Source organism: Sturnira hondurensis, unplaced genomic scaffold (assembly GCF_014824575.4).
Source record: "Sturnira hondurensis isolate 20B ecotype Veracruz unplaced genomic scaffold, ASM1482457v3 Scaffold0008196, whole genome shotgun sequence".
In the NCBI taxonomy this organism is placed as follows: Eukaryota; Metazoa; Chordata; class Mammalia; order Chiroptera; family Phyllostomidae; genus Sturnira; species Sturnira hondurensis.
In genome coordinates, this window is record NW_028080827.1 from 12,747,917 (window position 1) to 13,005,185 (window position 257,269).

At 44.2% G+C, this 257,269-nt stretch overlaps 1 protein-coding gene, 1 non-coding gene and 1 pseudogene across 2 annotated transcripts; 2 read left to right on the plus strand and 1 right to left on the minus strand.

Moving 5' to 3' along the window:
- Window positions 1–6,026: 6,026 nt before the first annotated feature.
- On the minus strand, window positions 6,027–209,178 carry MYO1E (myosin IE). The gene is made up of 28 exons (XM_037054008.1): window positions 208,785–209,178; window positions 128,067–128,210; window positions 120,086–120,175; window positions 117,191–117,285; window positions 99,476–99,563; window positions 95,849–95,938; window positions 82,510–82,641; window positions 79,621–79,755; window positions 78,050–78,182; window positions 72,627–72,823; window positions 69,447–69,527; window positions 69,051–69,137; window positions 66,477–66,563; window positions 65,303–65,470; window positions 64,257–64,342; window positions 62,182–62,263; window positions 56,871–56,977; window positions 52,170–52,268; window positions 45,378–45,522; window positions 40,618–40,732; window positions 40,247–40,416; window positions 38,162–38,307; window positions 29,742–29,888; window positions 28,132–28,289; window positions 26,141–26,233; window positions 23,481–23,682; window positions 11,431–11,600; window positions 6,027–7,114 (listed from the first exon to the last, which is right to left on the minus strand). Exons 1-28 carry the CDS (start codon window positions 208,785–208,787, stop codon window positions 7,038–7,040), a joined length of 3,327 nt encoding a protein of 1,108 aa, XP_036909903.1. The 5' UTR covers window positions 208,788–209,178; the 3' UTR covers window positions 6,027–7,037.
- LOC118992687 (uncharacterized) lies at window positions 103,366–103,481 on the plus strand (annotated as a pseudogene).
- A 9,241-nt stretch (window positions 209,179–218,419) lies between the features above and the next one.
- On the plus strand, window positions 218,420–218,522 carry LOC118992704 (U6 spliceosomal RNA). The gene has a single exon (XR_005067704.1). It is a non-coding gene; the product is annotated as a U6 spliceosomal RNA (small nuclear RNA).
- Window positions 218,523–257,269: the final 38,747 nt, after the last annotated feature.

Here is a 257,269-nt window from a genome sequence, read left to right on the forward strand (position 1 = left end):
TACCCCAAAAACACTTTACAGCTTCTTTATGACAGACTTTGCTTAGTTAAATATTAAATACTCTGACTCAGGAAACTCCTACCTTGAGGACGCCATAAAAAGACCTTTTAGATACTTCCTTATGTGCCACAGCAGGCACCCAAAGCTAAGGTGTTACAAATGGGAAATGAGCTATAAAAGTAGAAGCCATAACATACTAAAAACACAAATTAGAAAATGAGATAATGGAACGACAGGATCTGAGAAGCACAGGCCCCGAGGCTGGGTCATTGGGTTTGAGTCTCTGAAGCTGCGTGACCTGTGTCTGTAAGACGGGGATGGGGATAAGCGTGTCTGCCTGAGTGTTACACCAAAGTGTGTCGAGCCTTTAGCACAGTTTCTGGAAGTGCTTGAATGTGAGTGACAAAGATGGACCCCGGGTGTTCAAAGGTATGCCAAGGACAGCTCTCGTCCATCAAACAGGTTACAGATTTACATCTGTTGAGTCCTATTTGTGGATTTTTCTTTTCTTTTTAGGTTTTTTTTTTTATAAGATTTTATTTTTAGAGTGGGGAGTCAGAGGAAAGAAGCATCAATTGGTTGCCTCTTGCACATGCCCAGAACAGGGACTGAACTTGCAACCCAGGCACGTGCCCTGACCAGAAGTCAAATCAACAACCTTTTGCTTTGTGGAATGACACCCAACCAACTGAGCCACACTGGTCAGAGCTGGGTTTTTGATTTTTGGAAGAAAGATATTAGACGCTTAAAGGTTGACAATTTGGCTATCCAACTCCTTGATATGTGTTGAAGACAAAGATAAAAAAAACATGGGCCTTGGGGTTAAATCAGGGTTCAAATGATGGTTCCTTTACTTAAGAGCTATGTGACCTTGAGCAAAGTAGGAACCATACTGAACCTTCTCATTTGCAAAGTGGAGATTTTAGAATAGGGTGTGCTGGTCAGAAGTGGAAGGTATGTTACAGTAGGAGGCATTAAGACTAGTTGGTAGGAGTAAAAGTGAGTTCCTGAATTCCGGAGGAACTGTGAAGACTAGGCTAGGTCTTGGGAGAGACGCAAAACAAGGAGGGACGGGCAGCATCGCAGGATGGCTCCCGCTCTTGACCACAAAAGTGCGGCGTGCCAGGAATGCTGTTCTTTACCACGGATGCACTGTGCACACCAGTCCTGAAACCAGACTCCACTCCCACACACCGGTGAAACCACCCAGAAAACCATCTGTAAAATCTGCCCAGGGGGAGGTCCCGGGAGGAGTGTAGAGGGATTCTGGATTATGTACACACTCTGCTGTGTGGCACAGCCATAAGGAAGATGGAGCCCTCTCTCTCCCTGGCATCCAGGACAAGCTGCTTTTTATGCAGAGATGAAACATCCCCAGCAAGAGACTCCCAGCCCCCTTGTATTTGAGGCCACATGACTAACTTCTGGCCAGTCAGGTATGAGTGGACATGGTGTGTGAACTCTGCAGGGAACATCCTTTGAAAAGGACATGGCTCCTCATTCCCTTTCAGCCTACATGGGGTCGGACTTGATAACGGTGGTGAATCACCATCAGCTAGAAAGGGTTGGCACATGGGTGGTTTGCACCCTGTTGGTGGGGTAGCAAGCTCATAAAAGGGCTTCACCCTTTGCCCTCCCCATGGGTACCAGTCTTGCTTCTCTAAGAGCTGTGGAAGCCATGGGCCTTTTGCATGGTTTCAGTAAGCCAGTTGCTCTCCCTGCTGCCCCCCACCCCCACCCCCGTTCACTAGCACTTACCACTCTGGCGCTCTTAAAATGGGCCAGGGGACCCCTGAGGGTTCCCTGAGACCCTTGCAAGAAGTCCATGAGGTCAAAACTATATTCATGATAATACTGGGATTGTATTTGCATAGTTATCCTGTGAATAGTGTCTGGTGGGGTCTTCCAGAGGCCATGTGACACGTGATGATGTCATCACTCTGGCAGTGAGTGGCATGTATTTGTTGGTGTGGTAAAATTTTTTGGGTTTGAATTTCCAGTATTGGAAATACTGGCAGCTGTCTGTAGCCGACAAAACAGAACTGTGAGGCCCTCAGAAACAGAGGCGTGTGGAGGGGCTCTGAGGCTGAAGGGCTTGAGATGCTGCTCATCAGTTGGGAACAATTCTGCCCTAGTGGCCACCTTCAAGCTGGCTCACTGGTGCTTGGTTACCTTAAACCTTCGGTTGGAAGCCTCCGTTGCACCTTTACACTGCATTTCTACTGCTCAACGTGTGTGGTGTGTGCACACATGCACACCCCACACAGAGAATGGCCTGTCCTAGAAGGCAGGGAAGGCCCCTTGATCCTCTTTAACTCCTAGTTTAAGTGACTCTCAAACTAATCACAGGTCTGTTCAACTGAACAGGGAACAAAATGGCAGGCCTGGTTACATCCAGGGACTAGAGCAAAGCTAAGGTAATGACTTTTACATTTTCTTCATCTGTAATCATAAACTCACCTACCCATTTAAATACACCGAGCCCCCTCGGAGCCTGGCACTGGGCAAGGGATGTGAGCAGGGATGGGGGCTTGCTCTGTGACCCCCAGGGTGGGGTTCTCCCTGCTGTTCTCGGGGAGGTCTAACCCAGTTCCTGTTTGGTTACTGAGAGCCTGAGGGGCCCCAGTTACACACAAGTTTAAAATACCAAGCATGAATTAAAAACAGCCAGTACTGATTATTTTCCCCCAAGTGGGAATTACTACCCCCCCTCCTTCCCATCTTTCTTTCAATGTTTCACCTTAGGGAAAATTGTTTAAAGCCAATACATTTTTTAAACATGAGCTTATTTTTTTTGTTTTTAAAATTTCATTTATTATTTCTAGAGAGGAAGGGAGAAAAACATCAATGTGTGATTACCTCTCAAGCACCCTCCCATTGGGGGCCTGGCCTGCAACCCAGGCATGGGCCCTGACTGGGAACTGAACTGGCAACCCTTTGGTTTGCAGGCCGGCACTCAATCCACTGAGCCACACCAGCCACAGCAAAGCCAATACATTTTTATTTAAGATAGTTTACTTGTTGTGACTCCTTCCATTGTCCATCATAGTCACCTTAGTTTCTCCAAAACTTGAATTAGGACATCCTTCAAGATAGCCCTTTTTACAAGAATCTATGCTTCATCCAGACTTGTGCTGTCAGCCCCACTTTAAGAAGTTGGGTTTCTTTTACCCAAAATGATTTCGGTGCTCCTGTCTACGAGAAAGCAGCCTGGGCACCAAGGCTGTGGGGGTCCCTGATGCTCCGTGGTGGGAACCGTCTTCCCCCTCCTACTTTCAGCGAGTCCAGGAATGTGAGTCCTTTATCTAGTACAAGGAGACAATAGTGTCAATGGGATTCCCTTTCCTCATGTCATCACATGATGGCTTTATTTCTGTTATGTGGTCACACACACACACACACACACACACAAACAGGACTGAAATCTACTGTAAAGTTTGCTCGCTATTTTTTAAATAGAGATTTTAATTTATTTATTTTGAGAGAGAGTAAAGGAAGGAGAAAGAAAAGGAAAGAAATATTGATGTGAGAAACATTGATTGGCTGCTGTGTGCCCTGACCAGGGACTGGCCTGCAACCCAGGCATGTGCCCTGACTGGGAATCGAACCAGTGACCTGTCTCCTCATGAAGTGACACCAGCAGAGCCACACTGGTCAAAGCCGTTTTTAAAAAATATATTTTATAGATTATGCCATTACAGTTGTTCTAATTCCCCGCCTTCATTCCCCTCCACCCTGCACACCCCCTCCCCAACCATTCCCCCCCCTTTAGTTTATGTCAACGTGTCTCAAGTTCTTTAGATTTTATATTTCCCCTACTATTCTTGACCTTCCCCCTCTCTATTTTCTACCTACCATCTATGCTACTTATTCTCTGTACCTTCTCCCCACTTCTCCTCTTCCCACTTCCCTGTTGCTAACCCTCTATGTGATCTTCATTTCTATGGTTCCATGCCTGATCTAGCTGTCCTCTTGGTTTGCTTTTTTAGGTGTGGTTGTTAATAACTGAGTTTGCTGTCCTTTCACTGTTCATATTTTTATCTTCTTTTTCTTAGATAAGTCCCTTTAACATTTCATATAATAAGGGCTTGGTGATGATGAACTCCTGAATCTGATCTTGTCTGAGAAGCACTTTATCTGTCCTTCCATTCTAAATGAAAACTTTGCTGGATAGAGCAATCTTGGATGTAGGTCTTTGGATTTCATGACTTGGAATACTTCTTTCCAGCCCCTTCTTGCCTGTAAGGTCTCTTTTGAGAAATCTGCTGACAGTCTGATGGGAACTCCTTTGTAGGTAACTGTCCCCTTATCTCCTGCTGCTTCTAGGATTCTCTCCTTCATTTTAATCTTGGCTAATGTAATTATGATGTGCCTTGGTGTATTCCTTCTTGGGTCCAACTTCTTTGGGAGACTCTGAGCTTCCTGGACATCTATTGCTTTTGCCAGACTGGGGAAGTTCTCCTTTATTATTTGTTCAAATAAGTTTTCCACTTGTGGCTGTTCCTCTTCCCCTTCTGGTACCCCTATAATGCGGATGTTGGAGCATTTAAAGATGTCCTGGAGGTTCCTAAGCCTCTCATCATTTTTTTGAATTCTTGTTTCTTCCTTTTTTTGTTTGGTCATTTTTCCCTTCCTTCTGGTCCACTCCCTTGATTTGAGTCCCAGTTTCCTTTCCATCACTATTGGTTTCCTGTGCATTTCCCTTCAATTAGTTTAGCCTTCATTTGTTCCTTTAATTTGTGACTAAAATCAACCAGTTCTATGAGCACCCTGATCACCAGTATTTTGAACTGTGCATCTGATAAGTTGGCTATTTCTTGGTTGCTTAGAGTTATCGGCTCTGGGGCTTTGAGTTCTTCTTGAGCCATGTTTTGGTCTGCTTGCACCTATTACATATGAGGAGCGGAGCCCTAGGTTTTCACCAGGGCGGGGCAACTCAGTGGCTGGGTTGTGACGCTGTAAGTGGGGGCGGGGTCTGAGAGGGGCAATGTTGGTTTCCTCTGCTGCTTCTTGTCGCTGGGGTCTGCGTGGTCTGTCTCACTGCTCGCTCCTTCGCTGGTTTATCTGCGTGTGAATGTGTGACCGGGGTCAGCCTGCTGCCTTGTGCCCTCACTGGGTCTGCCCGTTGCTACCTCATGCCTGGGATCCACCAATGGCTGCCTGTGTGTCTGGTTTCGGAGATCTTTCCTGCTACTGGCTCCCCCCCTCTTACCGGTCTGGCTGAACGGTTTGTTCTTGTCCGACTTCCGTATAGTTCAATTTTCTGTTTTGGCTGCATTTTTGTTACTGAAACGTTGTTGACTTTAAACTTGGTTGTGCGAGGAGGCACAGTGTTTCCACCTATGCCTCCATCTTGTCGGAAGTCTCAAGGCCCTGTTCTTGATAAAACATGTTAACTGGTTGACTTTGTTCCAAAACCCAATACCGTTTTTTCGCATGCAACCCCTTACAGTTGTTTCCCCACAGATTTGGGGATCCTGAGACAACAAACTGGTGTGTGTTGCTCAAACCCTGCCTTCCCAACAGCTTCCGAGGGACTGGTGGCTCCTTGGAGGAGAGGAGAGGGGAGTCTCCCCTATGAGTCTTTCCTGTTGCTGCTCGTTACATTTCCCCAGCATTACACTATCGCTGCAGGCACGATGAACGGGTTGGCTAGGGCTGCCTTAACACCACGCCACAGACTCGGTGGCTGAGCAACAGAAGTTCATGGTCTTTCAGTTGTGCAGGGTAGAAGTCTGAGGTCCAGGTATCGGCAAGGTTGGTTCATTCCGAGGGGAGGATCTGCTCCAGGCTCCCCCCCTTGACTTGTAGCCAGCTGACTCTACATCGTCTCCCTCTCTGTGCCCACCAGTTACACTGGATTAGGGCGCATCCCAATGACTTCATTTTAACCTGTTTACCTCTGTCAAGAACCTATTTCCAAATAAGGTCACATACTGAGATACTGGGGGTTAGGACATCAAAGTATCCTTTTGGGGGGGATGTGGACACAGTTTAACCCATAATGAATGTCAAGAAAGAGCAAGGTAGTTCATTGATTCCTTTATTTATTAGAAGGCAACAGGGAGCGAGGAGGGCAGAGGAAAATTAATCAGTAGGGAAAGGGCTGGGAGGGGTTTGCGGGCACTGAGCTAGAAAGCAGTAACACTGATTCTATAGTTGAAAATGAGTAGTGCACATGTGTAAGTACCTGGTGTGAGTTTTGTAATAAAACCTACCTTTATGAATAAGTACAGTGGAATACTACTTAGTACATTCATACATGTTTCTACCATCTCGAGATTTTTTAATATATACAGTATATGATCTGTTTTTATAAATGTACAGCTTGAGGAAAAAAAAAAGAGACCCTTCTAGTAATAGGTACAGCATTAAACAGAGAACCAACATGGGCCCAGCCACATTCCCACTGAAGACCCAGAGAAAGCGAGGCTGACAGCCCAGCCCAGTAGCCCGATGGTCCCACAAAGTGTAAACCAGTGCCCCTCTGCGCCTGTGGGCTCAGCAGGCCGAGCTGGCCCTGGGCACTTGCACAGGAAGCGCCCACTCAGGCAAAGCCCAGCCTGCGGACAGCGGATGCTCCCTGAGGGCAGGTGGCAGAGAGGAATGCTGTGTGTCAGGTAAGGAAAAGAGGGATGAAAGAAATGTGCTCTTCGACTAGAGGCACTTGTCAGTGGCCACCTACAGCCACCCCCTGGGCCTGGTGATTGAGCGGGGTGCTGTTTTGATAGAGCCAGCAAGGTCTGAGTGGACCTCGCCTGTCCTCTCACCAGGTTTAAATAGAATAAATAAATCTTCGTGGGTGGCCATTTTGCCCTCCCGGGTTCCTACGAATAGGCTATCTTTTAGGATCATTTATGGAGGGATGCTCCCTTTCCCCAACCCAGTTTTTCAATGTCCTGGGGAAGATGCCAGAGTAAAGTCCAGGCCTTGGAGAAGCAATTGCTCGCGACAGATCAGAAGGAGAGCCCCAAATGTCCCTGCCCCTGTCTGTGCCTGGGGCTCCTTCGCCCCGAGTGCCAGAGTCTCTGCGCAAGTCAGATCTTCGTCACGTAGTTGTTGGGGAACAAGCCCTGCTTGCCCCGTAGCCGGCCTGTCCACCAGCCAGAAGGGTCTGCAGGGAGACAGAGAGGGAAAAGTGAAGGGGAGCCAGGCTGTTCTCTCTGGGCCAAACGCCCTGCTCCCATGCCGCATCCCATGGGCTAGGGTGATTGGGCTCTAGCCACATTCTTTTTCCTTCTTTACTTTCTCTTATTTTAAATAAAAAGTTTGAGGCAAAAAGTAACCCCTCCCATACAGCAGACACACAGATGGGGCATGCAGGCCCTCTTCAGGGAAGGACCTGCTCTGGTTCAGGGCAGCCTGGGGCCCGTGAGGAGCCAGGACCAGGGTACTTCCATCTCTGCAGCCAGAAGTCTTACCTCTGGAGCAGCTGCTGGCTGGCAGGGTCTGTCTGGTTGTGTCCTGGTCTGATGCTGCCCAGTGCTGCTTCCTCCACACCCCTAACTCCATTTCATACTCTGCTTCCGGAAGGACCCAGTCTGCAACACCTCTAATCCTTACTTTCCACCTTAACCTCTGACCCTTCGCTGGTAATAACTATTTAGTATATATTCCTCCTGAACTTTTTCTATGATTATAAATACATATTCATTTTAAACAGAAATGGACCATTCTATGTCTTACAATTGTGCATCTTGCTTTTTAATACTTCATAGATATAAGTTTTCCGTGTCTGTATCTCATTTTTTAAAATGCTGCACTGTATCCTAAAATGTACGCAGTCACTTCCTGATTGATGGGCACGTAGCCTCAATTTTTCACGGTTAACGCAGTAAATGTCCACGTGCATGTCTTTGTGCCTGTGTGCAGGCAATTCTATAGGAGAGACTCCTGAGTCAAGGGATATGGACCTCCTATTACCCTTGTAAGAAAAATGTTTTTATCATAGATAATGCCTTCCTGCATACTTCCAGAAGTTCAAAAGAATGAACAGTGGAAATGGCCACCAGATCCCTTCTTTGAGGGTAAGCAGGGTTGCCTACGTTTTGTACTTTCTTCAGATATTCCATGTACACGAATGCAAGTCTTTATAAAAACGACCCCTAGCTACGCAATTGATAGCGTTCTGTGCATAATACACGTTCTGCACTTTTCAAAACCTCAATCATGCATTCCAGTGATGATTTCATGTCGGTACATAAAAGCCTCTGCATTCTCTCCTGCAGCCGCACGCACACCACTGTTCCTGTCATTTGCCTATTTTCCCATTGGTGTTGCTCTTCACCTTGTTGATTAGGAGTTCCTGATATATTTGTGAATATGTCGCACGAGTTGCAAATATCCTCCTCCCATTTTATTATGTTTTACCATATTAGTGTTTTAAAATATTTTAGTATGTAAGTAGTTGAACCAAATGATGTTATTTTATGGCTTCTTGGTTTTCTATCATGTTTAGAAATCCCTTCCCACATCGCTGTTATTAAAGAAAACTCTCCTGTACTTACAGAGAGGACTTTTATTGTACATACTTTTTTTTTTAAGAATATGATTTTTTAAAATATTTTATTTATTTATCTTTAGAGGGGAAGGGAAGGAGAGAGGAAGAGAAACATCAATGTATGGTTGCTTCTCGTGCATCCCCTGCTGGGAACTGGCCCCTGCCAGGAACTGGCCTGCAACCCAGGCATGTGCCCTGACTGGGAATCGAACCTCGATCCTCTGGTTCGCAGGCCCGTGCTCAATCCACTGAGCTACACCAGCCAGGGCCGTATATACTTAAATATATATATTAATTACGATTTATCTTGGTGGAAGGGGCTAAATATAAATTCATGACATGGGGTTTTTTAAATGGTGATAAATATTGTTAAATTTCCTTCCCAAAAGTCTGTTTCAGAAGAAACAATGACAGAAGGTTACCTATTTCCCTCACTAACCACAGACATGATAATCCGCACTGCATTTGCAACAGCAAAATCCAGAGTGTTCTGAAAACTGAAAGTTTTCTGAGACTCATTTGATGGCAAAACTTGACCTGAACTGACATGGGTTTAAGAATTCTCTTCCCAAGTGTGACTGCTCACGTTTCCTAGCAGAACCACTGACTTTGATCCAGGGCGTTGCCCCAGGCCCCTGAAGGGGTGTTACGTACGTACACACATCCGTTACTAACTTCCTAGAGCTCCCATGTCTAGTTTCTGGAATGCATCCAGCTTTAAGGGTTGGGATAAGGGCACGTGGACCGTGTCCGATGTGAGTCTTTGCTGGTGTCACAGGTGAAATGCTTCGCGTCACGTCTCACTGATGACTTGGGAGGCCCTGCCCCTCATTGCCTCGCCAGCCTTCTGCACTTGGGGACGGGCCTATCTGTCCTACTCACGTGGAGGAGTGTCTGTACTTCAACGTGGCTCCCAGTGCTCGTCCATGCAGAAGGTTTTAATTCCGCCTTTTTACGAGGTTGATCCTGTGTGGTTTGGGGACTTGGTGTCTTCCATAGGAAGGCTCTTCCCATCGGAGGAATAATATAATATTCTAGGTTTCCTTCCGACAGTTTTATAATTCAGTCGAGTATTTTTAGATATTGAATCCACCTGATTTTTTCATGTATGAGGTAGATAGCTGATTGCATTTTCTTTTCCAAATAGAAAGGAACTGCCTGTCCTTCCCCCCAATTCCAAAGCCGTATCTATCACATAGTAAACACGCATGTATCATACAGCATCTGCACAGGGGTCCGTTTGGGGCCCTCATCCACCCCGTTTACCCGCATGTCTATTCCTGCACTCACCCCGCACTGGGTAAATCACCGTGAAACAGGTTTTGATGAGTTCAGGACTCTACACTTATGTAAATATGCAACTGGTTTAAATATATCGAATACATGTTATTGCTAGAAGCATTTGAAAGTGTTGAGAAATGAAAAGTGATACTCATTTAAAATTCAATACTTAAGGAGACTAATTCAACATTTTCTGTAATACATATATGATATATAGACATTACATATAGCTGTATGCATTTTATATTTTTACAAAAAGGAGACTAGAGTCCATAGTAAATTAACTATGGACTATATTTAATTTTTTCCCATGAACATTTTCCTATTTCAATACCGTACTTTCATGTCATTGTCTTTAATTAAAAAATTTGCATCAAAGTTCACTGACTGGATAGCAAAGCTCTTTTTCACCCATTTCTTTATTGGATATTAGGTTATTTCCAATATTTTTGCTGAACAAACTGGTAATAGAGATCCTGTTTGTGTTTCCTGGAGTTTATTTCAACACTTATTTTTACTCTTATTTTTGACAAAGGATACTAAATGGCTTACACTGTTAAATCTTGTGGAGAACTAGGTGGTTAAAAAAGATTTTAAAACCCCACCACCTCCCAGAGACCGGTGGGAAGGAGGTTGGCGCAGGCACCGGACCTCTCCGCCGGGTGAGCCCGTACAAGGAAGGAACCTGCTGGACAATTCCTGGAACTGTCCTCGGCCACCTCTTCCTGACTGCCACACTCACCAAGGGCTGCTGTTCACTGAGGCCGTCCTTGCTGTGCTCCTAAACCCTGAAGGCTCTCCAGCGCCTTCGCCCGTCTGCTAGATAGAGCCTGACATCCGGGGCCTTCTACAACCAGGCCATGCCCACTGTCGGTCATCTCCTGGGGGAGGTTCTGCACGTGGTGGAGCATTGGTTCTTTCTCCTAAAACGACCTGCTTTTCCTAGCCTCCGTGACTTTTCTGTCTGTCTGTCTCTCCACCTCTCATCACAAATGTCCTTTCCTTCATGGTGTTTTTTCTAACACCCCAAGCCAGGCATTACCTTTGTGTTTTTTATGCTTCCATAGGTGCTAAAGTGTAAGTGTATATTATATTCTAACTTCTCTACCAAATTAGTAGAACATTCAGCCACTTTTATAATGAAGGTCACAGGCTGCCTCCCTGGCTTCCATTCCACCAGCTTCATTAGCAGGAGGCCTTGGAGCCTGGGTGGGAGAAACCCGACTCCCGTTTGCCAGTCCCTGCCCTGTTGCAAGCCACTCTGCTTCGGACGCTGGTTCAGGGGTGAGCACACGACCAATGCGGTCCAGTCCCAGGGAAAGTGAGAGCTTTGCCCAGAGGCTAAGGGAAGAAGTCTCAGAGACAAAGCAGCTCTCAGATATCGTTTGACCTGTTGGCCTGGTACTGATGCAGCCATTTTGCTACCAGGAGGAAAACCAGCCCGAGGAGGGAAGAGATACAAAGAGGGCAGAGCTGAAAGAAGCATTAAAAAAATGAAGCTGGAGTCTCAATCAAACTGAGCCTGAAATTTAGCCTCTACAAGTTTCAGTTAGAGGGGCCCATAAATTCCCTTCATGTTTAAACTAGTTATTATAGCAATGTAGTGTGCTCTTTGGGAGTCTATCCCAACCAGCCAGCTATATACTTACCTTCTTTGATAATATCAATAATGTCATTGGCATTGAAGCTGAGTTCGTCTGTGTCCTGAGCATCATAGGCGTAGAGAGCCTTGCACTGTGGCACCTGAGGCTTAGGCTTGGGCTGGGGCTTGGGCCTGCCTCCTGCTGGGGTAGGCCTGCTGGTCGTCTGTCTCCGGACCCTGTGGAGAGAGTGGAGGCAGATGGGAGAGGCACCCAACAGCAGGCAACAGCACCGTGTACTGGTTTGGACCATGGGGCTGGCTCTGCCCTGTTCAAGTTCAAATCTAGCTCCATGCTTAGAAGGATATGTCGCTCTCTAAACTTTCTGAGAATAAAACAGCCTCCCTGACAAGGTCACTGCAGCCCCAGCATATGTGGAAAAGACAGTTATACAAAAGTTTATAAGGCATATATGTATGTATATATACATCTACATGGTAATAAAACAGTCAGGAATCTACCCTCCTCCCCCAACTTCGGAAACAGAACTTTTGCCGGTGCTATAGAAGTCTCCCCTCAGCCACAGTCCCCTCCAGAACCAGCCATCTGTACGTCGTACTAATAATTCCGCCTTCGTAGTTTCACCGCACACCTCCCTAAATCACCCACACAGTGTGCCTGGTGGAATCGCACGGGAGGAATCCTATTCTACTACCATTTGCTCCATTTTTGAGATGTATCTTGTGGATGTGTGTGGTTTCAGTTCATTCATTCTCATTGCTTCATGCTATTCTACTGCATGAACGTGTCACAATTTACTTCTCCACTGCTGAGGGTCACTTGGGATGGTTCCAACTTCCATGATAAAAATGCAACTGTAAATTTCCTTGTGTTAGAGTTTATCCAGAGCTGCACCTCCGCATCAGCACTACTGACTTGGGTCACTGAATTCTCTGCTGTGGGCTGCCCTGGGCACTGCAGGCTGTTTAGCAACATCCCTGGCCTCTACCCACTCGGTGCCAGGAGCACCTCCTCCCCTCGGTCACGATGATCAGAAATATCTCCTGGACTAGGACCCTAATCCAGCTGTAAACGTGCTCTTTCAACCTACTCCAGAGACTCCTGACACCATTCATACATTGTCTCAAGGGAATAACCATAGCTTACTTCTACTCAGTGAGATCTTTAAACTTATACCCAAAATGATTATTTATTAAACATGTTCATAAAAACATTTAAAACCAAAGGAAACAGAAGTATAGAAAACATTCCCCACAACCCGCACTTTGCTTAAGGACAAACCAAAGGAAAAGCCTACATACATTCATTTGCTTACAAAAACCAAGCTTCAGATTTCTCCTGAGAAAGGCTGGCCCGAACTTGACACAGCTGGGCTGGCTGTTAGGTCTGGCGGAGTCAGCTCACACCCGCTCACACCATGGGAGTAAGGAGGAAAAGGGAGGCCTGCTGGGCTTCGAGCTCTGCTCTCAGGAGGCCAGAGCCCCGCTGTCCTTGCCGAGGCCCTGTGATACCAGGTGCTAACTGGTGCCAATGAGTGAGTCGGATTGTGAAAGGGTGGCTTGTGGGGAGGGGTCCTGCATGTCAGCCGGGAGGTAGGGCTGTTCCCAGCAGGGGTAGGGTTCCTTGGGTGCTGCCTGGCACTCTCTTCCTTTGTGGGTAGGAGCTCAACCCAAGGTGACACAAGCTTCAGTCTTCTTAGGTCGACCACGTCCCCCCGCCCACCACCACCATGCACTTTAATCACAGAGAAAAGGCGTCCGATAGGCCCTTAGCATGACATCATTTCCTCCCTGGACTACTGGAAATCCCCACCCCCTGCTTGAGAGGTGCTGGCTCCTCTGAAAGCTGGCCAGCACACAGGCATTTAATTAAGCAACCTATATATTAGGCATGTCAGCATTTGGTTAATGAGAGCCATTAGCCTGGATTCCGGCAGTCAGGTGATTTCCCAGCAGCAGGAAAAGGGTGGAGGGGTGGGGTGTGTGTTAGAAAAACCTGGGAGGGAGGAGAGCCTCCAGCCTGCTAGTTCCAGGGAGCAGGGTTAGGAGGAAACGTTCACACATGTGCACACACACACTCCTCTAAAAGAGCCACAGATGGAGATTCGGCCTCTCTTATATCTGGGAGTGGGCGGGGGAGACCTAAAATCAGTGCAGGCTGGTGAGGCATCTGGAGCCAAAAGTATTGGGACTTCGGTGTGGTCCCCGAACAGGGGAGCCTCTTAGCAGAGAGATAAAGCTGGGTGATCCCTGAAAGGTAGGACACTCCTCTCTGCAGCCACCCCTCCCTGGGCCCTCGGCCCAGCCGCCTCCAGCTTTGACTAAGCCCTCAGTTCCTCCTCCTCCTTTTCTTCCCTGCCAGCTGCTTCCTTTCTGAGCTCCCTGAACATCACCCCATTGCAGCGTTTATTAGTTCCCCTCATCCCATGCCACCCTCTGCCCCCACTAAAAAGCCTTCTCTTTGCTCTTGCCAACAAAGTCCCTACCAGGTGTGGCCCCTGCTGGCCCCCAGTCTCCCGTCCCACCACAGGCCACTCTGGCATTCCCTGCCTTTTTTCATGGAAGCCCTGAGCCCTGGTTGGAGTTAGGACCCCCTGGCTTACATCACTTTGCTGGTGAATGACAGTGCTCTCCCCTCAGGTTGGGAACAAAACAGGGTGTCGGCCCTCACCGTGTTTGCTCAGGGCTGCCCCAGAAGCTCCAGCAATTAGGGCAATTAGTCAGAAAGGATGAAAGGCACACAGATTGGAAGAGATGTGAAAATACCTTATTTGCACACAAGGTGATTAGCACGTACAATAGCCTAAGGAATACACTAAATGAACTATTAAAACTAATAAACAAGTTCAGCAAGATTACAGAATAATAATCTGTATTATTAATCCAGAATAATAATCTGGATCAGGATGTAAAAATCAGCTCTATCTCTGGGCATTAGCAATGAACAATCCAAAAATGAAACTGAGAAAACAATTCCATTTACGAGACATAAAAAAGGACATAGTCCTTAGGAGTAAATTTAACACAAGAAAGATGATTCTGCTTATATGTAATGTCCGGAAAAGGCTCTTTATATTGACAGAGGACAGAATAGTGTGGCTGCCTAGGGCTGGGCTGGGGGTAGAGGAATGACTCCTTATGGGAAGAAGCTTTCTCTTTGGGGTGATGAAAATGCTCTAAAAGTAGACGCTGATAATGGTTGCACAACTGTGTGACTGTACCAAAAACAGGTGAACTGTATTTTAAAACAGTTGATTTTTTTCTCAAGAGTAAACTGCACGAGCCCCTCCGGGCTCTGCAGGGCACTCCGGATGCCCAGAGTGACCTTGGCCAGCCTGCCCGCTGCAGCCGCTGGTGTCCCAGGCAGAGGGGAGGCAGGCAGGGGGGTCTTCAATCCCAAGGCACCCGAGGCTACCGTGTCAAGAAAGTCAGAGTAAAACCAATCAAAGTAAAACCTCGGGGATTACTGGGGAATGTGGGTTCCTGGGTAGACCCTAGGCAACTTGGTTTGGTTGTCCCAGGCCCTGGACAATTGCTACCATCCTGGAGACGTAAAGCCCCCGGCCCCTTATCGGTAGGCTGCATGGCTTTTACAGAACTCCACCGCTGGGAGCGGGGAGAGTCCCGGCAGCTGTGAGAGGGTGCTGCTGGGGAAGGGAGAGTGTTTGGTGGGGAATGCGCGTGGGGGTGGAGAACAGCTCTGACTTTGTATGGGGAAAGGGCAGCCCCGAGGTCACGGCGGTCTGGCTTTCCTGTCTGAGTGTGCTCTGTGCCGGGAAGGGGTGCCGCTGCTCCAGGATGGTGGCGTCTTCCCAAAGAGAGCCAGTTAGGCACAGCCGTCCTTCTCACCAGTCACTCCTGCCTCGCCGTCTCCTCGGGGCATGTGTCCACTCTTCTCACAAGTGCCAGCAGATGGGATGTCATCTGGGCACTCCTGCCTGTAGCTGTGTGAGACGCAGCCACACCTGCCCGGGCTCTGCCTGTCCCAGGCCAGGCTCTGTGCTAGGCATTTTCACAGATGTTGCTTCATTTCACCTCGCAACACCCTGTGCAAGGCCCAGTGAGGCGAGACGGGATTTCCTGCGGGTTCCTCACTGGATGACACGATGGCATCTGCACGAGGCCCCCAGACCACTGGCCACGCCCCTGGACGGTCTCCACCCTCCAGCTGGGGCTGCCACATCCTGCTCAGCCTTCAGATCTCACGTCAACCAGCCCGCCACACCCTCTCCTAGCCCACCCTTCTCGGAGTGGGGTCCAGTGCAGTGGTGCAGCGACTCATACCACTCACTGCTGGGGCAGGGCCTGCCCCTCCGCTCACCAGGAACACCTCTACGCAGCCGCAAACCGCATGTTCTGCTGGAGTGACAGCGCGGCAGAAGGGACCCCGGGTCCCGAGTCAGTGCGGCAGGTGTGAGGCCCGGCTCTGCTACTGGCGGCACATAACAGGGGCCATGGCTTCGCCTCTTCAGGTGTCTTCATCGTTAGAAAAGGGAGACTTGGGCAATGCCCGGGTACTTTTTCTAATTGGAAGGGAGATTTACACAGAGCTCCCGACAAATTTCTACTGTCAGACATACAAGGAGCACAGGAAGTCTGTGCCCAGGAGGCGGTTACTGTGTCTGCGTTTCACCACACAGTGGACCTGCAGAGCACCGTAGGAAACGGTCAGTGAGAAGGCCATCTTCCAGGCTCAATCCACACCAGACAGGCTCGGCCCCAAACCCAGACTACCTCCTCTGCATCACTAGGTGGCGATCCTGTGTAATCAATAACGAGGACAGACGACGACTTTTCGGAGACCTGCCAGAAACTGATTAATGAGCTCTTTTGGGTGCCTGGCGCTCTGCACGGGCGGCCAAGAGCCGCCTGGTCAACGCAGTGGAGAAGGGGCCGGGACTCCTTCACAGAGCAAACCAGGCACTGGTGCCCAGGGAGCTGGAGAGGGCTCAGCCCCGCCCTCGAGAGCAGGCTGTCACGCGCTCAGGGTTTTCTCGGGTCAGCTGTTAAACAGTCATTATTAAAGATTAAATCAAACACACTTAAGACTGAATAAACTATATTAAAGCACAGGCAATAAATTCTCATGACAACCCTTCCTAATTATTTTACTACATTTCACTTCCATCTGTGCTCCTGATGCTGTCATCTGTGGCTCACGTGTGGTGACAGCCCTGCCGAATGACAGTGTGGCGGACGGGCTTCTCTGCCTGGCTCTGCGACCGGGGAAGTCACAATGGTGTTTTGACAGTGGCCACACTGAGAGCAGAAATGGGCCAATTTGCAGCTCCAGACAGTCAGCCGCTTGCCAGCACACCTCTGTCCCCACCATCCCTCCTGAAAACTCACATCCACTTACTTATCTAAAAGTGACAAAGAGTAACAAAGACTAGCTTGGTCTGGGGATGGATATGCATGATTTAGGTCATTTTGTTACTTCTGGGATTTTATGATATTTACGTTCCTAATAAACCTGATAGGACTGAAAGTGATGTTTTAAAAACAATTATTTCATTGCACTGGCTGGTGTGGCTCAGTGGATGGGGCGCGGCCTGGGAATTAAAAGGCTGCCGGCTGATTCCCAGTCAGGGCACGTGCCTGGGGTGTGGGCCTGGTCCCTGGTTGGGGGCGTGCAAGAGGCACCCGAGTGATGTTTCCTCTTCCACAACGATGTTTCTCTCCCCCTTTCTTTTTCCCTTCCCCTCTCTCACCAAACAAACAAATAAACAAACAAAATAACCAATCATTTCATTGAGATCATGAGGGNCATTGCACTGGCTGGTGTGGCTCAGTGGATGGGGCGCGGCCTGGGAATTAAAAGGCTGCCGGCTGATTCCCAGTCAGGGCACATGCCTGGGGTGTGGGCCTGGTCCCTGGTTGGGGGCGTGCGAGAGGCACCCGAGTGATGTTTCCTCTTCCACAACGATGTTTCTCTCCCCCTTTCTTTTTCCCTTCCCCTCTCTCACCAAACAAACAAATAAACAAACAAAATAACCAATCATTTCATTGAGATCATGAGGGTTGGAGCAAGAATTGAAGACTCACAATAATAAAATTATTTTTCTCATTTCGACAACAAAGTTTCACTTTATATATGTGTATATACATATGTGTGTATATATATATACACATATATATAAATATATATAGGTTCATAGTTAGAAAACTCCACGTCACTAAGCAAATCCATGTTCCACTGTATGTAACTGCGGCACAATGTAATGTAGTTTCCCTGTTGCCACCTGACCCATACTTCAGGCTAATTTGTACACACTCGTCACTTTATTGTGTCTATTCCCATGAAGAAAGCACAGGAGGGAGCCGAGCTACAGCAGCTCACTTTTACAACAGCCTTTTCCCGAGTGGGGCATTAGACCTCTAATGGGACCGCACTGTAACCCGCACAGCAGTTCCCCAGAATCGAGCAGGTGACGTCGGTTTGACGTCGGTTTGCGTGCAAAGGTCTGCACTGCTGGAGAAGCCCTGTGTCGGCGACAGGGGAAGCCCAAGGGGTGCCTTTGCCCTGAGACACGGAGACGTTGACTGACAGCTGAACCCTCGTGGATGGCTGCCCAGTCTCACAAGATGCCAAAAGCCCACAAGGAAAAAAAAAACCCAAATGACATCAGTGACAACAAAGCTCTCTGAAGTGGGGGTTTGTTCATTCTCTCTCCTGGGAAAGGCATCACTTTCCAGGGGGTGTGAGCTGTTACGGTGATTGGAGCAGAGGAGCGGGAGGAGTTTGGGGCTTTATTTACATTGTCCAAACTCGGCCAGTGCCTGTCGCACTGTTACCTCACAGCTCGGTCCCGCTCATGCTCTAAGCCCACACAGCAGTGCGGCTATTGCAGGGGTGTGTGTGTGTGTGTGTGTGTGTGTGTGTGTGTGTGTGTGTACTCGGGGAAGGTGTCTCTCTGACTGGTCCCTTTGTCTTGGCTTCTGCAGGCTGCCCATTCCTCCTTAAAGCTAACAATACCTCAGGCGTAGACCCTCAAGGAGTCCAGAGCTCTGCAGTTCTTGCAAGAAAAGCCACTGGACCCTGGCTGTTGTGGCTCAACCTAGCCTGCAAACCAAAGGGTCACCTGTTCCATTCCCAGTCAGGGCACATGCCTGGGTTGCAGGCCAGGAGGGGCTGCAACAAGAGACAACCACACGTCAATGTTTCTCTCCTTCTTTCTCATTCCCTTCCCTGCGGTAAGGAAAGGTAAAGGGAAGGTAAAGGTGAGGTAAGGTAAGGGAAGGTAAGGGAAGGGAAGCCACTGGGCCAGGGGACATGGACTTTTCAACCCAGTAGAATCTTCCTATTTCCCCGTGAGACCAAAGCACATGAATAAGAGTTGTAAAACAAATACAAATACATGTTCAAACTGCATAGTTGCTTTATCATTTATAAAACCCTTATTTTACCTCCAAGAAACCCTACGAGTGGGCTTTAAAATTACATTATTATTATTATTACTACTATTCCTATGTTATATGTGCAGACACCAAGCTGTAGGAAGACTGACAAATGTGAGGCAGCACAGGGGTAATGAGTGAAATGATCCATGTGCCCAGTGAGTGGCACAGAGAAGGCACAGGAAATATCCAATGGATGACTCAACGAAGAAACAAACACAGGAACCAGGACTCACAGCCAGTGCCTGCAGCAGGCCACCTTCTACGGCCTCCTCTGCAGCTGCCACGCCCTGGGGATGGGGGTGCACCTAGTTTCTTCCAGGGTCAGCTGGGACTGCGCTTCCAGATATCACTTCTCTGTTCCGCAGATGTGAAATTTATGCCTTGAAATTCCAAGAAGGAAAATAACGGCATTTCATTTCTCTGGCTCTTTAAAATACGGTCCGTTCCAAAAGGTTGAATCTATAAACATCACTGGAAACGTGGGAGCGGACGCCAGGAATTCCTGAGCTTTGCGTCTGCTTGGGCCAGGAGACGGCTGCTGCTCCTGTAGCTCATGGGTCGAGAAATATTGCTATTGGACACTTGGAAGTTTTAAACCCCTCGAAAATATGGCTCCATTAGGAGATTCTTGTCAAGAGACACCCAGGCAGCATTTCAGCTCCTCTATCGATCCTGCCTTTGTGGCGCAGCCAGGAGCCCTACCACTGAGCACTCCCAACACTTTCCTGTTTGTCCAACCGCAAGCTGCATTGACCTCTGGAGTCTCCTGACATTTTTTCTGAAGTTGTCCTCGCAGGAAATGGACCACAGGATTCGAAAGGCCAACAGAAAGGCATCTCCGGTGTGGGCTTTGACACACCCGGTAATGAAGTGCAGGTGGATTACATGCACCTCAGTTACTGGAGGGAAAATACAGAGCACGCCTGACAGGCACGCCCAGTGCTCCTACCAAGCAGAGCAAAGGCTGATGGATGAACTGCTTACATCGTTCTTGCTTAACCTGCCCTCTTTCCCTGGGAATCGGCAAAGACCTCTCCCTGCATCAGGCTTCTCAAAAGGGACGCTCAAGGACCACAAAGTAGCGATCCCTCTACATCTCTCTGAGTTTTCTTGGATGGTGATGACAATGACAATGAGAAGAAGAGTGACCATGACACACATGTGACAAGACAAGGGTAAAGGATGCAGATGGGACAGTAATTAATGCAGTGAAGACTTCATGTTCTCACCAAAAAAACCTTGACTGAACCTAAAATACACTGACGAAGACTTTCCTGAATTAACTTGAGGTGCTAATTACACCACTTGATTTCATCACATTACATGATCCAAAAGAAATGATGGCTTATGCCCAATATGTCTGTAAAGAAACGTACACTGGGGATGGAGCGGGGGAAAGAAAGATAAACCCGAGGGTGTGAAAGCCTGAGGAAAGAAAGACTGGCAATTGCGTTTTTCTAGATTGGCAAATTCAAGGTCACTTTTTGGAACCATGATATATATACACAAACTTGTGTTTCTGGAAAGGCACAAGCTTGGGATCCCAAAGCTCCCTGCTGGCTGCAGCAACCTCCTGTGGAACAAAGCCATCCATGTGTTCTTGGCAAAGAGGAGCTACTGAGTGCAGGGTACCACGGGGCTCCTGAAATGCACGTCTAAGGTCTCTGGCCACATTAGAAATTAGTTTCATTTTTGCTTTTATGTGTTTTCAGAAATTAATACTAAGAGAAAGCTTAGGCCTTGGACCAGAGTAAAATTCCTTTTTTTAAAAAGATTTTTATTTATTTATTTTTAGAGAGAGAGAAAGGGAGGGAGAAAGAGAGAGAGAAACATTGATGTGCGAGAGAAAACACTGATCTGCCGCCTCTTGCACATCCCCAACCGGGAACCCAGCCCACAACCCAGGTATGTACCCTGACCAGAACCGAACCCACGACCTTTCTGTTTGTGGGATGATGCACAACCTACAGAGCCGCAACCAGCCAGGAGACTGGCTCAGCTGCTTGCTGCTACCACTCAGTGTGCCTAATACGATCATGAGTTTTACACAACCATCAGGAAAATGTACTGCCTGGAGGACAGCTGTGAATATGCCCTGCCCTCTCCTTCCAGCCTCACAGCCATCGCCACAACAACATCACGTGTGCCTGGTCCTTAGTCTGAAGGGGGCGAAGGGAGTGATAGGCTTAAACAGGGAACTACAGAGCTGAGGGCTGGAAGGGAGCAGCCTCGGTTAAGACACAGTGTTCCTAAATTGCCTGCTTTTGGCTGACAGATGCTCCCAGCTGGCTGGTGTGCAAGTCTGCAAGTTGCAAAAGCAGGCTGGAAAGACGGTTTTGCTTGCCAAGCCAAAGCAAGGAGGAAGCTAGCAGACAGAGCTAAGAGATTTGGTGCGTTTTATTCATTGATTTTAATCCCCTGCCTTCCCTGGGACATGCAACTGGGCCTGGGAAGGGTTGTTCGATGATTCTAGTGATGTCCATTCATCTGAATAGTGTGTGTCTGGATTATGGAGTGATCCAGTTGCCTCAACACCACTCTTTCGATTCACTTTTACACAGAACCCTCCCTGGCTTTAGCAATCAGACTTTAGACCAGTGGTTTTCAAAATACGGTCCCAGGTTCAGCAGCATCTTCCACCGCAGACCTACTGAACCCAAAACTGTGGAAGCGGGCAGTACGCTCCCCAGGGACGCTGGTGCTCACTGCAGGTCGAGCACTACTGCTGTGGACCAGGCAGCTCAGGTAGACCGTGCCCATTGGCACTGATGGAACACGGCCAGTCATACAAGAGCAGGGGTGGGGCCTGGACAGAGAGCTCTAATAAAGGGTGGAGTCCACTCCACCGATGGCCATCTGTATGAAACTAAGGTGCTTTCATATCTGTAGCTCAAATGAGGTAAGACTTGCCAGGGAAACATGAGCACCAGAAGAGACTACAAAAGTTCCCCCCGGGCTGGTGTGTCTCAGTGGATTCAGTGCTGACCTGAGAACAAAAAGGTGGTAGTTTGATTCCCAGTCACGGCACGTGCGTGGGTTGTGGGCCAGGTTCCCAGTTTGGGGCGTGCGAGAGGTAACATACTGATGTATCTCCCACACATCGATGTTTCTCTACTTCTCTTTCTCCCTCCCCCCTCTACAATGTAAATAAATAAAATCTTTTAAAAAGAAAAAGAAAGTAAGTTCCTAAGGGCTTTGTAGTCTTTGGAAGGAAGCTGACAAGGTGGGGCATGAAGGTGAGTGGTGATGGCCAGGAGGAGCAGTCGTTTCTCTCCCAGCACGGCTCTGTTTTGTACACAGGTCTCCTGACCCTAATAGAAGCATCCTCATCATTCTAGAGACACAGACAGAATGGAAATGGAGGAGGGCATGAGAGAGGGGGAGAGTGGGTTCAGCAGAAAGCACTAATCCACCACTGAGAATCATGCAGAGTTGGAAGGTGGTTAGTCACATCATGATGGTTGTAGCCTCATCACTATCATCACCACCACTGTAATCGAACTGCAGTTGACTGAGTGGCCTACTACATGCCCAGGGCCACACTGGGTATTTATGCATAATCTCTAGTCCTCCCACCAACTGTGTAAGCTAGGTGGCATCACATCAGGGTACAGATGAGGAAAATGAAGCCTGGAGTGGGGAAGCAGCAGGCTCAACACTAGATAAGTAATAAAGGCTGAAATGGGGTTCTCATCTTTCTCTGCCATTTGATGACATCGCTCTACAACATCTCTGTCTGGTGACTTCCATCTCCCCTGTGCCTGAACAGTTCTAGGGACAAGGCTCTCCTTACATCCTACGGCTACCAGAATGTTTTCTTTTTAAATTTACAGATTTTATTTATTTTTCAGAGAGGAGAAGGGAGGGAGAAAGAGAGGGAGAGAAACATCAGTTGATTGCCTCTCGTACATATCCCGACTGGGGACCGAACCTGCAACCCAGGGGTACGCCCTGCCTGGCGACCTTACACTTAGGATGATGCTCCACTAACTGAGACACACCTGTCAGGAGGTACCAGAATGATTTTCTAAAACTGCTTCCAACGCCTACCTCCTGGCACAGTTCACTCATTGTCTCGCAGCCGGTCAGCCCCAGTTACAAGCCTGGTCACAGCAAAGGATGCACCTGACCCCCTCTGCAGTGATAACTTTTTGAATATCTACACAGAGTTTCAGGAACCTCCACTTCCTCTACTGAAAAAGCCTAGGTTTCTTTTAACTACTCTTCCCACCTCTGTTCTAGAAAACCAGAAAAGCGCTCATTTTAAAGCCTTAAAGATCTATATTCATAAACAAATGTCTACATCTCAGAAAGTTCAGGGATGTCACTCTCCGTGTGCCTAGTGACTCTCTGAGCTAGTGTATTTACACAACTGCAGACACAGCCAGAAAACATAAAACCTCATTATTCCTCAGCCACGCCTGAGAGCGAAAAAGGTCACCGTGCAGTTCAACCTCAGGGCTGCAGGGGACCCATCTTTTGGTGTTTCTAAGAGGAGCCCTCTCTGGAGAACCAGTTGTGTGCTATCACGCTGGCTGTACTTTGAGAAATGCCAAGCAAGGCTCACGGCACTGGGTCTTGGGTTACAATACGTGGGTGGAAAGCTGAACTTTGGTGTCATGCAGAGCCAGCCCAAGGAGGTCTGTGAACCCTGGTGTGACTGACTGAGATGGAGGTCACGAAAGGGGGGAATCTTACCCCGCAGCACCCTGGTCTGGGACCTTGAGGAAATCCAAGCTCTCCGGAGTCTGTGACATGCGGTCCGAGCCTGTGGACTGTTGTCGTGGCAACGGGGGGCGGGCCATGGAGGTGTACAGGCTTTTCTGATTTGACCTCACATTTCCAGGAGCGTGGGGATGTGGCACAAACTGGTTTTTGATGACGCCATTTTGATGGTACCCTAGGAGGACAAGAGGACAGAACAAAGCTCCGATTTTATGATCCTTTACCAAAAGGCTCTTTAAGTTTCTTGCATTTATTAACCAAGAGCAACTATTTTAACTTCTCCAGGCCTCAGTTTCCCCATGTGAAAAGATGGAGGGTGTAATGGCTAACACAATGAATGTGAGAAATCGCTAATCCATCGTACACTGCCCAGCAAGCTCCTGGCACACACTCGCACGTGCTGGCTGAATCTGACAGTAGAATCACCAGATGTTCAGGCGTTTGAAGCCCGGTCAAGAAAAGGTAAGCTTGAAACCACCTCTCAAGGGAGGCAGGCACCTTCTTGGGTCTAAGAAAAATTACAAGGCTGTGACTCAAGATGGCTGGCAGGCAGCCGTTTAAACAGCTGGACATCCATTTCCAAAGGACCAGTCTTGGGCGTCCTCTGCGGGAGCCCGTTCTGAGCGGTGGAGGGAGCACCCACTCAGGCAGGGGACACGGGGCTGCAGCTTGGATCGGTCCCGACAGAGCAAGCTCTCTTAGCCAACAACTGTTCCAGTCGGGATCACATTATCTGGTAAGGGACGGTGGTGGCGGGCTCCAAACCGTGGGCCTTGGCCGAAAGGCCATTCCGAGCTGGGTAAGAAGAAGCCTGTATCTCCTCTCCCACTGACAGATCAGTAACAGTGAAGAACAAGACTCCTCAGGGCACACTTCGGTGAAACCCCTGCAGTCTCCTCCAACTGAATTAAGGGAGAAACTGTTTGGTACCAGTGGGATGATCTGTTTATAAGAGGGACTAGGGGTTCAGTTTTGGCTCTGCCTCTGATTGCTGTGTTGACCTTGAACTAGATACATAAACTTTCAGAGTGTCAATTTCTTCATTAAAGAAACAGAGAGCTTGGTGAGACCCCCAACTGCTGCCAAGGCTGCCAAGGAGACAGGCAATGAGCTCTCGGGATGTGCTGCCCACAGGGTGGGGTGGTCCAGGGCTAGGCTTCCCTGTGCTGCTTGCCACCCATTCGCCTGCCATTTATTCAGAAACTAAGAACAAGCATTTAGAAATGTGCAAAGCAGTTTCATAGATATATTTAATATTTGTTAAACGTAATAAGAAATGTTGGCTTGTTTTGCATGCATTTAAAATTCCATTCTTCTCTTACTTTTTATTTCACCTTCAAGAAGTACGGCGTGTGGTGGATTGAAGATTAAGACAAAAGAGGAGCAACAGCGCAGGTCATTCCCCACGGATGGTGTAAGAAGTGCTGAGCTGAGAGGTTTGGGCCCAACTGCCTCGTTCTAGTGATGAAGAAACTGTCATGTAGAGTGGATGGGTGCCATGTTCAAGGTCAGATATTTGGTCTGAGGTGAGGCAAAGGAGCTTTCCAGGTGGTCTGGCCAGGATTTTGCACAAGGGCTGGCACATTTATTAACGCAGTACCACACTGGCTCTCTCAGGTTACTTTGTGCTTGCATTTTCTTCAAGCATAAAGGCAGGGGGGAGGAGGGACAGCTGGCCAGGCAGGGGAAACTTCAAGAGATGAGATTTGCTTTCTCACTGCTAGGCACAGCATCCATATTTTAGCATAGGGAACAAAAGAAATGCTTTTTACTGCTTATCTCCAACACTGCTACAAATAAGAGTCTCTTGTCTAAGACAATCTCAGTGTAGTGTGGCCCTAAGATGTTCCTCACAGACCTAGAATCCCAAACTTATTAACATCAAGCATTGTAGGGGCAGACGTTTATTAACCGAACTTGGTGAGTGATGGAGAAATCAATACGTCTGTGGATTTTGAGAGCGCCCTTCAAACGCTAAACATATTACTAAGGGCAGAAAGTCTTATATTTATTTGGGTTTGTATGTTTTTGATCTGCATATTATATTTTCATCATAAAAATGATAAACATGAAACATAAGATCAAAACAGTTTTGTATCAAAAAATAAAATAAAATTTTAATCAAGTTTGTATCTCATATTACTTTAGTTGGAGCAGTTCTCCTAGAGCTTATTTGACTATGAACAAATATTTTCAACTTATTTTATTAAGCTACAAACCAGCTGCAAAACACTATCATGGTATTTGGCTGGAACTTGGAAATGGTGGTGAGGTCATACCTGGTAAATCCCCATTTCTACAAAGGCAGCACCCTACAACCTAACTCCGACGCCCTCCCGGTCGTCCAGGACGAGGAAGCCCTGTCTCTCACCGACCGGAGGGAGCCTTTCTGAAGGGAGGAGTCATGCTAGGCAACGAAATCCAGGTCACTGACTCAGACACAGTTGAGTCTCACTAGCTCGTACTGTCCCTGGGTTTCAGGGTCACGAGCTTCGACATTGTGTTGGGACACATGAAATGGCTCATGGCCGGCTAACACGTGTGCACTGACTTGCCAATGGGTTTCTTCCCAAATATATTTACAAGTGATGGGTTCAGGTTAACGGCCCCAGTCCGGAGCGTGCTTGGCTTACCTGGTGGGGGAGGGGCGGCTCTCACTGGGTAGTTGGGATTGTGAGTGCTGCTGGAATAACCTCTGTGTTGAACGGTGTTCCTTCTGGTAGGACCTGAGATAAACAAGCAAGACAAAGTTACAATCAGTGCTACCAGTTGGTTTTATGGCTTCTGATGGTATTTTGCGTATGCAAAACTTGTGAGACATTTCAAACCCAGATCTGCAGGAGGCTGGTTGCACAGAAGAGACATGTGAAGGCAATTCTGTTCCAGTTGCCTGACAGGAGGAGGTTGGAGGTTATGTGGATGGAGGCACAGTTTTGAAATGTCACAGATAATAACTGTACAAAGAGGTATTAAAAATTCTTACATAGATGTTTCTTAAAAGTTTGTGCAGACTTTCAAGAGAGAGATGGGACATTTTAATATTTGCCCCCACGTTCTGAACACACCACAGGAACTGAACATACAAGCGCCGCAGGCCAAGGTCACTGGCACGAAGCACATTTCAGTGCTGACTGGACATCTGCTTATGTCAAGAGCCTTTCATGCGAGAGTTTGTGTTCTACAGTCTTCTGATTAAATGCAGCGGCCATGAAGGATAGGGGCGGACATGGGCCCTGGAGAGAGACCTAAAGAATTGGAAAACGAACTAGTGCTGCATGGAACAGTACCACGGGCCAGAAGTAGGGCTGGGCCGGCAGGGCCACATGAAGCTGGATGAGGCCTGTGTATGGGAGAGCAAAGCAGCGAAGAAGGACTCAAGCGGGATGTAAAGGGAGGTGGGGTCACACCAGCTGGAAGACGGGGGGGGGGGGGATTCCTCATAACAAGAAGAAGAGCAGGAAGTAAGGAGGCTGAATAGCACAAAGCAAAGGAACTGGGTCTCAGTGTCTTACCATATGAGACACTGAGACAGTGTTCTGCTCGAGGGGCCCACTGAACACTGCTCACTCACCCCCTGCTAATTGTCTGCAGCCCCTCTCCCCATGCTCTGTAACCTGGCAGGAGACTGGAGGCCAGAGGAGGGAGAAGTTAGGGTATCTACCCCGCTGCTTCCTTCAACCCAACTCTTTCTTCCTTCTGTCCCTTCAGGCTCAGGGGTAACGACAGTGTCCTGCTGTTCTTTGTCCCTGGTGTCCACTCTGTTCCCTCAACTCTGTCTACCTCTCTGTAAAGAATTCTTTTGTTGAAAAGCATCTTCACAAATCCCCCCTAAATATGCTGTCTGTTCCTACAAGTACTGAGTACTGCACAGACATACACCAGCATTTTCTGATTGGCTGTTTATCTGTACTCTGTTAGTACGCCAAGGCGCACGCCACTGCACATCTCTGCAGACTTCACAAAGGCCCGTTTTATACCAGCATCCTCGTCACCGACCGTGCCCATGCACCGGTTTTACACAGACATCTACACATGTAGCATATATGATTACTCTGTTGTCTGTTGTAAATACCACTTTATAAATATCACTTAAAAATAAAAAAGGACTTGAAGGCCAGCAAAGGAGGCAGACTGGGGTATGTTGGTGACGCGTCTAACGACACGCTGTAAAGGAAGGGGAAGGTGCTGGATGTGGTGCACAGCCACCTGGTGAATCCACCAGAGGGTTGGTAAACAGAGCCAATTTCTTTAAAACTGACGGGAAGGATAAGTTTTGCATGGTTGACAAGATCTGACTGGAAAAGGCTGGGAAATTGAAAGCTAACGAACTGATTTGTTTTGAACCCACTTAACACTGTGGCATCAGGAATACCAGACCTACTACGAGATTATTCAGAAAGGCTTAATGTGCATTTGCCTCAAGGCTGGTTTAGTTGGAAACGTTTGAATCTGAAGGAAATGCAGCCAAAGGAGGCAGACAGGTCCTGGTGCTGTGCCCTGCAGATCTGTGCAGTGTCAAGAGCAGGCAATGAGAAGGATGGTGCGCAGCAGGGTGAGGGGAGGCCAGGCCGGAACAGCCCGGGAGCCCAGCCCTGGTTCCGCACAGGGGCTGCCAGACACTTACGGGAGTTCTTGGGCAGCCCAGGTCCGATGCTGACCTGCAGCACTTTGTTACTGGGCTTGAGGATGGCCAGGTCACCGAAGCCTTGGTGGAACTGCACCTGCCGTGAGCCCCCGGCACTCCAGGGACCCCAGTTCTCTTTTTTCAACTTGACTTCAAGCCTGCAACAAATATGTTTCTTGGAGTTAACAAGTCAGAACGGAGTTCTACCGGTAGCCAAGCCCTCTGTAGAAAGGAGATAAGACCAGGCAATCTACCGCAGCCCAGGGCCCTGAGGAGTGTGAAGCCACAGGTGTGGCACACCAGTAAGGGGAGCCCTGTGACCAAAGGCAGAAGCATTTGGGGCCCAGCACCAATGAGACACCAGGTGGTGAGGGAGGTACCCCATGACAGGTGCCAATGTCACTCTGCAGGTGGACTCAGGTGGGACTCCCTGGGGGACAGCAGGAAGGGGACCACACCTGGCCACACCTGCTCTAGTGTGTCCCCATGCCTCTCCCTCATTTCCCTGGGTCTGTGTGCGGAGGGCTGAGAGATGTCAGACGCATGTTAACTTGTGTCTCCTCAGCAGAATGTGGTCATTATTTAACTAAGCTTTATTCCGTCACCATCCCGCCACCCGGGGAAGGGAAAAAGACAACAGGTAGCAACCAAAGTCCAACCAATAGGGGGGTTTACTTACAATTCCAAATCTCCCCAGCCAGATTTTATTCTTTATACTTCCTATATGCCTAATTCAATTTCATATTCTGCTTTTTTAACTTATATTTCTTCATGTTGTCAGAATGGAAAAGCATATTTTAAGTAGCTACTTATTACTCTATTGAGTGGCTTGGCTCTTGGTAGTCTTCTTTTTATATTATTATTATTCCCTTATTACAAATCTCCAGACAAAACTACTGCTCCTGGTACTAACAGCTGAGCTGTTCCTTGAAGAGCGGCGATGGGTCCGCACAGCGCCCCCTGTATCCAAGTCAATGCAACGCAGCAGCATTCCTCGGGGCGAGTTTCCCTCGTGGAGGGAACATGGCTCTCCTGTGGCCTCACTCTTGTAGGTAGGAGGAGATGGAAACTATCTCCACATTATAGATGAAAATTTAAGGAGAAAAAAAGCAACTCAGAAGCTTGACAGTGCACTGGTGTCTGGTCCACGAGACCATGCTGTTAAAGCAGAACAAGGAGAGCCGAGACCCAGGGCACTGGCCACCTGTGCCCCGCACGTCCCCACGCACAGGTTTTTATTCGGTGTGACTTTGGGAACTGAAGCCCCCACTCCATTCACTTTCTTCTCCTCCCAGTCTCACTCTCCTTCTGGCTACTCTCTTACTGGTAATGAAGAAAATTCTGCCTCCCCTGCCTCACTTTGGTGACCTTTGTCCAAATGATAAAATACACCATTTGATGAAGTCATTGTTTCACAGAAATGCCAAAGTGACCTTTTAAAAGTGTGTGACAACCACCCGGACCGGATTCTGCAGCCCAGAGATTCCATGGGAAGAAGCTAAGGCAGCCAGGCCCCACCCCACAGGCTTCTCCTCCTCTCAGCCTGGACCCCAGCACGGAGGTGCAAGGTCACCCTAGTTTTGAAGTGCGGGCCCCAGATCCCAACTTACGTATTGCTAAATTTCAGAGGTAGTTGCTTCTGGGTTTTCTCCTCGTAACGCTTTGCTAAGAGGCTTAAGAATTCAGTTTTGAAGATGGATTCAAGCAAACTGTCATACTCTTGCTCATGAAGAACAAAAATGTCATCTTGCATAGTACTGCAAAGAAATTAGAAAGATAACAAAAGTTGTACTTTCATTTATTCCATCGCTTTTTCACTCATTTTTAAAAATTCTGTAAGACAGCATTAGGTTTCTATAGTGTTTCTGCAATAATCTTTATGACAAAACACAGCAACGAATCACACAATAAAGTCACTGAAACCTGCTTGTGAAGAAAGTTCATAGCTCACCAAAGGCATACACAATAACACTTCTCCCATGTGACTTTTAAAATCAGGAATTTCAGGATGAGTTAGTCTGTATTTTTTTAAAAATCCATTTTCAAGTCCAACTTCTATGTTAAGATCATAGAAATCTGGCATGCTATGAGTAGAACGTGGCTGAAAATGAACAATTCCATGTAAGTTCCAGGTTAAACAGATGACATGGCTCCAGCCACTGTAATAAATCCCACTTCGCAGAAGTGTAAACTGGGTCCTCAAACGGGAAGCCGACATCCTGGGCTTCACACGTGCTCATTATGAGGAACCTCTGAGTATCCGGTGCTCAGCTTCCGTGTGCCCAAGGCTGCTGAGTGGGCACGCCAAACAGGTGCACGAACGACGAGCAAGCACGGTCACCACGTTTGAGCTCAAAAATTTCGTGGGATGTGGGGAGAACACATCCTTGGGGCAACTGCATGTCTGGACAGGGGATGGCTGGGGGCAAACTCATGCCTGTGGGGGAGGATGGAAAGAAGAGGCGAAGGCAGCGCCAATCCTGGGGAAAATGCCCAAAGGCAGCGGGGAACTGATTGCACACAGCTCCATCTCCTGGCCCAGCTAGACTTTGTGGAAATCTATAACTGAAATCTACAACACACACTGAGAATCTTTATTCCCTAGCTGGGTAGATAGCCTAGTTGAAGGAGGCTACCACCCCAAATGTTTCATCATGCATAGGTTTGCAATTACATCCAAGCACCACTGTCAAATATCTAAGACAACTCTCTAAGCCACATTTCAGTAGACCTGGTTAAGTGTTTTTTCAGGTATGAAAAGCATATTAAGTGAACTCTCTTTGACGAATTGACCTCGGTAGATTGTAACCCCTCCACATGCAGGCAACGCCAACAACACATCTTTTTAGTAACCAGAGCCGAGCCGAACCACACAGGAGCTGTGCCCTGCTCTCGCAGCCCCTGGTCCCACTGCACCAGTAGTACCACTGTGCTGTGACAAAGCCAGACGGTGAGGTCAGTAGGAAGGAATTGGGTGTGGAGAGTCTTTGAGATGAGGGATTCTTCTCCCACGTAATATCTGATGCATTTAAACTGCAACTCCTGCAATCTCTCTGTTCAGTTCCATGAATACATACAAGGTTGGGGTGGGCAGTCCATGGCACCAGAGGTCTTCCTTGGGCAGAGAAAGCCTTGTTGAATGATCCTAGGCTTCTTAGGAACCTTCTCCCTCTGCACTGAGCCAGGGAGCTAAGGACTTGAACCTGATCAAGCCAGTAGTGGTAGCCATAGTTTCCCTGAAACCGCATCCCCCCCCCCCCCCCCCCCCCCCCCCCCCCCCCCGCGCCGNCCCCCCCCCCCGCCGTCTTCCTACAGGAGGGGTTTGGTCATCCACAGGAGAAAAAAGGACTATGGTAGGACCACACACAGTTGGAATTCAAAGGCTCATAATGGCAGTGTAAACAAACCTCAGGGAAGACTGGGGTAAACTAGCAACAAGATAGCCCCACCAGGGGAAAAGGAGCTGGCCCCTCACAGCCACGAAGCCAGAACACTCTGCAAGTATTTTTGGACTTATAATGGCCCTTTGGTGGAGCACCTGGTCATCATTATTACCTTAAGAGTTTGTTTTCAGACATCCCTCCATTGCAACTAGGCTTCCTGCATACTCTTGTGGTAGTTAGGATACAGGTTTTTCTGTTGTGGTGAAGACCCTGATGATCAGTGGTTTAAACAACGTAACTTTTTTTATCTGTCACTCAATAACATGTGCAAAAAAACAACAACATTCAGGGCCAATGTGACAGTTCTACAGTGCCAGGGAGCCAGTTATCCACTCCTTCCCTTTACAGACAAAGCCAGGAAGTGGTACAATCCCGTCTCCTCACACCCCAGTGGCCAGTATTGTGTCACATGGTTACATTTAACTGCAAGGAAGCTTGGGAAATGTAGTCTTTGGGTAGCCTGCTAGCCATTAATAGGTAGAGGAGAGAATAGATGGGTATTGTAGGACAGTTCACAATCTCCTCTATATGTCTTTGTTCACAAACGCTTCCAAATTAGGAATTAAAATTTTTTTCTTTAAGTTTGGGGACAATATACTTCAAAGAGTTGAGGCATCAAATGTACTATCATCTTGCTATTCCTAGGAAAATTCTGAAATTGTCTCAATCATGTCAATTACAGCAATTTAAAACTCCAAATGGCACTTATGTAAAAGCTGCTCAAAACAGCTCTTCCAAGTCATGTGGAATTCATGAAGTGAAGGGCAAGCCCCCTAGCACAGGAGTAAGGAGACTCGCTTTGGGAAGGGAGTGTGCACAATGGGAAAGAGTGAAAACAGGAAGCACCACACTTCCTGGCCGGCGGGGAGAGGTCTGGCGCTCCAGTGCAGGTGGCTTTGATTCAGAGCATTCTTCAACATGTCTGAGCCTGTCTTTGTAAGGTAATACTTTAGGTGGGGCTGATTATTCAGCAGGGCTAAATGAGCCCAACACAAGTAACCTGAAGTAGTTTAATGTGCTTACATTTGTTATGTGTTCATTACCATAATGAAAAAAAAAACCAAAAAACACCAAGCAGGCCAAAACTTCAAAGTCAATAATCAGCACGAGTCTGGAAATGAGAAAAGATTGTTTGGACACTTTGACGTCAATCATCAAATTCAAAAACCCCGCCCTTCCGTGACCCAGGCATGTTCTTCCAGGTGGGAGTTGCAGCCCATTCCTTTCTCCCCGGCCCATGCTCCCAGATCTGGAAACAAAGCTTTTACATTTATTTGTTCTACAAAAGAAATCAGACTTATCTTTGGACCTCACCCCGTCTTATTCATATGCTCAAGCTGCAATTCCTTACAGATGTTTTTGCCTCGTGGTGAAAGATCCCGGACCGTTCTAGTCCCAGTCTTGGCTTTTTGCTCGTTTTTTATCCCCTCATCTTTGTGGCTTATTGTGGTATTGCTGACAACACTAGAAAATCTTGTTTTATTCCCTTAACCAGTACCTTCTTCAAAAAATGTTAGTTACAAAACACGGAGTAAAGTCTTAAAGGAGATTTTTTTTCCTTTAAAGCCAAAAAGGCAATTTGCTAGGACAACCCTGCCTTTATGTAAGCCTTTAGAAAAATTTTTCCTGATTATGAAATATATGCTCCTTTTAGCAAACTGGAAAGTACACAGGTAAATTAAGAAGAAATGAACCTTCTCCAGAATTCTACCGCACAGAGAAACCAACTGGCACCGGTTTGGGATCCCAACTAACTTCTCTGCGAAAGTGCAGATGAAAGCTGTGCCGGGCCTCCTCCCCGAGCCTCCCAGGAAACGCTCCCCAACCACAGGTGCAAAGGCTCCCTCCCACCTTTGCACACCAGGAGTGGCTTGTGCATTGCTCTCTGAACACTTGTAACCTGTGAGGCACAGGTTTACTCAGGTGTCTGCTCCCCCTTCCAGAATGGGAGGGAGCTCCTTCAGGCAGTGACTAAATCTCATTTACCTTTGAACCCCAGGGCTGAGCACAAAGTGGGTGGTCAGGACAAAAAATGCTGCACCTCCCAGGTTCCCAAAGCTCAAAGGCTACAACAAGCCATAATAAGCCAAGATTGCAGTAACGCTCCTGGTCAGCTGAACAGGTGGTGAAGCTGATTGTTCCAACCACCAGAAGCTTAGGGCAACAGGCAATGAAACAGTCTAGGCAAGAAGGGTGTGCCCAAGGAAGCTGGGTCTTCTGTCCAAAGGCCACTATTACAGGTTGATTTTCCCATTACATATGAAGACGGGAAAATCTGACCCATACAGGCAGCCACGTAGGCTTTGGTCTCAAGACCCTGGTGGTCAGCTTTTGAAACGAGAAATATCAGAAGCTTCATCAGGGAGAGCCCTCAAATATATGATTTGATGGTACCAATTTTACCATCTGAAAACCAAAAAGCAAAAAGCATAGGCTATGGCGCCTTGTGGCTACCACCCTTCCAGCAAACTGAGTTTGTCAAATGAGAGGGTGGCAAGGTCAGTACTTGGACAAGAAGCAGCTCTTGAGGGATCCTTCGAACACTGGTGCTTGGCCTTCTGCCAGCAGACTCTACACCTTGGAAGCCTGATGTCTTGACTATATGTTGGCGTGCCACCTCCTGCGGGTGTCACCAAGTCTCCGGGAAGGCAGAGATCGGACACAACTGTTCCAGTCTAACTCCTACTTAGATACGATTCTTCCTGTTCCAATTCCCCCACCGTCCCCTTCAACAACTGCAGTCTGCCTGTCTCTCTGAGCTACCGGGCCTATCCTATTTTTTTTCTTGTAAGTTAAATATTTTTAAAATTTTTCAATTACAATTTAACTACCTAAATTCAGTATATTTATAAAAGGTAAATAGTTCTAAAGTATAATGTCTACTGGACAACTAGAAAAAACTTTTTATTATGGAAAATTGCAAATATAGAGAGTAGCAGAATGAACTTCTACATGTTGTGTTTAAACAATCACCAATCCACAATCATGTCCATCTATACGTGTACTCCCCCACCCCACACACAAACCAGGTTATTTTGGAGCAAAGTATAACTGTTATATTACTTTATCCTTAAATATTTCAGTGTGTATCTCTGAAAGGTAAAGCTTCTTTAAATAATAGTAACTATAACACTATCACTACACCTAAAGAAATGAACAATAAATCATTCATTGCAAATATTTAGTCATGTTCACTTTCCCCAAACTGTCTCATAATTGTTTTTTTTAAGATTTCATTTATTTATTTTTACACAGGGGAAGAGAGGGAGAAAGAGAGGGAGAAAAACATTAATGAGAGGTTGCCTCTCACGTGGCCCTCACCAGGGACCTGGCCTGCAACCAGGCACATGAGCTCACTGAAAATCGAACTGGCAACCCTTTGCTTCACAGGTTTGCTCAATCCAATAAGCCACCCCAGCCAGGGCTCATAGTTGTTTTTAAATAGTTGGTTTGTTTGATCAGGGAGCTGTGAGCCCATTTTTGCTTTGACAGTGGTTATGTCCGAAGAGACAGAAATGGGCTGAAAGATCAAGTTTGGGGACAGTTTGATAGTCTTCATTAGAAGAAGCCATTAGGTGGTCATTTCAGCCAATACTCAAGTAGTAAGCCTCATATAGTCTTCAAAACACATAAAAATAGGAGTTCCAGCCAAGATGGAAGTGTAGGTAGAAACCCTTTGCTCCCTCGCACAACCAAAAGGAGGATAACAATCAATCTAAAAACAATAAACAGCCAGAAGTGCCAGAAATCAAACTGCATGGAACTCCGACAACCAAGGAATTAAAGAAACATTCAAACAGACTGACAGCACTACAATGCAGCAAAGAGGGCTGCCCCGCCCCCATGAATACCTAAGGCCCCGCCCCCTACAACTTAACTGGTATGCCAAGACAAAGAAATTGGCACAAATGAAATAACAGATCAAAACTCCAGAAAAAGAGCTAAGCAACAAGGAGAGCTAATCCATCTGAGGCAGAGTTTAAAATATTGGTAATCAAGATGCCCACAGAACTGATTGAGCTTGGTCACAAAATGAAGGAACAAATGAAGGCTACCCAAAGGGGAATAAAGCAGAGTATTCAGGGAACCAACAGTGACAGGAAGGAAACTGGGACTCAAATCAATGATTTGGAACAAAAGGAGAAATAAACACCCAATCAGAATAGAGTACAGAAACAAGAATTCAAAAAAGATAAGGAGAGGCTTAGGAACCTCTGGGACAACTTTAAACCTTCCAACATCTGAATCATAGGAGTGCCAAAGGAGAGGGGAAGAGGAAGAAATTGAAAACTTATTTGAAAAAATAATGAAGAAAAACTTCCTCAATCTGGGGAAGGAATTAGACATGCAAGTCCAGAAAACTCAGAGTCCCAAAGAAGTTGGACCCAAGGATGCACACACCAAGGCACATTACAATTAAATTACTCAAGATTAAAGATAAGGAGAGAGTCTTAAAAGCAGCAAGAGAAAAGGAGACAGTTACCTACAAAGGAGTGCCCATCAGACTGTCAGCTGATTTCTCAAAAGAAACCTTATAGGCAAGAAGGGACTAAAAAGAAGTATTTCAAGTCATGAAGGGCAAGGACCTACATCCAGGATTACTCTATCCAGCAAAACTATCATTTAGAATGGAAGGGCAGATAAAGTGCTTCCCAGATAAGGTCAAGTTCAAGGAGTTCATCATCACCAAGCCCTTATTATATGAAATGTTAAAGGGACTTATCTAAGAAATTGAAGATCAAAAACAATGAACAGTGAAATGACAACAAACTCACAACTATCAATAACTGAACAAAAAAAGAAAAAAACAACAAAAACAAAAGCTAAGCAAACAACTAGAACAGGAATAGAACCAGAAAAATGGACACCACATGGGGGGTTTCAATGGGGGAGGGGAGGGGAAGATGTAGGGGAAGGTACAGAGTAGAAGCATAATTGGTAGGCATTAAAGAGAGTGGGAGGTTAAGAATGATATAGGGAACAATTCAAAGAACTTACATGTACCCATGGACAACCCATGGACACGAACTAAGGAGGGGGGAATGCTGGAGGGTTGGGGTGCTGGGTGGAGGGGAGATCAAGGGGGAAAAATTGGGAAAAAACTGTAATACCATAATCAATAAAATATACTTAACACACACACACATACACTTAGAACTTTTTTTCTGAAATGCAAGACAACTGTTAAAATCTTTCTCTATACCTGGATTGAAATATGCTGAACATACAAGTTTGGTGGTCTGGTACCAGTATCAATTGATACTCTGGGTTTGATTCTATACACCATCACTCATCAGGCTGTATTCCTAACTGTTACACTACTGGGCAACCCACTGAGTGAAGGAAATGAGGGAACAGCATTAATCTTGGGAAGTGCGAGGTTCAGTCACTACGACCTGCAGAGAGGAAGGCCTTCTGAGAACCAGGCAGCTGTGGAGACTTTTTTTTTAAATTCATGGCACTGAGACCTGAGGGGACTACCAAAAGGCTGGTGAGGGGCTCACATCCTGAGTTGAAATGTTTAAAACACTCACCTTCACTGTACCACCTGGTCCTTTATCAGGAAAACTGAGAGCAGACAGAATCAGAAACCAGTGACACAGGCAAGAATGGACACCACTTGAAATCTGCTTTGGATTATTTCACTGGAGCCAGGATCCAGCCTGGAAGGCCAGATGCCTCAGCATACAAAAAAGCCCAGCTTTTTCTGAATGCAGTGGTTTTGTCTTCTGTATGGTTTAACAGTTTAGAGATGTCCCGATTCTGGGAGGACATGTTCAAAAGCAACTGGAACATCACTGCTTTTGGTGAAATGGCAGCCAACAGGTTGCCCGGCAGCGGCAGCGGTGTCCTGGGGAGGGCCCGGGGTGCAGCTCAAGGGAGGGAGCCACTCAGCTCGAAGGGCTCTTCTTCCTCTTCGCAGAGGAACTTAGCCTGAGGGCTCTTAGCCTGGGAGGACTTAGGGAAGTCTCAGAAGCATGGAGCCCTTCTGCTAAAATAAAGCCAGAGTGCTGGCAGGAAAAGCAAAGGCCCCTCCCTGCCTGTGAACTTGGAGTTGAAGGGAGCACTTGGCAATGACTCCAGGGCTACAGATTATAGAGACCTATTTGTATTCCCTCCCTTATATGAGCAGACAGAGAGGACCTTAAGGAGTCCAAAGAAACTTCCCCGCCTGGGCAGTGAGAGGTCACAGCAAACTGAAAAACAACACTCATGCCGTAAAGGCCACCTCTGCTTGGGCCTTTGCGGGTGAAACGGGCTAGATCTTCCACACGGGTGAGGTGGGCTTGGGGGCGGGGCTCTGGCCCTGTGGCCCCACTTCAGTCACAGCAATTACACTGTTTGTTTCACGTGCTAGGATTATTTCCCAAATTTGACAGGAACAAAGGATCTGGGTATCTCATTCCTGTCAAATCAGAACCCCCGAGACCAATGAACTAGGGCAGACGAGGAAATTCAGGTCTCTTCATCATGACTGTAACAGCTGGGGAGCCTGACCAGGCCTTTCATCAGGCTGCATTTGGGACAGCAGGTGACGATGCTGAGGAGACGCGGGGCACCCCCACCTCCAGGCCCTCGCCACTCACCTGAGGGACACGGACAAGATCCTCTCCACCTCGATTCTCCGCTTCAGCACTTCTTTCACAAGGCCTTTGTCTGGGCCCTGCTTGACCTTTTCTCGGCCAATTAAGTACAGGCACTTTGGCGTCAGAAGCAAGTCTCGCTTCACACCCTGTAAGGAGAGGTGCTTTCAGAAGGCAAAAAGACACATCCAAGTGACATCTGTCCACAACATGCGCATCTGTGTTACTAGATGAAGGGAAGTGGCCTCGGGTAGCACATGGGGACATGGTTAATAGTAATTAGGCTGATAAATATGAAATTAATGACATTTGACTCTCTCTGATTAACAAAAATGGCGAACTCACATGGATCCTCCTGAGGTATTGGGACAACAGGTGTGAAGGGACAGTCCTGGGCAAGCCCACGCATTTGGTGACCCTACCAATTATCTGCTACAAAACCTTTGTATTTTTTGAGCCCTGACATTTTGACTTTTGAAAATCAATCAGTATTCATTTTAATGATAAATCTTAAAAACCGAGTACCAAGGGACTTTGGAACACGTGGGTTCCCAGACCCACCAAGGCCAGGCACACTCATCTCAGCACGCAGACTGGCTGCCGGAACAGCTGGCACCACACTCCAGTTGTAATAAATGACCTGGCTTTAGCAAAACAACATAATCCGTCTTGTTAAGTTAACACATATTTAATTTTTTTTTCCTGATCAAAACATGAATAGACAAACCAAAAAAGTTCTTAATGGATCTATGAGATACAGTGTCTTCGGATTTCACTTTTACGGCCAAGATTTTATCAGGTAACAGAAAGGTGTCTGAGGGAATGGGCAAAGCATCAGTGGCCCTCCAGTGGCCACGTGCAGGTAGTGCTACTCATTCCTCAGGGAAGGTGGGTATTGCTTGATATTCTGAATCCTTTGACCTGATGATTCCATTCCTATCAATTTATTCTAAAAGCATCAACAAACACACACACACAAAGATATGTATGAAAGGATGCTTGCTCACTTCATAGTTTTAAAAACATCCTCACCTGAGGATATGCTTATTGATTTTATAGAGAGAAAGATAGACAAAAACATCAATCGGTTGCTTCCTGTTGGTGCCCAGACTGGAGATCAAACCTGCAACCTTTCCGTGTATGGGACAATGCTCCAACCGAGACACCTGACCAGAGAAACAGATGCTATATTTTTAACAATTACTCATTAATCCATTCTCAGCAGGCTTTTTCTTCTTCTTTTTTTACTATCATAAAAAAAAGTAGCCTTGACTGGGTTGTTCAGTTGGATGGAGCATCATCCCATCCACTAAAAAGTCTTCAGTTCAATTCCCAGTCAGGTCATACACATAGCTTGTGGGTTTGATCCTTGGTAAGAGTGCATACTGGAGGCACTCAGTCAGTGTTTCTCTCTCACACTGATGTTTCTCTCTCTCTCTAGAAGCAATAAAAACATATCCTTGGATGAGAATAAAAAAATATGTAGTATCTGTTGAATGGAACTGTACTGTGCAGCTAAACAAAATAATTTATATGACAAATCTATTACTATAAGTTCTCCCTGGTATGTTAGAACAAAACAAAACAAAACAAAACAAAACAAAACAAAACAAAAAACCCTGAGCCCTGGCTGGTGTGGCTCAATGGATTGAGTGCCAGCCTGCAAACCAAAGGGTCACTGGTTCGATTCCCAGTCAGGGCACATGCCTGGGTTGCCTGCCAGGTCCCCTGTAGGGGGCATCATAGAGGCAACCACACATTGATACTTCTCTCCCTCTCATTCTCTCTCCAAAAGTAAATAAATAAAACCTTTAAAAAAGCCCCCCAAATAAAATAGCATATAATGTAGATCTCATTTTTATAAAACTTAATAAATATAAGTATGTGTGTATAAAAACATTCTAAAGGATACACACAAAATGTTAACAGGTATAAGTAGCTATTTTTCCTTTGGCTTCTCTGTATTTTCTAAATTGTTTTTACCATGAACATGTTCTGTTTGTGGAATACGAAAAGCAAAACTGCGAGTTATTTCTACAACTAAGGAATCTGTCTGGTGACTCTCAGAGGCAGGCCGCCAGCATGTACCTTGAACCTCCTGTCATACTTGGTCACGGTGTCTGCAAAATCGATCTTCTCCCGCTTCCCCACAAACTGCTGGAGTTCCGGGTGCTCCTCCATCCCGATGTAATCCCCGATGAAGTTCCTGTTAATGCTGTTTCTCCTCCTCTCCTTCCGGTTCAACAGGAGGTCTGAGGCTGCAATTCCCCCAAAGGCAGAGAAGGGAGAAGGATCAGTCCCCCGCCAAAAGGAAGAAAATCCACAGAAAACCTCTAAAGGAATGCAAGGTTGTTCACATGTGATGTTATGTGCAAAGTAAAATAAACTTGTAACTTTCATCTAAGCTCAAAATTATTATTAAGATTTATTAAATGCATATAACAAAATGACTGAGATACCTTCTTCCCTCATTTGGACGTATTTCTTCCGTGCCACAAATTTCCTCCACGTTTTCTGTATAACTCGAGCATACCCATCATACTTTCTCTCTCTCATTTCCTCCAGAAGAAATAGCTGTGAACGTAAAGAAGACAAATGTGAGCCAATTTGTAAGCCCCAAGGGTCAGTCACTTCCTGGAGGCTTGCTTACTCCAGGGTTATTTTGTTTTAGTCCAGGCCACACATAAAAAGAAGCTTCTCAGACTCAGGACCAAATTGGAGAAAATGATGAATGGGGGATATTGTTTATGATCACTTAATTTTCATATCTTTACATTTTTTATTTATTTATAATTTTTTATTGTTTTTCAATTAGTGGTCCCCATTCCCCTCCCTTGCCCTACCCACCCCCTGCCTCCCACTTCAATCCTTCCCCCTTATCTCTCTCTTTTTTTCTATTAACAAAAAAAACAAAGGGAAATACCTGGATCCGACTGTATTCAATTGGACCTTAATAATGTATCTGTCATCCTGCCTTATTCATAATCTCTGTGACAGCTGGATGATTTAGAATTCACCTACTTATTCCCCCCTTGACCCAAAGAGGGTATTAGATGGCTAGATGAAATGGGTTGGCGGAGGCTGTTGTCTAGTGCTGCATGTATTCTCTTTGGAGAATGTTCCAGCTTTTTCAGGAGCAGAGTTTGTGCTACTGTGGAAAGAGGGCGGTCCTACTTTCAGTTCCGCGAAAGCATCAGCTCCCTGTCTGATGGAATTCTCCAAGGAGAACTGGCCCAGAAGATAATAACCAGGGATTCGAGCGGGACTGCAGACGTGCAGGCTGGGACCTGGATTCACCAAGAGCAACTGAGGCTATTTTGCTGAAGGGCCCATATTAGACCTGGCAGGTTTGGAGGTTTAGGCCATTTTAACAATTACTACTGACTGTTGCATCCCACTCAGTGAAACTCTGGAATCATGAAGATGATAGCAGTGAGCTGCTTTATACGGGTTTTTTTAAATCCAACCCCTCAACAACTACATGAACCACATATTTCTATCATTTCCGCTTTACAAATGAGAAAATGGGAACCAAGACTGGGTGGAGCTGGAAAGTGAACCAAAGTCCCCCCGGCTCTGCCAGGCTCTCTCCACTCTGACATAGAAGTCGTTCTCTGCACACCTTCACTGAACAACTTGTAGATCGGTGGGAAACTTTTGCATTCACCTAGGAAGTGGCTTATATGACTCTCTAGAAAAAAGAATGAAATGCACCAATAAAAACCCCAAAGTAAAGACGATCAACAATCATTGCAAAAATGTTCCAGAAGTAAACAAACAAAATTGGTTTGACGGCAGCTGGGCTGTTGATCTGTTGCCTGTTTATCTGGGTCTGTACTCAGGAGCCACATCTACCCCTGCCTGCCCAACACCCCCCTGCCCCCTAGCCTCCACTTCCCACAGCCCCAGCTGTGCAGAGACAAGGGAGGGGCCACTTCATTCCGTGGCTTGCAGTGCCATATACACCAGTCATGAGAAACAGATTTCAAACACAAAAGGGAATAATACAAGGTTTAAAAACGGGACAGAATGTTTACAATGTTGGCCTCGCGGTTGCCTGTTGTAAGACCATGCATTAGTGCTTCTTATCTTGTGTGTTGGGTTTTTGTGTACATCTTGGTTTCTACTTCTTTCCCAGAACTATTTTGGGAGTGCCACAGAAAACACACTTGTGACTCAGAAAGGATGAAGAGGCAACCAATTTCCAACTCCCTGTGGACTACATCAAATATTAGCTGGATTGTAGGTTCTTTTCAAAGGCCATGTGGGTTCGAAGTCAGGGAGGTTGAAGAAATAGAGAGAGAAAAAGCAAAAAACAGAAACCCCAAATCACAGACACATGTAACAAATAAGCAAAACCAAACCCTTTGGTGCCTGATGTCTAATGTGGGTTCTTAAAACAAATGAGTTATTTTATATATTCAGCACATTTACTATAAAAGTCTAAAATCACAAAGTGGAATTTTGAAAACCAATTTTTGTAAGAGTATTTGCCATGTCAGGGCTAAATGTGGATGAGTAAGTGAGGGGGGAGGAGAGAGTAAGGGGATGGCATGCATATAAACACAGGGGAACAGACAGTCAAGTGACGATAACAAAGCAATTGGGAGGAAGACAAGGAAAAGGAAAACCAAAAATAATCTTGATTTTGGAACTAAAACCCCAAAGCTCCACTGAATCAGAAAAGAAAAGTATGCAAAATATGGAAGCTGTTTTAATTATACGTGAAAATTTAACAAGTTGAAAAAGTACAAGCGGGCATGCAACAGCAGAGTTCTGCACTGTGCCGATAAATCACCCCATCCCGTTTTAGAAAGAACAGGAACTGTTCTGTGGGTTGCTTAATGGTGCACGACACAACATTTTCATTTTATATTTGGAAATGCAGCACTGTGAAGCTACAAATAACTCCAAGTAGGAAATGCTACCACAAACCTTTCATAAATGAGCTCTACTGATGCGTGTCGTTTGTTTATTTGATAGCCTTTCTGGTTCATAAAGCCGTTCACTAACAGCTTTATCATCTGTGGGTCTCAGGCTAACACCCCATGGGGCAGGCAGAACAGCAGCCCCTTCTAAAGAAGAAACCTCACCGTGAGACCAGGATGTGACTAAAGTCAAGTGTTTCTGTATTACCAACACTGCAAGTTCTCATGTTCTTTCCCCTTGATTGAATGACTACTTTTACCAAGTTCACCATAGGCTCCTAAAATGGAGTCCTGTGATTGTTTATAGGAACCTCAAGAAATGGTGATGCAGAACCTGGTCAGTTCCAGCAGTCTCTCCAACTTAAAAAGTAATGCCTTTACCCTGGAGCTGCAGAGCTCACTGGGCAGAATGGAGAGGCTGTGCTGGATTCCTGCTCAGCCTAGAACTTCTTGCGGTACTCACGGCTCACAGTGACCACAGCCCCATCAGAAAAGAAAAAGAAGCTACTCCAATTTAATCTCTGGAGGTCTAATAAGACTCATAGATGGAGAACAGATGACAGCTAGTAGGGATGGAGGGTAGGGGGTAGAAGGAAGAAGCAAAAAGGAGAAAGGACTCATGGACATGGACAACAGGGTGCTGATTGCTCGGGGGAGAGGGGTATAAGGGGGATAAATAGTAATGGAAAAAATAAAATAAAAACGTAATGATAGGGCTTGTGCATTGTACTATTGTCTGCATTCCTTACCAGCATATAGCTATTTTCTACAAACCCTGAGATTTCTCCTCCTATGTATTCATCTCCTCAATGTCCTTTCCTGGCTCCCTTCTGGTCTTCGAGATACAGCCCTGGGATTTCGCATCCGCAGGCACTGCTACACCCCCTTCAAGAAAGAAGCCTGGACCTTGGTCAACCCAGGTGAGGAGGTAGGGTTACCTGTTGGGAACTGCCCTGCCTGGTTTCAGAAGCTGTAAACCTCCATGGCTAAGGCTGAGTAAAGGACCTTGGGGACCATTAGCCACCAAGGAGACAAAGCTTATCTTTCTCGTAGGGGCACCACCTCTGTCCCCTTTCTCTTCACCCTGCTCGGCCCCGGGTGGATGACTGGATAGCCAATGACCAGTAAGAGTCCTCAAAAGAGGGACCACCTAAGATAGGCATGGTCATGAAGGAGCCCTCAGGGAAGGATTTGGGGTGGGGCTACAGAAAATGGGGGTGATGGACCCTTGCCCCTCAGCTTGACATAGCCTGAAACAAAGCTGGAGGTGGGTATGGCCCGGGGCTGGGAAGGGCAGGTTCCCTAGGGCGATCAGGCCTAAGAAAGAATGCATAAAATCCTATGAAACCTACTTTGTTAATACCCTCAATTTAAATGATAAGAGTCCAAGCAGAAAGTGAGTTTGGTGGCCCTTTAACTATCTGACCTGGACTCAGAATAAGCCCTCAGAGTTCTTTGAATGTTATCTATTGTTTAATCATTTCTGCCCGACAATGATGGATGAGCTTTACCTATACACTCTGTATTCCCGTGCAAACTGAACCCACTAATAGCCTGTCAAGGCAAGGGTCGAGGTGCTCTCCTCTTGAGAGGGGGGCCAAGGCACTCCGAGGCCTTTTCTCCCTTTGAGAGAGAAGCTGCGCCGTCCCTTTTCCTCCACAGGACTCGATAGTCTGTGAATTTGTCCCGTTTCATCCATAACGCTGTGGACCCCAGGAGCCGAGATCCAAGACAGTTATCCAAGCTTCCTTTGTGGGACACAGAAGTCCCTCTTAGCTCAGACACAATTGGATACTATAAATAACTATTGGGCACCTCCCATTAGCTGCTTTCTTTTATTTTTTAATTGATTTTTGAGAGAGAGAGAAACATCTATTTGTTGTTCTATGTATTTATGCACTCATTGGTTGATTCCTGTATGTGCCCTGGCTGGGGATCAAACCCACAACCTTGGTGTATCAGGATGATGTTCAAACCAACTGAGCTACCTGGCCAAGGCCATGAGCTGTTTCTTATACGAGGCTCTGAGTACACCACGGCATACAAAACAGACAAGAGTCCCTGACCTCAAGGAGACGACCATCTAGAATGGGAAAGACACCAGGGAAAGAAACCGTTAGATGATGCTGCGTGCTCTGAAGGCTGTGAAGCAGGAGGGGTAGGGAGTATGACCTATACTTTGGTTGGGAGAGGAGGAAAGCCTTCTTTGAGAAGACAGCACTAAGGCATGAACCAAAGAATGAAGCAAAGAAGCCAGTCATGCTGTGGGGAGGCGCCAGGTGCACACTCACAGACTCGGGGGCTTTGATGAACACTTTGCTCCTCCCGAGCTGGAACTGATCACTGTCCATGTTGACGGATTGCAGCAAGTGGAGGACACCTTGTTTCTCATCTCCTCTCCATGCAGGCCACGTTTCTTTGGTCAGGATGGCATACCTGTGAGGACAGTCGGAGAGAGAAGGATCAGATTCTGACAGGACCGCCACCCAAAGGCACCTGGTGTTGCTGGGTCCTGGCAATCCATTTACCTGGGTTCAAAGGCTTAGGGATTGGTCTCGACAACTGCGATGTCCACTGGGTCTCGGACGCACTCTACTCCCTCCCTGTCTGACCATTTATTTTCCTGTTAGCGCTCTGGGGAAAACCTACTTTTCCTTTGTATCACTGTCTAAAGATAAGATTGCTGAAGGTCACCCATGATTCTCCTCCAGCAAAATCAAATGGTCTTCTCCCAAAACCGATTTCGCCTGATTTCCTCAGAGCACTTAACAGTTACTGCAGCATTTTAAAAAACTCCCCCTAAGTAGCTGATGTTACGAGGTATCAACTTTCACCTGTGGAATTCTGTGCGTCCTGAGTCGGTCACCGGCCATCTCCTCCCACCTCCTCTCTGCTCTCCCTTTGCCTGCGCTGCTCCCTCTACCAGGTGGGCTATTCTCCAAACTGCTCAAGCAGTGGCCCTTCCAGACACTTCCAGAGAGGCCTTTTTGGATCACCCAGCAAAAGCGCCCCCGTGCTGTTTTCTCCCCTACAAAACCTTTTCTTTCAGATCATGTATCATCAGTTGTAATTCTATTCACATTTGTGCTCATTTGTTTTTTTTATTTTTTTAAATATACTTTATTGATTTTACCATTACAGTTGTTCTATTCTCCCCCTTCATTCCCCTCCACCCGCACACTCCCTCCCCCACCACTCTCCCCCTCCTTGTGCTCATTTGTTTAATGTGTGTCTCCTCCATGAGGACCAGCCCTCCACGAGTGGGTGCCACATCTGTGTGGTTCACAGTGCACACCAGCACCCCCAGCATGGCTGGCATGCAGTGCTGATAGCAATGTTAATAGCCAGCATTCATGGGCACCCTCTCTGCATCGAGGGCTGGTCTTGGTGCTTAAAGGTACACCCTGATGTTATTCTTGAAGCAACTGGATCAGATGGTCCTTTCCGTTTTGCAGAGACTCACCCAAGGCTACTAGTATCAGTGCTGGGATTTGAACCCCAATCTGTTTCTTTAACCATGGAACTATACATAAGCCACACAATTGATTGATGGGTGTGTGAGTATTTCTTTGAAAGGGCCAAACACTTCTGCATGCATCTGAGTTATAACCATTAGGCTGACATACCCGAGAGGCTGACATAACGGGAGAGAGAAGCACATTCTGAGAAATTACCAAAGACTTGAGGTGGAAGGAAGGAGAGACGGATGGAAGGAGAAATCAGAGAATGTGCACACAGGTGAGAACTGGGGTGTGAGGTCTGTATACAGGCATCTCTACAATACAGCCAATGGATGAGCTCCAGGCCTCTAGAAAAGTCAGTCCCTCCTTTATTCCCAGAAGCTACTACAGGGTCATACTGGTTTGCGGTCTGCGTCGTCCAAGGGAAGGGAATCTGGACAAGAGTGGCCTGCCTTCAGGATCCAGGGCTCCTGGGAGAACAGGACCAGGTGTTATCATAACCTTAGAGCCAGCTGACTGGGACTAAGGTGATCCCAGGGACCCTGTCCGCGCCTCCCAAATACCCACATCTTTTCTGATGTCATAAATTTCTTGGAGAAACAAATCCTCTTATTCCATAATTAAAGACAAAAAGCTTAAAAATGAAAACACCTCATTAAAGTCACACATGAGCACAAATGCATCTCATATGTGGAGTAATAGTCTATTAAACAAATGAAACCGCATATAAATGACTGATAACAGAATCTTTCGAGATGCCATTGGAGGACCTGGTAAAAATCGGCAACGCAGCAATCTAAATGGATCAGGTAGAAAGTTTATGCAGAGTATGGGTAAGAAAGACAAAAATTAGACCTCCAAGTTGACAAGTTTCTGAGAGCGCCATTATGCTTGGCTCGGCCTGATCAAAATCATAAAGTATCCTGCTCGTGCAACTGCAACACACATTTTCCCCCTACTAAAACAATGCAGTATTGCTCATTTGGTTTTTCTATGTTATGAAACTTGTTTTGCCAGGATAGTCTCTCCTTTTTCCACATAAGGCCTCCTAACAGTTTGGGTCTGGGTAAGACATGACTGTAGCCTGCCATTTCCAGGGCCCTCTGACCATGGATCACTGGTGGTGGTCCCCTTTGCTCTCACGAAGCCCGATGCATCCTCCTCATTTCCTTTCCTTTCCATTGGAGAGACTCGCACATATAATTCTGGCCCAGTGCTCTCCTGTCAAGTAAGCATACCCAGTTCACTTGTTTATGCTAGGACATACCAGTGGGCACAGGTTGCACACAACAATGGTGCACTGCCTAACAGGTGCCTGTGATAATTGTGGAGAGGTGAGGATAATCACTTATCCTCCTTTCCTCAGGCGTTTTCAGTTTAAGACTCAAATATGCCAGTATTTTTCTTTCTTTTTTTTAAACATTTTTTCAAGTTGTATTTACTTTTAGAGGGGAAGGGAAAGAGAAAGAGAGGGAGAGAAACATCAATGTGTGGTTGCCTCCCATGTGGCCCTCACCAGGGACCTGGCCTGCAACCCAGGCATGTGTCCTGACTGGGAATCCAACCTGTGACCTTTTGGTTCACAGTCCACGCTCAATCCACTGAGCCACACCAGCCAGGGTAAATATGCCAGTATTTCATTTCAAGGCCTTTGCACCAAATGTTCTCTCTGCTCAGATTTCTCTTCCCTGCCCTTAGAAACAGGTAGGCTCCTTTGTTATCTCTCGGATGACCAATCCAATGTTTCCTCTTCAGTGAAAATGCAGCTCAGACCCCAGTGACCTCCAGCTGCTGGCAGTTCGAGTTAAGAAAGTTTCTGACTCCCAAGGACATAAGAATCCTGGCATCCACTTGGAGAATCTCTATATTGCATGCTTTCCTGAGTTTCCTATTCTTTCTTCTCTCTTGCCTACAACATGGAATGCCTTTGGGCTTAAGCATTTTTTTCTAGCCCCAAATTCTGAGGGGCTGGGTCAAGGTCAAGGGAAGTATGTTTGTGAGGAAGTAGAAATGGTGCTGTAAGATACTTTGCAAACCTTTTACGTTTCTATCACATTTTTCTTACTAACAATCAGAATCCACATTTAGGCTTATTTCTCCCAACCACAGTAAGGAGCACCCCTTGCTCAGCTCAAAAGGTGTTTTCTAATTTACAGGTAATTTCCCAAACTGAGACTCCAAATGGCTGCCATTTCTCACAGATTTTTGAAACTGTCTAAAGGCAAGAGAGTTGTATTGAACAAGTGGTAAGTAAGGGATCTTCCCTCTATGGCTTAAAGCAGAGAAGGATTTATTTCAAGAGCACATGTCCCATGGTGGGAAAATTAAGGCATCTTTTATTAGTTCCAATTCTCAGTCAAGAGGAATGGTTTGGGTAAATATGAAGGATTTTTAGCAAGATAAAGGACACATACAAAAAGCCCTTATTTCCTATTTTTTAAGATCTAGGTACTGTCTGAACCACTCGCTGGTCTGTCTAGAACTGCATGCATGCACGTGTGGATAGTTGTGCTGGGTATTAGTACATCCTTTCCCTTCAGGCTGTTACTTTCCCTTTCTCACTTGGCAGCCTTTCTGTGAACATCTAGAAAACAACCCTATAAACAAAGCCTTTTCTCTCAGCCATGGAGAGAGGGAAGGTGTGAGAGGGGTCATAGAGGACCACATGTTGAGACCATCAGTGGCAGACACACATCTTATGGAAACTCGCATTGTCTCTGGAGAAACAGTTCCTGCCCATTGACATCTACAGCTTTCAAACTATTTTCAAGTGGAAGACTAAAAATGTACTTTTTATTGAAAAATAAATTTCCTTCCAAATGCTATTATCCTCCCACTCTTCTCAAATCACAAGCAGTAAAAGCCTGCTATTCAGAAGACAGGGCTGTCTATTTGTCTTCTGAATGGAAAAGCCCACAGCAGGAGGGCTAAGAAGGAAAGCATCTAAGGAGAGAATCATTTCAACGACAGTCCTCAACATAAAGGGCATCACAGGCATTCACTACATGTTTACTCTGTCTAAGGTACAGAAGAAAGTGTCATGTGTGGGGTCATGAAGAGTGTAACAGCCCCTGAGAGAGGTGGGACTATTATAACCAACGAGGTCATTTCACAGGTCATTTAAGGAGCTGGTGCAAACAGGTAACATAACCTGTTCAGGGCACCTCAGACCTTCCTGTGAGGACAGTGTGGATTTCCTGCTGTTCTCAGTGCTGTGAGCTCACGGCATTGCTGCTGAGAATCAGGTTTGTTGGTTTTGTGGAAGGAAGAAGGTCTTCAGAATTGATTTCTCAAAAAAGGTCAAAATTAGATTTTTAAAAATATCTGATCAGTTGTCAATAGTAATGCCAATCAAAGAAAATTTGTAGAGATCAACTAAAGAGTTTTAAGTAAAGAAAAAATAATGGAGAATAAAATTTTAAATATCTTGGTATTATCAAGGCAGGCTTTTCGAAGTTAAGGAAAGATGAAGGAAACACTTTTCATACACTGTTTTCTGCACTTAATTTTTTTCTCTTAATTGAAAAGGGGTATTTTAAAAATGTAGTTTGGCAAAATTTAAATCACTGTATAAACTATAGTTCTCAATGGCTTTGTTCCACCGCCCCTTGCCGCCCACCCCCCAACGCCGGAACATTAGGAAATTGGATATATTTTTGGTTGTCACAACTTGGGGCAGGAGCTGCGGGGGGAACAGTACACTACTGTCATCTAGTGAGTGGAGGCCAAGGAGGTTGCCAAATAGCCTACGGTGCACAGGATGGCCCTCACCGTGGAGACTCATTCAGCCCAAAATGCCACTGTCTGAGGTCTAGAAACCCTGTGCTAAGCTAGTGTTACAAATCTGTTTTAAAAGCCTTTCATAATTAACACCTCAATTGTTTGGGCATAGGAATGCTGCTGGGCCAATGCAAGAGCTCTCCGCATTTATTTCCTCAGCTTCCTACATACAGCTCTGCTTCCGCTATAGGGGTAGTGGCTCCTTTATTTTAGAAAGCCATGAAGGTGAGTTTATTCCTAGTCTATTCCACCTCCTAAATGACTGGTAATCTCAAATGTGAGAAGGCAGAGTCAACAAAGCTTTACTGTATGAAATGATCTGCCATTTTGTTAAGCCTCTCTTGACCTTCCACATAAATACCCTGCCCAGGTGACTGGTGGGTCAGCCCTCCTATCTCATGGCACCAAGAAACAACACTCCAAAGGACAACTAAGCTCCCCATTCAGCCTGCTACCTCTCTGTTACACACAATTTGAATTTAAGAAAGTCTCACATCCTGCTCTTGTATCATAAGGAAAACATAATTATTTTCTGATTAAAATGTTAAATATGGCTTCCTTCTTTCTTAAAGGAAGTTAAATAGATGTAGGAAATACAGTGAAACTCCTCTAACTTAGAATCATCAAAGAAGTTAGAATCATTTACTATTTTAAGAACACTACATTTTATCCTTTTCAAAAACAAGTGTCACAAAATAAGAACAGTATAAGTATAGGTGTGCCAAATATACTTTAATGGAAATATAAAAATGAATTTAAATTTATACATGGACTACACAAAGAATTTTGAGGTTAAATACTTTAAGCTGCTTTTCTTAAGTAGTTTAAATGTTTTCCTGAATTGCCTTCATACTATTCATCTGCACAATCAAGTTATACCACAGCCCTGCCCATGTCAAAATTTTCATGAATTCCTTCACTTATTTTACCCTAAATAGGCCAATTACTTGTGGCTACTAATTTATTCTACAATAAGTGATGACTAAAAGAATTCTTAAGTTACCACTTAATAATAAAAACAAAAAAATTCAATTAAAAAATGGGCAAAGGACCTAAAGAGACATTTCCCTAATGGCCAACGACACAGGAGAAGATGCTCAACATCATTCCCCCTGAGGGAAATGCAAATCAAAACCATTAGGATGGTTAGAATAAAAAAAGCCAGATCATGACAAAAGTAGTGGAAGAGGCAGATAAATTTGAACCATCAAACACTGCTGGTGGGTATGTAAACTGGTATAGCCACTTTGGGGATAAAAGTCTAGCAGTTTATCAAAAAGGTAAACATAGAGTCACCATATGACCCAGCCATTCTACTTGGAAGCATGAAAGAAAAATGAAAGCACATGCCCACAGAAATGTGTGTGAATGTCGACAACAGCATTGTTCGTTATTCTCAACAGTGGCAACAACTGAGGTGTTTCCACCGATGAATGAACCTGTGATGTGGTGTACGGGTTCACCACTGGAATGTTACTCAGCAATGAGAAGAAACGAAGTGCAGACAGACGCCACGACGTGGGTGGCCCTTAAAAACACCATGCTAAGTGAGAGACACCAGGCACACAGGACACATATTGGGTGAGTCTGTTCACATGCAGCGTCCAGAATAGGCGAATCTACAGAGACAGAAAGCAGGGTCTGCCTAACTGTGGGTTAACAACTAAGGAACTGGGATCTCTATTTGGGGTGATGAAAATCTTGTCAAGTTGACCGTGATGATGGAGGCACAACTTTATATATTAAAAGCCAATAAATTGTATACTTTAAATGGGTGAGTTATACCATATGCGTTATTACATTTCAATAAACTCGTTTAAAATGAAGTCACCAGTTCATTACCTTTGTAGGAATTTTTGGAAGACACGCCGATAGGCATAACCAGCTCTCCTCACGCGAATGTTTTCTTTCAGACCCAGGTATTCTACTTGGTGCTTTACTCTGCAAGGGAGACAACGAGCCCAGACATCACAGGGCGACTCTTTCACTCTGCTCTCCTACCCACCGCCCCCACAACCTCCCAAATCTAAGATGAAGAAAACATACGAAAAACATTATAACTTATTGTGTTCAAGTCTGAGATGACCCCCAGGCTATATAATATTAATTCAAAAATATTTTATAATGAAATACAGCAATTACGGATGAGAATTTACATACCTACTTTAAAAGACAGTAAAACAAAAAGTCATATACCTATCACCAAGATTCTGAACAAAAATATGTTTTTCAAAAGACTGATGAAACATGTCACTTTTGAATCAAACCACACTGGGACTGCTTTTGCTATCAACCTTACATTTAATAGTGATCCTAGAGGTAATGAATCTAAAGCCTTTTAGGTTTTCAAAATATAAGGTGAGAATGGGCATATAAAACTATTAATTTCACTTGACTAAGTTAACAATGTTCTAAAAATACATAAATTAGTTTCAGTTCGGTTTTATGATACTGAGACAATGGCAGTGTATTTCGGAAAGTGGACGCAGGGCAGTACTGGGCTGATGCCCTCACCCAGGGACCTTCACGCCAGAGACCCGCCCCACGCCTGCGCCTTCCACGCTGGTTTAGTAGCCCTGGTGCATGGAGTGTCTGGGTCATTCACACGCTTGGTGGACGAACACGTGAATTGTGGCCCCCCAGCCCCCACCACTGAGAAGCAAAGTATCTTGGAAGCCAAGTGACACAGACCCAGCTTCTGATTGTTCCCTCTGGGGAGGTAAATAAGACTGGTTTAATACGGATGCTTGGAAACATTAAAATGTGAAATAACAAGTAAATTTCATCTTTTTTGAGACAGACGTCCGAGTGTGCTGTGGCACGAGGGCAGCTCCCCATCCCCCCTCTCGGTGCAGTTGGGGTCGTCTGCCCGGTTGATGGAGGGCACAGGCCCCTGGTGAGTCTGCTGTGCAGAAAGGGCAGTTAGCAGCATCCCCCTCACCGCTTCACACAGGCTCCCCACAGCTGGCTCCCCAGAGAGGTTCTCGAGAAACCCACCACTTCCAAGGAAGCCTCGCACTTGCTACCCCCACTGTGTGCCTCTCTGTACAACACTGTGCTAGGTTCCCAGGGATGGTTCCTGCTAAAGACCTCACAGATGAAACAGTGAGTGGTCAAGGGCCAGGCACAGCCCCGGCTCTGCAACTATGCAATGCCTCTGTGCCTCAGTTTCCACTCCTGTAAGCTGGGGATGGTGACGTTGGTTCTTTCTTCCTACTGGGTACATTTCATGCAAGGCACTTAGCCAGCGCCTGACATGAGTCATAAAAAGCTGTTGTTATTCTAATAGAGTCAGAGCTACCACAAGTAAACCAGGACAAAAGAACTGAAATAGTGAGGGGATTCTCAGAAGCAGTGACAGGTGCCTGGGCCTGGAAGGCTGAGTTGAATTTGCCAGGTGCAGAGGAGGGAAAGGCAGGGGGCACAGTAAAAGCAAAGGCACAAAGATGGGAAAGGCCTGTGGCCCGGGGGCGGTGGGAGAGGAGGTGGTGGGAAAGTTAGGCTAGCAGAGTGGGTGGAGCCTTGATGGTCACACAGTAAGAGATGTGTGAAATATCCCAAGTCTGATTACTCTTACCTGAGCCAGCATCCAGACATGTCAGCCCATTCGAGATAATTAACTTTAAAAACTTCACATAAAGAATTAATATTCAACATCCACATTTGATTGTTTAACTAAAGAGGAAGGAATCTAATGTAGGAAAGAAATTTTCCTTTTTCCAACCTTCCAAATCTGAAACTCACCATGGGCCTTTTCTGTACTAAGTAAAAGACACATGAGTTTGCCAGTTAGAGATATTTGCTCATTTTAAGTACTTTTCATAAATACTGGCTTTACCCCAAGCTTCTGAGGCAGGGAACACATTGCCCACTGATTCAAGTAAAAACGTTCCTTGCCCATGAATCACCTATGAAAGACTGTGCCTCATGTTCAAACACTTTTTCCTTCATTTTAACTTCCAACATCAGGAAGTTTCTCATAGGAATTGTCTTTCACAGGACAACCAGATTAGGAAATTTTGTAAATGTTTAATTGCATGTAATCAAAGCATCCAAGTAGATTTTTTGCATATTCTTGGAGATTGTCACCTCCACAGTAAACATCAGCCAGGCTGACAATGCCCACATGTCCCTTCATTGTTCTATCTCCTCCCCTCAGGGGGAGGTAGGGAAGTCCTCTTCTGGAAGCATCTTTGGTCATGAACACAATTAGGTCAAGGTCTGAGAACCATGCTAGGGCAGCAATTCAGAATCCAGGGGAGGCAACTTTGCCAGGGCCAAACAAAAATAAATTTTCCGTAGGAGAAGAAAAATAAACCACACCCCATAAACTTGTGGATTGTGGAACCCTGTCGACGAAGAGCTTCAGTCGACTGTGTCATTCTTGCCAGGGAAGCCCAGCCCCTCCACGGACCCCAGCGTTCCACACTCACAGGCGAGGTGAGACTGTCTGCCACATAACAACCCTGAACGGGGGTGGGGGCGCCCCGGAAGCAATCCTAGTGAAAACGGAAATCAACACTTGACCAACAAGTGTGAGAATACCTTAGAATTCTTAAAACCAGTTCACACGAATGCACATCGTGAAGTTCTTTGCTGTAAGTCAAATAAGGGGTGTGATTTAAAAAATTCAGCATAATGGGGAAGTTCTAGAAATGTACCACTGTCTTAACTTCTCCACTGTCTGATATTCCGATGAATCAGACTGGATTTTATGAGAAGGTAGCATCATGTTGGGGAACTTCCAACCAGCAGCTATTGCAAAACCTCTATACTAGAGGGACTTTCAGCAAAGAATCTATATGGGGTAGGCGATGGTGTGCTGGGGAGGTATTGCATTTGCAAAGTGAGCAAGATTATGGTTCTGTTTAAGACTAAGTTTGTTGGAAAAGGTTGGGGAAGGGAAGCTGGATGAAATCTAAAGTGGGGGGAGAGTGGGCTAGAGCACCCATCAGTAAGCTTTGTTTCTCAGATTCACACCATTTGTTTGTGAGGTTGCCTATGACACTGCCCTTCTGCTGTGTGTGTACATGAATGAATGTGGTGTGTATGCGGCTGAACATGATGGGGGGTGTAGGAATGAGACAGAGACAGGCAGAGGCAGGTTGACAGACACAGGGAATAGACCTGGGAGAGTTCATTCTGTCAGACTGAAGGAGATGCCATTTGGCACTGACCCTTTCAGGTGAAAGAGGAAGCAACTGAGATTAAGTGTCTCACTTAGGTGACAGCCGGGCGCCAGGACACGGTTCTTCAAACTCACAGCCCAGTCCTTTGCTCTAGATGAGCTGCCCTCCAAGTACAATGCCTGGACCCTCATCACCAGCATCACCAGGGGCTTCTCAGAAATGCACATTCTAGGACTCCGTAACAGAAACCACTGATGCGAGTCTACGGGAGCTTAGCAGGGCCGTTGAGGACAGGACATTGTGGACGTCACTCACTCACAGGGTGGCCAGGAGTCGGAGCCGACTCAGTGGCACATGACAAAGGATTGAGTAGCATCTGCCCGCATCTTGCTGGTAGGCTGGGAAAGGGACCTGGGTGAGTCTCTCAGAGGAGGTAATTAGCAGTCAGGAATTCTAATCCTGGTCTTCCTGTTCAAGTTTAACTTTCATGTCACTCGATACCTAAGTCTACCTACTTTTTTCCAAAACAGTAAAAATAAAAAGCAATTCTGGTGTGTTCCAGTCTAGGGACTTTATTATCTGAGGACAACGGCTGGTTCCTCTCTGGAGTCCAAGCTGCCCACGAGGTCTGGCCTCAGTTCTGTTTCCCAGGTTCCCATGGGCAGGAGGACCAGACCTCTTCGGAAAGTGTGTCTGGGTCTCCCAGCTGGATGCAAAGACTATACTCTCTAGTTGTCATCTTAACACTGTCCTACTCAATGCCTGGATTCTGTCTGGCACGGGCCACGCCCCTCCATGCCAGGTGTGGGAGAACCGGCGAAGTAGCTTCCTCAGAAATCAGGTGGGAGGGCTCACTACAGGCCTGTGCTCCCCACGTCTCCTTCCGGCCAGTTCCCTCATGGAGAGTCGCTCTGCTCCTTCACCCAGGGGACTTACAGACGCTGAAGTATGTCCCCAGTATCCTCACGAGCAACAGTAAATAAGAGATTCCTTTTTGACCAGCCATTTGGACCTTCCCTTTCAACCCAAAGCTAAGCATTCTAAGCCACATCCTGTGGGTGCCAACAAGGAGCCGAGCATACTAAGAATGTCAACAGAGCCTCAAACTAATTTTAAAACCATCCTGACTGCTGTATAAAGGGTTTTTTTTTCCATCTGCCCCCAGACTAGCCAAGATAAACATTATAAATTGCTAATTCTGAACCAAATGGCATTGCTAACATTTTAGGAAAAGGCAACAAGGGGAGAAATATATATAGTTCTTGCCCTGAAAAAGTGAAAGACGAAGGACATGAAACACATCCAAAGGTAGTTTAAACTGCTTCTGCCTTTGGCAAAGGGCAGCCCGTCGTGAGGAGGGGGCAAGCGGTGCCGGCCCGAGCGCTGCCCCCTCCTCTCGCTGCCTTTACCGTACCTGCTCTCCTCCCAGTCTCTGGGCTTCTTGGTTTCGTTTGGTTTTATGCAGCGAATGTAGTGAGGTGTGCATTTCATGAGGGTGCTCACAAGGTCATTGGCTTGTTTCTAGAAAGGAAGAGTAACATCAGTTAGAAACACGGAACTTTCTCTGAAGCAGACCAGTTTTCAGGGAGACCGGTGGAACTTAGTGTGGAAATATATAGCTAGGAATTAATCTTCACGACAATCTGTTCATTAGGCTTGACTCAGGTCTACCACACTTGCTTAAAGCTCTACTGACTTTTTACGATGACTTTAACTCTCAAATGGGTTTGAAATTAGATTTTTGAAAGCAACTAGGACTTTTCAGCACAGTTAATAAAACAAAAATACTGAAACTCAGTACATCTTCACATATAATTTTTAAAATGAGAAACAAAGGAGCAGGCAGTTGTTAACAAACAAAGAAAATTTTACAACTACTCATACATTGTTTTCAGTTTTTTGTTTGGAGGGCTAGAGAAACAAATTGTTTGCAGGGATAAATGAACTCTCTTTTCTGGCAACACAAACCAATGAAGCATCTCGTATTAAAATGCTGGAAATTCGTAGTTAAAGGTGTGAGACCCACAAAACCTCCCCATTTGGAAACCTTTAACGTGCCACTTCGTTCACCTTCTTCCTCGGCACGTCCTTTTACAAACCAGCAGCCTCTGAGCCTTTCAGCCGGCTTACACCTTCACAAAGCTCACATGTGGGGTCACCTTGCACTACCTGTGTCTGGGGTACCCAGCATGGCACTGCCTTTAATCGGAAAAAGCCACAGAAAGCTGAACTTGCAGATAAAGTATTTCACGTCATAAGTACTATAAGTGTAGTCTGGAGCCGAGAGCGGAGCCCAGAGAAGCACCCGCACCTGAGCACACCCTGTGGGCCACGGTGGGGCGCACATGCAGACTCCCCCCTCCCAGGCAAATCAGCGTGAAGAGAGTAAACCTCTGAAGAAAAACACATAGAAAGGGATCTCCAAAGCCAGGAAACCATTACAAAGTCAGCAGAAGGGATTTGCCTACAACCCTTTCTCAATGAGGGCTTTTCTGTGTTCATGGGTTTAGGAAATCTGAAACCCTTGAGAAAAACTTGGGCGTATTCGAAGCTAGATAAATCAAGTTCCTTGTTTAGATGTGAGAATACAGTGTTCTCTGCAATCCTGGGAGTCAAGGGCAAAGCTTCAGAGATTACATGATCAAAGCAAAGCCCTGTGAGGAAGAAGTAAACTGACTCTTAATTGTCTTTGTTGATGTAGATTGTACTTGAGAACAAATCTGATAATTTTTGCAATTCATAAGGTGAAGAAGTTGGAGAGGGACTGCTTACAACAAAGCTTTTTGTTTAGCCCCCAAACTCTTAATTTTTATTAAAAAAATTTTTTTATTGCCCTGGCTGGCATGGCTCAGTAATTTGGAGTGTGGTCCCACAAACCAAAAAGGTCATGGGTTTGCTTCCCAGTCAGGACACATGCCTACGTTTCAGGTTTGGTGCCCCGTTGGGGCTGTATGAGAGGCAACTGATCGATGTTTCTCTCCCTCCCTTCCCTTCTCTCTAAAATCAATAAGCATGTCCTTGGGTGAGGAGAAAAAAATTTTTTATTTAATTAAAACTTTTTGATTCCCAGTAATAGTTTGGCAGACCCTTTAGTCAGTCCTAAGCATTTAACAGCATTATTTTCTTTTCGCCTCAACATAAGACACAGGGGCTAGGCAAGTGTGAGTTCAGTTTGTGTGCCACTGACACGGTCCTTTCTAGCTCCAAACAGCAATGGGTGGCATCCCTGAATAGGCACTACAGGCTGTACACACAGATTTTCTCACTGACGCCTCCCAATTCTAAGGGCAGCTACTCATCATTACTCCTAGTTTTTAGATGAGAAAATAGGGCCTTCAAGAAGTAAAGTATTGCTCAGATGACAGTTAGTGAGCAGCAGAACCGAGGCTTGCACCCAAGTCTGTAAGCTATCAAGTCTGATTCTCTTGCTTTTTAAAATACGTATGTTTATTTTCCTGTTCATTTAACTGTTTTGAATTAGGTGTTCCTTTTTTTAAAAGATTTTATTTATTTATTTTAGAGAGATGGGGACGGGAGGGAGAAAGAGAGGGAGTGAAACATCCATGTGTGGTTGCCTCTAGCACACCCCATACTGGGGACCTGGCCTGCAACCAGGCATGCCCTGACTGGGAGTCAAACCGCCGATGCTTTGGTTCACAGGCCTGCGCTCAGTCCACTGAGCTACACCAGCCGGGGCCTCAAGTCTGACTCTTAACCACAATGCTATTCTGCCTTCTTAAGGAAGGTATGGGATAATTTAGTGTGATGTGAAAGGAATTGAGCCAGGATTAGACAGAGCCCTTTGGTTTTAGTGAACAGGAACACATCTTATCTTAACCACTAAAATTATCCTGAATTTAACTATGAGTCAACTTTAGATGCCCCCACCCCCCACCCGAAGTGGTTAGGAAACAGTAACTAGATTCACGCTGACTCCAGGCAAGAAGAGTGAACTCCCTGAATCTGTGAACTACCAAAGACACGTGCCCAACAGAGGCTCAAGTCCAATCTGCAGACAGGACAGCGAGAAAGGGCTTAAGGAAAAAGCTCCTTCTTCTACCCTCAACACACTATTAGCAAGCCTGACTTGGGGGCCTGGCTTGGCTATTTGTAAGTTACACGACAGATCACTCAATTTCTCTGGGGTTCCATTTCCCCACCTGTAAACTAAGTAGGCTGAACTAGAAGACCTCTAACACCTTAATCTAAAGGCTGGATAGGCGGTAAAAGTTAACCAGGGCAATCACCGCATGGTATGTCAGGCGCGCTCCTTTAGAGGCTGAGTCCAGCCCACTTTGCCAGCTCAGAGCTCGATTTCACTGCCCTAGCACAACAGTCTTCGGCTCTAAGTTCAAAACTGGTCACGTCCAGTCATGGTGTAGAATTTAGTGACGCCTCAACATCAAGTGTTATTAAAACTTATAAGACTCTTATTTACAAACAAGAAAACGGGAGTTCTCACCAAATGCATATTCTATTAATTAAATCCCATAGATTAACTTTAAATTTTAAAGAACTAGGATATAATAAAATACTCTAAAACTATCTTAAATTTAATTTTTCTTCCAAAAAACTCAGGATTCCTTTAAGTGCTTACACCCCAGAGATATCATTAAGATGGTACTTAACATCTGCAAATGACTGGGGATATGAAAGGTATAAGAGATGGAGCCATGGCTAGGCATCTGAAAGGTGTCTCGAGGGGACAGATACAACAGGGAGACTGTCACTCCTACGTGGAGGCAGGGCATCAGACAGGTCACACAGTCCACCAAGGAGGGCACCCCTGCGGGAAGGAGATGCACCATGAGCTCTCCCCCCTGATAAGCTGGCTGACTTCAGGTGGACTGCCCCAGATGACAGCAATCCTTGCAGGCCTTGAAATTCTGCACATTTTGAGTTTATCCAGAAGGTGGCAATTTTGAGCATCCAACTAGACAAGAAAATGAAGGCAAGAAAGGAGTCAAGTCTTCCAAGAAGATAAAAAGGCCAGTAACCCCACCCTCCTTTTTATACCAAATAAGCTCCACTGAGAATCCAGACCACTTGAAAGTGAGTCACCGCAACCTTCATGATCTGGGCCCCTTGGATCTGAATGTGACAGTCTTGTGACTAGATTTTCCAGCCCAGAGCTAATCCTTACCCTTGAAGTGAAGGCATGAGTCAGAAGCTTAAAACAGACATTAATGTCTGGGGCCTCAAGAGAATTACATCTGCTCTCTGCCCTTAACGCTCTGCTCCAAGGAACTCAATCCAGAGATTTACATTTCTCTAGTTCTTTGAACATGACTGTCCCTAATCCCAGAGGATTCTGCCCTTCAGCATAGAACCCAGCTTGACTTCCTCCACAAGATCCGAAGGCTCCTCTTGACTGGCTGGCATCTCCTCATTGCTATCAGGTTTCAGTGATGGCTGCCTTTATTCCAGCCAGTGTTCTGGTCCTCCAGAGTAGGAGGCAGGCTTCCCTACATGCAACACTCAGAGAAGAAAGTGCGAACAAACAGAACAAGACAATGACCATGGTGTCCACGCGGCCGGGGTTAATGCAGGAGGACACTGTGAGAAGGACATGTAGGATGTGGACACATAAAAACAACAAGGAGCAGAGCCAGTCTAGGCAGAGACCCAGAATATACATGTAAGTGCCCACAGAATGAAGCAGAGACAAATAAGCATGGCCTATGGGGAGGGGGACTGACAGAGCAGAACGTAATGGGAGATAACATACATTGTGTGTACTGTTTCAGGCAGTGTGCTGAATGCCCTACATGGATTATTGTATTTAATCAACTCAGTACCCACCTTGAGACTGGTAGTAAGGTCTCCACCCTCAAGATAAAGCAAAAGAGAGTAAAAGACAGAAAACTGTACTTGAACAAGAGTTACAATAAAAAAAAAGATAAAGCAAAAGAAGCATTGAGAGGTTGGGCAACTTGTTGGCAATCACACAGCTAGGAAACACCAACGCTGGGAAGTGAACAGGGGTGAAGGGGCTCCAGAGCCCTACTGTTAATCACTGGGCGATCCTGTCAGTTATGAAACTGGGGTGGCCTTTAACTGGTATGATCTTCAAAAAATAGTTCAGTGACTACTTCTGGGAGAATCACATGATTAAGTGTGTCTGACATAACCTCTAAATTTGTAACATGTTGGCTCAGATGACAGAGAGTACTCTCCATGGGGGACCCCAAGGAGCATTATGAGAACTCCTTCTGACTTGGAGACACCTCAGGGCCAGATGTGCCTGTAACTCCCAGAAAGCAGGGGCTTTCTAGATCCAGGGAGGTGGGAGGGCACACAAATTGCCCCGGTAACACCCAGAACTCCAAGTACGTCAAGTTCCGTAACTGGCAAGTTTGAAGGTCTGGTTTAGAAAGTGATCATCAAAACCCAAAATGTGGCTCTGAATCATCTAAGTTCTCTGACAGTTTAATGTGAATTCTTCCAGGTTCAGTTTGAAGCCATTTCCTCTTAGAAAGTAGCTGCTTGTCATCTGCTGATGGTTAAGCTCTGAGGTACTTAATATCCATTTGGGGTTCCAGTGCAGCCGAGTCAAGTTCAGCTTGCATCCTGTAACCTTTCGTCAAGCAGCCACATTACTTCCGGGCATCTGTGACGAACCTGTCAATCGCACTGACGTCATCCTGGCTCGGGGGTGCGGTTCCCGACTCCTAGAAAACCCTGCCTCTTATAGGAGTCGGTAAGCTTCCCCAAATAGCACAAACCTTAATTTTGCTTCCGGCAGTAGTTGGGCGCCCTTTCTTGTCAGCTTGTAAATTTTCCGGAAATAAAGACTTTATAAAAGGTCTGGAAAAGGAGAAAGAAAACAGATTAGCAATCAGAGGGGGCTGAAAGCCAGCTTCCGCAGAGAATGGAAAGGAACATGTGACCTTGGGGACAGAAAGGCCATCCGATGCAAAGCATAAGCCATCAAGATGTGACCTGGGGAAATAAGCAACCACAGACAAAAACAAAACGTGTCACCTGTCCCCCAAACACAGAGGACGAATTCTCAGATATAAGTATTTTGGATTGAAACCTGAAACATAAATTTGAAAACTTTGCCTTTTGAATCTGCTCTCCTCCACGGGAATGGAGGGAACACAGCACAGCACGGGTTTGCCGAGTTAGACAAGACAGACCAGAGCCCAGGGACTTGAACTCCTTGTCTGGATCCGATGCAGATTCTACTTTGTTCTAAAGCAGGGTTTCCCAACCTTGGCGCTACTGATATTTGGGATTTAGGGCTGGATAATTCTTTGTCGGAGGCACAGGGGAGGGTGCCGTCCAATACATCAGAGGGTATTTCACGGTGATAATGGACTTTGCCCACTAGATGCCAGTAGCACAGTGCAGGGCAGAGGCAACGTCCCAGACACCTGAGTGTCCTTCCGTCTGGCAGACAGACTGGGACACAGCAGGTGCTCAGTAAATATTTGCTGACTCACTGAATAAAGGGATTTCGGTCAATGAGCAATCTGAAACTCAAATTCAATTCCTCCTAAATGGCTCTTAGGGCACCTTGAATTTTTCTAGAAATTCTCCCCAGCAGTCTACTTTTAACTTGACCAGACATAATTATAGATTTTGCAGCACATTTGTTTCATAAACAGTAGACCATGTCTATAGGATAGGAGTTTATGTGAAAGCATCAATAGCTCTCAAACTTGGCAGTAATTTTAATAATTAAAAAAATCTCTAAAATCATGTCTGCATCTGACTGTCATAAAACCCACAAGCCATGGTTTGTGGCTTATCCAACCTGTTAAGAGAGAAACGAAAAGATTTTACATATTTTCAAATGAAAAGAAATTCAGAATCTCCAAAGTTGGGAGGTGTGAGTGCAAGGAAGTGCAGGCATGTAGAGATGAGGGCAGGGAGAGTGGGAGGTTGGGCGGAGGGGTAGAGAGTTAAATGGAGAGGAACACCTCCAACCAGGGCCTGAAAAAGATACTTGGTTTTGCTTCGGTTGCAGTTAGGCCTTTCTTAGAAAATTGTCAGACTTGCTGCTGCCGACTAAGGAAGTTAACCTTGGTAATTTGACAGTTCAAGTGAGAGAGACTAAAAGGGCAGCTATTACTTGCAGAAAGCTCTAAAACTAAGTCTGGAACACTGTGCAATCTGGTACTCGCCTGGCACATACAGCTCTGATCATGTACATTATGCGCCATGCCTGTTTCCCGGGATCTTGGGAAACTTTGCAGGGAAGAGGGGAGGAGGGGACATAGCAGGGCCAGCCCTGAGAGCTCCAGCCGTTTGCAGGGGGAGCCTCTGTTGCTCCTACCGCTATAGCCTTGACAGGGTCTTGGGAGTGAAATGGGTCTGAGGCAACCCGTCTCGACTCCCCCCTCCCAGAGGCCCAGAGCCACTTCGCAGTTGCTTCAGGGACTCAGTCAACTTGGATATTTTAAAGCCATTGCCATCTAAGAAAATTGAGTGACCACAAAAAATTCTTGGGATGATATTCCTAGGGCAAAGTATCATAGAACCGGACCCTATCACTCTTAGACAGTCAGATATGGCCATCCCCGTCCCTGATAATAGTGTTGAGAACAATGAAGCTGGTGGCTCTGAATCGTGTGTAGACTGCACTTGGAATTTCAGGGCGGGAAGTGTTAGGGATACAAGGGCAAGGTTGGGGTTGGAAAAAGAAAGGCTGTGTTGAGAAACCAAGTTGTCCAATGATAACCCAGACCCAACACCTCAAAGAAGCAAAATGCTGACCAACCCACAGGTTTGTTTGGATACTGAATCTTGATCAAACCTCTATCCCATGTCAGATAAGGCGAAACACACTTACAGCTCACTGCTCTGCATGAGCTCTATCAGGTCCATGAAAAGCACATCACGGTTCCTTTCACAAAAGCCATCCATGTCATAGGACACCTGGCCAAGAATGGAAAAAAAAATCCAATTTTATCCTTTAAGTATTTTATTGAAGAAAAAAATCCCAAGCAGACATGGCTATTCTTACCAAAATGTATATATTTCCAGATTTCATCATGAATTGCCACATTAAAGCTGTGCACTATTTACTTAACTTGTTAGCCAGCTCAGTGGGTGATGGTCCGTGGGCTCCGATGGATGGTGTTTGGCTGCCCACATGGCCCAGAGGGTCTGTGTCTCACATACCCCTTCTTCCATGGACTCACGGGCATGTCTAAGTAACAAACTTAATTCTTTCCCTACATTTCATCTAAGATAGAATAAAATTTTAAAGACCCTCCTTATATTCATTAATCCATTGCAATGGGCCATGTCATCGGAGGCTTTGCAATTTCTGACAAATGGTGCCAGAGTTGGATGAACTCGGCTTAAAACTCATGCTCAGGGACTCAGGTTAACAAGGTCGAAAGGCGAGACCACTGGATTTCCACAGGACTGGGAAGTCCCTAAACATCATGACCTAGAGTTACTTTGTATCACCAGCACCCACACAAAGCCGTTACCCAATAGGCACCCAATAATCGTGAACAAACACCATAGAACAAACACCAAATGTGAACCTTGGTCCCTATTTATATTCCAGGTGGCCACAGGCAGGTAAGGTTTGAAGGCTTGTGAGTGCAGCAAGAGGCAAAACAAAAAGCCACTCTTTCAGCAGTTAACATACGTGCCAGGGCGATTCGTGATTAAAAGTACACAGCAGTGTGTACCGCCTTTGGTACTGCCTCCCTAAATACTTCACAGGCCCCGTGTTGTTGAATGAAGTCAATGTTGAGTGAATGAAACACAGTGAGGCAGATGAAACTATACGGACATTGTTTTAGACCCAAAGGCTTAAAACAGGTCGACCATGAAAAAGATAACGTTCCCTTTCCTGTTGACCCGGCTCCCTGGCCATACCTTCCCAGCATAATGGTGAATAATGAAGCCTTGGTTCCAGCTGTTGAAGTGCTCATGGTTCCCGATCTGCATCTGGAGCTTCTGCAGCAGCGTCTGGTCCGCCCCCTCACCCACTGCATGCATCGTGGCGCACACGTCATCCAGGATGCTCATGATCCCAGGAGGGTTCTGATGGGACCAAGAAGGCAAAGCCCCAAGTCAGCGACTGTTCTCAAACACATACAATGCTTATCGGGTCTTTTCTTAAGCAAGGAAACAGCTCCCTAGATTCAAGACACTATCTTGAAAGTCACTCTTTCTTTCCCTTTAAGCCAGAATGACATTAAATATCCCAAATGGGAGTCACCACTTACATCTAATGATGGAGATAAAGTCCATCGTCCAAAAAATGGTTTAACTCCTGGAAGTTCTATTCAAAGTCAGACACGAATCATTATCTGCTCAATCTTATTTGTACTAAGTTAAGTTTAAAAACCCCAAATAAAAACTAAACCATTTCCTTGGACTCTAATCCATTCCTGAATGTTTGCTTTCAGCCTATCAGACACGACGTAGGCATGGTTTCCAGTTCCACGCGCACACATTCCATCACACATTACTCTTCCCCACACAGCACGATTTTACGAACAATCCTCGTGTTTTATATAGGCTTCACACTTACTCTTTTAATGGCTATATTCCTCTGCTCTGATACCCTAGTTTACTTAACTGAATTAATTGTCTAGAGAGGTTTTCACTGTTTCCAGTTTTGAGTGTTATTTAAAGGAAGAAGAAAAATCCAAAATGTTACTATAGGCATCTCTGTCTATATCCTTTACGTTTTCCTTTGAATAATTTCTAGGGCTCAAAGTCCTAGAAGTGGTATGAACGGTCTAGAAGGCAGGATCAATTTTATGTCTCTTTATACGCCAAGCCATCCTCACAAATGATAGTTGTCTTCTCTTAGAATTCAGTAACAACTTCTTTTTGTAAACTGGCTTTTACTCATATATGCATTTTCATATTTATGAAAATAAAACCTACTGCTCTCATACACATATACATAAAATTAATGGGATTGCTGAAATTCTGTGCAAAGTTATCACTTTGTCCATTCTAAAATAATGACGCAGAGATGAAAAACTCACTTAACGCGAACCTGTGAGCAGCGAAGAGACACCAGACCGATACTCACAACTTTGTTCTCTATGAGGTCGCACACGATTTTGTTGTTGAAGTAGTCAATGGGCGTCCACCTTATTCCCTCCTGAACATACTCTTCCTGCAGGACAGACAGCGGGAGCTCCCGTTACCACCCAGTGAGGACGAGCGGAACCCCGCGTGTGTGGGTATCAAAGGCACATAGACCACCAAGAAAGGAAAGCTTGAATGCCCTTGGACAAAGACATGGAACTTTAATTTTTTTGTTTGTTTTCTAAGAGGGATAGAAAAGGAACATTTTGTTGTTTGGTAATGTGATTTTTATTCAGTTCAAACCATATGAAATTGGTACCACACCATCATTTCTCACATTCAAAAATGGTAATTTAATATGGTTTAACCAATAGGTCTGTTTCACAATAATCTCCAGATTTAACATAGGACAGAAGCACAGATTAGCATCTGGGAACTTAAGGGAAGGCTCCTCGCTCAGGTCACGTACTCATCTAACCTGACGAACAGCACCACACTCTCCTGCTTTTCCTCCCTCCTCCCCAGGCACGCTGTTAGCCTCTGTCCAGGTGTTTATAGGGTGCAGAATCCCAGGCCCAATCTCCCAGCCTTCTCCTTTTCTCAACCGTTCTTCTCTAGGTGAGTTCAATCAATGCCACTAGCACCTTTAAACTAATGACCCTGAATTAACTTCTCTAGTCTAGACCTCCCCACTGAGTTCCAGGCTCATATATATCTGACTTTGGAATCTGCACTTGGATGTACAACAAGCGTCTCAAACACAACTTGTTCAGCGGAGTTCTAAATCTACATTCCCCACCATCTCCAACCAACTGCTTTCTCTCTCTCTCTTTAAAGATTTTATTTATTTATTTTTAGACAGAGGGGAAGGGAAGGAGAAAGAGAGGGAGAGAAACACTGATGTGAGGTTGTTTCTCATGTGCCTTCTATTGGGGACCTGGCCCACAACCCAGGCATGTGTCCTGACTGGGAATCGAACCAGCGACCCTTTGGTTCACAGGCTGGTGCCCAATCCAACGAGCCACACGAGCCAGGGCCCAACTGTTCTCTTAACTGTACCTTCAGTAAATAGTCCCAGCATTGGCTCTGTTATCAAGCTACAAGGTAGAAATCATGCTTGATTCCTCTTTCGCTCTCGGCCGACTGCTAATTACCCTGAGCAATCAGGCTGGCTCAGTCTCTAAGACACAAACTGAATCTGACCATCTCTCATGCTGTCACCACCCCCACCGATGCATCATGGGCTACGCTCCACCTGTTCTTGCCCAGCCTTCTGCGGTGGTCTTCCAACTGGTTTAAAACTTCCATTCCTATTTGCCTTCCAGGTCTCACCCCACTCTGTAAGTCCATAGAGCCAGAGTGGTGACCTTTTCAAAAACACAGAACACAAATCAGACGGTGTCACTCTCTGCTCAGCATGCCGCAATGGTTTCCTATCCTAGTTGCTATAAAATCTGAAGTTTCTGCCACGCCCCACAAAGTTCCTATATGATGTAGCCTCCCCCTGCGTATTTCTGTCTCAGTCCATCCCACGCTTTCCGTTGGCTGTTTGGCTCTAGCTACTTACAAGGTGGTGGGAGGGCTAGACTTTCTGGGCAGAGGCTTATGTGAAAGCCACTGATCCCTGGGGTTTCTATGCAGAGGGACAAACACCTCCCTGACACAATGTTCCTGACACAGCCTTTCATATGTGGAGTGGACTGAATGTGTCCCCCAAGATTTCATGTCCATATAAAATCTCAAAATGTGAGGTTTGGAAACAGAATCTTTATATAATAGATACAGTTAGCTACGGATCTCACAAGTGAAATTGTCTTGGATGTAGGGTCATCCTATAATCCAACCATTTGGACACACACTGAAAAAGGCCATGTGAAGACAGGCAGAGGCCGAAGTTACGTTGCCACAAAACAAGGAAGGTCAGGAGCCAGGGCAACCTGGGTCAACCAAGGAAGAGCTCTCCCCTCAGAACCTCCAAAAGGAGTGTGGCTCTGGTGACACTCCGACTCTGGACTCTGAGAGAATTTTCCAGAGTTTTAAGCCACCCAGTTTGTGGGACTTTGTTACAGCAGCCCTGAAATCGAAAAACAATGCTGTATCCAGAATAAAAGGGAACCTGCACTGGACTTGCAGAGGAAACTATAAGCAAGACATGTCACCTCAAGTCAGAATTAAAATATCAGCTTTGATAAAGACTGCTATTTGTGGGAAGAACTGAGAGTAAAGCAAATCTGAGAAAACCATGTTTTTCCGTTGAAATACAATATATGCCATAGACACTTGGGCTTGGAACTAGGTTTCCGTTTTCTACTCGGCCAGTGAGTCAGAGAGCAATAAAGGCAGCCAGTCCTAAGTCCAACTTAATAGCATCCTTCTCTTAAAGCAGAAAGAAAATGTAGCAGATGGTGTTTATATTTCACTAACTAAAATGTCAGCGTGGTTTTTCTGCCTGACTCTATTAAGTACATTTCCTAAGACAAGACTCGAATCAGAATGTTACTGAAAGAGAACTCTGTACCCTCTAAAGTAAAATAAGATAGAACTAGAACAGAAAGAAGGAAGGGGAAATCCTTACCTGTTCTGCCTTTAGGGTCAGTTCGATAAAAATCTGCTGTAATTTTTCATTAACAAAGTTGATACAAAACTGTTCAAAGCCATTTTTCTGAGGAAAAAAAGAAAAAGTTACTTCCACGAATTGTTTCTGAAAAATTATTTTCAAGTCATTTCTTGAGTGATTTAGTGAGATGTTTCCATGTGAAAAGCCTTAACAGAAATGTTGGAGGCATCGGGAGAAAGCGCATAGTTTATATTTAGGAGAAACTAATTTGGTGAAGGTACACAAAGAACACACAAAGGCAAAAATTGGACCATACTGAGGAGTTTTTTTTCATTGCCTAAAACTAATTTATTTCCTCAAGCCAGAGGAAATGGATGGCCAGCCCCAGTCCCCAATTATCTGAACTGGTCCTACCTGGAATATTTCAAAGCCATAGATATCCAGAACACCAATGTTGTATTCTTCATGGTCCTTCTCCATCGCTTTATTGATGGACTAGGAGAAAGCAAACGGCATGGCAATTAACTCCTTTTCTTTCATGTGAAAAACAGACATGTATGGGGGAATGGAAAGCAATTCTGTGCACAGCTAATACTAGTGGCTGCTGGAAACAGAACAGTAAGGACATAGGTGACCTACAGCCTAAAGTCTCAGAGCAAAGCCAAGTACTTGGGGAAACCACCAGGACTGCAAAAAACCATTATGGCAGGATAAAACAAGGTTTGCTTAATGACGAAAACCATTAAATTCGGCAGAATTCGTTTTCTTCAGGAAGTCTTGAGAATGGAAAGAAACTGTCACTTTGGATCATCAAAGTAAAACCTATTTTACATCAAGAACCCCATTCAACAGTTATTTCATGATCACCTAACACAGTATGCCAGGAATATCAAGAAGACAATCTGTTCCACGGAGCTTACAGAAAGGGCGAGCCAAGTATGACTAATAATACCAGTAAATCACCGTTAAAGCGACGATAAAAAAAAATTTTACACGTATTTAACGTTCACCTGTCCCAGGCTTTGCTAAGAGCTTTCCACATGCAGTTTCACTTACTTCTCACTGCAATTCTAACGGCAGTGATTACACTGCCCTCCCCGAAATCACATTGGGAACGTCTGGGATTAAACTGGTGATGTGATGCCTAACTCTGTGTCCCTGATCTCTGTGAGGAGATGTGCAAGTCCATGGGATACGCTTAGTGACAGGGGGGTTAGAGGGGTTTGTGAGGATTGCATGGGAGAAAGGAATATTGAGAGAAACATTCCCAGAGGTGGAGAACACCTGGATGAATCTTGAGGTACCAGACTTGCTTTGTAGACACACACACACAGCAATAATAAATAGCATTGAACCCAGTCCCTGGTACACAGTCAGTCCTCAGTGAATGCCTGCTTTAATCAGTATCTCTTACATGGGGCATCCATCCCCTTTTCCCACACAAAAAGCTGAGGAAACGTGGAGAGGAAATCAGGTGAGAAGCCCAGCAGCTGGAGGTTACCCTGAACAAAGAACCAGACGTGGTTTCTGGCCCCAAGTCTGCGTGACCTTCTTGCTGAACGGCCTTGGGCAAATCCGCCAACAATGGGGTCTAAGGTTACCATGTCAGTAACATGAGGGCTCTGCACAAGTTAAAAATGTGGCTAATGTTTGGCAGGACCTTGACCTTCCCAAGCAATCTTACCCTTAAAATAGCCACGAGGAGTACACAGAATAACTAGCGTATGCTGCTCTGCCCTAACGTACCCTAACCACACCGTGTCGTACATTAACCCGTGTAGACGTTGTGGCCTAGGTGCACACAGACTTTGGGATCCAATGGCCCACGACTGCGGTCTCCGCAGGGTTCCTTCCACCTTGGTTACACAGAAGGCAGAAGCAGAGCAGCTGGAGCACTGTGCGTTATCTGCGCCTGACTCCCAGGTCTGTTACTTAACAGTGTTGTGACCTTAGGGAAGTTCCCTAAACTCCTCTGGGCCTCAGCTTATCTGTAAAACAGAGATAATCATACCTCAGTCACAGGCTTGCTGTAGGAATTAAATGAGGTCTTTTTCCCCCTAAAGTACTTAGAGCAGAATCTGGCACATAGTAAGTGCTATATAAGTGTTTGCTATTATTGTCCTCCCATTCAGAGGCTGCGGTGATTTACACAGACCATCACTGGCAGTGTAGCACTGCTGAGAGGCCAATTTCAGGATCGCTATGTGGTATATATAGATAAATATGTATATACATGCAAATGTGCATATATGACTATCCCATCACTAAAGAGTATCTGTGGTAGTTTCACAATACAGAAGCTGCAATGGGTTTAAAATACAGACATCCAGGACCTCCATGGATACCACAATCCATGGATGCCAAGGTCCCTTACGTAACAGGGCATGGTATATTCCTACAACTAGCCGCATCCTCTCATATCTTAAAATCATCTCTGTATTACTTAAAATGTCCAATACAATGTAAATGTTATATAAACAGTTATTACACTGTATTGTTTAGGGAATGATAACAAGAAAAAAGCCTGTACCTGTTTAGGTACAGACACAACCATAGTAGGCCTAACCACACAGTCAGCAGCAACATAACATTTATTAACTTTTTGAGTATGTTTGATCCGGGGTCGGCCGAGTCCATGGATGTGGAATCCACAGCTATGGAGGGCCGGCTGTGCACAAAGTCTGACACTGCTCCCTCGGACGGTGGGGCCTGATTTCTCTCCGCTCATGTGTGGGCCGCACTGAGTGACTTGCTTCCAACGAGCAGAATATTGCAGAGGGGCAATCCCTGAGTCCAGGATGAGGACATGACGAGTCAATGCCTTGTGATTTCTGCCTTGCTCTCTCCTAGACCACTCACTCGGGGGGAGCCAACTGCCATGTTGCGAGCACATTCAAGCAGCTCAAAAGAAAGGAGCGTGCAACAGGGCCCTGAGGTGTCCTGCTAACAGCCTTGGGAGAGTGTCATCTTGGAACCAGGTCCTCAACTCTGACCAAGTCTCGGGACGACTGTAGCTCCCGTCAGCATCTTGACTACAGTCTCACCCCTGAATCAGAACCACCCAGCCAAGTCACTTCCCAAATGAGAGAATATGTGTCTACTGTGTAAGCCACTAGGTTTTGAACTAATTCACGACACAGTGAGGGATGGCATATACAACATCCCTACAAATTCAGGCTCAAAACCCAGACAGCCGCGCGACCACGGGTCCTCTGCTTCCCTGGTCCTCAGTCCTGCCTCCACAGGTACAGGGTTGGGCGAAAGTGGGTTCACAGCTGGGAGTACATGAACCACAGAGTTCATTCTTGTATTACTATTGATTGACTGTTGTATTGTTTTCCACACAAACAACTATAAAGCTACCCTGCCCTACCCTGTATACTGTCCACAAGAGGCTGTTGCCGTATTAGTGTCTTGGGGTAATTCTAGAAGTAGACCCAGGATTCAAGGATCCCAGGATCACATGGTAAACATGGGAGTAGTAAGGTAATGGCTAAAAGGAATGAACCAAAACACGAACACAAACCTTTAGTAGTTTTAACTCTTTCTGGCTACAATATGGAGCATCACCAGTGTCACCCTGTATTTACTTACATCTACCAAGAAATCAAAGACCCGGGCGTGCAGGGCCTTGGCGAGCGCGTCCCTGGTGTAACAGGCCTGCTCCACGTTGAGGGTCACATGGATGGACTCTGACTTGCCTCCCCACTTGCTGTCCATCTGCCGACTCGTTAGCTTTTCCTTCAACCGGTCCTGGTTTATCCCCAGGAGATATGCAGGGAATGCCAAAACTATAGAAAACAAAATAAACCAAGAATGTCATGCAGAATTTTAACAATGCATATTGCAAACACGTGGGCTGTGCGCACGTGCACACACACACACACACAAGATGCCGTCTTTCGTCCCCAAGAACTTTCTGTCCAGTGAAGACACTTATCAGCAATCCCACACACATCCATCCACTGTTTTCCCCAATTGTTCCATTTCATGAGTCAATTCCTCTGATGACCAAGACTTCCAATAACACAAACCAGTGAACCAAGAAGAAGGGTGGCAAACCTATCCCCCTGCTGAGATCACAGCTGAATGCCGAAAATGGACATCTCTCCGAGCTTGCATCAAGACAGCCGGAAGGAACTACATCAAGAAACATTTCTTTGGCTCTAAGTCTTGTTTTCTTCCTTCCTGACCCAGAGTTTCATGGCATCATTCCCGAAGAGCTTGAAGCACCTGACATTCTCAAACGAATGCAGTCATCACAACCAGTCCCGTATTTTTTGAGTAGTCACCTTGTATAGGGTTATTAGAGAGACAGGACAGGTCACAAAATATTGAAGACATCCTGAAGACAGTCCAGGGGAGACAAAAGCAGTCTGCCAAATAAAGGAGCCTTCGAAAAGTTAAATTTGTGACACAGACGAAGTCCGGGAGGAATTTTAAACAGAAAGATGTTACTCGCTGGGGGCATCCAGGAAGATGTGGGGTTGGGCGAGGTCCCAAAGCACGGACAGGATCTGTATAGATGCAGGAAGAGGGAAAGGACAATGGAATGTGTAGAGGTGAGGAGGCAGGAATGTAAGAAACGTGGTCGAGGTACAGCGATCAGACCGTGGCTATAGTGGGAAGTTAAGGTAGATGATTGAAAGCTTAGGACAAATTCCAATACTGGAAGTCATAGAATGGTCTGAGACATTCGGGCCGCAGTGAGAGGGGCCTGGAGGGCTTCAAGAGAGGGGTGTCACAAGCAGATTTCCCTGCGCGTGACGTATGGGATGAAATGGAGGGTGTCAGCGTTGCTCATGCCACAACCTACCGGCCCCATCCTGAGGCCATGTAGTCATGTAGTTTGTGGCTTTCGGGTAGCAAAGCTGAGGCTCCCATGGCCCAGCGACTTGTTGAGGCTGAGAAACTCTCCCAGAGGAGGGTTAGTGATACAAATGGGACTTTGCCCCTCTGGCTGAAACACACTAATGCAAGTGACACCATCCTTGGGAATGAAAGGATGCTCAGACTTTTTCCAATATTAATGAAAGATTTTTATGGGCACAAATCAAAATCCTAAACTGGAATATGAATCTTCTTTTCTACATAAAGCTCTACCAAAATTCTTTGATAAATGCATTTGGTTAAAAACCTTATTATGATAATGCTCAAAACTCACAAGCCTCCCACTAAAGGATGATCTGTTTGAATTTCACAGATGGTGTTAGAACGAACAGGCTGACATTTCTTAGTATATACCTTCCAGTGAGATGAAGTCAGTGATTGCATTTTGAAGAACTGTGATGCCAGAACTAGGTACTTGTTATCCATGTGAGCGTCTCACAGAAAGGCTCTGACTAGCAGAGGGCTTCCCTTTTCACAAGGGGCATGTGAACAAAATCAAGTGCACTCATTTGCCAATGCCATTTCCATGAATTTTTAAAATTAAATTTGGGGGAGTGACATTGGTTAAGAGCATCATTGAAGTTTCAAGTGTCCAAGTCTACAATACATCATTTGCATAATTCACTGTGTGCTCACCACCCAAAGTCTAGTCTCTTTCTGTCACCATATGTTTGCCCCCCTTTACCTTCTTTATCCTCTTCCTACCCAGCTTTACTTTAGTTTGAATGTTAACAGGTATGTTCAGGAACCTGGATGTGTCTTCCAATGAACAGCAACTTCCCTTTGCACACGGCAAAGACATAAGATTGGACACATGTAGGGTTGTTTGGTAAGAGCCACTCACCGAAGTGTCTGACATGTAAGAGGTTCACTAAGGGAAGCTACAATGTTGATTCCCACCATCACCACCAGGCAGACAGTCAGGTGCGCGCGTATCTCACTGGACACAGTGGTCTTCCCTGGTCTACAGTACACTCACCAGGACCCCTCCCTCTTCATGGTAACTACACAGTGAATGGTTCCATACAACAAATAATTTGCCCCACTTTGTCTGTTTTGTAAATGTGAGCTTCTACCAAACCCATAAGCATGCCAACGTGGGCACGAGGTTCAAATATTCAGTGAAAAAGTTTATGCCATTATCTTTATGATCATAGCTAAAGAAATACAACAATACGAGCTAAGTCTCTGGGTCCTTGAGACAAGACAGACAGGCGAGATGGAAAAAGAAACATGTGGTACACACTTCCATGGCTCACACCTCTTCTGTAGAAGAGGGCACCAGTGAAGGCCGACAGGCACTCGGAAAACAAGGCATGGAGTTCGGCCAAGAATCAGAACCACAGCTTAGGGAAACAGCAAAGAAATCTAGAGAGGAAATCCAGTACTTGCTTTGAAAAAAAACCTATGCCATGTGTTTGAAGAATAACCTTTTATGACCTCATATTTTCTTCAGTGGCTGCCGGGGTGTTGAAATTACAGGGCTGCTCCTATGGACTTCCCAGGCTGTGAATTTCCATGAGGGTATACGCGACTGGGGCTGGGTAAGAGCAGCGTGGACGCTTGGAGGCCTTGGGGAGGCAGAGGAAGGAGCAGGCCATGATTCAATGAAACATGCTGATGAAGTCTAGTTATAGGTCAAGTCTGGTATAGTTAATCAGACTTAGGAGGAATATAAAAGAACCTGCTGGAAAGCAGTGCAATGTTTCAGCAGATTTGGGTAATGCAGGTAGAGTTCTATTAGTGCCTTAAAGAGTAAAGCAAAGTCAGATTTATTATTTCCACTTACAAGAAATGGCAAAACAAAAAACTTTTTTAAAAAATAAAAATTCACAGGGCAAACAAGGGCATTGTTGCTTGTGCTCCCATTAATATTTATGTTGTATTATTTTCCTCCAATGAAATTCTTAGGTTAATTTGGATTTAATATCTTTTGGGCAAGACTTGTTTTCAAAATATCATCTCAGTGTTTAGGCAATGACGGGGCACAAGTGCCCAAGTGGAGGAGTGTTTGACCTCTCACTGATGTAAAGGTTTGACTCAGGAAATTCTACAGGTCCAGTAGTCGAAGGTCAGGTAACAGCAAAATCCGTCATTATTAATGACTATTCTGCTTCAGCTGTGATGGGAATCCCGTCACCCACACCCTACAATAGCTAGAGAAAGTTTGCTTTCTTCCATTATGAAAACATGGGCCAGCACTGCCCTCTACAAATTTATTCCACCGAAATACTCAAATATCAGAAACACAGCACAAACCAGGGTCTTCGTTTTAGTAGTATTCATCCAGTGTTGTAACAGCAGAAGACCTACACCATCTTCATGTCCACCCACAGATGATGAGTTCAATAAATTAAAAAACAGCCAAACAATGGAATGCCATGCAGCTACAGAAAAGATGGAGCTCCTCAGTGATTAATATAAAATAATCTTCAGGATAGAATGTAGATTATGTTGTATGTGCCCATTAATGCACAAGAGTGGGAAAAACAAGTGAGTATGTGTAGGTGCCCTGGAACACATATCCCATGAAAGGAAAGGAAGAGAGAGGAAACCCTGGTTCCCTGCCGGGAAGGGAACAAGCTGACTAGCAAAGTGGGAGCGTGGAGAGCTCGGACAGGGCGCCCATCTGGAGCACATCAAGGTGTTACCGAGGGAACAGGAAACAAAGTACTGGTGAGGGGGCACTTTTCTTTGTTACACCTCTTTGGTTTCAAGCACACCTTTTCCTCATCACCATCACTCCACCACCTCCAATCGGGCACTTGCCAATCCTGGGCCTGGACTCAGCAGGTGGGGGAGGCTACTTCTTGGCTCAAGTACATGGGGAAATGCTAGCTGTGTCAGAGCTGTGCCTCTCTTCTCCAGCATAAAGGGGCAGTAAAGGCTGGCACAATCCACCAAGGCCAGAGCAATCCAGCCCCTTCCACAGAAACCACCAAGACACCCACAATGACCAACTTGAAAGGCCGAGCGTGTTAAGGGCTCTCCCGCACACACACACACACATTTGTTAAATGGAAGGGCAATGTCCACAAAGTCTGGAAACAGAGTTTTACTGTTATTATTGTTAGCCCGTGTTTCTAGACTCTGGATACCCTGTAAATTTATTGTTTTCCATCCCATTCCTTTCCCTTGTAAACATAATTCATCTTGCTCTTTATCAGATGGACATCGGAAGTTAGCAGAACTTCCCTTTTTATCACAAAAGAAAACAAAAATATAAAAAAGAACCTTATTTGGAATGGAAATAGCCTCACTGCGCTGTCAGCAATGAGTGGGATACTATTTATTACTAAGCCTCTAAATTTATCATCCTTGAAGAATGCTGAGAAAGGAAGAAATGTCTTCCTGGGTGCTTGAAGGATGGGTGGGTGGCTTCTGAAAGCAGCCTGGGAAGCTGTCTGATGCCAAAGAGGCTGTAGTCACCCACCACGGTGCGTGCGTGTGGTAGATTGCGCCATGCACATCGACAGCTTCTCTGCAGGGAAAACTTGATTTATTCTTAAAGAGTAAAAATGATCATTCAGGTCTTCAGGCTCTAACTGCTACAGAGGTGACCATGAAAGGTGATCATTAGCAATATCAACACAATAGTCAACGTCCTTTTTCCCCCCATGTTCAGAAATCCAATCTCATCCAACCCATGGGACAAACTGAATCTGTGAGCTCTCCATATTCACATGTAGCCCACCCCTTGCTCTTCATGATCTTTAGGCAAATGTAGACTTTAATGATCAGTCACAGAAAAGATATTATTAGGAGACAAGTCCTTCGAGTTATTCAGCTATTACCCTAATCTTCATTAAAGTATCACTTTACTTTTAAGCCTAGATGTGAAATTCTGCTTCCCCAATGTTAATGATAAATTGAAACACATTAATTGACAGTCCGGGTGTAGCTCTGGCTTAGTTAATGTGGGATATGGTAGGAGAGGGGCAGGTGCGCTGGAGAGGCCTGGACCCTCCCGGGCCCTTTTGTTCTGCCACAGCAGCACCCATACAACTTCTCACCTCTCCCCAAAATACCCGGGTCGAGATCTAAGCAAAGGAAAGCAGTGGGTTACTTCTGATAAAGCCAAACAATGGTTTCCCCTTGTCCAACAACCGTGAGCCAAAGCTACTCACACTCTTCACTCTCCACTGCAGCATAATTGCCAACTTCTTTAAAGCTGATGTTTCCCAGGTGGAGAACGCCTGCTACTATCTGCAGCACCAGCGTCTGCTCCTCTGCAAAGATCCCGATCACATCCATTGCGTGCTGGAGGGAAAAACAAAAATTACCCACACGAGCTGGTCACCAGCTTAATGAATACACGATGAAGGAGGCCAGGGTTAGGTTGGGTGGGGCAGTGGTATGCGACTCCACGAGCGATGACAGCTGGAAGTCCACATAAGACATTATCCCTGACCAACACACTCACACATCCTTCTCAAGTCTCAAAATAGTGCTGGGAAGGCGGTTCAGTCCCTAGAGAGCACGCAATCCTCCAGGAATAAAGGCACAGAGAGCTGCAGGAGGGAAGGTGCTCAGCTGCAGCAGCAGCTGCACACGAAGTCAACAGGTCTGTCCTCATCCCTTGCTGCGATTCGGGGCCACCCCTCTTCCTCTAGGGACACTGGCATTGTGTCCAGCCGCTCCACATAGACTCAGAGGTCTTCCCTTTCACTGGGAGGACTAAGAATTGCTCGGACTTTCAAAAAAGATCTTGATTATAAGTCCCCAAGAGATCATATACAAACATCACCAGAAAGTCTTATTTCTGAGGTCCACAAAATTCAATAAAAGCAGCTGAAAGGCTTGAGTCTTCAATATCCATCTCCTAAAGGAACTATACCCTTAGAACAATGCAGGCCCCTTACCTACATTGCTTTACCCAGCTCCTTTGGGGCCACATGGCCTTTTTAATGTCCTCTCTTTTCCTGTCACCCAGGAATAACACCCTGACCCTTTCAAGAACAACTATCAGCTTCCTTCCAACTGTCCCTCCAAATGCCCATTCAGGGTCTCCCAGCTGGTTCTGGATCTGGGCTGACGATGAGCCTGGCTGGTAGTTGACTCAAAGGGCACTGGTGGTGCACTCCTTTTGGCTAAATGGGTGACCAACCCTCCTCCACAAAGTTCTACATTGACTTATTAACTTGTTTCCTGGACGATGTGACCCCTCGGTAATCTGCCTGGGTTCACCCTAGGTACCATAACGTACACAACCACATGAAGAGCATGGAGAGAGATCACACTCTGACCTGTACAGTGCAGAGGTGAAGAGAGCATTGGTGGAGAAAAGCCTGAAGGCGTTTCAAAATTTTTAAACCTCATTAAGATCCCAAGAGCGCTCTGCTTTGCCTCTCTAAGGAAACAGCTTGACAATTTTGCAAGTCACCAGCAAACAGGAATGGTAACTATATTACCCACAATAGATTTTATCTTTTCATCAGAGCTCCTGCAAGGGGGTAGTGATGCATGCGCTGTCATTTTTTCTTTTATCCATCTGAAGATTGTTAAGTGGTCCTTTGGCAACTGGGCAGGTGACTATTGAAGGGTGCCAAAACACGTGTTTTATGAAATGGATCACGTAGAGCAGAAGGAGGTGGAAATCTCACACTGTTCTTGGCTTGGCTAAGCTTCACTGCCCTTTCTACCGCAGCAACATCCCGTCTGCAGAGCAGATCCTATCTGGCACCATGCCGGCACTTACCAGAGTTTCCTGAAACTCCCGCCTGTCATCGATGTCATCTACCTTGTAGGACCCAGAGAGGCTCAGGTAGTAATAATAGTCCATGCTGGTGATGCCGAGGCTGTGCTTCTGTTCCGCAGAGGCGCCCTCGATGAGCTGCAGCAGGAGAAAGTGAGATGTGTGTGAGATGTGACCCTCCAAGTACTCAAAGGCACCTCATGGCTCTTGCTGCCTCTACCCCAAGCACAAGCAATGGGACTTTCTGGTCTTCTCTCCAAAATGCTCCGTGATCCTCATCTCCAGAATATGATGGGGTTTCAGGATTTCTGCTCTACTTGTGACAGCCCAAAGTCATGTCTGCAAGTTCTGGTTCTTAACTCTGATCAGACCTGCAAGACCGGAGAAGTTTCCTTTGTCCAGTAAGCGAAAGGCCTGCAGTGCTTCGACGGTGAGATCCCTCAAGAGAGTGGAAACCTGGCCAGATTATAATTACTTCATCCCTGCTCCACTGGCTTATGAGTGTTTAAAGTGGAGACAGCCCCTCCATGCTTCTCACTGCAGGGTGCATATTAGAAAACCACTCAGGTCCCGCACTCCCAAACCAAATGTCTGTCCCCGGCTTTTTGCTCGTCTGGTATCTATCTGCACCTTAGGTCTGAGCAAGACACTCATAAATTGTTCCCATCAGGGATGTGTTGGATATGTTTAACTATCAACTCTCGTGGGGAAGATGGGTTTGTAGTGTTTGCCAGTTTTCATGTATAACTACTCCTACCCTGACTGATTTCAAACTATTAAGAAAGCATCACTGAATTAAGAGATGGAAACAGATTTGCACAGCCCATGCAAGCCAGTTCCAGCACCCTGCTGTCTCCAACTCAACAGGATTTAGGAAAATAGAAACAGTTCCTATCCATACTTCTCCATTTTGGTCAAATTCCTCATGTCAACTCGGCATCAACCCCCCACCCCAAAATGGGGAACCTCATTTCCATTGCCAAGAAGTTCTAGGCCATCCCATGACATGGGGTTCCCTTAGTTTTCTCCCTAGTCTCTTTGAAATCTTTTTGTGCCACCCTCTTCCTAGCTTTCTCTTCTATGTTGTTTGTTATCTGAGAAAAACTTGTCCTCGTTCTCAGTCTCCTCCCCATCTACAGTGCACAGGCCCCCTCAGCTGTGTCTTCAATATCCTGCTCTAACTCTCTTCTACTTACAAACACATGGTGCGCTCTGCCTTCTGTAGAAGCTTTTCCTTGGCTCAGTGAACTTCTTCAAGCTGCAGAACCTACTTTCTCATCACGACTTCACCACCTGCACCCTGGCTCCTCCCCTCACCATTCTGATGAAATGGCTTCCGTGACTACTTTCCAGTGGCTACATTCATTCAACAGCCCCTTCCTGGTCCCCAGACCTCTGCCCCATGCCTCACACGCAGGAGCTCTGAGCACTGAACCTGCTGCACAGCCCCCAGGCCTTCCCCTGCCTTTCCTCCCCTAACTCCCTGGTTCCTCAGTCTGCAGACAGTCCCGTATACACATGGTTTTCTCTCCACGCTCACTCCCACAGCAGTCTCATCAATTTCACAGCTTCAGCTTTATTGTCAGAATCTTTAACTCCATCTTCTTCAAAGCTCATCACTCCCACAGCCCCTAGTCTGGCGGTTTCCAACCTCCGTTCTGGGTAGAGGACTTCTGAGGCAGGGTACGGCGGGTAATGGGCTGGCGTTTATTGAAAAGGGTCCTAGAAACAACTATAAACTTTGCTCTAGTGCTTAGTAAATAATATACTATATGTGTGATAGACAAAATTATTTTTCAATCATCTGTATGTGCTGCTTTGATAAATACAACTAAAAGTACGTATTACTGAATTCACAAAAGCTTTTGGTCATTTAGGTATTCTTTCAACAAACAGATACCAACTAAGAAGAATTGTTTGTCATCATCTAAGATATCTATGCAACTGATAAGACTAAACGTGAGCTACCAACACAGTTTAACCTCTTTCCAATCCAGTGATCTTCAAGCTGGAACAAAACAAAAATAAAACAAAAAATAGTCGCAGGGTATTCTTCCATGAAAATCTAATGTGGATACCCAATACATGAAATGCTAATATATAAACTTGTACATGAATTGTCTACGGATTTCTGCTCTACTTGGGGTAGCCTACTTGTGATATACAATATCATATTTAAAATAACTCTTAAAAACATTTTAAAAACCAGTTGAGTCAGATGATCACTGGAGACGGACAAAATTTAAAAGCATCTTCCACATTCTTCTAGCCCAGAAGTCTCCATGGCTTCTACGTATCTAAGTTAACATTTTCTGACCTAGCATTAAAGATCCATAGCCAATGGGGGAAGTAAGAGAGGGTAAAGAGGGGATAACTGGTGAAAAGAAAAGAAAAGAAAGGAAAGAAAAACAAAAAGATCCGTAGCCTATTTCAAGTCTTTCATCCCACACTGGTGAGGCCTGGCTCACACGTCCCCTGCTCTTTCCCGGCTACCTGACCTGCCCGAGGCGTCTCCCCTTGCACATTACCCAGAACTTCCTGAGTGACACCTTTCTCCTGAGCATTCTAGTCAAATCTCCCCACATGAGTCTTTATTTGGCAAAGAATCAAAATTTTGTTTTGAGGTCGTATCGACATTTCGTTGATTATTGAACTTTTTAGGAATTTTCATCTTCTCACCCCGACCAGAACTTACTCTCCTTTATGGTCTGGGCCATTCATTCCCAAAGTTCATTTGCACAGTGACTTACACGTACCACTGTGATAGACACTCCTTGGCTTGCCAGACTAAATTGTCTAAACCTGAGAGCTGACAGGGAAAAACAAACAGACAAACATACAAATGTGGAAAAGGAACAAGGAAGTAGGAAAGAAAAAAATATGAAGGAAAACCTGGTAAAATATGTGAAAACTCCGCTCTCCAGGGTTCCTCATCACCACCCTAGATTTTTCCAGAAGGAAGTTGGAGATCTTTCCGCCATCTGGTTCCCCACCTGGACTGAACTGGATTTCAAAGTATTTTCCCTGCAAGAAAGGTAAGGATTTCCTTTAGTGGTAAATAAACAAAAACACGTTCTAAATAGGCTTTAGATACAGTATATAACTCAGGAAAAGTCATTAATGATGCATTCTGAATTATTCCCAGTTCTGGTTTAGATTTTCTCATGCTTTCCTATCAGACAATGGCCCTACTCCCGTCCAATCACACAACTCTGTATCGAGAGAACCTATTATTCTAGCCTGACTAAATAAGGATTTGTTCTATGCCTTGCCCATTGTCCCCAGGCAGGGGGCTGCTTGCTAAGCCGGAAGCTGTAAAGAATGGGACAATCACACGGTCACTCTGATCTAACAAGAGTGAACTCTCCATCAGCCTCTCTCAGAAGAAGCAAACTTTCCCTCTGACAGACTGATTTTATTGGCTTTGAGCGAAAGCGATCTCTTTTACCTCTGGAGGATCTTATATAAATTTCTTATATAAAATAAAAACACCTGATTGTAAATAAAGTTCATTCCAGCTAGTGTGGGTGTGGGGATTTTTGTTACTGTTGTGGTTATTTCCTTTTACATGAATCCTAATAGGGAACAAAGGAGAACAGAGCCTTGGAATTTAGCTGGAAAAGGTGCCCAGATCAAGTAAATGACATTTCCCCCTTCTCATTAGAATCTAGCTTCCCTCCACTCTTCAGAAAGGTCTACATGGGTAAACGTAAATGAAGGAAAAGACGAGAGCGTGGGCGTGAAGGAGGGGTGTGGCCAAGGGTCAAACTGGAAAGCATGCCCAGACTAACTGTATTCACTTGTAGCATTTTAAAAATAGGTATGCAGATGAATTCCACCCATCTCAGAGCTGAATCCTGCCAGGCCGCAAGTCAGACTGGAACCATAAACTCAATACGGACAAGAGCACACTGCATACTTTCCCCACTGCCATAGCACCCAGAACCTGCTGAGCTCTGGTTAAATTACTTGCCGATTCCCTGTAACAGAAGGGCTACAAAAGCTTCCCTCTAATGGTCTATTTGTCTAAATCTGATAACTCCTCCCCATCCCCTTCCCTAAACAAACCCTAAAACAAGCACCCAGAAGTACCAAACATAGGGTGGAAGCACCAACTACTATCCTGATTTACAGTGGGCCCTGAGTAAAACTTGCTGAGCAAGATCCCCTGTGCTTCCCTTTGTTGCCTTTCTTCACCATCTTGTTTTTTTAGCATGTTTTTCTGGAGGGAATAATTCAGCGTCTGTCCATGTAACCCCCACTCCCCACCATTCTCCATCAAGAGGCAGTGAAATGAAACCCAACAGGAAATCACATCTGGGAAGGGCAGATGTTGTAAGTGGCGAACTCTCAAGTCCTTCTAGCAGTGGTCTGAAACCTTGGTCTCCTGTTAGAAAGACCTGGGGAGCCTTTAAGAAATGCTGATGTCCAGTGTCATGTAGGACAAGCAAATCAGAGTTTCCAGGAAATGGCACCCAGATCTAAGCAGTTTTAAGCAGTCTGGGAGATTTTTATATATGGTCAGGGTTGAGAAGCACGACTCTAATGTAACACACTTATACACAACACAAAATTGTTCTATAAAAGATAAAGCTTCTAAGAAGACATCAAAATGTTCAGTTTTCTTGTAGAGCAACCTGGGACAAAGGGGAAATTGTATAAAGACAAGATGTTACATTTTTAAAAATTAAACGAAAGCAAAGAATGACTCTTGTAATGCTTTCCTTTTTAAGCTAGGTGCTGGGTACACTGGTGCTCACTGTATTATTTTTAAAGTAGTGTCTGAAATATTTCATAATATATTTGAAAAATGATAAAATTTATAAGTGGAAATATATAAATTTTTATGATTTATACTTTGTGTCTATTTTTTAAAATGAAATTACCCACAATCCCATCTGATGTCACACTTCAGCCTCTTCCTTCAATCACTCTAATGATATATTCGAACTCTGACTTATAGGTAATTAATTATGTTTTTAAATTAAAATTTTAAATTACACTTTACATTCAATATTACTTTGTATTAGTGTCAGGTGTAGAGCATAGTGGTTGTCAGACAATCATATATTTTACAGAATGATCTCCAGATATTTCAAGTACCCACTTGGCACCATACAGTTATTACAATGTTACTGACTATGTTCTTCCCTCTGCTGTGCTATACGTCTCTCTATTCTCCAACGAGCAATGTGTAATTGTTACTCCCTTCACCTTTTTCACCCAGACCACAAACACCCATCCACTCTGATAATCAATCGGCTCTCTGCATCTATGAGTCTGCTTCTATTTTGTTTATTCTTTTACTTTTGTTCTTTAGAGTCCAAATATAGTGAAATCGTGTGGTGTTGGTCCTTCTCTATTTGATTATTCCATTTAGTATAACATACTGTAGGTTCATCCTTGCTGTCACACACGGTAAGACTTCACTGTTTTTTTATGACCAAGTAATATTCTAGTATATACATGTAACACCACTTTTAAAAAATATATTTTATTGATTATGCTATTACAACTGTCCCATTCCCTCCAATCCCTGCACACCCCCTTCAACCTGCATCAACCCCCCCCCCCGCCCCGCGCACTTAGTTCATGTTCATGGGTTGTACATACAAGATCTTGGCTTCTCCATTTCCTATACTACTCTTACCCTCCCCCTGTCTATTTTGTATCTACCATTTATGCTCCTTATTTCCTGTATTCTTTCCCTCACTTCCCCCTCCCCCTCCCCACTGATAACCCTCCTTGTGATCTCCATTTCTGTGATTCTATTCCTGTTCTAATTGTTTGCTTAGTTTGTTTTTGTTTCTGGTTTGTTTTTGTTGTTGTTGTTGTGGGGTTTTTTTTAGGTTCAGTTGTTGATAGTTGTGAGTTTGATGTCAATATTTTTTATCTTCTTTTTCTTAGATAAGTCCCTTTAACCTTTCATATAATAAGGGCTTGGTAATGACGAACTCCTTTACCTTGACCTTATCTGGGAAGCACTTTATCTGCCCTTCCATCCTAAATGATGGTTTTGTTGGATAAAGCAATCTTGGATGTAGGTCCATGCCTTTCATGACTTCAAATACTTCTTTCCAGCCCCCTCTTGCCTGTAAAGTTTCTTTGGAGAAATCAGCTGATAGTTTTATGGGAATTCCTTTGTAGGTAACTGTCTCCTTTCCTCTTGCTACTTTGAAGATTCTCTCCTTATATTTAATATTGAGTAATGTAATTGTGATGTGCCTTGGTATGTGGTTCCTTCTTGGGTCCAACTTCTTTGGGACTCTCTGAGCTTCCTGGACTTCCTGGAAGTCTATTTCCTTTTCCAGATTAGGTTTCTCCTTCATTATTTTTTCAAATAAGTTTTCAATTTCTTGCTCTTCTTTTCCCTCTGGTACCCCTATGATTCAGATGTTGGAACGTTTAAGATTGTCCTGGAGGTTCGTAAGCCTCTCCCCATTTTTTTTGAATTCTTGTTTGTTCCTTTTTCCTCGTTGAATGCTTATTTCTTCCTTCTGCACCAAACTGTTGATTTGAGTCCTGGTTTCCTTCCCATCACTGTTGGTTCCGTATACAGTTTCCTTTATTTCATTTTGCATAGCCTTCACTTCTTCCTCCATTTTCCAACCATACTCAACCATTTGTGTGAGCATCCTGATGACCAGTTTTGAAAACTGCATCTGATATGTTGGCTCTTTGTCAATTTGTTGTATTTTTTTCTGGAGCTTTGATCTGTTTTTACATTGGGGCCTTTTTTGGTGGGGGAGTCTCAGCAGCCTGTTCCGTTGTAAGGGGCAGAGCTGTAGGCATTTGACAGGGCAGGGCAACCCAGGTCACTGCATTGTCCTGCTGTATGTGGGGGTGGGGTCCAAAAGGGAACAGTGCTCCTTGCTTGGCTCTCTGCGGGGTTTCGGTCACTTCTTCCTCTACCCAAGCAAATTGGACCCTTCTGGTGCTAATTTCCAGATTGGTGGTTTTGTGTATGTTCTAAGAACCTGTGGGTCTTTCCAACAGACTCTCCTGTGAGGCTGGGAGTTTTGCCCGTCACTGCACTCCCCACAGGTGTTTTCACTCAGAGGCTTTGAGGCTTTATTTTCAGGAGCTGGAGCCCTGGGTTCCAAGGTCTGGCTTGCTCCCAAGTTGTTCCCTGCAGTCGAATGTGGGACCGTCCACTCTGTCAGCCGCCACCTGGTTGCACATCCTCTCTGCCCCACCTGTCCATCTCCACCTCTCCTACAGGTCTGGATGAATGTTTCTTTAACTCCTTGCTTGTTGGACTTCCATACAGTTCGATTTTCTGGCAGTTCTAGTTGTTTTTTGTTTTTAAATTTGTTGTTGTTCTTCTTTTGGTTGTGCGAGATGACACAGTGTATCTACCTATGCCTCCATCTTGGCTGGATGTCCACGGAATTCCTACCACTACCTTTTTATCCACTCATATATTGATGGGCACTTGGGTTGGCTCCATATATTGGGTATTGTAAGTAATGCTACAATGAATATAGGGGTGCATATATTTTTTCAAATTACCATTTTGTTTTTGTTTGGATATATGCAGAAATGGAATCTGGGTCGTAAGGCAGTTCTATTTTAATTTTTTTGAAGAATCTCTATACTGTTTACCATTGTGGCTGCACCAGTCTGCATTCCCACCAACACTACACAAGGCTTCTCATTTTTCCACATTCCCATCAACACTTATTGTTTATTGATTGATTGATTTTTTAAAAAGATTTTATTTATTTATCTTAAGAAGGGAAGGAAAGGAGAAAGGGAGAGAAATACCAATGTATGGTTGCCACACATGTGTCCCCTGCTGGGAACTGGCCTGCAACCCAGGAATGTGCCCTGAATGGGAATCGAATTGCAGTCCTCTGGTTCGCAGGCCTGTATTCAATCCACTGAGCTACACCAGCAAGACTGTATATTGATTTATTGATGGCAGCCATGCTGACAGGTGTGAGGAGATAATTCATTGTGGTTTTAATTTGTATTTCTCTGATCATCACTGATGTTGAGCATATTTTCATTCATATATATATGAGTAATTACCCATCTGTATGTCTGCTTTGGAAGAGAGTCTAATCAGGTCCTCTGCTCTTTTTTGTTTTTAATTGGATTTTTTTTGGGGGGGGGGTGTTGAGTTGTTTTGAGTTCTTTGCAACCTTTGTATCCTCATAGGATGTATCATTGGCAATTATCTCTGACATTCAGTAGGTTGTGTTTTTTCATTAATGGTTTCCTTTGCTGTGCAAAAACTTTTCAGTTTGATGTAGTCCCATTTGTTTATTTTTTCTATTGTTTCCCTTGTCTGAGAAAATATGTCAGAAAAATATTGCTAACAGAAATATGGAAAGCAGTATGAAGGCTTAAAAGTATTCAAAAATTTTTTAAATGTTTAAATAAAAGATTTACTGCTTATAGTTTTACTGTCTTTATTCGTACACTTACACATTTAATCCATTTTGAGTTTATTGTTGCATATGGCGTAAGAAGGTGATCTAGTTTCATTTTTTTCTGCAGGTAACTGTCCAATTTTCCCAACACCATTTACTGAGTAGACTCTTTAACCCACTGTATGTTCTTGCATCTTTGTCATATATTAATTGACCATATAGGTGTGAGTCTATTTCTGCATTCTGTTCCATTGATCTATGTGTCTTTTTTTATCCCACTATCATGCTGTTTTAATTACTATAGCTTTGTAGTATAGTTTGATACCAGTACCATGATATGTCTGACTTTCTTCCTCTTTCTCAAGATACTTGTAGCTATTCATGTTTTTTTGTGATTCGACATATATTTTTGGATCACTTTTTTCTAGTTCTGAAAAAAACTCTATTGCTATTTTGATAGGAATTGCATTGAATCTAGAGATTGCTTTGGGTAGTATGAACATTTTAATGATGTCAATTCTTATCCCTGAGCACAGTATATGCTTTCATTTAATTGTACCTTCTTTCATTTCTTCTTCAATGTCCTGTAATTTTCCCAATACAGCTCTTTTACTTCCTCATTAAATTTATTCCAAGATATTTTATTTTCTTTTTTGAGGCAACTTTAAATGGGATTGTTTTCTTAGTTTCCCTTTCTAAGAGTTCATTATTGATGTACAAAATTGCAAAAAAAAATTCTAAATATTTATTTTATATCCTGCTACTTTACTGAGTTCTTTTATCAATTCTAATAGATTTTTTGGTGGACTCCAGGATTCTCTTTATACAGTATTATGTCTTCTGCAAATAATGAGTTTTACTTCTTTCTTTCCAATTTGGATACCTTTTATTTCTTCTTGTTTGATTGCTGTGGCTAGGACTCCCAGTGCTATGTGGAACAAGAGTGGTGAAACTGGACATTCCTGTCTTGCTGCTGAACTAAGGGAAATGGTTTTAGTTTTCCCCTGTTAACTGCGAATTTTCCATATATGGCCTTTATTATACTGTGGTATGTTCTCTCTATTCCCACTTTGCTGAGAGAGTTTATCATAAATGGTGCTGGATTTTTGTCAAATGTTTTTCTACATCTATTGATATGATCAGATATTTTTTATCCTTTATTTTGTTTATCTGGTCTAACACACTAATTGATATGTGGATACTGAACCATCCTTCTATCCTAGGAATAAATCCCATTTGACCATACTGTATGATACATTTAATGTATTACTGAATACAATTTGCCGATATTTTGTTGAACATTTTTGCATCTATGTTCATCAGGGATATAGGGAAATAATCTTTCTTTGCTGTGCCTTTGTTAGGCTTTGGAATCAGGATAATACCAGCCTTGTAAAGTGAGTTTGGGAGCCTTACCTCCTCTTGAATGTTTTGGAATAGTTTGGGGAGGATAGGAGTTAGTTCTTCTTTGCAGGTTGCTATAATCTGCTTGTGAATCCATCTGATCCAGCACTTGTTTGTTGGGAAGTTTTTGAATTAGTGATTCGATTTCTACTATAATTGCTCTGTTCTGATATTTCTGTTTCTTCCTGTTTCAGTCTTCATGAGCTTCTAGGATTTATCCCTTCATTTCAGATTATCCAATTTGGTGACAGAATTGTTCATAGTATTTTCTTAGAGTCTTTTGTGTTTCTGTGGCATTAGTTGTCACTTCTTTTTCATTTCTGATTTTATTTATCTTGATCTTCTATTTTTCTTTACAAATCTAGTTAAAGATTTATCAATGTTGTTTATCTTTTCAAAATTTGAAAATCTGAAACCATTCTTACTTTCATTGATCTTTTGTATTGTTTTTTAGACTCTATTTGATTTGTTTCAACTGTGATTTTTATTACTTCCTTCTTCTATTCAAACTTTGTTGTTCTTTTTCTAGGTTCTTTAGGTAAGGTTAGATTGTTTATTTGAGATTAAAAAAAAGACTGTTCATGTTTCTTGGGGTACGTTTGTATTGCTATGAATTTCCCTCTTAGGACTGCTTCTGCTATAACCCACAGATTTTTGGGTTTTCAATTTCATTTGTCTCAAGATATCTTTTTTTTAAAGATTTTATTTTTATTTATTTATTTATTTATATTTAGAGGGGAAGGAGAAAGGGAGAGAAACATCAATGTATGGTTGCCTTTTGTGCATCCCCTGCTGGTAGTTGGCCTGCAAGGAACCGGCCTGCAACCCAGGCATGTACCCTGACTGGGAATCGAACCACGATCCTCTGGTTCGCAGGCCTGCACTCAATCCACTGAGCTACACCAGCCAGGGCCTCAAGATATCTTTTTTTATAAAGATTTTATTTATTTTACTTTAGAGAGGTAGGGAAGGAGAGAGGGAGAGAAATATCAATGTATGGTTGCCTCTTGTGTGTCCCCTGCTGGGAACTGGCCTGCAACCCAGGCATGTGCCCTGACTGGGAATTGAACCATGATACTCTGGTTCACAGGCCTGTGCTCAATCCACTGAGCTATACCAGCCAAGGCCCTCAAGGTATCTTTTAATTTCTTCCTTGATTTATTTATTAACTCATTTATTGTTTATTAACATGTTATTTAGCATCCATGTATTTTTCAATTTTGGTGGGGTTTTTTTTTGCTTATAATTGATTTCTAGTTTCATAGCATTGTGGTTGGAGAAAACATGTGATCAGATTTTAATCTTCTTAAATTGAGATTGTTTTGTGGCTTAACATGTGGTCTATACTGGAAAATGTTCCATATGTACTTGAAAAGAATGTATATTCTGCTGTTTTGGGATGAAATGCTCTGAAAATATAAATTAATGCATTTTGTTTTTGTGTCATTTAAGATGGCCATTTTCTTGCTTTTCTGTTTGGAAGATCTACCCAGTAATATCAGAGGTGTGTTAAAGTCCCCTACCATGACTATATTACTGTCAATCTTTCCTTTTATATACAACAAAATAAGCTTTAAGTATTTAGGTACTCGTATGTGAAGTGTATAAATTTTTACTAGGGTTATATCCTCTTGTTGGATTGACTGCTTCTTCATTATGTAATTAAAGTTCTTCTTTTTCTTTTATTATTGCCTTTGTTTTAAACTCTATTTTGTCTGAAGTAAGTACTGTTATTCCAGTATCTTTTTGGCATCTATTTGCATGAAATATCATTTTCCAAACCCACACTTTCAGTCTGTTTGTGTCTTTCAATCTGAAGTGGGTCCCTTGTAGACAGTATACATATGGGTATTATTTTTCTTATCCATTTGGCTACCCTATGTCTTTTGTTTAGAACATTTAATCCATTGCATTTGAAGTGATTATTGTTAGGTGTGTATTTATTGCTATTTTATTATACACATTTATGTCCTTCCCCTCCTTTTTTCTTTCTTCTTCTTAAATTAGTCCCTTTAACATTTCTTGTAATACTGGTTTGGTAGGGACAAATGCCTTTAGCTCTCTCATCAGGGAAGCTGTTTATTTCTCCTTCAATTAAATGATGGCCTTGCTGGGTAGAGTAGTTTTCACTGTAGGTCTTTGACTTTCACATCTCTGAATATTTTATGCCATGTGTTCTAATCTGAAAATTATCTATTGAGAAATAATGACAGTCTTATGAGAGTTCCCTTGTACATAACTGTCTTTCTCTTGATGCTTGTAAGTTTCTCTTTGTTTTTAACCTTTGGCTTTTTAATTATAATTTTCTTGGTGTGCAAGTCCTTGGGTACATTTTGTTTGGGGTTTTCTGTGCTTCTTGGACTTGTGTGTCTTTTTCCTTCAACAGGTTAGGTAAGTTTTCAGTCTTTATTTTTCAAAAAAAGTTCACAATCCCTTGCTTTCTTTATTATCCTTCAGGTACTCTTATTATGTGGATATTATGATGCTTCACGTTGTTCCTGAGGTCCCTTAAACTATCCTCATTTTTTAAATTATGTTTCGTTTTTGCTGCTCTGAGTGTTTTCTGCTTTGTCTTCCAAATCTGATTCAGTCCTCTGCTTTGTCTAATCTACTGTTGACTCCTTCTAGGTATTCCTCATTTCAGTTATTGTGTTCATCATTTCTGACTTGTTCTTTTTTAATGATTCCTATGTCTTTTTTTTAATGCTTACTATTCTGTGTTGACATTTTTACTGAGTTCATCCATTCTTCCCCTAAGCTCTTTTAGCATTCTTATAATCATAGTTTTGAACTCAGTATCTGAGAGATTGCTTGCCTCCATTTTATTTCTTTTTTTTTCCTGGGGATTTCTGCTGTTCTTTCACATAGGGCATGTTCCTTTGTCCCTTCCCATTTTGGCTTCCTCTTTGTATTTGTGCCTGTGTATTAGGTAGGTCTGCTATGTCTCCCAGCCTTTGTAGGTGGCCTTATGTAGTAGGTTTGCTGTGGGGCTCAGTGGAAGAGTCTGTGTGATCACCTGAGCTGGGTACTCCAGGAATGTCCCTGTGTGGGCTACGTGACCCGTCCTGTTGTAGTTGAGTGTTGATTGCTCTTGGTCCTCAGGTTGGCTGACTATGAGGATGAATCCTGACCACAGCGTATGGGGGCACTGTGTGGGAGGTGACCCAAAGAAGCAGAATTTACCTCAGCAGGGTTTGGTGCCTGCCAAGTCCCCCTCTTTGGGTGTGATATCTGTAAAGCTAATTGGATTGTGTCTGATGTGGTCCGAAGCCAGCCTCCAGGTGTGTTGGTTCTGGAGCCTCCTGAAAAGGACTCTAGTGCAGTTCAATGTAATACACTGTCTGTGACCAGCCCTGGGTCATCTCTTAGGACCTATAACACAATCCGTGGTTGGTGACTGCCTGTGCCAGGCCTGTGTGCATGTGGGAGGGGCCAAGCCACATACTGAGGCCAAAGGTCTTTAGTACCAGGCTAAGGGCAGATCAGCAAAAGGCCCAAGGCACTCCAGGGTCTGTGACTGCCTGCTGGCTGCCCGTCATTTAGGCTCAGCCTTTGAAAGAGCCTCAGGAAGTACAGGAGTTGTGTGAGGCACAGTCTCCGTGAGTCAGAACATAAAGGCAAGTGGTAGTTACTAGGTTAATACAGATTCAGCACTGGAACTACTGTTGGGTTTGAGGCCACTCATCAAAAGTGTTAGGGTACACCAAGGCCAGCTGCCCCGCACCTGGAGCCTTTGGTGCTGTGTGGTGGATGAGGGTCTCAGGGATTTGTTAGGGTGGGGCCAATAGAGTTCATCAGGCTAAAAAAGATTAAGATTTGGTCAAATGGAGGGAGGGCTTTGCATAGGAACAGTGGCATCTGTCAGGTACACATGAAAAAATGGCCCTTGCCCCAAAGCCACACAGTTCAGCCTTTCCCTGTATGTCTCTGGCATTCCCTGAGCTTGCTCAGAATTTCTTGAGAGTTTTTCATGAAAGACTCCAATAAGGGCCCAGACTGGCCGCTGTCAGCAGATCCCTTCACCAGGTGCAAGCTGGCAGGGCAGGGACTCAGGGAGTCAGCAGGGTGGGGCCAGGTGCTCCCCCAGGCTAATACCCAATGAGGAGGAGTGCTCAACCCAAGAAAGATGGTGTTTGTGTGCAGCATGGGCAAGGGACTCAACACAGAGACATTGGTGACCGGCCCACCAGTCCTGTCCTCAAAGCCACACAACCCAGCTGCTCCCTCTATGACTCTGGTTCCAACTGAGCTACAGCCCTCGAACAAATGAGATTTTCTGAGCTGGCCCTTTAAAAGGGCACCTGGGTATACAGCAGTCTCCCATATCGCTCGGGCAGATGGAATCCCTGCTGATATTCACAGCTAAATGTTATGTGGGCTCCTCTTCCTGGTGCTGGTGCTCCAGGCTGGCGGGCCCAGCATGTGATTGACACTCCTCATTCCTTAGGAGAAACCTTTGCAGCTGAGATAGCTCTCTGTATTCCTTACTGCTTCACGTGGTTGCAGGGGCAGCCCTTTCCACATCTCTGCCCTTCCTACCAGTCTCAACGTAGTTTTTCTGTATATCCTTAGTCATAAGACTGTGTTCAACTAGTCTTCAGATGGTTATCCAGATTGATTGTTCTATGATTTAGTTGCAATCTTGATAGAGAGGACATGAATGTAACTTCCATATACTCTACCACCATCTTGGGTCCCCTATCCTTGACTATTTTATGTAATGTGCATTTTAAAAGAAAAATTGGACCACATTGCAAATGTTGTTCCTTAGCCTATTTTTAAAAATTTAAGAACATATCAAGCTGATGAATAACTTTTTAAATACTTCATTATTACTGGGAACTTAGATATTATGCCCTAAAAGTACTGCTGGGTCAAAGACAATGAGCACTTTCAAAGTCTGATAAAGATGGCCAAATTGCTCTCCTGGGGAAATGTGTCCATTTTCAACCAACAGTGTCTTTCCACTGGTATTATCCATCTCCTTAATGTTTGCCCACCTGAGAGACAGAAAATGATATACAGTCTTAATTTACGTTTTTCTCATTATCTGTGGCAACAATTTTGATGCCCATTAGATGCTACTATGTGTGTGAATTACCCATCCATACTCTTTCCCAGCTTTTCATCAGAATTACATAACATTATTTTGTAATCAGAAAAATAATAATTGCTGGGTATTTTTGTTATGTTTTACAAAAATTGACTGATGTATCACCCTTGTCCAAGGATGAAGAATACTTTGTATTTGGAAAAAGTCAACAGAAATATTGATTTAATTATTTTCTGGTATCCAAGGAAGGTGAATGAAAGGAGATGGGTAGCAAGAGAGTTGAATTTGGTCAAGTCCATTTTTAGGCTGATGGAGTTGAAAGGACAAAGAAGGTCAAGTGGAAAATCCATTTACATCTTATTTCCTACTACATTACCTAGAAACTTCTTCCAGATAGCATACAGGCGTTGAGCAAAGAAATAAGAGGTCAACAAATGAATAAACAGTTTGAATAACACTAAACAGCAAGGAAAATGAGGGCAATGATGACAGATCTGAATCACCAGGGAACTTAAAAATTACTGCATGAGAACTTAGGAAGAATTCTCTTGGAAAACAGAAGCTTCCTTACAAAATAGAAGGGTGACAAAGAAATCATTTTTCTCCAAAATTCCCATTTATTTATTTTAAAATGCTCCCAAATCAGCCTCACAGATGGCCCCTCGAATGCTTTACTGCCAGACATAATCTATGAGATAAGATGCAAAACCCACATAAATCAAAGCTACTGAGAAATTACTCATTTTCATCCTTGCCAGCCTTCCAATTCTCAGGAGAAACTAAGACAGAAACACGTTTTCATAGGAATTCATGATAATGCATTTCACTGATGTTTTCATTATCTTGGGTAAGTGGGCCAGTCAGGAGGCACCTGTCAGGTTAAGTGCACTCATTTTGGGGTGTTATTATGTCACATGAATATACATAAAATAACACACCCAGCTATGAGGGGTGGGGGAGTCAGTCAGCTCACTTTGCCTGACAGAGAGGAGGAAGTTTCTCTCAAGGTGCCTGATCAAAGTATCTATTCCCTTCATTTCCCACAGACTGAGTCTGTGAAGCAAAAGCAAAGTGGGAAGAAGACTGCAATTTAGTCAACTCATTTCTTTGTCTAGGAAAGATGTCTTTTCTCCAGGACATAAAGTAAACTCTTTAGCACCATAGCTGATACTTTTATCAATTGTTACTTTCCTCAATAAGGCAACTCAGGTTAACTGTTTTAAAAAATTATCTGATTTATAAACTGAAGCCTGACAGCACTACTCGAGAAAATGAAGAAAAGATTGAAGAGGTAGCACCCGGATGATACGTGATAAGTCCTTAAGGACACTGGACTTAAATCAGGAATAGCCACATGATCCACCAGGTGACATTTTGCGAAAGAGCAAAGACTTACAAATCGGCTGGAGTTGTTGTTCCGGACAGTCTTGGCATTCCCGAAGGCCTCCAGCAGCGGGTTGGACTGCAGGATAATGTCCTTGACGTGCTATCACCACAAAAAAAACAGGGGTTAGGACAGTGCAAACACCCGCCACACCCTGCAAAGCTCAATGTTCCCTGAGGACCAAGTTTTTGAATGTGGGCAAGGTGAGAGGCCTCAAAACCCCATGTCCCTGTGGTTTCTGGAGGATTGATGGTACTCCAAACTTTTGACAGACTTTAACCTGTTTGTGTCCTCCAACTTGAGGAAGCCAGGGTGCCACCAGTACATCAGGACGTACAAACACCCCTGGACTGGGCTTCCACATCAGATGTGCTTTACCCTGCACCCCCGGTGTGCAGCACTCACAGCAGGAAGGACAGCGAAGCCTGAAGGGGCGTCTCCTGTTCTGATCAGAATCTTCACTGTCACTATCCCTTCTATACCCAACTGCTCTACCTGCCTGTTGCATCCCCACCTCCATCCTCTTCACTGTAAGTGACAGGTGCCTTAAGGGAAATTAAACAGTTTCTCCTTCTCAAACAAGGTTTTACACAGTTTTGTGCTTCCTAAACTTTAATATGTAGGAATCACCTTGGGATCCTGTAAAAATGCAGATGGGGTTTCAGAAGGCCTGAGGCAGGATCTGAGAGCCTGCCTTTCTAAGCAGCTCCCTGGTGCAGCTGGCCCTGCCAGCATGGAGCCACGTTTGAGCAGCAAGGGCCAATGCTGGCTTGTACGGAACAATTCCTGGCCTATAGGAGGACAAGAATTTGGGTTTCAAATACCTTAGTTCTAAGGCAGAGTGAAAAGTATGCCAAACATCCCATGGGCAAGATAGCCCAACAGAGAGGAGCTGATGTTGGAGAGGTCTTTCAACAAGTGAATCATTCCTGTACTTTCAATTATGCACATGCCATGATTAAACATACTCCAGAAATAACAAGTCTTTGGTTTGTGCTCTGTAGCTACTGACTAATTTCAAGCCAAGGGCTCTGCATCATTGTCCTTATAGGAGAATAGGAAAAGACAACATTAGATGTTTGCAGTCTGGCCACTAAGTCATGGTCTAGAGAAAACAGGGCTAGATTAAGGCACTAATTACTAATAGACTTTGTAAGAGCCCAAGTGTTCCCTTGGGCACCCTCCTCGGCAGTGAGGAGGGGACAAACTGGGATTCCACGGACCAGGAACACGTCACCAGCAAACTCTGGGCAGCCCCTCTATGGGGTTAGTTTCAAAGGTTAGAAACATTACTTCCAAGCCACCTAGTCTCCTTTAATAACTCATGGATTTGTATAAACGTTGCTTTTCTTTGTAAAACTGATTCTGGTATGTGGATGTTCTCTAATTCTTTCTATCTGTTTTTGCTGATCAGACATGCCTATACCACTAATCAGCACTTAGCTTCTTGTAGGAATAGAACAAAAGGCTTTTCCTTCTCTCTTGCCTTCTTTAATTACTGACTTGTTAACTGAGAATCTTTTTGTACGTATCCATCCATTGGTCCATTCGTCCATCTATCCATCCATCCACCCACCCGTCCACTGTCAATATGTCTAATAAGATGTTGTGGTTAGTGTACTGGAGAAAAGAAAGAGAGCAAATTACAGTAAAGAAACAGCCCACCAACAAAATAGCATCCTGGATTACTGTCTCCATATCAATCTTCTAGGGAGAGGGTGTGATTAGATGAATGGAAAAAAGCAAGTGGACTGTACCACACCAGTCTAGGTTCTTGACCTACACTCCCTGCCCAGTGTGGAAGCATGAGCCACATGTGGCTTTGGTGGACACATGGCCATCCCCACTGAGATGTGCCGTAAGAGTAGAATTCACACTGGATTTCAAAGATTTAGCACCAAAAAAGTATGTAAAATATCTCACTAGTTTTTGAATTTTGATTGTATGCTTAAATGATAATGTTTTAGATACGCTGAGTTAAATAAAATGGATTTTTAAAATTAATTTCATAGGTCAGTTTTTATATAAAAAAAGATTTTATTTGTTTTTAGACAGTGGGGAAGGGAGGGAGAGAAACATCATTGTGTGGTTGCCTCTCACGTTACCCCTCATGGGGACCTGGCCCAGAACCCACATGCACCCTAGACTTGGAATTGAACAGGCAACTCTGCTTCGCAGGTCAGTGCTCAATCCACTGAACCACACCAGCCAGGACTGTTTTACTCTTTCTTTTTAATGTGGCTACTTGAAAAGTTTAAATTTTGTATATGACACACACCACACAGTGCTGTTCTAGGTCTTCCTTTGGTTCAGCACATACCATTATGTGCAGTACCTAATATTTGATAATGATAATAAAGGGCTATGTTGATGGTTTATGTATTTGCTATACTATACTTCCTGTTATGTTAGAGTGTACTCTTTCTCCTTTAAAAAAAGTCTGCTGAAAAGTGTTAACTGGCAGCAGCCTCATGCCTCTCGTGTTTATCACATCTCTTGAGTGCATCATTTTCTGTTTTGCTTGATTTAATCTCACATTGTTTTGTTCAGGGACATTAACAGCAGGGACCTATATAACCTAGATTGCTCTATCCAGCAAAGCTATCGCTTAGAATGGAGGGGCAGATAAAGTGCTTCCCAGATAAGGTAAAGCTAAAGGAGTTTGTTACTATGCCACTATTATATGAAATGTTAAAAAGGACTAACTTTAGAAAAAGAAGATAGAAATTATGAACATTAAAATGGCAATGACTTCACAGCTATCAACAATTGAATCTAAATAACAGACTAAGCAAACAAGCAGAACAGAAACAGAATCATAGATATGGAGGACATTTAGATGGTTATCTGTTGGGAGGGGGAAGGGGAAGAATGGGGAAAAGATGCAGGGATTAAGAAGTACAAATTGGTAGGTACAGAAGAGACAGAGGATGTTAAGAACAGTATAGAAAATGGAGAAGCCAAAGACCTTGATGGATGACCCATGGACATGAACTAAGCGGGGTACTGCTGGAGGGAATGGAAGGTACCGGATGGAGGGGGACAAAGGGGGGAAAATTAGAACAACTGTAATAGCATGATCAATAAAATATATTTTAAAACATTAAAAATATATATATTTTCTTAAGCAGAATTAACAAGTCAAAGGTACATGCATGTACATTTGATAGAGTTTGCTGAAAGGCCCTTCAGAAAAATACACTAGTTCATGTTCCCACCAGGAATGTATGAGACAGACTACATCTCTCTTTTTACCCACAGAATGTTTAAAACCCTACAAAATTTTTGCCATTGTGACACTTAAGAAAGAGTGTTTTGGTATAGTTTTCATCTGTACTTCTCTAATTATCATGAAGGTGAGCTCATTTTCATTTTATACTTCCTTTTCTGAGGTTGTCTTTCATGCTCTTTGTGTTTATTTTTCTTTTGGATGATTTATTTTTGTACTGATTAGTAGGAGTTCATTCTGTATTGGCATCTCCATCTCTTAAACATGCTATTTCTTTGCAGATTTCAAGTTTCTTGCTTACAGAACCAGTATCTCTTGTGTGGAAGAAAAATTCTTTTTCAAACAGCAAATGCAGCCTCTTACATTTCCCACAGGACAGGGTCCCAAATGGGCCCCTATCACAAACTCACCTGGACTTTGGGGCCCCCGCCAGACACCCTGGAGACGTAACTCATGATGTACTTGGCCGCCACTGTCTTTCCGGCACCACTTTCACCACTGAGGAAAGAAAGACAAAATACCCGGCCATGAAGTGGATTGCAACAAGCTCCCTCCCCTCGGACCTCCCGCACCCAGAGGAAAAAGAGGCAGAAAGAAATTCGGTACAAAATACACAAGACTGACTGAGAAAGGCAAATCAGGGCAGGATCAGGTCACACCCATGACCTGTTTGAGTAATATCGACATGGTGTGTGGCCCAGGGTCTTGGTAATCATCGTCGTGTACATGATGGACAAGTAAGCATTCTAAATGCCCCATAATAGGGGACAAACCACTGTCCCCTCTAATGTCCCCAGGGACATTATGAATTATCAGAAGGATGGAATGTTGTACAAAAATTACAACTGAAATGAAGAGTATAAACACAGGAAGAAAGCATACGAAGTAACGCTAAGTGAAATAAACCTGATTCAAATTATATATAAAGCAGGTTACAAAAATGTAAAGAAAAAGAGTACATAAAAAAAAAGACTAGATCTAACACAAAATATTAGCAGAGGTTTGGAGCAGGGAAAGATACTATGGGAGACTTCTCTCAGTTCATTGTTTATCAAATATGTAGTGATGCATAAATGACTTCTATAATTTAAAAAAAAAAGTGTTCTTGGGTTTCAACCCCTGTGCCTTGAAGTGATGCAAGCAACTTTAAAACTGAACTTCTAAAATTAAATGATGAAGCAATATTAATCATATCCTGAGTAACAAAGACCACCTTCCGTTTTGTGGCCTTACTGCATGGGGAAGCCCTTCTGTTAGTACAGTTGGCTTGTCAACAGACCCATTCTTCCTTTGAAATTCCCTTGAATTAACAATGACCCCAATTCAAAATACTCAATGCAAAACATGTGTAAGTCAGTCAGGTATCTCATTTCTCTATCGGCAGCCTTTGTGTTACCATGATAGAATTAAAGGAATCTGTATCATGTAAAGTGGTAAAATTCAGAATGAAAAATTCAGACAATATTTTTGTTTGCAATTGGTGATCAGGAATTTTGGGGTGTAGAGCAGTTTATTTTTTAATGAACACCAAACCTAATGAATTATTATCAATTACTCAGTAATTGAAGAGAAAATATTTGCTTAGGGTACAATCCAACCAGGTGACCATTACCCTCAAAAGGACACTGAAAAGTATTTTGGAAAAATTTAAGGTTTCAAAACAAAACAAATAATTAAAGTAGCCATGATAGCAAAACTCAGAACTCTGTTCAACTTTATTAAACTAATCAGAAAGACTATGGGGCAGAATGGGGAAACCACACTCTTTGAGGACCGCCGAGGTCTGAGTCCATTTAAGCAGCTCATTGACCACCCTAGTACTCAGCGCCTGGCTCTGTCTGAGTCACGTGAAGTTTCATAAGGACGATATGGTGACAAGTAGAAAACCAAACTGCAATTTTAGAAGGCGGATATGGGGCAGTAGAAAACCAGTGTGTTTGGGACGATGTGTCATACAATTTACAAAGAACATACTCACAGGCACAAATATAGTATGTAAATATTTCAGCTCCATGAGAAAATTATATTTATTTCCTTAAAGTACTTTTTATTGATTATGCTATTACAGTTCTCCCAATTTACCCCCTTTATCCCCCCTCTACCCTGCCCTCCCAAACCCTCCAGCATTCCCTCCCTTAGTTCACGTCCATGGGTTGTACATAGAAGTTCTTCGAGTCCTCTGTTTCCTGTACTATTTTTATCTTTCCCTGCCTATTTTATGGCTACTGATTATGCTTCTTCTTCCCTGTAGAAGCATAATTAGTCACCTATTTCCTCTTATTTTTCCCTTCCCTCTCCCCACTGAACTCCCTCTGTGTGATGTCCACTTCTCTGATTCTGTTCTTGTTCTGACTGTTGCTTAGTTTTTTTTCCTTTTAGGTTCATTTGTTAATAGCTGTGAGTTTGTTGTCATTTTACTGTTCATATTTTTTTATCTTCTTTTTCTTAAATAAGTCTCTTTTACGTTTCATATACTAAGGGCCTGGTGATGATGAACTCCTTTAACTTGACCTTATCTGGGAAGCACTTTATCTGCCCTTCCATTCTAATAGAGTAATCTTGGATGTAGGTCCTTGCCTTTCATGACTTCAAATACTTCTTTCCAGCCCCATCTTTCCTGCAAGGTTTCTTTTGAGAAATCAGCTGATAGCCTTATGGAAACTCCTTTGTAGGTAACTGTCTCCTTTCCTCTTGCTGCTTTTAGGACCTTCTCTTTGTCTTTAATCTTGGGTGACTTAATGATGATGTGCCTTGGTGTGTTCCTCTTTGGATCCAACTTCTTTAGGATTCTCTGGGCTTCCTGGACTTCCTGGAAGTCTATTTCCTTTGACAGATTAGGGAAGTTTTCCTTCATTATTTGTTCAAGTACGTTTTCAATTTTTTGCTGCTGTTCTTCTCCTTCTGGCACCCCTATAATTCAGATATTGGAACATTTCAGGTTGTCCCAGAGAATCCTCAGCCTCTTTTCACTTTTTTGGATTCCTGTTTCTTTGTTTTGATCCAGTTGGATGTTTATTTCTTCCTTTTGTTCCAAATCGTTGCTTTGAATCCTGGTTTTCTTCTTGTCACTGTTGGTTCCCTGAATATTTTGCTTTATTTCATGTTGGGTATCTTTCATTTTTTGACCAAGCTCAATCAGTTCTGTGAGCATTTTGATGACCAGGCCTTTAAATTTTCCATCAGATAGGTTGGCAATGTCCTCATCACTTACTTCTGAGGTTTTGCTCTGTTCTTTCATTTGGGCCATATTTCTTTGTCTTGGTGCACCTGATAAGTAGTAAGGGGGCAGGGCCTTAGGTACTCACGGGGGCAGGGCAACCCTCTTTGCTGCACTGCCTGTGGGGGAGAGGCCCAAGACGGAGCAATGCCGTCCCCCTGCTGTCTCTAGCGTGCTTTCCAACAGACTCTGGAGTCAGGATGTAAGTATCTCCCACTGGGGCAACCCCAGCCATAGTCCACAGTCATCTCTGAGTCTCAGTTTCCCCCTTAAGTCAGTCCCTCCCTCGGCCGCCACATTTTTTCTGAGTTGGCCTGCTTGGTCCGCCTTATGGGTCTGGTTGTTCTCGTTGATTTTTTTCCTTGATTCCTTGGTTGTCGGAGTTCCATGCAGTTTGATTTTCTGGCATTTTGGTGGTTTACTGATTTCAGATGGGTTGTTATCCTCCTTTGGTTGTGCGAGGAAGTGAAGGGTTTCTACCTATGCCTCCATCTTGGCTGGAACTTCAGAAAATTATGCTTAAATGGTCCATATAATCACATGATTTATATGCTAGACCCAGGGTCAAAACATACACTTTTGTTCATTTTTAGCACTGGTTTTGTCAACAGTGAAATTTCAGTTTTTAATTTTGTAAATAATATGAACATCCATGAATGCTAGAAAGTCCCAGAATACAACTACCCAATATAATATTACAAAGACAATGAAACAATTAGAAAACAACATGACAAGATAAAGACAATGCAACTAAAGCAGCAACATAAGCAGAATAATTATATCCACAGTGTAATAAATCAATGCGTGGACAAGAATGGAAATGGAACAAAGAAAAAATATTTGACTTGTTGGTGGGTTGGTATTTAAATGACTCTTTGTTTCTTTTGATGTGATTTCTCTGAATGCTTTCATTTCTGAGGTGGACAATTACCCATTCATGGTACTTCAGATTTTTAAAAACATTTTCAGAAAGAGTGGGATCACATACCACAATGATAATCAATAAGGATCAATTTCTTTAGTTACTCAACTTCCTATCCCATGATGAGTAAACATATTTTCATTTTAGAAATCCTTATAGCAAGCTTTGCGCAGTGGCAGTATCATCGCCAATGAGGTTTATCCAAGGCGCGATTATTGCTAATAGGAACCCTTACAGCACACTGTGTGCACGCGTGTGTGTGCACATGGCAAGTAAAAGGGAGAGGGGAAAATAGCAAATTCAATAGAGAAATACAAAATAGAACTATAGTGAGTCTCCCACTGTGTCTTTGGCAAATGGTGTGATCCGATATAAAACATCTTGTCTCTTTTTTTTGGAAAAAAAGAAGAAGAAGAAGAAGAATGGAAAGTAACTCATTCCATATATTAAAGTAAGTGCGCCAGAGCCAATTAATGGGACATCTATGTTCTCAGAAACTGTGATATTTTCCAGAAGATTTAAAATAATTAGTTCTGGATGAACATTGATCAGAATTTTCATTTCTTGGTTTCAATTTACAGACACTTAAAAAGAAGTTTTATTGATCAGAAGCCGGTAATTTGCTCAGAATATGGGACAATAATGGAAAGTTGGATAATTACTCGAAGCTTACAGTATATGCAAACATGATTATACTGGCCTTTTGGTACGGGAAAATACCATGTCTGCCCCTGCACTAAAACCCCAGTTAAAAGAATATGAAGGTATCATACAAATTCCATAGCACACCCAAATCTTCTGTTCAACTGTGTACTTGTGAAATAAATATATGTATTTATATACATGTATATGTGTATGTAAAATTTCTTTTAAGCTGTCTCGATCAGTGGCCAATGGAGATGGTCAGCAGACAGTTGAAAATGTGAGCCTGAAGCACAGGAAAAGGTTCAGGACAAAGACAGAGTCATGTCAGTGATTGGCTTGTAAAACAGAGTTCAAATGGTGACAGTGAGTGAGATTACCAAGGAAAAGTATGACTAAGAACAGGCTGACGTGGGACCTTGGGGACTGTAGTGGCCAGTGTTTGTTCCCACTCGCACACATTCCCCACTTCCTCTTTCCTGACAATATCTGGATTTGGTTCTGGCGTCTGTCCTCACGCACGAGGCATAGGGAAGCCGGTCCCATTCTCAGCAAAGACTGCATCTGCTCCCCCCAGCAATTGTCCAGAGGTCATATTAACAGGGTCACCCAATTAGAAGGGAAGGACTAATGGGAGAGGTTTCTCTCCTCTGGGAAGTAAGGAAGACATTCCTTTTTGATTGCCACGGGCAGCCACCGGGAACCTGTCTTAGGGCGTGTGGACTGCGAGGCAGGGAAATGAATAAGAACCTTGGTCTTTGATGGTATCAGTGGACTCGTGAGTCAACCAGCCGCGGGGTCTGTACAATCTCTGCAGGTTTTCTTATGTGAGACATGTTTCCTTAACGTCTAACCCAGCTCAAAGCAAGTTTAATGAAATGGGGGCCACCGACATTTCAGGATCCTGCTGAAGACGCAGCTCCTTGAGGAGAACGTGATGGAAAGGTGAGGGAGGCACAGGGAGCAGCATGAGGACAAAGGCGGTATCACGAAGCTCAGGGACTTGGGGGTCAACTCTGTCTGTGCGGCAGCGGGAGATCAGGGAGACAACGAAGGTCTGCAAAGTCCCACTGGGACTTCTTCTCTCCGACCTCATGGTTCTGGTGTACGGACACTCTCGGGTTCACTTGACTCTTACTTCAAAAGGTTTAACTCAAGGATAAAAAAAATACAAGAATAGTTTTAATAAAATGACCTCTTCTAATACTAGACTTATGAAAGGTGACCATATTAGTGACTGAAAAGTAGTCCAGAGAAGCGATATCAATTCCAAAGGAGCCTGGTGTCACAAATCGTGGTTGCCACAGCAAGGGGCTGGCAGTGGGTGGTATGGGTAAAGGAGGTCAAAAAGTACAAATTTCCAGTTATAAAATTAAAAAGTCACAGAGATATATCATATGGCAATGTAACTACAGTTAATAATGCTGTATTGCATATTAGGAAGCTGCTAAGACAATAGATCTTAAAAGGTCTCATCACAAGAAACAAATTTTGTAACTAGGTATGGTCATGAGTGTTAACTAGACTGTGGTGATCATTTCACAATACATACATTTATCAAATCATCTCGTACACCTGAAACTTAAGTAACATGTCAATTACACCTTGATTAAAAGAGCAAACTAAAATATCCCGCGTCCATCGAGCGTTCATACACATCAGGGTCCGATGCGGGGGCCTTACATACACCATCATTTAATGCGGTGATAGCCCTGGGGGCAGGTGCTATCTTATCCCACTCCTTGATGGCAAATGCTAACCAACTCGCCCAGGGACACACAGCTGGTGAGGGGCATTGCTAGGAAAAGACTTAGGTAGTCTGACTCAGGCCATACACCACTTCAGACCAGGGTATGTATTTAAAATTCTCACGCGAGTTAGACAGGTAATTAAATCTGCAATATTTCCCAAAGTAACTCCATGAATGGCACAGTCTATTGTATAACCAAACTTAACACCGCTCCACCTCCCTTTAAGTGAGGCTTCTGCCCAAAACAGTTATTATCTCTCACACACAGTTCACACTAACAAATAATAGGCTGCCCGCACCGCTGTGATCACAGGACAAGATGTGATTGGGAATGAGCATCATCACGTCAAAGAATGTTATGGACGGGCTTCTCCAAAGACTCAGTTCCCACACTCCCTTCCTGACAGCCCTCCTGGGTCTGGGAAAGAACGAAGACCGAGGTGAAGCATCTCTGTTGCCTGAAGAGAAAGGGGTGATCTGTCCAAATCCTGCAAAAACACTGAAAAATAAATCCTCAAGAACATGCAGTGGCTGAATGTCTAAAATGCAAAATGAAAGAGCCATGCCTCAGCGACTGGGCAAATGGCAAAGATTCGGTCTTGAACATGACGAGGAAAGTGTGAACAAGACCAAGAGCTGTCACTTCTTCCCAATCAATGAGTATTGTCAAGCAGACGAAGTCTTATCTACACACAATGGCAGCACGGCAATGCTCATCTAGGCCGGGCGGGAGCAATCGGGGGAACTCGCTGTGGGATATGGAGGCCAAGTTTGAACCCCAGCCCAGCTACTCAGGAGCTCTGAGATTCCAGCAGGTATTTTTTTAAAAATATTTTATTTATTTATCTTTAGAGGGGAAGGGAAGGAGAGAGGAAGAGAAACATCAATGTATGGTTGCTTCTCGTGCACCCTCTGCTGGGAACTGGCCCCTGCCGGGAACTGGCCTGCAACCCAGGCATGTGCCCTGACTGGGAATTGAACCGCGATCGTGTGGTTCGCAGGCCCGCGCTCAATCCGCTGAGCTACACCAGCCAGGGCTTCCAGCAGGTATTTTTACGTCACTCCTGAACAGTTTTTAAGAAATATTTACTATGTGTATTTCCTTACTCAGCTTTCCTTATATTCCTCTAAGGTACTAATCACCATTGGCAGAGGAAGTGGCTGAGGCTTAGAGGCCACACACATTAGACAGAACAGAATAAAGAATCCACCCTGTGACTCAGCCCCAGAGATCTTTCCACTACACAACGTGACTGTGGGTGGTAACGGATTAACAACCAGATAACATGACACCCGCTGACTCAAAGCAGCAGAAAATGGAAAGAGTGTAAGAGTGGACCAGGCAGCCCCAGCTCGGAGCACGGCTCTGACGCACTGCAAACGCGAGATGTTTAACATGTTTCATATCTCTCTGAGACTCGGTTTCTTGGTCTGCAAAAAGGAGGGTAGTAACACCTAGTTTGTCAAGTTGTAAATGACATACCAGTCCATAAAAGATGCCAAGACAAAGCAACCACCCAAAAAAGGTAAATTATTAAGATTATGGATAACATATTAACTAGCAAATGAGTCAGCCCTCTTGAGTAACATTGACTGATGATGAAGGAATTTCAGCCAACACACAGGTTACAAGGCAATATTTGCAGTGAGCTTGGGAGGAAAGGTAGATGGAGGCCCTGCTCTCAAAACCCCCGGCCTGAGGGCAGACTCCACAGTCAGGGTGTGAGCCAACAGGCCCTCCCAGAGCAAGGCCAGATGGACAGGGAGCCTCCAGGGCCAGTCAAGGCTCCTGGGATAACAAGAAATTGGGTGGACCAACAGAAACAGAAAGGAGTTCCAATACTACTAAAAAAAGGTTCCGAAATACAACAAAGACGGGAAGACAACTTGACAGTCTATGAGGCACCTGTTGGTGCCTAGGTAGAGACAAGACACAAGCCAAATATTAGAGTTGCTCTGATTTTTAAAACCTTCTAAAATTTATTTTATTTTATTTTACTTATTTATTTTTAGATAGAGGAGAAGGGAAGGAGAAAGAGTGGGAGAGAAACATCAGTGTGTGGTTGCCTCTCATGTGTCTCCTACTGAGGACCTGGCCTGCAACCCAGGATGTGCCCTGAATGGGAATCGAACTGGTGACCCTTTGCTTCACAGGCCCGTGCTCAATCCACTGAGCTACACCAGCCAGGGCTAAAAACCTTCTAATTTTTAATCTTTACAACCATCGATATTAAGGATTTCAAATCAGAAGTGTCTTTTGAAGCAGACAGGTCAGAAATCTTAGATTTAATAGTGATAACTATCTCCTTTTCCACTACCAAAATTCTTATATTCTATGAGTCACCGGATCCTTTTGATGTACATTCAAAATAATTTTTCATGTCTTTATTTATTCAGAATACAATCTACAAGACTTTGCAAACTGGTGTCAGACACATTAAAGACAGAATGCCCTCCTCTGCAGAAAAACCTGCTGAAGAGTATTTCAAGCAAAAAAAAATTAAAAACTGCACTAAATGCAATGCTTTCATATTGACATTACATTTTTTGAAACAGGGAAGGACAGCAGGAGCTGATGCAGGCAAAAAGTGATAGAAATTCATTTTGGGTGGAGCAATAAAACGATCACAAAAATTTTCTCCAAGGCCTCGTAAGTGTCCATAGAGGTCAGTTAACTAAGGATTCAGAAATGCCTCTGGCCACAGCGCTGAGATATTGTCTGGTGATAAGAGATGGTAGAAAATGGAGGAAAATTTGCTGTTTCTCCTTCCCCTTTACCACATCAGATTATTTTATTAAACAAATTTGCATAGATGTCTCTGATAGAGCCAGCAGTATAAGATACACTACCCTAAAACAAAAATCCAAATTCTTGATTTGGGAGCAAAAAAAAAAAAGTGATGAGCTAAGCAGATATTGGTTGCTCATTTACTGAGCTCGCACATGTGTCTACCTGTGTCTTCCGGTGTTCATCGTTGTCGGTGACATTAATGCAGCTACAGCTGTGGCATTTTTCTATCGCCAGCTACTGCCTGGAGTCCACATTCACCTCTGCTCATTTATCCCTTCATAAGATTATTGAGTGTCAGATATCAGTTTCCTCTTCGCCTTTCCAAATCAGGCCATGCCCTCCAGAACCTCACTGGACATCTGTATTCTCTCAAGATCCCATCTGTTTTCTCCCAATAGTGTTATCTTTGTGAATGAACTTTTTTGTGGTGTCATGTCCCGGCTCATAGATCTGCAAGGCCTGCAGATTTATCTGCAGATCACTCGGCCTATCATTCCATGAGGTACCTGTCACCTGAACAATCTTTCCTCCCCAAATCAACCTCTGCTGAAGTACTGCACAAAGCCTATATGGCTATTATTTAGAAACAGAGGAGGAAACCCAGTGTGGACCTGAGTAACTGAGAAAGACCATTTGTCAGTGGAAATCTTTTTTGACAGCTACACTGACATCCTCCTCTTCCTGCTCCACCACACAGTGTGGGTTCCAGAGGCTAGCAAGTCATTCATGCATTCTCCTTCCCACACATTTTAAAAGGGAAGACCCAAATCAAGTCCAAATTCCTCCGTGATGCCTTTTCTGGCTATTTCACTCTAAACCAATCTCCCCTTTTCATAAATGCAGTAGCACGTACAGGGTACTTCAAGTACTGCAGCTTCAGAATTATCATCAAACCTTAATTATGTGTTCCCTAGAAACCAAAAAGCGTACAGCAGTTTCCAAACATCAGGCGCCTGGATTGAAAAACTACTTAAAATGCTCACATGCAAATTAAAAAAAATCATATGAAGAAGGTGCCGACAATGAGGAATATGTGAGGTACTACTGAAATTCAGAGGCTGGCGATCACTGGGTTGAGGTAGGTAAGAAAGGCTTAGGTGGGAGAGAGAACTCCAGACAGGGCGACCTACCTGGGCAAGAACATGACTCATTTAAGGGAAAAGAGGAGGGCAATTTGGTCAGAGTAGAAAAAAGTAAGTTGGGTGTGTCCCAAGCTAGGGACTTCGGACTCTGCTGGGCACTGCAGAGCCACTGAGGTATTTCAGCAGAAATGGGACATAGACTAAACGATACAATAGTTAAGGAGCATTCATCTGGCAACTGAGCTGGGAAGAGAGAGTTGGTAGAAGAATAAAATTTGGGGTAACATAGAAAGAACCATTATGAACTCGTTAAATCTGGGGTGTTGGCTGTCACATAAATGTGGTTGTCACGGGAGTAGCTGGTGCTCAAGGCAGCAGTTGGCACACTTCCCGTAAAAATGACTAGACATGGTCTGTCATTACAACTCAGTTGGGCAGTTGTCAGATTACATGGAAACAGATGGCTGTAGCTTTGCTCCAATAAAACTTTACTGAGAAAAACAGGCAATGGGCCATAGTCTAGGAACCCCCAGGTTAGGCAAAAGACTTTGCTGGAGATACAGGCTCTCTAAATTCTCACAGCTGGAGTTTTCTGATGTTTTTATGGTATAAGACAGTGTAATGCCCCTGGCTGGTGTAGCTCAGTGGATTGAGAGCAAGCCTATGAATCAAAGGATCAAGGTTCAATTCCCAGTCAGGGCACATGCCTGGATGGCAGGCCAGTTCCCAACAGGGGACGCAAGAGAGGCAACCACACATTGATATTTCTTTCCCTCTCTCCTTCCCCTCCCCTCTAAAGATAAATAAATTCTTTTTAGAAAAAGACAGTGTAATGCCTATTCATAGTATTTATAAATAATGATTTCACGTTTTAGTTAGAAGAACTCAAATAATTTAAATGTTTTCTTTAAATTGATAAAAAGAATATATCTATTTAAACTTCAGCTTCTTAAGCAAATATTAACCATTTACACCATCAAGAGATTTTCTAAATTCTGAAAAGATAAAAGTCACATTTACTGAAAACTTATTTAATGTTTATTAGAATTGTATTATTTCATACCCACACTACAATCTCCTTGATAAACGCACACAGTTGTAACTACATGGCTGGTAAGGAACAAACCATGGGATGAGGAGCAGATATGTCTATAAACCAACTGGCTTTCTAGGCTCATAAGGGCTTCACAGAGCTGGTACCCACGCTGGGATGGAAGGAGAGAAGCTAAGTGGGAAGCACCCAGCAGAGGGAAGGCCTGCAGGAAGTGTGACTTCCCTGGACTAGCTAATGATGCTAAAGCCAAGAGGTGACTGGGGTATCAGGATTTCAGGAGCCTCCTTCTTCATTCTCAACTAGCATAAATTAGGCAGATTGAAAAAGGATATCAATGCTCTGGGTGCACCATAAATCACCTGAAAAAGAATCTCTAGATGTGTAGCCCAGATACCTGTAGAGCCACTGAGCTAATAAGGCAATACAGGAATTGGGCGCATTTATCATTGCTAAATTGCTTAGTGAACACCGGGCGTGGTGGATGCAATTAGCATCTACTGCAGCCACTCCCCTGACCTGCCTGCCAGTGGACTGTCAGGGAGAAACTTGGGAAACACCTAAAGCAAACCCTGGGTTTTTATTCCTGACTAGTCTCCAACCTAACAGATAGCTGAGGTGGGCAGGAGAAGGCGTAGGTTAATAAAAGGGGCTGACCTACATGGAGTCAGAATGATAGGGAACTCAAGAGTTAGAAAATTAAAGTAATAGCTAAGAAGCTTAGTAATCAATACATATAAAAGCTATTGTTCCCTGACTCCAGGAGACCATAAGCAGTTCCACCTTTGTGCCTCAGGAGGGCTGCAAGCAATCCAGATGGTATCTGAGCCATTGTACTCAGCGGCAAGATGACCCTCGCCCAGGACACAGCCTAAGACCTCTGCCTGGGACAGAGCTAAGGACCACTGCCCAGGGCGAGAACGCTGCAGTTTTTTTAATCCAGTTAACTTTTCCCTGAATTGTAACCAACCCCCTTGCCTACACTTTGTTTGTCTTATAAAAGCAGCCATTTGGGAAAGGAATTTAAGATGGTCTGTTAGAGTATGAACCTGCCATCTTCTCAGATCACCAGCCATCTGAATAAGTGTCCATAAAGATTTAATCCGTCTCTGCTTATTGGGTTCAGTATGTGACCGGCAGCACGAACACAAGTCTTTTCTGGTTTCAAGAACAGGAAAATAATCACCAGAAATTTTTCCCTAAGTGAATAGACCACATGGAGGAATAGAGCAATGCCCCGATAGGGATGGGGGCCACGATCTGTTGACAGGACCCAGTCCGGTCATCCCTCGGTTCTGAATTCAACTCTCTAATGGTAATCTGGCTCCCCTGGGCTGTGTTCTGGAAGACAATAGGCTGAACCACCCACAGGCAGAATTCTCCTTACAAACCCCTGAGCTGGGATCTAATCCACACTCCTTGGTGAGCTGTAGGCCAGTCTGTCTACTTGAAGCTGCTCAACTCTAGCTACTTTGACAGAGCAAATCTATAGACACGTGAAACTCAAGCCTGAGCCTTTGGTGGAGACTCACACTTGAGAACACAGCCCGTCTCCTTCCTTGATTTCTTCCTTTTTAAATTCAGTTTGTTACACTGCTTTCCAGTCCAGCAGTAGCCAGCTGCCAGTCCATCCTGTCGGCATATCCACCTCTTTAGAAAATCTGAGTAAGATTGGGAGGAAACTGAAAATCCTGCCTCTCTCTGCCCATTTAGAGTGTGCGTTTCATCCTGTACACAAGGTCGCATGAGGGAAATTGGGAAGTGAAGGTCTAAAAAGAGCACTCAAGAGATTGCGTCATTCATTTTTCATTTTCTAACTAAACAATACAAAAAATTCTTAGTCTTTCCAGCTATGGCAAAAGCCTGTAGCAAAGGAGCACATCTCTCTTCCAGCCTCAGGAGAATGGTTTGTGTTGCTGTTCACAAATGCATGCAGGCAGCCGCACTGGACTCAGGCCCTAGCTGAACAAACACCCGGCTCCCAGTGTCACTGGCTGCAAACTTGTGCCTCTCTACCCAAAACAGCATTTCCCTACCTTCCCTTCCCTCTGACATTGTTTGGAAGAAAAGAGCTCCAAATCCAGGAAAGAACCTCAGAGGTCATCTGGTCAATCAGTTAACTGGCCAGTGAAGAAATCAAGGCTCAGCCCTGGCTGGTGTAGCTCAGTGGATTGAGCGCAGGCCTGCGAACCACACAATCGCGGTTCAATTCCCAGTCAGGGCACATGCCTGAGTTGCAGGCCAGTTCCCAGCAGGGGACTCACGAGAGGCAACCGTACATTGATATTTCTCTCCTTCTCTCCTTCCCTTCCCCTCTAAAGATAAATAAATAAAATCTTTAAAAAAAAAAAGAAATCAAGGCTCAGACAAATGTTGTTTGCCACCCAGGGTCACAGAGTTGTTAGAATGAACCAAGGCTTGCTAGAGGTAGCAAATCTACTTTCTCAAAGCAGACAGCCACAGATTTTAGGTAATAAAGAATTAACAGAAAGAGAGATCTGGCTTTTGCAGTGGGCTACTAAAGCGGTAATCTCTAGAGCTCTAGAATGTCCTGCCTGATAGGAATCTCTCTATTTGCTGGGGGCTTTGAGGTAGTCTAACAATATGAATTATGATAGAGGCCTTAGAAAGCACCATATAATTTCTGACCCCCTGGAGGAACTGGAGACTAAAGGTCAGCCATGCAGTGACTGAGCCCAAATTAAAACTGTAGGCACCAAAGACTCGAGTGAACTCCCCTGGTTGGCAATACTATTGCCATAACTGGAAGGAATTAATACCTTGCATGATTTCAGGGGGAGAGGACAATCAGAAGCTTCACATTTGGACCCCTCCCAGACCTTGCACCATACGTCTCCACATTTTTTTGTTTCTGATTGGTATTCCTCGGTTATGATAAAATGCTAGTCAAGAGTACAGTGCTTTCATGAATTCTGTGAGTGATTCTAGCAAATTATCAAAACTGAGAGGGTGGTGGGAACCCCTGAATTTGTAGGTAGCATCAGAACTGAGGGTGGTCTGGGGACGCCCACCCCCAGTGTCTGAAGTGAGGACAGTCTTGTGAAGGACTGTGCTCTTAACTTGTGACGTGTGGCCTGACTCCAGGTAGTCAGTGAAGGATCCCACACATGGGCACAGGTCCTGCTTCACTGCACAGGTATCTTGCAGGGCCACATTCGGGGGCCCCGAGAGTGGCAGAGATGTGGGCTGGGCAGGACAGAGGCAGCTTCCAGACTGTGAAGCTCATGCAGCAAGACCATTCTTTCCCTTCTTTCTCATCTCACTCGATGTTCCGAGGAAGAAGAAGGCCAGGGACTGAAACAGAGAACTCATCCTGTACTCTCGCTGATTCCAGTTAAGAAAATGTTGCCCCCTCCCATCCCTTTATTGGCCAGGGACCTCACTTGGGGGTCAAACAGAAGCATTTCCTGTTAAGCAACCCGACTCATCATTCCCCAAGTACTTCTTTCCAAAGGAGCTTCACTTGCATGTATATAGTATTTGGATCTAACTTCTAATTTACAGAAAACCCCGTTGAGGGAATTTGTGTAATGAGATCCCGAGGAAGCAGTGAGCTAAATTTAAAGGGTGTCCATAGGAAAACTGGGTTGGTGTCTTTACCATGTCAGTGTCATTGTAAAACATAAAAACGCCACGGCGGTACCAGGGCAACCGTGGGAGGAAACCCGATTCACATAAGCCAGCAGGAAAGGACGTGTTTGCAACAATTAGAGACATTTGAACACAGATTGCTATGTTTAGATGGTATCAAATTTTTATTAAGTACTTAGTTGTGGTATGGGTCCTGGGGCTAAGGGAAAAAGGGTTATTTTGCAGAGATGTGTACGGAAATATTTAGTCTAGGTAAAATATCATGGAGTCTCTATTCACCTTGAAATATGTCAGCATTCTTTGCTTTATGGTTTTGAATTTGGAACCATGTAGATATTTCATACAATTATAAAACAAAATTCAATTTAAAAATGTTAAACCCCTAAAATCTAAAATGAAATAAATAAACCTAACTGTAGGTCAAGCTGGAATGTTAATGCCACAGAAAACCCAATATTTTGATTGTACATCTTACAGAACAAAAAAGGAAATTTCAGAATTAATTCAGTATTGCTACTAATAACACTGGTACTGTTATTTTAAATCATTACCAAAATTACAGATTTGCTTTATCCCATTATATATATTTATGTGTTTACTTAAGGTATACAGATACATATTTACTTCTATTTTTATATTTATATTTACAAGTATACACACACAGTATAAAGCAAGTAACTGTGATATTGTCTTCAGGAACCAAAACTTTCAGCACTAAGAGAAATAAGATACAAATATAAAAATAAATAAAGTAAAAATCCTATAATCTTAAAATTAACTGAAAATTATCAGTATAAACTTGTGTTCCACTTTTTTCTTTTTTATAAATATTTTTTATTTATTTTTAGGGAAGGGAGGGAGAAAGAGATGGGGAGAAACATCATGTGTGGTTGCCTCTAGCACACCCTCTACTGGGGACCTGGCCTGCAACCCAGGCATGTGCCCTGACTGGGAATGGATCCAGCGACCTTTTGGTTTGCAGGCCTGCACTCAGTCCACTGAACTACACCAGCCAGGGCCATTTTTTCCTTTAAAAATTCATATTCCTTTGTTTTATGAAAAGAACTAATATCACTGACTAGGTTGGTGGTTTTTCAGTATCATTTCCCATCCAAACGAACTGGAGCTTTTTGGTGAAATGGCTGATTCCAGGGCTTGGTAGAAAATAGACAAGATGAGTCAGGAACATCTCAAACAACAAAACGACCAAAGATTACCAGGGTCCTATCAAAGGGACAGAGGAGCCAATACAAAGAGCTCTCACTGGTCACAGTTAGGACTTTTTGAGCCCAAAAGAAAATTGCAATATAGTTAAACAGATAACATACTTAAAATCCACTATTTTGGTATGATACTGAAAATGAAAACATTACCTTGGGAGGTTGCTAGTATCAACTCATTGCTTTGAAAACTGGTCAAAACAACAAATCAAACATTTTATGTAGTTCTTTCATACAGATAGTATTTTAAGCTAACCTAATAAAAGAATTCCATCTAATAAACATAGAAGAAAAATAGAATTAGAAAATAGTTACTTTTCAACCATTAGTTAAAGAATGACTGTGAAATGAGAGTTTATAATTGCCAATGGACAGACCCACTGGCAATCTGGACATGACACAAAAACAGACCAGCAGGCGTTATTTACCAGTAAAAGCCTCAAGTTCACAGCATCACTGAAGAAGCATTTTTGCCAAAGGACTGAATCTGTACCTTTTAAATCAAGCTTTTAAATATAAAGATTGATTTACAGTATAATGCCATGGTATGCAATCAGCTCATCCCAGGCTGCAGAAAATTCTGCAGGACAAAAGACCTTATTGTTTAACAAATAAATGCCACGAAAACAAAAAAAGGAGACTCAGGAGACACGGCAACCCAGGGCAACGTATAAGCCTGGTTTGGAATCCAAATAAAAACAAACCAACTATAAAAAATTACTAGATGATATATGATAGAACTGTACACCTAAAACCTATATAATTTTATTAACCAAAGTCATGTCAATAAAGTCAATTTAAAAAAAGAAAAATCACACACACATTTTACAAAATTGTCATGGAATAGACCGATAATATAGATGATGTTTAAAAAGTACTCATTTTCTAGACGTGATATCAATGCTCTTTTAGCGGTCCATAATAAACTGTTGGCCAATGAAATGACTTGCTACGTAGGATCTGCTTTAAATGACCAAGCGGAAGCAGGGAGGAAGAATTAGGTAAAACAGGATGGGCCACATATTAATGAACGTATAAGATGGATGATAGGCATACAGGGGCGTATCATAACACTCCTTTTGATTTTGTATATGTCTATAAATATCCCTAATAAAACATTTTTCAAAAGTGCTTCAGATAAAAATTTAAAGAACTAAAAAAGATGAATGCAAATATGACCACACGTTAACAACTGTGAGGTTCTAAGAGAAGGGAATATGGATGCTTACGTTTTCTTCATTTGACATGTTCACAATAGTAAACCAAACTGTAAAAGCACTTAAACCCAGCGAAGACGCCGAGCTGGGTCTGGTTAAAAGGATTTTGAAATGTCGCTACAGACATCGAATGCTGGCATTTACCACTGAGGCCCACAGAAAATTAAAAGCAAATGACAAAGGACACCAGAAAGTTCAAACCTGAATTAAATGATCAGGGAAAGAACAAAGGGGACCTGGACAAAAGGACTCTAGCTGACAGAATAGTGAACCTTCCACATAAAGGGCCTTCACATTAGAATAAAGCCACAGTAAGTTCACATGGGAGGGGCGGTGTTTTATCATTTGTAGTTTGGGGGCCCGAGGGTGATCAGTAAAAGACCTGGCCAGCACAACGTGCTCTAAGCCTTAACACCTCAGGCAACAGGGTACAAACAGCAACCCTGTGGAAGCTCGAAAGATTTTATGATTTGGAATTCTAACAGAAACCAGACAAAGCAGACAGCATGACTGTGACTCAGATGGGTCAGCAGCGATTGCAAAAGGCCCGCTTCTCGATAGAATCTCGAGCTGCAGCATGAGCTCACATCCTCTGTACACAATTAAGGCTCTTTCCCATACCTGATGATGACACACTGGTTCTCCCTGTCAATGATCATGTTTCTGTACATGTTATCTGCGAGAGCATAGATGTGCGGGGGGTTTTCATACTGTGCCTAGAAAAGCAGGACAAAACACAAAACCATGGTCAGGTAGGGCAACACATTAAATTTCTTTTCTTGGCCTTGGCCTATACCGCTGTATAGTCCCAATGTCTATAATTATATCTTGTGGGTTACATAACACGAGAATTCATAAACGTATCGAGGTCATGAGCAGTTACACCTAACAAAACACAGATGGAATCTGGAAGGACTCTTCTGTAGGTGTTCGTGTGATTCAGCCTTCAGGCATGACCCAGGCCTTCCGATATGCCCACACACGCTGGTCCACCCCAGCACACCTGTGCAGGCGGCACTCCACCGCCAAACGTTTCTAAGGATGCTCGGGCAACAGGCCCACTAAGGATCCGGGTCTGACTTGGTTGGAATCCCAAATTCCTACGCAATTTTGTTATAAGAGATAAGTTGGACATAACAATGAATGAGGAGAAAAACTAAAAATGTCCCATAAGAAGAGGGCAAGAGGCGTGGTTCTTGCAAGTGATAAACTGGTTTGCTCAGTTTGTTTCCTCTCAGCAGGAAAAAAAAAAAACTCCTGCCACATTGAGATATTCTCCTGCATTTTAGTTTCATGGGTTGTCTCAGCTATCAATAAATGTTAATTCGCTGTGTTGGAACAACTTCAGACCCGATTTCCCCAATTTCTTGGTAGCTACCTCCACCACTCACCTCAAAAGAAAAATGCTAAAGAGAAAAATACTTCGTGTGGTGTAAAGCTGGAGAAAGAACATTCCTTATATCTAAGGCTACCTAACATAAAAAGAAAGTGAAAACAAAGCCAGATCCAGAGTGAGAAGATAATAAAGCCCAGGCTACAAACATCACAGAGGAACTGGGATGATGGACGGGGAAGCAATTTGAAAAGGTAGAGTATTATGCAAAGGTACAGCATCATTTACTAATCCAACCTTGGGCCTTACTTTACTACGATGTACCTGTATTGTAGAAAAAGGGGACTGGCCCAGAATTGGCATTGGTTGTAGTCTCTGACAGATCAGGACTGGGCGACAAGAGTGGGTGAAAGAGGTTGTCTGGATGCCTGCACACGTGTTAAGAATTGGTGTATCCAGTGTTCACACTGCCCCTCAGGTTGTGAGCAGGAGGCTCACAAGGGGAACTGCCCAGTGAAGGCTGGAGGCTATTCCAGGGACATGGAGACAAAATAACTCCAATCGGAAACAAGAATACACCCCCGCCTTCACCTTACAGTCAGAGGGGATACATGGATGGGCCTCAGCATGTAGTTTTAAAATGACCTTCAAGCCTACATTGCTTGTGTAGGATTATTTTTAACATCTCCTTGCAGACAGGGAAATAGACTACAAAAAAGAAAAGAGGATAGAAAACAGAAGGAAATGAAATAGAGAGAAAGCTGTGGATATAGAGGAAAAGGTGTGGGCAAGTCACTACCCAATAAGGCTTTAAAGCTGATTAATTAGTTATACTTGACCTTTGATTATCTTTTAAGTTGACTTCCAATCTATGGTCTCACAGAACCTCTCAGCTACATGAGAATTACAGAATAGGTATTTCCTTTACCTGATTCTCCTCTTCCCTGAAGCCCCTGAAATTCACAGGTACCCGAGTTCAGCTCCATCACTTAGTAGATTTGAGTACTTTACCTCTCTAAGCCTCAGTTTCCTCATCTGTGAAATGGGGGTGGAGAATAATACACAACCAGCACCCAGAGCTGTTTTATTATTGTCACAAGTGTAACATAGCACCTGGCACTGTTACCATGAGGAGTTAAAAATAAATACATATTTTAAAAATTCTAGGGCATTTCTTTAAAGAAAACTCTTCAAAATATAAATGGACTGAAAGGGATTCATGTAGCAATGCTTTTCATAGAACTGGAAAGATACCCCACGAACACACAGCACTGCATCCACCCTGCCTGGGCCGTCATTGAGAATGCCAAGCCAGCCCCATGCCTGCTGCCCGGGGGCCCACCGCTCGGGGCCAGGGCAGGGCCCAGGCTCTGCTGACAGTGTTCCCCTTGTGCTGGGCTCCCATAAAGGCAGCATTATCAAAGGTCTTTCGCGTGGCAGCCTCCTTCGGCCCTAGCGACCAGCACCATTCATGTGGCAACAATGGGGTGGGCTCTTGCTCTGCGTAAATTGCCTTTCCACTTCAACTGATGAATTTGTGTGGGCTCTCTTTTGTTTGTTTTCCAGGGGTCAGGATTAATCAACGCTCTTGTGCTTCTGCTGCAAAGAAAAGAGCGAAGGGAAAAAGATGCAGAGATGGAGAGGCCTGGGGAAGTGATGAACTACGTAATGAAGCATTAATTAGGATTAGTCTCTGTTTTTACCACACAACTGAAATGGCTATGGAGCTGGGTCTGCACTAGGGACCAGGGTCACATTAATAAATGAAATAATAAAAGACTTCTTTTTCATGTTCCAGGCATAGCCACAGCTTAAGTAAGGTTCTGATTCAGACAGAGTGATTTCCATCGCCTGGTGTATTTTTTACCCATTACTGATGTTTCAGTCCGTAGAATTTTTTTGGCATGTGTGGATAGGGGAAGATCCCCCAAGCTGTGGGACTTATATCCTTTTTAACTAATTTTGTATATAATGGTCCAATGTTAAATAGTCCTATGCTTTTCTGAGCTGCACTTGAAAGGGCACCACATCATTAAAAATCAACACTGACACCTACTTAAGCTTCCCTAGTAATAATTCATAGTAAGGAAATGCAAGTGTATTGCCAATATCAAGAAATACTACCCATGCACCAAAGAAGCTTTTCAAAAACACTACAGTAATTTGTGTGGCACATAACTTACCGCTCCTTGGTACATTTCAATTTCCTTATCTCCAAAATATGGCATCTGCTTAAAAGGGTTGACGGAGATTAATACAGATCCGATATATGTCTGAATTTATATGCAGTTAAGGTCCATTGTTAACCTTCATAGCTACACATTTTTTAAAATTAAGTAACCAGATGTTATCAAAAATTCATAATGATTGTCCGGCGAAAATCTCACGTACTTGTTTCTAAAAGATTGCAAATAAAGACAAAGACAACTACCCACTAGCTCAGATTTCATTCCCCTCCAGGAAGAGTAATGGACTTCATTACCAAGGTGCTACAAAAAGAAATCACTGTTTTAAAGGAATTGAAGCTTATTCTTTAAGGCTGGTGACATGTACAGCTGGGGCGGGGAGTGGTGGGGAACAAACCAGAGATGACCAGGGAGTGAAGAGCAGTTATTATTCTTCTCAAATGATATTATTTATGCCTTGGAGCTTTCTTATCTCAGGTATACTAACTGCATTCATTTACTCATTCAACAAATAGCGAGATACAAGATGAATTTAACAGCCCTGCTCTTCTGAAGCTTAGGGAACTGAGTTGTGCCTATATTATTCAGAGCAGAAAATGACAAACCCATACAGGTCAGGCGTAGGGGAAGGTGTCTTTTCGCATGAGGAGCCCAGGAAGGCCTCTCAGAAGAGAACATGTTTATACTAGGTCTTCACTGTTTTACACGGCACTTAAACATGCCCCAATAAATCAAGTATCATTACACCATAAAGTATTTCCACGTATTCATTCAACAATCAACTAGTTTGAACTGGGCGTCTATAACATGCCAAGGACTGGTCTAGGTGCTGGGGATGCAGCAGTGAACAAAATAGACACAATGGAAAAAACTCCGTCTTCATGGAGGAAAAATCACAAAAACCAAAGAAAATGATAAAAAAATATAAACAACACACATATTCAGAATTGTTTTCTTCTACTTGATAATAAATACCAAAATGTTTAGAAAATTTGCAACTGAAGATGTAGTGCTATGGGATTTCCTCCCCCAAGGACACATTCACACGTCAGGACCACGTGTCAAACAGAGCAGTGCACTGAATCGGGCCGGACTGCCACACTCCCCAAGTTCAGGTCTCTCTGACCTTGGGTAAGTCGTATCTGAGAGCTGTGGTTGATGGGCGATGGCATGAAATAGGGCCTACTTGACAGGGTTTTATAAGAATTCAATGAAATAAACAGTATAAGACACTCAGCACAGTGTCTGGCGTGTAACAGACGATATTTCCTTCATTCACATCCTTTAAGATGCACATTTTGTCCCATGTCAGCATCCCTGAGATGCAGCTTTGGTGCTATCACTAAACACAAATGAGTCAAGTGCTGGATAAATCACATAGTATTTAAAAATTAATGTTTGTTCACAAAGGCGAGAATGTGGAATGATTCGGTTGGTGTTGCTGCCTTTTCCACTGACCAGAAGGACCTCAGACTTGAAAGGGTTGAGGCTACAATGACGGTAGAGAAGACGGGCTTGTTCCCAGACCCTATCTGATGCACCGGGGGTTGGTACGGGGGCAGTCCACGGCACTACGGGCACATGTGAGTGAGACAGTGAATTGTGACTGAAAGTCACCAGTCACAGAAGAGGGAACGAGAGCAAATACATTCCAAGTGGCAAAGTTAGATGAGGCCACCAATAGATTAACGGCCTACTTTTGGGGGGAGGCGAAAGTTAGCACAGCCAAATTTATTATGAAATGTCTATAATGCTGTAGACTGCGTGTTGACAATAACCCTGATCAAACACATACTGTCTACGTAGCACCAATCCAAGCTCCTCACCACAATCCTGTTGCTGTTTTAACCCTGTTTCACTGGGAAGAAACTGAGGCACAGACAGACTTTAAAACTTGCTAAAGGGGCAGAGCCACGATTCAAACCCAAGCAGCTGGTTCGAGAGTCCACACTCTTTACATTTAAACGGCAGCTGAGGGTATGTTTATTGACTCGAGAGAGAGGAAGAGACATCGATGGGACATTGATCGGTTGCCTCTAGTACGCGTTCCAACCAGGGATTGAGCCCACAACCTAGGTATGTGCCCTGACCAGGACTCGAACTCGCAATTTTTGGTTTAAGGACGACGCTCCAACCAACTAAGCAACCCGGCCAGGGTAAGAGTCCATACTCTTAGTCAACAAGCTATATTGTTTTTTCTGAGATTAGCAGGTTACATTGCTATTATTGTTATTGGTACAGCTACCAGATTTAGCAAATAAAATTAAAAATGCCCAGTCCCGGCTGGTGTCACTCAGAAGACTGAGCCCCAACCTGAGAACCAAAGAGTTGCCAGTTGGATTCCAGTCAGGGAACATGCCTGGGTTGTGGGCCAGGTCCCCAGTAGGGGCAATCAAGGTGATCGGCAACCACACACGGACATTTCTTTCCCTTCCTTTCTCCTCCCCTTCCTCTCCCTCTAAAAATGAATGAATGAAATATTTTTTAAAAAAGGCCCAGTCAAATTTGAAGTTCAGATAAACAATAAATAATTTATGCATGTATATCCCATGTAAGTATGCCCCCCCAAATATCTAGGACACACTTGTACTAAAAAATTACTTGTTATCTATCTGAAATTAAAACTTAGCCAGGAGTCCTGTGTTTTACTGCCAATCCTAAACTGGCAGCACAAGGATGCCATGCAGGACTGAGGGGTGTTTGATTAGAGAGCTCCATGGTCCTTTGTAAATTAGATTCTGTGATTCTTTGAGTATTCAAACCTCTGTCTCCCTTGGTTGATTTTTTCTCCCAGTATCCTGACCACACTATAGGGACCAAATCAAAACTGAATAAGTAAATAAAGTTTGGCCCTCACTCTGGTTCTCATGCCAAACAAATACAGTAATTTTCATGGTAAACCAAATTTTCAAGAAATAGTGCCCTGCTATGACTACCCCCATTTCAGAACAAGAGGATGTCTGCCTGCACTTATCTCGAGGTAAAAACAAATGTGGGTGGTATGTTTCCATGGAGGAGGGAGCCGTTCCCTTAGCTGGAAAGGTGGTGCTGTGACCGCCACCTGTCCTGGACAAACCACCGCCGCTGCACACAAAGAAAGAGCTGCCTGCAGACAAACACCCAAGGAACCACCTCCTCAGCAACCCCTTCCTATCCGCCAGGCCCTTGGTTACCAAGTGAATACGGATCCGATCGCCTAAGAGCTCTTACGGGAGGCAGCTTTTTTTTTTTCACTATTAATAATTTGCTACGTGAAAGTTTGTGAAGTCCTGACTTTCAATCACTAGTCTGCATACATTCTGGTGAGGGCCCGGGAAGGGGACAGTCCGAGAAAACCTTCTTGCAGACAACCCAAGCCAGTCCTGAACCAAGGACTGTGGGTAAAGGAGGGGAAACTGCAGCTGTTCCCTGAATCTCCCCATTGGGCTCTCAAGGGCCATGTTATTTGGGAGGATTCCTGGAAGAAAAAGTTTGCTTTGAAACGGAAGAACTGAGACAAGAGAGTTTAATTTAGATTTAAAGGAAACAAACATATATTTAGTTAGTGAGAGACTGTTCCTCTCACTGCCCGCCTTTTTTTCCACAGGGCTGGGTCTGCAGAGCAGACAGCTACTTTCCTGAGAGCAAAGGCCTCCCACTGGGCCGGGTCACAGCTCCAGAGCTCAAAGACCTCACTCCTACTCCTGCTACATAATTCAGGTGTGTCCCTGGAAAAAGCTCTTCCCAGCATTGTCTCTTCCCACATAATCTTTGGCTATGAAGGTGTGGCCCAAGGTTAATTTTGAAAATGGATGGAGCTACAAGGCTATGATACAAAACAAAACAGAAAAGCCCAGAAAAAAAAAAAGATAAATGCCATCTTATTTAACAGAATTTGCAAGACAGAAAGGGACCCAACACATCTCGGTTCCCAAATGCTTGCTGTGACTCTTTGAGTTACCACTGACTGCAGCAAGAATGACAAAAAGAGAAACAATGCCCCATGGCACTTTTCATAAACCTTATTCTGGGCAATGAAAAAGGCTGTCCTTTAGTCTTAAATGATTTCCTACCTATTTGGGGGGTGTTAAAATATTCTTTCTTTTAGGAAATGTGTGGCAGTACAGCTTCTTTATATAAAAAAATTTTATTGCTTTGTGAGAGAGAAACATCAATTTGTTGTTCCACTTACTTATGCATTCACTGGTTGATTCCTGTATGTGCCCTGACCAGGAATTGAACCCCAGCCGTGGTGTATCATATTGATGCTCTAACCGGCTGAGCTAACTGGCCAGGGTTGGCAAGTTTGTTTTGAACGGTCTTAATAGACAAAGATAAAAATTTAACTTAAAGAAAATTTTCAATTAACTAATGAGTCCCCCCCAAACCACCCACACTGACCTAATCAGCTTCCCTGTTTTTATCACGGAGGTGGGGCAGGGAGCCAACGGGACTCGCCTGAAGACCTGTGGAGAACGGTCAAGCTGGAACTTGAGCCCGTGGCTCCAGCCACCAGACCAGCCTTCACTTCGCCACAGCCCCTCAGCAAACTGACTGCCAAGGGACAAACCTCACAGGGAACAACTGCACTGCCTTCAGCTCCAGTTGGTCTGGCACGAAAGTCTCAACCCCTCATCCAAGGGCTGAAGTTGCCAAATGCTCTTCAGTGTGGTCTTTGAGTGAAAACAAGTTTGGAGAGGGCTGGACCAAATGGGCACAGCGTGCTTTCACACAAGAACTACTTCGTCAGCCAAGTGGCTCGAAAGATGTCTCGCCAGGCAGAAGAGCAAACAGTGCAATGTTTTCCTCATATATTTTCCAGTACCATGCATTATAAGGAGTGTGGCAACATTCAGGAAAAATGGATGGCAAATTAAACCTTGTCTTAGGATAAATAGCTGAAAAACTATGCATTTTTATTGGTAAACGACATTAGCTTTTTCTAAGTAGATGTTCTTCTAATGTAGGGCAGAGGAATGTGCATCAGCTTGAATGCATTAACAATTGATCCAAAGGCTGACCTTCAGTACAAGACAATGTGCTGGTATTAGATGTAGAAGAGGTGAAATGAGCAATTTTATAAATTAATGTGAAGTCAAATCTCTCCCTGCCTTACTTACTAGGCTTAGGATTGATAGGGGAGGAAAACCCCTTCTTATGTGAAATAACGCATTAAACTGATTTTTTTTAAAGGGCTTTTATCACTTATCAGAGGAGAAGATTTGCAGCTCCACCCTTGGTATTATTCCATAAACATCCAACAGACCCATCAGGCTTCCTTAGAGCTGAAAGCTGCTGTGTGCTATTGACGGATAGCGCATTGATGCTGAGTTTCTCCTTTACTGAGTGGGCAGGGATTTCTGAAACACGAAGTCATTAGTGGTCAACTAACTCATTTCCTTGGTAGAGCACACGATTAGTCAGTCATTGATTCAAAGGCATTAATTCAGAGGCTCATAATCAGCCCCCTCTTTGTGAGTCATTTAAAAATTCTACCATCTGAATATAAAAAGCAAGTTTCAATAGTCAACAAATTTCAATGAATGCGTAATACAACGCACTGTGCCAAGAATTATGCAGGAAACTAAAATGCATGATGCAAGAGAATGCCATTTTTGTTAAAATTAACAAGAAAGCACACATATATGCATGTCTATATGTGGATAAATTGAAAAATATACAGCAAGAGCGTATATGGGAACTAATCCTACTCATATATGGTGGGATTTTAGGGGATTTTAGTGTTCCACTTGGTGCTTGACTGATTTTACAAATCATGTTAAATAAAAATATATTGCTTTAAAGGGTTTTTTACATTTTGGTTTTTAAAAGAAGACATACCAGACACAGTCCTTATCCTCAAGGAATCTCCCGTGTTTTGGGGGTTAATGATCTTTGTGGGAAGAAATGAGTATGTCTAGGTTGGCTGCTGATACCCGCTGACGTCACTTTTCTTTTCTTACCCAGCTTATCAAAACCCATGTTTCTATGTAAATAATGTAATAAGCTGAGCCTGCATTCTATGAACATTCCAATAAATAATTTGTTCAACTACATGCAGGGGAATAGCCTTTTATGGTATTGTCAATAAACCAATCCTCTATTTAAAAGTTTCCAGGATAAAATGCTTTTGAATTTCCAATAAGCATCTTTACAATTGAATCTTTGAAATGTAATTCAGAAATACAGAAATAGGGGAGGGACTTGCACACCTGCCTAATGTATCATAATAATAAATAACTAAGGCTGATTGTGTACTTACTGCGCTCACTTTTTCACTTACCCTACATCAGCCTCAGGCGGGAGATTGCACTGACACATTTTGCAAGTGAGGAAATCAAGGCACACGCACACAGATCACAGAACTTTCGAAGGTCACAGCCCATGCAGAATGAGGTTTGAAATCAGGAGGCTCAGGCCCACTTCCTGCGCCCAACTTTTCCTTCTATCACCTGCAAGTTTCTATATAGCATGGGTTAAACATTTTCATGGTGATAAGCCCAGATAAGGGGAGTGTATTTCCATTTTTTCACCAAGTAAAATTTAATCTTACAGCTGAATACAACTGCTTTCACAATTAAGTTAAAGAAAGTTCTGCCCAGGTATCTAGAAATTAAACAAAGATTTTTTTCTGTCAAGGGCCAGAAAAGTAATTATTTCAGGCCTTGAAGGTCATCTGGTCTATCGCAACCACCCAGCTCTGCCGTTGCAGCTGGAGAGCAGCCACAGACAAGAACAAAACAACTGAGCACGGCTGTGCGCCAATAAAACTTTTGGTATAAAGTGGGCAGTGAGCAGGGTTTTGTCTGCAGGCAGTAGGCTGACACCCCTGATCAATATGGCAAATAAATACAAATATAGCTGTTAACATTTGAAAGCAGGGGTTTAGGGGGTTCACTCCCCAGGTATTTGGTAAAAACCTCCTTGGAAAACAGGAAACACCACAGTATCAGAACTGTCGAAGTGCCTTGGAACTGTGTATTGTTCCGTAAACACCTGGTGGACTGAAAGCCCCTAATGACGAGATAGGCAGTCCCTGAAAAAGCACTGTGACTGAGGTACGGGTGTGCTTAACTAGAAGTCAAAGGACCAGCGCAGATAAGAAACAGAAGCTACTGACGTGAAAACTGTTCTCCCCATGCTTGGGGGTTAAAATCTGAAACGCACATTACAAGGGTTGCAGATCTCCATGTGTGATGGTCCTCCACAATACCATACCTTCAGAAGTCACCAAGAGCACCAAAGTTAAACTGGCCGATACCACTCTACAGGTTTCACACAAATCTTCATGTCTGTAACCAACTCTGTAATAATTCCACTAAAAAATCTTTACCTAGTTGCACCAGACAACTAATTCCTGAATCCTTAACTATCACAGTTCTCTTTTTATAATGACGTCAACATGCATTTGCATCAAATTTCCATTCTGAATGTTAAAGAAGTCCTATAAATTATAATGGCATCTGGAAAGCTAAAACTGAAATACAAAGGACAACTCAAGAACATCAGGCATTTTCATTAGGTGATCAATGTTTCCTTTAGTAAACATAAGAATGCAGAAAAACTGACAAAACTGCACAGACTTTGCCTAAGGCAATCTTTTTTAAACCTTTTAAATCTGATGTTAATTGCTTTGCAATTAGGCAAAGCCATCGACAGAACTCTGCAGATCAGGACTTTCTTTCTAGGACGGGCAGAGCTTGTGGGCGCCACGTGCGTGGCTAGAGGACGTCAAAGGGGCCGTGCCGTGGATTACAACAGATGGACACTGGCTGCATCTCGATAACGGGGAGCGCCAGGGAAATGACTTAGTACCATCTTTGCCCTTCCCACAGCCTGGACCGAGGGACAGACAAGTACACAACCACATTCTGAAAGGGCGAAAGTGACCCGAGCGAAAGCGTTCAGACGGAACTTCTTACACTGGGAGCAAAGCCCCGTTTTACCGTGGACACTGCCATCTCGTTCAGCAACGTCCAAAGGAACCAACAAAGGATACGAAAATGTAGTCATCCATGTATCTCTTCTTCAGATTCTCCACGATGGCGTTCTCGGTGATCTTGGAGAGGAGGACCATGTCGTCCACGCCGCTGTGCTTGACATTGTGGCTCTGCCAGTGGTACCGGTAGGCACCTTTGCTCCCCTGCAAATGGAGAACGCACAATTATTAGCATAGCTTACTTTCTCCTAGAGTTAAAAAGAATGCCACTCATTTCCCAAATAGTCCTCCTATCAAATGCAGCAGAGCAGAGTGAATCGAGGTTTTGCTATCTGCAGACCCAGCCTCAAGTTTCGGCTCGAATTCAAGTTCACAGATGAGTGAAGTGGGGAAAAGCTATCTCAGCTCACCATGCCGCTTCAGCTTCTTTCCCCACTGGAAAAATGGGAGACATAAGCCCCAATTTGTAAGCTGCTGGAGAGATTAAATAACATGACATGTAAAGCACTGAGCAGGGTCTGGAGTACAGCACAATAAATGATCAACGGTCTCCAATCATTCCTTAAACTTTATTATTTTATAGTATTTATCGATGAAGATGAGCGGTAAAATAGAAACTTTCTAGATTTGCCTTGCAAATTATATGGCAGAACTCAGAAGTGGAAAAAATATGCATCACACAATGACTAGGTCACACCACCGTCATTTTTCCTTTGTTAAACTTCCCACTTGCCAATGCAACATTGTCCTGCTGCATTTAAACAACAGGCTGCACTTTGATGACAGACCACTGGTATATTAATGAGGAAAAGGACAGGAGCCTGAACAAGATCACAGAACACGCTACGCACAGGAGAACATCATCTGGCCCCATGACCTCCTGGGACAGATGAAGTTACAACTTAACACCAGGAGTGGCTTCTGACCACCCTGTGGTCTGCATTGTCTTTAACTGGGCATTTCTGCAGTGGAACCCCCTGCAGGTCCAGCTGTCTGCTGAGCCCTAGGATCGGGGGAGGATGGGAACACCATGGTGGCTGCACCTGGAGAGCTCACCATCCATGGAAGGACACCCAGCTATCGACAGGTGTGATTCACGTGTCAGCAAAGATCAAATATAAACAAGTATAAAATGGGGGTTCTGGCAGCAGGGGAGACTCCCTTATCCTGGGAGAGACAGAAAAACTTCCTGCAGACAGGGCCACTGATGTGGATCTAAAACACTTCCACTTTTCCAGAGGAGTAGAGGAAAAAAGAGTATTCTTTCTAATGTACCCTCACTGGGGCAAAAAAAAAAAGCTGACACACATGAAATAATGACAACACATGACTAGATACTGGAGGACTCTCCCTCCCCTTCAAACCCTTCACGAACCCTACTGGACAGGACGCACAGCCAAGACTCAGCTTCAGCCCCCACCTCGGGAGTTCACTTTTTGCGCAAGTTTGGACAAAGGAGAGAAAAATTCTGAATNGAGGAGTAGAGGAAAAAAGAGTATTCTTTCTAATGTACCCTCACTGGGGCAAAAAAAAAAAAAAGCTGACACACATGAAATAATGACAACACATGACTAGATACTGGAGGACTCTCCCTCCCCTTCAAACCCTTCACGAGCCCTACTGGACAGGACGCACAGCCAAGACTCAGCTTCAGCCCCCACCTCGGGAGTTCACTTTTTGCGCAAGTTTGGACAAAGGAGAGAAAAATTCTGAATAGGGGTATTTAGAGAGGCTGCCTGATCGGTGTCAAAAGTAGAATGACAAAAGGTAACAGGAGGCTCTTCGAGAGAAGGGGGAGGCGGAAGAAGGCAAGACAGACGCCATTTTAAATTTCGCTTTTTAAAATTGTTTTCTTTTCTGGAGGCATGGGTCCTTTGATAAAAGCATGTTCTAAGAGGCTCTGGGAAAAGCAATTAAGAAAAAAACAGCTTGGAAGGGGCCTCCCCAGGAAAAGCATACCGGAGCCATGGCTCAGGCTCCGGGAGGGGGTTCTGGAAGGCTCGCCACCCATGCTGCCTCACAAAGGGAAACTGTTCATGTGATATATTTGGTTTTCTCAGAACAACATGTAGCATCAGTTCTACAAAATTACCTCAGACCTCACCACTCCTTCTTCCTCTTGTGGCAAAGCAGAAAGAGAAAAAGCACTGGCCACAGCATGACTCACTGGATCTCCACGGTTTCCCTCCAACCAGATACAGATTCCTGGCGAAGCCTCCCTCCTTGCCTCCTTGTTTATTCTTTCTGGGCCCCCAGAAAATAAACCAAGGTCCCTGAGTAACTAACCAGGAGGTGTGTTTGTATATTTGCTTTTAACCCCAATAAATATCCACCTACTTAGAAGAGGTAAAAAATGTTACGTTTTCTTTGGGTGATGTGAGCACAGTTGATCAAAGCAGGACTATTACTAGGCTGTTGTTTAACTTCTGCAAAGGGTGAGCCATTGAGGGGCTCTGTGTCCCAGTGCATGTGGTTGTGCTGACCCATAAAACCATCTTTCTCAAGGTGACCTGGGCTTTCCTCCATGTCACTGGAGAGGGACACATTCTGTCCTACTTCAGAGGCAGTGCCCTCCTCCTTCTAGTGGCAGTTGTCCTGGTGGAGTGTATGAGCCCCATGGCCCCAAATGTCCCTTGACATTGCAGAGTCCCACCCCTGGGTCTCCGGACCTCCCTGTACAAGACAGTAAGGAACCAACAGTGGGACTCAACAGTCGCTTCGAGCCAGGCAACGAGCCATTTGATATGTGCTGGTTGCCCTCCTTACTATTCCAAACCGCCACCGGAGGAGACGGGTTAACATTCCCACGCTACAGCAGAAGGAAGCAGACTTCCCGACTAGTCAAGCAGCAAAGGCAAGAACCGAAGTCTCTAGGACTGTGAACTCATGCAGACAGCATGGTTTCTCCCTGCTTTCTCCCTCATGACTTATTGAATGTCTCCACCTGTTAAGTATACTAAGATGGCAACAGAACGATAGACTTGTTCCAAAATATCATTAAAAATTCATATATTCTTTGTTAACAACCCACCTTCTCCTAGCATCAAAGATGACAACACTGAAGTTGTTTTTTATTTGACGCATTTCCTATGTCCCATTGGTCGTGAATCTCAATCTCTCTCTGCCCCCTACTCCCTCCCATCAACCCTCTCTCCCTCCTTCTCCCAGGCAACTAGGGAACTCATTCGACCTTCATAACCACTCCCCATACTATGTATTATTGTCTCTATTTTGCTGATGAAAAAAAACTGTCCAAGGTTTTCCAACTGCAACCCCTATGTCTTTATTAACGGCCTCTTTCTACGCCTTTCTCCTCCCTCCACCCCCACCCCCAAAAACCCCACAGTTCAGATGATGTAAAGGGAGGGAGGGTGGGAGCACAAAGAGCTTTTGGGGGACAGATGACCTGCTCAGATTGTCAAGGACAAAGCCAGANTTCCTATGTCCCATTGGTCATGAATCTCAATCTCTCTCTCCCTCCTTCTCCCAGGTAACTAGGGAACTCATTCGACCTTCATAACCACTCCCCATACTATGTATTATTGTCTCTATTTTGCTGATGAAAAAAAACTGTCCAAGGTTTTCCAACTGCAACCCCTATGTCTTTATTAACGGCCTCTTTCTACGCCTTTCTCCTCCCTCCACCCCCACCCCCAAAAACCCCACAGTTCAGATGATGTAAAGGGAGGGAGGGTGGGAGCACAAAGAGCTTTTGGGGGACAGATGACCTGCTCAGATTGTCAAGGACAAAGCCAGAACCCACCCAGAGGTAAATGAATGCTGGGATAGGAAGTCCTACTACAGGGCGGCAACTTTAGGAGGGAAACTATAAGCCAAACATGGAAACGTAGGTTCTCATCCCAGCCCAGGGAAACTTGAAAGTTCTCCAGAGGGCAACAGAAAAGCTCTGTTTTGCTATCAGGGACAACAAAATTTGATCACGGCACGACTTTTCCAGGGGCCTTCCTCGGAAGGCAGCCGAGTCTGGGAGCCCGTGGAGGGCAGGGTGGGAAACAGTTCTCTCTGCCCAGCCCTAGCCTGTGTGTCGGAAGCAGAAGGCTAGGCTGAAAGTTGCCTTCGGGCCACAAACCACTGTCCTAGAAGTGTGAGAACATGAACTGTGTTTCTGGAGCAAATAACCTCGACCCCCTCCCCTCCTCCTCACACGCCCGATGGAGGGGAGAGCAGAAGTGGCTGCCGCGCCAGCTGGGAGGAGGAAGGGCAGTGACAGGGACTTCCCCGACCGTGAGGAATGTCACCCTTCTCAGACGGCAGAGACCGGTTTACCAGCCTGTCCTCTCAGCAAGTGCCAGCTCCCTTCCCTTCTGTGGGCTTCCATTTGGCTGGGAAATGCCTTTTTGCTTCCCCCACTAAAAATGGTAACTTTTTAAACAAGGTATTTCATTTCACAACAGCCGTGGAGGAGTGAGGCATCGCTGCACACAGGAAGGAGTGTAGCTGACATGCCAGCTGAGAAATGATAATGCAAGTAATAAATGATAATAATTATAATGATGACGAAAACTTACGTGACCCTCTAACAATTACGACAAATTACAAGGGAGATATTTCCCATTAGATAAGGCTTGAGTGCTGCGTATCTCGGGTACGCCTTTAGTCTTTTATTAAAAAGCAACGGATTCACACACATGTTCTAGAAAGGGGGGTACACCCATATCCACATTAACAGCCTGGTTTGTTCCTCCCATTTCGGAGTGGCCCCAAGGCACAGGAGTCCCTCACAGGGAGGAAGAACCCAGGTCACCGATTCTCGGACTGATTTGAGAGGCAGAGTGTCACTCACTGGTGTTTGTTTACAAGGGTGGGGGACTAGGAAGAGTGAAGGTGAGTCAGCACAGAGGCGAGGACTGTTCCCTCCTGAAAGCCGACCTTCACTGGAGAAAGCCCCAGTGTCCTGCAGACACACTCTCTAGTGTCTCAGTGAGCACTTTCCTTCTCTGGCTCGTCCAGGAGAGAAGAGGTGACCACATACTGGGTAACTATAGTCTTCAAACGCCCAGAACAGGGAGCCATCGACGTGCTGGGTGAACACAGTGGGCCCAGTGTTGGGCGGGCCTGGGCAGGGCGATCGCCCACATTCTCACCTTCTTCCAGGGGGAGTAGACTGCACAGTAATTGTAGACAGCAGTGTGGGAATAGGCACCGAAACTGCAGTCCCACAGAGCAGTAGTTACACAGTTAATGGAATAAAAGTGAATTCACACCCTCTTTGATCCAGCGAGCGCATTTTTAGAACCGGCCTCTCGACACACACACAAGGTCGTTCACCGTGGCGGAGTGGGTAATGGGAAAAGCAGGCACGGGGCGTGGACTGACCAGAATATGGCCCACGCTCCCCAGGAAGGAGCCCGCTGGTGCTAACATGGAAAATCTTCAAGACACACAGTTTCCTTAAGATAGCGATCGACATGTGGATTAAGTGAAGAACGATGGCATTTGTCTGCACTGTTTAGAAGACGTGTTAGGACGGTTTTCCTGAAAGACACACAAGGTTCCGTTGGGGAGAAGGGGGGCTTTTACTTCCCATTTTAAACTTGTCTGCCCATTTTACATTTTTAAAAAACCCATATGCCCGTCTTAGTAAAATTTAAAAATAAATGGAAGCATTGAAAACAATGCCAGTGCTATCCAGCATTTTCGGGTGGGGGTGGGCAGTGCTGGGTGGTGACCGAGGGACCCCTAAGCTGGACCGTCACTATAAACCCGGCTTCCGTGCAGGCTGCTCAGGGTCTGGAAGGTGGGTCGGGAGCTGTCGTCTGGAGGAGCAGATGCCAGGTCTGGGAAGATCGGCTGGTCCTCGAGCACAACAGGACAGCAGACCCGATCTCCAGAAACCCTGGGGCTAGAATGCGCCTGTGTTATAAGCGAATCACCCTGAGAAGCAGATAAACCATACTCCTACCGTGAAAAGTGGACCATGGGTAACCCTCTGGCCTGCCATCAGACTGAGCTTGTGTCTTTTGTCCCAGTGAGTCATAACAGGAAAGGCACAGAACTATCTCTTAGACTTTAATGTTTTTAATTGACGGTCTGGGGAATTCTGCCTTTGCAGGTCTGCTACTTGACTGGAATGAAACACCTACTTTCACTGCAAATGGTGGGGGCAGGTCAACTATAAATGTTTATTTGTCTCCTATGTGCCAAGCACAGCAAACCAGCATTGGGCTTGCTGTGTATTTCAATGCTGTGGAATTTAGATCCCCTCGTTATGGTGTTGTGAAGATGTGTGTTTGAAGCAAGCGTGTGTGTCTGTGTGTGCATGCTGAAGTACAGCGAACAGAGTGCGAAGAAGGAGTGTTTCTGAAGAACAGGGGGCAGTTAGTAGCCAACCAGCATCCTCACTCCCCTCAACCCTTGGGGTAATTGGAACTGACATGTACTAAACCCATAAATATGTGCCAATGCCTTGCATGATCTCATTTAATTCACACGCCATCTGCAAGACATGAATATTACAATCCCTCGGGATAAAGTTAAGGTCTGGGATTATAATGTACCTAGTTGCCTCTGCTTGGAGGGGCTGGCGATACAGGAAAGTACTTTGTAAGATTGGCAAAGTGGCGGTGAGGTAGGGGTGGGGAGGAGGAGGCTCAATGAATACAGAAGATGTGCTCATATGTGACTCCCCCGAAAGCTCAATAATTGTGTGATATTTCCACATACATGTCTCAGTTAACCCCTGGAACAAAGGGCCAGAACTGAGACTTGCCACTAGAACTTCTGACTTCCTTTTCTTTGCTCTTTCCACTATACCCCCGACTCACATCCAATGTCATTGACAAGGCCAGGTATAGACACTGACTAAAGGACCACACGGTCCAGAGGTCAGTCTCTTAGATGCAGTCGGGCAGATTTCAACCTTCCTGGAAGTGACTAAAGCAAAAATAATGTATTGTCCCAACTGGGACACGTTGTGTGCAGAAAACAGTGTTGTTCATAAAGCTGGAACAAGAGGCATAAACCAGGAGTGCCTCAGGTACATGGTTGTACCTGTGGCCAACTTGATCTCAGGAAAGCCATGGTAAACTCTTTGAGACCAACCCTCCTAGCGGAGACCCCAGGCTTCTTAGCCATAGCAGTTCCCACAAATCTCTCTGCTTGTCTGGGCCTCTCAGCCCCCTGTTCAGGGAGAGTTTTCTAACACGGCACTGCACCCACAAGCCCCTGCCAAGATCAAATAGGACTGACACGTCAGCCCCCCAATCCCTCCAGGGCACAGTTGGTTTTATGTGATGACATGACTGGACGCCAGAGTGTGGATGGTACATACTAGACTGGCAATACTGGTTTGACTAACTGAGTGGGTAAGAGAATAAAGGTCCATAAATAAATAAATAAACTTTAAAAAGATACAAGATACAAGAAACACTGTACATAGGACAATGACACCTCAGTCCCCTTCAAAGTAGGCCCCACAGGACCTCACACACTTCACCCAATCGCCATCAGCTGAACTGTCTGTCGTATTTTCCTGAATTTTATTGATGGTCTGAAATCTCTTCCCTTTCGAAGGTGATTTTAGTTTTGGGAAAATCCAGAAGTCACTGGGCACCAAATCTGGGCTGTAGAGGGGCTGAGTCACCTCGGTGATTCGAGGTTTCACAAAAAAACTCTGCATGAGACGTGATGCATAAGTGTGAGCATTTTCATGATAAAGCTGCCAATCACCAGTGGTCCCTTGCTCCAGCCATTTTCATCATATTGCATCTCTCCACCGATGAAAAACAATGAGGTAGTACTCCTCACTGATTGTTTGACCCAGAAGGGCATACTCATAACGGACAACACCTTCCCAATCAAAAAATACATTTTAACATGGTCTTGATCTCGCTACGACTTTGCTGTGCCTTCTTTGGGCGTGGAGAACCAGGTGACTTCCATTGGGACGACTGGGCCTTTGTTTCCAGATCATAGCCATACACTCACCATTCATCTTGGGTTGTGACTTTCTTGAAGAAGCTGCTTCATTGGTAACGGTCTGACTCAAGTCATTAGCACCTGCAGCGCAAATCCTGCCACTACACATTTCAGGCCAAGATCCTGCATCCAAATCTCGGAGACGGTAGTTTTCGGAATCCCCAGATCAGCTTCTAGTTCTCGCACTGTCAGCTGCCGATCTTTGTTCACTGCAACCCGTACACATTCCACAATCTCAGGTGGTCTGCCTGTTGCAGGCCTTCCAGAACGCAGATCGCTTTCAACAGATTCTCAACCAGCTTTGAAGCCTCTGTACCACACTTTTCTTTGTGCTGCACTCATTGCATCGTCCCCGAAAGCCTTCTGAGTCATCTGAATAGTTTCTGTGGAGGAATATCCAGGCTAAACGCAAAATTTGATGGAGCTTTGATGCTCTATTCGCTCAGTTATTTTGAATGCAACGGCCACACAGTACACATGGCATCATGACATCAATGGCATCTACTGCCCCCACTGACTAGTACAGGGAAGTTGTCATTGTTCTCGTATGCACATTCCAGTCCACTCTCCTTGTCTGCCAGGTTACATTGATGTCACTTTGATGTACAATGTTATACTAACAATGGCTGGACTTCATCTGGGCAGACCTTCGCATATAATGCCATTTCTACAAAAAGATATCTCTATGGAAATAATTTATTTTTCTCTAAGTGGACTTCCTACATGGCCTTATTTTTCTACTGAGCACATATTTATAAAATGTGCACATATATATCGATGGCTGTTTTCATGGGAAAATTATATAAAATAAGATAAGGGTTATGAAAGTACTCAGTAAAATGAAATTTTTGCCCTATTATTTGTTATTCCATGTCAGCTCAGGCCTGCAACCCTTGCTGCTGACCCCAGCCTGCAGCTTTAGTAAACTTTTTTCTTTTTAAATATTTTATTTATTTATTTTTAGAGAGAGAGGAAGGGAAGGAGAAAGAGTGGGAGAGAAACATCAATGTGCAGTTGCCTCTCATGTGTCTGCATGTGTCTGCCTCTCATGTGTCTGCATGAATGTTTGCAGGACCTGGCCTGCAACCCAAGCATGTGCCCTGACTGGTAATCGAACCAGCAACCCTTTGCCTCACAGGCCCGTGCTCAATCCACCGAGCTACACCAGCCAGGGCTAGTAAACTCTTTACAGAACAATGGGGCTCAAGCAGGAAAACAGATTTTCTTTCCCTTTCTCTGCCCAAAATGTTGCTCCCCAAAGGAACATTTTCTATGTCAATAAAAAGATCAAATTCAAGATGCTGTGAATGAACAGTTAGCACATTCCATCAATACCAAGATGCATTTTTTTCTTATTCTAACATTCTGAAATTAGAAAGTGCCTTATAATCAATGCTGGGTCACAGCTTAACTGGCAGTGCTTTTTTTGGTTTTGTTTTTTAGACAGAAAAATAAGAGAATGATGTGTCTCTTACAACCAGAAGCATCTTAGGCCTGTAACACTAAAGAAGGGGACAGGCACTGTTCTACCCAGTTTGCAAATATTAGGTCAATATTTACTATCATCAAAGGTATAAAGTAGTATCAAGATTTTGATTGTTCTGGAAACATCCTACCATGTATTAATTAGTGTCACTTCAGGAACTATGCAGTGGTTTCTGCCAGTGGGGTCAATGACCACCGCCACCCTCCCCCCACCAGTCCTAGAAGCTTTGCTGTGAAAATTTTTGTAGCTGCCCAGCCCCCTCCCCCGTCCCAAACAGAATGAAGGTGAGAATTTTGGCTGACAAGCTGTCCATCTCCGGACCACAAGTTTACAGAGCAAGGTAATTTCCTCTGCCTAAGGCACATTCAGACACGTATGTCTTTCAGCCTGAAAGTCCCTTCAGGGTTAAGACCAGCTGAAGCAGGAAGCTGGGCCTCCCCTCACCCCTGATGTGATACAAGAGCTATACTCCGGTGCTTCCTCAGCCCTTTTCAACTACCTTTATAACTTTTACAACGTATCTAGGAACGGAACCGGCAACACTTGGGTTTGCAGGGCGGCATTCAGTCCACTGAGCCACATCGGCCAGTACAACGTATGTATATGGACTACTTTTATAACTTTTCTATCTACAGGACAAATTCTACCAGTCCTATGCTTCAAAGTTTTCTGTATAAACTATCCTTCTAAATTTGGCTAAATCCTAAAATAACCATCTCCTAAAAGCACTCATTTGACATTCATTTTATTTCTTTGAGATGTGTTAAAATAATAATGAAAACATATCATTTAAAATACACAACATAGCCCTGGCTGGTGTAGCTCAGTGGATTGAGCTCAGGCCTGCGAACCAGAGGATTGTGGTTCGGTTCCCAGTCAGGGCACATGCCTGGGTTGCAGGCCGGTTCCCTGCAGGCCAACTCCCAGCAGGGGACACACCAAAGGCAACCATACATTGATGTTTCTCTCCCTCTCTCCTTTCCCCTCTAAAGATAAGTAAATAAATAAAATCTAAAAAAATAAAAAATAAAAAAATAAAAAAAAACAATCCTATAAAAAAATAAAAATAAAATAAAATAAAATACACAACATGAGGTTATACACCCTGATCCCACCTTGGTGCCCCGTCCAGCATCCAACCACACCTGGGGATCCACTGCCATTTTCTCTGGGGCCTGGTCCCACCGATTTCAAGTCATGCCACATGGAACTGAAATGACCTCTACTGCATTTCCTGAACATCCTTTTCTCCCCTGTGGGAAACCTCACACGGCAAGACCAGGTTCCCCATGACATAGTTAGTGGGTGCGAGCCTAGGCCTTGTTTTCACAAGTAGCAATTGCCCCGCATTTGTGTTCCGAGTTACCAGTGTTCTCCATCAGGGGTCCCGAGGCCCCCCCTGTAGTCCTCTCCCCTAAGCAAACCCTCCCAGCCTCATGTGGGACAGTCAGTGGCCCCTGGGGTGAGGGCTTGTCTCCAGGCACAGGAGGAAATTCTCTCTTGGGCCCCTGTAATCTCCCTTTTCTCTCTAGGGAAGCACTTCCTCAAGTACCATTATCAGCACATTGGATCTTTGTCTCTCGATCTCTAGGAAACCGAGCACGGTGACTATGGTCCCCTTGGGAGAATATTCTTCTTCTCACACAACAGCTAATCTGTGTCACATATCAGCAGTGTTCTAACATTTTGTACGTGATAATTTATTTAATTCTCACAGCGTTACCAGGCAGGAAACTGAAGCTCGGAGAAGTGAAGTAACTCGTCCAGCTCCAACAGCTGGGCTTTAAGCCCAAGGTGCCTGGCTCTCTAATCCTTAGGCTCAACCTTTATGCATAATTGCCTCCTGTAAAAAGGTGAGTGGCCACTGAACACAGCAGCGATTCTAAAGTTAGCAGCAGCTGCTATATTACGGACTCAGTGTGTGCCATGTATCAACTTCCTTTATCTACACCACACCACGAAGCAGGCACTCGTGTCACTGGTACGTAGGATACCTGGTGCAAAGCCTGGCAGCTACATGGCACTGCGCAGACAGAGAAAACTCTGTGCCATGGCATCGGCTGTGGGAGCACGTCTGTCCCCTGCTGGGTCCCCAGCACGCAGGCCAGTGCCTGGCACATGGTCATGTTCAATCACCAGTCCGGTGAATAAACTCCAGGTCGCTTGGACTCATCTCATCTCAGTGCGGCAGCTACAGGGCAGGAAATGGGGGCCCTGGGCCCAGGGTCTGCCCAAAGGAAGAAAGAAGTTCCAAGAGCTTTCTTACTGCCCCAGCTCAGAAGATCAAAGGGGAAAAATGTTGGTCTTAAAGACCGCTCTTCTCTTATTGTCTACTATGGTCTCTTACTGTCTATCCAGGTTGGGATAACAAGCTCACCTAGATCACAGGGGGAGGACATTTCAAGCTATAGAAAAAAATGAGACAAATGGCTGAAATCCCTTTACATGAAAAATGTTCATTTTGCATCTGTCTCTATTTATAGCGCAATCAAATGATGAAGAGTCACACTGGTGTCAGTCTGTCTTCGGCCCCGGCTCTGCTGAGCAGCATCCCGGAGCACTTATCAGTCCCTCAGGGACTCCCCTGTCATCACTCTGTTTCCAAGTACAAAAGTTGGGGCATGCAATTGTTTGCAAACCCAGCAGTTGCTCAGAATCAACAGACTTGGATTCAAGCACAAACCCTACCTCTGTGACCTTGGGCAAGGCCAGGGTCATGGAATTTTATTCTTTACAATTAAGGCAATCTATTAAACAGGCACCTAAATGCGGTTCAGAGTTTTGCACCTCCAACAACAAGATTTTCATTAATAAATAGCTTCATAAACCAAGAAAACAAAACCCTCTCAGATGATGTGTCCTAATTTTTGTTTTCAAAATTACAGTCCCCGAAGCAAAGATGGCTGTTCGGTACATTTCTTTAACTGAGTTAAGAAGTCAGAGTAATGAGGCAGGCAGACTGTTTACAGAAACACCACAACCAATGGCTCTTTTTCATATTATTGATTAAAATGGGAATAAAAGAGAGGCAACTGAACAATTTGTTACATAAAATGAACTATTGTTCTGTACCATGGAAAAAAGAAATCCTAATTTAAATGCTGTTCTGAGAAAAAAGAAAAATATGCAAGGACTAGTTAGCAGAGCGCAGCAGATCTGGTGTCGACCCCATTAAAACTGGTCTCCCAGGGCCCGTGAGCATTCACAGCATCTCTCTGTATTGACTGTAAAATATGCATTATTTAGGGCATGCAAAATAATAAAGGTATGCCAATACAAAACAATCAACTCATTTTACAGCTTTAAATATATTACTTAATTTTTCTGAAAAAAAATGAACAGCCTCACACGTATCTGAATGAGAAAACTAAATTAAAAACAAAAGCTTTGTAAGGTTGATGGAATTCTTTTCTTACCTATGTTTTTAAAGCCAGTGTGGAAACACTGAAAGAGCACAGAGGAGGATTTCAGGTGCAGTGTGACAGGTAAGGGGCTGACCTGTCGTCTCCCACTTGAGGGGCCGTTCAGGATGTGCTCAGCGGGGAGAAGGGCCCGGAATGTGATCAGGGCTGGCTCAGGAGCACGGGCGGCTCATGTACAGGTTAGCCATGAGGATACTTAGGCCAGGATAGAAGCCGAGCTCTGGGGTGAGGGGTGTCCCCTGGGCAGTCACTGGCCAATGCTGAACCAAGTACAGAAGTGAGAAATGCCTTCCACACCTCTTCTTGTGCTTGGCACAGGCGTATGCGGACCCTCTGCTTGCCTGACCTGTGGCACCAGATGCCACGTTCCTGTAGGGGGGCAAAATATAGCTTAGGGCATGGGTCTGGGAGATGTTTAGGGTATAAAGGAGACCAAATCAGGTCCAGAGAGGTCTTGACGTTGACATTGGGGAAAGGTCTGTGAGTGTGTCTCAGGGGGAGAAGCTGTAAGGTCTCTAACCAGCACTGCAGATCAGCATCACCAAGGGTCCCGAAGGCTCGGGACAGCATCGTGGGTGAAGATAAACACCTGGTCCATCCTCTCACTCCCTGTCATCACCTGGCCATTTCTCCTCACAACCCACACCTTGCACTTCATGAACAGAACAAACACAGGTCTGAACTGAAGGAATTTAGGAGGGGGAAGAATCGTGTCTGCACTTGATAATTCAATTAAAAGCAGGCCTTTGCCTCCTGATGCCCCTGTTATTAGCTAATCTATCAGAAGCCACACCTGGGCTGCAGCAGCCAGTCCCGGAGCCCAGGTGGCACAGGCCCAGGCGTCACCGGCATGGCCGCCTGTGCAGCAGGGAGAAGCAAGGACATCAGTATCCTACCTTGTTTTTGTGTCCTTCCCTACAGAAAATTTGAGGGGTTCTTACTACCTACTTGCTGTGACCCCTACCTCCAAGTTTAGAAAGTAAGTTGTGGGGATGAATTTGCAATAAAACAAATTCGGGAGATTAGCAGAGCTTCTCTGTGAGCTTATGCAGGACTCTAGTTATTCAGTTCTTTCGGGTTTGGAGACGCCACTCTGGCCAGCTGAAATCCTTACTAAAGCTTCGATTGCAAGCAAACACGGATGTTTAAAAATACAAAAATTAGGGAGGTAAAGAGAAGTTACGGAAGGGGAGAAAGAAGATTCCAGCTCTCTGGGGGGAAGGGATTCTTACTGAATAGAGGCCTTAGATCTCCTACAACTAAAGAGTCTTTTAAGGAAGTGAAATATTTCAAGGACATTCAGCAAAAGTGGCATTCCAAGGATTCTAATCTCTAAGCCTCAGTTTCTTTTTCTTCAAAATGGGGATAATAACAGTATCGACCATCAGTAAATGATGCATGGAGGGGCCACATGACACTGCCTGGCCCACTGTGAGTCCCAAGTAGAGTTGTCAATCATCGTAAATGAACTGGGAACACTGGGAGCTGGGAACAGTGCCCTGACTGGACACCTGATGTTTCAAGAAAGAATCAGAGAACCATCCTCTCATCTGACCAATAAGACAACAACAGCAGAGACAGGACTCAATAAGGAAACACGCAACTCCTAAAGTTTCATGACGCTCAAGTGGTGCACGCTCGCACGAGACATTTCAGCCCAGGATTCCCCGAGACAGGGGTCCACTACAGGGCAGTAGAAGAAAGACGGGTGCTGCAGAGGGGACACAGAGAGAGTTTAAGAGGCTGACTGAAAAGGGAGCCAGCAATGAAGAAATGCAGTGAGGACCACCTCGGGTAACAGACTAAGGCCTTCGAGGCCCCCCAGCAAAAGGTGAAGGTGTTTAAACAAACTACAAAGGAGGCAGGGTAAGGACGGGGCAAGGATAGTTCTCTAGTTACATTCTGGATCCTAAAATTTCACAGCTGGAAGGGGCCTTGCCTTATTGACCGATCAGGCCAAAGCTCTTACTTTGCGAGTGTGGAATCTGGGGCCCAGAGAGCTGATACGTGTCCAAGATTGCCAGCTGCTTAACAGAAGAACCAGGACTACAGCCTGGTCCCCAGCTCCGGGTCCAGCGCTGTGTGGCTCTCTTCCGCAGTCCCTTCTGAGCAAACCTACAGCAGAGGTTTTAATCACCCACAAAACTTCTGGAAAGAACGATCAAATGAGTCTAGTCGTTCAAATATTTTAATTTTTCAAATAATAAGCGTTATTATTTGCGAATCTTGACCCTTTGGCAATCAGATTGCAGAAGGGAACTGGTGTTCATCCAAATATCGGGGGGGGTGGGGTACGAGACTAGGCATTGGCTTAAAAATCAGAAACAAATAAATAAAGGAGAAAAGCACTCTCCAGAAGATGTGGGGAGATGCCAGCAGAAATTAGAAAACTGTAGTCTAACCCAAGATCTCTAGCTGGAGAGTTCCGTGGTGCTCCTTCCAACAGTAACTTTTCTGGCCCGGAGTCACTGAACTTGAAAACAAAACACGAGCTAACCATGTCTGATGTGATTATTGGGCATGGGCGAGTCACACCAGCCTACAAACTCATGACTCCAAGGAAAATCTAAGAAATTTTGGGTGATCGCTGCCCATTGCTTAGTGTATTTTGTAATACAATACAGCATCACAAAGGCAACTCACACCATCATGAAGTGTGCTCCACGGTGTTGAGGGAACAGGGCAAGGACACTGCTTTTCTTAAGCACNCAGCAGAAATTAGAAAACTGTAGTCTAACCCAAGATCTCTAGCTGGAGAATTCCGTGGTGCTCCTTCCAACAGTAACTTTTCTGGCCGGGAGTCACTGAACTTGAAAACAAAACACGAGCTAACCATGTCTGATGTGATTATTGGGCATGGGCGAGTCACACCAGCCTACAACTCATGACTCCAAGGAAAATCTAAGAAATTTTGGGTGATCGCTGCCCATTGCTTAGTGTATTTTGTAATACAATACAGCATCACAAAGGCAACTCACACCGTCGTGAAGTGTGCTCCACGGTGTTAAGGGAACAGGGCAAGGACACTGCTTTTCTTAAGCACCTACTAGTGCCAAACACTGTGTTTGCTGCTTTGTTTCATTTGGTCTCAAAAAACTTGTAGAACCAGGGAGGCTCGATGATTCCCAAGTATCTGATGAAAAAAATGGCCAGAAAGTCTCGGAGTCCAGACCTGTACTTGGATTTGGAGGGTTTAGAAATCCGCAGCAGCTTTCACTGAGGCTATGGTGAAAGACAGAGGAAATGGATTCCCCACTCCATGAAAATATCTCCAGGGAGACGTTTTCTGAGAGTGAGAACTCAAATAGAGGACCTGAAGCTGCCTGTAGGTCCCACGGGGCAAGTTGGATGGACTGCGCTGGCTATGGAACAGACAGGCCGTGGTAAACAGAGGGGCATTGGGTGCATGATACACTACTCCTCAGAGCCACTTCCCAAGACAGGGCCCCACCCCAGGTATTCAGTAAGTGCACGCTTCTCCTTCAAATTTTTTTTGAATGGATGATGATTTCCCTGTGTAGCAAAAATGCCTCTTAGCACAATAAGGACATTCAAACATACAAAAAAATGTCTTGAACAAAAAAATATTGGACTTCTGGCCAAGATGGAGGCATAGGTAGATACACTTTGCCTCCTCGCACAACTGAAAGGACAACAACAAATTTAAAAACAAAAAATAACCAGAACTGCCAAAATATAAAACAATATAGAAGTTCGACAATCCAGGAATTAAAGAAGAAACATTCATCCACAATGGTAGGAGAGACAGAGAGGACATGGGGTAAGGCAGCAGCTGGAGGACCAGACTGGGCAATACCCCATTTGCATGCAGATAAACTGGGATGAACAACTGGAAAGCAACACAGACCATCAACCAAAGGTTTCATTGGGGAAATAAAGCCTCAAAACCTCTGGCTATAAAAATCTGTGGGGGTTGTGGCAGTGGGCAAAACTCCCAGCCTCACAAGAGAGTTTGTTGGAGAGACCCACAAGGTCCTAGAGTGCACACAAAACCACCCACATGGGAACCAGCACCAGAAGGGCTCAATTTGCTTGTGGGTAGTGGAAGTAACTTGCCAGTTACTGAAAGTGGGGTGAGAGCCAAGCAACTGGCATTGTTACCTCTCGGACCCCTCCCCCACTTACACAGCCACAACACAGTGACATGATTGCCTCACCCTGGCAAATACCTAAGGCCCCGCCCCTTACAATGTAACAGGTGTGCCAAAACAACAACAACAAAAATGTGGCCCAAATGAAAGAACAGATCAAAGCTCCAAAAATAGAACTAAGTGATGAAGAGTGAGCCAGCCTAGCAGATACAGAGTTCAAAACACTGGTAATCAGGATGCTCACAGATATGGTTGAGTATGGTCTCGAAATAGAGGAAGACATGAAAGCTATTCAAAGTAAAATAAGGAAAAATATCCAGGGAACCAACAATGAAGGGAAAGAAACTAAGACTCAAGTCAATAATTTGGAGTGGAAGAAAGAAATAAACATTCAACCAGAACAGAATGAAGAAACAAGAATTCAAAAAAAAATTAGGACAGGCTTAGGAACCTCTGGCACAACTTTAAATGTTCCAACATCAGAGTCATAGGGGTGCTGGAAGGGGAAGAGGGAGAGCAAGAAATTGAGAACTTATTTGAAAAAATAATAAAGGAGCACTTCCCCAATCTGGCAAAGGAAATAGACTTCCAGGAAGTCCAGGAAGCTCAGAGAGTCCCAAAGAAGTTGGACCCAAGAAGGAACACACCAAGGCGCATCATAATTACATTAGCCAAGATTAAAGAGTTAAGATAAAGAGAGAATCCTAAAAGCAGCAAGAGAAAAGGAGACAATTACCTACCTACAAAGGAGTTGCCATAAAGACCACCAGCTGATTCCTCAAAAGACACCTTGCAGGCTAGGAAGGATCTGGAAACAAGTATTTCAAGTCATGAAAGGCAAGGACCTACATCCAAGATTGCTCTATCCAGCAAAGCTTTCATTTAGAATGGAAGGGCAGATAAAGTGCTTCCCAGATAAGGTCAAGTTAAAGGAGTTCATCATCACCAAGCCCTTATTATATGAAATGTTAAAGTGATTTATCTAAGAAAAGAAGATAAAAAATATGAACAGTAAAATGACAACAAACTCATAACTATCAACAACAGAACCTAAAAAATACAAAAACAAAAACAAACTAAGCAAACAACTAGGACAGGAATAGAATCACAGAAATGGAGATCACATGGAGAGTTATCAGCAGGAGGGTGTTGGGGGAAGAATGGGGAAGAAGGTACAGGGAATAAGAAGCATAAATGGTAGGTGGAAAATAGACAGGGGGAGGTTAAGAATAGTATGGGAAATGGAGAAGCCAAAGAACTTAAATGTACGATTCATGGACATGAACTATGGGTAGGGGAGAATGCTGGTGGGGGTGGGGGTACAGGGTAGAGGGACAGAAAAGGGAGGAAAAAGTGGGAAAATTGTAATAGCATAATCAGTAATATATATATATAAAATCTTCACAGAAATTATTACTTAGATGACATAGGCAAAATAGACATCAATTGCCAAATAGTCCCAAGTAGGGAACCACTGAAGGAACCTAATACGTAGCTTTCAAAGTCAAACCACACAGCACTCTCAGCCCTGTAAAGTCAAGAGCGGGTAGTAAATTGTGGTCTTCCTTGTAATAAGTACAGGAATGAGAGTCAAGGGGGCTAGAACTGACACGCAAATAATCCCAGTGCAGTAATCACAGAAACCCCTTTCTGTGAGGAAGTGAGACAAACTGGGACCTGCTCTGTGTTAGGCAGAAAAGAGCGCGGTGCCTACCCAGTCACGGAGAAAACCGTGCGCTCTGTTTTGGCCGGGACAGTGAACAGAATATAGATGTCAATATCACCACCTCCCCAAAAGGGCTGTGCTCAAAACCTGCCAGCAAGGCCACAAGTGGATTTGCAAAAACATTTGCATGGTTTCTGGTTGCAAAAATGCTGAAAGGGTTTGCACTACTCTCTGCTCCCAAGTGCACAAAAGTCTCTTTCTGACCAAGCCCCAGGACTCAAAATATAAGGAAAAGTAGCGCCAGCAGTCTAATATCCTTTCTGGCCATGACTCCTTCTCCTCCAGGGAGTTGGGCCAAAAGCACAGCACAGCTTACTGATCAAATAACCAACACCCAAGATCCCTGGGAGTGACCACACACTCCCTGAAATCAAAAGCAAAGGGTTTCTCCATATGTTTGACAGCATTTGTACGGGGTTAAAGTACAGACATAGTTGCTAGCTTTGCACTTAGGAGAAAACCTCACTTCAATTTATTATTTTTTTTTAACTCAGCAGAGTAAGAGGAGAACAAAGGTTAAAAAAGAGAGAAATCGCTTGAGCTCCCGAGAAAGATAAAAGGCAAATGATTTAAACATTCGGGAAACATTAAAGAGGGAGAGGAAATAAAACAACTCTAGATCTAAATATACAACAAAAAGTTGTTTGATCATAGGGCAAACCATGTGAATAAAATGCCATCAATGCTTTAAAGGGAAAAAACATTTAAAGAAAAAGTTTCCTTTCAACTTCCATTGTAATGAAACCATCTTTTTTTGGTGGAACTCCAGTTCACATGCTAAATGGCTACCAAATTCAACTCTGAAAAGCCTATATCACATCCTCTAGTTTAAAAAATATAAGTGGACCAATCCTTTCCAATTAGTGGGCAAATTTTGTTTGCTGGGTGGGTTTGTTTTGAGCAGCTATGAATAAAGGCAAGGGTGACTTGATTTGATTTTTGTCATTTAAAATGTTCTCTATTAAAAAAAAAAATCCGTGGTTGTTTTCCAAGGCTTCAAAGCCAGTTTACCAGTTTTGAAAAGTGGTTTGAATATTTTAAAACATACCTAATTGGTGTTTCCCTTGTCTGCAAATCAAAAATTGCACCACCTTTCCTTAAAGGTGTTTCTATACAGTGCCTTAGATCACTATTTAAACTTCCACGACCGCACTATGACTGGCAGGCACTTGAGTGGCGAAAGTGAAAGCCTACCACAGCAGAGACAAAACGAGAGCTGGGCACAAGGACGGGCCACAATGTGCAATGCCACAGATGGCAATGGGAGGCCCCACGACAATGCACAGTTCCTTTCTATTCTGTTTTGCCCCATTGTGTTTCAAATAGACTGAATCACTGCCCAGCTTCGGGGGCCAGCCTCTGAAAGGGCCCATTGTAAGGGATATGCTTTCCAGAGCTGAGTTAAGGTTGCTGTAGTAACCTTCACTATGAATTTCCTGACCAGAGTGATGAAAATCTCAACTGGATTGTGACATTACTATAGTTACACACAAGACTGCAAAATGAGCACGGGCCTGCCCATTTAGGGGGTCTTTTTCTTATTGGAACGTACCCCACTATCTGTTGCCTAAATCATTCACACAGCCAAAGAAGGGGCTGAATTTCTAAGAGCCAGAGCCTGAGAAGTGAACCTGCACTGGGTGTGTGTTGGGGTGGGGTGGCGGCAGAGTATCTCTACTACAGCTTGCGGACGGTGGGCACACGGGAGTCTGCAGGGCTGGGAAAGGCCTCAGAGCTCACGAGCTGTTTCAACCATCGTGTCTGCAGGGCTGGGAGAGCCACTTTCTTGTTGCTGAGCAGGGACGTGGATACCCCTGGTCCAAATGCCACAGGCAAAGAGTAAGTCTGCACTTCACTGGGAGAAAATAGTTCAGGATTCAGCAGAGTGATGCTTTATTCCGCCATGGAAAAAAAAAGTCAGAAGGCAATCACCCTGATTTACCAGATGGAACGCTCTGCTAGAATGAAATCCCTGTCCACTGAACTCTGCTGAGGGCTCACTGTGTATCAAGCTGCTTCCATGTATTAATTCATTTAATTGTCCGAGCAAACCCACATGGCTGGTATTATTCTTAATCCCCACTTTGAGGGTGAGGAAACCACAGCACATTTGCTATGTGAAATTACATCATTTGCCCCTATCAACAGCTAAGACGCAAATATTCTGGTTCCAGAATCTTTCCTGAGCTCTATCCTTCTCGAGTAGGTGCTGTGTGTTTGGATCTAGCACTCTGGAGCTTAGGAGCCAGAAACTGGTCAGGAACATCAACTTGGGATCCTCCACTGGCTACTAAGAAGTTGTTTCCATAGGCATGAGTGAGATTGTGCAGAACAGAGAGCAAATAAATGGGAGAGAAGAAAACTGAAGACAGAAAGTATTTCATCCCTTCGTTCGTTCATTCATTCCAATAGCCATGTCCCGACTAGGAGCCAAGCACTGTTCTAGGCACTGGGGTAACACTTGCAGACCACATAGACAAGGCTCCTACTTTCATCAAGCTCACTTTCTCTTTGGTGAGGCAGAAAACAAACAGACTAGATAAGGAGGAAAAGTAGAGGTGGCTGTGAGCAGGCCAGAAGGGCAAGGCTGAGTACTTGGCAATGGAGACAGGAAATAGGCAGCCAAAATGGAATCCCCATCAGAGTGCAGCCCAGGTCACACAGAAAGACTGTCTTCCTTCCAAAGGGAAAGGGCCCAACTACTTACTCAGATCCCCATCCAGTAAGAGAAGTAACACCCTCTTATTTGTACATCGCTTCCAGTGTTTCACTACTGAGCTATTTATCATCCCGTGTGAGTCCTCAAGAAACTCGACAAGGCAGGCAGGGAGCAGGTATAATTATCTCTATTTTGTAGCTTGGACAGACTGGCAAAATTTCCCCGATACTTTAGGGGACCCCAGAGGAGTCGTAGAGATGGGAGAGGACTGAAGAGTAAATTTCCTGTTGGGCTCATCAGCTTTGGAAAATGTCCCTCAGTTTAACTGCCTATCATCATAATGGCTATGTCACTTATTCGGGGTTATTATTAAGCTGGGGTGCAAGTCTCTCTGTGTTGGATCTGCCTACTTAGGAATAAAGAGGGGGCAGGAGGAGGGAACCGGAACCAGAGACAGAGCTACACTGCTTTTAACCTAGAGACAGGGCAAAAACAAACAGCTTTTTAAAAACACAATTTCTAAGCATACTTAAAGGTAGCAATTGCAGCCTAAAAGCCTCTCAGCTTGGTAATGCACCACCCTAAAGTAAAGAAAGGGCAAAATTATCAAGGCAGAGAAAAGCAGAGACGTCAGGCGGTGGATGAAGGCCCTCCGCCATGCCAACTTCTAAGTAAGATGAGGAATTACAGTAATTCAGCCCACAGCGATTTCCCATTTTAACTGATGTTTCCTGTTTTCTACACTGGGCATCGTAAGGATTTTCAGAACCAGACCCGGAGTTCACAGGCCGTATTTTCACTGGGGTACATTCTTTTCGGTCCACTCATCGAATTATGTGCAACATTACAACCCAAAACAGATCTGTTTTCCTACTGACCTCAATTTGTGGCCACCATTACTGTTACTGAGAGAATTCTTGGCTCTGTGGGGCAGAGACAGAGAGAGCAGCTGAGCAGTTCCCAGCCGACTGCCCTTGAAATAGAGTGGGGACCCGCTGGTGGGTGTCTCAGCAGGAACCGTCCACAACTGCCCAGGGTTGATTCGATTCAGGAGGGAGGGTGAGGGGCAGAGAGGGGATGGTCTCCCTTTCCGGGCCTTTCATCCAGCTGACTGCTGACCCTCTCTGGGGTAGGCAGACAACTGCGGGTTTTGTTCATTTTGGTTCTGATTGTAGGATAACCTTTCAACCCTTTCATCTTGAAATAACTTCCACGTCTCAGAAAAGTTACAAAAAAATTCACGTACACAAAGAATTCTTATATTTGTTACCAATGTGTAACATTGTCTTTTTACTACTTACTACTTTAATGTGTTTTTCCTAAGAAGGGACTTCCCTTACATAACCAGAGTAAACAACTTCAGAAAATGTAACTCTGATACTTTATATCCAAGTCAACATTTCAATTTCATTAATTACCCCAACAATGTCCTTTGATTGCTTTTTCCTAGTGCAGGATCACGTACTGCACTTAAGTTTTCATATTTCTTTAGTCTCTTTTCATTTCTAACAACTCTTTAGCTTTTATGATGTTGACATTTAAAAAAATTTGGGCTAGTTTTTTATAGAATTTCCCTCGGTTTGGGTTTGTCTGATGTTTCCTCATAATTAGATTCAGCTTTTGCATTTCTTGGCTAGAACTTTAGTCAAGTAATTTTGTGTTCTTCTCAAGGTATCTATCATGCTTGGAGGTACGCGATGTTCATGGGTGATATTCATCTTTATCACTTGGTTTAGTACTGTCCCACTTCTCCACTGAGTCATTTCTGGGGTTTTTTCCTGTTGTAAGTGCTAAGCAATTCGTGGGGGAATACTTTGAAACTAGGTAAATACCTCGTTCCTCATCAAACTCTGACAGTCAACTCTGATAGAATGAAAATCTGAAGCCCAGTTACTGGGCGTTCAGGGGGAATGCATTACTTACTCTCAGAAGCCGAGTGTTTGAGACTCAGGCTGTGTCTATGTGGGCCTCTCAGAGACATGGTACCTGCTTTCATCACACCTGCTGGTTCCGGAGAGTCTGAGGTTGCTGGGTGGCTGTGCCACTCACATGACACCTAGTTTCACCTCCACAAGGCATGAAATAATGCATTCCTAGAAGCTGAACTCAAAACCAGAAGTATGAGTCAAGGCGATTCTTAATGGCCCGGACAGCACCATGCGAAGAGGCAGACCAGGAGATCAGGTCTGTCCCTATGCAAAGCTACCGTGCGTGGGATGTTTATCTCGGGGTGCCTAGGAGCCTCACCGCCAGGTCCGAATCCCATTCCTTATCCCTTCTTCAGCTACTTTAATGAGTGTCTACTTACAAGGTGGATATGGTGGAAGGGTTTTGGGGCCAGAGAGCTGAAGCCAAATTTGGGGCTAAGTGGGTTGGGGGTTAAGAACAATGTAAGTGTGAAAGGGATGAAGTTCAACCAGTCAGTACAAAGACTTTGCCAACACCTGATCCTGAGCCACAGAGAGGGAAGACCTCAAGGTCCGACCTTAGAGCCTAGCCACGCTTGTTCCCACTCGGGAGAGGCATCACACATTTTCTTTCTGCTAAGTTATCGTGTGGAAATGTTCCCTCAGAGGACTTTATTATACAAGAATCGGCAGCACGTGGCCACTGCCACAACCAGAGAGGCTGGGACAAAGCTGTGGAAAGAAGCCCCAACCGCTTCTACGGCCAAGTGTGCCAGGCACGGAGGCCAGTGAGCCCATCCGGAGACCAGCAATGCCCCTGGCCCTGTCGGCATTACAGCCACATGTGTGACCAGCCTGGAGCCCGCTCTGGAAAGGTCCGTGTGGCTCAGTCATTTCAATAGCTACTGCTGAAACAACGCTGTAAAAGTCAAAGTTTTACACTTTTTAGGTAAAAAAGCTGCCATTTAACATTGACTTTCCCCCTTCTAGCTCGAGTAATGAGGCAGAAAGTATGGGCAGTGTACTCCAAAATTCCCAGTGATCCATAAACACACATAGGAACTGGCACCAGTAATAGCAATTTCAGGGGTGGCATTCTTTTAACAACTGCGCTCTTGTGGTCCTTTCCCTGAGCCACAGCCCGTGACCCCAACACATCCACTCGCTCACTGATCCAGGCCTTTACCCAGTCAACAAAACCTGCGTGGGGTGCTGTGCCAGGCCCCGGGGATACATGATTTTTTTTTTTTAAAGATACGAAGGTTTACAAATTTAATCACTTAAGTCTACAGTTGCAGTTCCAGCGTGAAGAATGAATTCTGATGACATAAGTCTCCACTCTTTCATTTATAAAAATGCTGAATGGGCTGGTGACTGCCAGGACAAAGAACGCGCTGCTGTTCACACTGAGTTGTGAAATGTTACGCCTGGCGGCCAGGTAAGCCGAGAAGATGAGTTCCCACAAATCATTGATCTTCATGGACCACTGAATTCTAACCTGAGTGACCTCATTTGAAAACTCTGCCATTAATTTCATTTTAGAAACGCCAGCCCACGCTCTGGCAGACAATGATCAGCTCTAATCATCATTCATTCCCTTTAAATTAAGTTGATCAGGTTTTTTTCCTAAAAAAAAAAAAAAAAAAAAAATTTTCCCCACCTCAAATATTGCTTTTTAAAAAATCTCCATGCCCAGCTGTGAGACTCGGAAATTTGGTGTGAGGAATGTAACACCATCTCCCACCTGGCAAGAGGTTTTAAATGTCCTGACTGGAATCCCTAAATCTTTAATGTAATGTAAGATCTTGATCAGACTTTATTGCCACTGGGAAANTCCCTTTAAATTAAGTTGATCAGGTTTTTTTTCCTAAAAAAAAAATAAAAAAAAATTTCCCCACCTCAAATATTGCTTTTTAAAAAATCTCCATGCCCAGCTGTGAGACTCGGAAATTTGGTGTGAGGAATGTAACACCATCTCCCACCTGGCAAGAGGTTTTAAATGTCCTGACTGGAATCCCTAAATCTTTAATGTAATGTAAGATCTTGATCAGACTTTATTGCCACTGGGAAACCGAAAGGGCATTTGAGCAACTGTTTGCAGACCAGTGAGCTGCTCTATAATTCATCACCAGGTAAAGTGTTAAGTGTTAAATGCCCGGGTTTGGGGTCCTCGTGAATCTCTTCTAGATGAAAATCTAGGGCAGCCATTCCCAACTGGTAGGTCTGACACAACCAGTCCTTGGACAAAGGAGGAGGGTGGACTGGGTCTTCCTGTCCCCAAAGCTCTGCCCACTCGGTCCACGTGGAAGGCCATCCCACATCCCATGTCTTGTTGGCAACAGGCACCAAGCATGTAGAACCACCGACCTGTCTCCACTGACTCCCGCGCACTCGGACCGCATCATGGGAGGGAGTGAATCTACCTGTGGTGCTGCCACCGTTTGTGAAGCCTGGAAGTGGGTCACATGGTGCAAAGGACCACTGGTTGAAGACAGTCAGCTGGTGAGGGGTCAAGAAACCTGTCACGGCCTTCTAGGTAGAACTCTTTCAGGGTTCGAATTTAGAGAGACATTCCAAAAATGACCCTCTTCGGTTGGAGGTATGGTTATGAACAATTTTGGTAGGCTTTCTTGAAGGGATTGTAGCCTAGTTGTAAGAGACCATCCGAGTGATAAAATTATAGTTATAACAAGAGGAACAGAAATAACAAACTCTTTGATCAGGCTTATTTTATACTTTAAAAAAATGTTTTAGCCTCTAAATCCTCAGGATTTGTTTAAAATGTCTTCTTCGTTAATGACCTACATTAGTTAATATACCCACAATCCACAAAGCACCCTCTCTGGAGGAAAATAGGGACTCCAAGTTAGAATGTGCATTTACATCTAAGCACTTAATAATAGATAAAATTTCCCACTTACATTACAGAAACTAGTAGTCACCAGAGTCCCCTTCTTTCCTCAGAAATGTCCTCACTCCTTGGCAATCTTACCCCAGTGGGCTGCGCTCCTGAAAGCTAGCCTCCTCCTGTGCCACACTCACCCCCTCACAGACCTGTCAGCAGGAGCCCACGTCCAGGGAAAGCACTTTGGATCCTCAGCAGGGCCTCAGGGTCGAAGGCCTGAGGCTGTAGTTTATAATTGAGAAGATCTTCTTGGACGCTGGGAGTAACGACCACTCTCAGCACTGGAGCCTAGTTTAACATCGCGAAGACCAGGTTGCACCGTGACCTGGCAGAGAGCAGAGGCCCAGGACTGGAACCTGAAGTGCAGACTCAAATTTCTTCTGCCAGTTCTGGCTGGGTGGCCTGGAGGATTTACTCATATGCCCTGTTTCCAACCTCTCAAGGTTGTTAGTGGGGGACCAGTGAGATAAAGAACGGGAAAGTCCTTTGTAAACCTTATGGTGCCCTATAGATGAGCTGATAATGTCGAGAGAGAATCAGGGATGCTATTTATAAACTTACGCCCTCACGTTGGTTGTGATAGAAGTTACCTACCCCACCCTCAAATCTGTTGCCCCAAAATGCCAAGAAGAACACCTAAATAAAGGTGAACTTGTTCACCACTTGGCAGAAGTAAGCCCTCTCTTTTGGAGGTGACGAGAGAGGATGGGATCTGCTAAACCCCAGTCAAGTCCCAGGCAGGATGAGCGTCTGACATGGGGAAAGGCGAAGAAGCAAGAAACGGTTAGAAACTGTACGCCTTGATGCTAACAGAACCCAGGAGCAGCAACGAGGAGATCGCTTAGCTACTAACGTAAGATTCGGGAACATGTCCAAATAAATAACTAAGGCACTTTCCTAAATGTCTAGAGAGACAAGCAACCCAAAACATAATTTCCTTATAATCAACTGAAGGCCACTTGGTCTCACTTCCCTCATCTATGAACAGTGTCAGCACCAAACTCACAGCAACATGAAGAAAAACATGCAGTACATCCTAGGGCCCATCTCAATCATTGGGTTTGACGTGCTGCCCTGACCTTAGTTAGACATAACTGCAACCAATTCTTGGACTTGACCCTGAGGGTCACGTGGACAAGGAAATCTGTCTTTTACTCTGAATTCTCAGTGTCCAGTTTGTGCTTGGCCCAAAGTTGGTGCTCAAAAGAGTATACTGAACAAGCCATGTGGGACCCCCTCCGAGTAAAATAATACTAAGAATATAATGGTTCCTTTCCTGACTATATGGCATTTTACAATGAAGAGTTTTCACATACACCCTGGCTGGTGTGGCTCAGTGGATTGAGCCCGGCCTGTGACCTGCAAGGTCACAGGTTCGATTCCCAGTGAGAGCACATGCCTGGGTTGTGTGTCCAGTCCACACCTGGAGGTGTAAGAGAGGCAACCGATCAATGTTTCTCCCACACAGTCTCTCCCTCTCTTCCTCCCCTCTTTCCCCTCTCTCTTAAAATAAATAAATTAAACCTTTTTTTAGAAAAAGAGTTTTCGTATGCACTATCCTGTTGTAGTGATGACTGAAGTAGTTATTACAAGACAAGCATCCCTGGTTCCATTTTCCAAATGAGAAAGTGATGGTCAGGTACTTGGCCAAGGTCACATACAAAGCAAAAGGCAGAGTGGGATTCTCACTCCACTCACTCCTCTGCAGGTATAGTCCCTTTTTATCTCTTCACAGACCTGAGCGATACTGACACTGAGAAGTAACTGGAGCTGAACTATGTCTTGGCTGTGGAGTTTTTCTTTACACTTCTAGGTTCGCTGCAAGTTTTACAGAGGCTGTGAGGACAAAAGGCTGTCTTCAGGCTAGGTAGGACACAAAATAACTCACAACATGACTTTTGCCTTTTTTTTCTCCATTCAAATGAGGTTGTATCTTCTTTCCCGAATAACTTTCTTTCCAAGAGGGCTCTAATGAAACCACCCCAGTCTAGGGAGAAACACTCAAAGGATCGGGATTCTTGGTTCCCAGTTCCTCTCGAAGCACCGGTAAGGGGGAACTATAAATGACAAGTTACTTGCTGATGGAGATGAAGCTATAATGAGCTATTCATCGATCTGAGTTCAAACCTTAGAAAAACAGAATGTCATTCATTTTGCTGTCACAGTCTAAATCAAATGCCTTCGATTCGTACCGTGCTTTGCGGTTTTAAAAAGCACCCTCACAGGTATTCTTTCATTTAATCTCCACAATGCTCTGAAGTTGGTCTTAACCATCCTTAGTTTATAGATCAGGAAACCAACCCTTTTGGAGCACAGGTGGCAAACACAAGGCCCGTGAGCCGAATCTGGCCCCCACCTTGTTTGTACCTGGCGGCAGTGACGAGCTCCTTGGCCCTAGTTAAGTAGTTACATTGACACAGTCCTAAAGTTACATTCGGCCCTTTGAAGGCAACCACCAGGCTGATGTGGCCCACGGTGAAAATGAGTTTGACACCCCTGGTTTAGAGGTTAAGGAACTGGCCCAAGGCTGCAGTGGGGTCTCTTATAAATAAACCCAGCTTTTCTGAATGTGTAGGACCCCTTGGATACATGACACACACAACATGTACATGTCTTCCAGCCGAAGACCACAGGAACACACCTGCAGTTGCACAAGTTGGGTTCCTGGGGAACTCTGTGTCCTCCACGGTAAGAGGGCATCAGACCTATCAGGATTTGGGCTTTGGCTGGGTGGACTTGGGGGAGGCCTAAGAAAACAGGTTTGCTTGAGGATGAGTGGATATCTGCGAGTGGGAGGTTCTGTGATAGGCTGTTTCAGTAACTGTGTCTGCAGGGAGAGCTGACCACACAGAGAGAGCCATAAGATGGTAAAGAGGCAGCAGTCACCCCTATTAGCTGGGTGAGAGGATGTCTGGTGGGCCTTTCTGTAGCTTGTACAAGAACCTTGTTTTTGTCTGCTTAGACAAAACTATGCAGTGGCCTTGCACGGTCTCCCTAGACCACAGTTTCAGAGGGACCTGGTCTGAAGCTGGTGTCGGGCAAGTGTGCTCATGTCTAACAGGAGGACAACATGGCCCCGCTGTGAGCACCAGGCCAGCTTCCAACAACGCTGAGGCCCAGCTTTGTCAGACCAGAGGACATCAGGGCTTGCTTGCCTTTTTCTTTCTCCAACGACTGCCTCTGAGCAGCTCTCATATCTGACAGAAAGGTCAGGAGGATCATTCCATATAACTTAATTTCAATGAAACCTTTACTTGGTGAAATCCCATACACAGTCAGGTAAACAATCCCGAGAACGCCCCAACAGATGTGATAAGCTCTGAGTCAGTTTTCTTGCATGAACTTGTCCCTTCCTCCATTCTGATTTCCTCCCGTCTGAACAATCGGCTGGCTGGCTCCTGGCCGGCAGTAGGCTGAACGGTGACAGGGCCTGGGAGCTGTGCCCCAGTGTCTGTACTTCCTCTCCCTCAGTGATACAACCCCGGCTTGTCCTGGGGCACAGGGCTACTCAGAATAAAGAATCCATTACTGAATTCTTGAGCAGCTAGGTGTGGCCAGGTGACGTAAGGGGTGTGTGCCTGTTCTTGGACTGTCATAAAGAGAGAGAGAGGCGTGGTCCCACTTACCCCTCCCTTGCTCAAAATTGGCAGGTGGTAGCCAGAGTGCTGCTGGGCCCAGAAGGGCCAGGCCACACCCTGGGGATGGCAGAGCAGAAAATGGGAAGCAGCCTGCAACCCAGGCAACTACAGCACTCCGCCAGCCTTGTACTGCCTACAGCCAGAATGCCAAGTGGGAGAGAAGTAAACACACCACGTGGAAATTTTTCCATTTAAATGGGATAAAATTAAATGTACTTCCTGGAGTTGTTTTATGGCACCAAGCTTACACAAATCTATCCCTACCTGAATCCCTTTGCTTTGCATTTGAGTCCTCCCCTCTTCTCAGCAATGTACAACACAGGGAGAAATCTGTTTATAACACTGTTGTATTTTGCTATACACACTACTTAGTTTATGAGTGTATGTAGTGTTTATCTAATTATATAGTACACCTTCAATTTTTACCGTTTTTGTCTCACTCTTTCTCCATTAGCCACAGCCCCATAATAGGGGCATAAAAAATACCGAGCAAATGTCTGTTTTAATGAGTCTTCAAAGACTCTATAATGTAATCTCATTTTAACCCCTACCGATTCTTGTATCCACTTCTCATGCTATGTGAGATATTCATGTTCACGGATGGACAAAAATATATACCTCAGCCAAACTGCAAGTTGCTAAGGTATCGCTCCACAGGTTGGCAAAAACTCAAATGGTAAATTTGTGAGTGCCAAGAGTTTAAATATATAAAATGCCTTTATTTGTGAAAGGTCTCAAAGGATTTTTTTTCCCTGTTGATTCTTCATACCCCTTGTATTTGTAAAACCATTTGCAATTTACCAAAGTGCTTTCATATAATGACCGTCACCCCACAGTCTTTGCAGTCAGGCTGCACACGAGTCGTTTCCAGGTCACAGACAGGAGCTAGGAGTTCTGAGATGGTGAGTCACTCACTCCTACCACAGTTTATCCAACAACCCCTGGAATGGCCCTTTGGGCTGTTTTCCTGGTTTCTGCCCTCTGACAAACACTGTAGTAAGCCTTCCCGTGCCTGTTCTCTTTGCACCCGGGGCTCACATTTCTGCAGCGAAGGAGTCCGAAGTGAAACTTCTGGTCAGGGATTTGAGGACAGGATGTGGGTAGGTAGAGGGGGCACCGGGAAGGCATTCCTGGCCGGGAAACAAAAGCGAGCACAGGGATGGAAGGTCGAGGAGGCGGGCCTGACAGGATCGTTGCCCCAGTTTTATTTAGCTGGAAATGTAGGCCACTGCTCTCTAACTTCAGAGTGAAACCAAGTCCAAGTGGACAGCACCCAGGGGAACTGCTAGGAAGACCTGGGCAGTGGCCCCTCTCCAGCGTCTCGGGTGGCACTTGAGACGCTGGGTAAGCCAACCAGGTCTGCCAGAGGCTGCAGGAGCACCATGGGTCCTGGGAGGATGGGCGTCAGCAGGGTTGTGCTTTATCGGAAGGACAGCAACAGGAGTTGGGACCAGCCAGAGTGGGCAAGGGAGAGAGCAAGAGCAGATTCCGTCTCTCAAGCTGACCTACAGTAATCCAAATCATAATTCTGACATTTCCTCCCCTCCCCTCAGGGTTTCCTCCAAGTATACTTGAAGACTTCTAATCTAGCCCTTTGGGTGAGTAGGCAATTTATGATAGGGTGTTTAAGACAAACCCTCTACAGCAAGTTATATTTTTATATTAAAATATATATTCAATATATGTTTGTATATACATTTATTTTTATTTATGTTTTATTTCCAGAGAGAGAGAATGGCAGAAAGAGTCCAAAGAGTCAGAAAACCTGGAATAAGGAAGAGAAAGATCAAAGAAGCAGAGGGAGGCAGGCTGGAGGGGTAAAAATATAGGGTGGGGCAAAAGCAGACTTACAGTTGGGAGTACTCAAAACAGATTATTCTTGTATTATTATTTATGAATCACTGCATTATTTGTCCCTACAAACAACTGCAAACCTACTTTTCCTCGCCCTGTGTGAATTATGCACCAACTCTGAGCCAGGCACTCTCCCCACAATGACTGGTATTCATCCTCACAATAATCCTACAAGAACGGTGTTACCGGCCCCGTACTAATTTGAAAATGAAGCTTTGAGAAGTTAAGATCCTGCTCTCTGAAAAACAACAACAACAAGCCAAAAAAAAAAAAACCCAAAAAACAAAAAACCAGACCTGAATTCTCATCTTCCAACCTGTCAGGAGACTTCCCATTGTCCCAGGGTTGTGAAAAGGAGCTAATGACAGCAGCTAATAACGCTGCTGCAGTGTGGAGAACAGTGTGGTGCTAATGCCGGGACCTGGTCAGTTAGGTTCACTGAGGATGTTTGAGTCTCCCTGGAAGTCAGCTGGAGCCCAGCTCTAGCTCAGATGACAGCTGGAAGGGACGTGCACACGGGGCACGTAGGGTTGCGTCAGCAATTCACGGAGCAGGTTATTGGTGTCCGTTCCCTTACACCAGGGGTGTCAAACTCATTTTCACCGGGGGCCACACCAGCCTCGAGGTAAGGTGCCGGCCAGATAAAACAAGGTAGAGGGCCAGACTTGGCCCCCAGGCCTTGTGTTTGCCACCTGTGCCTTAGACCAAGACACTCATTTAGAGGAACCTTCTCAGAAAGCTGTGGCCCAAAAATTGTAGTTTTTTTCCATTTTTCCTTCAAAAATATCTTTATTGTCAAGGTTGCTCCTCACTTTCTTTCCATCTAATTTCCACTTTATTACTCCCCTTTCCAACACAATAAAGCATAATTCAAGTTACGTAATTGGGGAGAGATAAAGAGAAGGCTATCTGAAAGCCATGTTTATCTTCATTAAATATATAATACATACAAGGATATTATATACTTACACATACACACTCACATTTTTCAATAGGGTAAGAATTACCCTCGACTCCTTCCTCCCCCTACATCCAATCCTATTGGCTCCACCTGAGACCTGTTTCTCAACTCCATCCCCTCCTCTCTCATCTCAAGGCCACTGACTTGCTTAAGGGCTCATTACTTCTCCCCTGCACTAGCACCCTAACAGGTCTTTTTGGTCAGCTCCCCACCTCCTGTTGCTTTGGTCCTGGGCACCCTCCCTTCCTAATTACATAAGTGAGCTGCTAGTATTACAGGTAGTGAAGGCTTCCTGACCCTCCCCAAGAGCGCATCACACAGGTGAGTTGGCCGGCTGGGGTATCACAACAAGCTCACTGCTTGCCACCTTGTAAGTGAGGTATGTCAAGTTCCCTCATCAACTTACTCAGTCTGGTTGGGGAAAGGACTAACATGCCATGTGCACATGATACAATGCAGCAGATTCAATTCTAGGGCTTAATTTAAAAATTCAAGGAGTTCAGGAAGCAACCTGAACGGAAGCAGAAAGGGTCAGTGGAGGAATGGGAACTTAGGCTGGGCCTGGAGATGCCAAATACTTAGTTGACCAACAGGAAGAGGAGGCCTTTCCGGGGGCAATGCACATGCCAAGTCTCAGCTCTGCCCCAAACCTGCTGAAGGAGATGCTATGGGTGTTGGGCACAGGGTGCAGCGACCTGTTTCACAAATTCCCCAGGTAATTCTGATGCAGGTTTCTGGAAAACCACAGCTCTAGGGAGAAGACATGCTTTAAACAAACTTCTATGGGTAATACCTATTCCTATAAAAGAAACTTTTCAATTTCCTCTCATTAGAATTCATTTCATTTAGTTCTAGATACAGCTTCACTGGTGGTCCAGTGACGTGTGCCAGCACCAAGGCGCACATGTGAGAGGTGTGTGTGTGCACAGGGACCAAATCAGCCACCTGACTGCCAGGAAGGAACTGTTAACACACATCTGAGAAAAAGCTAGAAAAATTAATTATTTAAGGCAGCAACACGGGACTAATATCAGAGTCCTATGGGACAAGAAATTCTATATACTGAAGATAAAGAAAGTGATTGAACTGTGGTTACTTAGGGCCCAGAAATAATAATAGGAGTGTAGATCCAACTACTTTTTCTGTCACCCAATCACTTTTTTTCTGATCATTTGGTGGCCAGTTCTCCTATTTCCATACACCAGAGATAAGATCAGCACACTCTTTGTATTTTAAGTTTCTGTTTTTGAGGACCTTCGACTTCGCCTACTTTCACCACTTCTGTGCCAAATGAAGGTCAGGTTTCCTCTGAATTGTGTTGGGTCTGCAGCTCCTCGTTGAGGAAACTAGGACTCCACGTCTGGCCAATGTATTCAAGAGAAAAGTAGAAGGAATCACAGTGAATTGTAGGGAGAGAAGCAGGGGGAAGTTCCCTGAAAGTCTAAAAGTAGGAACCAAGGGTGGTATTTTTGGCTTGGGACTTTCTGTGCCACATGAAATTATGAGAATGACTTAATTGTTCCTGTGCATTCGAAACCCAAAAGAGACCATAATGGCTGGGCTACACCCAGACCGACGGGCACGGGAGTTAGACAGGGTGGCCTTGAGCCAACTAAACCTGCTCGGCAAACATGAATGACTGCATCGCTCCTGTTTTCGGGGCCGGCGAGTCTGATGACGGCTGTCGTGGCTTTTTTCTCAGTCTCCCCAGAGTGCGTGGGGTGGTGTGTTACAGAGGGCTCCCGTGGCAGCAGCAAGCAGAGGGGCAGGAAAGGCTCCAGAAAGCCTGGGTTCTAGTCCTTTCACTAGTTGCTATGTACACACAGGCAGCAATTTCAACTTTTCTCTGTACTCCAGCTACCTCACCTACTGAGCGACAAAGGCAACTATGTAACTATGTGCCTTACCGATCTCACAGAATGGTGGGGAGAACAAAATGAGGAAATAGATACCAAGAACCTTGTTTGGAAAGTTAAGATTATTATACTACTGAGACCCATTCTTGTCTCTGTCTATGGTGGTCACATTCTATCTTTTGCATCCCTCCTTCTGATATCTTATGGTGGATACCTATTGGGTTTCCCGTCCCGCTTCCATTTCTACAGTAGGTGGCAGTCATGAGGGTCAATGCCGCCTGGCCACAGGAGAAGACCCCAAGTCAGACCAATGAGATTCTTCTCATTCCTGGAAATGTACAGCAGAGGCATAGAGACTGAGTTGGTGGTAGTTTAGGCTCACTGCTCTATCCCTGTGGTTCCCGTGGGGGTTGGGTGGGGCGTCTGGCAAATCCAGATTCCTTTCTGCTTGTCACACTGAGGAGAGGGTACTACCAGCATCCACGGGGACCTGCATTGCTGCTAAACATGTTCCAACACACAGGGCAACCCCTGACATCAAAGAATTACCTGGCCCAAAATGTCCTGTCAAGAATGAGGATTCCTGCACTAGCAAAGAGGTTACAAGGCAAGTGCCCGCAGGGTCAGGCAGATAATCAAGGACCGACTCGGGCACCGGGGAAGCTGGGCTGCCAGGAGCAGGAGCGGGAGCACGAAGCAAGGGGCAGCCACTGTGCAGCTCCAGCCAATCGTTATCATAGGAAGTAAAGACTCAGTGCGGCCAGGTCTGATTTTTCTAGAGGGGTGAAAATCCGGATTTTCCTGTGAAATCTTCTGATCTTTAAATGCTGGCTCAAGTTTTTTTAAGTGTGTGGACCAAATAAATACATCTCCAGACCTCTTGGAGCCTGGGGTCACTAGTTTGTAGCCTGTGACCTGGAGAGAAGATCCAACGTCTCCTAGACTTGAACTTCCAGAAGCTACTAGCTCCTCCCCACTTTGCCTTGAGTGCTGTGAGGTATCCCAGGGTGTTACATGCACCCCTAAGATCTTTTTTTAAGTTGGATTGGGTTTTACTTTAGTTTTTTAAATTTTTATTGAATCTACTGGGGTGACATTAGTAAATAAAATCATATAGGTTTCAAGTATACAATTCTCCAAAAGGTCTTAACTACTCCCCACCCTCACCCCACCCCACCCCCTCCCTCCCTCTCTACATCTTTGGTCCCATGTGAGTGCTACCTCCATCCACATAAGAACTTGAATCTCTAGGCTTGGAAGGGACCTTAGACTAAGGGACCTTGGTCCTGACCTCCCCCGCTCAAAATATATGACAAGTTAAATATTAATCTCTCTGTGCCTTAGCTTCCTGGTTTGTAAAAGGTGGATAATAATTAATGCTTCCCTGGGCTGTTGGGAAGATTGAATGAGTTCACACATCACCTCAACCCCCTTGAATCCTCTGTCTTTGGAAATAACACTCCAGTGCTACTGCTGCTGCTGATAAACATAACAAAACCAGCACATCGAGATCGAGAGTAATGTTAATATTAGTTTGGGGCTTGGCGTAAAAACTCACACAGCGTGAAACTTGAACATTAAATCAGTCTTTCCTAGGACAAATAAGCCATGTCTCATCCGTTACTTAGACACATTTTTGGAACACTTTGCAGACGCCAAAGAATATTTTGTGTGTTGATGCACAGTGGGCCAGCCAGCACTAGGGTGATTTGGCTCACGATGATTCTGAGAAGGGGAGAAAACGGCAGGGCGGTGAGTGAGGAGAGGGCAGCTGTCAAACTACCAAACCCACACACACACACACACACACAAGTATACAGTACAAGAAATTCTTGGGCCAGAGTGTAACAATCTCTCACCATCTGAAGAATTCAGTGAATTCAGGTTTATGGGAAATCTAACCTGTCACAAGGGCTGTGGCATTCTTTCCGGCAGCCAAGTCATTCCGGCTGTAGTTCTTGCCAAAGCTACTTGACCCTCATAAAAATCCTTGACAGCAAAGTGGGTGCCATTTTTTTCCTCTGCTTTGAAAAGCGTCCTTGATGGCACCCATTACAAAGAGACCAGGGTCTGCTCTCCAGACTGGGGGCCAAAATGCTAATGAACTTACACCCAAGTCTGCCAAAGAAATTGGTGGGCAGCACTCTCTTTCCAAGAGTATTATAGAGAGAAGAGAAAAAAAATAAAAGGAAATAGAAATGAATAAAATCCAGAAAAAATTCTGATCTTAAGACCAAATGATCACATCTGCTTTTCCACATTTGTCCTCCCTACTCTACTTCTGCCAATATAAACTGGTCTGTCAATAACGACATCCATTTCATCATGTATGAATTCGATACTGGCTTCCTTGCTTTCTGCAGCAGACTTCACAGGGATTTATGTGAGTTCGTCTGAGTTCACCAGCAACTTTTTTCCTATTTCTAGGAAAGCACTGTGCCATATAAGGAAGATACACAAAGCAAAAAATGCATACTAAAAATCAAAACTATACTGGGGAAGTAAAATCTGAATTCAGTCCAATGACCTGTAAAAGTTGATATTACTAGATATCACTGATATCTAGTGCTAATAACCAACTTCCCACAGCCTTATCAGCAGCAGAGACCCCCAAAAGACAACAATTCAGTACCCCAAGAGTATTCTGAGGCATTGAATTAGTTGTGTTCTTGCTGCCAGTGCTTTCCTCCCTAGGCAGAGAAGAAAGTACACCTGGTGTCTTGAGATGTGGAGATGCCAATATAGTCATTATGCTTTCCCACATTGCTCCATCCATCCATCCACCCACCCACCCAATATATATCTACAGAGTGCCTAGTATGTGCCAGACACTTTGCTATGAGTTGGGAGACAGCGACGAACAAGACAGGTGTTATACTTTGCCTGCCCTCACAGAGCTTACTGTCCAATGAGGCAATGAGACAGGTCAACAAGCAACTCTAAGAGTATAAGAGTCATGGAAGGTAAGACATGCCCCTCTCTCCTCCCCAAAGAAAGCTGAAACAAGGGGTTGAGAGACTTGAAACATGAAACAAGACTCTTAGGGGCAAACTCTAAACTCACAATCCCCAAGGTAAACTAGCAGAGGAAATAATTTGGGGAGAGAAAAGCAACAGAGACCTCCATAAAGATGGCTAGTGACACACACAAGAGGACCACTTACGGATTTCATATCCCTAAATGCAGCATGCCCACCTCAGAATGACTACACAGGCTGCTGTCAGCGGGGCGGTGCTGGGTTTTGGTACCTGTCCCACGCTGGTTGGGAAGCCTGGGTACCGGTGGAGAGTTCCTACTCACCAAAGCAGCAAACCCTGTATACGAAGGGGAGGCAGAAACAAGGAACAGATTTGGCAGAAGAGACTCTCGCACTCTTTGGGAGCCTAGGAGTTCTAAAGAACAATAACGACAGAAGTGTCAGGAAAAAGAAGTTGGTGTGACGTTGGGGAGGGCACGGGATAATTAGAACACTCTGAGGTAGGTACTATTATCATCATCACTACCATTCTGCAAATGAGGAAACTGAGGAAGGGAGGCTATAAAGCTTGTCCATGGTTATCTGTAAGGCACGGAGCCAGTATGGAGCCACATCTAGCCTGGCTCTAGAATACTTTGTCCCTTGCCAGGACATACATGCCGGAAAACAAGAGACACACCTTAGTAGGAAATGGGAAGTCCCAGGGCACTTTAAAGCAAGGTACCATGCAATTAGAACAGTGATTTCAGGAATTCATAGTCACCAAACAGAATGAACAGGACGGGAAGGGGGACAGTAACTGGCACTTAATGAGTGCCTCAGGAGCGCCTGGATCTCTACAGGTATTATCTCAAAATCCTACTTCATTAGCCAACAATCACTTTGAGAAAGATAGATCCCCATTTACCAATATTGGAACTAAGTCTAAAATGGTTCAATAACTTGCCACTTACTCCTGTACATGGTGGAATCAGAATTTGAACCCAAATGAGGCTACTACTTTTAAAGAGACTGCTTTTCTGTCCTGGCTGGTGTGGCTCAGAGGATTGAGTGCCAGTCTCCGGCCTGTGAACCAAAAGGTTGCTGGTTCGACTCCCAGTCAGGGCACATGCCTGGGTTGTGGCCCTGGCCCCCAGCTGTGGACCTGTGAGAGACAACCAATCGATGTTTCTCTCCCTCTCTTTCTTCCTCCCTTCCCCTCTCTAAAAATGAATAAATATATCTTTAAAAAGTGACTATTTTACCCACCATTTTGTCCTAGAAATGCTGAGGCAAGAAAACCAGGTATAGATTTTTATAATTGTCAAAACGAGTGGCCATGAGAACTAGAGGAAGGGGCAGGTGGAAAATTTGATAACTGACTGGACATTGAAATCAGGGGAAAGGTTGGAGGAAAAAAGAAAGAATATCAAGATTTTAAAATTATGAGCCTGGAACAGTTATGGGGCCATTCATAGACATTAGGAAGTTAAAGAGGATTGAGACATTTTTATTTTACTTGAGTTTGGGAGGTAAAGAGTACTAAAAGAAGCCTACCTAAACAGTGACTAGGAATACTAACATTTATTAAGCACTTATTAGTTGCCTGACATTGTACTAAGGGCATCACATGCACCAACTAATTTAATTCTAACAAAACTCTATGAGATCAACTAATTCAGTTTTCACGCAAGTCTTTATTTTCCCTCTTTTAAAGATGAAGACAATGAGTATGTTACCCAAGATCACGCCGTGAGTAAACTGCAGGTCTGTTTAGCTTCATGTCCCTATAGAAACTGGACATTGCCTGTGTCTCAGACGAGACAGGAAACAGTGGTTGACAAAGACAGGCCCACGTGGCTAGGTGATTCTAGAGAAGCACAACCAACATGAACCAATAAATGTCATCAAAAATAAATTTTAGCTCAAACTGGAGGTTTCTGTGGTCACCTGTGTTTATTCTAATTTCAAAAGAAAATAAATGGATTATATAAATTTAAGAAAAAAAAACCTAAAAGCAACCTAATCTCCCTGACATTTCTAATATGTTTATCTGTTCAAAAATAAACAAGCCCCCTTCTGAGGCAATGAGTCCTTACTCACTGGAAATACTCAAGAATACCATCAGAAACTGGCGGAGAGCTTTCTGGACAAGGACAAGCTGCAAGATAGGAACACTGAGATAGTTATCTTTGTCTCGAGGATCCTTCCTAACTCTCCTTTCACTGGTCACCTCTCCGCGTTACTCTTCTGACTGAATGATGTTTCCAACTCCATAAAGTGTCCTTTGTGTTACCTTTGTAACTTAAGATAATCGTCAAAACGAAGCTGTATCTATACCTACAAACTGCTCTGATAATTTCAACCTTAAAAGCTATTTCTTAGTTTTGAAAAGTAAAAGAAGAAAGAAACCCACGGATTTCTAAATACAAAAGCCCAAACCTTTCATGGTTAAACAAATTTAGCATTTAAGAGTGTAGTCAAGTGTTTATCAAGTTCAAAATGCTTACCTAGCAGGGATAAGGAGGAAGCTGAGAGCCAGGGAAGGGCTGAAAGGAAACTGTGCTGCTTACCTGGCTATTTTAAAAATGTAAGTAGCTCTGTAGAAGGGAAGTGAAATCTAATCAAGCCCTGACCCAGACTGTATCGATTCTAGGAAGCACCTTGGGGGAAAAGAAAGCATATTGTTTTGTTTTTACATTTTAACATATCTGAAATCAAAACATACCTCACAATTGATGTCTTAATTTAGTTACAGCATGTTTCTGTCTTAAAGGTACATAAAAATGGTGATTCTTAAAAATCAATGGCAATAAGGTTGATGAAAAATAAACATCAGTGTCTTAAGAAAATAAACCAATGGAGTCTTAGTTTTGACGAAATACAGTAATTTCTGAACATGATACAAAACAACACGATCTCAGACTTCAGAATCAAGGACGGTATGGAGAACGACTGTGTGTGCTTGTGGGTGAGAACTCGCATCAATGTTGGTGTGGGCTGCAGGGCCCCACCATACTCGAGGGAGGGGGACCTCCAGGGGAAGGGACAGCAGCGGGCCTGGGATCTGGCCGACCCAGGAGAGCACCTCGGGGCTGTGACCTTCTCCTATCACTCCAGCTTTCCAGGCTCTGGTGTCCCGAGTTTGGAGCAACAAAGACCCTTCCGTGTGCCCCCTGTGACTGCTCCAGCCCCACAACTGAGTGAGTTAGATCTTCGTGATGATTAGTGGCATTGTGCATTTTTTCATGTCTTTTGGCCATCTGTATGCCCTTTTTGGAGAATTACCTACCTATTCAGGTCCTTTGTCCATTTTTTAATTGGATTGTTTGTCTTCCTGGTATTGAGTTGCCTAAGTCCTTTACATATTTGGGAGATTAACCACTTATCAGATGTATCACTGGCTAATATTCTCCTATACAGTGAGTTCCTTTTTAATTTTGTTGAAGGTTTCTTTAGTTGTGCGTCCCATTTATTTACTTGTTTTTCCATTGCCCTTGGAGACATATCAGCAAAAATACTGCTGACAGATGTCTCAGATTTTACCGCCTGTATTTTCTTATAGAATTTGTATGGTTTCACAATTCACATTTAAGTCGTTTATCCATTTTGAGGTTTTTTTTGTATATGGTGTAATTTGGTGGCTACTTTCATTTATTTTTTGCATGCATCTAATTTTCTCAACACCATTTATTGAAGAGACAGTGCTTACTCCATTGTATGTTCTTGCCTCCCTTGTCAAATATTAACTGGCCATATAGGTGTGGGTTTATTTCTGGGCTCTCTGTTCTGTCTGAACTATCTATATCCAGAACCAGGCTGTTTTGATTCAATGGCCTTGTAATACAGTTTGGTATCGGGTGTTGTGACACTTCCAACTCTGTTTTTCTCTCTCAAGATTGCTGAGACTATTTGGGGTCTTTTTTGGTCCCATATAAATTTTTGGAATATTTGTCCCACACTTGTGAAAAATGTCTTTGGTATTTTAATAAGAATTCCATTGAATCTATATATTGCTTTGGGTAGCATAGACATTTTAATGATGTTAACTCTTCCAATCCATAAACACGGTACGTGCTTCCACTTATTTGTACCTCTCTGTTTCCTTCTTCAATGCCCTATAGTTTTCCAAATACAGGTCTTTTACCTCCTTGGTTAAATTTATTCCTAGGTACCTTATTTTGTTGTTGTTGCAATAGTTAATAGGATTGTTTTCTTGGTTTCTCTTTCTAATATTCCATTTTGGTGTATAGACATATCACTGATTTCTGGGTATTAATGTTGTATACTACTACTTTGCCAAATTCATTTGTTACTTCTAGTAGCTTTTTGGTAGAATCTGTAGGATGTTCTATGTACAAAATCAAGTCATCTGCAAATAATGACAGTTTTACTTCCTCCTTTCCAATTTGGATGCCCTTTATTTCTTCTTCTTGTCTGATTGCTATGGTTAGGACTTCCAGTACTACGCTGATTAACAGTGGTGAAAGCGAACGCATGATGTTCACCGTGGGCATGTCATATGTGGCCTTTATTGCATTAAGGTATGTTCCCTCTATTCCCACTTTGCTGAGTTTTTATCATAAATGGGTGTTGGATTTTATCAAATGCTTTTTCCGCATCTATTGCTACGATCATGTGGTTGTATCTTTCATTTTATTTATGTGATGTATCATGTTTACATCAGATATTATACCAACATTGAACCCCCAAAATAAATCCCTCGTGATTATGGTATATTATCTTTTTAATGTATTGCTGGATCTGGTTTGCTAATATTTTGTTGAGAATTTTAGCATCTGTGTTCATCAGGGATATAGGCCTATAACATTTTTTCTTTGCAGTGTCTTTATCTGGTTTTGGAATTCAGATAATGCTGACCTTGTAAAACGAGCTTGGGAGTCTTCCCTCTTTTTAAATTTTTTAAAATCGTTTGAGAAGCATGGGTGTTAATTCTTCTTTGAATGTTTGGTATATTCACCTGTGAAGCTATCTGGTCCAGGACTTTTATTTGGGGGGAGTTTTTTAAATTACTGCTTCAATTTCACCAGTTGTAATCTAGAATTCATATTCTCTCATTCTTCCTGATTCAGTTATGGAAGATTGTATTTTTCTAGGAATTTATCTATTTCTTCCAAATTGTCCAATTTGTCAGCATATAGTTGTTCATACTATTTTCTTACTGTCCTTTGTATTTCTTTGTTATCAGTTGTTAATTCTCCCTTTTCAGTTCTAATTTTATTTATTTGGGTCTTCTCTCTCATTTTTCTTGATAAGTCTGGTTAAAAGTTTGTAAATCTTGTTTATATTTTCAAAGATACAGATCTTGGTTTCATTAATCTTTTGTATTGTTTTTTATACTCTATTACGTTTATTTCTACTCTAATATTTATTATTTCCTTCCTTCTACTGACTTGGGCCTTTGCTTTTGTTTTTCATTTCTTTTAAGTATAAAATTAGTATGTTTGAGTTTTTTCTTATTTACTGAGGTAGGCCTGTAATACTATGAATTTCCCTCTTCATCCTTATTTTTAAAAAGTTGATTAAATGAGTTAAAATTAAACCAGTATTTCGTTAACCTAACCTAGATTGAGCAAAAGCTGCTGAGGGCAGAAGCAAGTGTCTATTTTCACATCTGTAGTGACCCTACGGCAGCTCAGGCAAGACTTAAGACTCTCAGTACCTGGTCTTGATTTTTCTCACCTGACAAATGGGAGACACAGATTGGTCCCCCAACCCCTTCCAGCTCTGACCTCCATGACCTACGACCAGGGCTGTCCAGTGAATCAGAAAGTGAGGGCATCAAAAATCTTCTCACAGCACAAAAGTAATAAGAAAAGGAAAAGCGTCACACACTCTTCATGGTTTTTAATTCTTTAAGACCAAACTCTAATCAAACTTAAAGGTCTGCTTCCTCTTCCATGAGGTTCATTTTTTATTACCAGGTGCTTACATGGGGGGAAACCCAGATGGCTATATATTTCTTAATACACAAATAATTTTCACTTCCTCTGGAAAAATGCACAGTAGATTAGTTGAGTGGTCAGCCTGAACCCATCCATCTTCCAACTTAAAGTCACATGTTTTTCAATGGCACATCAACAAATGGTATCTGTAGTTTTTAAAAATATTCCTTTGTGTCTAAATCACTCCAACACAGTGGATTTATGACTTTATTATTTCATCATTCTGATTTTGCTTATTGACCTTTCTTTTTCTTTTGTAGGAAACTATATATGGCTACTTGTATATTTCATATCTAAGCTTTAATTAAAGATGATGTAATCAATATATGAATTCCTCCCTTCCAAAATATAGAAGAATGGACACTGGAAAATGACTCAAAAGCATTCAGTTCAGAATCCACTTATTGGCTGAGTGACCGAGATCCCACCCATGTATGTAAGAAGGTTTTGTGAAACTTCAAGTCAGGGAACCCTTTACAGGACAGTATGAAGGTCCTAGGCCATCAAAGTCAAGGCAATCAGCTACATGCACCTCTAGGAACTGGAACCTGGGTGGGGCCTCAGTAAAAGAAGGAACATGCCAATGATACCATCGCCCTTTTATTGGGAAGGTATTTCCTTACTGGCCTGTTTGACTGAGCACACAACTCCATGTAGGAGTCTCCAATCTGGTCCCCACTTGGTGGGGAATGCTGCCCGGCTCCAGCAGCTTACCTTACGAATACCTACACCATTCTGTATTTTCAGACAATCTAGTCCTCAATACTACTTTATATGCTGGTGCATAGTAAGCATTATATAAACATTTGTACTTACTTACTTTAAAAACAGCACCAATGTGGGGAGAATACAGAAGGGCAAATGCAGAGGCAGAGAGACCAAACAGGAATACCATTCGAGGGGAGAAACGGTGGTCATTGGCTTAAGGTAGCCACTACGGAGTGCTGTCAAGCCATCAGATTCTATGTATCCTCACGGGTAGAAATGCAAGACATGCTCATGGCCAGAATGTGGTGGGTGAGGGAAAGAGTGAAGTCAAGGAAAGGCCAGGTTGGGTTGCAATTTCCAGACACATCCTGGGCAGCCTCGTTAGTGGGCTACATGGACACTCTGTTCCCCCTTCCCAGCACTGCAGGAGCTGTCCTGGGGAGAAGACGCGGGGCAGGAGTGTGGAGGCTCACCCCTTGCTGAAGGGAGACAGAGAAGGCAACACCTCACAGAAGTTCCTACTTCTGAAGGAGATGGAGCCAGGTGGTGGGACTGAGATGATGGTGGGGCTGGTACCAGCAGGAGTCTATGGTGGTGACAGTTCCTGATTCTTGTGCTGTGCCCAGCAGTCTCGGGGCCAGGTGACAGATGTATCCACAGAGAGAATGAGAGAAAGTTTATCCCTGGGCATTAACTGGACAGCAAAAAACCTTGTGCAATTTGGCCTTTACTCAAGGACAGGAGCGGGGGCAGACCAGTGTATTTTCTTGCACGGGGCAAGTGGCTTCTCCGTGAACCTACGCCACCTCCCAGAGAGCGTGGACTGGAAGAAACTCTCCAGGAGGAGAGAGAGAGAACTCACTCTGTTTCCAAACTCAAACCGGCAAGGCTTTGTAAGCTCTGAAAAGGAACTGGCCTGAAGTGGGCTGATGACTGACCAGACAAGGAACCAAAGGGATATTAGGGACAAAACGGGGGTGGGAGTTGGAGAGTTAATTTTACAACCTCTCTGAACCCCCAGACGTGCCGTTGTTGTTTTTGGTCTCTCTCCAATTCCTCTGACATGAAGGAGCAGTGTCAATAGTATTTTATAAAGACAAATCATGAAAGCCTAAAGGACATGCACTATTCCAGCTGTTCAGAGATAAGCCCTATCAAAGCACAGCTGTTTGATCAACGTGGAGAGGAAACCTGGACCCTTGCAACAAACCTTCTCAACTCGCTGTTCCCCAGGGAGAGGGCCGCTCTAGGCCTGCGCATCCTGGGCAGCTGGCCGGGGGGCTCCAGGACAAGTGAGGATCCAAGCGGGAGAAAGGGAGTCGCTACAGAGTCGATTACCTCTACGTATCCTCTGGGAGACTACGACCTAGTACCCACTTCAGCTATGTGACAAAGCACCATTCCCCCGGTGTGCCGATGGTGAACCAGCTCCGAGAGAGCAGGCAGCGTTTGCACACGGGCTACTCAGGGCAGATCGGGATTGAAGCCCCACATTCTGGTGACACCATGGCTGCTTCACACAGATCACTGTCCATAGCAGAAGGTGAGGACAGGGACCGAAACTGGAACTGGAGCTAAGGGTAACATAAGTAATAATAAGTGTGAGAATATTATCACTAGTGACAGTAACAACTAACATTTACAGGGTTTTGGTAGGCATTTCTTTGACAAATACTGATTGAGCTCCTTCTGTGTGCCAGGCACTGCTAGTGGCCTTGGGCATACAGCTTCCCCACGGAGCTGACATTCTCACAGAGGAAACCCCATGCCAGGTCCCATGAGTTATTCTTTTTAATCCTCAAGCAACATTATGATGTGTACCCTGTTATAATCTTCACTCAGTGAGGGAATGGGGGAATCAGGGAGGTTAAGTGATTTACCTAACGTGTCACAGCTAGAAAGTGGTGTGGGGCCGGGGCCAGAGTTCTCTAGAATCTTATGAGCAGTCTGGTGCACTGGGCACTTCAGCAGTGATCCTAAAAGTGCATTATTAGAAGAAAATGGACCAAAGACTCAGAATATAAACATTTGGGGTAGCTCCAAACCAAAAGAGATTTTGACATCTGTTCCAAAGAACTGCAGGAACGCTTTAAAGGACATTCTACAACCTCTGCAAATCAGCGCGGGGAGAAGCCCACCCAAACTTTCCCACAGTTTAGTGTTCCTTCCAAGTTCATGGCATCATATGACTGCGTGTGGAAACTGCCAGCTGTCAAACAGTGGGCAGGCCTACTTCCTGTGTAACTACAGCTTTTTGATTCTCTCTTAAGGTCTTTAAAAGAGCAAACCACAGCCATCCCCACTTCCCAGAACCCTCTGCTGAGCACAGCATGGATGGTATTTCAAACATGAAACACTGGAACACAGATTAATAATTTACCAATGACTCTAAACAAATATTCTTGGGGCGGGGGGGGACTCTTCTAAACGGGAAGTCAGATTACCTCAGTACTTGAAAAAGCAAACTGCGAAATCACCTTAGAATTCAATATTTGTTAAGGCTGATGGTTCGTTTTTTAAGAATTAATCATTCCCAGCTTCAATATTCAGCTTCAGCATAAAGTTCACTTTACTCTGCATGTGGACTCCTACTCTCTCTGCCCAGATAAATTAATACATATTCCAGAGTCTGGGGCCGCGATCAATGAAAAACCACAGTAAATTCCTAAGCAGTAATAGATATTCCACATGGCTTGAAATGGTTGAAGGAGAATTTTTTTAAGGTTAAGAATCAAAGCACTGAAATTGAAGAACTTACAAATCCAGTGGCAATGGCTTCTCATGGCATCTGATGTTGACTTCGAGGACCATTTAAGGTAAACTCGCCTCTCCCAGTCCCTCCCTGCTCTCCCTCTTAGGGAGTTCCCGGCTCTAAGAGTGGTACATTTCATTTCATTTCGTTTTGTTTTATTTTATTTTACTGTCATCATTTTTTTATCCTCACTCAGGGACGTGCTGACTGATTGTAGAGAAAGCAGAAGGGAGGGAGAGAGAAACCTCGATGTCAGACAGAAACACCAATCATTGGTCGGTTGCCTCTTGTACATGCCCCAGCCGGGACCCAACCTGCCACCTAGGTAGGTGCCCTGACAGGGACTCAAACCTGAGACCTTCAGGTTTACGGGACAACGCTGGCATTTTAAATTAGGTCAGTGGCATTCATTTAAAACGACAGTGCAATGTGGAAAAACTGCAGACTGAGCGTATAGAAAAGTAAATACTTGAGTGTTTTTAGAAAGAGTAAATACCTGAGAAATACTTGAGAAGTAAACATTCCCAAAGTCTGTTGCCAGGCTTTATAATTCAGTCTATTGGTATAGCATGTAAAGGACTGATAACACAGTCTTTTGTAGGTATACTTCTAAGCAAACTTTTACAAATCTATTTTGGATTCAACTTTTGGGAATTTACAAAGTAATATTCTAAACTAATTAAATGCATTCTATTTAACAGAAATGTATCTGTCCTATGTTCATGGGAATGATGTAAAACAGGGGTCATCAACCTACCGCCTAAAGGTCAAGCCAGGCCCACTGTTTGTTTTTGTAAATAAAGTTTTATTAAACTACCATGCTCATTCTTTACATACTATGGCTGATTTCACACTACAATGGCAGACTTGAGGAGTTTTACCAAGACCACGTGGTCCACTAAAATATTTACCAGATGGGCCTTTACAGAAGCTGGTTGACCTGATATAGGCAAACAAATTGAGGAAAATCCCCAGAGCTGTGGCAGCAGCCTTGCCCTGTCCACGGCTGTGCTCACTATGCTGTGGGGAGATCGAAATGGCGGCAGACATGGCAAGCCTTTTAAAGCACAAGTACCTTTCTTTTCAAACTCTAGCCTACAATTAAAACACGCATATCCTTGAACTAAAAGAAGAACACTATGTGGAATCAGAGGTCAGCTCCATGTCACAAAAGGGATGTTTTAGCCCCATGTTTTAGGATAAGATGGAGGAGGCGAAACAATATATACAAATGGCAAGAAAAGATAAGACAGACTTCCTCTGCTAGGAATTGCAATCACCTGGTTGTCCACACCACCCCCATATTGTTTCTCAACGGGAAATTATGTATACATATCACTCCTCTACCCCAAAAAGCAATGAGCTAAAAGGAATTTGAGCCCCAGATTATCAAACCTCATTTTCTTACACAATTTGAAATTTACGTATTTTAAGTCAGTAGCACACCTCTAAAAAAACGTAAACAATCCTGTCGGAGCTATACCTGTGGGACACTTTCAACCTGATGAATTATTTTAATCAGACTGCTTTTCTCTTTACCTGTAGCTACTTCTGGCTTCGCACTCTGGAGTTTCACAGTTTGATTTCACTACTTACTTACAGCTGTCTTATTACTGGGGGGTAGGGGCCATCTTCAAAGAGAAAAAAGGAAAAAGAAAGACTAATTTTAAAGTAGGGATAAAGTAGGGCTAATTCAAGTACAGTGAACCCCAAGAGCTCTTGTTCTTAGCATAAAACCTAGGCCCTAGATAAAAATTAACATATGGGCACGAATTAATTTGAAAGCAAAAAGTACCCTACAATTTTGCAGCACTTTACCTCTTGTCCCACTCTGAGCCCTCAGACAACCCTGTGACTTGAAGTAAACAACATTATTTCCATCTTGCAGATTAGGATCTGTGTTTTCAGAGAGGTTAAATCCACTGCTGGAAGTCACAGGTCAAGAATTCAAAGTCTTCTGATTGCCACCACTTCTCTCGTGACACCGAGTGCAGGCACGACAGGATTACAATGTCCAAGGACGCAACCGATTTAATGGAAACGAATTCTTGGCCTGTGTACAGACAGCTCTTATACTTTTACCCTCTCAAAATTCGACATAAAGCTATTATTTCCAGTCACAACTCACAGTTAGACTGGAATTACTGAACAGTGATCCAGGATGCGCCATTATTTGGTGGTCTCTGGGGAGGTGCAATTCATCTTCATTAGAATATAAATTAACCCCAGCAACAACAGCAGCCCAGACATAGGTATTTCTAGTTAACATTCCCAGCACTGTCACTGGCCTGTCTAATGCGAAAGCCATATAAATTAAATGTCCCCAACACTTAGGTCCTATCTTTATGTTACTACTGAACAGACAAGATTTAAGAAATTGACTTTGTTGGCTTTTACTGGATGCAGCCAATTAGATCAGCAAGACTGGCTCCCATTGTTTTCTAGTCAAAGGTTTCCTATTATGTACACAGACCTACCAGTATTCCCTCCCCCCACCCGCCCCTGAGTGTACCCCCTATAAAAGAAGCTGAGCTAGGCAGAGACATGAGTCCCAAATTTTTTCCTTTCCAAAAAGCCTTAGTGATCTCACCTGGATTGGCTATACATAGTAATCTCAGGAAGTGGTTGTTGCTTACCTAAGTACAATCTACTAAGAAATGTCACATTTCTTTTAAATTCTGAAATCATACATTCCAGTTCCACATCTTGCTTTTCAAGGTTCTGCTTTAATTACCCAGCTTTGTCGCTATCTACTTTCGAAGACAGTCCATCCACTTACTGACCTTCTCACACACTGGAGACTTGCCGCTGCCACCCACCCCCACCCACCACAGTCATTAGATCAATTTCCCAATGGGGGTGTTTCCTTCTTCCTCTGAACAAACTGATTCCTCACTTCCCTCCAGATCTACCCTCTCTTCCTGTCTACTTTTCAGCCTCTAGTTTTTCTTCCTTTCCCCCCTTTATTCATATAATGTTCATAATTGAAAGCTGAACCACTAAAGTGAGTTCAATAAATATGTTTTGCATGTCCACCATGTGTCCCAACATATCCCCAGAGGAAAGAGCTACTTTTTCATCCTCTGAAACCCCCTGGAAATGTGCCCTGGGAATGGGGAAGAGTAGAAAAGGTAGAGACTTCCTGACTGGAGAGGTCAACCATAGATATTCATTAGTAAACTGTGTGGTGGTGGATACAAATGAAATACAAAGAATCTCTCATCCTCAAAATTTGGGGGAACTTATAGGCAGTTAGCTTTCAGTTACTTGGAATTATCCCCTTATTTTCATGACTCCACTCCTTCATGCCTTTGGTGAACACGTAAATAAGCAAAACTTTTCTGGAAGCCAATTACGGGGTTCCTCTAAAAGTGTCTAAGCACATACCATACGAATCAGCAATCCTGCTTCATCGGGAACACCAGCAGGAATGTTTAGCAGAGAATGGAAAGACTCTAAATGCCCACCAGTATTGAGTACCTCTGAGTAGCAGAGGGCGGCAGCTGCGGCGGATGACGATGACGCCCCCGCAGGCGCGCTGCAGTGCTGGAACGGGAAAAGGAGACCTCCGCTCCATTCATCACATCATGAACAGACAACAACCTCACGAAGACAGGAGTCTGGTGGGACTTCACCTAAACTCCCGGCCTTCCAAAACCCACCAGCCAACCAAACCACCTATGCACGATGCAACCGACTACAGGAATTGTTTATTTTTGCAGCTGTTCCCAGGATCTCCTTTTCTACTGGATTTTTCATTCAGTTAATTAATGAATTACTTCAACAAACTGAGCTCCTACTCCATGCCATGGACAGCTCTAAGTCCTGGAGAAAAAGTCGTGGAGGAGACAGACACTCTGCCTCCCACGGGCCCCGTGGCCTTGTGGGGCTGTGAGACCAAACGGAAGTTGATGCCGTGGGGACTTCCACACACCCCCACTGCTGGCTTCTTTCTATCTGTTCATCCTGATCATTCTTATGACAGATACCATAACTTAAAATGAGAGGAAGTAGTCAAGGTCTCAAAGCTCATCGACATTAACAAAATGCTTTGCTCTTCAAAATATGGCCATTTTAGACAATTTCTCAGATGAGTATGAGAAAATACTACCACATGCCATCTCTTTCCAGTACGGTAGTAGCATTTTCCCCCACTGGCGACGAAGTGGCAGAAGCTGCTACAGGCCCCAAAGCAGAGTCAGACGGCAGCAATAAAACCGCCACCAACTTCACCCAAGTATTTTTCAAAGCCTGTTAGGTCTCCACACGATGCCGATACAGAAATCGGCTGGGTGCAGCAGCCCTCCTTGTCACACCGCCAGGTCTTTTGGTTCAGGCTGGAGGGTCGGAAACAGTAGGGAGTCCTAGAGAAACTCACCAACTCTTTAATATTGACTATTAGAATGATAGATTGATTGATTAAAATCTAGAACAGTTTATTACTAATATTACTAATGCAAGAATATAAAGACGTGAAAAAACTGGTTCCCAAATAGCCTCTAATATCAGTACAAATGTAATGATTCATAAAGGTAGAATTATATTATATTAGAAAAAGAAGCCCTGGCTGGCGTAGCTCAGTGGATTGAGCGCGGGCCTGTGAACCAGACGATCGCGGTTCGATTCCCAGTCAGGGCACATGCCTGGGTTGCAGGCTGGTTCCTTGCAGGCTAACTACCAGCATGGGACGCACGAAAGGCAACCATACATTGATGTTTCTCTCCCTTTCTCCTTCCCCTCTAAAGATATATAAATAAATAAAATCTTTAAAAAAAAAAAGAAAAAGAAAAGACTGGCCAATAAATAGTAGTAGGACAATCGGTTAGTTGTTTACCCAATTTTACAGTCAGTTATCTCCAGTCACCAAAACATTTAGAGTTAAATGTTCAGTAAGTAACTCAATCTTGTTTTTACGTTTGAAAACTTTCTCAATTACAGTTCCCATTGAATATTATTTTAGTATTATTTTCTAATCAGGCTGGCACAAATGCTGCCATCGTTTTGCCCGATCCACCCACAGGTGTCGTCTGAGGGCGACAAGTTCAGAAACCTGAAAGGAAATTGTTCAGCAGACAAAAGCTTCTTTGCAAAAACCACATCCACGACCCCTCCTCGCTGTGCCTACTGCTGAGGAAGTTGCAGCAAATGTAGTCGTCTAAAGAGTTAACTGTTCACTATCTTTTGTAAGGGGCATGGAGCATGGATGTAGCACAAAGGATACCCATGCCACAGTGGGCGCAACTCTGACAGAGAAGAGAGGGGGGGCCTTCATGTGGGGCACGAGCCTACTCGGGATGATCTTTATTTCTTCCTTGCATTGCTCATGGTCTTCTGCTGTTATTGTTAAGCAAAGTTGAAACTGAATGTTAAAATAAAAACAAAACAAGATTTGGCCCAACTTGGTGGGTATATGTACTAGTCTTGGTATGTATTGAAAGGTGGACTATCATCAAAGAGTTTGTTAAAATTACTTGAAACCACATTCAGACACTTCACTGGCAAGCCCAGGCTTCGGTAGCATGAAATGTGATCCACCAAATACCATCAGAATACAAGATTTGAGGGATTTTTGAAAGGAGCGAGTGATGATTCGTTCAGTGGCCACATCAGGACAGCATGTTTTTTGCATCGACAGATCTGTGCACGATATGAATAGCAGAAAAGGCCACTTGGTTCTGCGTCAAGGGCTGCTTTCCAGTTGTCCCGTGCACATGCCCCACGACGCTCAGGGCTGGAAACGGGAGGGAGCTGGCCCGCTCACTCCCAGATCTCTCTGAAGCCCAGCACCTGTTGCTCCCAGCTACTTGGAGGCTAGGAAGGACTTACACTTAAAACATATAGACACTTCTTGCCCCAGGGAATAGCCACTGTTAAGCAGCCTGCGTATTTATTGATAAACTTTGGCAGACACAATGGGAAAAAGAAATTAATTCAAAAGACTCCCCTTGAGGATAGTGGGAAAGAAACTGTATCATTTGAAACTGTGCACTGCTTAACTTATGTGAGGAATGCCAGAACACAGGCAGCACTGTTCACACACATGCCCCGGCGCCTTCGTAGGAGATAACGTCCCGGGTGCGTGGTGTGGCCATCTCTCCGGTCACTCAGACGGACTTGTCCTGCACTGACTTCTACTTCCTTCCTCTCTACCACTACACTCGGTAAATACCAAAAGCAAAAGAAAACCTTGATGTTTTTTCCTGGGTTAAAAAAAAAGGTTCAATGTTTATATTCTTTCAAATCTAGATCTCAGAATGTAATGACAAATGTCTTTTATTTTTAAAATACGCGTTTTTAATGGGACCTGAATTTTGGACACCCATTGGACCATCTGGAAAATGGTACTTCCCGTAATCCACACAGCCCAACCCTAAGCATCCCCTAGTTTTAAGGCAAACCTATGCTTACATAATACTTCCTGACAGTTATTAAATTACTTACAGTTTACAGTACACTTCCAGGAACTTCATTTGATTTGATCCTTTCACAACTCCAGGAGGTGATTTATGATTAGGAATATTGTGAACATTCCCATTGCAGATGTGAAAACTGAGGGAACTGCTCTCAAATCACAAGAGCCAGGGCTCAGACCAGGCTCCATACTACAAACGTTCACTAAACCCCTTTCAAGTACAACCAAACTGCATTTACTACAGATAGGAAAACGAAGCCCGTAAAGGCAGGCAATTACGATGAAACCGACTCCGGCAAAGAGGTCGTGTGACCCACAGCTGCCAATGGGGAGCTGGATTATCATTTTTCTAAACATGAACATCCATCAGATATAATTTTTATAATGTAAAGCACATGCTTTAATTCTGCTCTATTTCATATTTGGCAGAAAACAGAGCTTCAGTCTGCAGTATCGGATTTAAAGGAACACTGAAACTACCATAGACTAAAATATCTTGCTCAGAACACTCCTATAGGACAAGGTGAACCCTAAGGTTGGAAACATCTTCACATAAGTAATAAGAGAAATAAATCACTTACACACTGCCTATGTTCCCCCATCCATGATGTGGTTACTGTGGTTAAATTAAGCTAGTATTTTCCTCCTACTCAGCTGGGAAATGTCACCCAAGAGTGTCAATTAATCAAACGAGATCCTTCTGAAGGAAGAAAGCTTTGTGGTACTGCAGATTCAGCTACTAGGTGTAACAACAAAAGTGGCCCTATAGCAACAATCCCATTGTAAAGCAAAGCAAATGGAGTTATGTTTGGGGGAAAAAATGTAATAATAGATGGCTTCCGAGTTTGGTAGCCTCTTCTATTTACATCTAAATTTCTATTTTCATTAAGAGGAACTTTTTATATAATAGCCACGTAGGCTAGGTCAGTGTTAAAACTTTCCTTTTGCTTCGTGGAGGAGCTGAAATACTTTACTTAGTACACAGCACATTCCTGGTTCCCAGATCTGTGCCAGGCAAATGTTCTTTTTCAACCTGTTGGTTAGGGAGAGAACTGTATCATTAATCCACGAAGGCAAACTGTCTGCTGAGTTATGAAGTGGGAAACAGAAAACGGTTTCCTCTGTGGTTTCAGAACAGCTCCCCCTGAGCTGGGCCCATACAACACACTGAGCCAACTCCGCTCCCTGCGTGGACTCGGTGGCCACCCAGCACCACATCTATAGGAGGATCTCAGGGGTGTTGGAGCCGGTGCCTGCCGACCAAGGAAAAACAACAGGGGAGCTGCAGCCCTCTGCAACCTGTAACCACTTCCCACGGACAGCAGGAGCAGGTTCCCACAAAAAACTGCTGTGGCTAAAAATTTAGGATGCTACCAGATAAACTGGGCAAGAGGACTGAGTGAGTCAGGAGTGAAACTGAATCGGCCTTTTTAAATACACACTTAAATAATAAGGACAACACCCTATAAAGACATCAATGCTGTGTTATCCATCTTGAATTAGCAATGATAGGTAGTAAGCTCTCAATGATCATTTTGCCACCTCTTGCTAGACCGAAATTCGGGGTTTCCTCTGCAGTGGGTCCAATGAATGGTTTTGAATTACCATAATGTGCTTTGATGTAGATTATAATGTGTAATAAGACACATCTGTTTCCCTATATTAGGAAGTCTCTAATTGTTATTTCGCCTCCCCTTACTCCTCCCAGTAATGGCAAACAGATTTTATTGTAACACATACATTGTTTTCCTAATGAATTCCTAACCTTTTCTTTTTTTCTCTCTTTTTTTTTTACAGATTTTACTTCTTTATTCTTAGAGAGAGGGGAAGGGAGGGAGAAAGAGAGGAAGAGAGACATCAATCTGTTGTCTCTGGCTCGGCCCAACCCCGAAACACAGGCCTGTGCCCTGACCTGGAGTTGAAAAGGTAACTTTCACCTTGTGAGAAGACACACAACCAACTGAGCTACACTGGTCAGGGCCTAACCTTTTCTTTAAAAAGAAAACCAACACTCAAAAAAAATAATCTCACGCCCTGGCCGGTGTAGCTCAGTGGATTGAGCGTGGGCCTGTGAACCAGAGGATCGCGGTTCAATTCCCAGTCAGGGCACATGCCTGGGTTGTAGTCCAGTTCCCTGCAGGCCAACTCCCAGCAGGGGACACACAAAAGGCAACCATACATTGATGTTTCTCTCCCTCTCTCCTTCACCTCTAAAGATAAATAAATAAATAAAATCTAAAAAAAAAAGAATTTATTTTAAAAAAATTAAAATCTCATATCTACTTCTTTTGTAGCAGTAGAACATAATGTGAAAATATGAAGATAAAAAATAATTTAATTTCCTGGGTATACAGAATACTTAATCCTTGTACATGAAACTCTTGACTCATTACTTGTTAAAACTGGATTGACTAAGCATTCATCTTTAACTTTGGCTTTTATCTTAAAATAGGATTGATGAACTACTTTTTATATTCCCAGTGACACAAAGCGATTGAGGAAAGACAAGGAAATGCAAAGAGAGAGGTACCAGGAATGGGACATTATCAATTAGTTATTAATAATGGGGCATTATTCTCCCATGTCATCACCTGGAAATGGAGGGGTGTTTAGCCTGTGGATGTAAGAACATGCACCAATCACCAGAATCCCCAAGGCTTTCTATGTGTTATTCGTGGTTTAGACATGCATCTGGATGAAAAAGTAATCTTACTATTTCTTTTGCCTTCACATAAAACTTCCTTTAAAGCCATGACAAGAATCTTGGGGTATCCAGCAATGATATTTTTAATTGTCTGCAAATCTCTCAACTGTAGCTAAAACGCATGGAGTTAGTTCTTCCTAATACATTTGAATATCACTTTGTAGTTTGAAAAACACTTTTCTGTAAGTAGTTCTTATTTCATTCATGGGATCATTCCTTTTTCTAGAGATTCTAAGCAAAAGCCTGGCTCCCACTTCTGAATCTTCCATTCTACAAAACGAACATAGTAAAACACTTCTCTCCTCTTTAAGCTTTTCACTGTGCTTTCCTGGCCTTTAGGAAGAGAAGAAACATCACTGAACATCTGGCCACAATTCAGAAGCACGGGATGTGTGTGTCCTGCTACCAATACATTCAGTCCAAGTTCTGCCCCTTCTACACCCCATGGGCCATACAGCCACCATGCGTCCTCAGAATGATGGCCCAATGGTCCAAGCCACTCTATTCATCAAGAAACAATCTGGGGTGAACCAGGCCCTGGCCAGGTAGCTCAGATGGTTAGAACATCATCCTAACCAACTGAGAGCAAACCTGCTAAGGCCGCAGTGCAGGTTTGATCCCCTATCAGGGCACATACAGGAATCAACCAATGAGTGCATCAGTAAGTGGGACAACAAATCCAGGTTCCTCTCTCTCTCTTCCTTCCTCTCTCTACAAAAACTATCAATAAAATGAACACAAAAAGGCTAGCTCTTCTAAAAATATAAAAATAAAAATGGAGTGAACCAGAATGCTACAATCCCTTCATAGTCAGATAAATGAGATTGTTACTTAAATTCTATGGGTTGCAACATGATATCTATTAAATTAAGCTATAAGGGAAAAGGTATAAAAATATTTTCCAAAAAATGTTATAAGAAAAGATCCCATTCGGACCAGGAATTGAAGTTATAAAATGCCAGTAATAAATTTAATTTAAAATGTAAAAGAACTGAGTAAGGAATAGCATAAGTCATTATCTTGAAGCTCCTAAAAGGAAGAGCTGATGGAAATGGTGGATAAAAAGAATCAGCTATAAAAATGTTTGCCTTCTCAAATGGCTCTGTAGAGTCTATCCAACTGCAATCTAGATTCTAAAGAAATTCTGTTCTGGAACTTTGACATTCACCCTAAATTTTATCTGAAAGAGTAAAGGACTATGAATTACTCATTTCAAAAGGAATATAACTAGGGAAGTCTTGCCCAAACAAATACAAAAACATTCCAAAACTAGAGTAATCATTCTAAAATCATCAATGGAATCGGAAAGGGCCAGAAACATACTAGAGATGTAAACTTAGTGTAGGAATAAGGCAGCACTTTAAAGCAGAGGATGAAGAAGGCATTATTTAATAAACTATCTTAGGACCATTTGGAAAAAGTTTTGTGGTATGATCCCTCACACCAGAAAAATAAATTTCAGATGATAAAAGAAGCCAAATTTCAAAAATTAATAAAAGTTGTAGAGAAAATAAGTATATGATTACAGTCACATACGCCTTAACAGAGGCGTATGTTCTGAGAAATACGGGTTAAATGAGTTCATTGGTGTGCAAGCATCCCAGTGTGCACTTACACAAAGGTAGACGGCACGGCCTAGTACACCTGGCCGCACACCTAGGCTATCTAGTCTGGCCTACATTCCCGGGCTACCAGCCTGCGCAGAATGTATACTGCACCAAAACCTGAGATTAAATCAAGCACGAAACAAATGATGCAATCAAGAAAGGCAGCAAATGTGAGAGGCATGAGGCTGCTGCCGGCATAACACAGCAAACTGTTCTACAGCAAACTTATTTTTTTAAGGAGAAAGATTATATTCTAAAATAACAATTACAAGTATAGTACAGCCCTGGCTGGTGTGGCTCAGTGGATTGAGTGCCAGCCTGTGAACCAAAAGGTCACGGGTTAAATCCCCAGTTTGGGGTGTGCAAGAGGCAGCTAGTTGATGTATCTCTCGTGCATGCATTGATGTTTCTCTCCTCTTTCTTCCTCCTTTCTCCTCTCTCTAAAAAGAATTAAAATGTTTTAACATAGTACAATAAATAAGTAAACCAGTAATAATTATTTATTACTGGCATTATGAACTGTACAGAATTGTAAGCGCTATACATACTTTATATGGCTGGCAAAACTGTACGTTTGTTCACACCAACATCTCCACAAGCATGTGAATAATACGGGGGGCTAGGACAGCCAGGATGGCTACGTCACTTGGCAGCAGGAACTTTGCAGCCCCATTATAACCTGATGGGAGCACCATCGTGTATTTGGTCCATTGCTGATGGAAATGTTATGTGGCTCATGATTGCACATGATTTGGGGTCAGAAAGGCCATCTAGGAGAGACACAACAGAACCACTGCACACGACACAAGACCCACGTCACTTTCGGTTTCATAGCTCTAGGCAGCAGTGGCTCTCAGCCATCCCACAGTCCCCCAGGAATCACCTGGATGGAACCGTTGCGAAAAAGAGACCCCTGGGCCTCATTCCAAACCTGCTGAATCACCTGCCCAGGTGGAGGAGGACCGGGCCATGCTGTGGAGGCCTCTTGTCCAGGGTACAACACTGAGTGAAGTGGGGGAAGGGGGATTCAGGTCGTAAGGCGTTCACCAGCCTGCTGAAGCCCTGTCACGACTGAAGGCCCCCAGGTGCTGTTCACACAAATGTTCCTCTTTTGTCGAGTCCCCTGGGAACCAGCCTCCTTTTTACAGAAGTCAGTGGAAATAAATACCCTCTGCTATCGCTTCCGCCACCCCTGCCAAAACGCGTCCCCCCCCCCCCCCCCGCCCCCAACTTCGTAAGTTCAGCGGTTCGCTGCAGCATGGCAAGAGACATCCCGATCGGAGCGCATGTGGCGATACACCACATTCCGGCGGAGGCAGCCATTCTCGGGTATCTCGGAGCAGTGGCTCACAGCCGCGGCTGCTTTTAGGAACCACCCAGGAAGCTTTCACGGTTATTCAGGTGCATCTGAGTCCCACCCGCAGGAACTCTGATTTCAGCTGGTCTAGGATGGAGGCCGGGGACTGACATTATTTTAAAGCTCCACGGATGCTCCTAAATTAGATTGAGACCACTGGCTAATGTCCAGAGAAAACCCCTTCTCTCCAGAGTTGCGTATCTTAATGAGACAGAGAACCCCGCTGGTTCTAACACAAGGTAGACCCATGATGTGCGAGGAAAGAGCATTTCAAAGGAGGTGCCATGCACAGACAGAGGACGAAGGCTTGTTTGAGGGGATGGGGTTTGGTTGAACCCAGATCTAAAATGTTACCTAAGACCTGGCCATAGAAGGAAGGCACCCAGGCAGAGGAGAGGGAAAATGGGATCATTTTCCTCCCATAATTTGTCATATGAGTGTGTGTGTGTGTGTGTGTATGGGGGCAAAAAATGGAATTTTTTATTATAAACTGTGTGCTTATTTTTACACGTTTAAACTTCAGTCACCTTCAGCGTACTCTCCACTTGATTCAATACAACAACTAGGGAGACTTTTTCCACTGCTCAAAACAGTGACCTCTTTGATTTTGCGGCTGCTGTTTTTTGTTTCACCTCCTCCAGAGACAAAAACATTTCCCTTTGAGGATGTTTTTCATCTGGGGAAACAAAAAGAAGTTGCTTGGGGCGAGATTTGGTGAATAGGGAGGGTGGGGCACGAGGATCATGCTGAACACCCCACACTGTGTGAGCAGGTGTGCTCATGAGTCACCCACCATGAAATGGGCAAATGCCTTGACAAGAGTCTTCAAAAAACAATTTCACTGAAAACGAATGCAGCCTCTCATGACAATGCCAGCTGGTACACTGGTACAGATGGCCCCTGTATGGATCCTAGAACACTCACTTACTGGGGGACGGCTGTACAAGAGGCCCAGCCCACCAGAAGATAATTCCGGGATTCTTTTGCTTCCCCCATACACACACACACACACACCTGTATATATGTGTGCATGTGTGTACATACATGTACATATATACACACGTGTGCGTGCATGCATGTATGTGTATATGTACATGCACTCACATTATTAAATATACATGGTTCCTTTTTATTTCTTTTTTAAAAAATCCTCGCCAAAAAATACATTCATTGATTTTAGGGAGAAAAAAAGAGAGCGAGACATTGATGTGAGAGAGAAACATCTATCAGTTGCTTCTCTACACACCCCACCCCGACTGGGGACCTAACCCACAATGCAGGTACGTGCCCTGGCTGGGAATCAAACCTGCAACCTTACAGTGCATGGGACAGCACTCCAATGAACCAAGCTACACTGGCTAGGGCTACTTCCTTTTTAATTCTACTTGCAATTATAACTCACTAAGTAACAGAAGATTGTGTCACACTACAGATGAAATGGACATAATCATATGGTTATTCTGCTTCTAGACAAGGCTGTGCTTCCACCAGCCTAGGTTAAGGCAGAAATGGTCATCTTGCCCCCACCCCCAGAATGCTCTTCAAACAACCCACCATATACGAAAGGGTAAACTGAGCAATTCAGAAAGTTCAAATGCAATAAACCTACTTTAAATTACCCAGCCAATTAGGAGGAGGAAGATGAGAAGCTTTGCCAAGAATTTTTCAAATAAGCAGATTACGCTGCCCAGACTCAATGAATACATTACGAATTTATTTCACTTTGGTGTTTCTGTCATTTGTTCCACCCCAAACCAGCAGATATGAAAATTTGAAGCTGGGCAGGTCAAGAGGAGATGTGTCTGTTTTCTTGAAACATCTCTAACCTTCCTCAATGGATTCTAATTTTCCTGTTGTTTCTTTAACAGGTAATGTGTAACTCAAAGACAAACCTCTTAAAGGACTGAAGATAAATAGTACGGTTTCCCTAAAGTCTAGAGAGCCAGGCCTGAATAAGTGTGTTAGAGAATGCCAATGTAGTATCTGTATCGGGGATAGAGGCCTCCAACTTTGGGGTGAAGCAGGAGGGGCAAGAGAGGCATCTAGTACAGAATTTCAGCAGTGATAGGGTTGCGGTACTTTACCTGTCTCAATGATTGGATTCAAAGCATTCTGTAATGTTCTTATTAATACTGAAGGCAGCACCTTAGAATGCAAAATGTGAACTAGTCTTGCTTCCTTTTTTTTAAAGAATGAAATTGAAGTACAGAGAATTAAGTCATTGGTTCTACTCAGTTCCTGGAAAACATGAGAGGGGAAAGAAACCTGTCCCAATCACCAGGCAGGCTCCTGCCTCCCCCCCCCCCCCCCCGGGATGGGACACATCACCTGAGCTGCCTGAGGTGGCTCCTGACTCACCTTCACACCCTCTGGGAGCACACCCTGAGTCACAGGGACATTAACTCCTATTCACCAGGATAGCACCTGGAGAAATCGACCATGGGGAGTTCCGAGAACTGAGCAGAAGAAAAAGAGACAAAACTCAAAAGGACAAAGTTTGTAGCATCCATCATTCAACAAACCACAGATGACCAGAGGACCCAGTACCTGCCCTCAAGGACCACAGGCATTCCTAGGGGGAGGAGGTACCTGTTCCGCAGTGGAATGACAGGAATGGGGAGGGAATCCAGGAATGTGGAAAGGCTAAAGAAAAGGATGACAAATTCTGCAGAGTATAAAGGAATGTAAACCGTTTGACCTCAAGGGGCTTACATTCTATCCGGGCAGTGTGACTTACACACAGACAGCAATGCAAGATCACATACAGTTAAATACCAAATACATAACTCCAGAACAAGGGCTACGGATTTAAAGAAGGAATGACTTCAGTGAGCTAAAGCAAAAGTTCCTAGGAAATGAGCCTTTATTGGGACCTTGAAAGTTCTGATAAATGTCAAAAAAGGGAAGGGAAGTCCAGACATGGAAAATGGGCTGCCCAAGGCATGTATCCCTGCCAGACTACAAAACATCAACATGAGAATCAACTCATTCATTCATTCAATCAATATCTATTGAGAACCTATTGTGTGCGGGCACTATGCCAGGAGCTAGTAGTGAGAACAAGGCGTCCAGATTGAGGCTGCCCTTGGGAAGTCCCCACATTCCAGAAGGGCTACTGAAAAACAACAGTCAGGCAGAGGCAGCCTGGATTAGGTTTGAGACAGTACCGCATTTTGGGTTTTAGTCTGTCCTCAGTAAAAGCGGAGTTTCTGAGTAAGAGTGACAAGTCCAAAGGTATGTATTAGCAGGAAGGTGATTCAGGCAATGCTGTTTGTAGGGGAGGAGAGTGAAGATCACTTAAGAAACTCTTGTGATGGTCCCAGTGGAAAACAATGCAGAGTCAGACTAGGGCGACAGCCATGGAAAGGAAGGGAGCACGCTGTAAGGACAAGTTCATGGGGCTTGGGAGCCAACAGAAGTCAAAGTCTGGATGGAAGAGAACGACAGACAAGGACCGGGATGTCTCCAGCCTAGGTGTCTGGGGGAACTCTAAAAAGAAAACCCGTTAGGGTAACTGCCCTTTCTCCAGCCCCAGGACTGGAATGGTCTGGAGGGTGGTCTCTTTTCAATGCCCTTCTCTGTTTTCATGCTACTGATACTCCCATCTGGACCTCTTTCTTCCTTCTCCACCCCGACAAAATCTGCTCTTGGCAACTAGTTCACAGTCAGGTGTTACTGACAAACAAGCAGCATTTTTTCAAGAACAACGCAGTAGTTCAAAGGGATTGGTAATGATAGAAAGTTTGGCATCAACACCAGCCCTGGAAAAGACATTCTGGGCCGAGAAATTTCCAAGCATGCGTAGGACTGTGCCTCTATTTTAGGACCGCTGACTCCGGAATTGCCTGGGAGGAAACTTTCCCTCAATACCACTCCTGAGCTTTGCCCTGTCAGTTTTGTTTGGGCAGCATAATTAGAGGTGATTGATTAGTAGCTGCATCCCTGAAAGTTCAGGATGCTTAGGTGCATCCCTGTCCTTGAAAGATGACATCTGGGAAGACAACCATCGACTTCCTCTGGAGACATGTTAGAGTCACGTCACCTTGCTTGGACCACAGTGTCCCTGTGCACTAGTGCCTTGCAATCAGTCACCTGGGGATCTTGTTAAAAGGAAGACTCAGAAGCAGTAGGTCTTGGGTGGAGCCTGAGGTTCTTCTGCAGCTTCAGTAATATCCCAGGTGATGCCTGTGCTTCTAGCCCATGCACCCACAACTTGAATATGCAGGTTCCTAGGAACAGACAGCTCCTCTCCAAAGCAGACTTTAGATCTTGGGGATGCTGAACTTAAATCCCTCCTCCGCCACTTGTCAGATGGGAGACTTTGAGTAGGTCACCTAACTCGTATGTATTTTCCTTGACTGAAAACCAAGAAAAATTACACCTACCACTAAGGAGGTACAAATGCTGGATGATGCAGAGTGGGGCCTCAGGAACTGGTTAACTCCAACAGCAGACTCTGTTCTCTTCAACGGGGGGAAACATACATGCACAGAAGCACACCAGGACCCCCAACGCCCCGCACCGCACCGCAGGCTAAAGTCTGGACAGGCTAAGGTCTCCGGAGGGAATTAGTGAGAATGCGAAGCACAGAACACCCTCAGAAAGTGGAGAAGCCACTGAAACCTCTTTACCATCATGTGACCCTGCTTAATGACAAACATAACCAAAAGCAGCATCATTCTGCATTTGTCTGAGTGATCTGTAACATTAAGATCTACTTCATGACTTCTCAGCTCTGAAATTCCCAAAGTCCAATTGACAAGAAAAGGAGGGCAGTACATGTAGATTTAATTAAAACGGGTGCATTCAAACCTCTGCAACCCTCACATTTCCCCTTCCCAAAAGTCAGATTCTCCCTTCACTAAGAATGACTGCCCTAGTGCATTCTAAAGCTATTCGATCCAAAACGTATCATTTACACTGAACTTGTAAAAATGCATTTTCTACATGAACCAGAACAGTCTTATCCTTGGAATTCTTAGTCCGAGGTGAAGAAACAAACCTTGTCCACATTTCTGCATTTTGAAAAGCAAACCGCAGCTCTGTAAATGCATAATTTTTGTGAGGCTAACGATCAACATTCCCGTGCATGGATTAACCTTTTAACCCTAAACACTGAAGGATGCGGGCCAAGTAAACCTAACTTCAGAAACACCAGCTCTAAAATAACGAACAGTTGGTTGTATAGATAGAGTGTATATAATCTTTTTCAATCCTCTCCCTTTCTCTCCCTTTCTCCACCCCACACCCAGAAAAACGCCTGTTTAGAGCAAGCCACACCTAGCACTGAGGGCTAACCACTCTTTCGAAAAAAACATTAAGAGCACACTTTAAGAGCTATTCAAAACCAAAAAGAAATGCCCAGACAGTGGGAAGAAGTTTTACTCTCAATGCAAATGAAGCTATTGGAATTTGTAAGGGGCAGAATCAACGAAACAATTAAGCTATCAGCACGTCTCCCTGGAGGTCATCCGGCCTTCAGAGGAGAGCAAAACCAGGTCTCACTCGGGCAGGTGAGTGGTTAGAGGCTGCTTATCGTAAAACACCGGCCATCCGGGAATTTTACATTCTGAAGTTCCACATAGCTGAGCAAGGAAAACCTTCTTATCGATCCTTCCATCTTCTTATCTTCTCATCTAAGGGGAGGCCACAGTGGAAAAAAGCCCTAAAGCGGGGTCACAGGTCACAACTGATACGGAAGTGTTCCCTGTGGTGTTGCAAACTTTTCACTGGAAAGGGTCCTGGGGAATTTTGTTTTCATTGCGCCTGGAGAGCTGCACCCCCCTTCAGGGAATAAACTGGGATTCATCGGGTGGCTTCAGCAGTCACTTGGCCTCGCCAGGTCTCAGTGGCAGGAGGGTTGGAAGAGAAGGGAGTGAGTTGAAGCCACCGCGCCCCCAGCCTCCCTCTGCAGTGTCTGCCTTCTACAGGAGCTGAACTGAACTTGCTATTATCCTGTTCTATTAAAAGAAAACTCAAAAGGAAGCCCTCCTGGTTTTATCTGAGGGGCTATTTTTATCTTTGAAAACCATTTTCAGTTTACAATTAGTTAACTGCCTACTTCAGTCCACCCGCTCTCATCAATCACTCATTCACTAGAGGCTGCGATGCGACAACCCAGTTGCAAGGAAGGTTTTCTGGCTTCCCTGGAGGAGTCTGGTTCAATTCGGCAAAGTCCCACGTGACAGACACTGCACTAAGTGATGGAAACACTCAAAAAACGAGCGTAACCAAGTGTCCCCTTTAGGAGTTTACAGCCTACTAACACCAAATAATAAACAAATGTGTAATGAATTCATATCACTCAAAAGCCTCCCGTTGGCAGAAGGACCCAACTTACCTTGCCTGTCCCAACTCCTCCCTTCCTGGTCTGCAAGTCACTCAAAATCCCTCACGGAAAATGTTCTAACGGAAGGTCATACACACCTTTCTGACCGGCCCCCACCCCACCCCACGTTCCCTGGCCTTTCCCCTCCGCTCGTGCCTCCCCTTGGAGGCCATTCCTTTCACACTTGGGAGAGCTGAGACCACTGTCACCCACCCACCCGGAGCTGAGCTTGGAAAACTTTCTCCAGAAAGCTTTGTTAGTTGATGAGTTCCAGTACAAATGTTTCCCAAAGAAAGTTTGAATTTAACAGTATTTAGGTTTCCTGTGAATTTTAAACCTGTCCTCCAAAACCATACACAATAAAAAAAAGCAGATCAAAAACTTCATTTCAATTCTCTCAACTCCTTTTCCATCTATTATCTCTGCCTATTTCTTAAACTTCCAATACCTGTGAAAATCACTGGCAACATGGACAGTAGATTCCGTGTTTTCTGGGAGACCTGTCTTCACGGATTCTGAAAGGGCTGTGGGGGGGCCCGGGGGGCTGGGGTCAATAGCACAGCCCCTTGATGAGCAAAGAAAGGCATGACGACGGGCAGGCCGATTCACCTGCCTTCGTGACAGAGCGGCTTGGCTTTCAGCTGCCCTTTTAAGCATCTTTGTCCTTCTCTCTGTCCTCACCACTCCATCTCTCCGCAGGGCAGGCTGAACGCAGTGAGGAGTGATACCCGCATCAGATGACCTCATTCCCACTAAAATCAAAGGCTCCGGTGACATTTGAATCACAGTGCACTTTAACTGATCAACTAACTCCTCACCAGTTTCTTTCCATTAGTGGAGCAATCAAGAAGAGCAGGTTACTGGAGTGGGTTTTCAGAGTTTTCCTCTTGGTCGGAGGGTCTGTACTCTACTGTGTCCCTCAAGGCAGAGAGACCTGGGGACAGTGTTAAAGGAGGGATACTCACACACAGCAAAAGGAACTGCAAGCACTGTTTCCTCCAGGACGCTTGAACTAGTTCTGAATACCTGGTATGGCAAGTCATAATAACGGGGCAGAGGGGGGGAGGTAAAATGAGCAGGAAAGGACTCTACCTGAAAAGCAGCCGACCAGAAGGGAAGACGAAATGGGTATAAAGAATCATTAAAATTTTCACACATAAAGAGCCATGGTATGTAGGACAACTTCCAACTATGAGACTCAAGAAAGTGCAGTTGGGTCTGGTCCATAAGAAGAATTAAACCATGGGAAAGGAGGGGTGCGGGGAGAATTGATGGTGCCCAGACGTCAGCCAAAGGTGAGAACACCCAGGCCTGTAAGGGGCACAGCAAGTAGCTGAACTTGGCCAGATGATCTAGGTGAGAGAAAAAGCAAAAATGAGTGTTTAAGAGCTAAATCCAAAGGACTCAGTGGGTGGTAGAATCTTGCAATTCACTACATCTCACATCTACAATCTATAAAATACACCTTTACCAACTGATGCTAAATACAAGTGCTGAAAAAAAAATGAAGACTTTGATTCACAGCCCCAAAGAGGACTGCATCTTATAGTCTCTGCAGAGCAGACAGCACCTGACACACTGGCACGCCAGATTCGCTGGAGAGGTGTTAAGCAGGGGTCCATGGAGGAGAAGAGGGCTCGCCTTCTTTTGGCAGCCTTAAAATATGTCCTTGCTCCTGAACAGGTGCAAACTATGTCCTGCCTTCTCTGACCCTCCTAGTCATCCCTCCAGCTTCTAGAAGGACAAAAGCCTTGTGGGAAGGAAACAGAATGCTAGGTGGACAGACGGCAGCTCGCAGCAGGGAAGACAAAGAGCTGAACGCAAGAGACTACCCCAGCTCCGATTTTCCCTGCACCCCAAGCCCTAGTCCATAGCCTGGCAATTTCCTTCTATTACGTGTACTCAGTAAGTAAATACTAATTTTATAACTAATAACAAGGAATCCTTACCAGGGAAATGAGATTTTAATTATTTACAAAGTCAAAACCTTATGCCCTTGATTTATATTGGAAGTCTGTATTAAATGTATTCCTCCCTGCGATTACAGGAGAATATAAAAAACATAAATATAAGACGAATGCTGTGACTCTATTTTTAAGCTCTATTATTGTTCTGAAAAATCAAGTTAGTTGTCAACAAATAATACCTACCATCACCTCACTGTAACATATTGGTTGACTGTCCCTGGGAATCTTACAAAAAATTATTTTAACTTACTACTTTCAACCTCCCTTCTAATGCTTTATTATGTTTGATTTTCAAACACTGACCATAAAAGCAGGTTGGGACTTCTGGCCGAGACAGAGGAGTGGGTAGATACACTGTGCCTCCTTGCACAATCAAAAGAAGGACAACAACAAATGTAAAAACAAAAACAACCAGAACTGACAGAAAATCAAACTGTATGGAAGTCTGACAACCAAGAAATTAAAGAAGAAACATTCATCCAGACCGGTTGGAGGAGCAGAGATGGGCAGCCAGTGGAGAGGACTCATGGCCAGGTGTCGGCTGGCGGATTGGGTGGTCCCACATTTGCTGCAGTTAAACCAGAAGAACAACAGGGAAGCAAGACAGACCACACAACCCAGGGTTCCAGTGCAGGGAAATAAAGCCTCAAAACCTCTGGCTAAAAAACCTGCAGAGGTTGTCGTGAGGGGAGAAACTCCCAAACTCACAGAACAGTTCATTGGAGACACCTGCCAGGTCCTAGACCATACACAAACCCACCTACCCGAGAATCAGCACCGGAAGGGCCCAACTTGCTTATGGGTAGCAGGGGAAGTGCCTAACGGCAAGGCAAAAACTGATCAAGTGGCATGCTCCCTCTTGGACCCCCACCCCCACATAGAGCACCACAGCATGGTGACAGGGGTTGCCCCACAATGGTGGATACCTGAGGCTCCACCCCAACAATGTAACAGGTGCACCAAGACAAAAAATATATATATGGCCCAAATGAAAGAATAGATCAAAGCTCCAAAAACAGAACTAAGCAATGAAGAGATAGCCAATCTATTAGATGCAGAGTTCAAAACACTGGTAATCAGGATACTCATAGAAATGGTTGAGTATGGCCACAAAATAGAGGAAAAAGTGAAAGCTAGGCAAACTGAAATAAAGAAAAATACACAGGGAACCAACTGTGAAGGGAAGGAAACCAGGACTCAAGTCAAAAAACTGGAATAAAAGGATTCAGAAATAAACATTCAACCAGAACAATATGAAGAAACAAGAATTCAAAAAAATGATGAGAGGCTTAGGAACCTCCAGGATATCTTTAAACGTTCCAACATCCGAATTATAGGGGTACCAGAAGGGGAAGAGGAACAGCAAGAAGTGGAAAACTTATTAGAAAAAATAATGGAGACCTTTCCCAATCTGGCAAAGGAAATAGACTTCCAGGAAGTCCACGAACCTCAGAATCCTAAAGAAGTTGGACCCAAGGAGGAACCACCAAGGCACATCATAATTACATTACCCAAGATGAAAGATAAGGAATGTATCTTAAAAGCAGCAAGAGAAAAGAAGACAGTTACCTACAAAGGAGTTTCCATCAGATAGGGCAGATAAAGTGCTTCCCAGATAAGGTCAAGTTAAAGGAGTCCATCATCACCAAGCCCTTACTATATGAAATGTTAAAGGGACTTATCTAACAAAAAGAAGGTGATCAAAACTATGAACAGTAAAATGACTACAAATTCACAACTATCAACAACCGAACCCAAAAAAACAAAAATGAACTAAGCCAAAAACTAGAACAGAACAGATTCACAAAACTGAAGATCACACGGAGGGTTATCAGTGGGGTGGGGGAGGGGGGAGAATAGGGGGAAAAGGTATAGAGAATAAGAAGCATAAACGTTAGGTATAAAACAGACAGGGAAGGTTGAGAATAGTATGGGAAATGAAGAGGCCAAATATCCTGCATGTACAACCCATGGACATGAACTAAGGGGGAGGGATGCTAGAGAGAGGGATGGTGCAGGGCAGAGGGAGAGAAAGGGGAGAAAAATGGGACAACTGTAATAGCATAATCAATAAAAGGTATTTTAAAAAATAAAAGCAGGTTGAAGAGCAAGATCCCTGGACTGTGTGTCAAGGGACTTGTATTCTATCGCCAACTCTTCTACGAACTTTCCAGGTGAGCTTAGTTAGGCTACTTATATTCTTGGGACCCTTGAGAGTCACAGGAAGGCCGTGGACCACAGCAGGGTTTCTCAATCTTCTTCCCAGGAAAATATGCACATGTGAACGCACATGAAAACTTCAGCTTAAAATTTCATAGAAACCCTAAAGAAGTCTCCAGAGTATTTCTCATTGTGGCATTCTATGTTCAAGGTATCTGACCACTGAAAGAAACAAGTATTATGTGCATAGACATTACTATGATACAGGTAGGTAGAAGAAGGAATGAAGAGATTAACAACCACAAACTGGTTCTACCAATCATCCCTAAAGACAGTGTCTGAGCAGAGCTGGGACTGTAGTGTGGGGACAGCCACCGCTGTCCTGCATCACCACCAGAAACTCCTGTGAATGAGACTGGACCAAGCTTTAAGACATCCACCTTATTAAGAAGTCTACATTATTTTGCCGTGGCTGGTGTAGCTTAGTGGATTGAGCGCGGGCCTGTGAACCAGAGGATCAAGGTTCCATTCCCAGTCAGGGCACATGCCTGGGTTGCAGGCCAGGTCCCAGCAGGCGACGCATGAGAGGCAATCACACATTGATTATTTCTCTCCCTCTCTCCTTCCCTTCCTCTCTAAAGATAAATAAATAAAATCTGGGGGAAAAAAAGAAGTCTACATTATTCTGTGAAACAAAGCCTTTACTGTTAAAAGTCAAAGGGAAGTTACTTGCTTTGATTCTCTGAGACACACCCCTTTTTCCTGCCCAAAGAATAGTTAGTGCCAAGAGCTGAGTTTTGCTTTATTTCAAAGCCAATGTAATATATACGTAGGATAAGATGATATGATATCTAGGATTTGCTTCAAAATAAATCAAGGGAAGTCAAGAAGAGAGGAAAACAAAACTGGACAAATTAGACAACCTAGAAGAAAAGGATAATTTCTGCAAATATACAACCTGCCAAGGCTGAATCATGAAGAAACAGAAAATCTGAACAGACCAAATACTAGTAAGGAGATTGAATCACTAATCAAAAACCTCCCAATAAAGAAAGGCCAGGACCAGATGGCTCCATTGGTAAATTCTACCAAATATTTAAAGAAGAATTTACATCAATCCTTCTCAAACTGTTCCAAAAATAGAAGAGGAGGAAACACTTCCAAACTCATTTTACAAGGCCAGCATTACCCCAATGCCAAAACCAGACAAGGACACTACAAGAAAGTCACAGGTCAAAATCCCTGATGAACATATATACAAAAATCCTCAACAAAACATTAGCAAACCAAATGCAATAATACATTGAAAGGATCAAGTGGGACTTATTCCAGGGATGCAAGGTTGGTTCAACACTCTCAAATCAATCAATGTGATATGCCACATAACGAAATGGGGGAAACAAGACTGGCCAAGAGTTTTCATTTGTCAAAGTTGGGGAATGAGTTTTCAACCCATTTGTCTAGTTTTCAAATTTTTTTAAATGAAAAAAGTGAGAAGGAGTTGCTCTAACTAGTGTGACTCTGTGGGTTGGGCATCTCTCGCTGGCTCGATTTCCAATCAGGGCACATGCCTGGGTTGTGGGCCAGGTTCGGGTTGGGGGCTCTCAGGAGAGAAAACCAATAAATGTTTTCTCTGCCTCCCTTCCCCCCCCTCTAAAACTGAATAAATAAAATCTTTTTAAAGAAATTATTTTCTAAAAAAGAAGTGAGAAGTAGAAAGTCAAAGATCCATAGGCTAATGAAGCTTTCGAGACCTAAGCACAAAGCTAAATTAATCCAACTCAATTTACATCTTGTTGAGGAGCCCACAGAGAGCACAGTGTGTGGTTCCCAAAATATGGAATTGACACAGTGTTATTTTGGGAAGCATCTTACAGTCCAAAAGGCATGACTTTCAACTGAGACAAAAAAAGTGTTTTTGTGTGTGAGAGAAATGTCTTCCTCCACATGCACAGCTCTGTGCTGGCTGAAAAGGCGGAGTCAGGCAATAGGCAGTGCTGTCCCCACCTGTTCCAACAGTATTATTCCACCCTGATGTCCAACAGGCCATCTAGCCCAGTCTTGTTTGGCCGTGATTCACGCTCTCTCGGTCTGGACTTAATTGTAAAATGCTTGTTATTTTCACAAAACTTCCATTAACAGATAGGAGTGATTTTTCTTCTGCTTGTTAGCTTCTTCTTTCACTTTTTTCCCCAACAAAAACAGCAATTTAAAAATCATACAGAGTCTCCCTTCTGGGGAAAAAAACCACACAGTTCCAATTCCTCATGCTTTGGGAAAATAGCGGTGGACGTATCAGGAGCCATGGAGGCCTCGGTCACCCACGGGTTCAGAGGGTCAGCCAGGGAAAACAGGTGCTGCCACTCCATCTAGTCCCACTTCAATGTACGCACCCGACTGAGGCAAACTGCAGGAGAAGGTTAGGGGTGGAGAAGCGTATCTGAGCCCCCTGGCAGTTCACTCCCATGTGATCTGCTTTGGCCAATAGGACAGCAGCAAGCACAACGCCAGCAGAGGTTTAAAACATGCTTATTCACTGGGACTTGCTTTCTTTTTTGCTGTGCTTGGGAACCCTGTAACCACTACTATGTAAACAAGCCAGGACTAGCCTGTTGTGAAAAGAGATACATGGCCAAGTCACCACTAGTGCCCCAGATGAAATTGTGCCAACTATCAGACATGTGAGTGAGGTCATCTTCCATCCCGGCCAAGCTACCAGCTGACCTCAGGGATCTGGTGAGCCAGTCCAGCCCAGAACTGTCCAGCCAATGCACAGACTCACAAGAAATAATAGGTGTTATTTAAGCACCAAGTTTGGATGCTTTGTTACACCAAAAGTTAACAGACACAAAAGGGTAAGACGAGGTGACTAAGAGACAGGAAGATGCACTGAACCTCCTGGGGCCCAACCACTAATGACACTTCACATAACACTCAATGGCACTCAACTATCGGGTCCATTGTTTTCATCTCCCAATAAAACAACACAACGTAGACCCAAAACTGAGCACACTCCCTAACATCCATCTCAAGATGATACTGGCTACAACTTCTGGAAGAATACTGCATGGGCTTGGGCAGTTTATAAACTACCTAAAATTATATTAAGAATTGTATGTTTATGTGTTTTTTTCTTAATTAGAAAAAGATATTAAAACTATGAATAACATAAATGTTTATGTTTATCAGCCCAGAATTAATTCTATTATTTTAGCATATGTGCTTTGGCAAATAAAACAGGACAAAGTCAGTCCACACCAACTGGTCCTGTTCCTTTCTGCCTTCCCCCTTCAGCAGCTTGAACTGGGTACCCTTCCAGTCCAGTGACTTATATTTTGAAAAGAACATACACATAAATATATACATATAGGACTACATATTCCCAAACAATATATACAGTCTTGTTATATGTTTTTAAATTTTGTTTTTTATAGTTTTTTTACTTAAAATTTTTCAATTACAGTTTACATTCAATATGATTTTGAATTAGTTTCAGGGGTACAGCATAGTGGTTAGACAGTCCTATACTTTACAAAGTGTTCCCCCGGATATTTCCAATACTCACCTGGCACCACACTCAGTTATTACACTATTGTAGACTGTATTCCCCATGACTATTTTGTAACTGCCAATCTGTACTTCTTAACCCATTCATCGTTTTGACCCAGTCTCCCAACCCCCTACCCTAAATTCTTTCTTAAATGGTTTTATATTATATGTATCTTTCTACAACTTGCTTCTCCATACGCCCTTTGTAACATCTACTCATACTGGTATTCTAGTATCATTGTCATGCCTTTATGCGTTTTTTTTTACTAGTGGATCTTTACATTGTTCCTTTTCATTTGTTTTTGCTATTACAAACACTGCTAAGGAACAGGTCAATAGCTTCCATCATGTTTTCAGAGGACCCCACGACACCCACAAATATGAGGATTCTCTGACAATCTGATGGAGAAAGACCCATTGCCATCACTTTGCACCCGTATTTCTACATGAGCACATTTACCAGTCTTAGAGGAAGCTGCCTTTACACCCTGAAACAGCTTAACAGATACTACTACCCTCAGATCCAAAATCTCCGACCACAAAAGTCTGCCTCTAATTGAGAACACACAAAAAACAACTTTATATTTTTGTTGTTGAAAATTATCTTTAGAGACACACAGTGACACCGTCCAAAACGTGGTGATCCATGGTAAGGCTTGGTTCTATGCTCTCCTGTTACCCGGTGATATTATGCAAAATTGCCTTCAACATCAAATGCCAGTCATGCCAATTAAACTACTAAGAGACAAAATTTTTTTTTTAAGAAAAGTAAATGACTAAGAGACTAATGATATATTACCTAGTTTTTTCCTTTGTTTTCTGTCATGTATACATGGACTAAAGGGCCGAATTTCTTCTGGTTATTTCATTTCCCTTGTTTTCTTTCTTTTAAACCTAGCTGGACTCAGGGAGCTTTGTCGTATGACTTTTACTCATGCTTCCTCCCAGTGTGGTATCATCTGGTCCCCAAACTGGGATCGGCAAAGCCCCAGAACAAAGAAATTACAACCCGGACCACTACTTTCATAATAGACAATGTTCTTAGGTCTAAATTATCCCGCCCTGGTATTATGGAGTAAAATTAGCTAAAATAAATTATGTTTTTTAAATTGACTTTGCCTGCCCTCAGGAGTACGTGAAATGATGAAGTGTTAATACAGATATTTGGGCTCAGGAATTTCAAGTTTAGAAACAATCAAGTGCTTTCAAACAAGCATAAAGTTAGCAGACATGGTTCATGAGATACAAATGGCCCTCAGCAACTCTTCCTCGCCACACTTTTTTAAACCTGTATGAATGGCAACAAAAGCCATCATTGGTGCAAGAATGAAATGAAATCACTTGTGTGAAAGCCTCCTGTTACCATTTCCCCACTAGACTGTAAGCTCGTCATAAGCAGAGGCAGTACTAAGCTCACCTTGGATTTCCCGGCGGCTGCCACCACGTTTGGCAAGAATGCCTACATGTTTGATATGACCTTCTTGGCAACTTCTACACCTTCTCCACTTCAGGGATCAATGCTCTCCATCTCCAATTATTCGCACTCTCTGTCAAGATCAAGCTGGAGCCAGAGGCATGAGCACTCACAGGTGTCACACAGCCACATGCCAACACCATACTCCAGGGGCAACACCACCAGTTCCCACCTTTGGGTCAGTACCTGGGAGTGTGTAGCGCACTCCACACCTGCCTGTCCTGCTCCAGACTCTGTACCAAAGACGGAAGACTCTGTGTCTCAGGATGCTGAGCAGCACAGCACCGACCACAGCCGCTCTGGCAGGTGCCTGAGGAGCTCTCCCCAATACACGGCATCAGACTCAGATCAGGCAATCAGGAGACATGGGATTATTACACTGCCACCAAAATATGATGAGTATGCTTACCAACGAAAAGGATTTGTAAAGTAAGTGGGAAACTACAGGGCACAAATCATGTATTTGCCCCACAATCACAATACATAAAATGATGTGTGTTTTGGATAGACTAGAAGAAAACCCAAAGACGTGGAAATAATACCATTAGGGTAGTACTGTTATGGTGAATAATTCTAAATTTACATCTTTAATCTAGAGAGTTAAGATAATAATGAATCAAAAATAAGTACCAAGCTTCTCTCTCCACACAGGCTTTTTTGGATGGTTCTATAAAGAAAATTACCTGGTCATGTCCAAACTCTAAGGTAATAGACTCTAATCCACCATCGAGGTTTGGTGGGAAAGCCTGATTAGATTGTGACCAGAAAATCTGGATTCCGGCACCAGCTCAGCAAAACCTAGCGCTGAGACTTTGGAAGTCACCTAACCCCTCCAGATCTCTGCGACTCAAGCGAAAGGATTTAGGACAGAATTCTTAAGCTCTCTTCTGGGCTTCCTACGATGTAGCACAGGATTAGGAAGTCCTGTGAATGGATTTTTAACAAACACATGGGAACTCAGAACCTGTAAGAGAGTGTGGCCCCCTGCAGAGTAGTTCTACTGACTCCTGGAAGGAGCCCCCTCCTCTTTGGCCTCCACCGCCTGTTCTACTCGATACTGCACATCTTTTGTAGGGCCCATTTTTTCCTCCATTGTGGCAGAACGTAAGTTCTAGAACAGCTCAGAGGAACTGGGTGCTTATTCTGATGAGTAAGATGGGCGATCAGGCTGAACACAAACATTTTAGGTCATAAAGGAAGTTGAAAAAAAAGATTTAAAAAATGATCATTCTAAAGCTCTTCGAACAATGTTAATGACGTTGTTCCCACAGTGGCAGCTCGGAAGGCAGGGCTGACAGATGTACCGTGTAAGTTCCAAACTGGCCACGGCCAATGTCACTAGTTTAGGGAAGACTCTCAGAGTTCCATTTCTCTCCAGTGTGGCTGTCATAAAGATATGTAAAAAAACAAAATACTTTGCTGGGATGCCCCAAAACCTTTCATCTCTGCCAAAATAAATTCTGAGGTTGAAATCCAAAACATAATTTGTTTACCATTATTACAGAATGTGCTTATAAGGCTGAGATTTTTTTGAGATGTTTATTTTTAATACCTTTGGCATTTAACCTTTAACCCCTTATTTGCTGTGTAAATATTTAGTCTCAGCAAGGTATAAAAAAAAGATAAAAACTCACCAAGGAGAAACTCATTTTAATCACATATTAATAAGAATGTAAGTTGCCGCATCTTTGTCAAAACAAAATAGTAGATGACTCAGACTTGGAAATCCATGACAGTACATACTTTCCATATATCCCAATACGAAGCCTGTAACGCCTCATACTTGTACAGAGGTTTCAAAACGTTTCTACTTTTTGAAGCTAATGAAAAAAAGCCTTCGTAAGTTCCTACTAAGTAATAAGACTCAATCCTCTCCTCATCAGGAAATGCAAAGTACTACAGGTTCTCTTTCATTTAATCTCACATGTGTTCATGACATTAACATTAAATACAGGAGCAAAAAGTTACATTACAAGTCATATTTACCAAACTGTTCATTATCTAGCCCCAAGAACAACCCCTGAAAATAGACCTTGAATTCATGAGATTCAGCAAGAAAAGGGGTGCCTTATACACTACTGGTGGGCAGGGTATATTTTCACTGGAGGAGGGAGTTGATGGGTTAAGAAGGAGAAGTTCGATTTATAGCCACCCCTCACAAAACTATCTCACTGGTGTTTAGACAGCTCCAAAGAGTAGCAGCTGGATACTAATTTCCCGTTTAATAGCTCAGAGATTCCATGGGCCTTGGCACTAATTGGCTCTCTTAAGGGAAACCCAGTGGGAAGGTGTTGATTTATCAATAAAAACCTAACAGCGTTGCTGGCCATGGGGCTAAAATGTAGACACTCCTCCTGATTAGAGAAAGGCAGGAAGCGCAGTGGTTTGCAGGCCACCACTCAGCTCTGCTCTGGACTGGCTGCAGCGCTGACCTGTGGGGGTGTGTTTGGCCTCTCCATGATGATGAGGACACTTTTAAAAACTGGCTGGTCTGGTATAAAAATCTGGATTTTCAGCTTCTCTTTTAAAAAAGACATCTTGGTAACACAGCCAATGTAACCATGGCTGAGGGTCAAGTACTGGGAGCCTCTTTAGATGGGGTGTACATTCCATATTTACGCCCCAGAGGCCAACCTCACTCCATCAAAACCTATCCTGACCTCCCTAGACGTTTGAGTTTGCAACCACCGATAGAGCTGAAATCCCAGGCAAAACAATGGAGGGGATGGTTGTCAGCTTCTGCAAATGTCTGCTTGCTCCACTTTTCCATCCTTCTCCATTCACTGCCCCGCTGGGCTTCCATCCCTGTCCTGGGCTGGCCAAACAGTTCCCACTGGGCTGGCCTACCCACAATGCCCCTAGAAAATGTCCCGCATTCCAGATCTTTCCCTCACCCCTCTGCCTCCATCAGGACTTTTCTGTACTTTATCCTGTTCCTTTCTGGGTTTGTTTTGTCTTATTGTGTTGTTTTGGCCAGGAAACTACTTAGCAGTCTGATAAACTAATCAGTGGGAGTGGACTAGGTTACCTTCCCAGAAAACATATTTGAAATGGATTCCAGACTTTCTAAATACGTGTCACGCCTTCAAGACCCAGAGAAATTTATCTACCTTATAGTCGGCCATCCATCAGATTTCTAAGTCTGTAAGTCTATTATCTCCAACTTACCCACAAGAAACATGTAAGTAAGGACAAGGGAACATATCTTGAATATACTGTAAGGTGATGGCCAATTCACATTTACTTAAATATTTCAGTCTATCTAAGTCACAGAAGACCTATGAATCATAATTTCTGAGTCCAAAGTACACAGCAGAGTTATAACTTGGGTTCCAGTCCATCAGCAGTACAAACTGATCATAGCCACAAAAGGAGAGCGTCCTTCATGGACAATGAGAAAGCCAGAGTCTATGAAGGAAATCTTAAAAATTTAAACCTTGACTTTAATTGAAGTCAAAACAGATGGTCATACCCTAACATACACAAAATTATAAAGACATCAGAGATTTTTTTTTCAGTTTTTCAAGTCTCCGAAAAATTTCTATTGCCTGCTAGTGTTCTTCGTTCTCCAAAGATGGACAAAGTGTCCCAAAGTGAGTTTTCAGAAGGAAGATATCAGGTAAATATAAACTGTACGTTGTATTCCTAAGTCAGAAAACAGAAATCTTCCTTGTGAGTCACAACTGAATGGGTCTTGGCTGGGCCTTGGGCACCTGTGGAGAGCCTTCCTAATGGAGCGCTGCCAGGCTTCCTAAAAGACCATGAACAGAGAGCGAGAGCAAGAGAGAGACGTCCACAGCACAGGTGCTCTTCCCGCAGTCCAGCCAAGGGTCTGATGAATTCTATTCTCCAGGCTAGCCCTCAGCCACACCCACGGAAAGCAATGCCCCTTCTCTTCCGCTTCTGAGCAGCTAAGGGATGCAGCTGGGCAGACCCAGAAAGATGTGAGGCCTCATTTGGCTTAAAGGGGTCTTATATAAACAGAACAACATAACTGAGGTTTCTGCCTATTTAAGAGGCTAATGCTCACCCTGACCAGTGTGGCTCACTTGGATGGGGCATCATCCTGCAAAGCAAAAGGTCATGGGTTCGATGCCCCATCAGGGCACATGCCTGGGTTGTGGGTTCAGACCCCATGGCGGCGTCTTGTAAGAGAGACAACCAATTGATATTTCTCACCCTCTCTTTCTCCCTCCCTTCCCCTTTCTCTAAAACTAAATAAATATTTTTAATAAAGAGACTAATGCTCTGTTGTGAGGCAACTTCACCTATCCAATACACATATTTAATTTTTCAAGCCAGTGAAGAAATTATTTGTTAATTTTTGCCAAAATACTCCAGGTCCAGTAGATCAAGCAATGGCACATCTCCTATTTCAAGACAGCCAGCTGTTTCAACTTTTGTCAGGGAATCCTGGCCTCAGCAGCCCTGTCTGATGCCCCAATAGTGTCCAGGCAGCCCACAGCAGCCATCTGCGCAGACAGGGAAGCCATCAGTAGGCAAGCAGCACTCAGTCCTCCCACACATATTCTACAGAACTCTGGAGACCACTGCCTTCCTTCAGGGTCTCCTCCACATCCATTCGACCAATCATCTACTTTCACAGCAATGGGGCCGGTGGAGCACCAACTTCCCTGAGTCAGGAAAGAAAGTACCCTAGACTAGCTTTTAGTCTGCCCAGCATGAAAAAATAAGTTAACTGGGGGAAAGTTAATTTTCTCAAGGTACCCCTTGCTCAAGTATTTAAATGCAGAAAGATTCTTTAAGCCCTTGACAAAAACGCATTGATTTAGAAATATTGAACCATGGAAAATAATTATAGCAATCCTAAAGTACCAGGACTATCACATTGCTTAAGTTTAAGTGGCCAATTAGGCAGTCGCCCCATTAGGTAGCTCCACCCAGACAACACACTCAGTGTAAGTAAATGGTTCTTTATAGGGGTTCCAAAAATAATTTAGGACAGACTGATTCTTAAACCCTAAAACTGAAAGAGGAAATTTATTTAGAGATCAAGTGTCCTCTTAGGTAGGGGCAAAGGTGATGTAATTCCTTTGAACAAACTCAGCACTAGGTCAAGTGCTGCTTTTGAGTTTTGTATGTAGGTTCCGATGGGCCTTAGTTACACGCCCCTCAGGCTGGTCACGCGGGATCGATTTTCGCAGTCGTGTCGTTCTGGTTATCATTTCTACTTATCTCCACTTTCATAGTCATTAAAAAACCGAACCAACCAGAAGAGGACCAGTTAGTTCATCCACCTAAGCAGGACTGTTTGAAAAGAACCGAGCGTGGAAACGATGAAGCTTCGCAGTAGAACTTTATCTTTTTTCTTTTGATGGACTGCCAGTCGCTTCTAAATAGAGTCCTTGCTTTTGTGCTTGGGAAAGTAAAGTACGCCAAAGCCCAAGGGACGCGGTAAGGTTGCTGGGGGCCGGGTGGGGGTGGGGGTAGTTGGGGCAAAGGAGGAAAAGTCAAAAAACGCGTCCGAGAAAAAGCCAGCCACTTCCAGGTATTCCCAAAGTGCCAACGGAAAAGGAACAAAAACCTCGACTTCCTCCCGTGCGAACCGTTCACCGTACACCCGAAAAGGGCCAGTTACCTCGCACTGGGGAAGGGGTGGAAGTCGGGGTGGGGGGTGTTTACTTCGCCTCCAGGGCGCAAAGACCCTCCAGGCCCGCTCCGCTCCTGGTCCAGGCCAGCGACGCTCCGGGCTGCCCTCGGTCACTTTCACTCTCGGGCGCCTGCCCTCCGCCAGGTGGTCGCCCTACCTGGCGCGCCCGCCGGCCTTTGTGCAGCCTGCGCGGTCCCAGCCAGCGTGCCGGGAACCACGAGACAGTTGCGGGCGCGAGCCGGGCGGCGGCCGCGCAGAGTGGGAGAGGCAGGCAGTCCGCTCCGGTGCCCGCGGGCGGGAGGGGCGTGCGGGGACGGAGGGGGCGCTGCCGGCCGGCTCCTGCGCCAACGTGCGGGCGATACGCGCCCCGGCCGGTGGGACCAGAGGGGGACAGGCGGCTGCCCGGTCTCGCCAGCAGAAAGAAAGGGACTCGCTCCGGGACTCGCTCCGAGGGCCGTGCCCCTGCACACACGTCTCCCCACACTCCGGCTTCCGACAGCTGGCAGCCATCGCAACCCGGCCACAAAAAGTTTCGCGACGCCGAAAGCGACTTGAAGAAAGTTTTCCTTGGCCCCTCACTCCCTCTCCCCCAGTCCCTACTGAAGGAAAGCAGCAGGAAATAAGAGATCGCGACGTGCCCACTCCAGCGTCCACCTTCTCCACCCCTGGCCTGGGCAGCACGCCCAAGGTGGGTGCCCAGCGCCGAGGCTTCCTGCCCCAGCCCAAGGGTCAGGCATCCCGGGACGCTGCGCGGCCAACTCACCATGGTGACTCGCGGCGCGGTCGCGCCTCTGCCGGGTCCGGCTGCCGGGGAGCTGGGGCTGCTGGAACGAAGTCGCCTGGGCGAACTTCAAAAGTTGGTTCCCTTCGCCAGAAACAGGCTCTCGACACCCAAGCACTCACAGGAGCCAATGGGAACCCTGGGGGTACTCCATCCAGGCGGGATCGGCGGCGCTAGGTGAGGGCGACGCGGAGGCTCCGTAGCAGCGGGAGCGCGCGCTGCCGGCGCCGGGGTCCACTCGGACCGCGAGCTCCCCGCCCGCCTAGGTGAGTCCGCCGCTCTCTGCGCGTCTGCCCAGCTGCCCTCCCTCGCTCCTCTTTCTTCGGCCACTGACTCCGTACTCTTCTGGCTGAGCCTCGGCTCGGGCTGGGCAGTCTGTCCATAAATGGAGAATTCAGTTCAGGCCTGACCAATCAGGGGTTGTTTTCAGAGCGTCACTCCTTAGGGAAACCGCAGCAGCCAACAAGCTTGCAGCTGCTGGAGTTTCCAGAGACCTCTGGATCCTGTAGTCCGCCACGCCGGGCTCCGAGCGGCGCGGCTGACCCCGGCTCGCTCCCGCGTGCCAGACCTGAGCTGTCAGGAAGAAAACTGGGAGGGAGAGAGAGGTGAACCTCTTACTTTTTTTTTCTTTTTAACTCGAAAGTTAGAGTAGGTGTAGCTTCCAAGCTGAAGTGGTATGATTTTCCCATAACTTTTTTTTAGAAGGAAATATTTTATCTTCATAAAAGATCAGAGTCGTGGCAGCAGCCCAAAGGAAATCCTTTTTCTTTCCGACGTCTGGATTGTGAGGAAAGTCAAAAATACCATTTCCCCCACGCCTCCTTTTACCTGAATTTCCTTGGAAAACAAAGGAAGGTTTTGGCAGGGGCTGGGGGGACGTAGGTGCACGTGCAGTGAGCAGAGGGACAGTGTAGACAGCGATACGGAGAATGCCCCGTTGGACCTCAGTCAACCCGCATCTGCCGAGAGCAATTAGCAGGAGGATCAGAACCGTAAAGGTACCTTATTCCAGAGAGAGGAGTTTCAAGAAATCAGATGGCCACTGGGGAGAAGATTGGGTTGTGGGGGGGAGCAGAATCCTGAAATAAAGGTAAAAAGCCTGATTTTACCTTTAAAAAGGTAAAAGCGTTCCGGAAGTAATCTTGGAGAGTCACAAGATTGTGCTCCTGGGGTCTGTGATAAGCTTTAAAAACTCCAGGGCACGGAAACACTACGAAGCATGATGATTTACCGATTTACTTTAAGAAATGTGGTGGTAGCAATTCACTTGAATAAAGGACCCTAAAGTTGGAATGGATGTTTAAAATCATCTTGTTGCCCTGACCGGTGTGGCTCAGTTGGTTGGAGCATCATCTGGTAGATGCTGGAAATTCGGTCTCCCGTTGGATTCTGGTCAGGGCACATACCCAGGCTGCAGATTTGGTACCAGGTAAGGCTCCTACAGGAAGGCAACCGACTGATGTTTCTCTCTCCCCACCCCCCTTTCTCTCTAAAAGCAATGGGGAAAAAAGCGTCTAGAATGGGTAAACAAAAAGTATATTAGATCCATACACTGGAATATTATTCAGCCATTAAAAAAGAAGGAACTACTGACATGTGCTACAATGTGGACAAACCTCGAAAACATTAAGCTAGTCACAAAGACTACATAGTCTATGATTCCACTTACATGAAAGGAGAGAGTGGAGAAGATCTATAGAGACAAAGTGAATTAGCGATTGCCAGGGGTTGGGAGGTGGGGAGGAGGGGAATAACTAACTGCCACTGGGTATGCGTTTTCATATCGGGGCAGTGAAAGAGGCAATGGTGGTGCTTGCATGACTTTGTAAATATAAAGGGCGAGTCTTGCGGTATGTGAATTATGTCTGTCTTTTAAAAATTGAAAGAAAATCATGTTGACTACATTCCTATAGTAATCGTCCACACACTTAGGCAATAGGTAGAATTAAATGCTTACTATATAGGTCAGCAAGGCAACTGTGAGCACATCGGCCTCTGCCTCCGTGGAGCTTGATTTTAGAATGAGAGAGAGAGAAGATAAATTTTAAGACAATAAATAATTATTGAAAAATACAAAAATAATGAGAAGCAATGGTAGTTGTGTGTGAACAACTGCCATACTTGGAGCTATACTTCAGGTTACAAAGCTCATCCAGTCGTGGTCTGCAGTACAGTCTATAAGGAAAACAGCGAGACATCCTGTCAAGCACTCACTGTGTACTAGGCATTGCTGGGTACCTGCCGATGTGATCTATCAAATTCACAGGCAAATCTGACTCCATGTCTCAGGGGGCACACTGGCTTCAGAATATGATCAGGCATTTTAGGAAGTGATGATCAGAGGTTGCTGAGAGGGGAATTTGCATTTACCAGCACAAGAAACTCTACATAGCTAGAAAATAACACATCGCCCAAACCGCCATCCAGCACAGGGTCACCCTGGTCAGTACTTGGGCTGGCATGGACTTTGAGTAACACAGGTCAAGACATAGGTGTTTTCCTTCAAGTTAACCCAGGGATACAATGAGACACCAAAAGTCACCTGGTAATTCACCAGCAACCTATTAACTTGGATTTCTCTAAAACTACCTGGACACCATTTATCAGTTGAGATTTTTAAAAAAAAAAGCTTACTGTTATTTGCCCTAGTGATCTCTTTGCAGTTTCAAGAAGTGTTACCAACTCTAGCAAGTAGGACTTTGACAAAGATTTATGCTTGTATTTGTTTTTCATGATTTCATAATAAAATTCCTTTCCAGATAGACATATAAATATATATTAATTCTTGTGTCTAAGGAGTACTTAGATTATGGGATTTATTGATACGTAATCCTGAATTTGAAGTTTTCCTTTTCCACTTAACTAGCTGTGAGATCTTAGTTCCTGAACTTCAGTTCCCTATCTGTAGAGTAGGTGGCTGTGACTACGCAAGAAGCATGTGTAAGAATGAGCGACAAGTGTTGGTTCCTTTCCCCTTCTCCTGTGCTATTATTTGTTTCTAGGCTGGAGATTCCGACCTGAGTCCCAGGGGGAGATCCGACACACTGTGGCCCCTGGATTGCATGCCACGTGGTGGGGGCTGCTTGTGTGTGCCCTTTTCTTTGAGGAGAGTTAAGAGCTTTCATTACATTCTCAAAGATGCCATAAATACCCAAACACTGGGAGCCACAGCTCTGAATCATATTCACTTTGCCTCTCTGGGTCTTTGTGTCCATCATGGTGTTTTTCTTCTAATAGGGGTTAGAACTCAGTCTGATGGTATAAGGGCAGAGGTTCAGCTTAGGTTCTCCAAGCACCACTCACTAATTCAGTCTGAACATAGAATAAAATGTGAGATCATTTGGGAGAGGCAATTATCCAGGGAGGACCCTTTTAAGTCCAACTTGTTCCATTTCCACCTTAGGGAGGTAATGGTCAGTTCTGGCGAAGGTGATGAGAAGTTCTGGTTTTCCTGGGAGAGTCCTGGGTTATGCCATTATCCCAGTGAAATGACTAACTGCACCCCTCCTGCATTCCCCAAAAGGCCTAGTTTGAGTGGCAAATTGTGGTTAGCCTAGATTTTTTACCAAATTCACCCCCACCAACATTTTTTTAAATGAAAGTTTTTCAAATTTTCTTGGTTTACATCTAGTTTTCAAAGCACTCAAAAATATATCACCAGCTAGTTATTCTTATTCTAGGTCATAGTGGCAATAAAGTGAAGTCAACTTTTGAAATTGTAAAACTCATTCTAGACACATGATGGAGCTAGTCAGATGAGCCTTTGTACATCTGTTGGCATGATTAACTGCATTTAGCTGGGGCTGATTGAAGAGGAAAAATATTTTTTAAAAAAAGCAAGATGGATACAAAGCACAATATCCCATAGGAATCCAACAGTGGAAAAAAACCACTGTTTATACACTTTGGAGAACAATCAGTAAGATGATAAAGCAATGACTAGTTTCCCTGTCAGAACCATAAAAGAACATTTAAATGCATTTACAATAATACAATTAAATAAAAGTTTTTTATTGGGAAAGTGAGACCAGAAATTTTTGACAAGACACTGAGAAAAGAGAAACCTGTATTACATCAAAGTGAAATGTCTTAGGTAATCAATTTCTACTGTACCAGGCATCATTTATCAGGTTCAGTGGGTGTCAGCTACTTAGCTTACTGTGTAATATCTTCTTTAATCTTCCACACAACCCCATTAACTTTATTTGTAGTTAATAAATTCAGTAGAGAGTTTCAAGTAATTTGCCTCAGCTATCACTCAGCTTCCACGCATCAAATCTATATACTATGTTGCCTGACTCTGAAGCTCAAACTCTTACCCTCTAAGCAGTAACTTCGTAGTTGGAAAGTGCATCAGAAGTTTTCCATACTGCAGGGCCAGTATGAATAGAGACACATGCGCTGAAACCCTGGAAGCCTCACCAAACCAGGGCTCCTAGAAAAGTTCTTGCTGTTTTATAGGATGTAAGAATTACATTTGTGTAGGGAATTTAACTCAACTTTAAACATCTCTGTTCTTCACCTAATACATTAATATTGAATTGTAAAAAGGATATTGCAGAGAATTTTCAATGACTCTGTAATATCATATAATGCTCATTAATATAAAAAAATTTGTGATAATGTAACAACTATTTTACTGAAATAAGGGAATCATTTTTACCAAAATAAAGGGACAGAAATATTCAGATTATTAAATGCATGTTTATGTACATTTATTATATTTCCTCTGATTTAAGCCAGTATTTTTTCTTCCAGTTTCAATTTGATTTTTTACATCCAAAAGATGATGTAAAGAGCTTTGAGCTTTTGAGCTTTGACCTTTCTCCGGTTTTAAGAGTGATTAAATAATGAGTGACACTAGTCAGCGTTCCGTGACCCACCCGGGAGCGAAGTGTCCCACAGAAGTGGGCTTCACAGAGGTCGGAGTCTCCGGATCATTTCTGTGCCCACGCCCTGCTCTTCTTTCTCCTTCCTATCAGTTTGTGCCACCTGATTGGACTTGGTGTATTCTTGTAAGTCATCCCTAATCTTCGCTGGAACAAGGCAAGGCATGCATAAATAAACACATGCATTAAAAAACCTTAAACATAGCAAATAACTGTATGAAACTTACCTTATTCAAGCACCAAAAGTTTTTTAACTGGAAGGAAAATTTTTCTGAAGTAAACAATAGGTTTCGCCACCTTTAGAAAATATGCTGAACATCAAGCAAGCCTGGGCCTGAAGATCAGGGTCATCCAGGTAAAGGCCGAGGACCTCACAGGGTTGTCCTGAGTGGCAGCCTGGGGACTTCTGGGTGGAACGTCTGTTGGCCAGTGTACTCCCTGGACCCCTGTATGTGTAGAGTCCTCCTGTCTTTTTGTTTGTTTGTTTGTTTGGGGTAGTTTTGTCTTTTTTTTTTTTAAGTTTATATCCATGGTCAGAGACCGTTTATCCTGCTATCTGCTGTTCCTATGTAGTCTCTTTTAGGAACAAGAAGCAAAAAAAAAAAAAAAAAATGAGGTATGGGGTGGGGAGAAGGGCCACCTGGGTTGCTTCATGAGAAAAGATTTTAAAGGAATATATGCCCAGGAGCCCAGGGCAAGCAGAACACAAAAGAAGGCAGGGCTGTGCAAGCTCTTTGTCCTCTTCTGGCTTTGTGGCTTCTCTGCATAGATGGATGTTCTCTGTCCCTCCCGGCTTCCCCCACCTACTCCTAGGGTCCCCTCCTTAAACGACTTCAGCTTGCAGAGGGTCTTTAGTTTGTCATCATCTTGACTCAGGCCCCCAAACTACCTTTCAGCAATGCTGCCTGTAGCTGCCTGGAAAGTTGCCTCCTAGTTTCTTGAGTCAAGGTCCAGAGAGAGAAGAGGAGGGAGAGAGAGAAAGAGAGAATCTGACTCACCCAGTTCAACCTTGCACACCACCAAACCACACCACCCAGGTCACAGGTCACTAGCAAGCCATGGAAGGATCTGATTGAACCAGGTGTGTGTACAGTCGCTTTCCAGGCAAAGGTCACAGGGCTGGTGTCCTAAAGCTACTGCCCCATTAAAAAGAGATGCTGAATAAGAACAGAACCTCTGAGGAGGAGACAGTGCAGGCACTCTAGATTTGGGTCATTTGGCAGTTTGCCAGCTGCATCTGTCTAAGGCCCTAATTTACTCATTGTCTTGGCGAGACTGTGAGGGCAGTTCCATTCGCCTCTTCAACAGAAAACAAATGCATGCGTTTTGAAACAACCATTGTCATTTCAACTTCATCATCATGCACCTATAAATGTATTTGTATATGTAAGGTATGGCATATGTTCTGCCTTTATCACCATGCACTTATAAATGTGTTTACATATGCTTCTAAATATTTGTGTCTACACATACCTGTGTGTTTAAGATGACATTTTTCCAGATTCTATTACAAACCCTTGGGGAGCTTTACTTTTTTTAAATAGACTTTACTTTTTAGAGCAGTTTTAGATGCTCGGCAACACTGGGGGAAAGCACAAAGATTTCCCACATACTCCCTGCGCTGACGCAGGCACAGCCTCCCCCGTGATCAACGGAGGGATTTGTTGGAGTGGCCTGTTTCCTGGTGCATGTGGGCAGCAGGGGTTCTGCACCACGGCTGGTTCACTCTCCACCACAGCAAACATTTCCTGGGCGCGGGCGCAGGCCCTGGCAGCTTCCCGCCACCTCTGAAACACACACAGCACGAGGGCTTCCTGCCGTCCTGCACAGCGTGCTCCTGAAAACACACACTAGTGTGAGGCGTATTCAATTCAACAGCAGATGAGTGGTTCTTAAGGAGAGGTTTTTATTTTCAGAGAGCTAAAACAAAGTATAAAGTTCCTGATGGTGCCTTGTCTCTTAGATCTAGTCTTAAGCTAGAATGCCAGCATTTAGTAGATGTTCTTTCCATTTGGGCTTCCCCGTGCTAGCTGAGCAGCTGGCCATCCAAAGTCCGAAAGGCAGCTTTCTGATGTGGATGCATCTGTGTGTGCCTCTCCGTGATTCACGAATCGTTTTTCTGGATCTGTAAGAGCAGGTAACGATAGTACCTCCATAGTGCATATCTCCCGTAGTGCTGTGAGGATTTGGTAAACGAAGTCCTATAAAGCGGTCAGAAGAGTGACTGATGCAGTTCTCAGTATGCATTGTCATTATCGAGGCTGAAGATTCACCACCCTCTGCCCACCATCTGATGACCTTCTCTGTCTCTGTCGTTCTAAGTGTATGAGAACTACACTTCTCTTCACTGGCGTTTGCATTTATATTTTTCCCGCATTTCACTAATTTTCATGAAGCAACAAGGCTAAATGCAACTTAGTTGGAGCAGAGCTGTTCAATGCCGCTTGGTTGACAGAGATGGAAGTGAGCTGAGAGCTGAGCAGGCAGGAAGCGTGCCCATGAGATCAATACAATGTTCCTTTGTTACCTGGCTTTTTGCCTGATGCTGTATCAGAAAGATGGCTCAGGTGCATTAATGTGTAGTGTCCTTATCTGTGCAGAAGTGAATGCACACGGGTCAAGGGCACCGGGAGGATGCTTGGATAAAGGTGTTGGTAACAAAGGAATTCCATATTGGACTAAAAATGTGATTCTAAAAGCAGCTCCTCTGACTTAAATACAATTTTGCTCCAAATGGCATAAAATGGATATAAATGTGCACTTATTTAAAGGACTTGAGTGGATTGAAAAGTGCGCTCTAGCACATAAAAATATACCCAGCTATCACAAATCTTATCCATATAAATTTGCCCTAAAATAGTATCTCAACTCCAGTAACTTTTTTCAATAACTATTACTTAAATATTTCATTAAGAGTTTTTTCCCTTAATTTCTATTAAGTTTAAAAATTTGGAGTGGGCGTGAGAGTGGTGGCTGGGGTAGGACGATGTTTAGGAATAATTTATAAAGAAATAGAAGTAACGTTTTTTCCTTGATAAATTTCCCTGTAGCGTTGTTATTTGAAACCATTCTCCTAGGCACCTGGCAGGAAAACAAAACAAAACAAAACAAAACAAAACAAAACATTAGAATAAAAAGTGACTGTGTTACCAGAAAGGGCCTGGCCCTGAGTAGGCGTGCCGGGGGGCCAGCTGTAGCGTGTGTGTTCTTGACTTCGTGTAGGAAAGATTTCACAACACCAGCCCAGGTGACTAGGAAGGTATGTTTATAAAGCTGGGGGCAGTGAAACAAGGACAGGCCTGGCAGAGAAGCAGCAGGAAAGCCCAGGCTGGGCCGCCTTAGCTCTCTAGGAAGTCAGAGAAGAGGGGAATTCAAGACCCGCTCAGGGGGTTAGCCTGGGACAGGCTGCGGCTGCCCATTGCCTTAGAGTTTAGGAGACATGTGCCTGTGAAGACAAAAATGGGAGAAGAGGAGAGAGGGAATGGTATGGGCTGCTCCCCGGAGGGAGGGAGGGAGAGTGCATGCTGGGTCCTTTGTCTTGAGGCTCTTTTCTCTTTCTCCCCGGAGGGAAGCTTAGGGAAGTTCTCAGGGCAGGGTTGCAGTGGAATATCCAGCAGTTCTCCAGGTGTGCCCTTTTAGGGCCTGGTCTCCAACCGATTGGTCAGTGACAGAGCAGGGGTTCTTAGTCATTGCGGTTGGTTCTGGTGTCCACCTGGTTTTGCTGCTTTTCTGGGCCTGGAGCTGAAATACAGCTGAAACCTAGGTGTTATCTCCAGGGAGGTGACCTGTATCTGGCTGTAAATTGCTCAGCCTTTGTGTTCAGCTATCTGTCTCAGTTTCCCTATTCCACGCGCCCAGGAATTTTCCTAGCTTCTACTATCCTGTCTCCGTTGAATGGATAAATAAAGAAAAGGAGAAGAAAAGTCTAGTCACCAAAAGTAAAGGGACTAGACTTACATTTTTTTTGAAGTCCACTATCATCGGTTTAAAATCACAAAAGAAATATGCACTCCTTATTATAAAATAAAGCATACAAATTTAGAGTTTGTAAAATAAAAAGTGAAAGTCTACCTGCATACACTCTCTCCCTCAATATTTTAAATGCGAGAATCCAAGAGGAAGTTCCCAGTTTAGTGAGTTCCGAGTGAGGCGTGTTAGACACATTCAGATGGACCTGACAGAGGTTCCCTGGCGTCTCCGGGACAGACCGGTTGAACCTCTGGGGAGATGTCAGGTCTGATACTGTCTGTGCCTTTGGCAGTTTTCACATTGTCCTCTTGTTGCTTTTGATGCCAAATGACTCCTTCCTAAATTTCTCTCCCTCCTTATCTCTCTGTTGGCAAGGCTGGAAGGAAACAGGTTTCTTCTGTATCTTTGGTGGGAGTATAAATAGGTGAAAGCTCTCTGGAAAGCAATTTGACACCTTCTAGCAACATTACAGCATTGTGCAGTCTCTTTTCCAACCATTCTGGCTTTGGGAATTTATCCAAGGATGTACGCACAAAATGCAAATTAACATATGTTTACAAAGCATCATTGGCTAGCAAAAGATTAGAAACAACCCAAATGTTTATCATGAGTGGAACTGGTTAAATATATTAGGAGACAGCATTAAAATTTTTTTTAATTTGAAGAGGTTTTAAAAGAGAATGAGGAATTACTCTCTGAACAGCTATGGAAAGATTTTTGTGATGATTGATAAGTTAAAATTGAAAGAGCAAAGTACAGATGTTCCGGCAGCACAAATACTGAAAACGGAACGATACAGAGAAGATTAGCATGGCCTCTGAGCAAGGGTGACACGCACACTGGCGAGGCATGCCATATTTAAAAAAAAACACAAACAGACCTACAGAATAGTATGTCTATCCAACTGTAGCATGTATGTGACGTAATAGTACGTATATCAAGAACAGTATGCAGATCAAGCTATCTTTTATGTAAGAAAATAAGGATGGAGACATAATAGATTAGTATTTATGTTTACATGAAAACATCTTGGAAAAGACACAGAAACTCAAAGACAAGCAGTATTTGTTAGACATAGGAGCAAGGGCAGGAGCAGGAATGTGTGCTTGGATGTGCTTTAGATAGATGCTGGATTTTTGAACCATTGTAAACATGGGTTACAGAAACACTTAAAATATTGTTATCAAGCAGAATATATTGTTGCAGATGGCAGAACAATACAGAGGACTTATAGGGGTCTCATAAACAAAGATTTTGGAACCATAAGGAGGGCTTCGCAGAGTTGCCTGGCCTAAACGATCAAGTTAGAAAGGTGCGGAGTTCACCTAAGATCTTCTAGCTGTTAGGATCTGCATAAGCAAAAGCCCAGGGATTTGAGTGCTTATTGAGTTGACTGGCAATGCGTCTCCCTGGGATACTTTCTCAAACTCATTGAGAAAATAATGAGCTGAGATTCCACTGTGGTGTCTTTGGGACTGTAGCAAAATGAATTTGGTTTCTCAGTCTTCACGCGCCGTAAAATGTAATTTACCGTGCATTGAATACACTACTGATTCCATCCTTAGGCATGTTAGATTTCAGCCTTTGTTCCTCTTTGAGAAGAGTCACTGTGTAAACGTGAAGTTACCTGTGCTGGGAAAATTGAATCCTAATCCATTTTAGGACTGGGTTTATCAGAAAATTCAAATGATTAGCACGGGCTGGTGTGGCTCACAAGCTCTGACTTGTGAACCAAAAGGTCACTGGTTTGATTCCCAGACAGGGCACATGCCTGGGTTGTAGGCCAGGTCCACAGTTATGGGTGTGGGAGAGGCAGCTGAGTGATGTTTCTCTCCTTCTCCTTTTCTTTCTCTTCTCCTCTCTCTAAAAAAATAAATGGAATCTTTTTTTAAAAGAAAATTCAAGTGATTAAACCTGATTTTTCACCTCTTTAAACTTAGTCATAAATAGGCCTATTGCACCTGAAGACTCAGGTTTACGACATAATTTATTTAAGTATTGAAGTTATCATAGTGTGTGCCTTAGTTAGGTTTCTTATCTTTACATCTCATTATCCTTTCCCTTGAACAACAGGAGAGCAGCTGAATGTTAAATGATTTCTGTTGACAGGATAAAGAAAAGTCAACTTGTTTTTTGCTCAATAATTCTAAAATGAGTCATTTTAGAACCTTAAAAAATCGCATTAATCCTGTTGCTTTGAAAAGAGTGCTCTTTAGGGAAGTGGATCCAATTATGTTAAAATCAATCTTTCTTTCTGTCACACACACACATGCATGCACGCGCACACACACACACACACACACTCCATCTATGCAAAGAATAAAAAGCCTTGAAGGAAATATTAAAAATGTTTACATTGATGGCATTCAGATGGTGGGGCAACGGGTGACTTTTCTTTTCCTTTAACTTTGTCTGTATTCCCCAAGTTCTATCTCATGAGACGAACTACTTTTATAATAAAAACAGAAGAGTGAAACGACCAAAGCACATGTTTAAAGGCAGAGTTGGGTGAGCCACGCCCCAGCATGCAACTCACCTCTCTTCGCTTATCTCCCAGGAAGCCCTGAGCCGGCCTGCGGCCCCCCTGCCTTGTCTCAGTCTCAGACACGTGGTCACCTGTTCTGAAGCCCTCACACCGTTGGACCTGGAAAGAGAAACGGGTCCCGATATTCCTTCCAGTTAGTTAACCCCGAAGCACCCGGGGCCCTTGCTAGCTCCTGCTGATACTCCAAGGTCACCTTCAGGTCAGACCCAGCACTGGGCCCTCTCCCTCAGTCACCCGCCTCCCCAAACAAAGAAACAGGTCCAAATCTACCTGCAATCTCGAACACTGGAGAGTTCACTGACTTTTCTTTGGGGAGGTCAGGCAAATTCCTCATAAGACATAGTAAAATTTCTCCCCAAATACTTGTACATGCTTTTTTCACAGTCCCTCCCCCAACAGCTGCTTCATCCCCTTTTTGTCCAGTTGCCTCCTGGGAAACCCTTGTGCTGGACATTGTTCCTTTCTTCCCTAGTTGGCACGTGCCACCCAGAAAAAAGAAAGTCAGTTGTCAGCCAGATGTGAACCATCTCACCTTCTTCAGGCATGTCTCCAAGGCCCATAGTTCAACTGAATGAAGTTTAATGGTTCCTGGAAGCTAGAAAAAACTTACGTTCTGTTTTATACCCTAGGCAACACATGTGAAAACTAGTGTGGGGTTTGTGCAAAACATGGCCATTGGGATGTATTCTTTACTCAATGCCCTGTGAGATAGAACCACTCTTAGGAGCCAAACTAGGGCAGCTTGGAGATTGGGTCAGAAGTGAGGCTGTTCCGTGTGTGGGTTCAGTGGGACCACTCAGCCAGCTAGGCTCCAAGCCCTCTCTCCCGGAAAGTGGCAGGCCGGGGTGTGGACTGTCATTGGCCCCAAGACAAGAGGACAGATGGAGCCCACAAACCATATGTCTAAATATCATAACGTTATAAATCAAGCTAAAAATAAATAAAGTATGCTCTGTCCTCCTACCTTAACAAAAATACCTGCGGGACAACCTGGAAGGCTTCAATTTAGAATGCCTGGACTCCTCAGAGTTCCTTGTCAGAATGTGGCAGCGTTGAGAGAGCCAGCCCACTCTTGGACCTTCCTTCCCCTTCCCTTCCCTTCCCCCTCTCAGCAGGGACCCCTTGTGTGTCCATACGAGCCCCCCAGATCTCACATTCAAGTTCTTTCCCTGCTGCCCCAACACCCACCCTGAAGACTGGGGTGCATGTACCAGCACCAGAGTCACCCTTAGAAGGGCTGACCTAAAAAACGAACTGGAAGCAAGCTTGGGGATGTTTGGGCAGAGAATCCTGGGGTCCTGTGCATTGTCCCCCCAAAAGAGACAATGCCATGTTGTTCATGCCTAACTCATATCTTTGAAAGTCCTCCCCTAGATGACTTGGGGAAATATAAGGTCAAAGTCACTATTTGTTAACTGCCAGTACTGCGAGGAGGCAGGCAGGTGGATTCTGTGACTTCTGAAGGTTATAATGCCAACTCAGTCTCCTCTGCTGAACATGGTGTTGGGGGAGCCCAGTGGACCATGGTCCACCTCTCACCCTTTAGTGCCCTTTGGCCAGCTTCCGACAAGAAGCAAAGTGCCCCTCTGTTCCTCCCAGCTTTCTGCCTTATCAGGGACGCGGTCTAAGGGGCAAGGTCTTTCAAGGCAGAGCATATTAGCAGACAATTTTATCTTCCCTCATTAGGTCACAAAGAACCGTTCCTGGTACCTAGGCTGAGAGGCAGAGGCGGAGTGTGAGGCAAGGAGCTAAACGTAAGGACTGGAGAAGGGTCACCAAGGATGCTGTCTCCGTATCTGGGGTTCAGGTGCAGTCACATCTGCTTAGAGGCAGGAAGGCCAACTGTAACACCCCAAAGCCTTCTGACCGTTGTCAGGTGACGTGGGCCCAGCCGAAAGCAGACAGGGCTGTTCTGGAGGCCCTAAGTTCGGAACTTCAGGAACGCAAAGCATGTGGGTGGGGCCCCGGAAGCTGAGCACAGGCCCTGAGGCCAGAGGTTCCCCTGCAGCCTCTTCCCTTCCCCTGACTCAGCCTGGGAGGGAGACAGCACCAGCTCCTTCTCATTCCCCATCTCAGCTGCTAGGGTCCGAAAGTCTCTGCCTTGAAGACTGCTAGTTCCATGTGATCTCAGCCAGTAATGACATAAAGACTGGACACAAAAACTCCAGACAGGGCCTCCCCCCAAGGCCTGCCTTGCAGAAGAAAATGTTCTGGGGTAGGGCAGTTCGTGAGAGGTTAAGAAGGGCCCATGACACCCGGCCTTTCTTTGAAGTATCTGAGAGCATTCCTCTCATCCCCATCAAAAAACATACCTAGAAGTTTTCCTGTCTTGGTTTTCAGCTAAATGTCATTAACTTGATACTTGCTCCTCTACTTGCATTTTCATTTCAAAAATAAAGTCACTGGGAAATGCCACTGGAGTCTGGAAAGAGATATGACTAACTCCTGAATATTATGGGTTGAACGCAACAGGCCAGGCTTGCAATGGGCTGTCATATACCACCCTTAGGAAGCACGGTTCGCTCCATTACTCACTCTGTGGAATGCCAGCAGTGGTCCCAATTAGTGGGCGACAAAACCTTGTAGGGCTGGGGAAGGGGAAAGGGGGGAAATGCGTGGCACACCATTGGTAGTAATAGGGAGGGATAATGAAGAGAAGCCTCAAAGAAGTTATTCGAGGGCCTTTATCCTGGAGTCCAACCTCCAAGATCTACTTTGCTTTTATGTGTGGCTAACGTGATTCATGGGGGGCGACGACCCCCTTGATAACCAGCTACCCTAAGAAATAATATGCATGTTATGATGCATCTTTCTGAGATGACCTCAAACTTGAACTCTGTGACATCACAGAGAACCACAAAGCACAAGTTGACCCCTAGCTTGGGTTTTACAATAAGATAAATTGACATCATGGAGGATTGCCAGATACAATAAAGGATACTTTTATTTGCTCAGTCTGACACACATGGGTCCCCAAATTGAAAGTTTTCTCTGATTCCTTAAAAAATAAAAGTTCCTTAATGTGTGGGACATCTGAAGTCTTAGAGAAATGTCACATGGCACTACACGTAAAATGAAAAGAGCCCCGGCCAGTGTGGCTCAGTTGGTTGGAGCATCATCCCATGAACCAAAAGGTCATGGGTTCGATTCCTAGTTAGACCACAAGCCTGGGTGTCGGGGTTTTTCTTGGGTGAGGATTTTAAAAAAAGAAAATAAAAAGAAAACCCCCCATGGAAAACTAGATTGTCTCTTCTAGTAGACATTTCCCATTGGGCAGATTTTGGTGTCTTCCTTCGTAGTCATGTGCATCTAGGTGAGAATACCTGCTGTGACTACAAATCCAAAAAAGGAAAGTTCTTAAAACCCATAGGCAATAGCACCCACTCAGTGCACACCTACTATCTGCTAAGCATTATAAGCGTTTTATATGGGTCATCTTGTTTCACCGTCACCACAGATATCCTTGAAGACAACTATTTTTAAAATCTTAAATGTAAAGAGGAATCTGAAACTTAGAGGTATTAAAAAACTTGTGCCAGGTCACATCTATGGTAAGAGGAAGAGCCATGATGATGGTGATAATGATGGTGGGGGTGGGGGTGGGGGAGTGGTAATGACGAGGACAGCTAACGTTTGGCAAGAATACATTACATGCCAGCCAATGTGCAGAGTGAGCTATACTCGTGAACTCATAGGATTATCACAGCCATCTTTCCGATTGGTATTCTCATCAACTCCATTTTAAAGAGGAGGAAACTCATTCACTCTGGTCTGCTGACTCCAAAACACTGACTCTACTGTGAGCCAGTGCTGCTTTTGATCTTGCCTCTCCACCTACTGGGTCCTGACATCCTGGTTCCACTCCTCCTATTGTGGGTTGCTGAACACATTTACAGACCCAGCCACTTCCTAAAATGTTAACCCTTACACCAGGCTTATTGGTTCTTGGAAGATGATGCAGGGTAAACTTTTCACAGACAGATGTCTGGTCAACCAGACTCCCTATCTTAAATTTGGCAAATTTTGTGTTTTCAGGCCTTGAAACTACACTTCTTACAATTTTCATGCAAATTACTCTCAGAAGCTGACACATAGCCAGAAAAACAGCGTCAGCAAAAACTTTCTCAATCTTACCTCCAGGAAGCACTTGGGTTTTGCTAACCTCAATCTTAGAGAAACTTCCAGCCAGTCACACAGACAAGTCTGGCCTCATACCAACATGACAAATCTGGTTTCTATGCCATGGTGCCAATGCCACAGATACAGTTTGGGGGATGTACCTGCCCATTGCCTCAGATGCAAGGTCAAGGTTAGAGAGAAAAATGGAGAATGACCACAAAGCTTCCATCCCCCTACCCACTTTCTCTTTAGACTGTGTAATATAATTTCCCCCCAGAAAAGGGAATACTATTTCCAACATATCCTCTTGACTTCCCTTAGAAAGACATTTCTTTTACCTCATTCTTGTCTCTGTCTTCAGAAGATGGCTCTGCTTTGCCTGAACTATCCCACACCGTCTCTCTTGCTGCTTCCTGAGTGGGCGCGTTGGAAGGTAACGCAGAGGAGGCCAAGCATAACAGTCAGAGAATGCAGGCTCCAGACCCAGGCTGCCTGGATTTTTGCATGAAAACGTTGGCACTTAGCCCTTCCTCTGCCTCCACTTCCTCATTTGTAAGGTGGGGATGACAGGAGCCTCTGTTTTAGAAGATGATTAGGTGAACTAATGCATCTAACACATGCAGCAGCTGGTCAGTAAGCATTGGCTGTTGTCATCCAATGGGCTTTAACTTCCCTGAGAGCAGGAGCCCCATTTAAAAAAAATCACATTTATCTCTAGTACCCATCACAGTGTCTGGCACATAATAAGCACCCCTAAAATACCTGGTCAATGTTAATGGAGTATGTGGGAAGGCCCTGGAGTGCCAAGAGCCCTTGCTAGGATCCCCCTGGAGGGACAATCCGTCCCTGCTGGGAGTCTGTGTGACAAGGGGAGCCCCGCCACAGCGGTCACATGTGATCCCTGGAGCCGGGGGCTCGAGGGCTGTTTAACAGAGTAACGTGCACAATCAGCGGCAGGGGTGGGGAGTAGGGGAAGAAAGCTTTGTATAATATAAGGGAGAGAAGTCATTTTATGTGGGCTCCTGCGACATTATTGACATTAATTTATTTTACATGTATCCCTTGGTGACTGCACGTAAATAGATATGGTCAAGCTGGGTTTTCTGACCCCTGTGGTAAAGACTAAACTTACATAAACCCTCTTGGGCATCTTTTTGGGAGTGCAGCTACTTTGTGGAGTCTTTTGGCAAGAGCCCTAGACAAGAGATTCTTTTATTGTTCCAAGCTGTGGCATGGACTGTGGTTTTGGAGCTAGAAAGGAGGATCCAATGGAATATTACATAGAAAATTAACTAGTCATTTTACTTAGTAAACACTCTGCATCAAACAAGAGTTGTTATTGTAGCTTCCACTGGCTTAAGATAGCGAGAGTCTAGAAAGCCACCATAATTGAGACCTCAACCTTGTAAGGTTGTCAGATCGTCCAGACATTTGGACATTATTCTACTGTTATTGTGCAATTATTTGTATTTTAGATTGTGCTTCTTTCTAACTCTTGGCCATTATTATTTTTGCTTATACTTTGAAGCCTTTATCAATTACAGATGAGCCAATTAAAGCAGAAACCCTTGTCGAAAGGGTATAAAGCGCAATTACATTGTATTTGACCTCCTGAAAGGCTCTGGGGCCAAAAAGGGGAGTTAATCAGCAGAGACTTACTGCCGGAGTCTGTTAAAGAGTGTGTCATCAGAACTCATGAATGCCACCACAAATAAGTGGCTCTCCCCCATCCGCTCTCTCCTCTGATCTTCCTGAAGTCGCCCTGGCAATCTGTTTCTGTAGCTAGTGCTGGAGACACCAACGCTGGGTATCGGGATTTTCCAGATTGCTTCCAATATTCCAAATGCCAGACCGTCAAGAGTTTTTAAAATTACTTTTGGTTTGCCAAATACCACCACATCAGAGCATGTAGACTCAGAGGTGCCAGTTTAGAACATTTTTGCATGTGCTTTTTTGCCTTGTTGTTTCCTGTGGGTTTATTGGTGATACTATTTGACTGTTTAATCCAAGAGAGAGGGAGCGAGAGAGAAGTGCACTAGACGAGAAATACACACAGTCTTTTGTCTTTCCTCTCTATTTTGGGCACATTGGGGCGCGTTCCAGGTGATGTGGATACGATAGTGAGCAAGATGGTTTTCTGACTGTGGAACACACATCTTTTCACTTTTTCCCAGAAGATTTTGTTTCAGTCAGATAAGTAACTGTGCAATGATAATATGAGGTTTAAATATTTTAATGGGCGCAAACACATTGGGTGTGGGGAGGAGGACCGGTGGGGCTGGATACGTTAAGATTGGGTTTGGCTGCATGTTACCAAAACTCAAAAATAACAGTGCTTTACACAGGATGGAATTGTATTCCTCTCTTACATAAATAAAATTAGGAGGTGGGCAGTGCAAAATGTAAAGTAGCTTCATGAAATCATTAGCAAACAAACCCAATTTCTCCAGTCCGGATGATGACGCTCTCCCTCCGTAGGACTGGAGGCTGTGTTTTATGGTTGAACTTGGTGGCTAGAGAATCAGCCATGCTATTCAAATGATGGACGGAGAAGAAAGGCATATCCGCTCCATATAAGATCATGTCCCAGAAGCTGCAAACATTTCCACTCTCATATCATTGGCCAGAACATAGTTAAATGGCCACATCTAGCTACAAAAGATGCTGGGGAACATAGTCTTTATTCCAAGCACCTATGCTTAACTTAAAAATTAGGATTCTGGTACAAGGAAAAAAAAGAAGAAAATGGACACTGGGTGTCTGGTATTAGCAGTCTCTGCCCTAGGCACTGAACATCACTGACCAGGGACGTCAAAAAGGCCTCCTGAAGGAGGTGATATCTGATCACAGAACGCAGTGCGATTAGGGACACGTCTAGAGGAAAGGGTCTGAGGAGAGGAGGAAGGGGAGGGGACAGCACGTATGAGGACATAAAGGAGAGAAAGCATGGCACGTCGGAAAGACTGAAAGATGCTCCTTGTCTCTGGATTACAGAGTGGAGACAGGAGACTCATTCCCTAGTCTAGGCTCGGGCCAGTCCTCATTCTCCAGTGATAGTTTCAGGGGCCTGGCTCTCCCCCTTGTCTTCTATTCCATCGGATTCCCCATGTTTAAAGTGAGTGGCCAAAGCCCCCAGGGCAAGAAGGGGAAGAGTAGTTAGAACACCACATCCATGTTAAGAAGACCCTACCTAATCTTTACCTCAAAATAGGAGAATTGAGTTTCTTCTTCAACTAGAATGAAAAATGAAACTATCTCAAGTGGACTTCTTGGAGAGGCTCCAGAGTGGGGGTATGGAGGGAGAGCATCATCATCTGCCCACCACACCTGGGAGATAACCTTCTTCCATTACTATGGCAACAGTTCCAAGTGCGGATCTGCGAACTGGGAGACCAGGGGTCACTGGGGGATGCAACGGCATTTCCAAGTCAACTTGTCCAAACTGACTCATGCTGTCACCTCCCCAATTCATTCTTCTTCCAGTGTCCCCTGCCTCCGTGAATGTGCCTCCAAAGTGCTCAAGTGAGGAAATTAACTTCAATGAGCATCTCCTTCTTCCTCGCCCTGCACATCCAACCACTCACATGCCGCAGTAGCTCTCACACCTGCCACCTCCTCCTCTCCATCTCCACTGCCCCATGCTGGTCTAAGCTTCTGCCTCCTCTCCTGAATTAAAGCAGTGGTTGTCACTCTGCCCTGCGCCTGCTCAGACCTCTCTACTGTCTAATCACGCCACAGCCCGTGGTATCATTTCATAGCATGAGATGACCGTGGTTCCTTTCCCTTGCCACTTGCAACCTTGTAAGGGGTTTCTTACTGTGATCCATGCAGCGCTGAGCCATCAGGTCCACATCAGTCCTTCTCCATCAGGTGTCATCCCTCCCATTGTCCCTCCAGTCCAGCCAGCATGGTCAACTTGCAGCTCTGCCAACACTCTGCACTCCCTTCCGAGGCAGGGCTTTCCTGCAGCCACATTGCCCCTCCTGCTCCCTGCTAATGCCTGTCAGCGTTCTGTTCTTTTTCCTTAATGCACATGCTGCCTTGGGATTTCACACGCACCGGCTGTTTGATCAACATCTACCTGACTCACCCACTGGTGCTCTGGAACCAGTTTATGCACAAGCACGGATCCAGGACAAGGAAAGTGGGACTCAGAACTGTGCTCTGTATTACTGGTCAAATATTCTGTGATAAAGTGTCAGGTTCCTTTTCATTGGAAACCCTCACACTCGGGAAATTTCCTCTAATTTTACCTTTTCATTAAATAGTTTACAATTGTCTCCCAATTTGCAGGCACAACAAAAAATGAAAATACTTGGAAGGCGCTAATGGAAACTTATTATTTTAAGGATAAAGGTAAACCTCAAAAACTTAAAGAAGTCTGCTTCTTTTAAGAAAGACACATAAGAAAGGGCTTTGGACCATTTTCCATCTCAACCCCTAATCCTTACTGAATACCAAAGGTGTATGTGCTGGGCTCTCTTGGGCCAATGGGTGCTGGGCCCAAGGCTGGGCCCCGTGGCCCTCTGGCAGGTCTCTGGCCCCCAGTTCTGTGTTTAAGGCTTACCATGTCAAAATACAGCAAAGGAATTCTCAGTAGGGGATCCTTTCAGCCAAAGGACTACAAAAGTTTCAGATTCATTCTGGAAACATTTCCTCTTTGCATATTGAGAGGAAAAGTAATCTTTTAAGTTGAGGCCCTAGAGGATTATTATTTTATATTAAGTTTGCTATTGCTTTATACTGATATAAAGTAATAAACCCAGATTTCTCTCCATGAGTGGAAAGTAAGATGGTGTTATTTTAATGTCTCTTAACTGTTTTGAGATTCAAAACATTTCTGCCTCAGCTCCAGCAGGGATTTGAGGGTCAAGAGTCTTACAAGAGCTGCCCATTCTTCTGTCTCTCGTGTTCTCATACTTAGAAACAAATGTCACGCCCATTATAGTCACCAGAGGTTACAAACTGTTGGCCTACAGGCCCAATTAGTCATTTAGATGTATTTTGCTTGGCTAGACGGATGTTTAAAATTGTTTTTTCCCATTTGATGTTAAATGTATTTGAATGCTTTTTGGCAGATAATGTCTGCTTCTGCTGAAATGCTTGTCATCTCTCTGGCTCCTAAGAATAGCAAGTTGGAGACCCCCACACGGCTGTGCTTTATGGAGGGGGCATGGACTATGTGGAGGCCTCCCAAGCAGGGGACACTGAGTTAATGGGCCTTGGGTCAAATGAATGTATGGATGAAAATTACAGGTCACAGACGTAGGGTCCCCAGCTGAGACACCAGAGCTTCCTCTCCATGCGCACACAGAGGAAAGAGGAAAGGCTACATGAGGGCACAGCAAGAGCATGGCAGATAGGTAAGTGGGAGAGAGATGCCTTGCCAGAACCCAACCTTGCTGGCACCATGATCTTGGACTTTGGCCTCCAGAACTGTGAGAAACAAATGTCTGTTGTTTCAGCCTCCCAGTCTGCGGTGTTTTGTTACAATATCCTGAGCAGACTAATACTACCTTTCCCCACCCTGGTGTCTCCAAGTTATTTTATGGAAAGATTTCTCTGGCTAGAAAGCCTCATGTAAGGTCGTCTTTTGGTCCAGGCAATGGAGATCTGGTTAGAACTGTAGAGGCTTTTCAAAAAAGAAAGAAAGAAAGAATCCGCATGGGTGGCACACCAGGACGTAATTGGTTCTTTTCATGTTGAAACATTTTATGTAATAAGTTTCCTCCAGATCTTAACAAATGTTTTCTCCAATGTCTTGAAGAACCAATGTCAGAGAATTAGTGCAGACTGAATTATTTCTAAAGGTAAATCTGCACAAACAAACAAACAAGCAAACCCATTTATTCTTGGGGTGGAGAGGAATTGGAGACACATCCACTCAGGAGTCTAAACTGAAAACAAGACCTACTGGAAAGAAAATGGAAGGAGGTACTCTCTGCTCATTCTGGTAATGTGAGGTCCACAGTCCGTCCTTCTCTCATCTTAGAGAGGACAGGGTCTCTCAGGTAGAAGGGGCTGTTCCCTTTGGTATGAAATTCTGTATTAATAGTTTGATGACAAAGTCCTTACACTCAGAAATCTGCCCTCCAAACAGCCAGAATAACTTTCTATAAATCAAATCTCTTGTCCCAAGTGCTCCCATCACACCTAAAGTGAACTCTATGTTTTTCATGGCCAGGAGGCCAACAGATCAGGGTCCGGACCACCACCCTGGACTAATCTTTCCCACCATGCCTGCCTCACGTTCTGCTCTAGCTGTGCTGGTTTCTTTCTGCTCTCTGAGCAGAGAGAGCTCACCCCTGGCCCAGAGCCTTTGGGAATCTTCTTCCCTCTACCAGGAATGCCCCTTTTTCAGACCTTTGCTTGTTTTGATCCCTCAAGGGTCTGCATAATGTCACTCTCTCACAGAGGTCTTCCCTGACCACCCAATCTAAACCAGCCACCCTATCTCCTGCATATCCTCTCCTTGCTAGCACTTGTGTATAGATTCCTGTGATTCCTTGCTCATTGTGGGTGTCTCCTGTTAGACTGAGGTCTGTGAGGGCAAGGGCCTTGTCTAGACCAGCCTCAGGCATAGAGCAGAAATTCAGTGTGTACATATTGAGTGACTGAATGAGCAGGTAAACTGCCAAGGACGAAGTGGACAAGGGGTATGTGAGGATGTGGATGATGCAACTGTATCTTCCCCCCGCCCCCAAGAATGACTGATACTCCATCCTGTCTATCCATAGTCCCTCAAAACATCAGAATAAATTGTCCTCCATACACAAGGTGAGGACAAGCCATTGAGATGGCTTCTAGGACTAGGCCCCTTCCTCCCACACTGCCTCTTTCTAGAGGCAGGCTCCAGTTATCCTAATAATGCTCCTAATAGTGATACTTGACATTTCTGAACTTGTGTGAAGGATAAACTCAGAAATGTCAAGCGTCCACATCTAGTTTCCCGAATCATATCTATCTTAAGGTGACCTGCTTGGGACAGTCCCCCAGAGGCCTGGAGCCCCTGAAGCCTCCTGCTCTCTCCATGGGCTTCATAACAAATTGTTCTCCACAACCTCTCTAGCACTTTGTCCTCACCCTCTCCCTTTATCCTCACCGCTTGACCCAGAAGGAGGCAAACGTCGATATCCAGAGACCCCTGAAAAGGGAGAGTAGAACTGTGGCACTTCGGGACACAAGGGCATTGGTGGGCCCAAGAGTTTGGAAACAACATTACCACATGATCTTTCCAGAGCCTTCTCATTGAAAAGTCCAGAACAAACTTCCCTTCCCAAGTTAAGAAATTAACACAACACTCACCCCTCCCAGTAGGGCATCCCCACATTCCTGGTTCTAGGATAAATTATGATGCAATTAGAAGCAGTGGCTTCAAGGCCACTGCTGAGCTGAGTAAGTGCTTTCTGCAAGTTGTCTCATTAGATTTTCATTCTGCTTTAGAGATACACATCGTCATCTCCCACTGTACACACGAGGAGAATGAGGCTGAGGTCTGTGAAGTCATTTTCTCCAATTCACATGGTCAGGACTATAATGTAGGTACTAACCACTATGTTGTTCGGCCATTTAAACCAATTTGGCCAATTTAAACCAGTTACCTACTACATAAAAACAGCCTTTAGGGGGACATACAGAGGGCCCATAAACATATGAAAGGATGTTCAACATTATTAGCCATCGGAGAGATGCAAATTAAAACCAAATGAGATAGCACCTCACACCAGTCAGAATGGCCATCATAAACAAATCAACAAAAAACAAGTGTGGAGAGGTCGTAGAGAAAAGTTTCACCTGGTGCACTGTTGGTGGGAATGCAGACTGGTGCAGCCACTGCGGAAAATAGTATGGAATTTCCTCAGAAAAGTAAAACTTGTACTGCCTTTGGATTCAGTGATTCCACTGCTGGGATTATACCCTAAGAGCCCTGAAACACCAATCCAAAAGAACCTATGCACCTCAATGTTTGTAGCAATGTTATTTACAATAGCCAAGTGCTGGAAACAGCCTAAGTGCCCATCAGTAAAAGAGTGGATCAAAAAACTGTGGTATATTTACACAATGGAATACTATGCAGCAGAAAGAAAGAAGGAGCGCCTACCTTTTGTGACAGCATGGATGAAACTAGAGAATATTATACTAAGTGAAACGACCCAGGCGGTGAAAGACAAATACCACATGATCTCATCTATAAGAGGAACCTAATGAACAAAACAAACAAGCAAAATAGAACCAGAGCCTGGAAACAAAAAACAGGCTGACAGCGACCAGAGGGGAGTGGGGAGGGGATAACAGGGGAAAGAAGAGGAAGGATCTAGTCAAAGAACAGGTATAAATGACCCATGGACATGAACAGGGTGGGGATTGACTGTGGGAGTGGGGGGAGGGGTTGGGCAGGACAACAGGGGAAAATCAGGTCAACTACAAGAGAACAATTTAAAAAACAACTTTTAAGGGAAAAATACAATAAAATAGTTAAAAAAACAAAACAGTTTTAGTAAGGCATAGTTCACCTATCACAAAATTCACCCACTGTAAGTGTGCGACTCGGTGAATTCAGCGAAGTTATGGAGTCCTGCCACCATCATCACAGTCCAGGTTTAGAACAAACACTTCCACTCCCCAAAGTGTTTCTTCGTGCCCATCACAGTCAATCCCCACTCTTTCCCTCAGCGTGAGGCATCTATTTGCTGTCTCTGTAAAGGAAATCATCACGCATTATCTTTTATTTTATGAAAAGCTGCATTTGTGTGGTGAAGACTGTTAAGTCAGTTCTCGACATTCAGTTCAGAGGCAGGCTTTGGATGAACACAAGAAGGAAGACTCTGTGCCCCCACTTCCTAGGGGGCCCTGAGGGAAAAATTTTATTTGTTTGTTAACAATCCCAGGCTTTTGAGGACACACTTGAGGTTGCCAGGCTGGAGGTGGAGGATCAAGGTGGGGAGACTGTACATATTGATTTTTCTGTTCTTTTGCCTCTAACTTAAAACATAAAAAATAGCCCTGGCTGGCCTGGCTCAGTGGATTGAGCTCAGGCTGTGAACCAAGGGGTCGCAGGTTCAATTCCCAGTCAGGGTACATGCCTGGGTTGCAGGCTAGGTCCCCAGTGGGGGCCACATGGGAGGCAGCCACACATTGGTATTTCTCTCTTTCCCTTTCTCCCTCCCTTCCCCTCTCGAAATATTTTAAAAAATAATTTATCTTGATTGATGGGCTGCAGTCCAAATAGTTTCAGGAATGCCTCCATGTTAGATAAAATACAGTGTAAAATGAAGCCCTACAAATCTAAGTGAGAAAATGTAATCCAACCTAAAGGGCCAACCTAAAGCTTCATCAGCCTCTTCCTACCCAGCAAAGAAGCTTCTCCCTGCAAGGGCAAGCGAGGAAGACAAAAGCAAAAGGGCCACTTTCATTCCCTTCCCTAAACACCACCCATTAGGGCCACGGACACTTGCAATATTCCCTCTGCTCTAGATCCAAGTCTCTTTAAGGATTGTGTTCTCCTGCCTCAGGATCTTCCATTGCTTCTGAGACGCCTTTCCCTGAGGCAAGGCCCAAGGTACCTCCCCAGGGTGGAGACAAAGGAGGGAGCTGAACCTTCCTCTGAATGCTCCAGCATCCCTGTCCCTCTGAATGAAATTCCTATTCCACCTGGGGAGAGAACAAAAACCCCCACTGCATGACCAGGCTGCCTATTCCCACCCTTCTCATACCTGCTTCTCCTCTTACCAGGAGCAACGAATTGTCTGCCCAAGTGGAGAGGAGGCACCCAAGGCAAGGTGATGCTCTCCCACCCCACACATTGCTCTCAGGGGCCCTCTTTTCTTTGTCCAGGCAGACTTAAAGACGAGCCAATTTTAAGTTTTAAGTTTTTTCCCTGATGCAAGAGCTCGGAGGGAGGCTGACTGCTGAATAGAAGTCTAACAACAGCAACAATAATAGCTAATGTTGCCCTGGCTGATGCTGCTCAGTTGGTTGGAGCATCAACCCATATCCGAAAGTTTGCAGGTTCAATTCCAGGTCAGGGCACATCCCTTGGTTGTGGGTCCAATCTCTGGTCTGGGCACATATAGGAGGCAACCAATCAATGTTTTTCTCTCTCCCTCCCCCCCTCCCCATCTCTCTCTCTAAAAGCAATGGAAAAAAATGTCCTTGGGTGAGGATAAAATTTTTTTCTTTAAATAATAGCTAACATTTATTAAATAGATACTGTGTGTCATGCCCTGTGTGTTTCACCTGTTTTTTTCCTCATATGATTCTCAGAATAACTATAAGATCAGTAGTATCATTAGCCTCATTTTACAAAAAACTATTCATGTTATTAGTACAGATATTATTAGTTTAGATATTATATAGAATTATCATTATTAAGTGATTAGTGGCACAAATACTTTATTATTGTATTAGTACAGAAATTATTAAAGTATTAAATTATTAGTAAATTATTATTATTCAATTAATTACTAGTTAAAAAGTAGTATCAGTACTATTAAGTGCAGAAATTATAATCATATTACAGAAACTAGCACAAGAATAGTATCATGCTATTATAATATAGAAAAGACTTCAGTATCATTAATATGGAACATAAATGATCAATTAGTATAATACAAGTATTATTATTATAAAGATGATAACCATATTATTATTCTAGTATAGAAATTATCATCCATATTATTATTATATTTTTATTATGCCATTAGAGTTGTCCTATTCCTCCCCTTCACTCCTCTCCACCGTGCACACCCCTCCTCCACCATTCCCCCCTTTTATTCATGTCCATGTGTCACAAGTTCTTTAGATTCTGTATTTCCCGTAGTATTCCTGCCCTCCTCCCTGTCTATTTTTTACTTACCATCTATGCTACTTATTCTTTGTACCTTCTCCCCCCTTCTCCTCCTCCCACTCCCCTGTTTCTAACCCTCCATGTGATCTCCATTTCTGTGGTTCCACTCCTGATCTAGCTGCCCTCTTGGTTTGCTTTTGTTTTAGGTGTGGTTGTTAATAACTGTGAGTTTGCTTTCACTGTTCATATTTTTTATCTTCTTTTTCTTAGACAAGTCCCTTTAACATTTCCTGTAATAAGGGCTTGGTGATGATGAACTCCTTGAATTTGACCTTATCTGAGAAGCACTTTATCTGCCCTTCCATTCTAAATGAAAGCTTTGCTGGATAGAGCAATCTTGGATGTAGGTCCTTGCCTTTCATGACTTGGAATACTTCCTTCCAGCCCCTTCTTGCCTGTAAGGTCTCTTTTGAGAAGTCTGCTGACAGTCTGATGGGCACTCCTTTGTAGGTGACTGTCCCCTTATCTCTTGCTGCTTCTAGGATTCTCTCCTTCATTTTAATCTTGGCTAATGTAATTATGATGTGCCTTGGTGTGTTCCTCCTTGGATCCAACTTCTTTGGGACTCTCTGAGCTTCCTGGACTTCCTGGAAGTCTGTTGCCTTTGCCAGATTGGGGAAGTTCTCCTTTATTATTTGTTCAGATAAGTTTTCCACTTGTTGCTGTTCCTCTTTCCCTTCTAGTACCCCTATAATTTGGATGTTGGAACGTTTAAAGATGTCCTGGAGGTTCCTAAGCCTCTCCTCATTTTTTTGAATTCTTGTTTCTTCCTTCTTTTCTGTTTGGTTGTTTCTTTCTTCCTTCTGGTCCACTCCCTTGATTTGAGTCCCAGTTTCCTTTCCATCACTATTGGTTTCCTGTGCATTTCCCTTCATTTCAATTAGTTTAGCCTTCATATGTTCCTCTAATTTGTGGCTAAAATCAACCAATTCTGTGAGCATCCTGATGATCAGTGTTTTGAACTGTGCATCCGAAAGGTTGGCTATTTCTTGGTCGCTTAGAATTATAGGCTCTGGGGCTTTGAGCTGTTCTTGAGTCATAATGTTTGGTCTGTTCGCACCCGTTATGTTTGAGGGGCGGAGCCTTAGGTGTTCACCAGGGCCGGGTGACCCAAGTCGATGGGTTGTGACGCTGTATGTGGGGGCGGGGTCAGAGAGGGGGAAAAAATGGTGCTTTGCTCCTCTCCGTGCTCTCTCTCAGATTTCTGTCCCCTCTGCGGCTTTCCACAAGCAAATTGGGCCCTTCTGGTGCTGGTTCCCAGGTGTGTGGGCCCGTGTACTCTCCAGGACCCTGTGGGTCTCTCCAATGAACTCTCTGTGAGCCTAGGAGCCTCTCCTGGCCCCTCGACCCTGAGAAAGTCTTTCCAGTTGGTGCTTTCAGGCTCTAATTCCCGTCGCTGGGGCCCTAGCCTGAGTGGTCTGTCTCACTGTTCACTCCTTCGCTTGGTTTATCTGCATGCGAATGTGTGACTGCAGTCAGCCAGCCGCCTTGCGCCCTCACTGGGTCCGCCTGTCCCTGCTCCATGCCTGGGATCCACCAACCGCCTCCACCTCTGCTCCTGGGTCCGTTGGACCTAACGATCTTTCCAGCCCTACCCGCTCCGCTGCTGACTCCACCCCTCTTACCCGTCTGGCTGAGTGGTTCGTTGCTGTCGGACTTCTGTATAGTTCAATTTTCACTGTTTTGGCTGCGTTTTTGTTTCTAAAACTTCACTGTCTTTAAATTTAGTTGTGAGGGGCCACGGTATTTCCACCTACGCCTCCATATTGGCTGGAAGTCCCCATATTATTATTATAGTATAGAAATTATTAGCCCTGGCTTGAGTGGCTCAGTGGATTGAGTCCCGGCATGCAAAGCTGGGGCTTGCTGGTTCTATTCCCAGTCAGGGCACATGCCTGGGTTGCTGGCCAGGTCAGGTCCCTAGTGGGGGGCATGCCAGAATCAACCATACATTGATGTTTCCCTCCCTCTCTCTCTCCCCCTCCCTCCCCCTCTCTCTAGAAAGTAAAATCTTAAAAAAAATAAATTATTAGTACAGAAAATAGTATTAGTACTGTTATTACTGGTGCAATTTTTCAGAAAACTGAGTCTTAGAGAGGTTAAGCAAAGTCACCTAAGGTTACAGAGTTAGCAGTGGAGCTAGCTGAATTCACTCAGCTGCTAACCATCAAGCAATACTCATTCTCTGCACCCCCAGTGGCCCCCCAGGGCAGGGGATGAGTGTGGGAGGAAGGCAGAGGGGAATGTGAGCTGGAGCAATGAGAATATCACAGTGACAGAATGAGAAGGAACTCGGGTATTTTCTAGTGACTTAGGTCCAACAGAAAAATGGAATTAACCTAGGAAGTATTCCCACATCCTGTGGCCTGAAGAAAAGTGAAAAGTTAGAAACAAGTTGGAACAATGTTGCATTTAAGCTAAGCTCGAGGAACAGGTATCAAAGTCTAGATTTTACACTAAGCTATTTATTTTGCTTTTGACAGTGATGTTGAATTATATTACGTTATGGTTACCTTTATGGTTACTTTATTGCTCGATGAATAAGTCCAGCTCTCCGTCCCAGAGGTCAAGGAGCATGGACAGAGCACAGGCTGGGATCTGCTTTGGGCACAATGCCTGGGGCAGAAGTAATACGGGAGGGGAGGGGCCCTGTCCAAGTGAGGCTGTGGGGAAGCCCAGAGCTGGCCTGGAAGAATTGGGCTGGATGAAGTTGGATCCACAGTGGAAGCAGAGTGGTACGTGTGCATCTTCCAGTAGAGATCACTGGAGTTCACATTGAGAAAAGTTGACCAAGAGTTCAGCTGCAAGTACGACTAGGGGCATGACTGCACTCAGGGTGTTAATGGGAACTTAAGCAACAGTTCCCAAACTCAACACAGCTGCACCACCTCTTCAGAGCAGAGCAGAGAGAGCTATAGGACATGTTTCAGTCCTGTCCCCCTCAGGGGAATGAGTCACCTCCCTCTACCAGAGGAGTGAAATGCTCTGTCCATATCTCTCCTAGGTCCACACCTCTAGGTGGAATCTTCTGCAGCCCTAGATGGAGTGGGTAGGAGACAAAGGGGGCGGGGACAGAAGTGGACTGGGACAGAGTCAGAGCAGAGGGGCAGGGGAGGGGGGAGTGCTTCCAGCGGAAGGGCTGGTGACCCAGACTTGCCCTTGGAGCCAGCTTTGCCCCTCCTTTGGAGGGGCTGGAGATTATGCTGGAGAGATCAGGGCTCCCGAATGGAAGGGGGATTGGGATCCATAGATGAGAGAGGTAAGGTTAGAAGTTTGGGGCAGATGAGGTAGCATTTGTTTTGGTAAAGAGATTTCAGAATTTGCTGGGAACAGAAAAGACTTGCCAGAGCCCTGTGGGACTGAGAAGTAGTTTGTGGGTGTTTGTGAGGTTGATTCTTACAGTCAGGATTAATGTTCCTACCCTGGGGCTGGTTCTAGACCAATCAAAAGAGTCAAAGAAACAGTGTTAGAGCTGGTCCCCTTCCCTGCCCTTTCCCTGCTCCCACCTGCTGTGGTGTAGCCCTAGGGGGCCTCCGGGCATCCGGGGTGGGCCAGCAGAGGGGAGCCCTTTGTGGACATTCCTGTTAGCTTTAAAATAAACTTTCAAGCCGTTGAGAAAGGTCTTCCCCAAGCCCTTTGCAGAGAGGAAAATCAATCAAAAAGTAAAGAGAAAAATGAACTAAACACTTATAACCATGCTACTCAGGTGAGGTAGGGTGAGGCCAGGTGCAGGTGAAGAGAGAGCAACTGGAAAGAATGTTACAGTTTTGTCACACTCACAGCCCCCCAGGGAGAACCAGCAGCCAAGCAGGGCCACTGAGGGGAAGCACCCTGGTCAGTCAGGCGGCCAGGGGAAAAGGGGAACTGTGGGCAAGAACCTTGTTGTGGTTTCTGTGGGAAGGAGCAGGGGAGGTAGGGTAAGAAGGCTTAGAATTGAGTCATGTGAATAATTTCAGGGGCCTAGGAGCTGCCCCTGGCTGTCTGGTACCTGGCCCTAGGGAGGCTAGAGTGGGTCTCTGGCGGCCCAGAGTGTGAGAGACCGGAAGGGGGTGTGGACTTGACTGGCTGCTCAAGAAAGCAGAACTGACTGGCCTCTTGCCAGGCCCTCCAAATTTTGGCAAGAGGCATGTTCAAACAAACAAACAAACAAAAACAAAACTATATTACACCTTGTGAACATAGGAATGAATACCTCATTTGCATATGTTAAGGGACATAAAACTGGGAACCTATAAAATTCTCCCCACCTAATTTACACTTGCAGAATTCAAAGCCATTATTTATTTATCTTTAGAGGGGAAGGGAAGGGAAGGAGAGAGGAAGAGAAACATCAATGTATGGTTGCTTCTTGTGCATCCCTGGCTGGGAACTGGCCCCTGCCGGGAACTGGCCTGCAACCCAGGCATGTGCCCTGACTGGGAATCGAACCGCAATCACCTGGTTTGCAGGCCTGCGCTCAATCCAGTGAGCTACACCAGCCAGGTCCTGTCCCTTATTTGCATTCGAGAGTTTGTATTTCAGCCTTCGGTAAATGGTTGTCTCTGTTCCTCGGGAAAGGGGCTGGAAACCTATCTGCCTGGAAGCCACAGCTTCCTCCCATCATCCTTAGAGAAGGGAGGGGTGCAGGTCAGGCTATGAGGCTCTGGTCAGTAGAATAATGGCTTTCCCAAAGATGTCCACATCCTGCCCCCTGAACTCGTGAATGCTACCTTATGTGGTCAAAGGCAATTAAGGTTGCAGATGTACTTAAGATCGCTAATCAGTTGATCTGGAGATGGGGCCATCTATTCAGAGGAGTTCTTCAGAGGGAAAGAGGGAGGCAGAGAGAGCAATGACCTGGGAAAACAGCTTGACCTGCTGTTTCTGGCTTTGAAGAGGGAGGGAGTGGCCACATGCCAGAGAATAAGGGCAGCCTCCAGGAGCCAGAAAAGACAAGGAAAAGGAGCTGTTTTTAGAGCCTGCAAAGGATGCAGAGGGCTGTATTTCAGCCCAGTGAGACCTATACTGGACCTCTGACGCACAGAACTGTAAGAGAATCAATTCGTGCTGCTTTAAGCAACCACATTCATGCTTTAAAAAAAAAAATGGCAACAGCAGGAGTAGTAGAGAGGCTGAGAGGGGTTTAACTGTCCTTGAGTGACAGATTTCCCCTACTGAGATCCACTCTCCTGTACCTCTTGCCGCTAATCATATTTAATACCAAAGATTTGTTCTTAAACAGAAATGATTGTCTAAGGGACATCCAGTAACGTGCAGAATCTCTGAGAGGGCCGTAGACCAGGCTTTGGAACACAGCCAAGAATGATGCCCAGCCGTGCTATGGGGCTGCTGTTCTAAAACATTTTTAAACGTCTATTTATTGGCTTTGAAAATAGCAGGAAAAGAAAAACAGCAATAATGTGTGCTTCATAGGACAGTCACCACTGGGAGCCACCAGGGCTCAGTCCTGCTGAGGACTATCTGGGAAAGGGTACAAGCTTCCCAGCGGTCTCATCAGAGGAGGGGGAGACTGGGGCTCGTTTCCACCACCTCCTTCCCCCATCAGTTGACCATGAGGGAGTCAAGTGCCTTAGTATGCAGGCTGTACCTCAGCACGAGTATTTTTTAAAGATTTTATTTATTTTTTGAAAGAGAGGAGGGGAGGGAAAAAGAGAGAGAGAGAGAGAAACATTAGTGTGTGGTTGCCTCTCACACATCCCCTATTGGGGACCTGGCTGGCAACCCAGCATATGCCCTGACTGGGAATCGAACTAGTGACCCTTTGCTTTGCAGTCTGGCGCTCAATCCACTGAGCCACACCTGCCAGGGCTAGCACCAGTATTAGCAAACTCCTTTGTGCCAGAGAAAGTCCTCCGACAGGGAAGCAGAGAGATACGTCACTTGAGGTGTAAATTCTTCAGTGTGGCAGAACCTGTGACCCACAGCTGTGGGCCAACTCCAACATGGGTTGAGGGGATATGGCTTAGGTCATCAACAGTATCTGCTGCAACCCTTCTGAAGAGTGACTGCTAAGATGTTGCCACCACTTTCCGTCTCTCTCCACACACCCACGTACACAGCAAACACAGCATTTCTCGTGCGCAGGGCACTGTGCATCTATCAAGTCCTTGAGTCTCCATAATGACCCACTGGGTGTGTTTCAAATAGCTGTGGTGCTTGTGGTACTTTTATTTTATTGAAATGATTCCAGAGTGTGTTGGAATGGTTCAATTTTAAAATCTCATTACACCAAAAAGTAAAAAATAAAAATAAAATAAAGTATCATTACACCAGAAATAACATCTTTTATGATTATTTGAACTTACGGTGAAAATTTTAGATGCTGACTTTAAAATGCACATGGGTTCATTTCGCTTAGCATAATGTTCTCCAGATGCATCTGTACTGTCTGTCACAAAGGGTAAAGTTTTCATCTTTTTTATAGCTGAGTAGTATTCCCTTGTGTAAATGACTCACATGAAATAAGCCAGTCAGAGAAAGACAAATACCATGGGACTTCACTCATATGTGGAATCTAATGAGCAAACAGAACTAACATGCAAAATAGATACAGATTCTCATAGAGGGAGAGTAGGATGACAGCTAAGGTGGGGAGGTGAGAGGGTGGGGGGACTGAGCAAAAAGGAAACAGGACTCATGGACCTGGACAACAGGGTGGTGATTGCTGAGGGGAGAGGGTGTAAGAGGACTAAATGGTAATAGAAAAAAATACAATAAAAAATTTAAAATAAAATAAAAATTAAAATATATATGGGGGTGGATAGCTTTGCAAAGCTCTTTCTGCAGGTAAGTAGCCAGAGTTTGTGAACGACCCTCTAGACTTTTGCAGGTGAGTCTTCCTGGGGGCTGTGCTCAAGGTCACTGAAGAGGTTGGTGAGGATGGGGTGGGCAGGCTGCAGGAGTGTGTGGTGAAGCAGCCAGAAGAGCTCCCGTCAAGTCGTCCTGAAAGAATCCTTCGAAATAACTTAAAGGGAAATCAAAAGGAGAGACTTTAAACAGAAAGTGAGTTCAGCTCACTGAAGGTCCGGATGGATGAGCACTGGATCCCCAGGCTGTGCTCCCAGCCTCCTGGTTCGTCCCTCCCACAGATGCCATCCCAACCTGTCATCTCCCCTTTCATATCAATTTGATTTTCGGATGGTTGTCTCCTCCTTAATGTCAAACTCTAGGTGTTAAACTTACTCTATGATCTATATAGCAATGTGAAAAAAAGAGATTTGCTCTACTTACCAGGAATGCATGAAGAAAGCAAACACTTTTTTTTCCTCCTAGGGAACCAAACGAATGTCATAGCAGCAGCTTCATGGTGCGTTGAGGACACAAAATGAGCTGGGACGTGGATCTAAGATTGTGCTGACAGACTAGTGCAAAGGTAAGGCCGCAAACAGTGGTGACAGGAAGCCTACCATATGTGGAAAAGACATGCCTTAGATGTCATTTACCCAAACTGATTTTTACACCCATTCAAATTCGTTAGCTGTAACCCCACCTTTCACCTTTCAGAAATCAACATTCTTTAACTTACAAAGATAAGCAGGTTGGTTCTGTGGTCTCTCTTGAATCTATTTTCTCCAAGGGTGAAACAGAAAGCTTAGAAATGTTGCAAAAGTGCCTCTTACATGTGGTACAATATTCACTTCAGTTCTCTTATTTGGCTATTGTTTTCTTCCAAATGTCCTTGCTTGGCGTGGTAGAAAAAACCTTAATAACGTTTCTCGCTCTGATTCCTTTCTCAGACCTGGTAACAGAGGGGTAAGAGCTTGAGCTTTGAAGCCAGATGGGCATGAGGTTATGGCATCATCAGTTACTAGTTGTGGAGCTCGGCTAGTGTAGGGTCGAGGTGCTGTCCCGTCCTCACAGGGCTGCTGTGAGGAATCAAAACAGCCAGGTGTGCAGAGAGCACAAAGCTCTGGTCCCAGTAAGTGGTGGCCAGTATGACCTTTGTGATCTATAATGTGGTTTCGGAATAGACTGGCTGCAGGCAAAAATCTTATGCAAAAGACTGATACGAATCTTTTGGCTGTTTTTTTTTTCAGTTGCAAAATAAAAAATTGATATTCTGGTTTCAAACCACTACTAGTAGATTTGGCTACTAAAATCATTTATTTATTTATTTATTTTTAAGATTTAAAAAATTATCTTTAGAGGGGAAGGGAAGGAGACAGTGAGAGAAATATCAATGTATGGTTGTCTCTCATGCGTCCCCCCCTGGGAACTGGCCTGCAGCCCAGGCATGTGCCCTGACTTGGAATTGAACCACGATCCCTTGGTTTACAGGCTCACATTCAATCCACTGGGCTACACCAGCCGGGGCTGAAATAATGTAATCAGTTTGATTAACTCTGTAGATAATAAAACATTTACAAACAGCATCTCATTTAATTCTCATGAAAACCTATGAGTCAACAAAAACAAATAGTATTGTACTTCTTCCCACTTAGGGAAGTGAAAATTAACATTAAGGGATATTAAATAACTCTCACTTTTGTTCTCGATTTTCCTCTCTAGGAATGCCCTTAATCCTTTTGCTAAGTACTAAAATGGCACACCTTCATCAGGGCCCATTGTAAACTTTCCTCTGCTCTTTTCAAAGGAAAGGAACTCATTCTTTGAAAACCGTCTACAGCACTTGAATTGTGAACCATGTAATTTAGCACGTTATTACTCTTTCATTTCTTTCCAGTACTGTGTGTGTGTGTGTGTTGTATGTGTGCCTATAAGACATATAAAACACATACATGTAATTTAACTCTGCCCAGCAAGACAAGAAACCCCTCAAACCCAGGGACTGTGCAACTTAAGCAGATTTTGGGTTTTCCTACCCAGCTCCTGTCTCCTTCACAGCCCCAACCCCGAACTGGACTCAGAGCAAGTGCCTGGTATAGACTTGACTGATTCATAGGAAGTTTATCTGAAATGATGGCCTAGGAAGCCCACTGCAGGATAAAAATGGAGACTCACTCCTTAGGGACTATCATCTAAGAAGCAGAACAGAAGCACTGCTGGAGACAGAAATGCAAAAAGCAACCCTGAGCAGGAAGCACATCACTTACATGCAGCTACTAGCACTGGTTCTGGCAAATCCCCGTCTTGCCCCTGTAAGTGTGTGTGACCAGGACATGGCTTTTAAAAAAAACGTTTATTTAAGCTTTATCGTATTTTCTTCCATGGCCATGTAGTCCCCTTTCACCCTCCTCCCAACCAGGTCATGCCGTCGGTCACAGTATCCCCCAGTCACCTCACCGTGGCCCTGTGTAGGTGGGGACGTCCTTCTGTGGCTTTATGACACTCTGTTCTCCCTTCTGCAGTGGCGAGAATTAATTCATTGTCTAGACAATTAAACAAATCTTAAGTGAAGGAAGCTAAATATCAACTGATATTTTTGGAGGAGCTCTTAAATTAGGACAGCTGGGTTTAATGGAAAAATGAGTGTTTCACACCGAGTATCAATTGCATATTGCTGCATACTAAGAATCAGCCTAGACAGAATTTTCCCTTTTATCACAGTTTATATGATTTATAATACAATCAAATAGACATTCCTTAACAGTTCCAAATGGCAAGGTATCACTGGGTTTCTTTTATAACACAAAATTCCAGACATTTCCCAACAATTCCAGTCACCAGGATTCCTACCTCCCGGACTATTGTTTCTCACACAGTGAAGAAGACCCGCTCCTGATGACTGTCAAGTTCTGGTATGGTCATGGCTGTCGGGTGGATACATCTCAGGCCTTGAGGTGCATAGGAATCGATCAGGAATCTGGTTAAAAGGTCAGGTTCTGTTTCATGCATCTGGTGTGGGACCCATGAGTCTGCATTCTAACGCAGAAGTGGTACTGGTATGCCTGATCTATAGACTATGCTTCAGGTAACAATGTATTGGAGTTGGGGCTCAGTGGAATGACAGGTATCCTGAAGATTGACCAAAAATTCTTTCTTTAAGACTTCATTTATTTATTTTTAGAGGGGGAAGGGAGGGAGAAAGAGAGGGAGAGAAACATCAATGTGTGGTTGCCTCTCACATGCCATACTGGGGGCCTGGCCAGCAACCCAGGCATGTGCCCTGACTGGGAATCGAACCGCGAGACCTTTTGGTTTGTAGTCTGGTGCTCAATCCACTGAGGTACACCAGGCAGGAGGCCAGAGATTCTTGTGTGAAAGCAGATGTGGGGGTCAGTAAAGTCTTTTTTGAAATTTTTTATTGATTATGCTATTATAGTTGTCTCAGGTTTATCCCCTTTGCCCTCCTCCACGTGGTACCCCCCTTCCCTCCAGCAATCCACTCCCTTAGTTCATGTCCATGGGTCATGCATGTAAGTTCTTTGGCTTCTCCATTTCCTATACACTCCTTGATATCTCCCTGTCTATTTTGTACCTACCAATTTCTACTTCTTAATCCTTGCACCTTTTCCCCCATTTCCCTCCTCCCTGCTCCCAGCTGATAACCCTCCAAATGATCTCTGTATCCCATGATTCTGTTCCTGTTCTGCTTGTTTGCTTAGTTTGTTTTTTAGATTCAATTTTTGATAGGTATGAATTTGTTACCATTTTAATGTTCATAGTTTTGATCTTCTTTTTCTTATTTAGTTCCCTTTAACACCTCATATAGTAACGGTTTGGTGATGGTGAACATTTTTCACTTTACCTTCCCTTGGAAGCACTTTATCTGCCCTTCCATTCTAAATGACAGCTTTGCTGGATAGAGTCATCTTGGATGTAGGTCCTTGCTTTTCAACATTTTGAGTCCCTCCTAGTCTGCTAAGTTTCTTTTGAGAAATCAGCTGACAGTCGTATGGGAACTCCTTTGTAGGTAACTCTCTGCTTTTCTCTTGCTCTTTTTAAGATTATCTCTTTATCTTTAAACTTTGGCATTTTAATTATAATGTGTCTTAGTGTATCCCTCTTTGGGTCCAACTTATTTGGGACTCCGTGCTTCCTAGGCTTGTATGTTTATTTCCTTAACCAAATAAGGGAAGTTTTCCTGCATGATTTTTTCAAATAAGTTTTCTATTTCTTGCTCTTCCTCTTCTCCTTCTGGCACCCTTTTGATTTGGATGTTGGTACATTTGGAGATGTCCCAGAGGCTCCTTATTCTAACCTTATTTGTTTTAATTCTTTTTTCTTTTTGCTCTTCTGATTGAATGCTTTTTTTCTTCCTTATGTTCTAAATCGTTGATTTGATTCTTGGCTTCATCCCATCCACTGTTGTTTCCCTGTAGATTTTTCTTTATCTCATTTAATGCAACCTTCATTTCTGCCTGCAACTTTTTTATGCTGTTGCAGTACCCAATGATTTCTTTGAGCATCCTGATAACCAGTGTTTAGAACTCTGCATCTGATAGGTTGTTTATCTTCATTTCATTTAGTTCTTTCCCTGGAGTTTTGTTCTGTTCTTTCATTTGGGCCATATTTCTTTGTCTCCTCATCTTGGCAGCCTCCCTGTGTTTATTTCTGTATATTAGAAAGAGCTTCTTTGACTCCCTGTCTTAGTAACACGGCCTACAGTAGAAAAGGCAACTGTAAATTTTGTGAGGTAGAGCCTTAGATAATCACCAGGGTGAAGCAACCAGTTGTACCGCTTTGTAGCTCTGTGTAGGGGAGGACTCAGAGAGGGGACAGTGCTGCTGCCTGGCCTCTGGAGACTGCACTGGAGGAAGTTGTCTCCTGGCACTCACCCTCTTGCCAGTCACTTCATTTTCTCCCCTTCTCTCCATATGCCACTTGTGCCCTCAGCTGTTGTCCTGGTGCTGAATCCCAGAGGATATGGGTCTGTGTGAGTCCTAAGTCCATTGTGGGCCCTTTAACTGAAGTCTCTTGAGAATCCCACAGTGTCTTCCACCACTACAACCCTCACTGGTTTTTACAGCCAGGAGTTACGGAAACTTACCTTCTTGGCACTGAAACCCTTGGCTGGGTCGTCTGGTCTGGGGCTGGGATCACTTGCTTCTGAAATATCTTCCCAATTTTTATCCACCACACGTGAATGTAGGACCACCCATTCTGCCACCTCTCCGTGCCTCTCCGCATCTCCGCCTCTCCTACCTGTCTGGATGAATGTGGCATCTTTAAATATTTGCTTGTTGGACTTCCATACAGCTTGATTTTCTGACAAATCTAGGTGATATTTGTTTTGTAGTCTAGTTGTAACTTTTCCTGTAGTTGTGCATGGAAGCAAAGTGTGTTCACCTATGCCTCTATCTTCCAGAAAAGTCTTTAAATCCTAGGTGTCCCACTTTAAAGGCAGGATAAACTGGGGAAGACTTGAGTTTTTGAGGGGAAAAATGGGTAGCAGATCTTCCTCCTCCTCTTCCTCCTCTTTCTTCTTGCCTGATAGAGACCAGGAAGTCAATGTGTTGATACTCTTCCTTTCTGTCATCAGTCTTATCTCTGTGTCTAACTAGCTGTGTGACCTTAGGTGAATCAATAGAAATGTTGGAATAACCAATGAATATATACTACACGTGATCTGTATGGTACCTGGTCCTGGTGCACCTCAGTGCCTTTAGCCCCAGCAGTCCTTAAAAACCATGTTATTGAAAAAAAAACATGTTATTGTCGGTCAGAGCTTGTTTGTTGCCTGGAATGCTTTAATGTGGGACCACCATCCTGTCCAAGAACTTGTCATTCATTGTATTATGTAGACACTGATAGAGCGTGTAAGACAAGCTGTGATTGTAGACCTCTGCTATCATTTAGAGTAGGAACTTTAGGTTCAAAGAGGAGGAGCCCCTGAATCTCAGAATTGGAAGGATGGTAGCTTCTTAAGGTGCACTAGGCAATGTCTATTGCCTGGGAGCTCTCCCTGGTGCTGCTTACGGCTTCCCCCAAGTCTGCTTTCCTACATGATGGTCTCTTGAATTCGTTCTCTTTGTCTAAAACATCCATCTAAATTCTTGCTGGTAAATATGCCCTACTTGGACTTTTCTCTTGACTTTATCCTGTATTTATTGCTGGCCAATATCTGGAGCCTTTAGTCTTGCCTGCAAAAAAGTATTGAGCTCTTTAAGCTCTCTTTGTAGGGATGGATTTTTTTAAACCATTAAATTCTATCTATCTATCTATCTATCTATCTATCTATCATCTCTGCTTTAATTTGACATTCTTTCTACCCATATCTTCATAAAAAAATAAGGCAGAGGCACATAGTATTGTCTGCATGTAGTAAGTGTTAATGTACTTTGTAAAATTTGCATAACATTTATGTAAAATAAAATTAACTGTTTAAAAGTGTACAGTTCAGTGGCATTTAGTACAGTCATTGTTGTACAACCACCACCTGTATCTAGTTCCAAAAAAACATTTAATGTGTACCTTTTGAAAGCTGTATGGAAGCAAAGATTACTTGGGTGATTCAGAAGAAATTTTTGTCACTTACTGTATTTACGACACAATTTATTGAGTCTTAAAATTGTAAATCTCTTAACTACATGAATACTTTTCACTTTGTTTTGTATTTGCTTGTGCAGTAATAACAATACAAATAATGATAATATCAGCTATTATTCATGAAATGCCTACTGTATGACAGATACTTCACATATATTTTCCTACTTAAGCTTCAGAGCAACCTAATGAAATAACTATTATTAATAATATTTGACAGAAAAGAACACTGAAGCTCAGAGAATTTAATTAACTGCCCAGAGCCACATAGCTATCAAGTAGCAGAGCTGAGGCTTAATCCAGGGCAGCCTGACTCCAGGTACTTGACCTCTTAATCACAACAAAACAATGCTTCATGTGGACACAGTGTGAGTTACACTAAACTCTCAGCAAGCAAAAAAAAAAAAAAAGGGTATATGCAAACTCAAGATTAAATACACAGAAAAAAGAATGAAAATTAGCTAACAAAACACCAGAAATCTTCACCAAACTGTTCAAAATTAAGGAGTTCTTGTTGAAACTTTTTCATATAACATAAGGAATTTATATTTAACTGTCTGTCAAGATTTTAAAATCCCTACTTACAACTAATATCTCCTTTCTCTTGCATCACAGATTTCTCTCCCTTTGCTGAATCACTAGTAGCAAAAAAGAAACCTGCTCTAATGTCTTCTGTTAAAAAACAAAAACAACATAAAAAAACGAAACAAAACCACCCTTGCTTCTACATCATACCTCTCTGGCTCCCTTCCCATTTTTCTGCTCCTCTTCACTGCGTGGTGTATGGTCCCCGCTTCTTCACTCATCTCCCATCTTTTCCCCAACCTGCTCCAATAGAGGTCATGTCCCCATGACTCCCCTGAAAGAGACGTTTAAAGGTCACTAATGACCTCCAGTTGCCAAATCCATTACTTACTTTTTAGGCCTTAACTTCTGAAACTTTTCAGCAGCCTTGGACTCAGCTGGCCATTGGGTCAACACTTTCTTTCAAAGTACCCTTCCACCTTCTAACTGTTGTCACCCTCTCCTCACTCCCTTTCAACCACACAGGGTCCTCCCTCTCAGTCTCCTTCCCTGGTTCTTGGTTCCGATTCCAGGCATCTGGGTCCTCCCTTTCTGCCCAAGGCTTGGTTCTGGGACCCATGCTATTCCACAGCTGCCTATCTTCCCTAGGTGATCTCATCTAGTCCCATGGCTTTAAGTGTTCCTCCTATAAGCTAATGCCAATCAAATGACATCTGTTCAGACCCTCCCTTAAACTTTATGTGCGTAGTTTCAGCAGCCACCTTGATATTTCTTCTTAGAGATTTAACAGGCATTTTATACTTCCCATGTCCAAAATTGAGTTCTTGATTCGTGCTCCTAAACTTGCTCTTTCCACAGAGTTCTCCATCTCATAAATGGCTTCATAATTTACCCAGGTGCTCAGATTAAAATAACAATAATGGCAACCACCACCTTGATTTCTCTTTTCTCCATCCCCAACTAACTCCTGACAAGTTGGCTTAAATCTACCTTTACATTATATCCAAAATTAGTCGACGTCTATCTATCCCCACCCCACCATAACCGTTGTAATCCAAGCCATTCTCTGTACTCCCTACTACAGTAGCCTTAAATCTAGTTTGTCTGCTTTTTCTTATGCCCTCCTGTAACTTATTCTGAAAACAGTCACCAGAGCACATCAGATCAGGTTATTCCCCTGCTTAAAACTCTCCTTTGGTTCTCATTTCAGATAAAACCAAGATGATTACTATGTCTTTCAAGCTTCTACATACACTGCCCTCTACATTCATGTAGTTCCCCTCTCTCTCTCCCTTTCATTCTATAAATTTTACTTATTTACTTATTTTTAGAGAGAGGGGAAAGGAGGGAGAAAGAGAGGGAGAGAAACATCAATATGATAGAGAAAGGTCGAGAAATATCGATCTATTACCACTCATGCATGTCCTGACTGGGGGCCAAACCCAAAACTCAGGCGCATGTGCCCTGGACAGAAATTGAACCAGTGACCTTTCGCTTTTCAGGGTGATGCCCCACCAACTGAGCCACACTGGTCTGAGCACTCTCCCGCTCATACTAAGCTTTACCACACCAACCTTCTTTTTAATCCCCGTATCTGAGTATGCCAAGCCCCTTCTTTACTGGCTGTTCCTTCTGCCTGTAATTCATTTCTCCTAGATTTGTACGTGGCTGACTTCAGATCATCCAGGAGTCAGTCAAACATCCCCCCCTTCTTTGAGAAGTTCATGCTAACCATCCTTTCTGAACTATCCACCAAGCTCTGTATCAGTCACTATCATATGGTATTTTTTGTTTTCTCCATGATCCTCATTGTATCTAAAATTGCTTTGCTTACTTGTTTATCTTCCCCACTTAAAATATAAGCTCCATGAGGGCATAGACAATATTAACCCTGTACCCCTCATGCCTAAAATAGTGCCTGACACAGTCTAGCTGCTCAACAGGTGGGGGAATTCAGGCTCAAAAAAGAAAAAAAAAAGCCTAAATAACTTGCCCCAAATCATCCTGTTACTAAGACATGAATACAAAATTTGAATCCAAGCCCTAGCTGGTGTAGTTCAGTGGATTGAGCATGGGCCTGCGAATAAAAGGATCGTGGTTTGATTCCCAGTCAGGGCACATACCTGGGTTGCAGGCCAGTTCCCAGCAAGGAATACATTAGAGGCAACCATACATTGATGTTTCTCTCCCTCTCTCCTTCCCCTCTAAAGATAAATAAATAAAATATAAAAAAATAAAAATCATTATTAAAAAATTTTTTGAATCCAACTCTTGATGCTGAATCCTAGGGTCCTTCTATTATATGATAATTCATGTAATACATATGTTATATAAAAAGATCACCTGGCTTTTTGTTATTTATAATTGTGAGATAATAGAAAATATATATTGGTCTCTGTCCTTGGTTCCTGGCATAGAGTTCCTAAAATCTTTGTGATTTCTGAAGCGATAAAAATGCTAGTGGCATCTATTGTTCTAACATATTTGGTCTTTGACCCCAATTCCTGCTACAGGGCTCCTGAAACCCTTGAAATTTCCTGGGCTCTAGGCGTATCTTGGTCTAATGTGGTGGCTCTGGGTGTACTCCAGGATAAGGGCTAGTCACCAGAAAGAACAATCCGTAATTAGAAGCTTGGAATTTTCAACTCCAACCCCCACTCTTTTGAGAAGGGAGGAGGTTTGAAAATAGAGTCAGTGATTGTCTGTGCCTGTGTCGTACAACCCCCATGAAAATCCCCAAAGGATGGGGTTCATGGAGCTTCTGGACTGGGCTCAAGAGGGGCTGCTGGGAGGATGGGGCACCTGGAGAGGTCGCTGAAGCTCCGTGCACCGTCCCACACACCTTGCCCTGCACATCTCTTGCATCTGGGTGTTCACCTGTTTCCTTTAATATATCCTTCTAAAATAAACCAATGAACATAATTAAACTCTTTCATTGAGTTCTGTGAGCTGATCTAGCAAGTTCATCAAACCCAAGCAGGAGGTCACGGGGACCTCTGATTTATATTGGTCAGAAGCACAGGTGACAACCTGTGATTGGCATCTGGAGTGGCGTGGGGCCAGTCTTGTGGGACTGAGTCCCCAACCTATGGGATCTGACACTATCTCCAGGTAGGTAGTATCAGAGTTAAGATAAATTACAGGACACCCAGCTGATGTCATGGAGAACTTGCTTAGTGTCGGGAAAACCCTCCACACGTCAGGTGACTGGAAGTGTCAGCAGTGAGTGTTCAGTGTGAATAAAAAAAGAAAGCCTTACAGGAAAGAAGAACATAGGTGGGAGGGGGAAATGAGTGGTTATTCCTTAGACAATAACACTCATAAAAAACTAACTCAAATGGATTTTTAAAAAAAAATTTTCTTGCTCTAAAACATCATTATAGTTATTATATTAAACACACACATAGCACTTTAAATAAATAGGCTACATATCAGAAAATATTTTTGTATTGATACATTTTACTTCAACTATTCTATTTTGAACAAGCTAAAACAGAAAGAAGAAGCCATATACTGATTTTTTTGTCAGACATTTATTAAAATATATTTGGAACAATTTACTACTCAGCCACTGGTTTTATGTTCCTTTGAACAAAATTAGTTTTTAAATTAGTGTCTTCAGTCCTCTAAAAGGTTTCATAATGCCATTCTCAAGTGGAAGAATTGCCGTTTGCTAACCACACATTTTAAATGTGCCCAAAATAGAAATGCAAAAATCGTGCTCTAGAAAGAAAGGCAGTGATAAGAGTCTTAAATAAATAACCTGAGGATTTTCAAAATAATAGGTACATGTACTTTAAAAGTACACTATGATTTTATTCTCAGAACTCTGGGTTTTTCTGGTAACTTTTTGTATCAAAGAAATACATGTACTTAGTTTATAAAGTCAAATATGCTTACACTGATGTTTCTTGATCTCTCACTGTTGGGCATTATCTATTGTCTTCCCACTGGGGAACATGAGGACTTAGCTTTCTTAGATGCTTCAGTCTGCCTTCTGCCACACACACCTCTTCTCCCCTTGTCTTCTGAATCATATGACATAACAATGTTTGATTAACGTTTACATTATGTCTATTGTTCATAGCTGAGTCGAGTGTGATTGTACAAATTTTTTAATTCTTGGTATTAATAATCACCTCTTTTGGATATTGCTTGGTTTGTTTCATACCACTCCCTGATTCATCTACAAACTTTCCGAATGAACTATAATTCCCCTCACTATGGTCAAACAGGGGCAATCTGACTCCACTCCTCTCTGCTCCCTTTCTCGGGGACATCCTCACTGTGGTGGCCTACCTATTGCTTCAGTCTGCACTGGGTGCTCTCCATGAGGCCTGGGGATATCAGTCTTGGGTTTCCTCTTATCATACTCCTGAGAATGCCCTTTGCTATTACCTTGGAGTGGCTCTTCCACTTTCTGGACCCATGTTTACTTCTTTTGGGTTTACATTCTCAATACAATACCATTATTCTTATTTTCTCCCCTTGGGACAAGGTCAGACTCTTCCTTGGGAAAGGAAATGTCTAACTGATTATGTTAAGGTTTAGGTACTGGGTGTGCTTGGGTTTTAAACTTAAAGTGAATTGGCAATAATTTGGTATTTGTCACTGAGACCTAACCGGGAAAGGTGTTCTGACTTTTAAGCACTGGAATCACCAAGTTGTGTCTCCATGTGTAAAATAAAATTGTTGCGCCAATATTAATTGGTTGCTCACTGATCTGACTGGATTTGGAAGAAAATGCGCCAGGAAAGGCTGAGCCCCAGCTCCTGGTGTAAGAGACCTGAGCAGAGATACTCATCAGGGACCAGGCCACATCTTCTCCTGATGCTCAGGGCAGGGTGGGCAGATGGAAGAAAGACTCTTAGAGGGTAGAACCCAGGTGGCGTGTGGTGAGACGAGGGAAGTGGAAGTCTTCTTTATTCTGGCGATGCTTTGAAATCTGATGGTTCATGACAATAAACCAAACAACTACAAGTGGGGGCCAGATAATTGTCTGGTGCTGGTAGTCACTGATTCCACAGTCATGGCTGGCTACATTCATCCTCAGAGAGGTTCACTGTGAGAGGAGTGACTTCACCTGGCAGTGGGAGGAGGGAGGACGGGCCAGTGATGTCATTGCTACCTACGGCACCGGCACCGCACCGAATGCAGAAGCCTTTCCCTTTTTAAGGGCCAGAGTGTTTACTTAACTGGTTGAGTCACATAGGTGGGGCAGGAAGGATTCAGATAAATGAGGCAGAAGCCAGACTGTGACAATCTCAGTCCTTGTTCTTGAAGAAGAGAGTTCTTATCATTTGTGTTACACGCAGCCAAATGATCCAGGAAATCAGGAAGTATACATATGTTGACTAGGAGATGGTTTTGAAAGAGATGGTTTTGGGGTGTGGCTGATACCAGAAGGGTAGAATTGTTCCAAGACAGGCAACATCAGTAACAGGGTGAGGAATGAGCCAACCAGATGAATTGCCAAGTTCTGTTCCATGAACAAGATAAAATAGTTGAGCCAATACTAATTAGACCTCCATTCTTCTGATTGGGTCTTGGGATAAAGTAATAACATTTTCCCTATATTCAATAATAAATAACACTAAAATAGTAACTAAAATGCTACTCTAAGCCTTTTTACATGAATGGGTGCCTTTGATTTTTGGTGCCTCATTAGCACACAATGAGGTAGACACTACATTATTGCCATTTTTACAGATAAAACTAAGTCAGAGAGAGGTTAAGTGACTTGCCTAAGCACATATCAATAGTTCCCAGCAACTTCACAGCATGGTCCTTCTAAGGAAAAAGAAAAATGTCAAAGTTATTATTCTAAGGGGAAGAGAAAGCTATTTCCTGAGTGTGTAGTGATGATATCCTACTACATGACTATGTGGAGCTCCAGGTTTTGATAGAAAATCCTACAGCCCATTCCCATTGCTTTGGGAAATCTGTTATATGTGCATGAAGATGATTAAAGTGTATCCAAATGTTGGAGAGGAAACAAAAAGAAATACTTGATATTTCTCATTTAAGAGCAACTGCATAATATTAATTTTATTTTAAGTGCAAAATGTGTGTGCCTATTAATGAAGATTTTAAAATATGTATATATCACTCCATATACTTTTTGCTGGCAAGCTAACACTCATAAAGAACTAGCTTCAGTCTCATTATTCAAAGAGATGCTCAAATCCTAAAACAGTTTCGACTCTGTATATTTCAAAATAAAAATTCTTATCTGATTCATTTGGAAGATTACACTAAATCTTTTAAAAAAGATTTTGTCTATTTATTTTTAGAGAGGGAAAGGGAAAAAGAGAGGGTGGGAAACACCAACGGGTGGTTGCCTCTCTCACTCGCTCCCCACTGGGGACATGACCCACAACACAGGCATGTGCCCTGACTGGGAATCGAACCAGTGACCCGTTGCTTTGTGGGCCCGTGCTCAATCCACTGAGCCACATCAGTCAGGGCAAATACCACTTCTGACCTATACAAGCCTGGTTGCTGACCTCATGGATTCCCTGTACATCATACCTTCATGACTAGTGGTTGTCCTGAGACACAGGGAGGACCACAACTCAGCTGTGTAATAAATCACTTCAAAAAATTCTCCTCAGTATCTAGCACAATATACGGCACCGGCTATTCGTGCTTAATGACTGGCTGGTGAATAGTATGACAGCAGGAGGTTTACAGAAATTGCTCTCTGTGATGGAGTTTTTTGTAAACTTTGTGAGTATAAAATACTTCGTGATCAATCATAGCTTTTATTTAGTATTTTATTTTTTATTATCTTTTTCCATTATCATTTGTCCCCCTTATACCCCCACCTCCCCCAATCCCCGCACTGTTGTCCATGTCCGCGAGTGCTTTTTCCTTTTTGCTGGATCCCTCCACCCCCGGACCGCCACCCCCAGAAAATCATAGCTTTTAAATTAAGGTATACAAAAAAATCCATTTCCTGTAATGAGTCATTATCAAGTGATTCCAGAAAAACTGCTCGTTGAAATTTCTTCTACAGCAATACTGTACGAGTTGGAAAACCATAGGCTTAAATCATTGTGTACTAAATTTCATTCCCTCAGATTCAGAACAAATCACCTGGAAAGGGAACAAAAGTCAGAAGCAGGCAGTCAGGGGTCTGATACAAGGCTCGTGTGAAACTTAGGGATTCTTACTGAGGAATTCAGCTTGAAAGCACTACAATTATGTGTCTTCCTGCTCATGAATCTTTTTTTTAAAATTGTGGGTTTTACATATATAAATTGGTATGACTTTTTTGAGAAGGAAATGAAAGCCAACCTCAATAGAAGGGTGCGTATAGGTGACATTGGTCCCTCACCTCCCAGCTCCTTTCCTTCCTTACCCTTGAGAGCTTTGGAGTCTTATGGCAAGTAAAGCATCGAAGTTATGCATTGAAGGCTGGCAGAAGTACCAGGAGGGTGTATACTGTTTTATCAATGTTCTACTCTGAGGAATAGAAGGATCTGATCCACTGTCACCCTCCTAGGAGCCTTGGCATTCTGACAAAAGGAGGGGTGGCAGGGTGCAGCTAGGACCCGGGGAGAGAGTGGTAAGCAGAGAGGGAAAGTGAGACGCAGGGGTCTTCCTTGTGCCCGTCTGAGATGTGCACTCTACGCACTGGAAGGCAACCTGATTGGGGACAGGTGGGACATGTTTGAACGTTTCTTAGGACTTGCTGATGGGCTCTGTGTTTGAACGGGCACTTTACAGCAACACCTGCACACCCTTCCAGACACGGAGGCACGTTACACAGGTTTCAAATCTATTTTCATGTATTTACAGGGAAACAGCGATACTGCTATCACCGTGACATGGGACTCAGTTCAATGTATGTATGTTTGCTGAGTGCACACCATGGGATGGGCCGTGGGAAGCTGAGTGAGAAAAGGAAAGAATAAACAGTCATCGTGCCGAAGAGATGCGGTTAGGTCCCAACTCCACAGCACAGGTCTCAGAGTCGTGAACTCCTTACCACAATGGCAGTTTCGCGTGTGTCTGTCTTTCCGTGATTAATGTGTCTCAGGCTGCAGGCTCTAGAGGAGAGAGCAGTGTCTTTTTCTTCTTCTTCATCGTGTCTCAGCTTAGAGCTGGGCACCGTTTCCAGCATCTGGCAGGCATCCAATATATATTGTTGACTGAATGAATGTTAGGGATGCATGAACGTTTT

Excerpts from the sequence above, each read along its gene's own strand:
- MYO1E (XM_037054008.1), bottom strand. Across the intron at positions 120,176-128,066 it reads ACATGGATGACTACATTTTC|ACATATATCGGATCTGTATT; the intron begins GTATCCTTTGTT and ends ATATAAATTCAG. Across the intron at positions 26,234-28,131 it reads TGGGCTGCCCAAGAACTCCC|GTCCTACCAGAAGGAACACC; the intron begins GTAAGTGTCTGG and ends TGTTTATCTCAG.